The 244832-nt window shown below is 41.6% G+C and overlaps 14 protein-coding genes and 1 non-coding gene across 35 annotated transcripts; 8 read left to right on the forward strand and 7 right to left on the reverse strand.

The window, feature by feature from the left end:
* Positions 1–2303: 2303 nt before the first annotated feature.
* uggt1 (UDP-glucose glycoprotein glucosyltransferase 1) lies at positions 2304–28150 on the forward strand. Of its 2 annotated transcripts, XM_069535871.1 has the most exons (41): positions 2304–2440; positions 4055–4202; positions 4451–4530; positions 4809–4939; positions 5309–5421; positions 5525–5699; positions 6946–7042; positions 7149–7227; positions 7503–7603; positions 10528–10627; positions 10731–10791; positions 12682–12773; positions 13617–13767; positions 14145–14264; positions 14511–14596; positions 14999–15134; positions 15261–15392; positions 16079–16243; positions 17269–17389; positions 17993–18091; positions 18292–18315; positions 18846–18940; positions 19279–19485; positions 19598–19729; positions 19844–19974; positions 20067–20162; positions 20421–20523; positions 20639–20718; positions 21050–21239; positions 21748–21906; positions 22153–22238; positions 22393–22477; positions 23629–23717; positions 23861–23965; positions 24106–24190; positions 24593–24775; positions 25300–25460; positions 25638–25752; positions 26203–26319; positions 26845–26989; positions 27105–28150. In XM_069535871.1, the coding sequence occupies exons 1-41, from the start codon at positions 2410–2412 to the stop codon at positions 27122–27124; spliced, it is 4626 nt and encodes a 1541-aa protein (XP_069391972.1). In that variant the 5' UTR covers positions 2304–2409; the 3' UTR covers positions 27125–28150. The 2 variants fall into 2 exon arrangements, with proteins under 2 accessions (XP_069391972.1, XP_069391973.1); XM_069535872.1 differs by lacking the exon at positions 18292–18315.
* A 416-nt stretch (positions 28151–28566) lies between these two features.
* LOC109636354 (transcription factor Sp3-like) lies at positions 28567–35874 on the reverse strand. 2 transcript variants are annotated; one of them, XR_011244752.1, is made up of 10 exons: positions 35297–35845; positions 34532–34762; positions 33857–34444; positions 32881–33090; positions 32566–32770; positions 32270–32459; positions 31530–31726; positions 30412–30684; positions 30189–30242; positions 28567–30060 (listed from the first exon to the last, which is right to left on the reverse strand). XR_011244752.1 is itself a non-coding variant. In XM_069535873.1 (9 exons), exons 1-8 carry the CDS (start codon positions 35363–35365, stop codon positions 30431–30433), a joined length of 1944 nt encoding a protein of 647 aa, XP_069391974.1. In that variant the 5' UTR covers positions 35366–35874; the 3' UTR covers positions 28567–30242; positions 30412–30430. The 2 variants fall into 2 exon arrangements, 1 of the variants encoding a protein (XP_069391974.1); XM_069535873.1 differs by having other exon boundaries at positions 28567–30242; positions 35297–35874.
* Positions 35875–38145: 2271 nt separating this feature from the next.
* LOC109636429 (obg-like ATPase 1) lies at positions 38146–43551 on the reverse strand. Its single transcript, XM_069535874.1, has 11 exons — positions 43410–43551; positions 43020–43117; positions 42785–42928; positions 42108–42235; positions 41711–41886; positions 41518–41598; positions 41070–41167; positions 40807–40950; positions 40006–40102; positions 39586–39708; positions 38146–39477 (listed from the first exon to the last, which is right to left on the reverse strand). The coding sequence occupies exons 2-11, from the start codon at positions 43115–43117 to the stop codon at positions 39376–39378; spliced, it is 1191 nt and encodes a 396-aa protein (XP_069391975.1). The 5' UTR covers positions 43410–43551; the 3' UTR covers positions 38146–39375.
* A 1478-nt stretch (positions 43552–45029) lies between these two features.
* LOC109636427 (transformer-2 protein homolog alpha-like) lies at positions 45030–49512 on the reverse strand. Of its 4 annotated transcripts, none has more exons than XM_069535875.1 (9): positions 49320–49506; positions 48338–48614; positions 47843–47976; positions 47585–47744; positions 46991–47179; positions 46763–46878; positions 46478–46645; positions 46259–46329; positions 45030–46065 (listed from the first exon to the last, which is right to left on the reverse strand). In XM_069535875.1, exons 4-9 carry the CDS (start codon positions 47615–47617, stop codon positions 46055–46057), a joined length of 588 nt encoding a protein of 195 aa, XP_069391976.1. In that variant the 5' UTR covers positions 47618–47744; positions 47843–47976; positions 48338–48614; positions 49320–49506; the 3' UTR covers positions 45030–46054. The 4 variants fall into 4 exon arrangements, with proteins under 4 accessions (XP_069391976.1, XP_019953686.1, XP_019953685.1 ...); XM_020098127.2 differs by having other exon boundaries at positions 47593–47744; positions 49320–49495; XM_020098126.2 differs by lacking the exon at positions 48338–48614 and having other exon boundaries at positions 49320–49512.
* Positions 49513–49793: 281 nt separating this feature from the next.
* Positions 49794–56643, reverse strand: senp2 (SUMO specific peptidase 2). Its single transcript, XM_020097833.2, has 17 exons — positions 56186–56643; positions 55194–55255; positions 54991–55103; positions 54637–54703; positions 54427–54508; positions 54086–54260; positions 53250–53356; positions 53053–53138; positions 52734–52782; positions 52587–52659; positions 52335–52487; positions 52117–52248; positions 51504–51728; positions 51224–51303; positions 51036–51120; positions 50856–50951; positions 49794–50766 (listed from the first exon to the last, which is right to left on the reverse strand). The coding sequence occupies exons 1-17, from the start codon at positions 56362–56364 to the stop codon at positions 50704–50706; spliced, it is 1827 nt and encodes a 608-aa protein (XP_019953392.2). The 5' UTR covers positions 56365–56643; the 3' UTR covers positions 49794–50703.
* A 542-nt stretch (positions 56644–57185) lies between these two features.
* pcnt (pericentrin) lies at positions 57186–89352 on the reverse strand. Of its 9 annotated transcripts, none has more exons than XM_069535865.1 (60): positions 89153–89338; positions 88041–88070; positions 85681–85857; positions 85194–85337; positions 84194–84343; positions 83154–84088; positions 82709–83053; positions 82110–82470; positions 81591–81992; positions 81285–81503; positions 80848–80943; positions 80577–80720; positions 80149–80383; positions 79851–79930; positions 79431–79728; positions 79090–79190; positions 78773–78884; positions 78403–78529; positions 78157–78276; positions 77986–78061; positions 77605–77685; positions 77364–77475; positions 77238–77278; positions 76942–77153; positions 76294–76747; positions 75724–75921; positions 75516–75587; positions 74931–75035; positions 74481–74633; positions 73639–73785; positions 72080–72240; positions 71743–71915; positions 71376–71557; positions 71123–71285; positions 70651–70893; positions 69935–70167; positions 69616–69723; positions 68890–68910; positions 68294–68530; positions 68026–68199; positions 67666–67818; positions 67103–67282; positions 66011–67006; positions 64830–65000; positions 64526–64715; positions 64038–64372; positions 63826–63928; positions 63151–63323; positions 62797–63063; positions 62476–62618; positions 62140–62269; positions 61201–61992; positions 60868–61077; positions 60529–60747; positions 59879–60105; positions 59700–59779; positions 59494–59614; positions 59275–59402; positions 58782–58931; positions 57554–57672 (listed from the first exon to the last, which is right to left on the reverse strand). In XM_069535865.1, the coding sequence occupies exons 1-60, from the start codon at positions 89198–89200 to the stop codon at positions 57641–57643; spliced, it is 12270 nt and encodes a 4089-aa protein (XP_069391966.1). In that variant the 5' UTR covers positions 89201–89338; the 3' UTR covers positions 57554–57640. The 9 variants fall into 9 exon arrangements, with proteins under 9 accessions (XP_069391970.1, XP_069391969.1, XP_069391971.1 ...); XM_069535863.1 differs by having other exon boundaries at positions 59691–59779; XM_069535864.1 differs by having other exon boundaries at positions 67097–67282.
* Positions 89353–90161: 809 nt separating this feature from the next.
* c12h21orf58 (chromosome 12 C21orf58 homolog) lies at positions 90162–92655 on the forward strand. Its single transcript, XM_020097887.2, has 9 exons — positions 90162–90348; positions 90455–90511; positions 90614–90671; positions 91001–91074; positions 91240–91443; positions 91595–91709; positions 91799–91935; positions 92076–92235; positions 92516–92655. The coding sequence occupies exons 1-9, from the start codon at positions 90334–90336 to the stop codon at positions 92548–92550; spliced, it is 855 nt and encodes a 284-aa protein (XP_019953446.2). The 5' UTR covers positions 90162–90333; the 3' UTR covers positions 92551–92655.
* A 199-nt stretch (positions 92656–92854) lies between these two features.
* On the reverse strand, positions 92855–92927 carry trnak-uuu (transfer RNA lysine (anticodon UUU)). The gene has a single exon. It is a non-coding gene; the product is annotated as a tRNA-Lys (tRNA).
* Positions 92928–93336: 409 nt separating this feature from the next.
* On the reverse strand, positions 93337–102713 carry atg9a (ATG9 autophagy related 9 homolog A (S. cerevisiae)). Of its 4 annotated transcripts, none has more exons than XM_020098243.2 (20): positions 102559–102713; positions 102248–102303; positions 100863–101014; positions 100724–100767; positions 100555–100619; positions 100258–100407; positions 99740–99881; positions 99475–99615; positions 99229–99349; positions 98918–99093; positions 98705–98827; positions 98355–98542; positions 97496–97649; positions 96920–97099; positions 96552–96764; positions 95950–96185; positions 95685–95802; positions 95316–95586; positions 94713–94843; positions 93337–94565 (listed from the first exon to the last, which is right to left on the reverse strand). In XM_020098243.2, exons 3-20 carry the CDS (start codon positions 100963–100965, stop codon positions 94518–94520), a joined length of 2604 nt encoding a protein of 867 aa, XP_019953802.1. In that variant the 5' UTR covers positions 100966–101014; positions 102248–102303; positions 102559–102713; the 3' UTR covers positions 93337–94517. The 4 variants fall into 4 exon arrangements, with proteins under 4 accessions (XP_019953802.1, XP_069391980.1, XP_019953801.1 ...); XM_069535879.1 differs by having other exon boundaries at positions 93337–94615; XM_020098242.2 differs by having other exon boundaries at positions 94713–94858.
* Positions 102714–109675: 6962 nt separating this feature from the next.
* On the forward strand, positions 109676–208340 carry myo10l1 (myosin X, like 1). 4 transcript variants are annotated; one of them, XM_020097886.2, is made up of 43 exons: positions 109676–110375; positions 122692–122790; positions 131290–131448; positions 191351–191538; positions 192041–192175; positions 192771–192895; positions 193053–193066; positions 193206–193290; positions 193534–193640; positions 193797–193926; positions 194019–194137; positions 194237–194383; positions 194476–194576; positions 194771–194837; positions 195123–195215; positions 195343–195411; positions 195504–195586; positions 195844–195946; positions 196042–196122; positions 196213–196337; positions 196462–196579; positions 196665–196771; positions 196859–197144; positions 197264–198178; positions 198329–198452; positions 198557–198695; positions 199351–199455; positions 199542–199637; positions 199748–199841; positions 199967–200022; positions 200425–200567; positions 200801–200995; positions 201240–201397; positions 201480–201600; positions 202021–202169; positions 202525–202673; positions 202770–202977; positions 203090–203226; positions 203439–203562; positions 204005–204358; positions 204453–204629; positions 204730–204921; positions 205270–208340. In XM_020097886.2, exons 1-43 carry the CDS (start codon positions 110355–110357, stop codon positions 205372–205374), a joined length of 6303 nt encoding a protein of 2100 aa, XP_019953445.2. In that variant the 5' UTR covers positions 109676–110354; the 3' UTR covers positions 205375–208340. The 4 variants fall into 4 exon arrangements, with proteins under 4 accessions (XP_019953445.2, XP_069391977.1, XP_069391979.1 ...); XM_069535876.1 differs by having other exon boundaries at positions 109677–110375; positions 198557–198698; XM_069535878.1 differs by having other exon boundaries at positions 109680–110375; positions 197264–198130.
* A 498-nt stretch (positions 208341–208838) lies between these two features.
* pttg1ipa (PTTG1 interacting protein a) lies at positions 208839–213487 on the forward strand. The gene is made up of 7 exons (XM_020097963.2): positions 208839–209131; positions 209870–209922; positions 210179–210287; positions 210585–210687; positions 211083–211148; positions 212190–212236; positions 212756–213487. Exons 1-7 carry the CDS (start codon positions 209050–209052, stop codon positions 212791–212793), a joined length of 498 nt encoding a protein of 165 aa, XP_019953522.2. The 5' UTR covers positions 208839–209049; the 3' UTR covers positions 212794–213487.
* Positions 213488–214344: 857 nt separating this feature from the next.
* Positions 214345–218529, forward strand: sumo3a (small ubiquitin like modifier 3a). Its single transcript, XM_020098110.2, has 4 exons — positions 214345–214503; positions 215392–215520; positions 215670–215741; positions 215889–218529. Exons 1-4 carry the CDS (start codon positions 214483–214485, stop codon positions 215949–215951), a joined length of 285 nt encoding a protein of 94 aa, XP_019953669.1. The 5' UTR covers positions 214345–214482; the 3' UTR covers positions 215952–218529.
* A 1601-nt stretch (positions 218530–220130) lies between these two features.
* On the forward strand, positions 220131–227713 carry LOC109636445 (thrombospondin-type laminin G domain and EAR repeats a). The gene is made up of 13 exons (XM_020098166.2): positions 220131–220497; positions 221726–221949; positions 222407–222765; positions 223191–223281; positions 223404–223560; positions 223642–223773; positions 223862–223932; positions 224303–224464; positions 224561–224756; positions 224870–225102; positions 225980–226158; positions 226409–226510; positions 226787–227713. Exons 1-13 carry the CDS (start codon positions 220413–220415, stop codon positions 226938–226940), a joined length of 2145 nt encoding a protein of 714 aa, XP_019953725.1. The 5' UTR covers positions 220131–220412; the 3' UTR covers positions 226941–227713.
* Positions 227029–240844, forward strand: usp40 (ubiquitin specific peptidase 40). Of its 2 annotated transcripts, none has more exons than XM_020098164.2 (31): positions 227029–229151; positions 229255–229322; positions 229540–229653; positions 230420–230584; positions 230770–230916; positions 231118–231261; positions 231621–231749; positions 231923–232039; positions 232161–232268; positions 232389–232589; positions 232968–233106; positions 233303–233384; positions 233510–233681; positions 233782–233866; positions 234305–234375; positions 234461–234858; positions 234933–235089; positions 235170–235230; positions 235939–235992; positions 236205–236293; positions 236462–236548; positions 236653–236689; positions 236783–236847; positions 237096–237170; positions 237267–237452; positions 237681–237799; positions 237903–237968; positions 238106–238316; positions 238519–238614; positions 238710–238804; positions 239035–240844. In XM_020098164.2, the coding sequence occupies exons 1-31, from the start codon at positions 228965–228967 to the stop codon at positions 239141–239143; spliced, it is 3834 nt and encodes a 1277-aa protein (XP_019953723.2). In that variant the 5' UTR covers positions 227029–228964; the 3' UTR covers positions 239144–240844. The 2 variants fall into 2 exon arrangements, with proteins under 2 accessions (XP_019953723.2, XP_019953724.2); XM_020098165.2 differs by having other exon boundaries at positions 227031–229151; positions 232971–233106.
* A 1081-nt stretch (positions 240845–241925) lies between these two features.
* fabp7a (fatty acid binding protein 7, brain, a) lies at positions 241926–243463 on the forward strand. Its single transcript, XM_020097965.2, has 4 exons — positions 241926–242083; positions 242612–242784; positions 242867–242968; positions 243211–243463. The coding sequence occupies exons 1-4, from the start codon at positions 242011–242013 to the stop codon at positions 243259–243261; spliced, it is 399 nt and encodes a 132-aa protein (XP_019953524.1). The 5' UTR covers positions 241926–242010; the 3' UTR covers positions 243262–243463.
* Positions 243464–244832: the final 1369 nt, after the last annotated feature.

Consider the following 244832-nt stretch of genomic DNA (forward strand, 5'->3'; position numbering starts at 1 on the left):
GGTAAGGATGTTTTGGCATTTCCTTGTAGGGATGAAACAGATTTTTGTGTGACATTGTGTGTGTGTGTGTGTGTGTGTGTGTGTATACGTCTACATGAGCGGGGTGTTCACACGTGCACATCAAAGTGAAGGTCAAATCCAACAGGATAATTAATGTCGCTGCTTTTTATACAATGTTAAATCAAATCCTGGAACTGCTCCCTCTAGGAGGATCAGCTGTCCAATTTAATTTAGACCACAGAGCGAGTAAATGAAAACGCAAGACCCATGTCTCCACACCCTGGGACAGTGACTCCGTACCTTTTCATTTTCTTTTTGTCAAGAACACACAACAGGTAGACAGGGATCCGGGCACATTTTAACAACCTTCCCCAATGGGAGCTTCACTTCAATGGATAGGGAATATCACACAAACTCAAGGTAAAGATTTAGAAACCGGACCCCGGAGTGTCAGGTGACTGATAAAAATGAGACGGATATCAGTTCCTCCACTTTTTCATTAAAACATAACAAATACTGTTAACCAAAAGGATTTATTTCCCTCGGCTATCACGCAGAGCAAACAGCAAACCTCATTTCCATGAGCTGCTTTTCAAATCAATCCGTACAGTTTTCTCACATCCAGCCCCAAATATCACCTTCACTTATTTATGGACTGACTAACTAGTACATGCACAGGCATAAACATATTCTTCCTTTTAAATAGAACATCCCTCCTTTAGTGTCTTCATACAATTATTATTATAGGAGTCAAATGTAGTTTTTTTATTTCATTGATTTTTGCATTATGATTAAATATAAACCATTTAACAATAAATGCACCAAATAAAAGTACACGATCCAAACATACACCCACCTACTTACATAAATACACAAACAGGTGCAAACATATAAATGTCTCCACATCACACACTTGGACTGTAAATTAAGATGGAGGATGTGTCTCCATTTCCTCCCACAATCCAGAAATGAAGCCAAAATATTCAGGATATCCATTTTGCACATTTGGAGCCAGGGTATGTGCAGAAATGTTTGGGGGACAGACGTGCTCGACCAATCGAGTCAGACTCAGCTGATTCAAACTTTTTAATATTGCATCAAATAACTAATAATTAAAACCAATCCAACACTTTAACAAACGTTAGTGTGATGAGAATTACCTAAAATATATGACGTGTACTTTGACTTTATTGTGCCCCATGTCCCATCTGCTAACATGGAGGAGGCCGGGTCCATGATCAATACTGTAGCCAGCCACCAGGTGGCGATCAAGACACTTTGGTTTCACTTTGGGGAGCTGTTATGTCATCCATCTTCAGGTAAAGTCTATGAACACACACATTCTAAATGCACATAGCTGCATACAGAAATTTAAATCGAACAAACACACTTTGCATTTTCTTGCTTTCACTGTCCTGCTTTATACACATTAATTAAATAACAAGTCTCCAGTGGCGCCGTCACGACTTTATATAATGTGATATGATAGAACAACTAGGAGACATTTTCTTTTTCACAGTATGAAGCACTGCTTCATCCCACACGTTTATAAAACCGTATGCAGACCTAATTATGTGACAATGTGTCTTCTCCATAAAGGTGACTTTCACAGTAATTTAGCACTGCACACACGTTGTCTATACGAATAAATATACATTTTACTGGCACAAAATCACTGAAACAGAAAAGTGGAAATTATGTGTAGGTTGGTTTTTTTTCATTTTACTGATACAGATAAATGCTGTTAAACAATTATTTTATTTTATTGAATGGAGATGTGTCTGTACTTTTATGGGCAGTAACAACCCAATAATTTATTTAAATGTAAGTATTATGAGGTATTACATGGACAACCTGTTTCTTGGTATTTCCAAACATCTATTTTCATATATCTTAGCTGTGATATCATAGTTTTATGATTTGGATTTGAATTGATTAGAGCTACAGCAGTTCTTTAGTATATACACTTTTTGTGGCTAAATCGTGTTGTTTTAAGAACAGCAGGCAAAATATTGAATGAGGTCTCTTTACCTTTCTTTAACTGCTCTGTGCCAGTTTGAGCATTATTATCTGCAAATAAATAATTGAATAGAAAAGATACATTTAATTGTGTTTTTCATTTCCATTCCATTTTAAGCTTTTAATTTAATTCGGACAGGTGATTAAAAAAAAAATTGACAAAAATAATTAAACACGGGTTAGCCTGTAAAACTAATTGCTTGAATCCTCTCAACTTCGTCCAGTTTGAGTTTTTAATTATTTCTCCCTCTGATGTTTTCTTTGTGTTCAGCTCACGTTTCGTTGTTTGTGTTGTTTTTGACGCTCGGAGAGTTTCAGTCATTTCAAACAGGCGACATCTGCGGTCACCTCAGACGGCGGCTGACAGGACCCACCCACTCTCAGCGGAACATGGATGCAGGAAGCAGCGGAGCCGGCGTCGGTGAGAATAAATCATTCATTTCTGTCATGGCGAAGCTTTAACTGACCACGTGTAACATCTGCTTCTGTGGCCTGAGTGGAGACTCGTCCTGAGCAGGCGGGGGTTCACCAGGAGCGAGTCAAATCAGGCGGTTTCCTGCTCGTGAAAGGGGAGTTAGCTTGCTAAATTAGCCTAGCGCGCTTTTAAAACCAGCGTCAATTTTGAATACATGACAGCTTCGAGTTGACAAAGTGCCTTGCAGCTGTGTGTGTGTGTGTGTGTGTGTGTGTGTGTGTGTGTGTGTGTGTGTGTGTGTGTGTGTGTGTTAATATTACAGATGTTATACACATGTTCAGACTGATATAACACCACCGTGATGTGCAGTTAGCTTTAGCTTCTTGCTGTCAGAGCTGTGTCAGTGTCCGGATGTTCAGACTGAGGAGACACGCTGAAGTTTCCCATTGGTCAGAGAGCATCCAGCTGTTTGTTTACACATGTGTGAAGCCTAGTGTGATAAAACAATGAGTGTGCTGAGGTGTCGTTATAAAACTCAGTTCACCTTCATCACTCAGAGTCTATGTGTCTTATATCAAATATATCTTTACCCAGATGTATGATTATTTATTCGGGGATATTAGATGTGGAGTGACCCTGCAAGTTTTCATCAATGATATTTGTGCAGTTTGTATGTACTAACTCTGGTGCTGTTTAACTGCTTAATGTAGACAGATGATGATGATAATAACTGTATTTGTATAGCACTTACTTAAACAAAATTACAAAGTGTTTAGATGATCCTGTTATTTTCATAGGTTGTTTCCTACAATCATTTTTTAAGATATAACATTTAAACACTACTCATCGTGTCCTTGTACATTCAACTTGCTCCACCACCACCTTCGTCTTATTTGTAGAAAATAAGATATTCCCTCATATTGGTTTGATAAGTTTTGTACTAAACATTGGCAATTTATTTTACAGGCCCCATACGCAAAACTGAATATATGTAGTGTAAAACTTTATTATCACAAAAACTTTCTTGGAGAGCACCATGTAATTTGGTACTAACTGCAGGGGGGAAATAAGATGGTGACAGGTTAATACATTAGGTCTGCGGATTATACCAAAATTATAAAAAGTAATGTCTACAGGGAAATACTCACTTCAACATAAGGCACCATTCAAAAGTTGTAGGCTTTTCAGCAGGGGCTGAACAAATCAATATATAGAATGCAGCTTAAAAAAATAGTATTTTACTCATCTGGAAGTGTAAAAACAAAAATTCATCAAGTGTCGGTCATTGTTGATATTGTGGCAGGTCACTCGTGTATGAGAAACACAAATATATAAACATACACTTTGAGACATCAAAAGGAGATTTGACACCTTGTCTCAGGCTTAATTATTGATCATACCATAATGATTTGATTCTGCTTAAAGTTGAATGGTTTATCTCTCAGTATTGAGACACAACAACTGTCACATAACTTGCTTCCCCTCAATGTTTTGAGGGAACACCTGTGTTTTACATGTCCATGTCTTACCTCAGGTGCTTTAGGTGCCATCTACAAACAGGTCTGAGCTGTTTCTTTGTGTCATTTACCTCTCCCTCCCATCTGATGTGTCCTGCTGCAGTTTTTTCAGACACAGGCCTGAGGATGTGGCTTCTGTGGTTCCTGCTGCCATCACTGCTCTCTGCAGTGTCGGGGGGTACAGACTCCAAAGCTGTCACCACCACCCTCACAACCAAATGGGCTGATACCCCTCTGCTCCTGGAGGCCAGGTACAACACTGCACCGCTCAGCAATACAACAGCAGCCACATCACATTATGCATTCCATCTGACATTAAACTTTTCTAGCAGATAATGGATCAATCAATATCCTAAGAGCTGAGATCGTCCTCTAAACTAGTTTCAAGTTTATTATTAATCCAAATGTAGCATTAAACACTACTTACAGTACATATAGAGTTTGCCGTATTTACACGCACATCTTATGGAACTGTCACCTTCATCCTCTTCTTCCTCAGCGAGTTCCTGGCAGAGGAGAGCCAGGACAAGTTCTGGGACTTTGTTGAGGCCAATGAAAACATAGAAGGAGAGCATGATGGTAAAGTAATACTTCTTCACCCTCTCTAGACCAGTTTTCACTTTTAGTGTCTGTGCTGTGAGCAGCGGAAATTGTGATATGTATGCAAACCTCTTGGCACCAAATGCAGTGTCAGTGTTTTGTCCAAACACTCGTGCAAGCAATAACATGATAGAAAAGATCTGCAAACTATATTTTTCTCCTGCTAACTTGTGTCTCTGCCAGTGTTGAAAAGTCATGAAAGTAACAGGAACTTCATGAAATAACAGCATTAACACATGTCATGTGTCTTCACACAGACACAGATCAGGCCTACTATGACCTGATCGTGAAGAAAGCCAGTGCCTTGCTTAGTTCCGTCCAGGTGAACATGCTGAAGTTTGCCCTCTCCCTGAGAGCCTACTCTGCAACAGTTCACTCCTTCCAACAGGTACAAAGACGATGACTTACGGGAGACATATTATATTCAGGCACATCATTTTAGTTTGGGTTATAACTTTTAAGTTTTTATGTTTACATGCTCTAATGTTCAGAAATTGCATCACTATTATTCCATGACAAGTGACAAAGTGTCTCAGGAGCTTCATGAGCAAAGTTTTCCGTCTGAGAAAGATGCTTCCTTTACCGCTCACTGGGCTTTTTAACTTTGCAGAACTTTTACATTCAAAAAGCTGAGAAAGGATAATATGTCTCCTTTAATTTTGTTGTTCAAGTCTATTTCATGCATGAGAAGTGGTATCATATTCCTGTAAATGTGTTTGTGTGTGTTGAACGATCCCACTGTTCTTCATTTTGTTAGATTGCGTCCAATGAGCCTCCTCCGCCTGGCTGCTCAGCTTTTTTCAGCATCCATGGAGTGAAGACGTGTGAAACTGAAAGCTTGGAACAACTTCTGAAAACTGCATCTGAGCGGTATTTAAAAACTCTTATGACGCACATCTGATGGTCATAAATCAGTTAAATAAGTATTATATATATGTTATTGTGATTTACTTTAATCTCCTCACTCTTTCAGACCAAAGCCATACCTGTTCAAGGGCGACCACAAATACCCAGGATCAAACCCAGATGGTCCTGTCGTCATCCTCTATGCTAAACTTGGAGAACCAGATTTCCAGAGGCTTCACCATTTCATATCATCCAAAGTCAGAGAGGGGCTGGTGACTTACGTGTTCCGCCATTACCTGGCTGTAGGTGAAATTTCAAAATAAGACGATCAGTTCCATACAAAACACATAGTGACACACCTTCATAAGGACAAAAGAATTTCACAAGCTGTTTAACAGCTAATTACATAATAACACCTTCAACAGTACAATTTGTCACATGTATACAATATACATTGCTATATTTTTATCTCTGTCTTCATCAATGATGTACTGAATATGAACTGTACATTGACATACAATGGCAATTTGTCGCTGTGTGTGAGGGTGTGTAAGAAGCATGCTTTCAAGAGTAAATAATAAGATTATACCAGATAGACTGAGATAACTGTTGCTCGATTAATTAATTAGTTAATTTAATTCATTCATTTCAGAAAATATTGTTTTCTTCAATCAATCAATCACAATTTATTTGGATAGTTTTCCATTTTAGGAAACATTTTATCTTTATAAGTATACGGTCCTCTGGTGAAATCCAAGTCATGTAAAATGAACAGTTGTGGCCCTCTCCCTTCACAACTGCTGTCATATCGTTGTTGCCTAGAGACACTCAACCCCTCTTTACTACAGTAGAGATACATGCTTATTCACAAAATAATTGCATAGTGATATTCGGAAGACCCAACATATGTATATACTGTATTTACCTTTGTGCGAACATGAGCTAAGATAATGATTTTAAAAATATAAAAACTCTGCAGCTTCTCCAATTTATATTTTTTCTACCCTGCAATTATTCCACATTATTCACCATCTGTCTGAGAAACGTGAAGTCCTGGACACAGGAGAGGCTGTAACATTTATCACTGTTTTTGTTCTTCTAAGCTCGAGGTCCAGTGTGTGTCTCTGTGTCTTTGGCACGTGAAAGCTTGCTCAGTCAGAACCCATATTTGTTTGTAGCTGTTTCTGTTGTAAGTGAGATACATTTTTACAGCAGAGATGTAGATAAATAGAAAGATGTAGAAATAATACAACCCACATGGGCAAACATTTTTTTTTCTGCCCTCTTAATCTTAATATGGATTATAAACATTGTTAAATTTCCCACCAGTGCAGCTGAAGAGAAATGAAGCAGACTGCTTGATCGCTGTCTAACTGACTTAACTACTGTCAGTGCCCTTTGAATACAGATACACAAGCATTTAAGCCCTCGCTGAATACATCCTCAAGTGGCGTGCCAAGGTGCAACCTAGGATACAACTCACTTATGTTCGGGACAAGGGTTACATTTTGTTCTCCTCTTTTTACAATGTTTTCCACTTGCCTCTAGAATCCCAGTGGAAAGAAAGTGTATCTGTCTGGGTACGGAGTGGAGCTGGCAATCAAAAACCAGGAGTACAAGGCAAAGGACGACACACAAGTCCAAGGTGCCCACGCATGCAAGAATACATTGCTGTTGATAGACACACAGATGATTGTGTAATCTCAGAGGAGCCCTGATGTGAATAATGAGTTAATTGATTGTGTTCGCAGGAACGGGGGTGAACGCTACAGTGATCGGTGAAAATGATCCAGTGGACGAGGTCCAGGGATTCCTATTTGGCAAACTCAAGTGAGTGTTTCTGTGTCAGGTCATGATAAAAATTCAAAGCTTGGATTCGCTCCAGGAACTGCACCATGCTCAAACTGGCCAAGATTTTCTTTTCTTCCTTTTTTTCCTCCTCAGTTTCTTCCCCCAAAGGACTGACTATAACCTTCTATCTGTGATAAACTAACCCGAAAATAAATCAATCTGTCTTTGAAGACGTCTACTCTCTCTTAATCAGCAATTTGCTACTTAGGCATTTAGCAGACACACTTTAAATCCCTCTGTCTTTTTCTCAACAGGACGCTCTACCCAGAGCTCAAAGAACAGCTGAAAGAGTTGAGGAAACATTTAGTCGAAAGCACAAATGAAATGTCACCTCTGAAAGTCTGGCAAATGCAAGGTAAATATCTGCCCAGATTTTATTCCCCTTTTTCCGCAGTCTTAAATTTTCTGTTTCCTACTTTAACATGATTGAATTTGTTTAAACTAACAAGCTACACAGGAAGTGAGTGTTGCTGCATATTTATATTACATTTTGGCAAAATACTTAATTGACTGCAGAGTAAAACAAATATTTGAAATTAGCAGAGCCAAGATCATGACAGGTTAACGAAAATAAACTGCAAAGCCCACGGATCCTGCACCAAATCTAAACACTCCCTCGACTTACTGTTAACACCTGCAGGCATTATTTCTGTCACTTGAATTCTGAGGAATCGATTTTATGATCCTGTAGATATGCCCTCAGGACTCAGGTCAGAGCACTCTGCCCATTCGTTTCATCGCTTCACCTAACAAAAGATAATTATCTTATGACATAAATCCCAGATCCTCATGCCCATCAAAGAGGAATCATTTATTTCTTGACATAAGGATTTTTCTGTCCTTGAGCAAACTAATGATAAGGAGCAAAAAATATTATCTCCTTCAGCTGCATTTCTGATTTAATTGTAGTTGTGTTCTTTCACACCTAACTTTGGTTCTGTTCAACTGAGCTCTGGTGCACTTTCCTGTTACCAGAAAACGACTTGGAAAGATTGCTCCTGGTCCATTTTCAAACAGACTAATATTTTATCATAGAACACATTGTGTTTTGAGCATTTATCTGCTGATCGTGAACAGAAAGCATTCTTACAAGCAATCTTCAGAATTACGTATATTTATTCAAGATCAAAACACATCCATTTGTTGAGCTTCTTTGCGCCCACGTTTATTTTGTTGTACATAATACCTTCTTTTATCTGTTTGTCACTATTCACTCTTTCCAGTTTCAGTCTCCAGGATTAATTCTCTTTAAAAATTCATTCTGTGCAAGAGCTAAAAGAGGAAAAAATAAACACAATGTTCAGTAAAATAGTGCTGATATTCTGCCAGTAGACACAATTAGATTTTCCCATGTGGGTTGAAGCAGCATAACGCTCCCACTTGTCACTTTGTGAAACAGCATGATTATAGCTATTGGTCTGTTTGTAAAAATCAGTGTGAGCAGGCACCAGAGCAGAAGTAAATCGAACGTAAAACAGCACGTCAGATATTTTACTGTATGTGTTTAGCTTTGAATTCTGTTTTTCTGAAACAGATTAAAACATTTTCTTGTAATTACCCCCCCACGTCACACTTGGAACACTGACAGCTTGAGCTTTTTAAATTGACGTATTCCAGTGGGAGAATCTGCCTCCCCATTGATGTTGATTTAGTTGTTTGATTAGCTTCTTTATTTTCCCTATCCATTGATGATGGAAAATAAAAGGAAACTAGAAGTGCATTCAGCGTTACACCTGCGCTGCATGCAGGCTTAAATATTCAGTGAGATCATTCCATCAGTGAAATTATTTTATGTCTAGTTCTGCAATCAATGACTGCAATCGATCAGTGTCGTCTTAACACACGAGTCATAATGTCAGAGCAGTCTCTGCTGCAACATAAAAGCGTTATTGATTAGAGTTACATCATCTGATGAATCACTGACTCATTTGTATTCACTTTTTGAAATCTGTCTGTTTTGCCTGCGTCACACTTTCCTTGAGCCACTTGATGTTATATGTGTTGGCTCTTTCACCTCTGCGATCATTTTTGATTTCCGAGTGGGGTTATCAAGGGCCCCAGACCAGAATGCCTCTGGACACAATGGGAGAGACCTACAACCTTCTAAGTTCCATCATCTGTTCTTCTCTGTACACTTCACTTAGTACTGTGGCAATAGTGGATTCAGCAGATGTCTCCAAATGAGCGGCAGCCGTCTTCCAGCTGCACTGCTCTGTCAAATCTGTTAAATCTTCCCCGTTTTTGATAAATGGTCCTGATTGTTTCAGGATGTATGGAAATCACTGTGAACAAGAGACGTGCACACACATGAGCTCACCGATCGGTCAGCTGCTCAGGCTCAGATTATATGTGTTTTTGTAAAAAACGCACACAGAGACTTATTTCTTTTCACTAGATGCGGTCAGGACGCAAGCATGAGGCGGCTTTGATTGTGTTAAATAAAGGATGTGAGGGGATGAGAGATTGGGGCTAAGACTTTCAGACTGTCATGTGGGCGTCTGTCTTTATCTTCTACCCCACTGGGGCTCATTATCTCAGTCTGTTTATAAAGACAGGGAGACCTCCAGGGGCCAATAATCACACAGGCTACAACACCATTACAAAGATGCTCTCTGCATTGAAATGATCCACACTCCTCTCGCCCCTTCCTTGCAAGGAAAAGCTCCCATACAATATCTTCTATACAATGTTATCACATATAAAGTCATATATAACATTCTAGTCTATATTCTTAATCCTGTCTTCAACGCTTCAATGCTTTAAGATAGATTTAATTAATTCTTTAGATGTGAAGACAAGCATGTTAACGTGAAATTATTTCCTAATTAATACATCAATTGGCTTAACTGATTACTTTTTTGACCCTGCTAGCAGCGCTGCTCTTGGGATGATGATGTCTGTGTGTCGGTCGATGGAGACTATCCAGCATGAAATTTCTCATCAGGTGGCTTGCCATGAAATTCTGTGCATCGAATCCTAATGACTGTGGTGATCTTTTGACCTTTTCCTGTCAAGTGCCACCAGCAGATTCACTTATGTGATTTTTCTGAAACGTCTGAACTATCAGACAAATTGCTGTCAAATCCGTGAACGTCCCCTCCAGGTGATCTACTGACTTTCTTCTCATCTGGTCAAAGTTTTAATTTGACCCAAAATTAAGTTTAGGTCTAAAACAGCTTATGCCCACATATATACGCTTTAGCTGTAATTTGTACTTTGGCACATGCTAGCACATTAACACACTTTTTTTAATCTTTGTCTCCCTCCCGTCATCAACAGATCTTAGTTTCCAGACAGCCGCTCGTATTCTTGCTGCTCCTGCTGTTGAGGCCCTCAGTGTTATGAAAGACCTCAGTCAGAACTTCCCAACCAAAGCCAGGTAAAGAAGAGGAACTCACAAAAAGTAGATACTGTCAGATGTTTTGTGTTTACACAGATTTTTATTACTCTGCAGTTTTTTAATTCAGTTTTTCCCCTCATAGGTCCATCACTAAAACAGTGGTCAACTCCGAGATCCGTAAAGAGATTGGCGAGAATCAGAAGGTACGTGTTTGTCCTTCCATTCATCGCTCACATCTTCATCCTCTGTATCCCTGCTTTCACCCTTTTGTCAAACACAAACACACTTTTCTTATTCTGCGTGATTCTGAGTAAAAAATGTACAATATCAATATATCAGTCGAAATATAAATACTTTCCAAAAGCTTTATTATGAATACCTATAAAAACAAAGAAAACACATCTATGAAACTTGGTTAAGAAAATAAACTATGATATATTTTTACGTAAAATGGAAACATGAATGCATATTTTTTCCTATCTGCAAACATGCTGTGCTAAAATGCTCATATTGGCCAATTCTTCTCGACCAACTGATAAATTGGTCGGGCTCTAATACATATTCTTATTTTCGTCTTGTTTTTGCTGAATTGTTTTTGCGGTTAATTTTTAATGGGTTTTTTTTAATGATTGCTGTTTGTTGTAACTTTTTAGAACCATTGTTTTTTTTTATTGCTGTCATGTTTTCTAATTTGAGAGTTTTTTGTGAGAATTTTCTTCTTTTATTCGATAATGATGGTAGAGAGCTGAAAATTAAGGAGAGAGAGAGAGAGAGGATTGTAGTGTGTTAATCCCATCAAATCTCCAGGACGCCATGTTATTGTCTTGTTGCTTTTGTTTTGTTCACAAAAAATGAAATATTGAGCTTGAGTGCAAATGTTGGAGATCTTTTCCAAAAACTGAGTGTTTTTATGTTTATTTAAATATTCGTGTTGTTCCTTTTATCCCAGCTGCTTGGCTTCTTCATCCGCTCTCATTCTGCTCTCTTTTCCCTCTGCAGCGTGCCAATGTTCTTTCCTTCCTGCTGTGTTGTTGAGTTGTCAGGGATAATTTAGGTTTAGCTGTTTACCTATCTGATCCAATAAGGTAGAAAAATAAAGAAAAACAGATAGCATTATTGCATACAGCCACAACCACATTCCCTCGGCCCCTCATCGTTCGTCTTCGGGGAAATATCTCAAAATGAGAACTGCCCTTCCTGTTTTTGTTTTTCTCCTCTCACCTTTTTATTACGTGATAAATCGTAAACAACGTCGGATTTGAAAAGCATTTAGTTTCTGACAATGTGTTTGGGTTTGCCCTGCTAATGGAATAGGTAATCACCCCTTTTTCTTCACAAATGTTTTTTCACTCCCTCCCTCTCTCTCCTGCCTCCCCTCTTTCTCCTCAAGCTGTGCTCACATTATCTTGGTGTGCAGACAGGAGTTTGGGTGGGTGGTGGGGGTGAGCAGCAAACGTCCTAATTACTGAATCGGTGATTCATTCAGCAGGCGCACTGAGTCCTGCAGCGAGGAAGGATTATTGATTGAAGTAGTTTGGACACATGCACTTGCACGCAGACATTTCCCTCTGTTTCCCACACACACACACAAACACACACTCACATCCTCACGCTGTTTAAGTGGGATGAACAATATTTGTGTTAATCATGTCTTGTTGTAATTGCAGCGTCTGGAGTATGATTAATCTGATGTCTTTGTCTTTCTGTAATGAGATTTGACTGCGCCAGAACGACTTTCAGCTTTTCTTTTGCCTCTGCCGACACACAAACACACGCATCCTCTCACAGCCGTGAACACAAACACACACACACGTTCACACACGCTTTCTCTAATAATTAGATGTGTTTAGTGTGCGGTTTGATTGCTCTAAACAGACTTGCTTTAGACAGAGCTGTCAGTGCTTGTCTGGAGATGTCGACTTAACTCAACACAGCTTTTTACTGAATATTGCCTCAAGTTTTACAACGTAATTGACGACACAATGGTCAGTTTTGACGTGAAGTGCCACACATTGTGACAGTTTTCTCAGTTAAATGGAGAGTTGTAGGGTTTGATGTAAACGGGATATTCAGTCATGTTGATGTCTCCAAAGTTTTTCAAAGGGACTCTGGGCCTGCAGCCTGGGGATTCAGCTCTGTTCATCAATGGGCTGCACATCGATCTGGACACACAAGACATCTTCAGGTACACACACATACACAATAAACTGTATTATTAGTCAGTCACTGAGCTGTGGAAAATCTTGTTTGTTCTATTTTCACCACTGATAAACATTTGTGTCACTCTTATCTTTTGCAAACATTTGTATTCAGTCTACAGCTGCAATGATTAGATAAAAAATCCATTTGCAACTCTATCAATAAACAATTAAATGCTCAAGTCAGTTTTCAAGCTAAAATATCAAATAATTGATTGTCCAATGAATTTACAGGATAATATATTCAACTGAATATCTTTGAGGTTTTTTTTTAGTGTTGGTAAGACAAAATGAGACCTTGGGTTCGAGTGTGATCAATGTTTTTCTTTTATAGACAATACAACTGAATAATCTGCAGATAAATCTGTAATTAAAATCATCCATAGTTGCAATAAATAAATTCTCTGTTGCTCAAATATTTTACTGAAATTGACATTAGTAAATAAATTGTAGCATCAAACACATAACAATGTTGAATGCAATCAGAAGGTTTTAAATGAAGCACGTAAATTTTAGATATTTTACTGAAAATTGATTGATCAATATTTAAATAAGTTGCTGATTAATTTGACATTATATTTTACATTGTTAATAGTTTGAGCTCTAAAATAATTTAATTATGAGAACTATTTAAAATCTCTTTTGAAACCAGATTTGTATGTATTTCAATTTACATCAGATCCTAAATAATTTTTTATGAAAAATGTAAATCATGACTATAGATCAGTTGCACATAATCTGCTTTTAACAGTCATGTTGGCAGTTTCATGCTCTTATTCACACCGAGTGTCGACGATCAAACACTGACTCACCTCTGCTCTCACCTGCAGTGTGTTTGAGATGCTGCGCAGTGAAGCGAGGGTGATGGAGGGTCTGCGCTCTCTGCACATCGAGACGCCCTACATCCACGACATACTGAAGCTCAACGTTCAGCCGGCCGACTCTGACTATGCCGTCGACATCCGTAACCCGGCCATCAGTGTAAGAAATCAAGTGTTCAGCCATTAAAACTTCCCCTGACAGATGATCATCCCATCATCCTTCTGAAAAAAAACCTTTAAAATGTCTTTTTTTTCTGACCTTTAGTTATTTTGATTTATAAATGAGTCAATCAACAAATAAATAGAGAATTAACTATTTCGTTTTTTGGACAAACTGTTTTTTCTAGATGTGAACTTGAGGCCATGAAACTTGGGAAGTAAAATATGAATTGATTATGTAAGGAAAAATTGAAGAATGATAAACAGACAGTGAAGTTTTTTGTTCACTCAGCTGCTGCCATAGATTCCAGCCCACTGCTGTCAAAAATATTTTCTTGTTGTCACTGATCTGCTCAATTCCCTCTTGTCTCCTTTTAGTGGATTAACAACCTGGAGACCGACCACAGGTACAGCTCGTGGCCCTACAACGTTCAGGAGCTGCTCAGACCAACCTTTCCGGGAGTCATCAGACAGATCCGCAAGAACTTTCACAATCTGGTACGTCCACGCCTGATTAATCAGCCCTTTGTGAATTAAAACAGGTGTAAATCTTTGAGAGTTATACCAGTGTGTGTGTGTGTGTGTGTGTGTGTGTGTGTGTGTGTGTGTGTGTGTGTGTGTGTGTGTGTGTGTGTGTGTGTGTGTGTGTGTGTGTGTGTGTGTGTGTGTGTGTGTGTGTGTGTGTGTGTGTGTGTGTGTGTGTGTGTGTGTGTGTGTGTGTGTGTGTGTGTGTGTGTTTTGTAGGTGATTATTCTGGACCCGACCCAGGAGAATGCTGCTGAGCTGATGAGTGTTGCAGAGATGTTTTATGCGAACAACATACCACTTAGGTTAGTGCATCGTCACGGAAGTGAACTTATTAAAACACATTCTTTATGCTTGGATTTTATGTTGTATGTTTTTTCTGGTGAACATTTCAATAAAACTGCAATATAATGTTTTTTTATCGCACCAAAGCTCCTACAAAAACATAAAAATATAAAAAGATCTGATATGAGCTGCAGCAACACTCTGCTGGAGCTAACGTGTAGTTAAAAGTTGAGATCCATTAAAATTTCGGAGTTTTGTCAGGCAGGTTCAGAGACCTTTGATACTTCTCTGCATGAGGCATCTCTGGGTGGTCCGGTTGTTTGAATACTGATGCATCAGACGTCTCACACTCTGCATTTAAGCTGCTCAATACATTTGAGAGTTTGTTTTTGAAGCTTATATGCTCTCTGCTTGTGTTGTAGGATCGGATTGGTGTTTGTGGTGTCAGATGAAGAAGATATAGACGGGATGCAGGATGCGGGTGTGGCGCTGGTGCGTGCGTACAACTACATCAGCGATGAAGTGGACAGTCAGAGCGCTTTCGAAGCTGTCATTTCGGTGAGTCGATCTTTATTAACCATCCTTGATTAGAGCATTACAAGAATTTGATTGTTGTCCTTTATTGTCCTCTTTTAACAAATAAATTATACCCTCCTCTTGTCTTTCTACTCATTTTCCTTTCAGATGTTTAACCACGTGCCCATTGGTGGACAGCTGAGTGTCGGGGACGTGGTGAAGGTGCTGGAGAAGCGGTTCCCTTACGTGGAGGTCAGCAGCGTCCTGGGAGCCGACTCCAGCTACGACAGCAACAGGAAGGTGAGTCTGGTTTAATGTAGCGTCACTTTGCAGGATGCTACAATCATCTTGTGGGCATCATCAGTCAAAGCTGACCTTGGTATGTTTTTTATTAGTAAAGGTAACAGGCGATTAAGAAAGGGGAATAAATGTATTTTCTGAAATGGATCTTGTTTTAAATGAAAGTCATGAATAATGAAATTAAAATGGAGACAGACATTAAATTATATGCAATAGCAAACAAGTAAGTTTAAGATTTAAAAGTGTTTTTAAACAGTGTTGGACACTGTTATGTTTTCTACTTATTTATAGTTATTAAAGTCAATGGTGAAACTTCAAAGTAGCAAGCCTCAATTATTGTCCTTTTATAATTGTCTTTGGCATTTTTTTTTTACTCTGTTAATATCCACGTCGGTCAAGCTCAATTGGTTTCATTGCAAAATGCAGCTTCTTTTATTTTATAATGATCCTATGAAATGTAATGTAAGCAGAACCATTTCAAATCAGTTCTCAATGGAGAGCAGGCTTATTGTGTTCATTCTTTTTTTTGTTTGAACTCTGGTAGATGCATTTTTAGCACCTGGCACTCAAACGTCAAACTTCATTAGTTTGGATTAGCTTTTCCACGTCCTCAGCTGTATTTCTGAGATGGTAAAAGACTCCTAATCTCAAATCAAACCCGTACCTCTGATTGTCTCCTCTATCAGGATGGCCGGGCGTACTACCAGCAGACGGGAGTGGGCCCGCTGCCTGTGGTCATGTACAACGGTGTACCCTACCAGCGTGAACAGCTGGACCCCGACGAACTGGAGACAGTCACCATGCAAAAGATCCTGGAGACAACCTCGTTCTACCAGAGAGCCGTCTACTTGGTCAGTCAGCACTCACACACACACACACACACACACTTGGATATACAGTCACCGTGAGACATTCAGATTTTATTATCAGCTTAATAAAAAAAGATAGTCATTAAAGATGTTTTTATTTGATGGTCGTTTTTTTAATTTCTCTTCCAAGCAAAATCAATTTTTATTGCACACGAGTCAAAATCAAAAAGAAACTAATTGCATAAATGCCTCTGCAGGCTTGTGTTTGATGAGAGTTTGATTCACTTTGCATAAATGCTGTAATACAGTGAGATCTTTCTGGATATTCCAGATGTGCTCATATGAACATACAGTCTATGAAAAACTGTTTTTATCAAATAATTGAAGATCTTTTCCAACAAAGTTATAAAATATAGAGCAGGTCAAACATTCACCAATGGTTTACTTGTTACTGCAGACATGATAATACCAGTCAGGGTTTTTATTTGAGTCGTTTTTTTAATTAGCTTGCTCAATTACAAAGTCTTATTTAAATAAAACAAAAAAGAATTTAAAGAAAACGAGCAGAAGAGCTGTTGGAAAGAAATTGTGCATTTTTTGTGAGTGCACTGTCAAGGATTGTTGTGATGAAATGGATTGTCTTTCAGGCAGGTTCTTTGTGAGCGGCTCCATCTGTCATCCTCTCCTGTTTTTATGTTGTTCCAGCTCTCAAATGAGCCAACTCTTTGAATTGGTTCTTTCAAAGGTGTTCTAAGACATTTAGGCACCGCGGACAGTGTTTTAATTTGGTTTAATACCAGTGTTAGTGCTGAACACAGTGCTAGTCATCACTCTTGTTTTCTACCTTTTAATGTTCAATCCAAACTTGTTGGCGGAAAACTTTTCCGTCGATACGCGAGCATCAGTAACCGCAGTGGAAAAGCTATTAAATCTTGAAAGGGATTTCTTATCTGTGACTGTGGGGATGAAAAGGCCGGCGAACAACGACCCCCTGCAGTAACAGGGGGACAATGTCTACTGTAAATTTGTCTTTTAACCTCATGAGTCTGTGTTTGTCTGGATCGCAGGGTGAACTGGCCACAGATCATGACGTCGTGGACTTCATCATGAACCAGGCCAACGTTGTCCCCCGCATCAACCCCAGAGTGCTGTCCACCAGCAGGACACACTTGGACCTTTCTGATACCAGTAAGTCCACAGTAGGGATGTAAAGGAAAAAGAAAACTTTTATCGGAAACTAGAAAGGCATCTGTTGAGCACACACCTCCGCCAAGGGCCAACAGTTACCTTATGAAACCACATTTAAATCTGCTAGATCCAGATTTTTGTACTTGGATCTGCACCAAATTGCACACACTCGCCCGGCTCTGCTCCAAATTTTAATGGGTTCCTTCTTGGCTGGTATCCCATCCTTCCCCTAAGTTTCATGGAAATCTGTTCAGTCCTGTTTGTGTAATCCTGCTGATAATCAAACAAACGGATGGGGGCGAAGGCATAACATGATTTTTACCAAATGCTCCAACAAGTTTTGGACAATCTCATGTGTGTGAAAAAGTCCACAGAGGTTTTTTAAGGCTTTTGTAATTACCAAAGTTTTTAGATAATGAATTCTTTACTTTCATCTGAGTCTTTTTCCACTGTGTGTAGGCGCTGCCAGTGTGTACACACATGAATATGTATATTTTTGTGTCATATATAGATAGAAGCTTTGTGCTACACACTGAACATTCAGGTTTACTGTACATCTCTGCAGTTTATATCATTCACATTTGCTAAATCTCCTTTTTGCAGATAACTTCTTCGTAGATGATTACGCCCGTTTCTCAACTCTGGACGTTAAACAGAAGAGCACCGCTGTGGCAAACAGCCTGAATTACATGACTAAGAAAGGTACAAGTGTGCAGACAGAGTCTTATCTTGTGTGATAACTTGTCCCATAAAAAACAAACGCTGAATGGAAGGGAATGTTTGTGGAGTTTTCTAGTGAAGATAATTTTGTTGTGTTTGAGCCATAACTCTCCTCATGTGTTCTCCTCTGTCCTCTCCTTTCCTCTTCTTATTCATGTGTTTTAAAAATGTCCCTGCATCAGGGATGACCTCCACCAACAGGCATGGTAATCACCCTTTTCCTCTGTGTTATTTCCTCTCCTCCTCACTTGCTCTTTTTTTCTTTTTTCTGTGAAAAACATTGCTGGCAGTGCTTTAGATGTGTCTGTGAATCCACCATCGCTCCATCTGTGTTGTATTTCTCAGAGGACATAAATGACTAATTCACGCATGCAGTGATTGTATATTAAGGTCTGAAGTATAACTACTAAAAAAACTGCTTAGTGGGTTCTAACACTGTTTCTTCCATCTTTCCGAAGGAGAGCATGACTGTTCATTAGTCGTCACATCTCGTAGCTGCATGAAGAACGAAATGCTAAAAGTGTGATTGGATGTTTGAACATTTTTAAATGTTATTTAAGAGAAGCAAGACTTTTAGTAGAAGATTACATCTACTTTTTTCATATGATTTTGTTTCTGATTTACCAAGCTTAACATTTATCTTAAGACGATGTGGCTCATCTCCGTTTCCCTCGCACAGCATCTCCTCAGTAACTTCTCCTGACGACCACCTCTCTTCCTCTTCTTTGGTTTTCAGATGATGGCTACATCCGTCCTGTGACCTTCTGGGTAGTCGGAGACTTTGACAAACCCTCCGGACGACAGCTCCTTTACGATGCCATCAGACACATGGTACAAAAAAAACCGACCATCTCTTTTGACTTTTGACATTGATCCCCGAAATAATTTATTCACAGAAAACTTTGTTTAATACAATATTTGATTATTTGATCACTTACTTAGAGATAGATGACGCACCATAAATATAAGTATATGAATATTTCTTCATCATCAGCCTCCCCCTCTCTAAAACTGAATGATACAAGTTATCATGACCATATAACATCTAAAACTAAAAAGATAATATGATTAAAGCTTCAACAAGTTCAGTAATTTTTACTTTTGTCCCTTATGAATTATATTATATGATATTATCTGTCGTTTTTACCTTCTTATCTGCTGCGTAACAGAAAACCAGCAACAACGTCCGACTGGGGATGATCAACAACCCATCAGTCGCTCTGTCATCCGAGACGAGCCACGTGGCCCGAGCGATCTGGGCAGCCATGCAAACACAGTCTGCCAACAACGCCAAGAACTTCATCACCAAGATGGCCAAAGAAGAGACTGCCACAGCCCTGCAGAGGGGCGTCGACATTGGAGAATTCGCTGTCGGGGTGAGAGGAGATTTACTGCATCGTGATTCAAAATGTTTCCTTCTGTTATTTTTAAGCCCTGTGACCCTTTCCATTTTATCAACTCCCTACAAGTTAACTGTTTTTCTGTCAGGGTATGGATGTGTCGTTGTTCAAGGATGCATATGACAGTCCCAAATTTGACTTCCTGCTGTCCCACGCTGCGTACTGTCGAGATGTGCTCAAACTGAAGAAGGGACAGAGAGCAGTTATCAGCAACGGAAGAGTGAGTCTTTCTTATTTCCAGACAGAACTTTAAACCTACACTAAAACAGGAAGAAGTCATGCACAAGTATATATTCTTTTTTTATACAATAATACCTATGTTTCATATTTACAGATCATCGGTCCACTGGAGGAAGAAGAGGTGTTCAACCAGGACGACTTCCTGCTTTTGGAGAGCATCATCCTGAAGACGTCCGGAGAGCGAATCAAAAGCAAAGTCCAGCAGTTCGGAATTGAAGAGGACAGGTATTTTAATTCAGTTACACAAGTGTAAATTCTCTCAGGCTCCTTCATTATATTTTCAGATTGTGTGGAGTTAACCAAGGTTTTTTTTTCAGGGCCAGCGACCTCGTGATGAAGGTTGACGCTCTGCTCTCCTCTCAGCCCAAAGGAGAAGCCCGGGTAGAGTATGACTTTGCTGACGACCGCTACAGGTAAAGTTGTAAAACTTGCACATAATTTTACACAAGCAGGCCTCTTACATTTCATGTCTGTTTTCCTCCAGGGTAATGTCACTGTGTTTTTTATTCTTTTGAATATTTTTGAATCTTAGAGAAATATGAAATCCATTTTCACATTAAAATGTATTTGAAACACAAAATGAAGTGTTAAAGTCAATGTGTCCTCTGCAGACAGTGAGAAAAAGTTGTTTACTTGACTTTATTATTAATTTGCTGATTTTTTTTCTGCAGTGCTGTGAAGATTCGTCCTAAAGAAGGAGACGTGTACTTCGATGTTGTTGCCGTCGTGGATCCAGTAACAAGGGACGCACAAAAGCTCTCTCCTCTACTACTGGTATGATGAATGTTTCTCCTGTCTCCTCCTGATCAATCCAGCTGATTTATTTGTCCTTCCTCTGACTCATCTTTTTCTCGTCCTCTCCAACATCCTTTCCCCTCGACACCTCCAGGTTCTGAAGCAGCTGGTGAACGTCAACTTGCGGGTTTTCATGAACTGCCAATCCAAACTATCGGAAATGCCGCTGAAGAGGTGAGGACGAATTCTGCACAGACTGATTGTCATCACTCTACATCCTTGTTACACCAGGACACCCCTCCCAAAAGACCAGTGCATTGGTTTTTCAAGTCATTTAAAACATTCATAATATCATTTTTGAAATTTATTTTAAAATGGTTTATCCATATTATTTTCTTTTTTCCTGATTTATAGAAATACAAACTCAGAAGCTGCGACAGTTTAATCTATAGCACTTTTATTACTGTGGTAATAATGATAAGTCGTTATATAGTGAAGATCTGAAAAACACATAAAGACTCCTGCACTGAAACTAAAAGTACTTTCTGTTTGTGTTTTCTTCCAGTTTTTACCGTTACGTGTTGGAGCCGGACGTGACGTTTCAGAGCGACAGCAGTTTCTCTCCCGGACCCATGGCCAAGTTCCTGGACATGCCTCAGTCTCCGCTCTTCACCTTGAACCTCAACACTCCCGAGAGCTGGATGGTCGAGTCCGTGCACACGCGATACGACTTGGACAACATCTACCTGGAGGAGGTAGATGTTTTTTTATATTTCACTGGATTTATTTTTTATCTATTTGTTAAAAAGACGATGAAACTATTAAAGGAGATTTATTTTTCTTCTTCTTGACTGGAGGCTTTTTTTTCCAGCTCTCCTTTGCATTAAACAAGATTAAATTAATTTTACTTCATCATATCATTTCATCTTTTAAGGTTTGTGCAGTTCCTAGTCATTTTAATCCTGATATTAAACTCTGTATCTGTAATAATTGTAAAAACATTTTTCTTTTACTTCTGTTGTGGAGTCGTCACACTTCAGAGATTTTTTCCATTTTTATTATTTTGCTCTGAATTATGTTTGTTTTTCTTTTCCATTTTATGAAATTATAAAGCTTTGGTATCACATGCAAAGTGATAAAAGAAAACTGCACCAGCTGAAGTTTTTTTCCTCTTGTCTTGACAACTTATATCCTCAGTAACCACTGTCAATGTGTGTCTGTAAATCCTTAAGCTGCACAAAATAACCGTTACTTGTTCTACAGGTGGATAATATTGTCGGAGCAGAGTATGAGCTGGAGCATCTTCTGTTGGAAGGCCATTGTTTTGACGTCAGCTCAGGTCAGCCACCTCGTGGGCTGCAGTTCACCCTGGGAACCGCCTCTGATCCCGTCATCATGGACACAATTGTCATGGCAAACCTGGTGCGTTACAGAAAAAGTCTCATCCTCTCTTCTCGGTGTTTTTACTCGGAGCAGAACAATGTTGCCAACTCATTATTTTGTAAAGCAGTAGTGTTATTCAAATGAAGTTTATTATTATTACTAATTGTAGTTTTAATACATCTCAGTGATTTATAAGATTATAAAAGTGTGTTCTTCATTATTAGTCTGGATTTCTTTTCTTTCTTTTCTTCACAAACACTGAACATCCTGCGTTCTGCTCTGTAGGGTTACTTTCAGCTCAAGGCCAACCCCGGCGCCTGGATCCTGAAGATGAGGAAAGGACGCTCTGACGAAATCTACAAGATTTACAGGTGAGAGCTCTGAGAATTGTCTGAATTGTATCACAAGAGTCCGATTAGTTTTTAAATTCAGCTCATGCCCTCACTCTTGGATTTACACATCAGTTGTAAACCTTCTGTTGTAATGTCATTTTTTTTTCTTATCCTCTCCATCTTCGCATTGCAGCCACGATGGCACCGACTCTCCAGCAGACTCAGACGACATTATAGTCGTGCTGAACAACTTCAAGAGCAGGATCATTAAAGTCAAGGTCGGTTCACCTCTGATGAAATGACGCCTGTCTGGCACCACAGCGTGCGCAGTGACAGGAGGCCTATAGACGCCCTTCAACACATTCGGCTGATTTAATTTTTATCCCCAAATAAATAAAAAACAAATCCAGGACAGTGACGACATTTTAAGTCTCCGCAATTTCTAAGCTCATAAATTTTAATGTGTAGAAGAGATTCCAGCCTGTTGAGCCTTTTACATAACGCAGAACATATACATTAGGTGCATAAATTACATGGGCAAAATTACTCATCACGTATCACCTCTTTGCTTTTTTATTTCTGCATATTTTATGAAGTGTATTGAGGAGCAAATCTGACTCATTTGGAAATCCAGTAAACAAGGAGATATGTTATTAAAAATGAACATAATTATTCAATAAAGGAAAATAAAGCAGAAGTGTGAATATAGACGTATAGTCCCAGTTCCATGGTTTCAGCATTCGATTTTGCTATTTTTCTGTTAATATATGTTTTTATATTATTATATCCTCTGACGTTGCTGTTTAGCACTTTTGTTTTTGGCACGATCACCAAGAATTTGGCCACATTTTTAAATACAACTCAGTGAACTGTAAAATGTTGTTCTTGTAAATTAATAGTATGAATCTGTTATCAGCTCTCACAGATTCATGTGGGTGGATCTGTATAAAACCATGTAATTCACTTTCTCTCTGTGCCGTGTGATCACAGCTGAAGCTCCCACACAAAACTGACATCTTGTTAAATTCATTAATAACATCTAACAACATATTCTTTCTTTTCTAATAGTGAAACCAGTCAAACTATTTGCGAAGGCAACGATCAAACATAATAAGCTACAGTGCATCTTTAATGTTTTGTATATATGTCTATGAATGATGTTTTTATGAATTTTATTATAATTCATAAATGTTCTACTGACACAGACTTTTTTCATTTCTTCATGATATCCATTCAACATTTACACAAACATAATTTCATATGATTGGACTTTTAAATTCTCTTCATTTAAATTTATTATAAAATGAAAATTCTGAAGAACTGTGACAAAATACATCTTTAACTTATAAATGAACTGGATGACTATCTTTCCCAAATGCTTTTCTATTAGTTGTTTCACTTATCAATTTTAAATGTACTTGTCGATCAGGTCCAGAAGAAACCAGACAAGTTCAATGAGGAATTACTTAGTGACGGGACCGAGGAGAACGACACTGGCTTCTGGGAATCTCTGACCAGGTATAAATTAAATAGTTTAAAATAGTCTCTTCATTGAACACAATCAAAAAACAATAAGTCAAAGATGTCTGAAGATTTCATCTTTTATTTTGAAATGTGTTAACTGTTAAATAACCTGTTTTATGTTGTCTTTTGTCTCTCAGAGGTTTCACAGGCGGAGGAAAGATGGAGGAGGTGAAGCAGGAGAAAGACGACGTGATCAACATCTTCTCTGTGGCCTCGGGGCATCTGTACGAGAGGTTCCTCAGGTCAGTGTCCGACAAGGGGAGACGATTGTGACTTGTCACTCAGTCCTACTTCTCACATGAACAAAGACCCAGTCGACTGTGGCAGTTTTGTTTTCCCAGCTCTGATGTCATTAGTAATTTTACTCCTTTTCTCTTTTCAGGATCATGATGCTGTCAGTTCTGAAAAACACCAAAACTCCCGTCAAGTTCTGGTTCCTCAAGAACTACCTGTCCCCGACTTTCAAGGTATTTATTTGTTTCCAGGGTTGTTATTTTAAAATCGTCTGGCACCTCATCATTGATTTGATGATTTTCTGTGATGGAGGCAGCTTTCTCTCTTCAAACGCGTGTTCTGAAAATCAAGGAGAAATGTGCAGCAGCGCTGAGAATTTTTATGCTCGGCCAAAAGAAAAAATTTTCTTTTGGATAAAAAAGAAAAAAATCCTGGCGCTCTTACTTTTCAACATTGTTGTTTTTGTAATCAAGCAACCACCTAAAAATGAGACAATCTGCTTCCTGTCTACACACACGCCATGAGAATGATAATAACGTGTTTGAGCTTGATGACGTGAAAACACTGGAAGCTCGTATCAGTACATGTTTAGTAAACATACTGACAGCCGTGTTTTTATTGTGACCGTCTCGCAGGAGTTCATCCCCCACATGGCAAAGGAATATGGTTTCCAGTACGAGCTGGTGCAGTACAAGTGGCCGCGCTGGTTACACCAACAGACGGAGAAGCAGCGGATCATCTGGGGTTACAAGATCCTGTTCCTGGACGTGTTGTTTCCTCTCGCTGTCGACAAAATCCTGTTTGTGGATGCTGACCAGGCGCGTACAAACACTACTGCTGAAATATTCACATAGTTTCACATCGACAATAAGATGAAGATTCAAAGAGGAAAACATTTAGAAACTTTTCTTAATCTTTTTACATTTTATAGAAAATTCTTGAAGGAAAAATTGTGTTGATAGATTTTGTTATTTTTCATCTTTTATGTTTAAATAAATTTAGATATAAACAATCTGCAAATTGATCTACTTTTTAAATCATGAAATATTAGATAAAAAACTATTTAAATTATCTATTAATCATTTTTTGTGTCAGGTATCAACATTCCTTATCAAATATGATGAAGATTTGCTTTTTTTTCTTCATGTTCATTAAATACCTTCGACTTTTGGACTTAGCTTCAGATAAACAAATCATCTGAACACATAATCTTTGGATCTAGAAGAAAGAGATTTGTAAAAATCAGTGTTTTGTCACTTTATAGACAAACATTTGATAAGTTAACCAGTAGTAGCTCTTGTATTGATTCTCTGTGTTGTTTACACCTCATCCTCTCGTGCAGATCGTTCGTACGGACTTGAAGGATCTGCGTGACTTCGATCTGGAGGGAGCTCCGTACGGTTACACCCCGTTCTGCGAGAGCCGAAGAGAGATGGACGGCTACCGCTTCTGGAAGTCCGGCTACTGGGCGAGTCACCTCGCCGGCCGCAGATATCACATCAGGTACGCGGGAGCTCAGTCACATCTTAACACTCACGTCAGCCTCTGTGTTAACAGCACTTTAAAGTCTGTCACCCTCAGACACACACTCACACACACACACTGTGAGCATCTTTTTCAATCCATTTTTAATACTTTCATGCATCTTTAATTTGTCTCCCTGTTTTCTATCCCATGCAGCGCCCTGTACGTGGTCGACCTGAAGAAATTCAGGAAAATAGCAGCAGGAGATCGACTCAGAGGACAGTACCAGGGGCTCAGCCAAGACCCCAACAGCCTCTCCAACTTGGACCAGGTCTGTCTTCTCATCGGCTCTCTGTATTTTTTCACAGTGGGAAGTGCAGTGAGGATCTGATTCTTAAGTCTCTAAAGATGTTCTGATAAGAAATTTAAGAAATGCCTCCAATACTGTTGAAAAATCCAGGTGGGGCATCAGCGAGTACGTAGATTTATGCATACTGATACTAGACCCCTGATTGTAACACAACTGATAAAAACATAAAGGCAGCAGATTGTGACGATGCTGGGTGGGAGGTGTTAGTAAAGCAGACGCTCTTCTCGTGCTTATATACACATTGTTGTTATTGATGTCGTAGTCGTGAGTTTGACATTAATGAATCTGCAGCTTTGAGGTGACTCTGGTCCTGGTGAACGAGGCGTTTGAAAAAGTTTTATAAACTTTCTGTGTAAAACAAATATTAGTCTCATTCTCTCGCAGTGATCTGACTGTTGGTTGTTTTTTCAGGATCTGCCCAACAACATGATCCACCAGGTTCCTATCAAGTCTCTACCCCAGGAGTGGTTGTGGTGTGAGACCTGGTGTGACGACAGCACCAAGAGGAGCGCGAAGACGATAGACCTGGTAATAACAACTTGTGTGTATCGGTGTGTGTTGGTGTGTGTGTCGGTGTCAGGAAAAAACGCTCAAAAATAATAAACTCATAAGATTTGTGACAGGTGCAATGTCTCTGAACAGCCACTGGAGGGCAGCGAACGGTTGTTTTACTGTAGAATCCTGTGTTTATGATTTAAAATAATTCTACAAACAAAAGACGTTTTTATTTGAACCAAAAAGTTTTACTTTTAGGAAAAATACAGTTATATTTATTATATATTTGATTCATTATAATTAAGAGAATCACATTTAAAAGCATCAACATCACCTCTTAAGGGCTGGAATTAAATAGTTAAATAGTGGTTGATACTTAAAAGGTTCATTCGAGTTAGATATATCTGCAATGCTCTCCTAATAAGAAACCAGTTATTATCAAACTGTCCATACTGGAGTGACGTGTCTCCTAATTATGCGACATGAAGAGCTTTGGAAAGGTTTAACTCCCTGTGAACATCTCAGCTGAGTGTTTTATCCGTTCGGTCTCGGTTTCAGTGTAACAACCCCATGACCAAGGAGCCCAAGCTGCAGGCTGCGGTGAGGATCGTGGCCGAGTGGACGGATTATGACCAAGAGATTAAACGTCTGCAGACCAAAGTCCAGGAGGGAGGAACCCACAGAGCAAAGCACCAGGACACAGGTACTCAACACACACACACACACACACTCTCAGGTTTAATTAAATGAACAGTGTTTGTGTGCAAAGTGCATAAATTAAGCTCCTTTCTTTTCTTTTCCTTTGTCGTCTCGGTCAGACGGTCACACAGAGCTGTGAGGATGCAGCTGTGATGAGGCAGTGAACTGGACTCTGTTTAAAGAGTCTGTTTCATGAAGAGACGCTCCTCTCATGCCGGCCGGACTGCGGACACTGACCACAAACGGCGCACGGCGGTTAAGACAACGTTTGTTTGTTTTTTCTTTTTTATAATGTGCGAAGGGGATTTTTAGTGGTCAGGTTTCAGAGGTGTTTCTGTACGAATGTGTGCAAGTGGTGAGAATGTGAGTCGTAATTATGAATCCTTTTTTTTTCTTTACTCTGTGGCAGACGTCAGTTTGTAAGTTTGCACTGATTTGGATTGTGGGTGTGGTCGAAGCACAAGAAAGACGTGAATGCTGAATCTCACTGTGTGTGAGTTTTGAATTTTCTGCTCGTTAGAATAATCAGTTGTTGAACCGTCCTCTGGATTTGTAAACGGTACTGGTAGTTTATAATGCAGCTCATTGTGCTCTTACGAAGGTCTGGAAAGTCACACATGATTTTAGAGTTTGAGCTCAATACTCATTAATGAGATTTTTCATAAGCAACATACAAATTATTTCAAATTTCTGTGCAGTGATTTATGATGAAAAAACAATCAACGGAGCTTTAAGCACCAGAATTTGTTTGCAGGTGGATCCAGGCACCTGAAGGTTTGGGGGATATTCAGTGTCAGTCAGAAGCTTGACATCACTTTAAAGTTCTGTGAATGTAATTCCAACAATGAGCTGTAACGCTGTTGTTTTTTTTTTCCTCTTCGTTTCATTTGGCAGAAAAATTAACAACATCATCAGTGGACATGATTGAGGAGTTTCTCGTGGAATATTAATGTCTCTGTAAATCTCAGGGAAGCATGATTGGGTTCTGACCAGAAAAGGGAGCGTTTGTTATCGGCTTGAGTTTTATGCTTCAGTCAGAGAAGCTGTGACCTTTGAGTTAGGTCGAAAAAAGTTTGATTCTGTTTCTCTGTAATATTTCATCCTGTTTTGGCTGCTTGATCATTTTGTTGTGTAAAAGTCCCAAATAAAGACGTGGTCCGGTGTAGTTTGACTGTTTTCATGTATTCCCATATAGATATTAAAACAACAGAAAGTTGCTCTACAGTTTCAGAGTGGAAAAAAATAATCTTAATGAAGTTAGAAGTAAACTATCGAACCTGAACCATGTTTTTTTTTACAATTTAGTTCAACTTTGTTGTCAGCAACAGGAAAAGTTGAAATCAAGTCAGGTCCCTTTTGCCCGGGCCCCCAAATTACCTTGGGACGCCCCTGTAACAAGTCATGGTAAACTCAAATAAGTAAACGTGAGAAGATGTAAAGAGCTGAAATTCTTGGATAATTGGTTGGAACAGATAAATTATTTAAAGTATTGATGAATGGTTCACATCCTTACAAAGTGTATTTAGTCGTTGAATTAGTACCCACCTTAAAAGATCCTAAGCTCACAAAAACCTGCCAGTGTCAAGGTTTCAGACTTTTATTGTGATCCATTTGAAAAAAATGTTTTACAAAAGGTAACATTCAATTTTTACACCAATTCTTTAAAAAAATCACTTAAAATAAGGTTTTGATACATCAAATTCCTTTAACTAGGTAATGGCTTCTATAAACAATGTGAAAATAAGATAATATACATGTAAATGAATGCTACAAACAGAGGAAGGGATTACATCAAATAAAATAAAAAAAGAAAAGAAACAAACAATGGCATGATTGTTTTCCTTTTGAGTGACATCTGGTATCCAACTGGAATGTTCGATGACAATAGCGCCCCCTACAGGGCCTAATGATTTGTTGCAATCGTTTCTCAGTTTTCTTCACATGGTCACACTGGTGCATGTTCTCCTCCTGTGGCCATGTGCAGGGGGCGATGACGACGAACAAGCCCTGCAGGAACTCAGAGGTGCCCTCCCTGCATGTCACAGCCTGTGATCTCCACCGTGTGGCTTTGATTCAGACGACACCCATATTGGCAAGGAAATTTAGAAAAGAATTGACACAATGCAAATTTACAACAAAAGAATTATGCAAAAGGACAAAAATAAAAACGTGTTTAGATGTGGACGAGCACAGTGGACGTCATGCTCAGGAGGACAGGTGAGACATTCTGTTCAGACTGACCGGATGCTGGAAGAAGTTGCCCTTTTCTCAGAGCAGCTTGCATTTACACCGCCCCCCCCCTATCTCTTCGAGGTGGGAAAACAACCCCCGATCAGTAACAGTGGCACTGTCGTCCTTCTCTGTCCGACTGCTCTCTTTGAAACAGCGACACATCGGTGTTACTGTCCCTTTGGTCGTCAGTGATTGGGTGACGGCTGCTGCAAAGTTTTACGAGAAATGCCTTTTCACTGAGAGTCAGATGAGAAACAAGATAAAAACTGGTCGCCTGGCTCTGTCCCTGGGAAACAACATCCACCAACCAGCACCTCTGAATCTCACTAACTAACATATTTTATCTTTCTTTAAACTGCACAAAAACAAGGTGTGAAAACACAAATCTGCCATTTTTAAAAGAGGGTTATGAACCTGGTTATTTCTCGGCTGGGAGCAGTAACATCCTCCACTGCCTGTGAAATAATCTGGAACATAAACCTCCAGAAAACGTATTTTAGTTTAAGTTTTCCACTTTGTGTTTGGGTTAAACAACAAGATGCACCATGTTAACTAATGACTTTTAGAGGTAGATGTTGTAATGCCTGGACAGAGCCGGGGAAGCTGTTTCCAGTCAGGCTTCATATCATAACCGTATTTTCTATTAAGTCAAACATCATCTTTAAAAAAAACCAGAAGGCAGCTGTTCTCCGGCAGCAGCGAGGAAACAGTTCAGCGCCGATGTTGTGCTGCTTCAAACTGAGGAGTCGGTTTTGTCCCAGAGAGGTTCACTCCTTCGTTTTCTCTCTTCCAAAGAAACTGCTGCTCGTCTCCATTTCACAAACAGTTACATCATCTGCAAAGCTTAAAAAACACATGCACCTCCAGCATTTTATACAAGAGTATGATACAAAATAAGGCATTTCATTGTGTTAAGTATTCATGTTGTGTTTGAATGTTTTCTGCGTGTGTGTGTGTGTGTGTATGCTTACGCGTGTACATAGCAACCACATTTAAATGTTGTTTCTTGCCCGCCTATAAAAAGACTGCAAAAAACAAACATAAAGTCATGATAACTCTTACTTAAAATATATATATTTGTCATATATATTTACGTATATATTCATATGTAAAAAAAAACAAACAAAAAAAAGGGAAGAGGGGAAGAGAAGAGCCCAAGAGGTCCCTGTGACGGGCCAGTTCTCAAAAACCCACCTCACCCCGTTCAACCCCCTCATTCCATGACCTCGCCGGGCGCCACGGTGACCAGCTGCAAGGGGATCTCCTGATTGGCTATGAGGTCGTGGGCGGTGGCGGTCTGGAGGATGAGCGTGGTGCCGTCGGCTGTGATGACGGTGTCGGTGGTGGGCGGAGGCGTGGAGGACGGAACCCCGCCTTTTTTATTCTGGTGAGTCTTTATGTGCTTGGCCAGGTGGTCGCTCCGCATGAACCTCTTGGAGCACTCATTGCACACAAACTTCTTCTCCCCTGCAACATCAAGCAAACACAGACGTCAGAGAGAGAAACAAACGACTGATGAACCAGCTGGATTCATTCACTCAGTTTAACTCCAGCGTGTCGCTGCGGACACCAACATGTCGAGTCATAAACCTGCAGTTAGAGGCCAAGTATCTGTTTCAGATCATTTACAGCTTGTCCAGCAGAGGGCACTGAGGAGTTAGGGTGAGGTTTCTGTAGTGTTCTACACGATAATGTTCAGGATTCAAAAATACCACATTACATGTGATTTACTTTTTTCACAGAAATTCTAGGATAGAATTATTAAAAACCCAGAGAGATAAAAGAAAAACTGGGTTCATGAGGTCATTAACGTTTAGAAACTGAAACTAAACTACGTTTATATACAAAATGGTGATATATCAATCAGCCTTGGTGGAGGGATTCACTCCATGAGCGTCCTTCTGGTCGGAGGAAACTGTTTAACACTTTTAAGACTTTTCAATATCAGTAGATAATGATTGTGTTTCACTCTGGACAAATCTGTCCAATCATTAATTGACTTGGACACGTTGTCAATCACTTCAGCTCACTTCAGTTACAAGGTTTCAGTCCTCCAGCCTCTGGTAATCATTAGACTTTGCAGAGTATCGTTCATAATGTCTGAGCGTTCAGCTTTGGAGCAGCAACTACAGACAAATCTACATTAATAATCAAAATATTTCATCTATTGTGTTTTAGTCAAATGATTGATGTACAGGAAGCAGCGATGTTAGTTCTCAGTTTTTCAAATTTCCATACAGAAAACAACCTGAGTTGAAGAACTTGTATAATGATGCTAAATAATGACGAGACGTGTGTGAGCGTCCTCTCACCTGTGTGTGTCCTCCTGTGTCTCTGCAGCTCGTCGCTCCTGGTGAACCTCTTCCCACAGAACATCCAGTTGCAGACGAACGGTCTCTCCCCGCTGTGCCAGCGCAGGTGAGCTCGGAGATGGGACGTCTTCCCATAAACCTTCCCGCAGCCAGCGATGTGGCAGATGTGCTGCTTCTTCTTCCCCATGCCTGAACCTCTGTGACACAAAAAGAAAAATAAGGAAGGAGCCGAAATAAACACTGAGGATGATAAAAAACAGGAATGTGAAGGCTGAAGATTGTATTTAAAACAGGATAAAAAAGTAATAATCTTAAATCTCTACGCTGATAAACAACTGAGCATAAGTTTTGCTCTCTCATGCAAATAGATGTTGACTTGCACATAAATGTGAAATATTCCTGTGGTTTAACAACGTAAACGTGTTGCAACAGATTATCTCCAGGGTGATAAAGTAAATCAAGTGATCAGTCACCAATTCAATTAACATATTCTTCATATGACTGTCATCGTGATGACTAGAAGATGTTGTTTGGTTGTTCTTTGACCCTTTAACCCTCGGATGGCGTACATTTTCAAATAAACAGATAAACTTAACACCTAAAGCTGATATATCTGTGTGTGTTTTCTTTGTTTGTGTGTTTATCTGTGTGTGTTTTCTTTGTTTGTGTGTTTATCTGTGTGTGTTTTCTTTGTTTATGTGTTTATCTGTGTGTGTTTTCTTGTGTTGTATCTTTCCCACCTTCCTCCAGACTCTTTGCAGTTGGGGCAGGTGCAGGCGACTCTGCGCAGCCTCTTGCCCTCCCCGCTCTGCGCCTCCATGTCCTCGTCTCCGATCTGAACGCGCAGGTGGTTCAGGTCACTGGGGTTCAGAGTGGAGTCTCCGCTCAGCTGCCACTCCTCAGAGTCTGGCTCCTCTTTTATCTGTATACCTGAAACAGGGAAGAAAGTGTGGATGTAGGATGTCAGGAGATTTTAGATTTGCACATAAAAATGTATGATAATGTGTGTGAACGTAAACGAGCAGGCGTCACGTACCAGCTGGACTGTTTGCATCGTCTCCCTGCGTGTACTGAATTCCAGCTTGTGTTACAGAGTTGACTGTGACAGTCTGGAGGTTGGGTAGGTTCATTTGTCCGGCTTGGCCCAGAGGGAGGGTCTGAACTGGGGCTAATGTCAACTGCTGGGCCTGACCCTGGCCCTGCGGCAACTGGAGCCCCTGGAGTGACTGGACACCCTGAACCTAGAGAGACACATTTGATATATGTCAGTAAGGACACGATTCGCAGCACAAACACATTTAGTTTCTGTGGGTAACATGAAGAAACGTCCTGCACGTGTCTTTCAGCTCACCTGGAAGGTCTGCCACTGAATCTGTCCGGTAGCAGAGACCGTCTGGGCCTGGATGAGGAAGGTCCCGGGGTTGACCAGCTGCACGCTCTGCAGGGTCTGACCGGCTCCCGACAGGTCCTGACCTTGAGCCACCTGGGCTACCTGGCCATGACTGTCCGCAGACAGCTGCAGGATGGGCTGTGACATAGTGGTGGCGTTAGACGATGACACCTACAGGGTAAAGAAAACAGAACGATTTATTACACACAAAAGGTTGTGAAAACAAATCCCCGCCGTGATTCTATACAGGAGGAGCTGGTTCTACACGTCAGAACTGAATTTTCCAACAGACCCGGAATTTATTTTTGGTTGAAATTTGAAGAAACAAAACTTATGAGACAAGCTGACATCTGATCACATGTTTTTTCCAATCTGCACATAAATGCACCAACTCATTTGTAGGGAAGGAAAATGTAACTAAGTGGGTTTGTAAAAATAAATTGCAACAGACAACAAGTGTAATGATCAGAGATTAAGTTCGACGACAGTGACAACATTTTAAGAAGTGTTCTGTTGTCACCTTTAGGCTCATGACGGTAAAAACTAATTCAATCAGTGCAGTTGACTACTGCTGGATATGATTTAATATTTAGATACAACTAGTGATGATAACTGAGTTATAACAATGAAGACATAACAACAGTCACTTTGAGGAATATAGTGGTTTTAAAATAATTCCCCTTTTTCCTTTAACTACAAAATGTGCACTTCTGTAAAATAACTTTTCAAAATTAAAACATGTTCATATGAAAAACTTCAGGACGGTCCTTCAACATGTTTTAGGTTTTCTGCAGCATGTGTGAGCAACACATTGAGGACAGTACATAAACATACATGGTCCCTCAGATTGATCAGGTGATCCTCAGCTCCAGAAACCACAGCGTTAAGACATACAGGCTACATGACACATGACCTTAGTATAAATGTAATCACTCACCTGGATGTGCTGCAGGTGGTTGTGGGAGTTGAAGTTCTCCGAGGAGGAAGGGTCAGACACCCCTGCGGACACGGCGGTTGCTTGGGTCAGGACCCCGGTGCCGTCGATGGTCTCGATGAGGTGGGAGGAGCTGGAAGAGGTGGCAGTGGTGGTTGGCACGTACAGCTCATGGTTGGCGTTGCTCACCGTCACCAGCGACTGTTTGCCGCCGACGTCGTGTCCCTGACTCTCCAGCGTCTGGCTGCTCATGATCAACTGGCCCTCAGGTGTCACTGCAGTAGCGATGGGGACCGTCTGCGCCCCCGTGAGCCCTAGTGACTCCAGATCCACACTGTTTATGGGGACGAACGTGATGTTTCCAGGGAGGCCGACGGGCACCGTGCTGGTGTATGTGGCCCCTCCAGCCAGCGAGACGCCTTGGATTGACTGCACTTGACCCGCCTGAGTGAGGAGGTCTGTAGTCGACGTTGTCCCGATGCTGACCTGAGTGCCGTCTTGGAGGATCTGGATCTGACCTGTGCCATCATCCATCCCCTGTGACGAGAACCCTGCAAGGGTCCCATCTGCATTTTGGATTTGGGGGATGACCTGAGGAAGGGAGCCACAGTTTAGAACAAAACCTTCACCTGGGAGGAAAATCTGCAGCATTTCAAACATGTTTCAGCCTCTTTTTACCTGATACTGAATGCCTGACACTCCATTGGCTGCACCCTCATTCCCAGATGCTGTGACATAGATGGGCTGGTTGGGAAGACTCCCAATAGGAAGCACGTACTGCCCGTTGGACGTGACGATGCCCGAGTTTGGAATGTGAACAACTCCCTGGTCATCCTTCCCAGCTGAGACGGGAGTCAACACCTCCCATCGGTCGGAGCCCGTCAGCTGAATGGCTGACATGTCTGTCGTCTGGGAGTGAAAAAATGAAACGCTGTGGTTAACAGGGACACATCACACTGCTGATTCATCTCAGATCACTTATAGATGCAGAGGCTGTGTTGATAACATGGAGGAGATAGTGAATCAGGACGACTGAGAGGACAGAAGATACAATCAGCAGCTCATGGAGCAGATAACAGGCTCAGCAATGGTGGAGAGCAGAGTGTGGGGGATGGGTGGCTGTTACAACACAACTCAACGCTACTGTTTTGATTATGGAGGCTTCCCCCGCTGCATTAACACATCCCCGCAGCCTCCAGCCCAAGGTGCACCGGCTATCTCCCAGCGAGCCGACCCAAGTGACTGACTTCAGTGTCCTACCCACTATGGGCGGGTTCTACAGGGGTAAAGTGGGTGGCCGTTATTGAGGGGATCACAGGAAGTGTACGGCTTTCACCCCATGCCATCAAAATTGTAAAACGTGTGAACTCCATGCTCTCAAAAAAAAAACCCAACCAGCAAGCGCGGGCGAGCGAGAGAGACGCGCTAGAAAATGTCGGATACCTGTGTTTCCGCAGCGCCGCCGGGTTGCAGGAACTCGCTTTGACTGCTGTCCACGTCCGCGGACGCCATTTCTCCTTGTTTCAGATGCTGCTCGGGCGCTAGCAGGGAGCGAGGGGGAAACTCGGCGAAACTCTGTAATCTTCGACTCCTGGCTGCCGGGAAAGCCCGCAAAGCATCCCCACGCTCCGGTCCAGGGGGAGCAGACGACGAAATGCAACTTTGCGGCGGAGGCTCCGGGGAGATTCGGGCCCAGATCGACTGTTTACTTTGTCAACTCCGTGGCTAGCCTGCTAGCTGCGCGGCTAGCTAACCATATCTAGCTAGTTAGCCGCGGAGCAGGAGATAAAAAGACGCGGCTCTCGTCGCTGATTTCCGGACAAACTCACCGAGTAGTCGCGCTTTTCGACGCGCTGAACGCTTGCGTGTCGGTCATAGCGCGGGCGGAGGTAAGCGGCGGGGTAATCGGATCTACTGAACTCCGAACATGATTGTTTTATCAAAGGCGGGCTAGTGTTGATCGGTGAATTCGGGTCGATTTTTTTCTATTTTGATTGACGGTGCGGGAAACACAAAAAGGTGGGACCAACACGCTTGACCGTCCAATTTGCATCGCATTACAGGACGTCCCGCCCTTCTTCTCTGAGCCTATTGGCTGAGCGGGATGCAAGGCGACACCTCATTGGTTAGCCGGAACGTCGATCGTCATATATATATATTTTTTTTTTTTTTACAGGACGTGAGTTTCCTGTTTGTTGTCGAGAAAGAATTCAGTCGCTGGAGCCTAAACGGAGACAAACGAGACCAGAGAGAGTTTGAGTTCAAATCAGAGACTTGATCTAATCCTTCAGTGCAAAATAAAGTTATTTACAATGTCGTGATTTCTGTTTCCTCTGTGTGATGTCGAGTTTACTGTCGCAGAAACTCGTTAAAGTTCGTCAGCTGGCCTCCATTATACCACGATCAGAAACTATCTCACTTCGAAAAATTCTTCTGGTACATAATTGACAATCAGAAAAAAATATCAGTACTCTCATTATTACGTAGGCAAAACTCATATTCACAAATAAAAAATATACTAGATTTGTTGTGTTTATATTTCTTATTATACAGTAGTATGAAATACTGTCCCACTACACACTGGGAAACTTTAAATTCACCCCCATGTAAAATCTATGCACAGATTCATATTTAAAATGAAATTATACTGTTTTAAATTGACCTCCATGTAAAATCTATGCACCGATTCATATTTAAAATGAAATTATACGATTTTAAATTGCCCTCCATGTAAAATCTATGCACCGATTCATATTTAAAATCAAATTATACTGTTTTAAATTGACCTCCATGTAAAATCTATGCACCGATTCATATTTAAAATGAAAATCAGTGTCCTGAATCTCTTGTGTTGTTCTTCTGATCACTATCTTATGCGATCACTTAATTTTTTTTATTTATTTGTTTATTCGACAGGGACGATGATCATTAACGTGAACAGCAAAATGTCTGTAAATGAACCGGAGTTCACTCAACAGGCTCACTTTCCTCTGTCAGTTTTTAAAAAGGCTAAAACCTAAAATTAAAAATGACTTGTTATAGTCAACACATACATGCAATATAAATATACAGACTAATATTCAGACAGGTGCAATGTATACAAATAAGTAACAATACAACATAAGAGACAAAGTGCACACAACAGATAGTTTTGCTCAGAATAAAACACTGTAGAGTTTGAACACAGAACAGTGACGAGTCTTCATGGCGACGACAGTGTGAGACAACAAGTAGCTGAAGTCGACCCTGAGAGAGGATCTTGGGATTTATTTCTCAGGAGCCGTTTTGCTTTGCGGTTACACTATTGATTATTGATCATCCACGCAGAGGGAAACACCAAAGTTTGATTAACAAAAAAACCTGGAAGGTTTAAAAAATCCATTTTTGAAAGCCTCAGAATGGTTCAATCACTTTCTGTTTGGAGCTTAAAGGTCCAGTGTGTAAGATTTAGGTGAAAGGGAACTATTGGCAGAAATTTAATGTAGAATAATTCTCATGATGTTTTCACTAGTTTGTTTCATCTAAATTATATGAATTGTAGTTTTCTTTACCCCAGAAAAGGCCCTTGATATATAAATACTTTATATGTACATTGAGGGGGTCCTCTCTATGGAGGATTTCACACGATACCAGTTTGATTATAAATTCAACATTTAAAGACAAAAAAAATGATTTAACAGATAAATAGAATTTTCTCCCAGCTTTAACATTTAGTTGCATTTTATGAATTTTTAAAGACATCTGCTTTAAATTGTTATTCTGTAACTTAAAGCTTATTAACAAACCATTGAAAAAAAACAACCTGGAGACTAAAATTAAACGACATTAATTCAATGTATCACTTTATTTACATTTTATGAGGTTGTAATTTTTCCAGTAACGCTCTGAACGACATTACCTTATTTACATCCAGTTCCAGATGTTCCCTCCAGAGGTGCTCAACCAACCGGTGCCGGATATCATTCATCCCAGGAGCCTGAACAAGGAATTACATGACAATTCTGTTCATCTTGAGCTTGGAACATTAAAAACATACTTAACCTTAAGTGCCCGTCTGTACCATTTTATTTATCTGTAATCACTTTAAACATTTTTAAAGAAATTACACTTTGAGCTGAACACTTATGTTGTTTTGCATTATTGTTTAGTGGTCTCCGTATCTTGTTTTTACTTGTAATTGCCCTACACCAAATTGCCTTCATAATTAATGAGGTTGAATTGTATTGTATTATTTATGTTGTGTGATAAACTTCTTACACAAGTTAAGATTAGAAATACACAAAGCAATGACAGAGGTTTGTTTCCTTTTATTAACACATGCATATTGATGTGTGACATTTATTTGACCTTTGCTCCCTTTGAATTAACATCTTTCATTTCCCCCAGTGTCCCCATTTCTTCCTCAGCACAAAGAGGGCTGAGTTTCCATGTCCACAATTTGTCGGGATGTCTGGTCAGAGGATGGTAAATAAAGCGATTCACACAGTGGAGGCAGTGAGGAGAGGGAAAGCAAAATGTAGTCCAGATGATACTCCTGCAGCCGTCCAGATTCACAATGAAGCATTGTCTCGTTACGCAGGGTGGAGTTCATAATGTGAAGAGTCTGTTTTTTTTTTCTTTTCTTTTTTTTCAAGCCCAAACTTAAGTCAATAAAAGCAGCGTGAATAACAACATCCTCTGTTCAGGTGGTCTTCTAAAATGACAATAACCCTCCTGCTCAGAATACAGCAGAGCACTGTCCTGAAGGTAAACACCGGGATGGATTTCATTCTCTCCTTAAAAGTCAACACACTGACTGTCACACTTGTATAGACTAGGTCTATTTCAGGTATAAAGACTTTGTTGTTGATCGTATAAAACTATGAAAGTTCAGCTAAAGGTAAAGACATGAAGGAACTGAGAAAAGTTTACTTTCTTTTGAATGTTAAAAGTAATTACCCATTCAGAACTTGTGTTTTTGTATAAACTCAGATGAGGCACCTGCAACAGAAGCTATACAACATACAAAGTCTTTGCAGCGCTGTTTATTAACTACCCTGAAAATCTGTCAATTCATCAGCAGTCATCACAGCAGTAAGCGTCAATTGACAACTGCAAATATATGGTCTTAGTCAGGCAACATTTTCTTAAAGATAAAAAGGGAAAATAGCAAAACACAAATTAAACCTTTTAAATATCTTTAAGTTGTGTGGTTTGAATGTTCAAATTTGGGTTTACACTGCTTTCATGAATTAGAACTGAGTCTCAATTTCGAGTTCTGCTAGAGGTTCCCCATTAGACTATTTCCTTTAAAACAAAAAAGTATAATTATTTTATTTTAACATTATAAATGTTATTATAAAGAATAATCTTTAATAGATTCTGGTCAGGGAGGTTAGGTGGGTGAACATCTAACTGACCATGTGTTGATCCTCTGAATTGAAGAGAGAAGAATGAAAACCAGCTGACAGTGAAGCTCTCACAGGCCTGACAGAACCGTGCTGAACTGTATTCTGAGCTCTCCCTCTGGGGATTGTGTCGTATTATTTCTTTTTGGGGGCATTGGGTGTGTTGAATTTGAAAAAGATAATGTCCCCGTCCTCCACGATGTAGTTCCTGCCCTGTTGTCTGTATTTCCCAGCAGCCTGAAAAAAGAAGGGGAGAACATCAAATTTAAAGTGTGTTCAATTACGAGTGAATCTAACAGTGAAGCAGCGCTAGCGTGAAATTAGCATCTACATAAAAATACACACCTTGGCTGCATTTTCACTGCCCTCCTCTTTGAAGTCGATGAACTTCATCACCTCGGCCATGATGAAGCCTTTCTCAAAGTCAGTGTGGATCTTTCCTGCGGCCTGAGGAGCCTTGGAACCTTTCTGTTGAAGCAAGACAGAACCGAAAATCTCAAAAACATAACTGAAAATACATCAACACGCTCCTTCAGTATTTTATCAATCAGGCATAAGATTTACAGCATAAAGTAGGATATTATTGCAATTATTACAATGCAATATTCTGCCGAAAATGTTAAAAGCTCTCAAAAAGTCAGTCAAATTCTATAGTGACACTCAACTATGATAATGGAGCATTGTACAGTAGCCCACAAGGCCAAAATACACCGAAGAAAGAAAAAATACACAGTAAACAGAAATGTGTTGTATCTGATCACTCACCCTGACGGTCCATGCTCGCACCTCATCTGGTCCCGCTGTGAAGAAGTATTCCAGCTGTAGCGCTGCATAGCCGGTCTTTATTATTTTGGTCAGAACACTGGTATGAAATTAAAAAGAGAGGAGCCATGAAGGAACAGCTCAAGCTAAAATTAATCTTTACAATGTAGATATATGAATAAGTTATCGTTTATGTTGACAGTAACACATGAGTATTTAGTCCAGAACTACACAATGATGCATCTTTATATATTATTATTTTTTAATTATTCATTGTAAGTTGTGCCTGAACTGAAAACACACCCTGCTATGGTGCATACTATATACTGAAGTAACCATGAACACATGTAGCTGTGAGTTTCCTGCTGTGACATATAAAATGTTTATTGTAACAGAGGACGACTGCTTTATGTGTGTTTACTCAAAATAATTTACCTTTCACAAGGTGAGTAAAATCCTACTACACCGACTGTGAGGTACTTTCAGATATTCAGCTGTCGGTCAGTTTATTCAAGAGAATCTGTTGAAACTGATTAATATTATTAAACTGATTAATCAAACTGACAGTGACAGAACATTACTGAACTACAACTTTGATTATCTATTTATCAGTTGAGAAAGTTAGCAAACATTTCTCTTTACTTGTTATGATTGTAAGAGAAGATGTGTTGTACTTGTGAAAATAATTTTTCTGGTGATAACACATCACCGTAGGATCTGGAAAATTATGGGAGGTATCACATAATTTTGTGACATTCATATTCATCTGAACCTAATAAAATGGATTCTAGTTATATGCCTCACCTCTGCGTCTTCAGCTCCTCACAGTATTTTTTCTTCTCCTCCTCATCCTCAATGTCCAGCAGTTTGGATTCCAGAGCTCCACTCAGGGGAATGACCAGAGCACCAGGGTCATGAGCGTCTACCCAATCCTTGATTTTTGCCAACCTGTGAAACAAAAAATGGACAGAAGTTAAACCTCTCAATACTCAACGGCTAAATATATGGACAAATAATGTACGGGACATGTGCGCACAAAAGCTGAGAGCAAATGAAACTAAACCTACCACTTGTTCTTTTTTCTGATGTAATCCTTCTCTGAGAGATTCACCAGGTAGATCATGGGCTTCGATGTCAGAAACAGGTATTTGTTCAACACCTCAATCTGTGGAGAGACATTAAAAAAAGGGTTTAGAAACAGTTTTATATACATATATACTTTTCAGATACTTTCTCAAGAAATCCTTCTGCTAAGACAATGAGCATCCTGTCACAGGTTTGACGGATGCAGTGATAATAAATCAGAAGGAAATCCCTTTAAAACAAGCTGAACACAGTGAAAGCAACAATTACGACAATAAAGGGATAACGACTACCATAAATTTGCACATTTGTCAAAAAAGCAACAAATAACAGAAAAAATTAATAAATGAGAAATATTATTAGATGCAATAAAGCTAAAAATGTATTTAAACTGAACCATATATTGTAGAAATACTAGCACACACACTGTACCTCTTTGTCATTCCAGTCATTGTAAAACCTGACGGGTTTCTTCTCTTCCACCACCCAGTTCTTCACCTTTATCATGATGTCCTGAAGCAACAAGCAGGAGCAGCAGTTAGGTGACATTACCACACAGACAACAGATGCACAGCAACTGCTCTCCCTGACACACTTTACTTTCTCACTGACACACTTTACTTACATATTCAGGCTTTAGTTTCTTGTCGCCTCCTCTGACAGCAGTTTTCTCCAGTTTGTCGAGAATTGGATCCATCATCTCCTCATCTTTTAGTCGCAGCTCCTCGTGGATGATCTCAATGTCCCTCACTGGGTCAACGTTGCCCTCCACGTGGATAATATCCTCATCGTCAAATGCACCTTTAAAGCACAAACATTAACAGATGAAACCAGCTTGTCAAAAAAATTAACACTTGTTGAAATCTGAGGGTTAAAGATAAATTCCACTCATTAACAAAATCTGCCTTTCCATTCTGTGTGTCTTGTGCAGCCTTGACTACAACTTGCCCCCTAACACCTGTCCACTCTGCTCAGTTGCTGCCACGCAGCAGCTGCAGCCGGCAGTAGCAGTGACAACTCACGGGTCATGTGGAAGATCCCGTCACAGGCACTGATGTGGGAGAGAAAGGCATTTCCAAGTCCCTGTCCTGCGTGAGCTCCTTTCACCAGACCAGCAATGTCCACAACATTCAGGAAGGCAGGGACCTTACTACAAGCAAGCGAAAAAACAGATCGTGTCAGTGAGATGCTGTAATGTGTCCAAACACACTGTAGACGGTGAGAATCCCATGGTGGAAGGAAGATGTTGATTTTATAATAATCTAAATGTTCAGTGTGTAAGATTTAGGGGAAAGGGATCTATTGGTAGAAACTGAATATAAAATAGTCCTAGTGATGTTTTCACTCGTGTGTAATCATTTCAATTGGACCAATTGTTGTTTTCTTTACCCTAGAATGAGCCCTTTATATTTAAATACTTTATATTTACATCAGGATGCCGCCATGTTTTTTTACAGTCCTCCAAACTGGACACACTAAACACCTTTTGAGTTTTTATGACAACTGAGGGTTTCCACAGGTTCTCTTTCCTGTTTGGAATGGGAGGGTGAGGGGTGTTCATCTGCAACATGACACTTCACCACTAAATTCTACACACTGAACGTTTAAGATGCAAATGTCCATGCATGTGTGTCGTGAGTGATGTTGTGAACTCGTCAGTGCTAAAAAAAGTTGAGTGCGGTTTTGTCATGGCACACACCTGGCTGGTTTGTGGTACTGGCAGAGGAAATCGAAGCGCTCATCTGGAACAGGTACTCTGCTCTCATTTGGGTCAATCGTGCAGAATGGGAAGTTCTCTGCAGCAGCTTGGCTTTTGGTCAGCACGTTGAAAAAGGTGGATTTCCTGCAGAGGAGGAAATGAGAAGATGATCGGCTGCAGCCCAAAGTGTGTTTGGTGTCTCACCACATCTCCACTGCAGGTGTCATGAACGTACCCAACGTTGGGCAGTCCCACGATTCCAATTTTCAAAGATGTGCCGAACCGTCCGATTAATGGAGGCTGCTTCGGGGCTTCTCCCTTTTTGGGGGGCATCTGCAGGAGTTACAAGAAGTCGGTTACACCCTGACAGCCATGATGGAGTAACACCACCACGGTCCTGTTAGTTATACCAACACCAGTCTGAGCTGTTTAATGTGGCTTCACTAAAAAACGTGTCCAGTCATATGCTCATTCAAACACGGCGTGCTAACGTTAGCTAGTGGCTAACAGGATCCAGTTCGAGCTGTTAGCCAGAATATCTCAGCGAACACAGAGTCCAGTGTGGATGTAACGTGAAACACAAACAACCGGGGAGGTGTTACACTGTGAGCCCCTCGTGTGGTACCTTTCAGTCGGTCTCGAGCCTGGGGACAGCGTGTGGTTCACGGTTCGGGGCTGAGCGCACACACGGCCGCTCCACTGGAAAGACAAGCCCAGGGCAGAGCGGAAGTGTTTGGACGCGACGGCTCTCTGATTGGTCGGCGAAGGAGCACGGGTGCCACGTCACAGCTGCGTTAAAGTTTTTCATTTTACTCAGTTAGTGTTTCAGACACTTTCTGTAGTGACTGTCTGACTCCTTCAAGCTAACTAACTAACACGTTTCAACAGACATTTCAACATTATTGACCAGTTGCACTGTGAATGCATTATCTGTATTTAAATGATTGCTGTGATTTTGATTTGAATCCCCGAGTGTTAGTATGAGATGATCAGAGTAAAGTAAAAACAGTGTTTGACCTCACAGCGTCAGAAAAGAGCAAGAATACATAGCTGAAGACAAGATGTGTGTCAGTTTAAAAAATCTACACTTATTTTATGTACAACTGGAATCACATAGTTAAAGATGATATCTAATGAACACTGTATAAACAATGTGAATATAGGCTGCAGATAGATTTTATATTTTGAACTGCAAAACTCTCATCCTGAGTGTTCTGAATATGCACCATAATAGTAAAAATAAATATACATTAAAGTTCTTCTTCTTCGTCGTTGTTGTTGTAATAAACACACTCCAAGCACTCACTCAATTTCATATGCATTTTTAAAAATCACAGAATAAATAAGAGAGTTCCGAATGCAAAGTGCAGAGTGTCAGGTGACTTTTAAAATAAATATCTAATGAATAACATTAGTGTATTTTGATAAATGTGCGTGTTGATAATCTATACAAGAGCCTCTGTGTCACTTCACGTGCATGAAAACGACAGAAGATCAACTTCCACTGCAGGAACATGATAGTTTCTGTCAATTGCGCATGCGCCCGCAGAGGACGTAGGTCCGCCATCTTGTCTGCAGCCTGGTGTCCTCTGCGGGGTGTAGCCATTTCAAGTCGATTCAATTCAGATCAGTTTTGTTGATGCAGATATTAAACTTTATTATCTCAGCGGAGGTAACACAGTGACGTGTAAACCTAAATGTCAGACTGGTGTCATAATGAAAATCAACACGTGACATTCATGTAATTATCTTGTTAATAAGGGATGAACATACATACTCCTGCAAAGGAATCATGTATGGACCAATTACAAGTTAAGAATAACACAATTTAATAAAAAACATTTCTCAACTGATCTGCAAAGAGTGGCTGAAAGGTCCTGAAATCAACACTTTAAGTCCATGGAATAATAAGTCAAAGAGAATTCTTTACTGAGGGACTGCCCTAAGAGTTACTCATATATGTGAACAGTGGAATCTCTAAAGCTGAAATGGTTTAATTAGATGAATATATGTGGATTATGGGCTGCTGGTCAAAATTAACATTTGCAATTTCTCAGGTTGAGCCTTTAAGAGATGATAAAGAATGATAGCAACATCTTTATGGACGAAACAGTCTAGAATGTATTGAACAAATGAGTTTATGGATATTATCAGTAGCATTTGCTTGTTACTATACATTTGGATCCATCCATGTTCTTCTTTCACCAATTCTAGCCACAGTTCTCAGTATGAATACAATTCAGTCTTTCTTGGCACAATATAAGTTTAATTGTTACCAAAACAGCTTTCACTCATAGTGCTGCTGGAAGTTAAGATGTCCCAGGAAACATACACACAGCATCACAGATACAGTACAAAGCAGCTAACAGAATATAATCCAACCATTATGACATTCATATTCTTTTCCCAAGATATTTCAAAATGAAGTGATGTTGAATACGAGAATTCAAACCAGTAATTTTTATTTGTCAAGGGGAAAAAACTTCAAATGTTTGATAGGACTTCATGTTACATCACTGGAAGCGTTCTTGCTTCTAAATCCACTGGGCAAAGCGGACATTACATGTTACTACAATTAATAAACAGAGCAACTGAGTTTGTTTTGCTTATTTACAACCCTCCCCAAAAGTAATTCCCATTATAAAGAGAGAAAATGAGTGTTTAAAACACATCACTGATCAAACTACTTCAGAAATCAGCTACATACAAACAGCAGAAAGAGAACATGTGGTTTAACTTACACCGAAAATTCTTCTAATGTAAGAAAGTAAGTCTGTCGAGCTAATCAATCATAAACAAGCCAAAACTTTGCTTGTTTAAAAGTATTTTAAGCAGATCTGGAGAATTGCAATTTTCACCCGTTCAATTTTAAAACACTTTTTTCATCATTTCTTCCAAACTAGTATAATTACATTCATATGTTTCTATATATTTTCTATCTTCCTGACACTAAATTATCGCATGTTACTTGTCACTTATAACTTGCTGATGTATTTTGATTCTTGCTGCTGTAACACTGTAAATTTCCCCATTGTGGGACTAATAAAGGACTTCTTATTAATCTTAAACAATTGTGTTGATTTTGATTAAATCATCACCAACGCTGTGGTTCTCTGACAGACTGCATTTCAGGACTATTCTATTTCACTTTTAATACAAAAGCAAATCGAGCATTCCAATATCATGAATAATCTGGTAGATAAACAACAACAAAAAAACGTACAAAGAAACAAGCAATAACATTGAACCTGTCGACTCCTCTCGTGCAGCTCAGTAGTGACCTGTAAAGAAAATGACAAAAAGGATATGAACATATTTAATAATTGTTAGTTCTTGTGGATCTAATAAATTACAAACTGTTCCAAAGACAGCTAATGTGTGAAAATTTAATGGCTGAATTTTTATATGAATTTTCAATAAATCAATATATTCTAATCACTGCGGTTGAATGATAGAAAGATGGTTTAAACTCACGAGGTGAGTAGGACCGGGACCGGGATCGAGAGCGGTAGCCCCTGCTGTAGTAAGGAGATGGAGATCTGCGTCTGGAGAGAGAAAAAGAAAAATACATCACTTCACCCGAGGTCTTGAATTGGATACATGTTTACGATCACTGAATGAATCAATTAGTTTGAACCAGGAAATTCTGAAAGCTGAATCATCAATGGCTCAAACAGGCCACAAAGAACCAACCTGTATGATCTGTACTCTCTGTCCTCATAACGATCATAGTCCCGGTCGTATCCTCTATCATAGCCTCTGTCGTAGCCCCTGTCATAGTCCCTTGAGACGCGCCGTGACGAACCACCACTACTGCTGCTTCCGCTGCCGCTGCCACTGCCTCCGCCTCCACCACCACCACTAAAAGATACACAGAATTAAGTTAAGCCTGGAAGACACCACAAACAGAACAAAAACAAAACAAAATATCTTGACTCTAAAAATATATGAAGGCGATGATGGTGGAGAAACACTTACTATGTGGGACGCCCCATGTAGATTCCAGGGGTGGGGGTGTGGGCTCGTTTAGTAATGGAGAAATCCACTCGGATCCTGCGTCCATCGAGCTCCATTCCATTAGCACGCTCCTTCGCCTGAAACAAACAGAAATAGACTTTTGAAATAAAACGTACTTGCTGTGAAATGGGAAGTAAATACTCAACACAATAAATAAATAAATATGTTTCCTCGTCTCGTTCTCCATACCTCATTAGAGTCTTCTCGATTTTCAAAGTAGACAAAGGCAAAGCCTCGCGAACGACGCGACTGTTGGTCGTACACAATGTTGACGTCACTCAAGGGGCCATATTTAGAGAAAACATCCCTCAGATCTCTCTCAGTGGTGTAGAGGCTCAGTCCAAACACACCCAGACAGCTGTTGGGATCAGGGTTGGCCTATGAGAGAAAAGAGATGTGAAGAGAGTGAAAACACTGTAATGTAAAAAGCTGTTCATGAATACATATGCATTGTATATGATATGCAGTTGATGCATGTGGATAAGCTGGGAAATTCACAGAGCAGGGTAAAATAGCTAGTGCTATATTAAAGGTGATAGCTGAGAACATTTTCTGGATTTTCCGGGATTTTGGTTTAGAATTAAACGGTTTGCAAGTTCAATGTTTCAGCTCTGGATGTCAAATTCATAAAGACTGTCACTGTGCACAACAAAAGTGGTTTCACTCATGATCTTCCCATATTAAGACACTGGACACCGGTTTAACTCAGTTCAACTGCTGTGAAGGTTATCCGATCACAAATGTCAAATTCACAAACAAAGTATATTTAAAGCCTCTACAGACCCTGTTACCAATGTGTCTGCGTCGGTTTGACATGGGGGATCGGCTATGGCTCCTCCGGTGACGATACTCCCCGCTACGAGATCTGCTCCTGGAGCCGCGTCTACGAGAGCGGGAACGAGAGCGGGAGTAGTGCCTGCGTGAGCTCCGGTGGGACCGGGACCTGGGGATATGACAGAAATGTGACTCTTCCAAAACAGACATACACAACTGTTAGTGTTTAAGAATCCACACATCACAACCAACTGAAGCCAGTCGTACCTAGATTTGGATCTAGATCGCGAACGAGACCTGGACCTGGAATGGCGGGAGCCATCTTTGGAGCGTGCTGGCGAGTGGCTGGTTGACTTGGCAGAGCCCCGAGGGGATGCACTCCTCGAGCCGGGCCGAGAGTCCTAGACACACCAGACACCGAGGTCAGGAACACTCTGACGCCAAGCGCTTGTCAAAAAACAGGAATTAGGGGACAGAAGGTGGTGGCGCTCGCCCTCCACGTGACTCTTTCAGAAGGAGTTCACCATATATTTGATGTTTAACAGGTTTTACACAAAATAATTAGATATTTGATAACATAAAGTCGTACATTGTAACAAATTTTATAATTTAGCTTGAAATTGTAATAGAACAAAAAATAAGCCTAAAATACATGTAAGGATGGACCAGTGATGTTTCTGATAAAGAGAGGAAATAAATTGTGCATGCTTTAGAGAAAGAAACAGGATGAAATAGAGCAAATTGTTAGGAAATTACTCATACCCTGGTAAACTTCTGATCTTAACTTCATTACTTCTGTAACTTCATTACTTCAACAACAACCCTTCATTTCTTCTTTCTTCTCTTTGACATTATGACTTCTTTTTTCCTCCTCTTCCCCCATTTATCATCTGCCATTACAACACTAGTAGTGGGGACAGATCTTGATCGCTTCTTTTCAGCATCCAACACATTAGCATGCATCAACACCATCAGCGTCAAACAAAACAACTTCGCATCTGAAATCGTCTTCCGCCTTTTTCTTTCTTCCAACCTCAACCTTAACAAAGAACAAACAAGGGTGGTAAGGCATGATGTTGGTTTCTGTTGAAAACCAGAAAGGTACAAAGAAAACAATTGCAAAAGAACATAGATCAGGTGAATACATGTCAGTATGTTAGCTTGACAAAGTCTCAAGAGCTGCAACAAAATACATATTTTATCCATTTATTAGTTTGAGTATCTTCTTGCTTCGTCTCAATTATTTGCTTCATTTTCCCAAAAGTAAATGTTTTATTAACAAACGCAACTTTAGCTTTTTGGGCTAAAAAAAAATGTTGGGAATCAACATTTCCAAGTTTGCTGATCGATTAAATCAAAATACTGCACGCGATGTAACCAATGATGGAGAAGAATCAATAGTTGTGTTTAACAACCATTCACCAACACTATGGATATCTGTCAGTAATAACAAACACTGGTGGTGGGTTAGCTACACCTGCAGCTGTGCTCTGTTGGTCCTTATGCTTTAGCTTAGCAAACGTTACGACACATTCACGCTGCGTTTATTACAGTACAGTATCTCTATAAGTAGTGGCTGCTGGCACGTGACGCTAAAGTCAATCTCACACAGGTAACATTTAAACTTTAGGTCTGAGGCCCGTTTTTAAAATGTGTTTCCACCATCGGCCCTGCAGGCATGGCTAAGCTAGCTCTGAAAACATCAGCTAGCTAAACGTCATATTTTTAAAGGGGATTTTCTCACCTGCTCCCTGAACTCTTTCTCGTTGTCACTCATTTTCTAACGTTGTTTGACAAAAGATGCGTAAAATCTAAGTGGTGAAGTAGCTTTAACGACAGATTTCACGTGACAGTGACGAATTTAACGCGACGCAGACGAAGCTGATCGGAGGCGGCTGAAGGAATGTTCGAGTCAACAGCGGGAGGTTTCCTGTTCCGGTTGGATTTTCAAAATAATAAAAAAGTATACAAACCCTTTCATTTGCGCAAAGCAGAAAATTAAAGGGAAAATAAATGTTTGACCACTGATGCAATCGATTTCTTCAGTGAATAGATATTATTATCTACTACTGGGGCTGTAACAAACTATCAACACTTACCTTACAATACCTTTGTTCACATTACATTTTAAAATGAAGACAATTATGACAATTTATCCTAATAGAGATTCAAACATCCAGCTCCACGTGAACCCTCCAGTAAAAATATCAAACTCCAATTTAAAAAAAATACTTTATTACAGGAGGAAAGAAAAATCACATTTTCATAGCATGACCTCAAACATGCATGTGTGTACAGTAGTTTGTTAAGCAGAATGCTATAATGAAACTCAATGTAATAGCCTTAAGTAGCCTCTTGCATTATGATCATAAAGGGTTCACAGACCTAATGGCGCCTTATGTTAAATATGGGCAACCCACTATTAATGCTCATTCATGGAGGAAAAACAAACTATACACACACACTCCAAAAACACTTTCTCATTCAGTCATCATAAATAATAGCAAAATATATATATTACAAGCATTCAACCATGCATTTGTCTCAAAAGGAGGTATCATCTTTATGTCAGAGATTTAATTCCACATCCTAGCATATTTATTTGCCAACCACCGTGTTGATCACAACTGGAAGAGAACAGCCAAATTACATTGACAAATCAACGACTACAATTGAAATAATGAATTTTGAGTCCAGCTCCTCAGATGTGACTTGGAATTATGTGTGACTCAGTAATTTACAAAAAACTAAATAAGAGCATGCTCCATGAGCTCAGTGTCAGAGGGCTGAAGGCACTTCAGGCAGTACTTCAAATCAGTAAATCTAACAATCCAAAGTCAATAAAAAAAAGCTGTTCAGTCAGTAGTGCCAAAACATTTCTAACAACCTAATACTGTCTCCAATTACAACTCAGAGATTACAAAACATTGATATGTCCCCCATAGAAGACGGGACATGACCGACTCTTAAGACTAGTGTTTCATTTGTACAGACCAGAACAGCCCAACGGGGTTTGATTTCTGTCCACTTTTTTGGCCCATTTTTTTCTTCGACAATCACCATTATGTGATTAAAGTTAGAGTCTCTGTTGTTCTGGGGTTTAATGGACAGGAGATTGCTGTGATACTTTATAGCAGCTTCTGATTGAGGATTTCCCAAATCATTAACTTCCTGAACAGCGGCATGTGGCACTGTAGAAAAAGAAGCAGAGGACACTTTCAGTTTTAAAGGAATAGATTTATAGAAAAACAATGATATTAGATGAATGGACAGTATTTACCTGTTTGAAGGTGAGAGGCCTCCCTTTTGCAATATAGTCAGCATATTTACAGGCAAAAACACCACAGTCACTGCCATTTTTCTGCTGAGGAATCTCCTACAGGAAACCACAACATAAACATTAATCTCACATTGATAGACATATTGTTTGAGTCACGTCATTCATCCCAGTGTAACTTACCGTGGCCCTCAAGCTTCCAATAGTCCATTTGGCACTGTCGAGCTCCCTGCCCTTCTTTGCTTTATGCTCCTCTTTAAGATAGAGTCTGGAAAATGAGCACAATGACAGCGCCAATTATTTAATAACATAGAAAAAATACATTTGAATTAAACAGATAACTGAATTTTAAAAGAAAAATGAGGACTCACAGTAATTGACTGCAGATGTCATCATGTCTCTGGCCCATTGAGTCATATGACTTCACTGTCTTTGAATTAAAATCAATGACCTGGAATGAGGAGAAAGTTGAAATATGTTTAACACCATTGTCCAATTCTTGGAGTTTTTTTTTTTTTTTTTTAGAAAACATTGATTGACAATTGAACAACTGATTAAAGGCAGATATGTGTGTCACGAATCAACAACTTCAGTGAGGAATAAGAAATGAATAAATAATACATCTACAGTCAGCTAGTCGTTCTGACTCACAGCCATCGCCCAGTGGACACCCAGATGCAGAGGGACCAGGATGAGGTCGTAGAGGAAGAGGTCAACAGCCTTGGTCCAGCGCTTTACAGCAGCATGTCCTCCAACCTGCCCACCTCCTCCACCCCGCAGTTTAGGGAAGAAGAAGGTGCTAAACGAGTAGACTCTTAATCCTGCTGCTTTGATAGAACATCGCTCCATGACCAGGGACAGGTAGAAGTTCATCACCTTGGCCGAGGAAACAGAAGAAGCAAAATATAATACAGCAGACATTGGTCACATAACTGACTGAGTTGGTGGTGGATCTTTAATTTGATACAATTTGCAAAACAATAGAAAGATCTATTGATGTAAAATGTATATATACATAGTAACATATTCAGTATATTGTCGGCATAGAAAAGAATGCTCACTCTGTACTGTCTGTCAAACATAGACACAACACACGAGAAACATCCAGAGTAAGAACAGTAATTTTTTAATGACTGATTTGAATATTTTACTGGAAGATTAAAAACCTAACCCACTGGAAAGTGTCAACATTTGTAACAGAGGGAGAGGCTCTGAAAGAAATCTCCAAATTGAAGCCCCACTTTCCCAAACCTGTCTTACATACCTCATCATTTAGCCAACTGCCTTCCTGTAGCGTGGCCAGGTCTCTCTGTGTGATGCGAAGTTTAAAAGCCGCACTAAGAACGAGGTTGGGATCGCTCTGAGCCAACGCACCACTCACCTCCACAGCCATGTCCTACACAAAAACAAGAAATGCAGTGAAATAAACTGTACGGATTAAGGGTGAGAATAAATCCAAGTATCTGAAACATTTAATCGTACCTTTGTCAGCTTAGGTATGTCTTCATCACTGTGCCTTGCGTGTGCTGTGTAAGCTGTGTGTGTGTCAGGCAGACTGACAGCAGGAGTCTCTCTGTCCACTAGACTGAGGCGAGTGGCTACTTCAGTAGAGAGGTCCAACTCTGCTGCCTGTTTCTGCCAATACACAGTCAGACATAACAAGTTACGTTTAGGTTTCCATTATAACTTCATGAGGGCTGTGACATGTTGGATGAGAGCAAGACAAATGGCTACCTTTGTATTCCTCGCAGGCTCTGTGTTCTCAAAGCTGCCACTAAAAGACTTGCTGAAAGTCAAACCGCCCCACCTTGAGATGATACAGACAGAGGTTAGAGAAATAGAATTCATCAACACACAGTTATGAAGAAATACTACACCAACCTGTCCTTAGTTGCAGATGCATTTCTCCATGTAAACACGCTTGGGGCAGCTGTACAACAGACACAGATGTCAGTTCAACAACACTGAAACATTTTCACTGATGACAACAAATGGTTTCTGTGTGATGTGTAAAGGTTCTGTATATTAAGAAGTTGTGTGACAGTCAAATAAATATATTTAGATTTTCGGCCAAAACAAGGAATTTGAAGACAACATCTTGGGACTTTGGACTAAATCGTTTCACTTAAAACATCCCAAAGCAAATACTTTTACAGAGGGGTGAATTTTGGGGTGAATAATGTCTATAGACGTATCTTACCTGCGTATCCCGTTCTCCTGATGGGCACTGACTCAAATGTTTTCCCTGAAGCAGCAGGTTTATGATCACTCTGTGACAGTGACTCACTAGGAGATAAAGGAGAAAAGGATCCCAGAGGATGACTTAGTTCATGTCCAACAGTTAAATGTTGAGTGGATCTTGGTGGAATATCCAAAAATCTCAATTTGAATACTCACTCCTGTGGTTTTGTTTGGTTGAAAGGCAGTGGTTGACTTTTGCTGTATTTTTCTGTCACCATCTCCAGCAAGCGTCTATAGTGCTCCTTATTATTCTGCTTTATGGCCTGGAGGCAAAACACAAACACATAACTAACACAGAAAAATGGTACAGAGTCGTAAAGCATGACTTTTGAGCTGATTCTCTTGGTAGAGAAAAAACTGCACCCTGGATGCTGAGGAGCAGGGACTATTTTATTTAATTACACAGCAATTATGCACGTTGAAGCCAGTAAACTATACTCCAGAGAACAGACGCCTGAGCCAAGATACAGGATTTGTGCTTAGTAAGGTAACTTGCTAACGATGGTTCATTTCCTACAGTGAAAATAGGCACATTAACATTTGCTGAACACCTAATCTTTTTCAGAGCACGTCAGGTTTGAGATAACTGATAAACACATAGGAAAGAATCCCCTACTGACCAATGAAGTTACTTTTAAGTGACATCCCCATTCATATTTTTTTCACTTGAAAGTCTGTTTGACATTGCAAAGGTTGCAGCTGAATGAATTAAGCTAAAACTCCATAGACACAATGGCAAAACATTAATTTAATGAAATATACAAATGTAATTATAAGCAGACCTACGTGTGACCAAGTGAAAGGGCATTTTAAGCCTATTAATTTACACATTCACACACACCTTCCTTCCGCTTTTGGCAGCAACTGTTGCTTTGAGCCTGGATTATGTGTTTAGCTTATTTGTATTTGTGTAACATTATACAAAAAAATAACATCACGCCTGTATTTCTTGTACATCATCAATGATTAATACAAACAATTCAATATTTCACCTCTTCCACAGTAAGACTGGGCTTGTAGCAGCGGTTGTGACCAAAGCCGTTACAGGTTGGGTCAGAGTTAGCAGTTCCCACCCTCAGAGTCGACCTCGACGGCAGCAGCTGAAGGGAGCCTCTCCTCTCTCTTTCCTTCCCTCGGTCAGGGAGGCCTGCAGAGACTGTCATCCCACTGGATTCAAAAAAGTTTAACACATAAGCAAGGGAGCATCTTCAAAAGGTGACACTGGAGAATCATTAACGATAATGCAGCTCTACAAGTATGATCAGTAGAGAATTAATTAAAAGTTGTTGGGGCAGCCACTAATGAAGACAATATCAAATACTGGACATCTTACCTGTATTTCCTCATTAGAGGAGGTGAGGAGCTCTGAAAAGCATTCTTGCCTCCCCTGTCATTCACTCCACCAACTGGTTTATCTGTGGAATAAGACAAAATCAAGAAAATGGTCGCGTGGTTTATGAATGAAATACATAAGAAGAGTATGGATGAGACAAATAATATACAAAAATAGTATTTTCCTTCAGGAGTAGCTGCTTCAACTTACCCATTCTCCACTCAGTAGTGTTCAGCCATGAAGTGTGGAGCTCATCTATCCCCATCAACGTGACAGGCTGTATTCACAGAGATACAACAACATAAAACGATGGAGAAAATAAACATAACAATCGAGCATCACACAACAGTCACACAACTTCCTGATCTTTTAACAACTCTGTGTATGGCTGAATGTGTCTCAAGTAAGGACTCAAATGTCTATTTGAATGGGTGGCTCTCTTAGGTCTGTGTAAACAATATTCAGAGAAGTGTTCTGAACTATGTAGAGTTGTGGAGTTAGACCATATGCGTTTTTCAGTATTTTTTGGTCAGGTTAGAAAATATGGATCTGTGGGACACAAACCTGTGTGTCTTCATAATGTGTGGTTTTCTCACGCCTGGTCGTCAGAGGTTTCCGCACCCTGAGCAAACCTGCTACCCCAGCCACAGTCTTCTTCACAAAGCTGATGACTACATCTGAAACACAGAATACCACAAGTGAACAAGTTTATTCATCTGTTCATACGTTTGGATTAAATATTGAGGTGTTCTTTGTTGTAAACAAACCTCGTCTGCGTCTTTTAACCTCTACAGGGTCACTCTGGCAAACACTGCCTGCAACATCAACACTGTAACAGAAAAACACAAGATTAGACATCAGTGATTCAAACAACATATCAATATTATCGATGATGAGTTCCGCCTGAGCTTGTTTCTCATGACCATGTTGCCAGTACACCAGTTACACCCAGCTAGACCTATGGTGGTATATCATCCTACCATTGCAATAAATACTTCTGAACTTCATACTTACACTGCTCTGCATTGTCAAGAGAAGTATTGTTATTAACTCAACCACATTTATTTAACAGGTAGAGACACTGCTTTTCAAGATTTAACCGAGAACATATGATCTCTCCCCAACACATGATGCCTCATTACAGATTGATAAAACTAGATTAGAATATTAAACTCCTGTTTACTTGTGAATAATAAATCCACACGTTACTACATTAGCATTAACAATGGTTCGATACTACAAAGTAAAAGAGGGAAGGGCAAACAAAAACTTTAACCTTTGCTTATTTAATATGAATGTTACTGCTGCTACTTTAATCAAAGTGTAACTATAAATGTGTTTAAACAACATATTAACGGCCCTAATTTAAATAGAGATATGCGTTAATATGGACAAGTTTAGCTCAGGAGAGTTTAGCAGTTAACGTGAACCTGTGTACAGGAAGGGGAAGTTGTGTTATGCTAGCAGTTTGCTAACAACACAACAACTTAGTAACAACAGCAGGCGATATTCAGGATATTAAAAACACAACGTTACAGTTTAATGTCGCGGATGATTCGCCCTGTTGGTTTGTCAGTCACTTCGTTAATCAATCTATCACTCTCGGTCGGCCCACGGTGAGAACTTCAGGTGGCTAACGTCCAACATCAGTTTATATACGTTTGATAGATTAGCATCCAAACCAGGTGAGTTTAAACACGTGGAGTTGAATCGTTAATACAAAGAGGGACATGGATAAAGCTTTTCTCCAAACACCGACCTCTGGTAGTTCCGTTTAGCCGCTCTGCCGTGACTCTGCTGCCGCTGTGCTCCGTCTTTAACGGCAGGTCGCGTGGATGTCCCCCCACTAACGTTCCCTCTGCCGGGCCACTCGGTGGGGTTTTGCCCCGTAGCGGGCTCAAACAGCGACGAGATGCCGTCAACTATCCATCCATACATCCCAGACAAATACGAGAAGAGTGTACCGAGGTCTTCTGCGCGGTCCAGGACTGTTTCACCGCAGAGAGGACGTCTGACTGACGATGTGCGACACAGACCGCTCCGCCGTTATCTTAGCTTAGCGTTAGCATCGCCGTGTTGACGCGCGGCGGCTGTGCGTCACTGACTGTTTCACGCGGTGCGAAAGTTCTGCGTGTCGACGGACTACCGCGCGGGCGGAGTCGCAACGTAACAGCTGGATAGACACGCAAGCGGTGCGCGCGGGTCCTCGAAACCAACGAACCCCTTATCGAGGAAGTTAAAGCGCGTCAGAGGCAGATCAGAATGTGATTGGCTGACGCTGAGCTGCTCAGTTCATCGGTGTTGCGTAATAATGTTCAACAACACGAAGAAATAATGAACTGATTCAAATACTTCACTAATAATGTTCAACAACACGAGGAAATAATGAACTGATTCAAATACTTCACTAATAATGTTCAGTTACATGAAGAAATAATGAACTGATTCAAACACTTCACTAATAATGTTCAACAACATGGCCTGAGGAAATAATGAATAATTTCAATACAAAATAAATACAAAATTCAACTTGAACACAACAAAAATCTATGAAATGTAAAAATTAGTAAGAAATGTCATATTTTTTTAATTATTTAAATTGGAAGATTGGAGAACCAATAGAAACTGGAGTCAAGTTCCCATTAAGGCAAAATCAGGCTTGGCAAGTAAAGCTGATTGTGAGTTGAAGAAGAGCATCAAACACAAAGCACCTCATTAAAACAGACGATTCTTTGTTGAAAAACACTCAGTCCGTTTGGTTTGTTGTCACACATTTAAATTATTTATTAACTTTATGGTAGAAACATAGATGATACAAAAACTCAGATGCAATAATACAACCTCTAGCTGTGTTGATCATGGGTTTCCAGTGTAAAACCAGTGCACATTTGGACACATGAACATCAGGCTTATGTACATAGTAACAACATGGTATAAAACATTAGTAGAAAAATAACAAATGGCAATATTCAAAATAAAAACATTTGTTCTCGCAACATCTAAACAGTGACCTTCAAAATATTAAGGTACAGAGAATACAAAGGTTACATTAGAAAATTTAAAAAATAATTTATGTACGTATAAAATTCACGCCATCAGAAAGAAATCCCCTCGCATCGGATATTCCTTTCTTTATGTTTCTACATAGGTGTAAGGCATGGAAAGATTTGGAAGGATGTGCAGACAGGAGACATTCATATGTTCAGTGGACGGATTACTTTTGGTCGGACTGGAGAACAGACGAGCCTATGAGAACACAGAGACAAAAAAAACCAGAATATCAGGAAATGCAACAAACAAACTTTACATCAAGATTTAACTTGCATTAAAACAACACTCATGAATCTTGACTAAAGTCAGCTGTTGTCTGTAACTTTATAAAAAAATCCAATGTCCTCTTTCTTTTCATATAAAGAAAGCATAAAATAAATAATAAATGAAGGAAATAGAACAGAATTATTGTACAAGCCAACATCAGTTATGTAATCAAAGAAGAAAAAAAAACAAACATTAGAAAACAGCTTGGGTGGAAAATAGAATAAAAGACCTAAATTGGGGCAGCTTATCTGTCACCACTACATATGCTGCTCCTTAAAAAACCCAAATACAGAAAATATTGCAAAGGCAGGTTAACAGAACATCTTCATGTGAAAATATTCAATTATGTAAAACCACACATGAGCAAATGCAGCTGCAATGAACCCTTGAATCATGGCTAAATTGGACACTTTCAAATAAAAAAAAGAAGAGGGTAAATTAAGTGCACTATACATTATAATAAATAGGATGATTTTGGACACAGTGGAGTTTTGTGTTTGGTGAGTGATCAACAATCAGAGCTTTCTATCAGAACATGATTAATGAGCACAACAGCAAATTTTTTAATAGAAGAAACCACAAAATGACCATCATGCTTTGTTTGATGATTTGTTTCAGGATCAAATTTGTGAAAACGCATGAATACAACAGTTTGACAGCTGACTTAGATCTCAGTTGTCAGAGAGAACCAAACCAACAGGATGTCAGCTAGAAATGATTTGATGTCAAGCAAAGTTTAAATCTCTGAAAGTTGATGTTTGTATAATTCTGTCATGTACTGAAATACAACACATTCAAATGCTTTAGAATATACTCAGTGATATTATATAATTGTAATCAGCAGAAATGATCCCAAATGTGAATTAACAATAGCATGACACACTGGTATGAATTATATGAGAGCCCAAAACCTGCAGGACAGACCGGAGAGTTGTCACCTCTAATATGTGGTGCACTCAGTGACTGCTGACCCATTTGGGAGGAGCATTGTGCTGCTTTATTGTTTGGTGGAGTGAGCATGTTACACTCACACTCACCTGGACCATACAGGTAAAGTGGCGACAGGCAGCTCAGGTACAGCCACGTCCTGTTCTCCTGCAGCCAGCGCTGCCGATAACCAATCATATCAGGGGAACAGGCTGACCGTATCCTCCTTTCCTCTTTAGGGAGTCTATGAGTCTTGCTTACTGGGTTGGGAGACGATAGAGCACAGAGGTATTGTGGGATTCGATAACACCGTCCCAGAAAGCGTTAGGGTGCCCATCACAACATTATTATGTTTTGTCTCGTACTAAACTCATCGTGGGAGAAAAAAGTGACCAAAGAAAGACGCATGCATCTGAAAGCAATAAGTACACCCTGTGTCTTGTGTACAATTTATTTTAATTTTGTGCCCAGAACCTAAGAAGCTTGATAATGTGGGATAAAGGAGGATACTGTGAAATCTCTAGGGTACCACTACCAGTGATTTTTCAATCTTGGCCCATTCAAGTTGCCTGTTTCACCCAACTTGTAGGTAATGCATCTCACCTTGCCTGGCTCCCACCAAACGTTGCTGCACTTTCTCTAGATGGTGGATATATTCTGTCAGGGATCCTTCTGGATCCTGAGACGCTCCCCCTGAATGCCCAGAGGGAAGGGTGGTGCTGGAGTATGACCTAAACAAAGACGAAAACAATTACTTTTAACTGACTGACACAACTGTTAGGTCTCGGATTAAAAGACTCTTTGATAAAGTGTGGGCCAAACCTGTTGTGCAACCTGAAGGGTGATTTGCTGGGTGGGACGAGAGCCGACACCGTGTCTCTATTCGGGGACGAGTCGTAATTTGATCTGGACTGTTGCTGCCTTAAAACTTCAGCTTTAGGCCCTGTAGTAGACGGTAAGATTTAAAATGCACCCACTCACACAAACACAGGATGAATATAATGTTAAACTAGGTTTACCGAGCTGACCTGGAGCATGACCATTGACAGTCCCAGATATAGATAATCTTCTGATTGCTTTCTGCCATTTCCTGGTCAGGAACCTCATTCTGAAACAAAGAGTGAGGAGTTTGAGTTATCCACAATCAAGGCCGAGGTAACTTAAACTACTTTTAAATGCTGGTATATATAAAACCCTCATGCTCTACCTTGAGATCGCAATGACAGCTCGTACAGCAGCTCTAAATCTCCTGAGGGGCCGGTGCAGGGAAGAGAGTGGTGGCGAGGGCCACGCCCCCATACGAGCAATGACACACAGTGTGACCTGCTCACAGTCCTGGAAACCTCCCAACAGCAACAGCAGGTAACGCTTCTGATACACCAGAGCTTTCCTGAAGCTCTCAGCACGCAGGTAACGCTCATACAAACGCTGCACCTGCAAACCAGTAAACAGAAGATACGTCAGTGTCTTTACACATGGTCAGTTCTAACAAGGGGATTCTTAAATGTCATTTGGCTGGTGCAATTGACATTCATGGATTAATGAACGGAGAAAATTAATTGTTTGAGAAACAAAAGTATAACCTTTTAAGGATGCCTTATATTTTCGGTGCATCTGTGTAAATAAATATAAAGTAATGTATCTAAATCTAATTTCATCATACGATATAAAAGATCAGATTTCACATGAATGCTCTCTTGATACCTTTCAAATATTAATGTCATATTTTAAAATAAAATATCTAAAAACTGAATACAGATACAACAAAACACTTTTCAGGATCACAGCAAATCTATTTGATGTACACCAAAATTCTGCAGTAACAAATGTGTGCATGTGCATCCATTTCCAACTCACCTTGCTGTTGTTGATCACATCATTGATGGGTCTGTTTTCAGTTTCTGCCGTGACCTTGGCAAGCTGGTTCTCAGAGTGGCGCAGCTGTCGCTCCAGGAAGGTGAGTCTGTGTTTGTGAGTGGCTCTCTCCTGACTCAATGATGTCATACGCTCCGTCAGCTCCGAGTTCTCACTCAACAACTTCTCCAGCAGAGTGGACGATGGTGACGTGGATGAAATCTACAGTGAGAGAAGTACATCTATTTTGGCAACATTTAACAATGAATACAATGTTTGTGTTGTTACTACCACCATCAATAATAACAGTGCTGTATGTGATAATTATAACCACTTGTGTACCTGCTGGTTTTGTTGTGAGCTTCCTGCCTGAGCGCCGTCAGTTTGGAGCTGCTGCTGCTGTGTGGATGCAGGCTTGTGTTGTTGCCCTGTGGTCCGTCCAGACATCCTCTGAGCAGCCATCTCTCTCTCCTCTCGTTCCAGCTCTGCTAGAGTCTGCTGCAGCTCCTGCATTCGCTGCTGATCCTGCTGCCGCAACAACTCCAACTCACACTAAAGTGAGAAATGTACATCAGGTGCATTTTTTAGTCTCCAAAATGATCCTGAATGTGAGCACTGTATTTGTGAAGGAAGTGAGCACATTAGAGAAAAGTAAGAACTTTGTCAATAACTTACCAGTTTGTTAGTGGTCCTCTCCTGACGTCTCTCTTTCTCCATCTGATCTTGCCGCCCCTTCCTCCTTTCTCTCTCCCACAGCTCCTCCCTCTCCCTCTCTTTGTCCTTCATCAGTCGGAGTCTCTCCTTCAGCTCTGCGAGTTCCACCCCAAGGCACCTGGACCGCTCTCGCTCCACCTCCAAAGCACGGCTGGCTTCCTGTTTCTGCTCCTTCAAGGTCTCCATCGCCACACGCTGTCGAGTGGTGGCCTCCTGTTCTTTCTGCAGCTCCTCCCTCCTTGTTCTGTCCTCCTCTTCACATTTCCTTCTGCTCTGCAGTAACTCGGTCCTCAGTTTGGCCATCACGGCTGCCAGCTCCTCTCCCTGCATTCGCTCCTGCTCTAGCTGGCTGCGCATGTCAGAGATAAACTTCCTGTCTCTGGCTGAGTCGGCCTCATGTCTGCGGCTAAGCTCATCCAGCTGCCTGGAGCATCGGTCTCTCTCTTCGTCCAGCTTCCTGTGAGCAGCTGCAAGTTTAGAGTGAATCTCACCTGAGCGAAATTCTGCTTCGGTCAAGAGACGCTGGATACGAGTCTTTTCTTTCAGGATGAGATCGTGTTGCTGGGCAGAATGCTGACGTTCATCTTCTAGCTCCTTCTGGGTGTCGTCTACCCGTTTCTCCAGCAGCTCACTGCGCGACTGTTCAATCTGTAGCTCACGTCTGAGGTTGCTGCATGCCACCCTCTCCTGCTCTACATGACCCTTCAGAGCCATGACCTCTGACCTCTGTTGATCAGAGGATACTTGCATAGCCTGGAGAGAGAAGAGGTGTATCAGTTTAAAAGTGAGAGCTGAAGCACACTTTGGATTCTTAACACTGTTTGATCTTTGACTGATTTTTCTGTGTTTAAGCTAATGAAGTGTATACACTATACACAGTATACACTGTCCTCATCTTACCTCTCTCCTTTCTCCCGCCTCTCTGTCTTTATGGAGACTCAGAGCTCTCTCCTGCTCCAGTTGTTGTTGAAGCTCCTGGAATCTGGTTTGCTCTTCCTTCAAAGCCACTTCAGCTTCTTCTACAGCGAGCCTAAAACAAATAGCATTACTTTAAATCCACATTTATAAGGTTATATATATAGAATTATTCCAAATACAGCAAAACACCAGCTTTAAAATTCCCCTTTGATTAATTGACTGCAAAACCTTTAAATGACGACAAGAAATTTGACAATGGTGAATTGACCCATGTCTGATGTACATATATAATTGAGATGTGCTCGTGTCCTGTTGTACCTGAGCGATTGTATTTTTTTATTTTGCTCTCGCTGTGTGTCATGAGCACATTTCAGTTGTTTCTGATTCTCCTCCAGCTCTGCTTTCAGTTGGGATTCAAACTGTCCATCTCTCTGCCAGTCATATTCACCCCTGTTGTCAGTCTGAGGGACAAAGACAGAAGATCAGCACAGATATTCAACTGAAATTATTGGATGAGAAATCTAGTACATAACATATACAAAGTGAAAGAAGAGAAAGTTATCCAAACAAAGACTGGAAAACACCCCAACCGCACTGTAGAGGATTGTAAAGTCTTAATTCAAAACTAAGGAGACTCACTTGTGTGTGTCTCTGTGCCATTCGACAGAGCAGCTCTCGGAGAGCGATCACAGTCTCCTGCAGCGCCCTCTTCTCCTGCTGCCAGCTCATGGGAGGGTTCGAGGATGATTTGTCCATTAAGGTGGCGCTATCTTCACCATGATACTCCGTCTGACTCGATGAGAAAGCTTTTACGTCTGAGGTATGAGGCTGGATGGAGGAGGTGGCACGCCGCTGTGACAAGGTGAGAATTCTGCAGCTTTCTTGATAAACCTTTTTCAACAGATTCTGCAGAACGATCGGGAAAGAAACTTAGTAACATTGAGGCTATGGAAGTAATAAATAGATTTACTGACAAGTGTATATGAGGCCCACCTGGAGCTCAGGAGATAATAGGTCATCGCTGTAGCTCATGCTACCTGCAGCACTGTCTGTGTTAGCTGTCGGGTTCATTCCTCGACAGCGGAGATACTCAACAAACTGAGCATCCAGTCTTTCAGTCTGTTCAAGCTCGACTCTCAGCCTTGCACCCAACTCTGAACTCACGTCTGAATCACAAGAGAACAGAAGAGTTAAGTAGATCAGTCTGGTGATGGTCTAAATTTATTACTGTCAATAAACTGCGCCTACTCAGTTTGTCTGTGTGAGCAACCGACAGCTTGTTGAGCTTCTGACCCTCACATTAATAGCTTGTCCGAAAGCTATTAAAAAACGCATGAGTCAGTCCCACCACTGCATTGACTGACATACTTACTAGTGAGTAAATCCCACACACACACACACAGTCAATCTATTAGCACACTAAATCTGCAGTTGAAAATAGTCCCAGCAAAATACACTATTTACTCAGTAACGTCTGCTAAAAATGTTCTTTAAAATCTATACTACACAGATCATACGGCCAAACAGACACATATAAAAGTGGTGTCTGGGGTTGCTTTATTTTCTTGGAGACATTTCATATCTCATCTTAAGCAGTCGGGCTGCCTTGACCTATCACCTGTACATAAGAACCATATGACCAACAGTCATACAGGTGCAAATACTCACTGCTTCCATATCCATCACTGGCCCACTCTGGTGCTGATAGGGAGGAGGCAGAGCCAAGTGGAGACGGAGGGGCTGTCAGATCAAGTCCTTCCAAGTCACGCAGCTAAGAAGAAATTTACAAATATTTATCTACATTTAAACCCAAGTTCAATCCAGGAGCTTCTTAAAGAATGACAATAAAATAGCCTGTGTAAAAATGTCAGATGACATACTCTGTCATTATCTAGAGAGTCAACCATGGAGAAGTTGTCTGAGACGAAGGCTGAGCCTGGGGAGCGGGTACTCCGCGTGGAAGGATCTGGAGTGATGGTCCGGGAGTGGGGGGGCTCCATCACAACCCTGGGAGAGGTTTTGTGTTGGGGCAGATCCAGGCCCGTGCTGTTCAGTACGCTGAGCTCAGACAGACGAGAGCCCAGGACAGAGGCATGGAAACGCTGCGGGATTATGTCCTCGGAGCATTCGAGTCTCCTCAACAGCTCCGGGGAGCTCAGAGAGGCTTCGTCACGAGAGACACTCACAATGTCCTCAAAGGGTCTCTGAGAAATATCTGATGAATCAAGAAATAAAAAAAGTCATTGTGAGAACATATTTTTGTTTCAGTTCAATTGTCAGTTTGTGTTGAGAGATTATCATTGTTTGTGACAATTGTTATATAATAGTAGTGTAAAACTAATTTATAGTATGTTTAAAGAAGTTCTACCTTTCTGTTGGTATCCTTGTTGATGATGAAGTGTGTCCTGCTGTTGACAGTGCTGTTGGAGTTGCTGTAGTTCTCTCTGCTGATAGGCCAGTTCCTCTTCCTGCACAGCCAGGTCCTCTTGCAAACGTCTGAGCTCTGCCTTCAGCCGCTGGTTTTCAGTCTCCAGGTCGACAAGGGCACAGTCTTTGGTCTAAAATACAGGATCCAACATTTATAAAACTCAGGACTAAAAGACTAACTTGTAGAATTAAATAAAATTAAATCTATAGTTGAAATTTTTGTGTGCTCAGTTAAATATTCCCACCTGTCCTTCCTCGTGTAGTTTCTCAGCTCTCGCTGCACTGGTGCTCAGACCCTGTATCACTGTGGTCAGCTCCGTCCTCAGAGCCTGATGCTCGGCCCTGAGTCTGATGAGCTCCTCCTCCTTCTGTCTTAAAGCAGTGTCTGCTTTAGCCAAAGTCACTTCAGCATTTGTCTGATTAAAAGAGAAATATCCGTATGAGTATTGAGTGTGACTTTCCTGTACAGGCATGTGCATTCATGCCCTACATTGTTTTCCAGAGCTCTACATGAGCAGTAGATGAATGGAATTCAGTACTTTGCGAAGTAACAACATTTAATTTAGCAACACTTGTCGGACACATTTGCAACTAAAGCTATTCTAGTATGCTGGGACCATTTGCCAAAAGCAGCTGTGCACCAGTACAATCAAAGTTTGACAGAATGCAAAGACAAGCAGCAGCAGAACTAACGTATTTCAGCCTTCTTTTAAAGACCACAACTTGTCCTTACCACATCCTGCAGAGTAGATCGCAGCGGAATAGAAAACAAATCCACCAGCTTTAAAAACAAGAGCTAACAAAGATTTTTCTCCCCCTTCCTCATTTTCATGTCACTTCCTCCGTGCAAGACTCTGCCGTCTCTTTGCTGTAACACGTCATTACGCTCCTAACTATAACCAGATGTGGTCTTGCCTGCAGTTGCTAGCAAAAAAAAAGACAAATTCCCTTTCTGGACCTGGGGCCCGTTGAAGCTGGTTTACAGTTATTTGGGTGGCTTTGCATAAAACCCCCACCTCTTAAAACCTAAATTCTATCAAGCTACTGTATACTTATAGATACAGTCCCCTTAATTTGCCAATTTTTTGGGAAAATCGGAAATCAGTGAAAATGTCGAAAAATCATTCTCACAATGTTAAAGAACACGACTTAAAGATTTTGTATCTGCCCCTTGATCCCGATCCGCAACAAACCACATCCCTCCACCAAGTTTTCTGGTAATCCATCCAGTATTTAAACCAATGAACCAACACACAGTCAGGGATGAAAATCTAAAACCAGAAACTAAGGTCTGCTGTGAACTATGTACACAAAACAAAGATGTAAAAAAACAGAAAGATTGGCAGCTAAATTAAAACTTAGATTCAATAATATTTTAATGTCATTAACCATGAATAAAATAATTATCTACAACAGTGACACTCACCAGCACCTCCTTTTGAGCCTCTTCTTGATTGGTTTCCTTCTCATTGAGTTTAACAGTCAGGTCCTGGATCAGGCTTCTCATTGAAGTCACTTCCTGCCTCAGCCTTTCAATTTCCACCTGAAGTTGCTTCTCCTTCCTCCTGAGTGCTTCACTTTCAGCAGAAAGCTCTTCCTTCACAGTCTCAAGCGTTTTAATCTTTGCCCTTTCAACAGCAACCAGTTTCTCCATATCTACCACCTCGGCTCTCATCTCCTGAATTTGTCTCTCAAGTGTAAGGCTGGTTTCTCTGAGAACCTCCATTTCTAGTTTCATCTCCTGCTCTTTTGTTTTTAAAGTTTCAATCTCTCTCATCTGCTCTTGTTCTGCCTCTTGAAGATTGGTAACCAGGGTGTTAAGATGGGCTTTCTCCCCATGCAGGGATTCCCTCTCCTCCTCAGATGATTTCCTCTTCTCCCTATCCACCTCTGCCTGGGCTTTCACCTTCTCCAGCTCAGCTTCCTTGAGGGTGAGGAGACCTTGGAGCTCATCTGCCTTTTCTTTCTCAGCATTCAACCTCCTTCCCAGTTCCTGCCCGTGTCCTCTGTACTCTTCCTCCTGGGTGAGCAGTAATCTCTCCAGTCCCTCTCTCTCCGCAACCGCTGTCTCCAGCTGACTCTGAGTGGCCTTGAGACGAGAGCGAAGGGAACGAGAGGCGGCGGAGTGAGTCAGACTGAGCTCTTGCTTCAGGCTATTTGGCTTTCCCCTCCTCTCCTGTTCCTGGATGGTGTAGTGTTGAGGTTCTGGGCTGGGAGCGGGTGAGGGATTGATGCTGTCACCATCCTGAGAGTCGCTAACTTCATGCACGTTGGGGCCCAGTGTGGCAAGTTCTGCCTGCAGCGTGCTGATGACCTCATGAAGGCGCTCCTCTTCTTCCTCTTTGTCCTGACGCACTCTCATGACTTCAGACTGAAGATGTTCCACCTGTGAGCGCAGATCATCAAGTTCAACCTCCAAATCCTGTCAGGAAGATTAGAAACGGACAATTCCATTTTACATCACCACCTCATCGACTCTCACACTGTCTGTATGTATTCTGTATGTTCTTACCCTGACCGTGTTGTCTCTGGTGTTCTCCAGCTCCTGTTCTAGTCTTTGGATCTCATTGTTGAGGTGATCAATCTCCTGGTTTTTCTCCTGCAGTAGAGCTGAGGGGAGGGTCTCTTCAAATACTTCCTGCACCTCACTTTGCTCTTCCTTCTCCTCCTCAAGTATTTTGAGAGTAGACACAGTCTCCTGCAAACAGATTTGTAGATGCAAATTCCATTCATAATCTTTCTGTAAAGTTACAGAAAGCAACCAATACAAGTTAATGCCTTGGTAGCTGCTGATGTTACTTGGTCCCCTCCTCTTCCAGATTATCATCTTCTAAGCCAGGAGGCAAATGTCAGGAGAAATCATCATCTTCAGAAAACAGTACTTATATCATAAGTATTAGATTTTCATCAAGAGTACACATTTCAAATACACAGTATTAGAATTTTGGACAGTGGAATAGTTTGTTGGCTGTGTGTCTAGATACAAATCAAAGCATCTGAGAGGGAGAGATGAAAACCACAAATAAATAAGGATTTGGTTTTAAAAAAGTTTTACGATAAAAACAACAAAAAAGTTCTTACCTTCAGTGCAGCAATCTGCTCTTGGAGCTCATTTACACGAGCTGCATTCTGATTGGCCAGTGACTCCAGCTGAAGTGTGAGGTGTTTTAGTTCAACTTCTTTGATGCTCAAGTCTCTTTGCACATTCTCCAGTTGGCCAAGCAGAACCTCAACCTGAAATGCACATTATTTATTTACATTTTTTTGTTTATACAAGGTTCTAGCATTCAGAAACATCTAGTCCTAGTGGTGGCTTCAAAAGACAGATCTGGCTAGCTTTACCCATTTGTACCAGCAGGTGGCACTGCTGCCAAATGTGCAAATTAAAATGCCCAAAAATGTCTGCCTCTTTCCACCAGCTTTTCATTAGCTCCTAGATACCTCTTGCTCTTTGGACTGTAGGCTCTGCTGAGTAGTGTCCAGGGCATCCCTAAGCTCCTGGGTCGGATCACGTGTGTTGTCATGGTAACAGTGTCTCGTCTCATCCAGTTTGGACTGCAGGGCGGAGATCTGAAGCCTGTTGGACAGCTGCTGCTGCTCCAGTGCTTGCTTATCCTGGCAGGAGGAGGAGATGAGGGAATCCTTGAGAAAAAAGTGAAGGTGCACACTTATGACCCTATCTAAACTGAAAGTGTTCATCTGCTCTTACTTGTGTGAGCTCCTGTTCTCTCAACTTTGCTTTGTGAAGCTCTTGTTCAAGTTGACCAATAGATCGGTTACTCTCAGCAGTGTTGAGCAGCGCATGCTCTAGTTCTCTGATTCGCCCGGCAAGCTTTTCTATCTCCTCATTGCGTTCAGCAAGGTCACGCTGGGCCTGCTGATTGGCTGTGAACAAGGAAGCGTGGTCGTCCATCTTGTCTTTGATGATAGCTTGCAGACTTTCCACCTGCAAAGACATACCAGGGACAAAGCTTTGAACAACTTTCCAAAAAAAAATATTATGGAAATTATGATTCGTAGCTGGAAAGAAAAGCCATGCCGTATCTGCAGCCACTGGTACCAAACACTGAATGAAGCCGCTTCAGAGAACAGTGACATGGAGGTGAAGGACAAATGAAGTGCGAACCATGCAAATGAATGTTAGCAAACAGAAAATTAACTGGGAATGAAATGACAGATGAAATTTTGGCAAACACACAAAGCACTAAAATTACTCTATGGATGATTGCGTTAAAATTATAATGCACACCATGCACGGGAGTCAGAGGAGCTTAGAGAAGTAGACTACAGTTTCAATTTTCGTACCTGCAGAGCCAAGTCCTCAAACTACAGCGATCAGTTCAGCACAGGAATAAACACATGGTAAAAGTCAGGCTCATTAACAAACAAACAACACATTCATCAGGTCAACCTCTGTGAGTAGAACTATTAGTTCTTCAGTTAGCGAATATATCAATCTGCAAAACATGAGCAAACTCATCACATCAACCATGTATAAAACAAAAATCAGACACTGAAACTTAGTATCATTCAATATCCAAAAAGTCTATACATCTGGTTAAACATGTTAGTATGCTGCTTTATGATATGTATATAAACACCATGTCAAGGTGACCCTCCGTACACTCTGTGCATTACATCATTAAGTGGTCTTTATGCAAACCTTATTGGAGAGGGTCAAAACATCCCACAGATGTCTGCCATCTGCCTGAAAGGATAAACTGCTCGATTCAGGCAACCACTATTTAAATCCAGTAGTCTGTCAGCAACAGCTGCAAACTGCACAGCAGCCAAGATGAAGAGAAAACCAAAGCAGCATAGTCTGATTTAAAGAGTGGGATGAATCCATAGTTCATTCTGATCTGATAAAAATACAAGCTTTGTGCAGAGAATAATACTTATCAGAGTTAGCACATCAAGTGAGGAGGTCACAAAATGGTGCTTTGGGATAAAATTGAAATTTGGTTGGTAGTCCGAAAAAGTTCACTCTCATGCTGTAAGTACACTTCGGATCAAGATAATGGGCCTCACCCTGTGTCCTTTGTTATCCACACTGGCTGTTTGTCTGAGTTCGGTCTCCAGCCTTCGGATCTCCTGTTGGAACTCGTCTCTTTCATGTTCACGCTCCACCGCTTGCTCCTGTATTTATAGGAATTAATTATATGTTAGACTGTGTCCACTGCATTAAGCAATTACAGGAGGACCAATCTCTGGCACTCTGAAATAACACTAAAGTGAAAGTGAAATTAGTTTACAGGCTTTATACAATGGCAAAAATGAAAGGGGAAGCTGAAAAAGCAGATTAATTACGTTTTAGCATCACGTTATATCAATATGTAAAAATATTCACCTCTATAAACTGGCGGTCGTGTTTCAGTTGTTTCTCCAGTGCTTGGACACGCTGGTTAAGGTCTTCCGTGTGGGTCTTGTTATGCAGCTCTGTCTCCAGGCCCTTGGTTTCCTGGTCTTCCAAATCCCTCTCCAGGGCCCTGAGGCGTTGAGACAGAGATCTGTGGTCCCGCTCCGCCTGCCGCTGCAGGTCCAGCCTATCCTGGGTCAAACGCTCCGTCTCTGCTAGCAGAGCTTCAAAAATGAGAGAGGAAGGTGAGGTTGACTGTTGCAGTGTAAATAAAGAATTTTGAAAAGCAGGCAAGACAGTTAAATCATGAAGCTGTTAAACATACAGTGCCTTTCCTCCAGAAAAGTCACTGAATGCATTCTCAACAGATCTGATGTCAATCGTTGTTATATAGGTAAAACAACAACGAATAACACAGCATGCAGAGTCTTCGCTACAACATACTGGCTATGGTAGAGTTACAAACAGCAACCTCACACATCACTGCAAATATACTGCAAATTCACCCCCCACCCCCAACACACACATACTCCACTCTGACCCACAAACCTGCGTCAGGATCTAAATTCAGCCCATGGCCTACAGAGAGAAGATGCATCCGAGCATAGACATTACATAAGTGTATGGTCAAGCTTGCTACAAAGGTCGTGTGACACAATATGAAGACAAACTTAGGATTTCTTTATTTCACTTCTTCTACCACTCACCTTTCTCTCGATCCCCCAGACCGGCAGAGAGATGCTCCTTCTGGCGGAGGAGAATCGTGTGCTCCTCACTGAGCTCCTGGTGCTTCAGTCTGAGGCTTTCCAGCTCCCCAGTGACGCTCCCCATCTGGTGCAGCTTCAACTTAAGATCCTCCAGCTCCTCTACTAGTCTCTCCTCTTGTGCCTCCCTCTGCTGGAGGCACTCCTCTAGGACCACTTTCTCAGCCATGTAGCCCTCTAGGAGCCCTTGACACATGATGCAAACAGAATGAGGTCAGAAAAAGACATACTATGCTTAAGCCTCTTGTGCTTGGCATCATAAACAGATGGATTATGCTTAAACTTTGGTTCAAGTGATGAAAATGGAGTATGAGCAGGAGAGAACAGCGTATTAAAGATCAGTGGATTAACGACTGTAACTTGGCAGCAGAACATGAGTCAAGTGAAGTAAAGCGAATGAGGTCGCAGTGCTCACCCTCAGCCTTGTGGAGCTCCAGCTGGAGTTGACTCTTGAGCCTTGCTTCCTGATCTAGCTGCTCCAATAAGAGCTTGTGCTGCTTAAAGAGCTGGGCGGAGTCTTCTCTGCCCTGAGAGAACTTCTCTTCCAGAGAAAGGTGGACATCATGAGTCTGCTCCAGCTGGAAAAATTTGAGAAACCCACAATTATTAGACAGACACCATTTCTTGTGCATGGTTGAGTGAGATCAGTGGGTCTATGAATCCTTTACCTGTGTGTTGGCCTGGTTGAGCAGTTCCAGTAGCGTGCCTACTGTGTGTCGTAGTCTGCCGCAGGCATTCAGAGCTGCTTCTTCTCCGCCAGGACTGATCTGAGCATCTGAAACGAGCAAGCTCTCACAGAATAGCTGGGTCAGCTCCACATCCTCTGCTGACAACTCTGAAACTGTAATGCCTACAGAAAAAAGGGAAAATGTCAAATGTAATTGCTGAATTTACATAAATATTGACCCCATGGTCCTTGAGGAAATGACTTCATTCATATCTGTACCTCTAACAAAAACCCATGAACCAGCCTGAGCCAAAAATAATGATGGTTATGCCGTATATAACTTCAGAATGAGTTAGAAGCCAACTTACCCGACTCGTCTGCATCTTTGATCCCTGCTGAGCTCTTCTGATGAGAAGCCTGCTGAGATGTGCTGGTTCTGGCACTGATCTTTTGGCCAATCAATTCCTCTGTTGCAACGATGCTGCGAACAATCTCAATCAGCACCATCCCTAGCTTTTCATTGGCCTTGTGCAGATTATATCTGGGAGAACAAAAGTAATGTCAGACCAACACATATACCAAACCATGTGATACTGACAACCAGTATCAATTAGAAGCATATTTCAAAGTATAAACACAATCTAACTACCGCTGGTATACACAGGAAACAATTAGGGCACAACATACACAAAGGACATTATTTACCTTTCCTCTTTGGCAGTGTGCAAGTCATCAGTGAGCATCTTGAGGAGGTTGCCTCCCTCCTGACTTTCTCTGTCCCTTCGCTGGAGGAGAGTGTCCAGTGTCTCCATCTCCGCACGCTTCCCTTCTAACTCTCCCTGCAGACAGCCAACCTCTGCCCGCAGCTGAAACAATGGACACAGAGAACTTGCTAAAATTACCATCACTAACCCACCGACTAAACCCACTGCCACTGTGTAATGATATGTTTTGAAACATACTCATCTGTACAACTAAACAAGCGGACCAAAACTAGACATGACAACCGGTTCAAACTCAAATTACATCCGCCAGAGTCTTACTAACAATACAGGTAACAAATGCACATGGTTGACAACATCCCCACGGATCCAAGAACATGACAAAAGCATCAGGAATGTTCTGCATACATAAGAATAACCACTGGGGATCAAAACCAGATGTCAATAGTCTGAGACATCGACTCTATCCAGATATCAAATATCAACCAAAATACACTCAATCTACTAAAAGGAAAAAATAAAAAAATTTAAAACCAGCTTAACTCATTCAAACACATACTGACTATAACCATCAGGCTTCCTTGGCAGATACTTAAACCTCGGAAGTGAGAAAAGCCAGCGTCCAAAAGTACGGCTTTACTTGAGAGTTTTCTTTCATCTGTGCTAATTTTTCTTACCTTTCCATCCTCGTGCTGTCTATTGTCTCCCTCTCCTTTCACCATTTCTTCCCTCTCTTTTTCCCCCATTTCCCTCCCGTCAAATGTCTCCTGCAGCCACCTGCCTCTAAACACAATGCTGTCGCCCTGACAACAGCACCCGCCCAGACTCTCTTAAGCCTCTCCTTGCTAACCTCATGGGCTCTCTCTGTGTGTGTGTGTGTGTGTGTGTGTGTGTGTGTGTGTGTGTGTGTGTGTGTGTGTGTGTGTGTGTGTGTGTGTGTGTGTTAATATCTCACTATATAAAGCCAAGCCAGGCAGGTGCCATGGTAACAAATATAAACATACATTAGTCAAAAAGTTTTTTTTTTTTTTAATGAACACAGACTTTAGAAAGTAGATCAATACCTTAGTAGTAACCAAGTGGATCAGAGTTAAAAGGTTTCAGTATGCTCCAAATCTCCACGACAACTAAACTACAACACATTTATGGAAATAAGCTCCAACACCAAGACATCAAGGCTTTGCCCCATAGATGGACAGACATTATTCAGTCATCTGAATTCTGTAGTACACTGCTCAACTAGGTCTGCAACAAATGTCTACAGCTGCCAAACTTCATCATCATCATTATTGTTCCGGTCCATTCTTAATTCCCAAATCTTCTAATTTCAGCCATAATCTCTCTTTCATCTCATTAAGGTTGAATATCCAGAATAAAAAAACATATCTTCTTAGACCTGTACAGTCTTGCCCCTAGCGAGGAAAGTGAAGCTTCATTACATCTTTAATGTCTGTTTTATATTCTCTTTTCCATTAACAACATAATTAATAGGAAAGCCCTGGAAAAAGAAAAAAAAAAAATTAATTTTAATATATGCACTACCTGGGCCACCACAGCATCAAGCTGCTGCAGCTGGGAGGTGAGTTGGCTCATTTTGCCCGTGTAGCTCTGCTCCTTCTTCTCTTGTTCAGATGTGAAGCTCCGCCTCAGTTGCTGAAGCTCCCCCTCCTTCTGCTCCTCAAACTCCGTCTTCAAAGAAAGCAACAATGTGGGTTCATGAATTAAAATTATATCTTAAAAACCTGCAGAACAATGTCGGCATAAAAGATCCCTGGCCATGTCTCCCTGGCTTATAGCTGACTACTGGGCTTCACGTTTCAGATGGTCAAACGCTAAATGTCTGAAAATGAAAAAAAAAAAAAGTACCTTCACCCTTAAAACCTTCAACATCAGAGGATAAAAAGCTTAGATCCATCCCATTTAGCCACTGTTCAGATGGCAGCAACACAAACACACGCAAGAGCCGGCAACACATAGATTCAGAGAACAGGGAGACAGACGGACTAGAACACTTCTACATGCAGTATATGATGGTGGGATTATGTGGAAACTGGGTTTGAATAAAGCTCCAGTGGGACAGAGTCCAAGAGAAAGTACTATCCTTTGGAGGGAACTGGTGCAGCTGGAGCTTAGAGGGGGCTACACACACACACGCGCTCACACACGCAACAGCTTTCCATAATCCAGAGCTATTACATAATGGCGTTTCAAACAAACACTTAATAGTCAAGTAAATACACAACTTAAAATAAATAGCACTTTGAAACATAATTCTGATATTTTCCACATGAGGCGATTGTACACTGTGTAAAAGGTGCATCAAGAGATGTTATTTAAAACTATCCACACTCGTTTCTCTCAAGTATCTATATATTATTTCTTACCTTCAGTTGATTAATCCTGTCCTGCAGCCTCTCTTCTGATTGGACTTTGAGGAGCTCCACCTCTTCTATGAAGTGCTGACGTTGCCTTGACGACTCCTCTTCAAGCTCCCGCCGACATGCCTCCAATTCTCGGGCAGAGATACCCCTCAACTCCTGCAGCAGGACACACGCGTTTTAATACTATAATATTCAGGCATTCAAAGTGCTTCTAAATAAGAAAAGTCCATGGCGTATTTGTGCGGTGCCACAAATACGCCATTATAAAGGACGAACAGTGACTCTGTGTAATCCTGACTCTAATGGGCTGTAAGAGCAACAGAAGCATGAGACAACAACTCTAGTGACAACCATTAAAAACAACTCGCTAGGCAGAGCTTGAGATGTTCACTCATCTGTAAAAGACAGATTCAAACACACAGGCAATGCGATGCTCTATCATGCATTACACACCTGTAGCTGGAGTTGATGCTGTTTGATGAGCTGCTCTTTCTCAGCACTGTAGGTGTGTGAAAGCTCCTCGAGTGAAGAATTGTGATGTTGCTCAAGCTCCAAAACCTGAGAGAACAGATGAGACCTTTAAGACAAATCTCGTGCTGTAAATTAAAAATAAAATAAATTGGGGGAAGCAGGACTAAAAATTCAATATAGTCTTGAGAATGTTTTTGTACATCACCAAAATACTTGAATGTAATTTCATTATCTACCGTAAATATGGCTTTGTAACGCAGCTAAAAGCATTCAGTTACTTTGAGTAGCATTTGAGTACATATAATTTTTAAATGTCCTGCAAGAGCTTTATTTGCATCAGCAGAGTCCGCCACCATTATAACAATATATGTGCCTCCAAAATAAACCAGTTGCTCTTATAATCCTGTATTTTCAGTTTATATTTGGATGTAAATTTAAAACTATCATGTTGTTCAAATATAAATTCAGATCCTATTCTGTATATTACCAGTTGCAACCAGTGTCCAAGAGCAGACACTTCACATTCAGTCTTTTTAAGATACGACAGAGGGGTTTTAGGGTTAGTACCTGCATCTTCAGGGTCTCCAGAGCTTTGCAGTGTTCATTATCTGAGGCCTCTTTTTGAGCAGCCAGCTCAGCCTGCAAGAGCAAATCATGAAAAATATAATTTAGGTTAAATTCAGCAGTAGAAGCAATAAATTATATGTATTTTGTAATCTGATTAACTGTGTATCAGATGTTAGCCAGATGCACACCACTCATTTCCGCTTCTCACCTTGTGAACTTGGCTGAGCTCCGCTGCCATGGCACTAAACTTTTCCATGTGCATCTGAGCCAGTTCTTTCCTCAGTTCCTCCTTGACGGACAGTTGTTCTGCAGCGTGGCACTCAATTATCTGCAGACATTCTGACTTCTGGTGATTCAGATCTTGACGGTGCACCTCTTTGAGCTGTCCCATTTCATCACGCAGTGTCTGAGATCAAAGAAACAGAAGCCTTGTAAGTACTTTGACTTCAAAAGGAGAATCCCTAAACAAAGAGGGTTTCTAGGTTTCACCAAGTTAAATTTAAGATTGTTAGGTGCTTGCTAAAGTCAACACTTGCCCATCATGAGCTCCCTAACTTTCGTAATTAGCAGTGTTGCGTTGTTTACTACAGGTCTGATTGTGCTGAGCCTCATACAGCTCAAACCACTGTTATGACAATCCCACTTTTAATTTAATCAGGAAACCTAATTAAGTGCTTTTAATTAAATTTAAAAGAACTGCAGATTTGCTGATTAAGGTATTGTCCTGATAGAGTATGACAGTTACATTATGTTTTACTTTCTATGAGTGCCTCCTTACTTGCACTTCCTTCAGGTACGTGGCCTCCAAAGTGTCCATATTACCCAGCATCCTCTTTTCCAATACATCCCTCTCCTCTTGGTGTTTGCGAGTTAGCTCAGTTTCTAAAGCCTCCAGCTGATCCTGACTGGTCTCTTGCAAAATGGCCTCCAGATTTTTAAAGTCTGCCGTTCGTTTGGAATTGAGGGCCGCTTCCAAGGCAACAATCTCTGCATTGTGTTTGGATTCGAGATCAGTGGCTTTGGCTACAAGCTGATCTCTGTGACTGGCACTGAGTGAATCTAGCTGTGCTTTGTGTTTGGCATCGAGTGTGTCCATCTCTTGCGAGTGTTTGCTCAGTAGAGCTGCTCTCTCATGTTCCAGCTCAGTTTGAAGTTTGTTCTTTAGCTCTGACACAGAGTTTTCATATGTCTGGACCAAATGCTGCTCCAGCACAGTTTTTTCCTCGTGGAACCTGAACCCAACAGAGAAAAACAGCAGGATATTACAAACAAAGGATTTCTAAGGGTCTCTAAAATAAAACTGGTGTTTGTGATGTGATCTAAGAAAAAATATGCTGTCAGTCTCCAGTGACTTATGGTCCACCATTGCATTCAGTTTTCAGAGCACCAGTGCAGTAGCTGCAGTTTTGGCTCAGACGGATCTCACCTCTCTTGAGCCTGACGTAGCTGCTCTTCACTCTGCTCCTGGAGGAGAGCAGTGAGCTCCTCGATTTCTGTTGTCATGCGTTTTTGTGCCTTCTGTATTTCTGCATCATGTTGTTTACTCAAGGAAACCAGTCTGTCCTCCAGGGTATGGATCATGGTCATCCTTGTCTGCAGCTCCTCAGTGTGAGACCACAGTCTCAGTTCAATCTCCGCCTAATTAAAATCCACACTGCATTATACAATCAATAAACTCAGGATTCAATTTGTTGTATAAATTATCATATTTTCTTTTCTCACCTCAACCTGCAGACCAGCCTCCAAACGGACTCTGGTAAGCTCTACGACAGAGGACAGACATTAGCATCATCTAACAACAAAACATTATTAATTTTAATTTCATAACAGTGTCTGTGAGTGAGGTACCTCGTAAGTGATTCTCAGAAAGTTTGGCTTTGAGTTGCTCCATCTCTAAAGCGTGACGAGTCTTCATCTCTTGCAGCTCATCATAGTAATGGTCTGTGAGGTCTGAGCGTACCTAACACACAAGTAAGTAAATGAGAGAGTAAGGGGAAAGTGTTTCAGGAACCTACGGCCCATCAGCTTGTTATATAGTTTTCGTGGAAACAGAGACATTAAAGATTGAAGGATTGTGTTTGTGTCTCACCTGCTGCACCTGTTCCTCAAAGGAAAGAGTCAAGGAGGATCTAAGATTGTCAAGCTCCATTGAGTGTTTCTCCTCCAATTCCTGGATGAGACATAGTGTAATATATACATAATTAAATAATAATAATTGAAATACAGTGTAATGAAAACCATAAATGTAATGCTGCTTAAATGTGTGGAAAACCTCCCTCCACAAATTGAAACATGAGCTTGTTAAAAGCTCAACATTTCTAAACAGTAACTTTGTATTTTAGCTAACATTGAAAGTATTGCAAGCTACTGATTATGCTAATGTAACATTGCAAATTTCCTCACTGTGGGACTAATAAAGTAAAAACTGTTCTACCCCAAACATTATATAACAAAATGTTCACATCTTTACCTTATGTTTCTCAAGCTTGAGGCTGGTATCAGAAAGAACAACCTTTGCCTCCTCTGCTTCATCATGAGAAATGGAACTGATTTAAGAAAAAAATGCACAGATGTTACTGACAAAACTCAATGTAAGATTTCATTACATGTTTCTAGTCTTGTTAAAAACCGACTGAAATACCTGTCATTAGCGGTTTTATGCAAAGACTCTTCCAAAGCAGATTCTACCAGTCGTAGCTGGAGAAGAGCTATTTCCTCTCTGTAGCTCTCTTCAGTCGCTTGCAACCTCTGCTCGAAGTACCTACAGCAGAGCGAGGGTAAATCATGTGTCATTTGATTGGATCAATAAAAGGAATAACAGGAAAATTGACTGGTAACTTTTGTACACTGTAGCAATTAAACAACATCAGTGTGCACGCTGACATACCTCCTTAGGCTTTCCAGCTCAGCCTCATTCTGCTCTTTGATTCCTTGTTTTTGTTCCTTAAACTCCATCTTTAGGCGTTCAATGTCATCAACACGAGATGAGCGAGCGAGAAGCTGCTCCTTTAGTTCTGTGAGACGATAGAATAGACAAAGACAGAAGAAAAGAACAATAAAGGGTCAAAAACAATGCAACTAATGTCTCAGAGTTAAGTTATTCAAGTTTCCTTTTCTTCCATGCATCACATCACAGACATTGTTAAAGTAAAATGTTTTTGATACCTTACTTGGGATGTTTTTAATATCTTAACTTTAACAACTAGGTGAAAATAAAGCCTTTTGAAGCAGATGTCAGGCCAGGTCATCAATATTACCTCCCAACTCTTGGCGACTCGCCCTCATGCTGTCCAGCTGAGTCCACAGCTGAGCTACTTCCTCATCTGAGTTCTTTTTCAGCAATGTCTTCTCGTCCTGAAGGAGCAATACCTGTTTGACAGAAAGGAAACAAAACAAACTAACAAAAAACTTACTGTTTTGATTTAGATTTGAAGATATGTTGTTTTTTTATTGTTTTGTAGCTTAGTTATCAATGAATGAATGAAATGTCTGTAAAATAAAATAAAGATTGTTGAATGAATACAAGAAATGATTGGCAACTAGACGACATGTTCTTATGTTCCAGTGAACTCACCTCTTTAAAAAGTTGCTGTTCCCTCTCCTCCAGGTATAGAACTTGCTGCGCTTTCTCCTGCAGAACTGCCTTTTGACTAGAGACCAATTCCTCCAGGGAACCTGTTCACAATACATTAGAGCAGCATTGACAGTTTGAATTATCACAAAAAATACATAGCATGTAAAACATAAAGAGCAAATGTTTTAATCTAAATAATAACATGACTTGCAATTTTGAGGACAAAAATGAGGTATTCTCATAAATAATTCCCTCCCCCTCGGTCAGTCAGTATAATTACCCATGCTGATGTGTACTCTGATGTAGAATATACAAATTTAAACAAAACAATTAGAACTCACTTGCAGCAGCGTCTCTGTCAGCCCAAGCTTGTTTCAGCTCCTTCTCTAGTTTTTGATTCTCCTCCTTACTGGATATCTGGAGTTCCTCCAGCCTGGCCTGTGACTCCTTTAGCTCTGACTGGGTCTGCGACAGAGCTGCCTGGGCTTCAGATAGAGATTTGTTGATCTGAGTAAGGGAGGCCTGGGTGCTGGCAAGCTCTGTCTGTGTGGCAGTGAGGCTGTTCTCGGTCTCTGACAGAGATGTCAGGAGGTTTGAGCGGGCGCTCTGAGCCTCTATCTCCAATTGTAACCTTAGAGCCTACAAAAGCAAAGGAGAAGCAAAAACAGAACAATGGTTGTCATCATATTAGACAATTTTTTTTTTTTTTAAATTACAACATTACAGAGATAAAATACAACACAAATGTTTTGGTGTCTGACCTGTATTTCTTTAGCCTGCTTTTCTTTCATTGAGCCTCTCTCCTGAGCAACATGAGTCTCCCACTGCTGCTTTAATTCATCTGAACACACAAAAAATAAAAAAACACAAAAAATAAGTTCACCTTCATCAAAGAATTTTGAGCTTTCATCTGTCAATGTGATTTTCTTTATGCAGAATAAGCTTCTAAAGAATGAGCCTGATTCACCCAAATCCATAATGGTACACATGTTGAGTGCACTCGCAGGCAAACATGAAAAGGAACAGACTGAACTGAAAAACACTCTCATCTGGACTAACCCATGTCTCGTTGGTGCAGCTCCCGCAGTCTGTCCAGCTGCTCCTGGTAGTTCTGTTTGAGCTGGTCCAGTTCTACTTGATGCTGGGCCTGCATGGATGCAGTCTCTTGAGCAAATGTCTCCTTCAGGGAGGGCTGGACTTTGGTGACAGCAGACTCCTGAAGGTGCTCCAGCTGGGACATGTGGACATTGGTCAGGCTCAGACGCAAGGCTTCAAGCTCAATGGTCTTTTGGGCCTAAAGAAAAAGAAAGCACGTTTTTTGTTAGATTAGAAAATACCAGTACACATGATAGCTAAGAGATCACAGACTACAAAATGGTTACACAAGGGAGAAAAAGAGACAGATGTTATTATGTGTTATTAAACTGCAAGCTGTGGCTTAAGATGTTCCACAGTGCTGGTGTGTGTGAAGTATATACACAGTGTACCTGTGCCTGCTGCAGTTCAGCCTGGTGGGCAGCCTCTAAGCTCTCCCTCAGTTCCAGCGACAGCTCTGTCTTCAGTTGACTAAGCTCCTCGCTGTGTTTGACAGTCAGCTCTAACACCACCCTCTCATGGTCACGTTCAGTCACCTGCAGGGAAGACAGAACAGGAGGCATGAGAAGTTGAAAAATAGATAAAATGGCTCAAGCAAAAATAATACTGCTGACAAAGCATTCAGTCTCTTTAAAGACACTAAAACTCTTTCGTCTCTGATACCTGTTTGATTAAGCTGATCTGTCTCTTTTGTTCTTCCTCCATACTGGCCTGCTGCTTCAGCAGCTCCTTCTCCAGGTGAGTGCTCAACTCAGTAATCTAGGCAGATAAACAAAGGAAATCAGAGATTAAAATGCTGCTTGATCACCCATTTTGATTATAATTATTAAAAAATGCTAAAAAAAAATAATTCAACTGAATGTGGATCTGTTTTAGTTAGTGTAATAGTATAGAAAATAGTGAAAAAGAAAATGAATGCATTAAAAACTGATTACTTTGTTCCTCCTAAAGATTTCATCACATTTAGTAGCTAGTTTAAGCATCACATAAACACATCCTAGGAGATTTTAATAATTACAGATATTAAGATTATTTTTTGGGAAATGAGCACCATCATAAATCTATGAAATGATGCCCTGTATGTGGTTTGTATATCTCACCTCTTGTTGATGTTTCTCCATCAAGTCTTTTTTCTCCTGTTGGTGAGACGTCTTGAGCTTCTCTCTGACCTCCTCCACAACCAGGACCTGCTTCTCCAGGAAAGCCTTGACCTCCTCATCCCTCTGCCATCTCTGCTCCTCCATGAGATGTTGCACATCAAGAAGCTCTTTCTTCTTCTCCTGTCTCTCTTCCTCCCATTTTTCCTTCTCTTCAGCCAACTGTTAAATATTTGTACACCATGTTAATCTTTGGGACAGTAGTATTTCAAACTAACTCAAATAAATCATGCTCACATCCTGTCTTACCTCCACATCCTTGGATTTTAGTAGGATCTCAAACTGTTCAAGTTCCTCCTCTAAGACTTGCTCCATTTTTTTAATCTGCTCGTCCATCTCTTCTTCTTTTCTCTTGTGCTCATCCCTCTCCAGCACTGCCTGGGCCTGGGCCTCCTCTAGGTTGGCCAGGTTTTGTCTTAGACAGAGGATCTGGGATTCCAGTTCATTCTTCTCTTTCTCAGCCCTGTCCAGATTGATGTGGCTCTTGTCTAGCTCGTTCTGCAGTCTCTCCACCTCTGCTGCGGCATCCAGAAGCTGTGCATGTGTTGTTTCAAGCTCTTTAAATGTTCCATCTGAGGTCCCTTGACTTAAGGCAGCGTTTAGCTTTGTTTTTGTCTCTTCTAGCTCTGATATGAGATGGTCACAATGTGCCTAGAGAAAGAAAGACATAGACATTCCTCTAGCTTTTCAAAAGAAAAATACACAGAGACTCACATGTTTATATTCTTACTGAGCTGTTAACAGAACCCACTTATTGTACTGGATTACCTGTAGTGTTTGCAACTGGTTGTCATCGCTGAGCTCTGCACTCTGCTTTATCTCCTGCAGAGAGGATACGAGCAGCTCTGGCTGTTTTTGATGAGACGGGAATCCAGCCTCCTTTTCAAGCTCCCCCACCAGTTTATCTTCTTCCTTTAATGGAACAATATCAGGGGCGAGTAGCAGAGTTTCAGAAGCTTCCTTTCCCAGAAACATTGCTGCTTTCTCTTTTTCTCCTTCTTCCATTAAGGCACCAAGTTTGTTCTTCAGGTCTTGTTCGTTCATCTCCTCCTCAACGTGTCTCCTCTTCTCCTTTTCCTCTTCAAGTTCCCAGAGAGCCTGTCTGAGCTCCTCTGTTACTTGAGCCCACCTGAATAGACAACAGTTTTAAAATGTTACGCTAATTCAAATCATAGAGTATCTATGAGTAACCATCACACACAAGCTCACTTTGTGTGAAATATATTGAGTTTTAATACAAATTTATATAAATTAAACCTTTTTTAACTTATCTTGTTATATGTCTTTTACAATGTTATTTTTCTTTTCTACAGATTTTATCTGAAGCTTATCTTTTGCACTTTGCCTTACTCCTGTTGATTTCTTACCTACTCCTGGCCTCCTCCAGCTCTTCAGCACTATTGACAACCTCCTCCCTCAACACATTCAAGTCCCTGTCTTTGAGAGCCAGCTCCTCACGGAGCTCGCCACACTGTTGATTCAGCAGCTCTTTTTCCAGGTCCGTCTCCTCAAACTGCTCCTCGGACAGTTTACTCCTGACCAGATCTCCACATGTGGAGTTGTGAAGCCACTGAGACAGACTTGGAGGATTTGAACTGTCAGTCCCGGGGTCATGGCACTGTGGGATAGAGAGGCTGTTGTTTTCATCGAGGAGACGGTTTGAAATTGAAAGCAGGGGCTCTTCACCCAAGACTTCACTGTTGAGCTCAAAACTATAAAGAGAGGAAAAGAGATACATTATGGATATGAGGCATGCAGCATGGAAATAGACCAACACTCATAGAGATTAACTGCAATAGGAAGTCCTCTCACCTGTGGTCTGCAGAGACGTCCAGCTGACTGCAGTGTTCAAAGCTTTCATTGACCAATGAGGACTGAGAGTGTGCGAGAGGAACCGAAAAAAAGTATCTCTCCATCATAACGTCCCCATGTATTGATACATTCATGCTGTCTTCATTGGGTCCACTTTCCAGATTGTCCATATCTGCACTAATACTTTCATCACAACTAAAACCAGCTTTTGCTTGGTTCTGTCGATTTTTAGAAGCTTTAAGTCCCATGACCTCTTCTTCTCTGAACTTCAGTTCTTTCTCCCTCTCCTCCAGCAGCTGCCTGACTCTCTCCACCTCCTCCCTATGTTCCTCTTTGAGCATCTGCATCTCCTCTTCTTGTCTTTGTCTTTCCTCCTCGAGGCTCTGGAGACGAAGGGCAGAGGTGGCCACCTTTTCACTTAATTTCCTCTCTGCATCTTCTTCCTCCTGAAGTCTTTTCCTCAGCTCCAGAACTTCTCTGTTCAGTTTCTCCTTCTCCTCTTTGCATTGCTGCATCTCAAGGCACTGGGACTGGACTTGGCTCAGTTGGTTCTGGAGGTCTTGCAGCTGTGCATCCTTTTCTTTTCTCTCCTCTTCCCTTCCGTTCTTCTCTCTCTCCAGTAAAGAAAGCACATGCTGGTGTTTCTCCAGCTCCTCAGAGAGTTCAGCACATATGTGTCGACTCTTTTCTCGTTCTTCTTCCAGCTCAGCCCTCAGTTTGTGCACAACAATGTCCATGTCGGGGTCACTGTCACTGTTGAAGCCTTCGACACTTGATTGAGAGGCAGGTCCTTCACTTCCTGATCCCTCTGTTGGTGCTTCCTTATGATTGATGTCTGCGTCTCGGGAGCTGTGGCCACTTTGAAGCTGTTGTCGATGAGTGTTGAGGACTTCAGAATCTGACTGGCTTTTGATTCGCAGAAACTCTGCACTGGTCTGCATGAAAGACAATTCAGATAATATTGTTTTGGTGACTTCCACATGAAAAGTGCATTGATAAGGCTGATATCCTTCACAGTTTAAGCTTTGAGTGACTCTAACCTGTTGGAGCTGCCTCTGTAGAGCCTGAATCTGTCCAGCAAGTGACTGTGCCTCCAGCTGCACCTGGTCTCTGCTGGCCAGTGCCTCCTGTAGGTTGGAGCTTAGCTTGGCAATTATCTCATTACGCTTCTCCACAGCCTCTTGTAATTGCTGCAAGTATAAATCAATTTCATAATCACAGAAATACACACAGTCATACATGGACATCTTTCCTCAGGCAAAGGGTAGTACAATTTGAGAGCATGGAATGTATTTCTCAATTAAAGCAGCCCTAAGATGAAAGTAATAACAAATAAACTAAAGCTAATTCTTTTTGAACCATCTAATTGAGCATTGACAACCTTAACATGAAAACAGAAGTATAATAAAGAGACTATGCACATAACAATAATCTACTACTTTTGTAATATGAAAAACAATGTGGGATCCTGTCAAGATAATTTAAAGTAATTTTACAACAGCTTCATGACCTGAGGAAAACCTTTTTTACCACAATTCTCTACATAGACTTTCATATTATAGATGTACTAAGCTGCATTTTCAAATCAGTGCAGCCAAGCAGAAGTGGAGACAGTTACATTTGCCATTGGGTTGGTGATGACACAGACACAGAAATTCACAAGCCCTATAAAACCCACTCGCAGCAACACCATACAAAGACTTCCATCGTCTCAGTGTTTAAACAAAGTACATGTATAAAGACAAATCAATCCGTCTGCTAAATACATGGCAACATGGTATGTAAACAGGAACACTGATTTATAAGATCACTTAGGGCTCTGTTTATCATGTGAATTTGGAGCCTAGGATTTCAGTGCCAAGTATGAATCTAAGATCAAACCCATCTTTACCTTTCCTGGTACTTTTTAGCCTTTAAAAGTAAAATACTTCCAATCAAAGAGAATAATACCACTATATTATATTGTAATCCAAACATTATATATCCTTAAAGTGCAGTAATTCAATATGCTATTTAAATGTTTAATTATTGACATTATACCTTAAGCTGTTCTTTGCCAGTAAGTGCAAGTAGCTCCTCATGTCCAAGCTCTTCCACAGGGGACAGGCTTTGCTTCAGGGTGGGGGGCTCATCCATCTGTCTTTGTTTCTGCTGAACCACAGATTTCTGTGATTTGTGAGGTTCCTGAAGGATAAGATAGTTTTAGAATTGAGCATGGTTTACTTCCTATTTTGCAACATGCCACAAATATGTACGTAGTTCTATTGTGGGTGAAGTTTTTCTTTAAAAACGCAGTACATAGTGCCACAGTTAATCTTGGCCAGGTTGCTATGACAACACACCCTACAGGCAACAAGATGGTTAGTGACCCATTTTTCTAATGTATGTTTACAGAGCAGGGGGCACGGACCACTTGTTAAAGCATACAGTGAGCAAACAAAATCAGACAAATTGTGGAGGTCGGTTCGTGTGAACCGTGAATAAAACTGAGTGAATTCATGCTGTTCAGCAGTTGTGTGTGATGTACCTCATGGTTGGTCTTTCTGTTCAACTCTGTGTCAGTGGCTGATGGAGGTACTGGTTCTACGTGACGGTCTTGCGTTGAGCCGTCATTCGTCGGGACAGTCGAGCCCTTCCTCTTCTGCGTCTTTTTCGCCGTCCCCGCACTGTCGCTTTTCGCCCGCTTCTGTCTGAAGCTAGCAAGCTGCGCAGGAAGGACAACGATAGGTAGATGGACACGTAGGTTAGGACAACTGAGCACCACCACACGATCAGCATGGTGAAGCTCAGGGGTCAAAGGTGAGAGACAGCTAGAGTCCAGAATAATGTCCTCATTTGAAAAAAGTAATCAAATCATCATTGTGAGATCATTAAGCAAGATTGTTGATAGTTCCCACTGCAGAAAAGAATAATGATCAAAAGCCCTTATTTTGATGAGTCAGGATAGAGCAAAAAAGGACAGTACCCAATGAAGCAAGAAGAAATCCCACAGTCACACCCAAAATAGACAGAATCATAACCTTGCAAGTTTAGAACGAGGTGACGGTGCTAAATATTCTCAAATCTCCAGATAGCAATTAAAAGCCCATGAGAAATGCAGTGACACACATTGGACGACCTCTCTGCAGATGAGAAAAGGAGCAATGTATAGAATATTAATAAAAAATAAATAAAAAGTAAACATCCATTTCCTTCACTTGGGATTTTTCAGTTTGTAGAAATGTCAAAATCAGACTCATAGACTGAAGCTTTTTGAAACAACAAAAAGTCTGCTCTGAATAACCAAGGACAAAAACATTAAGACTCTAAGCCTGAGAAGTTCATCAACATTAAAAAAACATCATCCACAATCCAGCCAGGATATTTAGTTTGAATTCCAGAGTGACCGATTTGGTACAAATCCACCTCAGTCCGTCGCTCTCTCTCTCTGAGCCTCCATCTCTTCTTTAAGCAGCTTAAATCAGATTACAGCATCCACATTGTGACAGACACCATCATGAAGTCCTCCATCAATGACTGACAAATCAATCAGTGACTCCCTGTCCTGCTGGCGTTCAGACGTGTCATTTCTTCCTCATCAGGTCAGCTGCTTTACTGTCCAGTTGTAGATCTTCCAGTTTGAATGCCCCAAAGCTCATTTGACCCAACCCCTCACCCTAAAACTCACTGCCACACCAACGAACAGAGCAGAGGGATCCACAAACTCTGGATAGGGGATGGCATGTGTCTAGACTGAGGAAGGAGGGTGGAGACTGGGAGATGTACTCACATGGAGAGGAGGAGACAGAGCTCAGTGTGAGGAGAGCAGCATCAGAGTGTGCATGCTCAATTCAATATGAGATTACATGTCCTTGGGAGAACTACTTGTTGCTTTGTGCAATGAGTCACATACATGTGCATGGCAACATATTGTGTGTATGCATGTGCACCAATGTTTATACTACATGTCACATGCCCGATCATAATCCAGATTGAAGGTTTGCTTTAGGGCAATACAATGCATCCACCAACCACCATCTTCTTTGTTTGACTTCTGAAACCAGTTTAATCATTCCCTCAGCTCCACAATTCAATCTCTTCCCACCTCACATCATTTATCTGCTTTCTTTCCCCTTATTAGTTAAAACCCCACCCTTTGTGTCCTTTCATCACCAGATTCACCGCCTCCGCCTGCCACAACACTCATCACATCTTTGAAAGATACATCAGCCAGATGAGCTGTGTTTAGCTCAAGGCCACTCTTGCACTATTGAGAGTCAGACTAACTAGCTGGCTGGAGCTTACTGTGGCCAAATCACATGTTACTGGACTGAATACTAACATTGTGTTCAACAATGTCAGCAGCAAGACACATCACAAGATGATTCTGTGGATTTTATGTTTACAATTGTGCTTTTACTCATGTAAGTTTCATATATATGTTCCATGATTTCAATGTGGCAGAGAAATCACAGCCTTTTGATGCACTGAATACAGTAGAAGCAACGGACAGCAAGGCATCACCATAGCAACACCATTCATGCAGCTTCAAGTGCAATATCCAACCTAACCAAATCTCATGGGCTCACTGCACCACCTGATGGCCTGCAACCAGCATCACAGCATATGCAAGGCGAGCCGCTATATTAGACATTCAAATATAAAAAGGCACTGCAGACTTCCTTTCAAGTTTACAACCTTGAAAAATCTGCATTGTGAATCATTCTTTAAAGAGCAAAAGGCCTAAGTCTCAAAAATTGACAACAATTACATCATAGTGACGGAAAGCAGAAGAAAGCCCTGATTGCCCACTTGAGAGAAACAAAACGGGTGGTGTCATTAATAAATAGTCCACAAACCAACGATCCCAGACAGAGTCAAATGCCAATGACCAGTTAACATACTTACCGTCTGGTTTCGTGGCATGTTGGATGATTTCTGTCATATGGAACACCAGGGTTTTAGATGAATTGTTTTTTTCATAGCATTCAGCATTGTTATTCATCAGTCTTATATTTTCAATGTGCTCCACCATGACATAGAAATGACCTACATCATCTTCAAATGCAGTTGAGTTAGATCACAACTGACCTAGATTTAAACCTAGCCTATAGACAAAGTGGTGTGATTGTTCATATAAGTTCATTCTTGATTATTGGCCCATTAATAATATGGTCTCACATTGAACTATGGGAGCACCACAGGAAAACCCCTCAGACTAAATGTTTAATGGCAGCTCCTTTTGACTAGGCACATTATATTCCTATAACATGGATGTATACGTTGGAGAAGTTTCTACAAAAAGATTGAATATTGTGGTGTACAATATATATTCTTGAAATGCAGCATTAGACAGTTAGTCCAATCATAGTGCCAAAATAACAAAACAAAATACATAGCCTCAGTTTTATATTATGGCCTTAGCTTTGAATTGGACTTTTTTTTAAGGTAAGCTCCTTTAACCTTGCTTTTATATTTATTTAACTATTACACTGCTGAACAGACCGATTTCAACAACTTTCATTTTACTGTTGACCCTGTGTTAACTGCACATGACAAATACAACTTGAAACTAAAACATAGGTTGTACTTGCAATGTGCCTTGATACAGAGTTATGTTCAAATATCATTTTTTAAGATTTCACAGTTTAGAAATAAAATCCTTGGTGTCTAAACGTGTAGATACTTCCCCCTGTTGGACTTCAGGTGTATCCAGATTGATTACTTCATCTAATTATCCGGTCATTTTACTACGTGAGTGTTATTGTTATCGTTAGCAATGTGCAGCCTCAGCTAATGTTAAAGACGCGGGCATGTGCGCGGTAAATGAAGTAACTTATGAATGCCTGCAATTCAAAGAGTGACTGGACTCTGAGCAACGACAAGCAAAACACACGTACACACAGTTTGGAGGTGGTGTAGCAGCAGCTAGGAGAGTTAGCGGGGGATAAATGCAAAGCTGTGACAAAAGAGTTAGCTAACTGCTAGCATAAAGTGAGCGTTCAATCTCAGTGACAAACCTTAGCTCTCCCCGCTTCTAGCTTCCTCCGCCGTTCGTCTTCATCCATCTCTCGGTTCAAACACAACCATTAAACGTCCAGGACAGACGCACTAATTGAACTGAAGCTCAACTTCTAACACAAGTTCGCTAAAACAAAATCTTGGAGCTTCCTCGGACAAAACTGTCAACAGATAATATTAAATATGGCCGCCCAGACGTATAACTCCGCCCTTATCGAGTTTGCTTGAATAAACGGGCCAATCAAATCGCTGCCGTCAAGGTCGTCAGCCAATGGCGTTGGGGTTGGTTAAACATATACGTGCAGCACTAATGACCCGCCTCATATGTTATACGTCACTCAAAATCAGACTCTAACTGACCAATGAAATGGCCGTGTCGTGTGAGCAAGGTTGGAGTTCCTGCTTTTGTAGCCAATCAGGGCAGATCAACATAAAACACACCTCCGTTCACTTTGAACTGGAACGTGCAGACCTTCGCATAAGGAATAGTTTCTATGGAAACGGAACAACCCACAATACTTTACTTATCAATTGACTTTACACAAAGTACAGTGACCAGAAAAGTGACACCTTCACTTTTGCATATTTTTCACAGTTCTAATATATGAATACTATGCAATCCCACATTGGCTCCATCATATTTGTTGCAAGGATAGTTCTTTATGCCACTGGCTTTATATTAGTGGCCGAGGACATGCTGATGAATAAGAATCTGAACATCTGAAGTGCCTTAAACCCTATTTACACTTTACTATAACCAATGACAATGAAGTATTTCGTCCAAAACTGTGTCAAAAGATTCACGCTGCAGTTATTCAAACCACAACGATTGCAATCATTTGTGTTATTCGTAGGTTACCTTTATTTATCTGTATTTTTCTTACTGACATTAGCACAGCATAAGCCCAAGTCAGGAATCGTTTTGTTTCTAGTGTTGACCTAATTTCTTTAGGTACTAAGGAACAGCCTATAGGTTGCCATTCATCAATTTATCTATCTATTTATTTAGCTGATTTGTCAATAATATTTATTGTCGGAAGATTCACACTCTTCCCTCTCTCTCACATAGAGACGAGCAGGTATGCAAGTCATGGTCAAGTGCCAGTTGTAAACAAGTGTGTCTCATGGCAACCTCACTCACTCAAACACACAGGCCAACACAAAGTTTGTGTGACTCCAAATGTCAAGATTTCAGGTAAAGTAAGCATTTACCTGGATGTCTAGTGTTGTAGCGATTATTGTCAATCCAGTACTACAGCACAAGTTATAATAACAGTTTCTTCCTTTGTGACATTTTGTAGGATGGCAGCTCCACAGTTGACCAGATGACAAGACTCAAACTCAGACTACTGGAGAAGGTAGGTGAGAGGATAGCCTGGAATTTACAGGAGGCTATTTTGAGATTATATTGAGATTTATAATCAACAACTTCAAGAAACCTTCTTTACTTATATTCCTAGAGACTGGAAAACGAAAAGAACAATATGGATGACAGAGCAGAGTCTGCACAGTCTGCAAGTAAGATGACAAAGAATTATTTGTGATGAAGAAAGTTGCTCATCATCTTCACTAGCATGAACAGAAACACTTACATAAAAGAAGAATTCAATTTATGTTAAATAAGTATTGTACAAAGAAAACATAAAATAATCTTACTGTAAAAGTTAATCTGATAGTAAACTGATGTGATGTTGAAGAAGTCTTGGGAACTGAAGAAAAGAAAGTAAGTAAGTAAGTGAGCAAGTAAAGGATTTTAAGAAGACACTGCAAAGATAGACGTGGTCGACATGGGTGATGATAAAATATTGCAAGGTTTAGTTTGTGAGAACATGATTTTGTCTGCACAGGGAGTTATGATGGGCATCTGGATGCATTGCACGGTGCAATGAGGCGAAAGCAGGACCTACTGCAAAGACTGAGGGTCAGAACAAATGCTTTTATTTTTGTGTTCCAAGATTATACTTTATACTTTATTTACACATTGCTTCCATTTAAAGACTACAGAAATAATGTAGAGCAAAAGCAGGAAGTTCCCAAGAACTAATAGTGTTTACTGTTTCACTTGTAACTGTGTCAATTCCTGTAGGAGCAGCATATGTTAGGAGATCTTCATAGACCTCACACCTGGGCAGGGTCCAGAAGACAGTACCAGTCTCATTTCGTCACTGTCCCACCGCCACCACCACCACTCCCATCCATTGTACCCACCCACATCCACCACCCAGCCCCAGCTTTTCCCTTCCTGCCACCTCCACCACCTTTTGCTCCTCCGCGCATCATTCAACAGACTGTGAGGCACTCAGCATTAATCTCAGAGACAACCCAGACCTGTTGGCTTTGTTATTGTTTCAACTTGCAATCAGGCCAGGAATAGTTTTAGAATAGTGCAAATTAAATATGCAAAATTAACCATGTCCTCCTCTTTTTCTTTTTCTCTTCAGCTCCCCCAGCAGCCTGCCACCATCATTCAACAGCTGCCCCAACAGCAGCCTCTGATTGCTCAGATTCCTCCACCTCAGTCGTTTCCTGCTCCACGTTCAGGCAGCATCAAAGAGGGTATACATGAGCAGATAGAGATAAAGCTTGTTTAAGTCTCCCTGTATATTTTATATACAGAACATGTGTTTGTGTATGTTGCATGATAGACATGGTGGAATTGATGTTGATGCAAAATGCCCAGATGCACCAGATTATAATGCACAACATGATGCTGAAAGCCATGCCTCCCACGGCCCTGTCGCCAACCAGGGGACCCGATATCTGTGCCACCCATGTTGGACAGGTAAACACAAACACATCACACATTTTTCAGACATTTTCCTGGGGGCTGGCAAGAAACGTTCCATTCCGCAGCTTTAGATTCAAAGCACAACATTTCCACTTGTAACAAAACTGTCATCTGAAAATCCTATTTTTGTGCAGCCAGATGTCAGGACAAGAGGAGGTGCTGTCCATCATCATCATCACTATGGTCCTAACCCTGCAGCAACACAGCTGCCTCCTATCAGTTACCCTCCATGGTTATCATCAGGCATCCCAGCAGGACACGCAGGGGGTCACCTACACTCCCACCACTCAATGCGTAAGATTCCTTAACTGCACACAGACAAATATTTTAAAAGGTAACATCACATTGCTCTGATCCATGCTTCTCTCCACTGGCTGAATTGTTGTGTGCCTGCATGCAGTCTTAGATCCTCAGGTTGAAAACTAAAGGTGACTGTGCCATCAGGGACCCTTGGCATTTGAGCCTACCTGAGGAGATGAGGCTTGCAGAGTCTAAACTGAAAAAGCATATATTTATTTTTATTAATATAATTATTATTTTTCACTAAGACACACATTTGTCTGTTTCTTTACAGGACCCAGGTTTCTCTCTGAGAATCCCTGGTTTTAAGTTGAAAGGACGAGAATCCCTGGATGCAGAGCAGTGGTCAAACATTATGAAAATAAAACTTGCTGGACTGAACACATTGGGCATTATGCACCAGTGGAGTTACTTCCACTTGTTATTGTGGACATGAATTATGTATGAATGGCAGACAAATAAATCCAGATAATAAACAGGGACACTACTGCTCATCAAACTTTTTCTTCTCGTTTTGCTCGTTGTTAACTCCCGTGTAAAACTCTTCTGTTTGTTTTTCTCTTTCGGTTAAAAAAGGGTTAATAAAGATTGAAGGTTCAGAGAAAAAGACGTTCGCCCGAACAGGGACTTGAACCCTGGACCCTCAGATTAAAAGTCTGATGCTCTACCGACTGAGCTATCCGGGCTCTGAAAACATGGGCGGTATATCATGGTATTTATAGGTAGGGAGAAAATGCTAGCCAGATAGCTGTTACCTTCTTGTGCATGTATACTAAGCGAAGTTAAAAACTAGCCGGTTAGCAACTAGTCCGTTAACTGTTAGCGACTAACTTCGCTTAGCGCACGGGTACTAAAGAGTTAACGGGCTAGTTGCTAACCGCTAATGTGTTAGCCTTCAGTCCTTGCTGGTGTCGCCGTTCAGACTTCTCGCGACAGTAAAATTTACTTTAGCATTAACATAGACTGTATATAAAGGGAGTGTTAACCAGCAAGTCAATGACTGTCATCATAAAACCTCCCTCAACACCTCGATCGTTACTTAGGTTGCAGCTGTACGAAATGGTATTTTACAGGATCTACAAAACAAAACAAAACGACAGTGATCACTTTTTTAATCTAAATGTACAGCATTGAACCACAACATAACGTCAATCATCATGACACTTCCCTTTTCATAGATAAAATAGTTTAAAAAATATATGAAACAAACAATCCACATTGAGTGAGACCCTCAGTATTAACAAATGATTAAAGTGCATACTTCTTTTAAAGAACTGCGGCTTAATGTCGGGCACAGACGACAGTCATGCTGTGAGTGATCAGGGTGATGTATGTACAACTCTGGATTATTGTCATGCACTTGTGCTCGGGGGCTTCTTGTATGACAACAAATCAGTATTCCATGCTTTACACAGCCTCGCTTGCCCACACGTAGAAAAATAGAACGAATAAACAATAAAACATTGGTGAAATCCAATGAAAATGTGCTCGCATACAGCATCTCTGGTGAGACATAACAAAATTGTGTTAATTTGATGAATTCAGTATTCTGTATAGTTGCTGTGACTTTACCTGATAACATTTATTTACAGTGCAATACGTGCACAATACCAGGCTTCTTTGTACAATCTATCAAACTGGGCCAAACGTCAGGAAAATTTCATAACATTTTCAAAAGGTCAGCTGAACTTTGTAAAGCAATGACTGCAGAATAGAATTAAAAATAGACAGAGATGCAAGCTGCACAGGTTTCTGCTGTTGATACCAGAGCAGATATACACAATGAAAGTCTGTGTGTTACCAACATCTTTTTGAACACATTCTGGTTAAATGCTGTTATTATCAGACACAATAGATCGAAACGTTACTTCTCATGACATCTGATTTGTAAAAGAAAACAATTTGGATTACTGTGATCACCTTGTGGTCAAACTGTTTCTCAGGAGTGTTCAGAATTATTATTAGATCGCAGCAACGCAAACACTTTCATTATGTGAGACATTATAAAAACTGTAGAGTTATGTAACGTTATCAATGGTAATTCTAAATAACTTGATCCTGTAGGTCCTCTTCTGACACACAGATCCATAGATTTACCCTGTCTAGGCATACAGGAAGTCATAAAGTACATCATGGATGTCACAAGCTCATTGTGTCTTTTAATGGCTGACGGCATGAGACTCTAAACTTGTTCAGATGGTTTCACTACTGGAGTATTTTCAGGAATCATGGCACATCTTTCACATTTCCATCTTCATCTGTGTCCAATCAGATGGTCAATCCTGGGGTGAGGTACGATCGAGGATGACGATGTGATCAGTAACCTATGGGGGGCGGGGAAATGGTTTGTATTCACATGGCTTAGTTATGTAATCTAAAGTGAGACAGAAAACAAAAATATTAGTTTACTTGCAATTTTCTAAGGCAAATCAACAACACCATCCCAACCAATCACACACAAATAGTGTCACCTTTTGTATGTGAGGAGGCATCTCATCCTCGGAGCTCTCCTCCGGCACTGGCCCGTGTTGTCGTGGTGCTGCCTGACCGTCCTCTGCCCACCCTCCCATGGGGACACGGGCTGATCTCACTACCTTCCCCCCTGCACCAAAAGAGTCTGGAGAACAGAAAGCGTGGTTTTTCAGCAACAATGATCTGTACAGCACCAGCACTGTAGTGATTTGCAAATAATCAATTAGCCCACTTAGTTCTTATATCAAGCACATGTGGATTAACTGAGGAAGATGCTCACTTTTACTCCAGGGCTGAGAAAGTTTTGCGCATCACACTACATTTTCTTGTAAGACAGCATTTCTTCTCCTAAATTGATCCTACATCTCTTTTATCTATTGTTTTCTTTCGTAAAAATAATAGTGCTTGACGAAGTGCAAGGCCTTTGTGACAGTATCAAGAGTTAATGTGATCTATGATGTAATGTTAATGTACTTTTAGAAAGAGAAAAGAGATAGGTAACATTATATTAGATAACATGTTAAAATAACAGTAGGAAAAACTCTGAAGGGACATTTGATAACTGTTCAACTGGAGAGACGACCACAAACATTAATAGATACCTGAAGTTGTTCCGCCATATCTCCGATGGCTGCTTCCCTGTGACGATGCCGCCTCCCGGCCCATGGAGGTACTGCTGCTGGCTGAAGCTGAAGTGGGAATGGCACTGGGACTGGGAACTGTGGTGGGGTAAGTATGCGAGCGGGGTAAATTTCTAGAGTGAGGGGGGGGGTGGCTCCTCACTTCATCTGGGATGCTGTCGCTGCTTTCATCGCTCTCCTGCCTGTGCCACGTGTGACGAGACACCTCGCCTCTGGACTGCTGTTTGTGAAGCTACAAGGACAAAACACAAAGATACCGTTGTAATGCATGGGACCCAGGATGGAGAGGTTCTCTAAGAACATCTCTTGTGTGTGCACATATGTACTTACCTCATGCATGTAAAGTGCATGGATGCTCATCTCAGTGGAGGCATACTCTGATAGGATCAAACTGGTGAGTTGACCCTCCCATGCACTGCTGCCCGAGCTCACAGTTCTGGCATCAGTCCTACAAGAGGAGAGAGAACAAATGTGGAGAAAATTATGATATAAAGAGGAAGAACTGGGGATAAGAAAAAAACTGGATAAAGGAAGACAGCAGCTCAATGAATATAATGTGTTGAGTTGAGGCATATTTTCAGTGGTAGTTTCTTACCCCGAGCCTGCCATTGCCTTGCTCATGGCTGACGTGTGGCAGCCTGAAGTTTGGTGAGTGGCACTCAAACTGCCTCTGAGATGCAGACTGCTGCTGATTGGTGAAAGAGAGCGCAAGGCAGATGCTCCGTCGCTTACACCAGCTGCTGCGTGATTGGCCAAATAGCTATCCCTGCCAAAATGGACAGAGCCCAGGGTGGAGGGACCTGCCAAGAGGTTTGCAACGAGGCTCCTTGGCTATGAGAGAGAGAGAGAGAGAGTGAGATAGCAAGAAGTTGAGACAGAGATGCACTTCTTCCTGAAATGTAAACCATTCAATGAAGTAGGATTGTTTACTTCAAGCAATTCTGTTTTTTAATTTTAAGTTTTAAGTTAAATGACATCAATATTTAAGATAACAATTTTGTGTACTTGTGTATTCCAATGCTTTGGCAACATTATTTTACTGTTAAAGACTTCATGCCAATAAAGCACATTTAACTTGAGAGATGCAGAGAGAAGGGGGAGAGAACGGAGTGAATCTAATTTTACCTCTGAAGATGTCAGGAAATTTAACCTCAGATCCTTGTGATACTGAGCATGTTAGTTAGTCTGTCTCCGTACCTCAGACTCTGACATTGAGAGTGGATGAGTGTCTGTAGGAACCCCGGTGGCCTCTCTGTGAACTCTTTCTTTCAACTGGCTGATGAAGTGTGTCGTTTCTTGAGGAGGCTGCCACTGAGGGTTGGTAATGGCAAAGTGCATCAGAGATAACTCTGTTTTTCCATCCTCCGCCTGTTGGTAAATAGACGCCTCTGTCTTCCCTGCTGACATCCACTACAGAGGGAGTAAAGTTTTAAGACATACTTATGATTTTACTTTTTAATTAATTAATGTAATGCATGCTACACAGGTTATACCCAAGTACATCCAAACTGTCAAAAATTGTGTCAACATGAGTGTATGACTGCATATGATGTGTGGTCCCTCACCGCAGGGTGTCCATGCTGCCTGATGTCCATCTGGGCAAAGGAGCAGGTGTCTCCCACCCCGACCACCTCCACCGTAAAGTTCCTGAAAAAATCAATGATCTCCAGAGACTTTCTCCTCAAACAGAAGATCAGGATGATGGGAGTCACCACTGGACTGAGCAACTCCTCTAGAATAAAGACCTGGACGCAAACAAATGGACAACATGCATGGAACAGTCAGGTACTAGGATTGAGCAAAGTAACTAGAACATTTGATTATAACAAAAGAAAATTATATATTAATTTTGACTGAGATGTTGAAGAACTATTGTGATTTAAAGATTTGAGGTTTTAAGGTGCCATCATGAAAATTTGGAATTGAAGGGTAAATCCAATCCATTAATTTCATAACCAACAGCACTAGTCTGTTTTTTAATGGTCTGGTTTATGACAATGTGAAAGTAAAGTTTGCTATTAGAAAATTAATGTGTGTACTCAACAAAATGTTCTCAAGATATTTGCATTGAAAGTTAATTAAAATTCTATATACTCTATTCTGAGTCTTGGTATCTTTCCCAGTTCAGTATTTGTACTCACTGCTTTGTACTGGAAGAGCTGGGAGAACTGGTCACGGGTTTCATATCTATGTGCGTTGCCCTGCCAGTGGTCGGGCATGTAGTGGATATGAGCCAAAATAACCCGCAGCAGCTGCTCAGGACAAAACACCATGTGCTGATCAGGAATAAATGACCTGAAGAAAGGGAGATGGTGGAGAATTAAAACTTTTATCTTGCACTGTAAGTTGAAGTATATTTGATAATAGCTGTCTTTCACTGCCATCAGAAAACACTTTGTACGAGACAAGTAAACAGATTCCTTGGTTGAAACTCAAAAATCAAAGCAAAAGACTTTCTACTTTTAAAATGTATTAGATGAATATAGGTGGAGAATTAAAATATATAAACCATATATGTCAGAGTCTAAGAAATTCTGTGAGTCTTGAATGGTTTTAAGTAAGAAACAGAACTACACCATCTGTTAGTAGAGCTCCCTCACTGCCCCGATATTTAAGAATTTAAATTCAGAGCTAACACGTATTAAGTAGTCAGAAGCTACTTAAGAGAGGAAACCCTCTTATTCCCATTTTCAGTAAACTGCCCAAGAGCATTAAAGAGATTAGAAATCTGGGTAGCTTTCAAAGGGCAATAAAGGAATGACTAAGGGATAACATATGCAAATGTTCTAGTTGGAGATTTGTCCTTTATCCATGTTGTATGTATATGTATCTAATGTTTGCTACTAACTAATCAAGTTTCAGTTGTGTATAAAGTTGTGCTGATTCGCTGATGTAGGCTGGCCTACTATAATTTTTTCTCCCTCATTTCCGTAAATCAACTGTGTGCATTTAAATAGATGACACGAGCAGACAGATTAATAGGATAACACTAATCCTGACCTGCAGACTGTGATACACACTCCCAGCAGAGTGATTGACGACAGAACATGTTCAACTGCGAGAACGTCCTCGTCATAGATGGTCAGGGCGATGAGAACCGCCAGCAGAGACCCAGCGAAGAACGCTATATTTTTGGCAACCACCGTCAGCAGTGGTGAAAGGAAACAGTTCATGTACTTGGATGCAGCCTGGTTGGAATAAGGAAGAGGAAGAGGAAAAGGAGGAAACAAAAATAATAGTAAACACTATGAGCATGGATGAGAAGCACCAGTATGTCATGTGATTTTCTGCACTTCCATAAACAAAGGCATTCTCTGCATTTATCAAAAAAAAAGAGCCAGTCCACCAACCTTGTAACCTTTGCTGAGGCGCGACATGAGCTCGTGGTCCAGCTCATTGAAGTGACGCAGGTAACAGCGACCGTAGAGAGACCAGCATCTCGCTCCCAGAGAACCAGGCTCTCGCTTGATCACCTAAAAAGAGGGACACAACAAATTCTTGTCTCTGGCATTGTATAAAAAATTGCGGTCTTTAGATTAAGGATCTTCATCTGGAGCCTTTACCTCAGTGTAACTAAAGAAGGCGTAGAGAATCTGCCACACCAGAATGACCGGACACAGCAGCAGATTGGCAATGCCAATCCATAGGATGCGAGACGCGAGCCTGTCAGCCAGCTCCAGCCTGTTGCCTCCTCTCTTATATTCTGGTTTTAGGCTCCACTCATTCTCAAACAGAGAGCCTGCAGAGAAACAAATAAGGGATACATATTTGAAGGCATGCATGTAAAATATACGCATAATTTCAGATGAAGAAAACAACGTAGAAAGTAGATCCATATCGTACAAATATAATGAATCAAAGTGAACATACACACCTGGCCCCCAGAAGAAGATAAGCTCAAAATTGTACTTGAGCCCCCGAGTGTGGAAAACACTGTCCCCAAGTACAGGGAGTCGAAAACGAACAGGAAGGAGTGACTTATTAACCATGGCGACCTGGAGAAGAGCAGGAGGACAGCTTTGGTTTGAGGTCACAATGTTTTCTTATAAATACAGACAGCTGTGTAAGAGATGAATCGTTTTGAACAGTGTCATTAAGATTTCATCACAAACAAACACACCATGTAGTTTTTAAAGCGGAGGATGCGGTGGTAGATGTCCAGCTCTGTAAGTTCCTTTTTGTGGATGCAGATCTGGTGTTCTTTCTGGATCTCCACGATCCTGGCCTGTACCTCCTGCCATGTCGCATAAGGAAGCTCTGACTGAGAAGAAAAGGCTCAGTGAAGGCTACGTGCTACAAAATATTATCATATGAGACTAATAAATCTTACTAGATACATATAATTTCCACAGAACAAATCACATGTCATTATTTGTCCCAGTCACCATGGTCATCTTGAGGGCATTGATGTAGAAGGATCGGATCTCCCAGTAACAGCAGACATTGTAGATGAATTTGACGAGCCGGTGGAGCCAGAACACCCCAGAGATTATCAGCACAAAGATCACAAACACATTGTCTTGGATACTAGAGGAGAAAATGTTTTTTTATCAATAAATGTAAACGTACAGAACATATTCAGCTGTTGACCTGGGTAAACAACTTAACTGCTAACACATCTTAACTTTCTCAGTGACGGTAGTAGTCAAAACTGATATATTAGCTATTAGCAAATGTCACATTTAAGAAGTGCGTGGACTTTAAAAAGCTGTCGATGGTAAGGTTGCATTCTTCTTATTCTCATATTTTTAATTACACGCATCATTGCACTTTAGTGTATACAATTTGCTCTTCATCCAGTTTCTTGTTTCCTCAAAACAAGCTGAATTAACTAAACAATCTTCAGTCCTATTCTCACCCACACTACACTTGAATGTGAATGTGTGTAAATGTAAATACTCACCGAGCACTGCAGACGTTTACTGGAAGGAAGGCATCTGGCAAGGTGACTTTAGACGAATCCGTGTGATTTACGAACTTGTTGGCAAAGAGGATGTCATAATCTACACAGTTAGCTAGAAATACGGTGAAGCCGACCACAAACAGCAATTGACTGCAAGGAAAAAGAAAGTAGAAGGAGGGAGAGAGGGAGGACAGGAAGAAATAGGAAACATGAAAACATGGATACAAGGCAAATTACAATCCATAGATGTAATTTACGAGTCTGAAAAACAAAATTAAAAGAAGACAGGATACGTACACTAGCTCAAAAATCTCTCCCAGCAGCATACAGGTGAATCCATTCTTCTGATGCAGGTTATAGACGTACAGAATGTTAAGGACCACAGTGGTAGTTCACAGAGCCAAATTCACGAAAGAACAATTCACAGAACAAAAGGAATACATTCCATAATAATGTTCAAGGATATTCTCTGAAAAAACAGGTCCAGATTTTCTATGTGGTGCCACTGGGCTGCAAAAGAAGAGAAGAATGTGATTCTCTATGTTAAAAGTTCATTATGAATTTGCATTCTGCGTGTGAGAGTGTGTGTGTGTGTGTTGTCATACATTTGCCTCCTTCAGGCACATGCATCAGCAGGTTCTCCTCTCCAGGGGGAGAGTCGCTGTAGGAAGCCTCCAGCCGCTGGTACTCTGTGTCAAAGTGCGCCATAGTGACAGCAGCTTCAGTCTCACCAAGTAACCAAACCCACTGCTACAGCCTGGACAACAGAGAAAAGCAGGGGAAGATGAGAGCAAGGCAAGAGTGTTCCAGATATGAAGACACACTCAAGAAAAATAGGAAGTGATATATATAAAGAAATTGAGAGCACTTTACACAGCACAAAGTTAACAGAACAGTTAATCATCTGTTTATCGTCACACTTAAACATGCTACACACTGCTCACACTCTTTTATTTAATATTAATTTCTCAAGGAAATAATAGGAAAATTATATTTTGTCTGATCCTTCTGAGAACAGATCAGAGGTCATGACCAGCGACAGTGCAATAAACCTATCCCTGGATTCTTGCTTACTAAGGTTCAAAAGTAGACCTGGTTAAAGTGCATTTTCCTGATTCAATATTGAAGCTGCTCATGCTGCACAGGCTTCACAGAGGTAGTTTTAAGTATGCATGTGTCTATAAAAATATGTCCAAAGTGCATGTTCAACTTCTTTAACAATGACGGACTACACATGGGCAAAGTGAGCACATGCCTAGGACCCTGGAGCCAATGGGAGCCCCCTCACCTTACTGTTATAGCATTTACATTGCTTTAAGACTGTGTGTGAGTCGCTTTCGGTTGAGTTATGTTTTCACTCCTGTCTGTCTGTTTGTTAACAGTGGGTCTGTGGAAAGTCTATGTGCAGGCTCTGTGTTCATAATGTGTAAATATGATTTAAAATAAGCACTGTGTGCCTTCTGACTGCATACTATGTCATACTTTGTACTATGTTTTGAGTACTTATTATGATGCGCACTGACACGTTCTGTCTTTGCGTACTTTTATGTTCTGTCCACTTATATGTTTACACCGGGGATCAGAGACGAACAGCATTTCAGTCCCGTCTGTGTCCTGTACATATGGCAGAACTGACAATAAAGTTGACTTTCGTTTAACACCTGCATCTGCTCTTGTCAGTCAAAAGGAAACTAAGTAATGAGCTAAAACGAAATCCATAGGTACATGCTATTGAACACAACTCAAAAGTACGAGTAATGGCTCCGTGGCAGCAATGAAGTACAAAGAAAAACTGTCAAGAAGGCTCCATGATATCTGAACGTGTAAGTGTAAACACAGTGTAATGTTGTGTAAGAGGGGGAGGGGGGGTCCTGTGGCATGAAAACATCACACTGCAGCTCCAGATGAGGTTCAGCTGATGTTAAACACATGTTCGCCTCTCAAAGGACACATATGAGATAGCTATGGTCAGCTGAAGACGTATTCTCACCTCCATTGCAGAACAGCTCGTCCCGCCCAGCTCCTGTGTTTACTCAACATCCCCAGCTGTAAAGAAGGAGGAAGAGACGGACATGTCTTTTAAAGCGAACGCAGCCTGAGTCGTATTTGTCCTGGGACAAATGGCTGATGACAGGAAACAACAACAAGCGGGTTCAGGTGTTGTTGTTGTTGTGGAGCTCTGACAGCAGAGGCCCGACTCCCTCACACGAGATAAAACCATGTCTCCTCCCCAAACCACCACCACCTCCTCCTCCACCTCCACCACCGCCTCGCGTGGAGCCCTCTCCCCGTGTGTCTCACCTCCTCCCCGGCTGTGTCACAGTCAGACCTCCAGGTGCGATGGTTCCTCTTCTGGTGTCCGTGTTGTTAAAAACAGTATCCGGTTGTTTCTCGGTTTCATTTTCCACACGACAGAGAGGCGTCTGCCGCGGCTGAGTGTCAGCGCTGCCGGCCAATCAGAGGAGGGAGTTCTCCAACTGCGAGCTCAGCAGCCAATCGTGTTCGGGGGGGGGGGGCGGGCTCTAAGGTTGTCAATAACACGCTCTGTAACGATCCTCCATGATGGCTCCTCACCACTGACCCTGGTAAACTGGTCTTCACCTCCATCGTCTGGTGGTTTTTAGTAGCACTATTATTACTATGATGATTATTATTGTAATATTTGTTGTTGAGTACAATATTATGTTTAATATTCCTCAATAGAGTAGAGGTAGTAGTAATGATAACAAAGGTAGATTATATAAGATTCTTCTTCTTTTTGCTCCAATTCATTCAAGATTTGAGATCTTGTGTTTGCATTTAAATTGTTTTCTTTAGTCTTCAGATGGATAAAAGAAACTTATATGTAACAATAATTGTAATACAACTATACGAACACATTAATGATGTGTAAATTACTCCTAAAGTATAACACTCACGTCAGACTCTTTATACAGTATATTTGGAGTGTTCTTTATGCACATAAGATTGTATGAATTGCATTTTGATGAGCATTCAGTTGTTGACTCCAGAGTATAAACATGATGCTCTGCAAAGCCAAACTCACCTTCTGTCACTCTCTGCTGTGATGAATATTCATTTATGATTGTTGAGCCTCTGGAGTGACAGCTGGGCTTTTGTTCACTGTGTCAATGGAGTAGTTACACAGTTTAACACTGATCCCTGTGTGTGGGCTATATGTGTGTTAACCTGTGTGTGTGTGACTTAATGATGATGATTTCATTAACCAGTCTCTCCAGCGAGAAGCAAATTATTGGGATTTAATTCTTGCTTTTCACCCCAAGACATGGTTATAGACAAACACAACAGTAACACAAACACGCAGACACACTCCCGTATGTACAAACACTGCCATTACTGTTTATCATCTGACACTTCTATAGGTTCTTCATTCATGTATGACATTTAAACCTCCCTCTTACACATATGCAATAAAGAACTCATTAAGTAACCATGCATGTCTGTCATGACAGCGTGTGTACTTGTTTGTGTGTGCTGTTGATTTAAAAAGGGTAGGGGTGTCTTGAGTCAGGGGGGAGTCCGTGTAATCCAGTTATTATAGTGATCTGTATAATTTAATCTGTTCTGATTAGGATTAGGCTTCATTCAACTTAATCCAGGAGAAAGAGTCTGCCACAACCGAGATGTTGAAACAACACACTGTATGATTCAAAGCTGCTGACTGTAAGTCAGAGTCTTTCTCCACCTCTTCACTAAATTGATGGATCATGTTTGAACTGATTAAATTCTAATATGCACAGGAAAGGGACTAATAAGTAACACAACATTTAAAAAACAAATGTAAAAAGCGTAAAATGCAGATGTTGCAGATGATTTAAAGTAATTCACAGTTTTTTGTCCTGAAATATGTTTTACCTTTGCTGATCCCATTGGATGTAATACAAGCAAAAAGCGTCTTAAACTGATTATCTAAGCATTTACATAGAGAGTAAGTACTTAACGAACATGTAGCATTGACATAAAATGTTAAATAAAATAGTTTTTTTCACTTTCTTTTCACTTCTAAAATGTTTATTGATTTACTTTATGTTGCATTTATTTATGATTCAGTGAACACATTTATTAAATGCATATCTCAGCTTGTTAATTACTTGTGGTATCGTATGATTCTGGCCAACGTGTGCATGTGTGTGTGTATGTCTCTAAGCATGTGTGCTCTGCTGCAGGCTATAGCCGGCTGATTAAATTACCCCACTGTCTGTCGGGAATTAGGGGGTTGCATTGACAGCTAATTTGTTCCAAAGACATGCTGTCATGCTGCCATGCAGCCCATGGGTGGTGCATGGGGTTAGCAGGGTGGGGAAGTGGGGCGTGTCAGGTGGGGGTGCTCTGGGTGGGGGTAGGGAAAAGGGAAACAGGATGAAGTCATATCTCTCTAGAGCAACTTAATTAGATCAAATCCTTTCCCGTGCATGCACCCATGTAAACCCTAAACAGCGGGGATGCAATCCACACACACACACACACACACACACAGTTAAAAAACATCAAACAAACTACATCATTATTTCTGGAAACATTGTTACCATACAGTAGAGTATAGTACTGTTACTATAGTACTGACTTACATCAAAAATCCAAAAACAAATTTACAAGCAATAAAACGCAGGTGAAGAGGGGAGGAGAGGGGGTCAAACATTCATTCATAAATTGCTGACATGGCACATTTGGCCTAATGGTTTTTTTAAAAGTATATATATACTCTGTGGTCTGCTGATAGTAATTACAGCCTGAACACGTACAGTGCATTCCTTCCATTTAAAAAGAGGCCTGGTCAGTAAATTATTTCCGAGATGACCTTCTTCCGTCTTTCTTTGTTCTCCTAAATATGATTTCATTTTGAATCCCAAAACTATCTATGTTGCATGAGTCATACAGATCAGATGACATCATGCATGCCACTCTCTGAAAGAGTGTGTTGGCTGTGCACAAGATATGAATCCATGAATCACTGTGTTGCTCAGCTTCATGGTCCTTTGGGAGTGAATTCTGACACCAGTCAACATGGGTTGTATTCCATATGCACCACCTCTTCTTTCTATATATTTACATGCACCCCATAACCCCTTACCTTCTTTGTAACATTTGTACAACAAATATTTATTTATATATGATATTATTAACTTTTCTGCAGTTCAAAATGTGTTTTTGCAGTCTTTGTCTCACTCTCTTTGTCCTTCCTCTGTCCACACTTAAATCTGTTGCTCTTCTTGTTAAAATGCATTAATATTATGCAGCTTCAACATCCAGACATGCAAACGCCCTTCAGACCCGCTCACCAGACAGAGAGGTTATTGGTCAATATCAGCAAAGTGGTTAACAATCAATACAGATAAAAAGATGGTGGCGTGTGAAGAAACATAGAGACCAGCTGGAGTAACAGGAGTGGACAAAGTAATTGAAACACCCAATATTAGTTGTAGCAGGTTACTTTAAAGGAATAGTTTGATATTTTGGGAAATGAGGGTTGATACCACTCTACAGTAAATACGAAGCTACAGAGGCCAGTAGATCTTTGCTCAAATCAGAAGGAGTCAGCAAGATAAAAAAACAGGGAGGCAGATTTTGTTAGCTTTGGACAGAGCTAACCTGTTTTCAGTATTTAAGCTAAGGTATGCTGGCTGTAGTTTCACATTCACCTCACAGATGCAAGTGCAGATCCTCTCATCAACCAGTGGCAAAGAAAGTGATTTATCATATTGCTTTTTCTCTGGAAAAATCTACGTACCTAGGAATTTAGCATGTCCCAAAGATTTTCATTCAGTCTAAGTGAAATCCTGGACAGGAGTGTTTGTCCACAGACGTTTAATATGACACGTAATTCAAAATGCATCAAATTAAAGACACTGAGTAACCTCATCAGCTCAGTATTGGATTTTCTCAAGTGTTTCTCTGTGTGAGTGCGTCATTGTAAGTCGCATGAATCATAATTTAGACAAATGAAAAAGAGCTTTTAATAAAGCCTCTGCAGTTATTGTTATAACTTCTACTCCTTGTCATCTGAAAAGAGTGACTGTGTTGATTCATCGCAGAATACACGCATGGCAAATAAATCTAATATAAAAACGATGAAAGACAATTATGTGATTTGTCTTTTAAACATGTAACAAGAAGCTTTATTTTAAAGAATTCTGCTTTACAACATTATAACATTTATAGTTTATAGATTTCACGCTAAAATTGGAGCAAATAGGTCTAAACAATGCATCTTTGTTTCTCTGTGACCGTTTAGAATAAAAAGGCGCGCTTGTTCAGAACCAAATTTGACCCTCAGGCCTTGTTTTGGATTGTCCCATTTTACCAGATAACCAGCACAAAGGAAGGTTGATGATCAATGAGGGCATTTCACACAGCGCCTCTCTGCGCCTCTTTGATTCAGCGTGTCCTCTCAGACGGCCGTAAACAGATGTGTCTGCGGTGAGACACTCAGGTCACAGGAGAGGAGCAACCGAAAGAGAAAGAGGGATAATAAATGAAGAGAGATTTATGGATGCTGCGGTCATAAAACTGATTGGCTGTGACACTGTGAGTGATGCCTATTAGCACATGCAACATATGACATGTGCACGCATACACACACACACACACACACACACACACACACCAATTTGGATGAAATGATATGCTTGTGATTAACTGCATGTTAGACTTGTTAGTCAGCGTGCTCCAACACTAACACGAAGACTCAGCATCATGGATGGGTGAGCTCGGGTCTGAGCTCTTCAGTAATCTGTCTGCATTTCCATGCACAGAACCAGAGGACCCATTGATGACCTGTCCACAGCACACACTCCTCTCTGATTTACACACACACACACACACACACACACACACACACACACACACACACACACACACACACACACACACACACACACACACACACACACACACACACACACACACACACACACACAGTGTATGCAGAGTAACAGAAATAGGAGAGGGAGACATGAAGGAGAAACACTGTGATCAGATGAGTAAGCAGAGTTCTGCTCCTGACCTGCAGGGGACAACATCCATCCCTCTCTTCACTGCTGAGGGTCACTCAGTCCTGGTGTTACCATGGTAATGACAATTTAATAGCCCAGACTTTTAATGTCTGTGTATTTCAATGTGTGTGTTTCTTTCCCTGAATCTGTGTGTTCCTGTACATATGTGCATGTTAGATGAGATGCCCTTTGGGTCGATGGCTTTTAGCCATGTAATTACGAATAGCAGCCCCAACCCCCCCTACCCATCCTCACCCCTGCACTCTCGGGACATTTCTGTGCAAATCTGTGGCTGTTGCATTTGGTCTATTGACTTCCATGCAGACCCAGATCAAAAATTATGTTCAGGCCGTTTGTTTTCTGCACCCTGGAGTCCTGGTCAGGAGGGGTTTAGAGCAGACAGTATAAGCTGCTACAGGATGTTTATATTTTGAAAACTCAATAAAGCATTTTTTTTGTGTTAGTGTACCTTAGTGTACCTGGGCTTTATTATAGGGATGTTTACTCTAAAATAAATTATTATAGAAAACAGTGAAAATGATTGTCATGTGGACAAGGGGGCATCTTCAAAACCCGTGTTTTGTCAAACCAACAGCCTACAACCCAAATACAGGCTTGGTCGTAAAAAAAACTTATTTACAGATTAAAGTACTTAAATAATGTAATTCTGTAATAATATCATATTTTTTCTTTACTTCGCCAGTGTGCACCCTGCCGCTCCAGCCCCCAGGCGTCACAGAAAAATAGAAACAAAAAAATCATCGATATGATAATGATGATCCTTATATTGACTTCATGTTATCATATAATAGTAAAAAGTTGCCACATGATCATATGAAATGGATCCAGAGGTGGGATTGGATATAAGGTAACTGAACAAAGGCCTATCTATCAGGTCTATTATTCTTGTGGCTACTTCCACTGCTACACAGACAATCTCTCCTTCAGTTTACAGTGAACATGAGTGTGTGCTGTCCGGCTGAAGTCTCGGGTTCATCACACAAGTTCTCTCTTCCCTTAGGGCCGATTCATATTAAAGATTGCAAAGATCAGGTCTCATTTCCTGACTGTCTGTGTATGCGCATGTGTGTGTGTGTCCGTCACCCCTGCAGACACACATGTTCAACAAAAAGTGGGGCCCCTGTTGTTGGGTCTAGCCTTTGGACTGTCTCCCTGATTGAGATGGAGGGCACCGCTAAATAATACGTCCACGCATGCATCCAGGAGGCCCCCCTCTATACCTCCAGGGCTCCAGAGGGAGCAGCCTGAGCTTCACAATACTTTACCCTAGAGAGGCCTCAGCCTGCTGGGCTGCTGATAGCTGCACCTGGCCCCTGCTGCCTGGTCTTCAGAAGAGGAAAATAGAACCTCACACGGTCCACATCACATAAACCAGCTGTCTATATATCGTATTCATACAAGCTGGTGTCACATGGGACACTGTGTTATCCTTTATGATTTGGGGGTGTTTTTACCCCCCGTTGTTCTGCTCTGGTCCCGTGTATATGTGAGTGTGTGTTGTGAGATATCATTTTTCACCCCACAGAGGCTCTGACTAACCCTGTAACCAAGCCTCCTCCTCCAAATGCAATGAGGGGGAGGCTTTTTAGGAAAGATCATACAGAAATATTAACCCCCCCCTCGCTCTCTCTCTTTGTGGTCTGGCTTTGGAGAAGCATGAGAGTGAATGGTGCTGACAGCTCTTGCCTCATGGCTAATTTAGACATCCTGTCAATGAGTGCTGGGGGATTTCTTCCTCAATGTTGTTATGTATTCATATCAACTCAAATCAGTTTATCAAAATTTCATCTTTCAACAATAATCTCTACACATCCCAAGTAGGTATAGGAAAATAAAAGCAGTAGCACTTTTTAAACTTGTAGCTTTATCATGGGTTAATGAATCGGTCACTGCTTCAGATCACTTTTAAGCAAAGAATGAGAAAAACCTCATTAGTAAAGTCAAGCCATTAATAGTCATGAATAAAGTTAAAACCATCTGTTCTGCAGTTTAGCACCAAATGTTGAGCTTTTTATTTGGATCTACATCAAACTCCAAACAAGTATAGATATCAATCCCTTAAATAGGTACATGTCTTGAAAAGCAGTGAAAATGTCAAAAAGGGTTAGAAATAAAACACAAATAAACCCCCCCACACACCAACCTATCAATCAACCAACCTACCAATCAACCAACCTACCAATCAACCAACCAACCCACACACACCAACGTATCCTCACTAAAAGCAGCTGTTTTTCCTGAAATTGTCAAGCGGAGCACATTATTTCCTAGTGTATAAATCCTCACTTCACCTTCTTTTGGACAGAAAACACAGTTGTATAAAAGCTCATGCTGGAGTTGCTGCCTGGATCATTTCAGGATCAACACCTGTAATTGGGCCAAGTGGGACGGATGCTCTTCCAACTCTTCAGTTTCCCCCCCAAAAACATACCAGGCTACCTGATCCCACTTGTGACTGGAGATAAAAATAAAAATCCAGATGTGCACATCAGCCTCAGCCTGTAGAGAAGCTTCAGAATGCACCACCTTGTGTGTGTGTATGCATGAGCTGGATGTGTGAGTGCTTGAAGGAGGCTGTGTCTGCACCGCCCCGTTGGTGCGTGAGGTGTAGAGCGTCGAGCTCACTCTGCCCCCGGACTGGTCCTATCTCTCAACCCCACGCACCATACTCACATCCCCACACACACACATGCACACACACTTGATCACTGAAAGGAGGCAGACCTGGGCCGCTTCAATTAGACACTCCTGCAGCGGCTCCCTGGCGTGGACGTTTTTTAATATTTCATCACAGCCTCCTTGGATTCTCCGCATGTGGCGTCTCCTTTGCGCATAGAGCCAACGCTGCTAAAGAGTGTGAGCATACTGAGCATTTACCCGGAGATGAAGATAAACGCCCGGTGAATGGGAAACACCAACACGGAGGAGGCAGCGCTACCTTCCCCCCATATCGACAGGCACGCTCGCCCTCTCCGTCGGCGAGATTTGAACACACGAAACCGGAGCCGGTGTCTGCGCTCTGCGGGGCCGGGCGCGCGACGTCTGGGAGGAGTGTAGGGAAGGATGGACGCGTTTTTCACGGAGGTAAGCTTCGGCGGAATATGTGTCACTGGTATTGAGCTAAACATGAATGACAGATTAAGCGTTTTATGCAACCGTTGGATTTGCACCCATGCACGGCCTGTGTAAACTGCTGTGCTCTTTTTTTCTGATCCCCATCGGGTTCGGTTGGGGCAGGTGTTGCTTTGCTTCTTTCGACTGGAACCATTAGCGGAGTGTCCCCCCCTCTGCAAAAAAAAAAAAATAGGCCTGTATCAACCACATATTGATTATGGTTATTTTATTATCACTGCAGAGCGCAGGGGGCCTGTGTTTCCAGCTCGCTTGGTGAATGAATTCACAGCAGAGCCGCAGATAAATTGGCCAAACGAGAGCTGACACGGGCTTTTGCATCCATAAGGCTTGCACTCGGATTAAAGCCAATCTGTCAACCGACGGTATATAAGACCGTGTTGGCCTCCAGCAGCAACACCATGCTGCACAGGAGGGAAGGCACCCTGTCAGTGCTCTCCAGTGTGCTGTGGTTGGGGATGGAGCCGGCGTCCATAGGGTGGGTATGGGCCGGTGCGCGTCTGCGGGAATTGAGGAGGGGATGGTGGGGGAGGAAGAGGAAGAGGAGGAGGAGGGGGAGAGTGGCTACCTGGAAAGTGGAAGAAGGAGGAAGAGAAGGAGGAGGAGGAGGAGGGGGAAGAAGGATATTTTTGCCTGTGTGGATGAATTAGTTGAGACAGGAGGGGTTTAAAATTGGTGGCATAATTTAATATTAGGTAAATCAGCAATTCAACCCTCCTGTTCATTCTCCCAGTGCCTGCTGGGAAAACCTCCATCATCATGGGATTTATTTGACAAACCTTCCTCACTGTTGTTAAACCAAGAACCAAAAGCCAGGTTTTCTCCCCCTTCCCAAATTTGCACTGTGATCTTCACACCACTCCCCAGCACGTGCACACACACATTCAAACAATCTAGTGAAACAACTTGTCCTGCCCCCCCCCCCCCCCCCAACACTATTTTGATGTCAAAATCTGTCCTCTCCAAGCTACTTATCCCCCCCCTCTTAAGTTAATCTGATATGGGTTTAAATGCCTCTCACATTGGCAGCGATGTCATGCCATTTATTGATGTGTTTGTGTGAGTGGTTGTGGGGGAATGTGTGAAGGCCACGGTGAGCACCGGTGTCAATGCAAGGCCTTTTCTGTTGCAGCAACATATTTACAATAAGACGAGTAAATGACGACACAGCATAACTCTGACAACTGTTACTGTCACACAGCAACAGCAAAATGCTACAACCGTCTCTGCTGCTCCATTTCCCATAAGTCTGTGTGCAATAAATTGATCCCACCATTGATTCTCAGACCACCACATAACCAACCCTGCAGCCCTGCACAGCACCGACTCTGAAAGCCAAAGCGAGACTTGAAAGTGGAGTGACTTATTGAGCCATGCATGTTCAGGCTCACAGCTCTGATACCCAGAATTATGACTTCATGCAGTGGACCACTGAGTAACCAATCCTCTCGGGAGGTGTCTGTCCAACATCCACTTAGTTTCATTCCTCCGCTGTCCCGATCACTCCACACCTCAGTCTTATATCCCGGCAGCATTCCTCCATTTGTCGCTCTATCCATCCTCTAAACCAGAAAGAGTGAACAGCTGACCGCTCTCTCTGTCTCTGTCTCAACCCAGGCAGAAAACATGATCGTCGGTCGGCCAGCCAGCCAAGCATGAAATGTCAGGTGGCTTTAGACGACTGTATAATCCCCTCATTTTGGAAATGGTTGGTCAGTAGTAGAATATGCTTGTCTGTTGTGACATGAAGTGCTCTAAATAAAAACAAAACCCAATCCTCTCAACAAAGGGAAAACCAGAGGGACATGAAACATCAAATCAGAATGTTTGAATTTAATTTTGGGATGAATTCTATGTTGTTGTGTCATATTTTTTTTTTACTTTTTTCAAACCTCAAACCTTGTAAAGAAGTTATCCAAAAGTATAATGCAGCACTAAGTTTTGGGAATCAAATATTAACCAGCATATGGCACCTACACCTTTAATGGTCCATATCAGTTATTCTCAAGTATTCAGAATTTATGACTCACACTTGATGGAGAGAGACATGTGAAACTAATTAAGAATCAAAATAATAAAACATTATAAATAGTTTGTTTGCTGAAGACTGTTTTAATTGAATCCACATTTTAGTTTAACTTGTGATGCAATTGACCCTCAGTCTGTCTGATATTCTTAAATTTTTCTGGTCAAAATCTCACCTCTATGTTTTTAACACTGTTAGCTGTAGTTACATTTAGGCAAGGTAAGGTAGTTTAATTTATAAAGAGCCTTTCATACACAAAGGTAGATTCAAGGTCCAGGGGAATTTAGGGAATTACCCAAACACAGCACTTTCAAATATAATTAACGTATAAACAGAGCAGACAACAGACAGTAAAACAGGGGAGGAGTCCTACACCTGACACAGACAATAGATGCTTTAACATCTACTACGACAAATGTGAAAACTCCGCCTGCTGATGTGGGTTGTGAGATTGGAACCACAACAGCTACTGACATAGACCATGATTGATTTTTCCTCGTAGAATAAAATGGAAATGTTCCACATAAATACACAGTAATTTTATAATAACAATGCAGAGATTTATTACTATATCGTCTTCCTTTTGTTTTATTACTTATGCCATATTGAGGATCTCTTTGAAATGTAGTTTACTATAAGGGAAGTTGCATGAATACTGGAAACTACACTAGTTGACTTTCTAGTTCAGATTACAGCAGAGTAGTGTGATGTCTGTGCCATTTACCAAGAAGCTGCATCAAGATACACTCTGTGTGTGTGTGTGTGTGTGTGTGTGTGTGTGTGTGTGTGTGTGTGTGTGTGTGTGTGTGTGTGTGTGTGTGTGTGTGTGTGTGTGTGATGGGGTGGTAGATGACATTCGGTCTCACTGTTGACATTTTGTGTTTTATGTCGGTGATAAGTTTGGACATGATTACAGATGCACAGCCACCATGAACTGATAACCAGGTGACGGACAGGTGTGAACGCAGAGAGAGCAGTGTTGGCGAAGCCGTGACACATAATCTCAAAGCTCCTGTCATTGTTGCTTTATCATATCTGTCTTTTTATAGCCCGTACTTTCTGTCCTGTCTTTGCCCTCTCCTCTCTTTCTCCTTCTCTCCTCTCTGGCAGGCTGTAAATTATTATTTACAACTCTGCAATTTGTTGAGTGCCCACTACACACCATGTTCAGAATGGTTATAAAGCAGTGGAAGAAGTGTTCTCACTCTGAAGTTGCTCTTTTCAGGCATTGAACTTGATTCGTGTTTAAAAATGAATCATCTGGATGCATTCTGTATGGCTGCTTGCATATGGGCTGTGAAACATTCATGCAAACACAGCAATATCAAAGCTGCTGCAATGGTGATTTTTTTGCATCTTAAATTCGGTCATTTCTTTGGCACATTGCATGTTGACTTATAAAGCTATAGGGGTAAAAATAGCAGAGCCGTGTCCATAGATTGTCGTCCAAATTATGCAGGGTTTTGTGTGAAGCACAAACTGCGGGAAGGAGGGAAGGTAGCAGTCAGTGGAGATGTGTGACCTATATTCAGCAGCTTCCAACACATTTGTTCTGCTCAGGAGCTGCATCAGTTTTGCTTCTCTCTCTCTTTTCCCTTCCCTCTGATGCTCTTTCTCTCTCTCTCCCTGCGGCCACTCTTCTCTGAGCTTCTCCATCCCGCTCACTCAACCACTTTCTCTTCTCCTCCTGGCATTTTTCCAGTGCTGTCTTTCCACTCCTTCACATTTCCACTCCTTCTCCTCCTGTCTCACTCTCCTGGCTGTTCTGTGAGAGTAAAGCTCAAAGTTGAATGAAACAACAGCTCGAGGAATCATGCGTCTCTTAAAGGGCTATAATGGAGCTGGGAATTATGAACAAAAATTTATATCTTGATTAATTCTCATTAATATTTTTGATAACAATGACTAAAACAATGAGCACTCATCTTTTTAACATTTCATGGTATTTGATGTTTTGTATTATACACGCACAATTTGTATTTCCTTAGTTAAAGTGTGATCATTTTGAATTTCTGGACTGTTAAATATTTAGTTTACACACATAAAATACACAACAGCAGAAACTGTAATGAAACAATGGACTGTTATATAGTTTTTAGTTGTAATTTTGTGTCAGTCGAATTGTTTCAGCTATTAGTTATTAGCGCTGTCAGATAATTACATGGGATTCAGGTCATTTATGTAAGACATTCACACTGTCGGAAACTGGCAACACAATCTGGTTTTCATCCAGTTTTTTAAGCTACTTCTAAAACACACGCTTTCTCCCACCTATGGTCAAAAATTTATATAAATGTAAAATTAAACATCACAAATCACACCCAAGTCATGAAATAAAGGCAAAATACATGCAAGTGTGTAAAACAAAGAATTACATACATACATTAAAATACATGACAGCATATCCCACAATCCTCTGCACCTGAACACCATCTCCCGGCATCCACCAATGCTGGGAGCAGAGAGGCTGTTTCCATGGCACCCTGTTTCCATACTGTTGCCGGGGAGTCTTGTTGCCAGGGTGTCAGGGGGTGGGGGTGTGTGACTGTAGTTAAATCCAAGATGAGAGAGAATGTGATAATTAGCAGACTGCTCAAAACTGGCCACTAAAAGAGGATTTGCACTGTATCACACACACACACACACACACACACACACACACACACACACACACACACACACACACACACACACACACACACACACACACACACACACACGTGCACAGAAAATAACATTAACAGCTGCTTCAATCTGCCTCTCTTATCCCTGCTTGTAATTTATTTCTGATCTGGTTTACTTTGGATAAATCATTCATGTGTTTGTTTTGGAATCCAGGACAGGTTAAAAGGTTATCCTGCTGAAGCTTCACATATTCCAGAGCAACAGTACCGCAGCCAAACAGGACACGCTACACACACAAGTGCACCTTCTGTACCAGCTTCGACCTGATGGCTTCTCTATGTGTGTGTGTGGGGGGGTTTGTGCTACATTAGTCAAATATTCTCATAAAGAATAAAGAGGCCATTTTGTTGCGTTGGAAAGGCTTTGAAAAGGAGACATTTTAAAATAAAGACATTTATAATTCTGCTTTTATAATATTGCTTGTATAAAGCCAGGAAGAGGCTGCAACTTATGGTTGTTTTCATGTTGATTTACTATAGATTGATTGTTTTCTTATTTCATCAGTAAAATAAATAATAGTTTCAATTTCCAGAATCCAAAGTTTCTTAATATGTCTTATTTTGTCTGACCAGTAGTTAAAAACCAAAGTGTATTCATCTTACTATCATGTATGACAGAGTAAAAGCATAAAACCTTCACTTTTGAGAGAGTGGAACCTGAAAATATTATTATTTTTTACTTGTAAATCTACAAAAGCAAAAATAATAGTGAGTCAACTTATGAAAGTGACACCCACCCCCATACTTCCACACGCACACACGCAGGTCCGCTCACATAAACACATGTTGTTGCTCTACTTCCAGTATCCGTAATCTTCTGAAAGCTTTTAATATTCCATTAAAAGTGATTGTATTATCACCTTTAATGGAACGGGACTGACAGTTTAGGTGGCTAACACAGACAGGGCTGCACTCCAGGATCTAGATCATAGAGCTGAATCACAGTAATACTAAGATATCTGTCTCATGTGCTGTGCAATAACAGGACAGCCAGTGTTGTCATTCATGCCAAAAGGACAAAAACAACACTCTGCAGTACATGGTGTAGGAGTCCTCCTCCTAGTAGGATATATCTGGAAAGGACTGTTTCATATGAGAAGTTGCTCGGGTGGAAATAGATAAAGGTGGGAAGAAAAGTGGAAAATTAAATATGCTGCTCTTACCTATGAAAACGATATAACTGTCACTGTCCACATACTTCCATGCATCCTTTATGTTGGCATGGTTGTTAGAATTACATCCCGTAGAGGACAGCGCAGAGTCGAGAGTTTCTGACAACAAACATGACGACAGCGGAGGAGGTTGTGCTGTTTGTTCCTGTGACTGGGTGAAGTAACATCATATATATACGCCTGTAGTTTCTTACAAACTCTTTAAGTCCCTCCTCTCAAAAAGTTCTGCCATTGTTGGAATTTCTTCCTCATGTCCTGATCGTCTAGTATGAACCCTCAGATTTCTGGCGGCACTGCTCCGTTCTGCCTGTTTTGTCTTCATCCGAAAGCTTTCAAACATGGACAAAATGAACACAGATTATGGACAGAAGTCTCCGTCCACTTCCATATACGTGTTTAACGTTGAGCATAAAAGAGCCTTAACACTGTTCACATGAAAGATGGAGAGGTGCTTTTAAGTTGATGTTTTAGGTTCTTTATTTGACAAGAAAACTTGAGCAGTTCAACTAGTTTGGGATTGCCTCACACCAGCTGCCATGACAGTCAACAGGATGACCAGGAACAAAGGACCACACCCATCTTCACTCAAGAGCTCAACTACACACATGTAAAGTTTCGTGACTATATCTCACATGATCGCTCATCCCTCACTGAGGATTGACAAGAACAATGTTGGCCCTCTTCCTCTCACTTGATTAACTTATATAAGCACCTACAACCCACATGCACCCTCCTGTCAGACATCCATTAAAGGGTGAGCAGTGGCTGGATTAGATGTTCTAACATCCACAACATGTCAGGTGTCCAAAAGTGCCAGATCTGGACATGGATGATCATGTTGAGTTAACTTAATTGTGAATCTTGGCTGTGTATCAGATGTGGCTCTGACGTTGTGGTTCAAGTAAATGTTATTAATGTTCTAGACAAACACACACACATTCAAAGTCGTCTCTGAATGCACCCTTGACCTTTGGTCTCATGAGACCCATCTATGTCCTCCCACATCCATGCTGGTCATTATTTATCTTCCAGTAGCTTGTGACCAGTCAGCTGTTTGTTTCATCATTTATTTATCTGTGTCCTTCTGTGTCTTCCTCAACCTTCTGTACTTTAAACTGTTGGTATCCTTTCTGCCTTTCATATATTTCCTACGATCGTCTCTTAAAACTGAGAAGACAGGTGTGACAAGGTGTATTGATCTTCAGTTGTGAGTCTTTTGTATCTGCAGTCTGAGGTGCATAGTGTGTGTGTGCGCCTGCAGACACTGAGTGTATGTTTGTGACGAGGATTCACCAGTGGTAGTTTGGGCATGAGTGTCTCTCAGAGGTGGGGGTCCCTCATCAGAGACGGTCTCCAGGGCGATGCCTCAGTCAAATGGCACGGCCGTCCATGTGATCACCCAAACATAAACAAGGCCTTTATCAGACACACACACACACAATTGTCTCATAATGAAGGACAAACATCTCTCTGTTTCTAAATGTTATATTATCCATAAATAATAAGCCTTTATTAACTTCAAATGAACATTTGACTGAGTTATTCCAGGTATATGCAGGTATTGTTATCTTGCACAGTCTGACAGTCAAATCATCAGATCATCAAACAATTTGGATTTTTCTATTACACAACTGCAAAACAGATACTGTTCATAAAAAGTCCCTGTCCCTTCAAGGAATTTCTAAAGACAGATACAGATTTCGGAGCTAAAGAGACACTGCTTTCAAAGTCTATGTTGTCATAAAATCAAACAAACATGAAGCTAACAACTACATAAACAGCTGGGTGTGAATTTGGTTGCTTCTTGCAGATTTCACAAACTATATTACATCTTTTTAGCAGGGAAGTTAATTTAACAAATATCAAAAGAACTGCATTAATTCACACAAGTATCCAAATGATGTGTAAATGCAATTTCCTGTTTTCAATAACCTGGATGAAGCCATAGGCTGGTTTTGAGAAACATTGATTTGATACCTGGAGTACTGGAGTAGAAAAGCAGGATACTGAGGCATGAACACTGTGTCCAGGTTTCTGAACAGCTATTTAAAAAAGCTCTGTAGTTTGTATTTAGTCAGATTCTGATCTTGACTTCCCTCATATTTCTCCTGAACCTGATAAATCGGATGTTTCTCAAACAGCTGCCAGGTCTGTCCATTATGAATAAGTGGTGCATTCATCCAGTCAGTCGGAGGAAAGACAAATGTCTGAGAGAAGATTAAGCTATAAATCGTTCAATGTACTTTAAAGATCACTTAGATTAGACTCCTCACAATTGCACAACTGGCACAGAACAGAACTGACTCTTAACCTTCTCAAAGAAATTCAGCTGAGAGCTGTTCTTGACCTGGATGTTTGGTTCCTGTTGGTGAGAGAGAGCCGGGTGTGAGATGTGAGGTCAGAGGTCGTGTTTGAGGGTAAAGCGACAATTGAGGAGAGTTGTGGTTTAATGGAGCTTGACAAAATGATGATAGACGGAGCTGGAGGCCCGGGAGGGTTGAATTTCACAGAGCAGGGAAAGAGTGAGAGGTGTAAGCTGTTTTTAGATACACACTGAAGTCGACGTTTTCCTGAAATTTATACAGGGGCCTGTATATAAGAACACAAATGTCCAAATCACTTGCTCCATTCGATGTTTTTGAACTTTTCCACCTATTCCTCCTAAAATGCCAAAATATCAGATGTGATGGATGCAAAACTGAAAAAATAAGACATAAAGTAAACAAAAACAATATCTCAGGATGAAAAAGAGGTGCCATCTGTGTGAAGGGTTAACCACGGAAAACGTCCCGACCCAATTTGCCAAACATTTCCCAGAGTTCATGTCTGAAAACAGCTTTGCACATCTAACGCTTTACAGAGACAGACCTGGAGTTTGTTATCATGCACGACCATTGCTGCCTGTCTGGGCCCTGTAATGGAAGAGGGGGAGGGGAAAAGCGAGGACTCCAAGAGGAGGGAATGGACAAGGGTGTTGGTGGGTGTAGGTTGTAATGATGGCAGGTCGTTTATAACCTTCTGTCTCCGTTTCACTGCGCTTGCCCCATAGATTGCACACGGCTCGGACATCGATCCAGGGACTAGAGACCCATTTACTTAAATGAGAGACAGATAACAGAAAGCAATTATATTCTTCCTTGTGGAGAACGAGGCAGAGACTTCACAGAGAAAGAAGAGTTTAGGTATGTAAAGTGTTATTTATGCCACATGTGCCGGCGCTTAAGGAGCAGTATTAGAGGCCCAAAGTGGGGTCAGAGGTCGTTTTATCAGTTAAAACAGGATGTAGTGAAGAGCTGCTGAACTGTGAGCACGGAGCCTCACGGCCTGAGGGAGGTCATCAGGTCAAGTCAGAGCATCATCGCCATTGTAACGGCTCCCTGTGCTGGAATGTGACGGCCCGAGAGAGAGAGAGAGAGAGAGAGAGAGAGAGAGAGAGAGAGAGAGCTATATATAGAGAGTTGCTGAGGAGAGAACAAGAAAGAGAGAGAGCAGAGGAGGCTCTTGAATTTTTCATTCGACCAAGTGATTCTCGATGTACGAGGCTCGTTCATGCAAAGTGAATTAGCATTTAATTTAACATGCAGTGAATTCATAGAGTCTATGAGTGAATTATGGAGCTCGGACAGACTCAGAAAAACATTTATGTCGTCAGCGTAACAGTTTCATTTGAAGCATCATAACTCAAAACCATCAGACTAACAATGTGCACTAATGTGTTGACACTTATGTTTGCAGTTTATATTATTTATCTATTTTTTTCCTTTTTTTGTTTTTGAATGCTCCGACTGTTGATTTGTTGACTAGTAATTTCAGCTCGCACTCTGCCTGTGTGTACTGCAAGAATGCAGGCAACTTTTCTGATTATCTCAATGAGAAATATTCTGTTTTAACATGTTTCTCAAGCTTTATAATCCTGTAATTTCCAAATTCATGTATTTTGAAACATAAGCACAATATAAAATAAGGTTCCCATTGTAAGTTAGTTTGACCCAGAATGGGAAATTTGGTTTCACAACACTCCCCGTTCATCTTCAAAAAGTAGATTCCATGAAACAAATAACACAGCAACACAACAATATAAATGCTTAACAGTGCCTTTATGCTTATGCCACAATGGCAAAGTGTCAGTGGAGGGGCTGACGGACGTCCAGTGTTATTGAGGCTGCAAAGTTGCAATGATGACTAGAGTTTATCTTTAGAAAACAGCAGCAGCTTTAAAGCATCCAGACGTTCTCTCCCCCCAAACCTCACCTTTGGCGCCTTAACCGTAAAGTAGGGTAAAGTCCATGTACAGCGTGGTGTACTGTGAGTGTGAGTGTGAATAATTCTCTGCCTGGTTAACTCTGTATCCTGGGGCACAACTCTGGTTTTCTATTATCATCAGTGTGAGCGTATGGGTGTGTATTTGTGAGTGTATCTGAGTGTTTGTGTGTGTTTGTGCACAAAAAGGCAAAAAGATGCAAAAAAAGAGAGAGAAGAATAAAAATACCAAAATTACAGTTGTCAGGCAATGCTCGGGGGTGTGGGACCATCTGTTGCTACAACAATTCATTTCCGTCCGTCCCCTGCTGCTCAGTTCATTCAGATGCTCACATCTGGTGCCTCTTCAGGACTCGAGCCTCTTCTTCGTCTTCACATTTAAGAAGACATATCTTTGTCCTAGTATTGAGGCTGCGATCATATTCTAGATTGTTTAATCAATAGAACGTTCAATGACTGTTAAGTGTCAGAAAATGGTAAAAAATGCCCATCACACAAACACGTCTTGTTTTGTCTGAATATTTCTACAAAACAGCAAAATATTTTGTTTACAATGACACCGAGAAAAGTGACAAATCCTCACAATTTAGAAGCTGAAACCTTTGAATGTGATATTTTAATTAAAAAATAAATAACTATAACTATTAATCAGTTATGTTAAACTGTATTCAATAGTGCACAATTTATTTTTTGTTAAATGACCCAAAAAATGAATTCTTAATAAAAAATTTCCAGATTATAAAAGCTACAATTCAATTAAAATGTGTATTATTAAGGAATGCGCCCTAATCCTAACCCTATGTATGTATGTATATTATTATGGGGGGGTTGTTACTCAGGATGTAGAGCGAGCTGTCCACTAAATAGAGGGTCAGTGGTTCGATCCCAGTCTTGTGCATGTCCTTGGGCAAGATACAGAATCCCAGTTTGCCCCCAACGACATGTGTGAGTGATGAATGATGGAGAAAGTGCTCCACATAGATGTACTGTATGAATGTATGTGAATGGGTGAATGACAAATTGTTGTGAAGTGCTTTAAGTGGCGATCAAGACGAGAGAGGGGCCATACAAATGAAACATTGAGCATTATGGTTGTTGTTGACATCTGAGCTTGTGCTTTGGTAAATTCACAAATGATCCAGTGTCTGCTCCGTACAGTATTCAGTAGATCTGGGACGGTCTCTCATTCTTCCTCTGCTCTCGTTTCCTCCTCTCTTCTCTCCACTGTTACGCTGTGCCCCTTTTTAGGGGTTGGAGGTCAGAGGTCAGGGTCTGCGTGAAAGAGGGTTTTGTGTGTGTGAAAAGGTCCAGGAAGGGCACACTTCCTCTGACTCTCAAACAGCCCCCCCCCCACTCCCCAAAAACATGTCTTCACCTCTTCACCTTAGAATTTAATGATTTACATTATGGTGACTGGGTTTTCGTCTCCATAGGGAAGACAAGTCCCTGTTCAACATGTTTAGGTCCCCACAACACAAGTAATACACTCACTCACACACACACACACACACACACACACACACACACACACACACACACACACACACACACACATTTCGAGCAGTGTTGCTTCACATTGATAGAAAATCCAGATGTTAGTCTTTGACTCCCATTAAACACATCTGTCTGTGCAGCCATGCACACTCATCATACAGAAACACACTGGAGGAACTGTACAGTACTTGATTCTGTTACAGTAAGAGGTCTAACTGCCTGTCAGTTACTGTCACTATTGAGACAAAGTAGAATCAGTGCAATAAAGTGATTCAATAAACCACTGCAGCTGCAGCTCCAAATCATATTTTACTATTGATTGATCTGCTAATTCATTTATCATTTAATTTTAAGAGATGATTCAGCTTCAAGATGATTGGCTATAAAATGTCAGATAACACTGACAAATATGTGTGAATATTTCCCACAGTCTAAGCAGATCTATTATACAAGCTTGTTTTTATTTCATGATGCAGTCCAACATCCAAAGAAGTTCAGTTTAGTTTATCATATATGATCCTTTTTAAATCCTGATGTCTGGGTTTGTGATTTTAATGTAACTAAATATATCCCTTTATTTGTACACATGTCACAACTTAACTTTAATCTTTGTATGTTTCTGTATGTCACAGGGAGCCCGTGTTTGGGTTCGGGAGAAGGAGCAGCTCGTTCCGGCCTCTGTAAACTCCTGTGGAGATGGAACCCTTGTGGTCACAACTGACTATGGCGAGGTAAGAGATGTGAACACTCACACTGCTGGTGTATGTCTTTCAGATCGGGCTTGAATGTAGCACTAAGGCCAAGTGATCATACTGACAACTGGCTAGATTGTGTTAAGGAAAGGATGCTTGTAAATGGACCCTGATAATGAATTTATTATAATACAGCACGTCTTCTTGTAAATATGGAAATATTTTCTTATTTTGTTACAGGTGAGTACTTGCCCCAATGCTATTGTTTGCTTTGAGATGAACGGGCAACCCTGGTTTATTTGCAAAGTAGTTTTTAAAAAAGTTTTAGTTGCATTTTATAACTTTATCACAGAGTCGACAGTAGGAATTAGGGAAAGGGAGAGATGGAACATGTTATTTTTGATCAGCATCTTAAACCTCAAGACTATCAACTTGTTTTAACTCAAAACTGAATATAAATTGTCGAAGTAAACTTTGAAAGCCAAACTTACTTATGCAACATGACTGTTAACTTAAAAAACTTCGTAAATGGATCAGAAAAATGCAATTGAAAACACATTTCATTAGTTTAAACTGAGCAGGAGAAGTAAACAGTGTCAGCTGAGCTAAAGCTGCAGTCGTTGCTTGGAATGGTTCACCTGCTGTGTGTTCACGTAAAGGTCAGAGAGAAGAGGCAGCGCTGCAGGTTCTCATTCACCATGTGTGGATCGATAGAAACTCATGATGCTCCACTTTCCTGTCCATACCTCCTACCTCCTCCTCGTCGTCCTCCTCCTTCTCATTCATATGCAAAATTCATCTCTGACACACATTCAGCCTCCAGAGGAGAGCCTGGAGAGATATGGAGCAATATGAACATGCTTGTTCCGGGATTGTCAGATGTCAGTGTCGCCATGCAGCTGCCCTGTAACAGCACATGCAACCCCCCCCCCACCAAAATAATGGAATTGAATGTATAAATCTCATTATGGGTATGTGCGCACGTGCATGTGCTCATCTAATCTGTATCAGAGCAGCGACATGCACACATTGCTCTTTGGATTAAATTTTTTTTTTGGATTGCTGATGTTTTTGACACACACACACACACACACACACACACACACACACACACACACACGCTCCAGTTGGCAGCATTTAGATGGAGCTAATAATAGACTTGGCTCTTCAGCCTGAATTCAAGAGTCTCAATACTCCATTTATTCCCCTAAAGAACATCCACATCCATCCTCACAGTTGTACAATGAAGCCGTGTTTCCTTTTGAAACATGCAAAGACCAGACGCTGCTGCTCTAAAAGCATCGTCTTATTATGTAGCTGTAGCTCGGAGTTCCTGTTCAGGGACATGGCAGGGGACAGACAGGCTTTTGGCTATGGGAGTTCTCTCCACTCTGGATTATGAATGTCTGTAACCTCCCCAGCCCCCATCCGGCTCTCCCTGCCTCCCTCTGCCCTCCCTCTCTCCTAACCGGTGGTGTTTAAATGTTTGCTCTGCAGGAGCTGGTGAATATTTGATAAGGAATCAGCAGGGTGTGTGGGGGGGGGGTCTGACCCATGCATGAGGACCCCCATCGCTCCCTGTGGCTCTGCCCTGTGACCCCCCACCCCCTGATCCTGGTCAGACTTCAGTGACCACAGACACTCGGTGAATCCCAGAAGCATTTTTGAGTAAAAACGATAAAAAATGACTCACATGTTGATGCCAAAGACAAAGTAGACACATTTAAAAAATTTAAATGTTTGCTTGTTTTATAATCCCCTCACTCTTTTCTTCCTCATATTCTCTTCCCTGCTCTTCAGTCATTCTTTAATCTACAGACTCTGACCCACTTCACCAAATCACAGATTCTGCGTTACCAATGCTGTGGCTGCAAAACTATCATGTTAAATCAGCACAGCTCACTGCTGAGGGTAGATACTTCGCAACCCAATCATTCATCCTCGATTTTACACTGCTTTCCCACAATTGAGCTGCCGTATAACAATATTTGAATACTGAATATTGACAGTACAGAACGATTCATTCATGAAAAGTATAGTAGACAGTGCAGGGATGATGGTGTGTGTTTCATTGTCACTTTTCTATTCTCTCATGTGAGTAAGTTTTGACTTCATGCTGGCTGAACTTTTCATGGAGGGACTTTACAATTAGCCGTGTCCCAGTTCAGGGGCTGCATCCTTCGGAGGACTTGATGTATGAAGGCATGGCTTTAGTAGACAGAGTCACTGGCACGCAATGAATCCTGGGACAGGTTGGCCAGAGAAGGATCCACCCACTGGATCCTTCTTTCTCAGTAATGGCAGGATGCATTTGTCAGCTGCAATTAAAAGGAGCCTTCGAAAGGAGTCAGCCTAGTTGTGCAGCTGTGTAGCTATTTGTCCTTCGAAGGATGCAGCCCCCGAATTGGGGCACAGTTCAGTTAATGTAGTTACTAATTATGAAAAGTCTACAATCTAATGAAAACTACCAGCACCAGGTCCTTGCTGTTGAAGGCTGGAAGTTAAATTGCCTGATGAATCAAGAGCTAAACCAATCTCCTTGGATTGGTCAAATCCCAGATCATGCACAAATATCTCATCAATGATCAGAGGTTTTCCCTTTAAAGTCTCTATAGCGTACTGTGTAGAAAATACGATTAGATTAGAATCAGATTAGATGAAATTTGAATTAACCTGTGGTGAATCTGGGTCAGCAAAGAACTGGTTCTAGATATAGAAAGAACACAAAGATTTGACTGAAGATAATACAGCGAATGAGCATGAATGCTTAATAAATAATAGAGTGGAAACATTTTCTAAATTCACTGGAAGCAGTTGGCCAATCAAAACAGAGTATGCTAGCTGGCCAATCAGAGCAGACTGGGCTTGACGAGCCTGAATTTTAGGATTAATATGTCTCTGTCAAAAAGATTATCTCATTGAAGTGTCCCGTGTTTTCATTTGTAACTGCAGGAATGTGACTCATATCACTGTGTAGCTGAAATTTAATTAATTATTTATTTAATTGAGCCATGAGACATGATTTTTGTTAAATGATTTAGTTTCTGCCTGAGAATATCGCCTTTTTCCAGAATTTCAAATTTGGTGATTTCCTGTTTTGACTTCTCATATTTAATAGTTAATTCAATTTTTTTTAAATACTGAACAAAAGATTCAACTTGGAATATATTTACATTTCACAATGTATGAAAAGTTATATTTAAAATCTCATATTTATAATCAGGGATGTTCAGACACTTCAGAGATCTTCCTTGTCTAGTTGCCATGGATACAGTCACAGCATCAGACCCCCTTCATATGCTGTGGTTTTATCCTGATGTCTTAATGTATACCTGCATTGGACATGTACATCCCCATGGGACATTACATGGGAACAATGTGTAGACCAAGAGAGAACTCCACTCTTACACAGTGTATGCACACACACACACACACACACACGCACAAACTTGGACGTACACACTCTGAGGTGACGTTTGTGATGAGTTATGTACAATGTGTATTATGTGACCTGGATTTCAGTAGCTAGCGTGAAAGCTGCAGTGAGGGCTCACGCGAGCACAGAACATGCTGCGGGGATGCCTCTGCTCCTTCTGAGCACACAACATAACTGCGTTCTCGGACACACACTCACACACACACAGACAGACACACATACACGAGAAAAAGTGACACACACTATGTTGAATGCATCTAATGAAAAGCGCAGAAATTACTTGTTTTGTCTAATCTGGCTCAGAAACAAGCTTATGCTGCTGTGTGATCTCCTGACCCACATTCCCCCTTCACAGTTTTAGATTTCTAACCCTCAGAGGACCTCATAGTTACTCATCTCGTTTAGCATCATATAATGAGATTAACTCAACTCTGTCAAACTGGCCCACAAAACCACAGACACACGAACACACACCAACTGTAACTACGGTCACACACACTGTCTCCTGCTCTCTGTCCGTCTCTCACCTTCAGGGAACAAGGCTGTGATCCCTCTTGGATGAGTGTGGTTTGCAGAATCCCACAGGGTGATGGCTTATGAAATGTGTTATTCCCTCCAGTGCTGTGAGGCAGAGGACGTATAAACACAGTTAAATCTTGTTGTTAACCTCTTTTTCTCAAACCAACTCTGTGGGAAAAGAAACAGCAGAGAACAGTTTCTATATATTGAAAACTACGATATTGGTGTTTTTTACGCTATGGCATTATAATAATGAACATTCATTACCCTAAGTACAGCCTCTCATTTGCGTTTAATGGCAGTAAAAAAGGTCTCCGCACTAGACGCATTGTTCAAAAGGATTTTACTCACTCTTAATTAATCATGGGTGTGTTTTAGTGCCCTCTCCAATTCCCTTTAAAAGCCTGATGCACTTGCGCCTTGGCGGAAATGGATCTGAACAGACAATGTGTGTGTAGCAAGCAGCGTAGGAGGGTTTCTACCCACCTTATGTGGGGTCATATTGGTATCTTGATAATACACCCTATCCTATCCAAGGTCAGTGAGGAGAGCTGCAGGTGTGTAAAGTGCCGTGTGATACTGTATTCAGCGCTAGCGAATATAGGCCTGCAGAATATATAGGTCACTGTGCCCACAGCTCTCTGTCTTCATCTCTCTCGCCTGCTCTCCTCTCTCTGCAGCTAATCTGTGAAGTCAGATGAAGAGGCTTTAGAGGGAGACCATTGCATCCGCTGTGTGTGTGTGTGTGTCTGTGTTGAAATGAACAAAGCAGGTTAAGAATGGTGTAATTGTGCTGCATGGTGGAGATGATGAAACAGGAGAAGAAGTGTAGTGTGTGTCTGAGCGAGTGATTGATGTCAACAAATCCCATTTAAAGACCAAATCGTACAAATGTTGCAATAGATCGTATTCAATAGACAACAATAGTCATGGTGGATGCTCAGTGAGATGTGGGGACACCAGTTCACAGGGTCAAATGCTGAGGATGTCGTGTTTGTTTTGGTGCGACCTCGTTACTGTGGCTCCCCCCCGGATCGCTACTGGGCAGACTCCAAGCGCGCATGATGGCATCATTTGTATCTGGGACTTTAGCTTCATTTCTGGATAGTGGGAGGAAGTGGGGGGCGTGTGGTGCAAATCTTTACGTTTAAAACAAATGAAAATTTATTTGTGAGCCACTTTTAAATATTGATGTAATCTCCCACACTTCATCTCCTGAAGTGAGACGCTTTTATGTCGACATTATCTCATCCTGTCTCTCTCTCTCTTTGTCAGTGTATGTCAGTCTCTCTCACCCTCTCTCTCTCTCTGTTCTCTCTCTATCGCTTCTCTCTCCAATTATGAATTATTGAAAATGAAGAAACCCATTTCAAACGCAGTCAAACTTATTGTGAGTGCATCTGCTTCACATACAGTACATTATGCTCACGTGTGTGTGTTGCACTTGTGTGTGTTAATGTGCACTAAGGAGCCGCAGACAAAATGTGTGTTAAAACTCACCAGAATGATCAGGAAGGATTTTTTTCTTTCACTCCAGCTCCATTTTATTTCAGTCACTGACTTACTTTCTTTCGTCTGTGTATCTTCTCCTCCGAATTATTCGTTGATGGGTTTTCCTGAATGTTTATTCTCTGAACGTCTATGCTGTAGCTGCTGTTTAAAGTCTTTGTATTTGAAAGAAGCTTTGGCATTGGAGGCTATTTTAAAACCCAGAGAGTAGCCCACCAACTTGTTTGTTTTAATGTTACAGTGAAAGTCTTTCTGTCCCAGTTATTTCTTAGGTCCTGGTTAAGATAATGGGTAAAATGTGAATTGTTGTTAGGTTAAGGTTAGGATTAGGCATGAATGTGTTAGGGAAAGGTTTCGGTTGTGTGTATGTGTGTGTTTGAAGCCTTATTTTCTGGTGCACAATAATTTACTCTGGATTGTAAAAGGATGCTTGACTTTCAGATTGAAATTGTTCAGTAAACCTTCAATTACAGGTCAGGATCTTAGATTGAGGCATTTCCACATTAAGTGAATCTGTATGAGTGAGCACACTGTCAATCCATGCATGTTAGATAGTCAGATCAGGAAAAACATGAATAAACCAGGCTGAGGGGATACATCAGAAATATAATATGGAGGTTACGGGAGCCAGCTATAAAGCGGAGGAAGTGGAGGAAGCGGAAAAAGAGGAAAAAAAGAGGAAGAAAGAATATCATGGGAGGATGAAATGTGGGAAAATACAGTGCGGGGAAGGAAGAATAGAGGAGAGTAAATTAATGAAGAGTGGGATGGAAGGGATCGAGAGAACAGAGAGAGAAGAGAAGCAAATGACAGAGAGGGGGAAGGGACGAAGACAAGTGACGGGAGAGAAGAGAGAGAGAAGTGATGTTTGAGACATGAAGACAAGCAGAATTAAAAAAGAAATATTAAGACAAAGACTGAGAGGGATTTGAAGGACAGAGTTAGTAGAAGGGATAGAGGGAGAGAATCTGATGGACTTTGATATCATTTGAGAGGCTCTCCATCATCTTTCTCCCTCACAAATGCAGGAATTCACTGAGTCAATATGGAAGCAGCTGTACAAGCCATGACTAACAAGCATGTTAATGCATCACATCCCTCAGACAAGAGTGTCTCCCATGCAGCAAGTACCATACACACATGAAAACACACACAGGTGCATGTGAAAGTCACGAGCGAACACGACTCTGCAGCAGAGATTAAGAAGCAAGAAAGAAGAATAAACTAAACCTGTGTTAACTGTTTTTTGGGAACAAGGGACGATAGGAAACAGACCTTAAATCAAAGGAGAGGAGAGGATATAGAAAAACATGTTGGTGAAATGACAGTTGAGGATGCAGTGACAACATTTACAAAGAAATGAGATTGTTAAATACCAGTTAAATGGTTCTTAGTAATGATTATTTATATTATTGAAAGTTTAAAAATGAAAAAGCTATTTTACCGTTTGTTTCTCCTTCCTGGAAATAAGTCTCTCATCAATTTAAAATTTCTAATTGCAAAGACTAATGATTAAAAAGAGACAGTCCCTGAAATTTGGTCTCATTTATCAAATTTATATAAAATTTTCACAGTTTTTGCTTTTCATTTTTTCATTTGTTTTTATTTGTATGTATTTATTCCTGCTTTGTCCACATTTGTTCTGCTACATGTTTTGTACATATGGCAAAAGTAAAAACTGGAGATGTAAACACCAAGACACATTAATTCCTGGGTCTGTCCCTTTGTCCACATCTGTGCCAAAATGTAATGGTTTCTATTTTGGCCCATCCCATATCTTTCCACCAGGTTTCGTGGAAATCTGATGTAATCCTGCTGCAAACAAACGTAAATACAGTATATTGGTGTACATAGCACACATGTTTCCATGTGGACTCAACAAACAAACAAAATGTACAAACAGTTGGTGCTGATGGAAATGATACAATACCTCTGTATGTTGTTTTGCTCTGAGAGCTTTGACTGCAGCTCTGAGCAGTGGAGGACATTGTTACTGGAGTGAAATAGATTTATTTAAAAATGTCTACAGCGTGGCACTGTGCTGCTCTCAACAGACTTCCAACACATCTGCCACACACACACACACACACACACACACACACACACACACACACACACAGTAAAAGATCAGTGTGGCAGTAGACCACGCCACGGGGTTCCCATCACGACAGCCAGAGACAAACCAGTCCAACCATTGCGTGTTCGTGCCTTTTCAAGTCTGAGGATCAATCACCTAACAGCTCTCACCTGTGCTGACTGATCCTCTGTGGTGCAGGTGAAGGTGCTCTCTCCGCCCCTTCACCTCCACAATCAGTACTGTAAAGGACGTGTTTCTTTTAGATTTCACTGGAAATTACCTTGATGCTGAAATACAATCACTGTTATGTCCAGTACTGTTTTTTTCTGTGTGTGTGTGTGTGTGTGAGTGTGTGTGTGCATGTGGGCTATATACATGAAAGAAAGATGGGGATTGTCGTGAGCTGCTTTCACCTGTCGGGTGATGCCACATCAGATCTTTTACACTCTCTCTACTTCTCTCCTTCTGTCCTCACTTTCTCCTCCTCCTTCTTTTTCTTCTTCTTCTTCATCTTTTGTTCCTCACACAGTCAGGTTCTCCACCCGCCTTGTCCCAGACGACTCTCACGTTGCCATGGTGACAGATGACATAGATGAAACGGGGGAGCCCTGCGTTCTCATCATGTGGATTTTCGTCCTGTTGCAACGTGCTGTCGTCCGTCTTTACTCTGATCTCTAGATATTACCTTTATCATTCAGTAGGCAGCATCACAAGCTTTACAGCTGTATATCAAGGATTTGTTTTCAACTCAGAATGAAAAGGTTTGAAAAACACCTTTCCCTTTTTTCTTTTTGTCCTCTAGGAAAACCATCATAAGAAACAAACAAGTAATAATAAAAAACTTAATTAACAGTTTCCACCATTGTCTGATCCAAAATATAAATTTTTTATAAATATAAATCAACTAAAGCTGTATACAATATAACCCTGTAATATGATATTTACATGTATGTGAAGTGTTGATAAGTGACAGTATGTTTGCCTTGGTGTGTCCCAGGTGTTGTACCTGCAGCAGGCCGAGGTCACCAGGGAGCGGGTGTACGCTATGCACCAGTCCAGCATCGAAGGGGTGGAGGACATGTCAGCGCTGGCCGAGCTCCACGAGGCCGCCATCATGCACAACCTGTACCAGCGCTACCAGAAGGATAACATCTATGTAAGTGAATTGAATACCAAGACATGTGGTGTATGAGTGTGTTGTTACAGCACCACTCCCCTTTAGCAGAATTACCAATGGCAATTAGACCTTAACCAGAATTACCAATGGCAATTAGACCTTAACCAGAATTACCAGCACCAGGACTTTTGACCTTTCAACTCTAATCACTTCATCCTCAACTTTTGTACCAAATTTGAAGAAATTGCCACCAGGTGTTCTAGAGATGTTGTGTTCACAAGAATGGGTTGAATGGATAAACATGAATGGAAATAATGCCACTGGCCACCCGGACCATAGCCAGGGTTTAGAAATTAGTGAGACCCGGAATTTTTTCTTTCAATGGAGCATATACTTAGGGTTGTGATTAGGGTTAGGGTTAGGGTTGCTATTAGGGTTAGGGTTAGGGATGAATACCCATTGGAGCTCAAGATATTCTTCAATAACTTTTTTTCTGTAGGTCATAGAGACTTGGAAGTTGGTTCCATCTCCACTAATGTGGCTATGCCCGATCCATTGGGACCATCCCCGAGCTTCTACGACCTTCGGAAATGGTGAAACCACCAAATCTATAAAAAAAAGTACAAGATATTTTTGAATAACTTTTCTTCTGAAAGTCCTAGAGACTTGTGCATTTCATGATAAATTAAAGGGTGGCCTGCCACACAACCACACTGAATTTCAGCACGTTTCGAGCAAGCAGCGCTGAGTTATTCCAATTAATCCCTAATATGGGTTAGGGTTGCAATTAGGGTTAGGGTTAGGGTTGCAATTAGGGTTAGGGTTAGGGTTGTGATTAGGGTTAGGGTTAGGGTTGCTATTAGGGTTAGGGTTAGGGATGAATACCCATTGGAGCTCAAGATATTCTTCAATAACTTTTTTTCTGTAGGTCATAGAGACTTGGAAGTTGGTTCCATCTCCACTAATGTGGCTATGCCCGATCCATTGGTACCACCCCCGAGCTTCTACGACCTTTGGAAGGGGTAGGGTTAGGGTTGTGATTAGTGTTTGATTTTTTGGTTGTGATTAGGGTTAGGGTTAGGGATGAAAACCTATAGGAGTTCAAGATATTGTTCAATAACTTTTTTTCTGAAGGTCATAGAGACTTGGAAGTTGGTTCCATCTCCACTAATGTGGCTCTGCCCGATCCATTGGGACCATCCCCGAGCTTCTACGACTTTCGGAAATGGTGAAACCACCAAATCTATAAAAAAAAGTACAAGATATTTTTGAATAACTTTTCTTCTGAAAGTCCTAGAGACTTGTGCATTTCATGATTAATAAAGGGTAGCCTGCCACACAACCACACCGAATTTCAGCACGTTTCGAGCAAGCAGCGCGGAGTTATTCCAATTAATCCCTAATATGGGTTAGGGTTGCAATTAGGGTTAGGGTTAGGGTTGCAATTAGGGTTAGGGTTAGGGTTGTAATTAGGGTTAGGGTTAGGGTTGCAATTAGGGTTAGGGTTAGGGTTGTGATTAGGGTTAGGGTTAGGGTTGCTATTAGGGTTAGGGTTAGGGATGAATACCCATTGGAGCTCAAGATATTCTTCAATAACTTTTTTTCTGTAGGTCATAGAGACTTGGAAGTTGGTTCCATCTCCACTAATGTGGCTATGCCCGATCCATTGGTACCACCCCCGAGCTTCTACGACCTTTGGAAGGGGTAGGGTTAGGGTTGTGTTTAGTGTTTGATTTTTTGGTTGTGATTAGGGTTAGGGTTAGGGATGAAAACCCATAGGAGTTCAAGATATTGTTCAATAACTTTTTTTCTGAAGGTCATAGAGACTTGGAAGTTGGTTCCATCTCCACTAATGTGGCTCTGCCCGATCCATTGGGACCATCCCCGAGCTTCTACGACCTTCGAAAAGGGTCAAACCACCAAATCTTGAATCAAAAGTACGAGATATTTTGCAATAACTTTTCTTCTGAAAGTCATAGAGACTTGGGCATTTCATGATTAATAAAGGGTAGCCTGCTATGCACCCATCCCAAATTTCAGCACGTTTCGAGCAAGCAGCGCAGAGTTATTCACCCTAAGGTGATATGGGTTAGGGCTGAAATTAGGGTTAGGGTTAGGGTTGTGATTAGGGTTAGGGTTAGGGTTGCTATTAGGGTTAGGGTTAGGGATGAATACCCATTGGAGCTCAAGATATTCTTCAATAACTTTTTTTCTGTAGGTCATAGAGACTTGGAAGTTGGTTCCATCTCCACTAATGTGGCTATGCCCGATCCATTGGTACCACCCCCGAGCTTCTACGACCTTTGGAAGGGGTAGGGTTAGGGTTGTGATTAGTGTTTGATTTTTTGGTTGTGATTAGGGTTAGGGTTAGGGATGAAAACCTATAGGAGTTCAAGATATTGTTCAATAACTTTTTTTCTGAAGGTCATAGAGACTTGGAAGTTGGTTCCATCTCCACTAATGTGGCTCTGCCCGATCCATTGGGACCATCCCCGAGCTTCTACGACCTTCGAAAAGGGTCAAACCACCAAATCTTGAATCAAAAGTACGAGATATTTTGCAATAACTTTTCTTCTGAAAGTCATAGAGACTTGGGCATTTCATGATTAATAAAGGGTAGCCTGCTATGCACCCATCCCAAATTTCAGCACGTTTCGAGCAAGCAGCGCAGAGTTATTCACCCTAAGGTGATATGGGTTAGGGCTGAAATTAGGGTTAGGGTTAGGGTTAGGGTTGTGATTAGGGTTAGGGTTAGGGTTGCTATTAGGGTTAGGGTTAGGGATGAATACCCATTGGAGCTCAAGATATTCTTCAATAACTTTTTTTCTGTAGGTCATAGAGACTTGGAAGTTGGTTCCATCTCCACTAATGTGGCTATGCCCGATCCATTGGTACCACCCCCGAGCTTCTACGACCTTTGGAAGGGGTAGGGTTAGGGTTGTGATTAGTGTTTGATTTTTTGGTTGTGATTAGGGTTAGGGTTAGGGATGAAAACCTATAGGAGTTCAAGATATTGTTCAATAACTTTTTTTCTGAAGGTCATAGAGACTTGGAAGTTGGTTCCATCTCCACTAATGTGGCTCTGCCTGATCCATTGGGACCATCCCCGAGCTTCTACGACCTTCGGAAATGGTGAAACCACCAAATCTATAAAAAAAAGTACAAGATATTTTTGAATAACTTTTCTTCTGAAAGTCCTGGAGACTTGTGCATTTCATGATTAATAAAGGGTAGCCTGCCACACAACCACACCGAATTTCAGCACGTTTCGAGCAAGCAGCGCGGAGTTATTCCAATTAATCCCTAATATGGGTTAGGGTTGCAATTAGGGTTAGGGTTAGGGTTGCAATTAGGGTTAGGGTTAGGGTTGCAATTAGGGTTAGGGTTAGGGTTGTGATTAGGGTTAGGGTTAGGGTTGCTATTAGGGTTAGGGTTAGGGATGAATACCCATTGGAGCTCAAGATATTCTTCAATAACTTTTTTTCTGTAGGTCATAGAGACTTGGAAGTTGGTTCCATCTCCACTAATGTGGCTATGCCCGATCCATTGGTACCACCCCCGAGCTTCTACGACCTTTGGAAGGGGTAGGGTTAGGGTTGTGATTAGTGTTTGATTTTTTGGTTGTGATTAGGGTTAGGGTTAGGGATGAAAACCTATAGGAGTTCAAGATATTGTTCAATAACTTTTTTTCTGAAGGTCATAGAGACTTGGAAGTTGGTTCCATCTCCACTAATGTGGCTCTGCCCGATCCATTGGGACCATCCCCGAGCTTCTTTCTACGACCTTCGGAAATGGTGAAACCACCAAATCTATAAAAAAAAGTACAAGATATTTTTGAATAACTTTTCTTCTGAAAGTCCTAGAGACTTGTGCATTTCATGATTAATAAAGGGTGGCCTGCCACACAACCACACCGAATTTCAGCACGTTTCGAGCAAGCAGCGCGGAGTTATTCCAATTAATCCCTAATATGGGTTAGGGTTGCAATTAGGGTTAGGGTTAGGGTTGCAATTAGGGTTAGGGTTAGGGTTGTGATTAGGGTTAGGGTTAGGGTTGCTATTAGGGTTAGGGTTAGGGATGAATACCCATTGGAGCTCAAGATATTCTTCAATAACTTTTTTTCTGTAGGTCATAGAGACTTGGAAGTTGGTTCCATCTCCACTAATGTGGCTATGCCCGATCCATTGGTACCACCCCCGAGCTTCTACGACCTTTGGAAGGGGTAGGGTTAGGGTTGTGATTAGTGTTAGATTTTTTGGTTGTGATTAGGGTTAGGGTTAGGGATGAAAACCCATAGGAGTTCAAGATATTGTTCAATAACTTTTTTTCTGAAGGTCATAGAGACTTGGAAGTTGGTTCCATCTCCACTAATGTGGCTCTGCCCGATCCATTGGGACCATCCCCGAGCTTCTACGACCTTCGAAAAGGGTCAAACCACCAAATCTTGAATCAAAAGTACGAGATATTTTGCAATAACTTTTCTTCTGAAAGTCATAGAGACTTGGGCATTTCATGATTAATAAAGGGTAGCCTGCTATGCACCCATCCCAAATTTCAGCACGTTTCGAGCAAGCAGCGCAGAGTTATTCACCCTAAGGTGATATGGGTTAGGGCTGAAATTAGGGTTAGGGTTAGGGTTGTGATTAGGGTTAGGGTTAGGGTTGCTATTAGGGTTAGGGTTAGGGATGAATACCCATTGGAGCTCAAGATATTCTTCAATAACTTTTTTTCTGTAGGTCATAGAGACTTGGAAGTTGGTTCCATCTCCACTAATGTGGCTATGCCCGATCCATTGGTACCACCCCCGAGCTTCTACGACCTTTGGAAGGGGTAGGGTTAGGGTTGTGATTAGTGTTTGATTTTTTGGTTGTGATTAGGGTTAGGGTTAGGGATGAAAACCTATAGGAGTTCAAGATATTGTTCAATAACTTTTTTTCTGAAGGTCATAGAGACTTGGAAGTTGGTTCCATCTCCACTAATGTGGCTCTGCCCGATCCATTGGGACCATCCCCGAGCTTCTACGACCTTCGAAAAGGGTCAAACCACCAAATCTTGAATCAAAAGTACGAGATATTTTGCAATAACTTTTCTTCTGAAAGTCATAGAGACTTGGGCATTTCATGATTAATAAAGGGTAGCCTGCTATGCACCCATCCCAAATTTCAGCACGTTTCGAGCAAGCAGCGCAGAGTTATTCACCCTAAGGTGATATGGGTTAGGGCTGAAATTAGGGTTAGGGTTAGGGTTAGGGTTGTGATTAGGGTTAGGGTTAGGGTTGCTATTAGGGTTAGGGTTAGGGATGAATACCCATTGGAGCTCAAGATATTCTTCAATAACTTTTTTTCTGTAGGTCATAGAGACTTGGAAGTTGGTTCCATCTCCACTAATGTGGCTATGCCCGATCCATTGGTACCACCCCCGAGCTTCTACGACCTTTGGAAGGGGTAGGGTTAGGGTTGTGATTAGTGTTTGATTTTTTGGTTGTGATTAGGGTTAGGGTTAGGGATGAAAACCTATAGGAGTTCAAGATATTGTTCAATAACTTTTTTTCTGAAGGTCATAGAGACTTGGAAGTTGGTTCCATCTCCACTAATGTGGCTCTGCCTGATCCATTGGGACCATCCCCGAGCTTCTACGACCTTCGGAAATGGTGAAACCACCAAATCTATAAAAAAAAGTACAAGATATTTTTGAATAACTTTTCTTCTGAAAGTCCTGGAGACTTGTGCATTTCATGATTAATAAAGGGTAGCCTGCCACACAACCACACCGAATTTCAGCACGTTTCGAGCAAGCAGCGCGGAGTTATTCCAATTAATCCCTAATATGGGTTAGGGTTGCAATTAGGGTTAGGGTTAGGGTTGCAATTAGGGTTAGGGTTAGGGTTGCAATTAGGGTTAGGGTTAGGGTTGTGATTAGGGTTAGGGTTAGGGTTGCTATTAGGGTTAGGGTTAGGGATGAATACCCATTGGAGCTCAAGATATTCTTCAATAACTTTTTTTCTGTAGGTCATAGAGACTTGGAAGTTGGTTCCATCTCCACTAATGTGGCTATGCCCGATCCATTGGTACCACCCCCGAGCTTCTACGACCTTTGGAAGGGGTAGGGTTAGGGTTGTGATTAGTGTTTGATTTTTTGGTTGTGATTAGGGTTAGGGTTAGGGATGAAAACCTATAGGAGTTCAAGATATTGTTCAATAACTTTTTTTCTGAAGGTCATAGAGACTTGGAAGTTGGTTCCATCTCCACTAATGTGGCTCTGCCCGATCCATTGGGACCATCCCCGAGCTTCTTTCTACGACCTTCGGAAATGGTGAAACCACCAAATCTATAAAAAAAAGTACAAGATATTTTTGAATAACTTTTCTTCTGAAAGTCCTAGAGACTTGTGCATTTCATGATTAATAAAGGGTGGCCTGCCACACAACCACACCGAATTTCAGCACGTTTCGAGCAAGCAGCGCGGAGTTATTCCAATTAATCCCTAATATGGGTTAGGGTTGCAATTAGGGTTAGGGTTAGGGTTGCAATTAGGGTTAGGGTTAGGGTTGTGATTAGGGTTAGGGTTAGGGTTGCTATTAGGGTTAGGGTTAGGGATGAATACCCATTGGAGCTCAAGATATTCTTCAATAACTTTTTTTCTGTAGGTCATAGAGACTTGGAAGTTGGTTCCATCTCCACTAATGTGGCTATGCCCGATCCATTGGTACCACCCCCGAGCTTCTACGACCTTTGGAAGGGGTAGGGTTAGGGTTGTGATTAGTGTTAGATTTTTTGGTTGTGATTAGGGTTAGGGTTAGGGATGAAAACCCATAGGAGTTCAAGATATTGTTCAATAACTTTTTTTCTGAAGGTCATAGAGACTTGGAAGTTGGTTCCATCTCCACTAATGTGGCTCTGCCCGATCCATTGGGACCATCCCCGAGCTTCTACGACCTTCGAAAAGGGTCAAACCACCAAATCTTGAATCAAAAGTACGAGATATTTTGCAATAACTTTTCTTCTGAAAGTCATAGAGACTTGGGCATTTCATGATTAATAAAGGGTAGCCTGCTATGCACCCATCCCAAATTTCAGCACGTTTCGAGCAAGCAGCGCAGAGTTATTCACCCTAAGGTGATATGGGTTAGGGCTGAAATTAGGGTTAGGGTTAGGGTTGTGATTAGGGTTAGGGTTAGGGTTGCTATTAGGGTTAGGGTTAGGGATGAATACCCATTGGAGCTCAAGATATTCTTCAATAACTTTTTTTCTGTAGGTCATAGAGACTTGGAAGTTGGTTCCATCTCCTCTAATGTGACTATGCCCGATCCATTGGTACCACCCCCGAGCTTCTACCACCTTTGGAAGGGGTAGGGTTAGGGTTGTGATTAGTGTTTGATTTTTTGGTTGTGATTAGGGTTAGGGTTAGGGATGAAAACCTATAGGAGTTCAAGATATTGTTCAATAACTTTTTTTCTGAAGGTCATAGAGACTTGGAAGTTGGTTCCATCTCCACTAATGTGGCTCTGCCCGATCCATTGGGACCATCCCCGGGCTTCTACGACCTTCGGAAATGGTGAAACCACCAAATCTATAAAAAAAAGTACAAGATATTTTTGAATAACTTTTCTTCTGAAAGTCCTAGAGACTTGTGCATTTCATGATTAATAAAGGGTGGCCTGCCACACAACCACACCGAATTTCAGCACGTTTCGAGCAAGCAGCGCGGAGTTATTCCAATTAATCCCTAATATGGGTTAGGGTTGCAATTAGGGTTAGGGTTAGGGTTGCAATTAGGGTTGTGATTAGGGTTAGGGTTAGGGTTGCAATTAGGGTTAGGGTTAGGGTTGTGATTAGGGTTAGGGTTAGGGTTGCTATTAGGGTTAGGGTTAGGGATGAATACCCATTGGAGCTCAAGATATTCTTCAATAACTTTTTTTCTGTAGGTCATAGAGACTTGGAAGTTGGTTCCATCTCCACTAATGTGGCTATGCCCGATCCATTGGTACCACCCCCGAGCTTCTACGACCTTTGGAAGGGGTAGGGTTAGGGTTGTGATTAGTGTTTGATTTTTTGGTTGTGATTAGGGTTAGGGTTAGGGATGAAAACCTATAGGAGTTCAAGATATTGTTCAATAACTTTTTTTCTGAAGGTCATAGAGACTTGGAAGTTGGTTCCATCTCAACTAATGTGGCTCTGCCCGATCCATTGGGACCATCCCCGAGCTTCTACGACCTTCGGAAATGGTGAAATCACCAAATCTATAAAAAAAAGTACAAGATATTTTTGAATAACTTTTCTTCTGAAAGTCCTAGAGACTTGTGCATTTCATGATTAATAAAGGGTGGCCTGCCACACAACCACACCGAATTTCAGCACGTTTCGAGCAAGCAGCGCGGAGTTATTCCAATTAATCCCTAATATGGGTTAGGGTTGCAATTAGGGTTAGGGTTAGGGTTGCAATTAGGGTTAGGGTTAGGGTTGTGATTAGGGTTAGGGTTAGGGTTGCTATTAGGGTTAGGGTTAGGGATGAATACCCATTGGAGCTCAAGATATTCCTCAATAACTTTTTTTCTGTAGGTCATAGAGACTTGGAAGTTGGTTCCATCTCCACTAATGTGGCTATGCCCGATCCATTGGTACCACCCCCGAGCTTCTACGACCTTTGGAAGGGGTAGGGTGAGGGTTGTGATTAGTGTTTGATTTTTTGGTTGTGATTAGGGTTAGGGTTAGGGATGAAAACCTATAGGAGTTCAAGATATTGTTCAATAACTTTTTTTCTGAAGGTCATAGAGACTTGGAAGTTGGTTCCATCTCCACTAATATGGCTCTGCCCGATCCATTGGGACCATCCCCGAGCTTCTACGACCTTCGGAAATGGTGAAACCACCAAATCTATAAAAAAAAGTACAAGATATTTTTGAATAACTTTTCTTCTGAAAGTCCTAGAGACTTGTGCATTTCATGATTAATAAAGGGTGGCCTGCCACACAACCACTTCGAATTTCAGCACGTTTCGAGCAAGCAGCGCGGAGTTATTCCAATTAATCCCTAATATGGGTTAGGGTTGCAATTAGGGTTAGGGTTAGGGTTGCAATTAGGGTTAGGGTTAGGGTTGTGATTAGGGTTAGGGTTAGGGTTGCTATTAGGGTTAGGGTTAGGGATGAATACCCATTGGAGCTCAAGATATTCTTCAATAACTTTTTTTCTGTAGGTCATAGAGACTTGGAAGTTGGTTCCATCTCCACTAATGTGGCTATGCCCGATCCATTGGTACCACCCCCGAGCTTCTACGACCTTTGGAAGGGGTAGGGTTAGGGTTGTGATTAGTGTTTGATTTTTTGGTTGTGATTAGGGTTAGGGTTAGGGATGAAAACCTATAGGAGTTCAAGATATTGTTCAATAACTTTTTTTCTGAAGGTCATAGAGACTTGGAAGTTGGTTCCATCTCCACTAATGTGGCTCTGCCCGATACATTGGGACCATCCCCGAGCTTCTACGACCTTCGGAAATGGTGAAACCACCAAATCTATAAAAAAAAGTACAAGATATTTTTGAATAACTTTTCTTCTGAAAGTCCTAGAGACTTGTGCATTTCATGATTAATAAAGGGTGGCCTGCCACACAACCACACCGAATTTCAGCACGTTTCGAGCAAGCAGCGCGGAGTTATTCCAATTAATCCCTAATATGGGTTAGGGTTGCAATTAGGGTTAGGGTTAGGGTTGCAATTAGGGTTGTGATTAGGGTTAGGGTTAGGGTTGCAATTAGGGTTAGGGTTAGGGTTGTGATTAGGGTTAGGGTTAGGGTTGCTATTAGGGTTAGGGTTAGGGATGAATACCCATTGGAGCTCAAGATATTCTTCAATAACTTTTTTTCTGTAGGTCATAGAGACTTGGAAGTTGGTTCCATCTCCACTAATGTGGCTCTGCCCGATCCATTGGGACCATCCCCGGGCTTCTACGACCTTCGGAAATGGTGAAACCACCAAATCTATAAAAAAAAGTACAAGATATTTTTGAATAACTTTTCTTCTGAAAGTCCTAGAGACTTGTGCATTTCATGATTAATAAAGGGTGGCCTGCCACACAACCACACCGAATTTCAGCACGTTTCGAGCAAGCAGCGCGGAGTTATTCCAATTAATCCCTAATATGGGTTAGGGTTGCAATTAGGGTTAGGGTTAGGGTTGCAATTAGGGTTGTGATTAGGGTTAGGGTTAGGGTTGCAATTAGGGTTAGGGTTAGGGTTGTGATTAGGGTTAGGGTTAGGGTTGCTATTAGGGTTAGGGTTAGGGATGAATACCCATTGGAGCTCAAGATATTCTTCAATAACTTTTTTTCTGTAGGTCATAGAGACTTGGAAGTTGGTTCCATCTCCACTAATGTGGCTATGCCCGATCCATTGGTACCACCCCCGAGCTTCTACGACCTTTGGAAGGGGTAGGGTTAGGGTTGTGATTAGTGTTTGATTTTTTGGTTATGATTAGGGTTAGGGTTAGGGATGAAAACCTATAGGAGTTCAAGATATTGTTCAATAACTTTTTTTCTGAAGGTCATAGAGACTTGGAAGTTGGTTCCATCTCCACTAATGTGGCTCTGCCCGATCCATTGGGACCATCCCCGAGCTTCTACGACCTTCGGAAATGGTGAAATCACCAAATCTATAAAAAAAAGTACAAGATATTTTTGAATAACTTTTCTTCTGAAAGTCCTAGAGACTTGTGCATTTCATGATTAATAAAGGGTGGCCTGCCACACAACCACACCGAATTTCAGCACGTTTCGAGCAAGCAGCGCGGAGTTATTCCAATTAATCCCTAATATGGGTTAGGGTTGCAATTAGGGTTAGGGTTAGGGTTGCAATTAGGGTTAGGGTTAGGGTTGCAATTAGGGTTAGGGTTAGGGTTGCAATTAGGGTTAGGGTTAGGGTTGTGATTAGGGTTAGGGTTAGGGTTGCTATTAGGGTTAGGGTTAGGGATGAATACCCATTGGAGCTCAAGATATTCCTCAATAACTTTTTTTCTGTAGGTCATAGAGACTTGGAAGTTGGTTCCATCTCCACTAATGTGGCTATGCCCGATCCATTGGTACCACCCCCGAGCTTCTACGACCTTTGGAAGGGGTAGGGTGAGGGTTGTGATTAGTGTTTGATTTTTTGGTTGTGATTAGGGTTAGGGTTAGGGATGAAAACCTATAGGAGTTCAAGATATTGTTCAATAACTTTTTTTCTGAAGGTCATAGAGACTTGGAAGTTGGTTCCATCTCCACTAATATGGCTCTGCCCGATACATTGGGACCATCCCCGAGCTTCTACGACCTTCGGAAATGGTGAAACCACCAAATCTATAAAAAAAAGTACAAGATATTTTTGAATAACTTTTCTTCTGAAAGTCCTAGAGACTTGTGCATTTCATGATTAATAAAGGGTGGCCTGCCACACAACCACTTCGAATTTCAGCACGTTTCGAGCAAGCAGCGCGGAGTTATTCCAATTAATCCCTAATATGGGTTAGGGTTGCAATTAGGGTTAGGGTTAGGGTTGTGATTAGGGTTAGGGTTAGGGTTGCTATTAGGGTTAGGGTTAGGGATGAATACCCATTGGAGCTCAAGATATTCTTCAATAACTTTTTTTCTGTAGGTCATAGAGACTTGGAAGTTGGTTCCATCTCCACTAATGTGGCTATGCCCGATCCATTGGTACCACCCCCGAGCTTCTACGACCTTTGGAAGGGGTAGGGTTAGGGTTGTGATTAGTGTTTGATTTTTTGGTTGTGATTAGGGTTAGGGTTAGGGATGAAAACCTATAGGAGTTCAAGATATTGTTCAATAACTTTTTTTCTGAAGGTCATAGAGACTTGGAAGTTGGTTCCATCTCCACTAATGTGGCTCTGCCCGATACATTGGGACCATCCCCGAGCTTCTACGACCTTCGGAAATGGTGAAACCACCAAATCTATAAAAAAAAGTACAAGATATTTTTGAATAACTTTTCTTCTGAAAGTCCTAGAGACTTGTGCATTTCATGATTAATAAAGGGTGGCCTGCCACACAACCACACCGAATTTCAGCACGTTTCGAGCAAGCAGCGCGGAGTTATTCCAATTAATCCCTAATATGGGTTAGGGTTGCAATTAGGGTTAGGGTTAGGGTTGCAATTAGGGTTAGGGTTAGGGTTGTGATTAGGGTTAGGGTTAGGGTTGCTATTAGGGTTAGGGTTAGGGATGAATACCCATTGGAGCTCAAGATATTCTTCAATAACTTTTTTTCTGTAGGTCATAGAGACTTGGAAGTTGGTTCCATCTCCACTAATGTGGCTATGCCCGATCCATTGGTACCACCCCCGAGCTTCTACGACCTTTGGAAGGGGTAGGGTTAGGGTTGTGATTAGTGTTTGATTTTTTGGTTGTGATTAGGGTTAGGGTTAGGGATGAAAACCTATAGGAGTTCAAGATATTGTTCAATAACTTTTTTTCTGAAGGTCATAGAGACTTGGAAGTTGGTTCCATCTCCACTAATGTGGCTCTGCCCGATACATTGGGACCATCCCCGAGCTTCTACGACCTTCGGAAATGGTGAAACCACCAAATCTATAAAAAAAAGTACAAGATATTTTTGAATAACTTTTCTTCTGAAAGTCCTAGAGACTTGTGCATTTTATGATTAATAAAGGGTGGCCTGCCACACAACCACACCGAATTTCAGCACGTTTCGAGCAAGCAGCGCGGAGTTATTCCAATTAATCCCTAATATGGGTTAGGGTTGCAATTAGGGTTAGGGTTAGGGTTGCAATTAGGGTTAGGGTTAGGGTTGTGATTAGGGTTAGGGTTAGGGTTGCTATTAGGGTTAGGGTTAGGGATGAATACCCATTGAAGCTCAAGATATTCTTCAATAACTTTTTTTCTGTAGGTCATAGAGACTTGGAAGTTGGTTCCATCTCCACTAATGTGGCTATGCCCGATCCATTGGTACCACCCCCGAGCTTCTACGACCTTTGGAAGGGGTAGGGTTAGGGTTGTGATTAGTGTTTGATTTTTTGGTTGTGATTAGGGTTAGGGTTAGGGATGAAAACCTATAGGAGTTCAAGATATTGTTCAATAACTTTTTTTCTGAAGGTCATAGAGACTTGGAAGTTGGTTCCATCTCCACTAATGTGGCTCTGCCCGATCCATTGGGACCATCCCCGAGCTTCTATGACCTTCGGAAATGGTGAAACCACCAAATCTATAAAAAAAAGTACAAGATATTTTTGAATAACTTTTCTTCTGAAAGTCCTAGAGACTTGTGCATTTCATGATTAATAAAGGGTGGCCTGCCACACAACCACACCGAATTTCAGCACGTTTCGAGCAAGCAGCGCGGAGTTATTCCAATTAATCCCTAATATGGGTTAGGGTTGCAATTAGGGTTAGGGTTAGGGTTGCAATTAGGGTTAGGGTTAGGGTTGTGATTAGGGTTAGGGTTGCTATTAGGGTTAGGGTTAGGGATGAATACCCATTGGAGCTCAAGATATTCTTCAATAACTTTTTTTCTGTAGGTCATAGAGACTTGGAAGTTGGTTCCATCTCCACTAATGTGGCTATGCCCGATCCATTGGTACCACCCCCGAGCTTCTACGACCTTTGGAAGGGGTAGGGTTAGGGTTGTGATTAGTGTTTGATTTTTTGGTTGTGATTAGGGTTAGGGTTAGGGATGAAAACCTATAGGAGTTCAAGATATTGTTCAATAACTTTTTTTCTGAAGGTCATAGAGACTTGGAAGTTGGTTCCATCTCCACTAATGTGGCTCTGCCCGATACATTGGGACCATCCCCGAGCTTCTACGACCTTCGGAAATGGTGAAACCACCAAATCTATAAAAAAAAGTACAAGATATTTTTGAATAACTTTTCTTCTGAAAGTCCTAGAGACTTGTGCATTTTATGATTAATAAAGGGTGGCCTGCCACACAACCACACCGAATTTCAGCACGTTTCGAGCAAGCAGCGCGGAGTTATTCCAATTAATCCCTAATATGGGTTAGGGTTGCAATTAGGGTTAGGGTTAGGGTTGCAATTAGGGTTAGGGTTAGGGTTGTGATTAGGGTTAGGGTTAGGGTTGCTATTAGGGTTAGGGTTAGGGATGAATACCCATTGAAGCTCAAGATATTCTTCAATAACTTTTTTTCTGTAGGTCATAGAGACTTGGAAGTTGGTTCCATCTCCACTAATGTGGCTATGCCCGATCCATTGGTACCACCCCCGAGCTTCTACGACCTTTGGAAGGGGTAGGGTTAGGGTTGTGATTAGTGTTTGATTTTTTGGTTGTGATTAGGGTTAGGGTTAGGGATGAAAACCTATAGGAGTTCAAGATATTGTTCAATAACTTTTTTTCTGAAGGTCATAGAGACTTGGAAGTTGGTTCCATCTCCACTAATGTGGCTCTGCCCGATCCATTGGGACCATCCCCGAGCTTCTATGACCTTCGGAAATGGTGAAACCACCAAATCTATAAAAAAAAGTACAAGATATTTTTGAATAACTTTTCTTCTGAAAGTCCTAGAGACTTGTGCATTTCATGATTAATAAAGGGTGGCCTGCCACACAACCACACCGAATTTCAGCACGTTTCGAGCAAGCAGCGCGGAGTTATTCCAATTAATCCCTAATATGGGTTAGGGTTGCAATTAGGGTTAGGGTTAGGGTTGCAATTAGGGTTGTGATTAGGGTTAGGGTTAGGGTTGCAATTAGGGTTAGGGTTAGGGTTGTGATTAGGGTTAGGGTTAGGGTTGCTATTAGGGTTAGGGTTAGGGATGAATACCCATTGGAGCTCAAGATATTCTTCAATAACTTTTTTTCTGTAGGTCATAGAGACTTGGAAGTTGGTTCCATCTCCACTAATGTGGCTATGCCCGATCCATTGGTACCACCCCCGAGCTTCTACGACCTTTGGAAGGGGTAGGGTTAGGGTTGTGATTAGTGTTTGATTTTTTGGTTGTGATTAGGGTTAGGGTTAGGGATGAAAACCTATAGGAGTTCAAGATATTGTTCAATAACTTTTTTTCTGAAGGTCATAGAGACTTGGAAGTTGGTTCCATCTCAACTAATGTGGCTCTGCCCGATCCATTGGGACCATCCCCGAGCTTCTACGACCTTCGGAAATGGTGAAATCACCAAATCTATAAAAAAAAGTACAAGATATTTTTGAATAACTTTTCTTCTGAAAGTCCTAGAGACTTGTGCATTTCATGATTAATAAAGGGTGGCCTGCCACACAACCACACCGAATTTCAGCACGTTTCGAGCAAGCAGCGCGGAGTTATTCCAATTAATCCCTAATATGGGTTAGGGTTGCAATTAGGGTTAGGGTTAGGGTTGCAATTAGGGTTAGGGTTAGGGTTGTGATTAGGGTTAGGGTTAGGGTTGCTATTAGGGTTAGGGTTAGGGATGAATACCCATTGGAGCTCAAGATATTCCTCAATAACTTTTTTTCTGTAGGTCATAGAGACTTGGAAGTTGGTTCCATCTCCACTAATGTGGCTATGCCCGATCCATTGGTACCACCCCCGAGCTTCTACGACCTTTGGAAGGGGTAGGGTGAGGGTTGTGATTAGTGTTTGATTTTTTGGTTGTGATTAGGGTTAGGGTTAGGGATGAAAACCTATAGGAGTTCAAGATATTGTTCAATAACTTTTTTTCTGAAGGTCATAGAGACTTGGAAGTTGGTTCCATCTCCACTAATATGGCTCTGCCCGATCCATTGGGACCATCCCCGAGCTTCTACGACCTTCGGAAATGGTGAAACCACCAAATCTATAAAAAAAAGTACAAGATATTTTTGAATAACTTTTCTTCTGAAAGTCCTAGAGACTTGTGCATTTCATGATTAATAAAGGGTGGCCTGCCACACAACCACTTCGAATTTCAGCACGTTTCGAGCAAGCAGCGCGGAGTTATTCCAATTAATCCCTAATATGGGTTAGGGTTGCAATTAGGGTTAGGGTTAGGGTTGCAATTAGGGTTAGGGTTAGGGTTGTGATTAGGGTTAGGGTTAGGGTTGCTATTAGGGTTAGGGTTAGGGATGAATACCCATTGGAGCTCAAGATATTCTTCAATAACTTTTTTTCTGTAGGTCATAGAGACTTGGAAGTTGGTTCCATCTCCACTAATGTGGCTATGCCCGATCCATTGGTACCACCCCCGAGCTTCTACGACCTTTGGAAGGGGTAGGGTTAGGGTTGTGATTAGTGTTTGATTTTTTGGTTGTGATTAGGGTTAGGGTTAGGGATGAAAACCTATAGGAGTTCAAGATATTGTTCAATAACTTTTTTTCTGAAGGTCATAGAGACTTGGAAGTTGGTTCCATCTCCACTAATGTGGCTCTGCCCGATACATTGGGACCATCCCCGAGCTTCTACGACCTTCGGAAATGGTGAAACCACCAAATCTATAAAAAAAAGTACAAGATATTTTTGAATAACTTTTCTTCTGAAAGTCCTAGAGACTTGTGCATTTCATGATTAATAAAGGGTGGCCTGCCACACAACCACACCGAATTTCAGCACGTTTCGAGCAAGCAGCGCGGAGTTATTCCAATTAATCCCTAATATGGGTTAGGGTTGCAATTAGGGTTAGGGTTAGGGTTGCAATTAGGGTTAGGGTTAGGGTTGTGATTAGGGTTAGGGTTAGGGTTGCTATTAGGGTTAGGGTTAGGGATGAATACCCATTGGAGCTCAAGATATTCTTCAATAACTTTTTTTCTGTAGGTCATAGAGACTTGGAAGTTGGTTCCATCTCCACTAATGTGGCTATGCCCGATCCATTGGTACCACCCCCGAGCTTCTACGACCTTTGGAAGGGGTAGGGTTAGGGTTGTGATTAGTGTTTGATTTTTTGGTTGTGATTAGGGTTAGGGTTAGGGATGAAAACCTATAGGAGTTCAAGATATTGTTCAATAACTTTTTTTCTGAAGGTCATAGAGACTTGGAAGTTGGTTCCATCTCCACTAATGTGGCTCTGCCCGATCCATTGGGACCATCCCCGAGCTTCTTTCTACGACCTTCGGAAATGGTGAAACCACCAAATCTATAAAAAAAAGTACAAGATATTTTTGAATAACTTTTATTCTGAAAGTCCTAGAGACTTGTGCATTTCATGATTAATAAAGGGTGGCCTGCCACACAACCACACCGAATTTCAGCACGTTTCGAGCAAGCAGCGCGGAGTTATTCCAATTAATCCCTAATATGGGTTAGGGTTGCAATTAGGGTTAGGGTTAGGGTTGCAATTAGGGTTAGGGTTAGGGTTGTGATTAGGGTTAGGGTTGCTATTAGGGTTAGGGTTAGGGATGAATACCCATTGGAGCTCAAGATATTCTTCAATAACTTTTTTTCTGTAGGTCATAGAGACTTGGAAGTTGGTTCCATCTCCACTAATGTGGCTATGCCCGATCCATTGGTACCACCCCCGAGCTTCTACGACCTTTGGAAGGGGTAGGGTTAGGGTTGTGATTAGTGTTAGATTTTTTGGTTGTGATTAGGGTTAGGGTTAGGGATGAAAACCCATAGGAGTTCAAGATATTGTTCAATAACTTTTTTTCTGAAGGTCATAGAGACTTGGAAGTTGGTTCCATCTCCACTAATGTGGCTCTGCCCGATCCATTGGGACCATCCCTGAGCTTCTACGACCTTCGAAAAGGGTCAAACCACCAAATCTTGAATCAAAAGTACGAGATATTTTGCAATAACTTTTCTTCTGAAAGTCATAGAGACTTGGGCATTTCATGATTAATAAAGGGTAGCCTGCTATGCACCCATCCCAAATTTCAGCACGTTTCGAGCAAGCAGCGCAGAGTTATTCACCCTAAGGTGATATGGGTTAGGGCTGAAATTAGGGTTAGGGTTAGGGTTGTGATTAGGGTTAGGGTTAGGGTTGCTATTAGGGTTAGGGTTAGGGATGAATACCCATTGGAGCTCAAGATATTCTTCAATAACTTTTTTTCTGTAGGTCATAGAGACTTGGAAGTTGGTTCCATCTCCACTAATGTGGCTATGCCCGATCCATTGGTACCACCCCCGAGCTTCTACGACCTTTGGAAGGGGTAGGGTTAGGGTTGTGATTAGTGTTTGATTTTTTGGTTGTGATTAGGGTTAGGGTTAGGGATGAAAACCTATAGGAGTTCAAGATATTGTTCAATAACTTTTTTTCTGAAGGTCATAGAGACTTGGAAGTTGGTTCCATCTCAACTAATGTGGCTCTGCCCGATCCATTGGGACCATCCCCGAGCTTCTACGACCTTCGGAAATGGTGAAATCACCAAATCTATAAAAAAAAGTACAAGATATTTTTGAATAACTTTTCTTCTGAAAGTCCTAGAGACTTGTGCATTTCATGATTAATAAAGGGTGGCCTGCCACACAACCACACCGAATTTCAGCACGTTTCGAGCAAGCAGCGCGGAGTTATTCCAATTAATCCCTAATATGGGTTAGGGTTGCAATTAGGGTTAGGGTTAGGGTTGCAATTAGGGTTAGGGTTAGGGTTGTGATTAGGGTTAGGGTTAGGGTTGCTATTAGGGTTAGGGTTAGGGATGAATACCCATTGGAGCTCAAGATATTCTTCAATAACTTTTTTTCTGTAGGTCATAGAGACTTGGAAGTTGGTTCCATCTCCACTAATGTGGCTATGCCCGATCCATTGGTACCACCCCCGAGCTTCTACGACCTTTGGAAGGGGTAGGGTTAGGGTTGTGATTAGTGTTTGATTTTTTGGTTGTGATTAGGGTTAGGGTTAGGGATGAAAACCTATAGGAGTTCAAGATATTGTTCAATAACTTTTTTTCTGAAGGTCATAGAGACTTGGAAGTTGGTTCCATCTCAACTAATGTGGCTCTGCCCGATCCATTGGGACCATCCCCGAGCTTCTACGACCTTCGGAAATGGTGAAATCACCAAATCTATAAAAAAAAGTACAAGATATTTTTGAATAACTTTTCTTCTGAAAGTCCTAGAGACTTGTGCATTTCATGATTAATAAAGGGTGGCCTGCCACACAACCACACCGAATTTCAGCACGTTTCGAGCAAGCAGCGCGGAGTTATTCCAATTAATCCCTAATATGGGTTAGGGTTGCAATTAGGGTTAGGGTTAGGGTTGCAATTAGGGTTAGGGTTAGGGTTGTGATTAGGGTTAGGGTTAGGGTTGCTATTAGGGTTAGGGTTAGGGATGAATACCCATTGGAGCTCAAGATATTCCTCAATAACTTTTTTTCTGTAGGTCATAGAGACTTGGAAGTTGGTTCCATCTCCACTAATGTGGCTATGCCCGATCCATTGGTACCACCCCCGAGCTTCTACGACCTTTGGAAGGGGTAGGGTGAGGGTTGTGATTAGTGTTTGATTTTTTGGTTGTGATTAGGGTTAGGGTTAGGGATGAAAACCTATAGGAGTTCAAGATATTGTTCAATAACTTTTTTTCTGAAGGTCATAGAGACTTGGAAGTTGGTTCCATCTCCACTAATATGGCTCTGCCCGATCCATTGGGACCATCCCCGAGCTTCTACGACCTTCGGAAATGGTGAAACCACCAAATCTATAAAAAAAAGTACAAGATATTTTTGAATAACTTTTCTTCTGAAAGTCCTAGAGACTTGTGCATTTCATGATTAATAAAGGGTGGCCTGCCACACAACCACTTCGAATTTCAGCACGTTTCGAGCAAGCAGCGCGGAGTTATTCCAATTAATCCCTAATATGGGTTAGGGTTGCAATTAGGGTTAGGGTTAGGGTTGCAATTAGGGTTAGGGTTAGGGTTGTGATTAGGGTTAGGGTTAGGGTTGCTATTAGGGTTAGGGTTAGGGATGAATACCCATTGGAGCTCAAGATATTCTTCAATAACTTTTTTTCTGTAGGTCATAGAGACTTGGAAGTTGGTTCCATCTCCACTAATGTGGCTATGCCCGATCCATTGGTACCACCCCCGAGCTTCTACGACCTTTGGAAGGGGTAGGGTTAGGGTTGTGATTAGTGTTTGATTTTTTGGTTGTGATTAGGGTTAGGGTTAGGGATGAAAACCTATAGGAGTTCAAGATATTGTTCAATAACTTTTTTTCTGAAGGTCATAGAGACTTGGAAGTTGGTTCCATCTCCACTAATGTGGCTCTGCCCGATACATTGGGACCATCCCCGAGCTTCTACGACCTTCGGAAATGGTGAAACCACCAAATCTATAAAAAAAAGTACAAGATATTTTTGAATAACTTTTCTTCTGAAAGTCCTAGAGACTTGTGCATTTCATGATTAATAAAGGGTGGCCTGCCACACAACCACACCGAATTTCAGCACGTTTCGAGCAAGCAGCGCGGAGTTATTCCAATTAATCCCTAATATGGGTTAGGGTTGCAATTAGGGTTAGGGTTAGGGTTGCAATTAGGGTTAGGGTTAGGGTTGTGATTAGGGTTAGGGTTAGGGTTGCTATTAGGGTTAGGGTTAGGGATGAATACCCATTGGAGCTCAAGATATTCTTCAATAACTTTTTTTCTGTAGGTCATAGAGACTTGGAAGTTGGTTCCATCTCCACTAATGTGGCTATGCCCGATCCATTGGTACCACCCCCGAGCTTCTACGACCTTTGGAAGGGGTAGGGTTAGGGTTGTGATTAGTGTTTGATTTTTTGGTTGTGATTAGGGTTAGGGTTAGGGATGAAAACCTATAGGAGTTCAAGATATTGTTCAATAACTTTTTTTCTGAAGGTCATAGAGACTTGGAAGTTGGTTCCATCTCCACTAATGTGGCTCTGCCCGATCCATTGGGACCATCCCCGAGCTTCTATGACCTTCGGAAATGGTGAAACCACCAAATCTATAAAAAAAAGTACAAGATATTTTTGAATAACTTTTCTTCTGAAAGTCCTAGAGACTTGTGCATTTCATGATTAATAAAGGGTGGCCTGCCACACAACCACACCGAATTTCAGCACGTTTCGAGCAAGCAGCGCGGAGTTATTCCAATTAATCCCTAATATGGGTTAGGGTTGCAATTAGGGTTAGGGTTAGGGTTGCAATTAGGGTTGTGATTAGGGTTAGGGTTAGGGTTGCAATTAGGGTTAGGGTTAGGGTTGTGATTAGGGTTAGGGTTAGGGTTGCTATTAGGGTTAGGGTTAGGGATGAATACCCATTGGAGCTCAAGATATTCTTCAATAACTTTTTTTCTGTAGGTCATAGAGACTTGGAAGTTGGTTCCATCTCCACTAATGTGGCTCTGCCCGATCCATTGGGACCATCCCCGGGCTTCTACGACCTTCGGAAATGGTGAAACCACCAAATCTATAAAAAAAAGTACAAGATATTTTTGAATAACTTTTCTTCTGAAAGTCCTAGAGACTTGTGCATTTCATGATTAATAAAGGGTGGCCTGCCACACAACCACACCGAATTTCACCACGTTTCGAGCAAGCAGCGCGGAGTTATTCCAATTAATCCCTAATATGGGTTAGGGTTGCAATTAGGGTTAGGGTTAGGGTTGCAATTAGGGTTGTGATTAGGGTTAGGGTTAGGGTTGCAATTAGGGTTAGGGTTAGGGTTGTGATTAGGGTTAGGGTTAGGGTTGCTATTAGGGTTAGGGTTAGGGATGAATACCCATTGGAGCTCAAGATATTCTTCAATAACTTTTTTTCTGTAGGTCATAGAGACTTGGAAGTTGGTTCCATCTCCACTAATGTGGCTATGCCCGATCCATTGGTACCACCCCCGAGCTTCTACGACCTTTGGAAGGGGTAGGGTTAGGGTTGTGATTAGTGTTTGATTTTTTGGTTGTGATTAGGGTTAGGGTTAGGGATGAAAACCTATAGGAGTTCAAGATATTGTTCAATAACTTTTTTTCTGAAGGTCATAGAGACTTGGAAGTTGGTTCCATCTCCACTAATGTGGCTCTGCCCGATCCATTGGGACCATCCCCGAGCTTCTACGACCTTCGGAAATGGTGAAATCACCAAATCTATAAAAAAAAGTACAAGATATTTTTGAATAACTTTTCTTCTGAAAGTCCTAGAGACTTGTGCATTTCATGATTAATAAAGGGTGGCCTGCCACACAACCACACCGAATTTCAGCACGTTTCGAGCAAGCAGCGCGGAGTTATTCCAATTAATCCCTAATATGGGTTAGGGTTGCAATTAGGGTTAGGGTTAGGGTTGCAATTAGGGTTAGGGTTAGGGTTGTGATTAGGGTTAGGGTTAGGGTTGCTATTAGGGTTAGGGTTAGGGATGAATACCCATTGGAGCTCAAGATATTCCTCAATAACTTTTTTTCTGTAGGTCATAGAGACTTGGAAGTTGGTTCCATCTCCACTAATGTGGCTATGCCCGATCCATTGGTACCACCCCCGAGCTTCTACGACCTTTGGAAGGGGTAGGGTGAGGGTTGTGATTAGTGTTTGATTTTTTGGTTGTGATTAGGGTTAGGGTTAGGGATGAAAACCTATAGGAGTTCAAGATATTGTTCAATAACTTTTTTTCTGAAGGTCATAGAGACTTGGAAGTTGGTTCCATCTCCACTAATATGGCTCTGCCCGATCCATTGGGACCATCCCCGAGCTTCTACGACCTTCGGAAATGGTGAAACCACCAAATCTATAAAAAAAAGTACAAGATATTTTTGAATAACTTTTCTTCTGAAAGTCCTAGAGACTTGTGCATTTCATGATTAATAAAGGGTGGCCTGCCACACAACCACTTCGAATTTCAGCACGTTTCGAGCAAGCAGCGCGGAGTTATTCCAATTAATCCCTAATATGGGTTAGGGTTGCAATTAGGGTTAGGGTTAGGGTTGTGATTAGGGTTAGGGTTAGGGTTGCTATTAGGGTTAGGGTTAGGGATGAATACCCATTGGAGCTCAAGATATTCTTCAATAACTTTTTTTCTGTAGGTCATAGAGACTTGGAAGTTGGTTCCATCTCCACTAATGTGGCTATGCCCGATCCATTGGTACCACCCCCGAGCTTCTACGACCTTTGGAAGGGGTAGGGTTAGGGTTGTGATTAGTGTTTGATTTTTTGGTTGTGATTAGGGTTAGGGTTAGGGATGAAAACCTATAGGAGTTCAAGATATTGTTCAATAACTTTTTTTCTGAAGGTCATAGAGACTTGGAAGTTGGTTCCATCTCCACTAATGTGGCTCTGCCCGATACATTGGGACCATCCCCGAGCTTCTACGACCTTCGGAAATGGTGAAACCACCAAATCTATAAAAAAAAGTACAAGATATTTTTGAATAACTTTTCTTCTGAAAGTCCTAGAGACTTGTGCATTTTATGATTAATAAAGGGTGGCCTGCCACACAACCACACCGAATTTCAGCACGTTTCGAGCAAGCAGCGCGGAGTTATTCCAATTAATCCCTAATATGGGTTAGGGTTGCAATTAGGGTTAGGGTTAGGGTTGCAATTAGGGTTAGGGTTAGGGTTGTGATTAGGGTTAGGGTTAGGGTTGCTATTAGGGTTAGGGTTAGGGATAAATACCCATTGAAGCTCAAGATATTCTTCAATAACTTTTTTTCTGTAGGTCATAGAGACTTGGAAGTTGGTTCCATCTCCACTAATGTGGCTATGCCCGATCCATTGGTACCACCCCCGAGCTTCTACGACCTTTGGAAGGGGTAGGGTTAGGGTTGTGATTAGTGTTTGATTTTTTGGTTGTGATTAGGGTTAGGGTTAGGGATGAAAACCTATAGGAGTTCAAGATATTGTTCAATAACTTTTTTTCTGAAGGTCATAGAGACTTGGAAGTTGGTTCCATCTCCACTAATGTGGCTCTGCCCGATCCATTGGGACCATCCCCGAGCTTCTATGACCTTCGGAAATGGTGAAACCACCAAATCTATAAAAAAAAGTACAAGATATTTTTGAATAACTTTTCTTCTGAAAGTCCTAGAGACTTGTGCATTTCATGATTAATAAAGGGTGGCCTGCCACACAACCACACCGAATTTCAGCACGTTTCGAGCAAGCAGCGCGGAGTTATTCCAATTAATCCCTAATATGGGTTAGGGTTGCAATTAGGGTTAGGGTTAGGGTTGCAATTAGGGTTAGGGTTAGGGTTGTGATTAGGGTTAGGGTTGCTATTAGGGTTAGGGTTAGGGATGAATACCCATTGGAGCTCAAGATATTCTTCAATAACTTTTTTTCTGTAGGTCATAGAGACTTGGAAGTTGGTTCCATCTCCACTAATGTGGCTATGCCCGATCCATTGGTACCACCCCCGAGCTTCTACGACCTTTGGAAGGGGTAGGGTTAGGGTTGTGATTAGTGTTTGATTTTTTGGTTGTGATTAGGGTTAGGGTTAGGGATGAAAACCTATAGGAGTTCAAGATATTGTTCAATAACTTTTTTTCTGAAGGTCATAGAGACTTGGAAGTTGGTTCCATCTCCACTAATGTGGCTCTGCCCGATACATTGGGACCATCCCCGAGCTTCTACGACCTTCGGAAATGGTGAAACCACCAAATCTATAAAAAAAAGTACAAGATATTTTTGAATAACTTTTCTTCTGAAAGTCCTAGAGACTTGTGCATTTTATGATTAATAAAGGGTGGCCTGCCACACAACCACACCGAATTTCAGCACGTTTCGAGCAAGCAGCGCGGAGTTATTCCAATTAATCCCTAATATGGGTTAGGGTTGCAATTAGGGTTAGGGTTAGGGTTGCAATTAGGGTTAGGGTTAGGGTTGTGATTAGGGTTAGGGTTAGGGTTGCTATTAGGGTTAGGGTTAGGGATGAATACCCATTGAAGCTCAAGATATTCTTCAATAACTTTTTTTCTGTAGGTCATAGAGACTTGGAAGTTGGTTCCATCTCCACTAATGTGGCTATGCCCGATCCATTGGTACCACCCCCGAGCTTCTACGACCTTTGGAAGGGGTAGGGTTAGGGTTGTGATTAGTGTTTGATTTTTTGGTTGTGATTAGGGTTAGGGTTAGGGATGAAAACCTATAGGAGTTCAAGATATTGTTCAATAACTTTTTTTCTGAAGGTCATAGAGACTTGGAAGTTGGTTCCATCTCCACTAATGTGGCTCTGCCCGATCCATTGGGACCATCCCCGAGCTTCTATGACCTTCGGAAATGGTGAAACCACCAAATCTATAAAAAAAAGTACAAGATATTTTTGAATAACTTTTCTTCTGAAAGTCCTAGAGACTTGTGCATTTCATGATTAATAAAGGGTGGCCTGCCACACAACCACACCGAATTTCAGCACGTTTCGAGCAAGCAGCGCGGAGTTATTCCAATTAATCCCTAATATGGGTTAGGGTTGCAATTAGGGTTAGGGTTAGGGTTGCAATTAGGGTTAGGGTTAGGGTTGTGATTAGGGTTAGGGTTAGGGTTGCTATTAGGGTTAGGGTTAGGGATGAATACCCATTGGAGCTCAAGATATTATTCAATAACTTTTTTTCTGTAGGTCATAGAGACTTGGAAGTTGGTTCCATCTCCACTAATGTGGCTATGCCCGATCCATTGGTACCACCCCCGAGCTTCTACGACCTTTGGAAGGGGTAGGGTTAGGGTTGTGATTAGTGTTTGATTTTTTGGTTGTGATTAGGGTTAGGGTTAGGGATGAAAACCTATAGGAGTTCAAGATATTGTTCAATAACTTTTTTTCTGAAGGTCATAGAGACTTGGAAGTTGGTTCCATCTCCACTAATGTGGCTCTGCCCGATCCATTGGGACCATCCCCGAGCTTCTACGACCTTCGGAAATGGTGAAACCACCAAATCTATAAAAAAAAGTACAAGATATTTTTGAATAACTTTTCTTCTGAAAGTCCTAGAGACTTGTGCATTTCATGATTAATAAAGGGTGGCCTGCCACACAACCACACCGAATTTCAGCACGTTTCGAGCAAGCAGCGCGGAGTTATTCCAATTAATCCCTAATATGGGTTAGGGTTGCAATTAGGGTTAGGGTTAGGGTTGCAATTAGGGTTAGGGTTAGGGTTGTGATTAGGGTTAGGGTTAGGGTTGCTATTAGGGTTAGGGTTAGGGATGAATACCCATTGGAGCTCAAGATATTCTTCAATAACTTTTTTTCTGTAGGTCATAGAGACTTGGAAGTTGGTTCCATCTCCACTAATGTGGCTCTGCCCGATCCATTGGGACCATCCCCGAGCTTCTACGACCTTCGGAAATGGTGAAACCACCCAATCTATAAAAAAAAGTACAAGATATTTTTGAATAACTTTTCTTCTGAAAGTCCTAGAGACTTGTGCATTTCATGATTAATAAAGGGTGGCCTGCCACACAACCACACCGAATTTCAGCACGTTTCGAGCAAGCAGCGCGGAGTTATTCCAATTAATCCCTAATATGGGTTAGGGTTGCAATTAGGGTTAGGGTTAGGGTTGCAATTAGGGTTAGGGTTAGGGTTGTGATTAGGGTTAGGGTTAGGGTTGCTATTAGGGTTAGGGTTAGGGATGAATACCCATTGGAGCTCAAGATATTATTCAATAACTTTTTTTCTGTAGGTCATAGAGACTTGGAAGTTGGTTCCATCTCCACTAATGTGGCTATGCCCGATCCATTGGTACCACCCCCGAGCTTCTACGACCTTTGGAAGGGGTAGGGTTAGGGTTGTGATTAGTGTTTGATTTTTTGGTTGTGATTAGGGTTAGGGTTAGGGATGAAAACCTATAGGAGTTCAAGATATTGTTCAATAACTTTTTTTCTGAAGGTCATAGAGACTTGGAAGTTGGTTCCATCCCCACTAATGTGGCTCTGCCCGATCCATTGGGACCATCCCCGAGCTTCTACGACCTTCGGAAATGGTGAAACCACCAAATCTATAAAAAAAAGTACAAGATATTTTTGAATAACTTTTCTTCTGAAAGTCCTAGAGACTTGTGCATTTCATGATTAATAAAGGGTGGCCTGCCACACAACCACACCGAATTTCAGCACGTTTCGAGCAAGCAGCGCGGAGTTATTCCAATTAATCCCTAATATGGGTTAGGGTTGCAATTAGGGTTAGGGTTAGGGTTGCAATTAGGGTTGTGATTAGGGTTAGGGTTAGGGTTGCTATTAGGGTTAGGGTTAGGGATGAATACCCATTGGAGCTCAAGATATTCTTCAATAACTTTTTTTCTGTAGGTCATAGAGACTTGGAAGTTGGTTCCATCTCCACTAATGTGGCTATGCCCGATCCATTGGTACCACCCCCGAGCTTCTACGACCTTTGGAAGGGGTAGGGTTAGGGTTGTGATTAGTGTTTGATTTTTTGGTTGTGATTAGGGTTAGGGTTAGGGATGAAAACCTATAGGAGTTCAAGATATTGTTCAATAACTTTTTTTCTGAAGGTCATAGAGACTTGGAAGTTGGTTCCATCCCCACTAATGTGGCTCTGCCCGATCCATTGGGACCATCCCCGAGCTTCTACGACCTTCGGAAATGGTGAAACCACCAAATCTATAAAAAAAAGTACAAGATATTTTTGAATAACTTTTCTTCTGAAAGTCCTAGAGACTTGTGCATTTCATGATTAATAAAGGGTGGCCTGCCACACAACCACACCGAATTTCAGCACGTTTCGAGCAAGCAGCGCGGAGTTATTCCAATTAATCCCTAATATGGGTTAGGGTTGCAATTAGGGTTAGGGTTAGGGTTGCAATTAGGGTTGTGATTAGGGTTAGGGTTAGGGTTGCTATTAGGGTTAGGGTTAGGGATGAATACCCATTGGAGCTCAAGATATTCTTCAATAACTTTTTTTCTGTAGGTCATAGAGACTTGGAAGTTGGTTCCATCTCCTCTAATGTGGCTATGCCCGATCCATTGGTACCACCCCCGAGCTTCTACGACCTTTGGAAGGGGTAGGGTTAGGGTTGTGATTAGTGTTTGATTTTTTGGTTGTGATTAGGGTTAGGGTTAGGGATGAAAACCTATAGGAGTTCAAGATATTGTTCAATAACTTTTTTTCTGAAGGTCATAGAGACTTGGAAGTTGGTTCCATCTCCACTAATGTGGCTCTGCCCGATACATTGGGACCATCCCCGAGCTTCTACGACCTTCGGAAATGGTGAAACCACCAAATCTATAAAAAAAAGTACAAGATATTTTTGAATAACTTTTCTTCTGAAAGTCCTAGAGACTTGTGCATTTCATGATTAATAAAGGGTGGCCTGCCACACAACCACACCGAATTTCAGCACGTTTCGAGCAAGCAGCGCGGAGTTATTCCAATTAATCCCTAATATGGGTTAGGGTTGCAATTAGGGTTAGGGTTAGGGTTGCAATTAGGGTTAGGGTTAGGGTTGTGATTAGGGTTAGGGTTAGGGTTGCTATTAGGGTTAGGGTTAGGGATGAATACCCATTGAAGCTCAAGATATTCTTCAATAACTTTTTTTCTGTAGGTCATAGAGACTTGGAAGTTGGTTCCATCTCCACTAATGTGGCTATGCCCGATCCATTGGTACCACCCCCGAGCTTCTACGACCTTTGGAAGGGGTAGGGTTAGGGTTGTGATTAGTGTTTGATTTTTTGGTTGTGATTAGGGTTAGGGTTAGGGATGAAAACCTATAGGAGTTCAAGATATTGTTCAATAACTTTTTTTCTGAAGGTCATAGAGACTTGGAAGTTGGTTCCATCTCCACTAATGTGGCTCTGCCCGATCCATTGGGACCATCCCCGAGCTTCTACGACCTTCGGAAATGGTGAAACCACCAAATCTATAAAAAAAAGTACAAGATATTTTTGAATAACTTTTCTTCTGAAAGTCCTAGAGACTTGTGCATTTCATGATTAATAAAGGGTGGCCTGCCACACAACCACATCGAATTTCAGCACGTTTCGAGCAAGCAGCGCGGAGTTATTCCAATTAATCCCTAATATGGGTTAGGGTTGCAATTAGGGTTAGGGTTAGGGTTGCAATTAGGGTTAGGGTTAGGGTTGTGATTAGGGTTAGGGTTAGGGTTGCTATTAGGGTTAGGGTTAGGGATGAATACCCATTGGAGCTCAAGATATTATTCAATAACTTTTTTTCTGTAGGTCATAGAGACTTGGAAGTTGGTTCCATCTCCACTAATGTGGCTATGCCCGATCCATTGGTACCACCCCCGAGCTTCTACGACCTTTGGAAGGGGTAGGGTTAGGGTTGTGATTAGTGTTTGATTTTTTGGTTGTGATTAGGGTTAGGGTTAGGGATGAAAACCTATAGGAGTTCAAGATATTGTTCAATAACTTTTTTTCTGAAGGTCATAGAGACTTGGAAGTTGGTTCCATCCCCACTAATGTGGCTCTGCCCGATCCATTGGGACCATCCCCGAGCTTTTACGACCTTCGGAAATGGTGAAACCACCAAATCTATAAAAAAAAGTACAAGATATTTTTGAATAACTTTTCTTCTGAAAGTCCTAGAGACTTGTGCATTTCATGATTAATAAAGGGTGGCCTGCCACACAACCACACCGAATTTCAGCAGCGCGGAGTTATTCCAATTAATCCCTAATATGGGTTAGGGTTGCAATTAGGGTTAGGGTTAGGGTTGCAATTAGGGTTGTGATTAGGGTTAGGGTTAGGGTTGCTATTAGGGTTAGGGTTAGGGATGAATACCCATTGGAGCTCAAGATATTCTTCAATAACTTTTTTTCTGTAGGTCATAGAGACTTGGAAGTTGGTTCCATCTCCTCTAATGTGGCTATGCCCGATCCATTGGTACCACCCCCGAGCTTCTACGACCTTTGGAAGGGGTAGGGTTAGGGTTGTGATTAGTGTTTGATTTTTTGGTTGTGATTAGGGTTAGGGTTAGGGATGAAAACCTATAGGAGTTCAAGATATTGTTCAATAACTTTTTTTCTGAAGGTCATAGAGACTTGGAAGTTGGTTCCATCCCCACTAATGTGGCTCTGCCCGATCCATTGGGACCATCCCCGAGCTTCTACGACCTTCGGAAATGGTGAAACCACCAAATCTATAAAAAAAAGTACAAGATATTTTTGAATAACTTTTCTTCTGAAAGTCCTAGAGACTTGTGCATTTCATGATTAATAAAGGGTGGCCTGCCACACAACCACACCGAATTTCAGCACGTTTCGAGCAAGCAGCGCGGAGTTATTCCAATTAATCCCTAATATGGGTTAGGGTTGCAATTAGGGTTAGGGTTAGGGTTGCAATTAGGGTTGTGATTAGGGTTAGGGTTAGGGTTGCAATTAGGGTTAGGGTTAGGGTTGTGATTAGGGTTAGGGTTAGGGTTGCTATTAGGGTTAGGGTTAGGGATGAATACCCATTGGAGCTCAAGATATTCTTCAATAACTTTTTTTCTGTAGGTCATAGAGACTTGGAAGTTGGTTCCATCTCCACTAATGTGGCTCTGCCCGATCCATTGGGACCATCCCCGGGCTTCTACGACCTTCGGAAATGGTGAAACCACCAAATCTATAAAAAAAAGTACAAGATATTTTTGAATAACTTTTCTTCTGAAAGTCCTAGAGACTTGTGCATTTCATGATTAATAAAGGGTGGCCTGCCACACAACCACACCGAATTTCAGCACGTTTCGAGCAAGCAGCGCGGAGTTATTCCAATTAATCCCTAATATGGGTTAGGGTTGCAATTAGGGTTAGGGTTAGGGTTGCAATTAGGGTTGTGATTAGGGTTAGGGTTAGGGTTGCAATTAGGGTTAGGGTTAGGGTTGTGATTAGGGTTAGGGTTAGGGTTGCTATTAGGGTTAGGGTTAGGGATGAATACCCATTGGAGCTCAAGATATTCTTCAATAACTTTTTTTCTGTAGGTCATAGAGACTTGGAAGTTGGTTCCATCTCCACTAATGTGGCTATGCCCGATCCATTGGTACCACCCCCGAGCTTCTACGACCTTTGGAAGGGGTAGGGTTAGGGTTGTGATTAGTGTTTGATTTTTTGGTTGTGATTAGGGTTAGGGTTAGGGATGAAAACCTATAGGAGTTCAAGATATTGTTCAATAACTTTTTTTCTGAAGGTCATAGAGACTTGGAAGTTGGTTCCATCTCCACTAATGTGGCTCTGCCCGATCCATTGGGACCATCCCCGAGCTTCTACGACCTTCGGAAATGGTGAAATCACCAAATCTATAAAAAAAAGTACAAGATATTTTTGAATAACTTTTCTTCTGAAAGTCCTAGAGACTTGTGCATTTCATGATTAATAAAGGGTGGCCTGCCACACAACCACACCGAATTTCAGCACGTTTCGAGCAAGCAGCGCGGAGTTATTCCAATTAATCCCTAATATGGGTTAGGGTTGCAATTAGGGTTAGGGTTAGGGTTGCAATTAGGGTTAGGGTTAGGGTTGTGATTAGGGTTAGGGTTAGGGTTGCTATTAGGGTTAGGGTTAGGGATGAATACCCATTGGAGCTCAAGATATTCCTCAATAACTTTTTTTCTGTAGGTCATAGAGACTTGGAAGTTGGTTCCATCTCCACTAATGTGGCTATGCCCGATCCATTGGTACCACCCCCGAGCTTCTACGACCTTTGGAAGGGGTAGGGTGAGGGTTGTGATTAGTGTTTGATTTTTTGGTTGTGATTAGGGTTAGGGTTAGGGATGAAAACCTATAGGAGTTCAAGATATTGTTCAATAACTTTTTTTCTGAAGGTCATAGAGACTTGGAAGTTGGTTCCATCTCCACTAATATGGCTCTGCCCGATCCATTGGGACCATCCCCGAGCTTCTACGACCTTCGGAAATGGTGAAACCACCAAATCTATAAAAAAAAGTACAAGATATTTTTGAATAACTTTTCTTCTGAAAGTCCTAGAGACTTGTGCATTTCATGATTAATAAAGGGTGGCCTGCCACACAACCACTTCGAATTTCAGCACGTTTCGAGCAAGCAGCGCGGAGTTATTCCAATTAATCCCTAATATGGGTTAGGGTTGCAATTAGGGTTAGGGTTAGGGTTGTGATTAGGGTTAGGGTTAGGGTTGCTATTAGGGTTAGGGTTAGGGATGAATACCCATTGGAGCTCAAGATATTCTTCAATAACTTTTTTTCTGTAGGTCATAGAGACTTGGAAGTTGGTTCCATCTCCACTAATGTGGCTATGCCCGATCCATTGGTACCACCCCCGAGCTTCTACGACCTTTGGAAGGGGTAGGGTTAGGGTTGTGATTAGTGTTTGATTTTTTGGTTGTGATTAGGGTTAGGGTTAGGGATGAAAACCTATAGGAGTTCAAGATATTGTTCAATAACTTTTTTTCTGAAGGTCATAGAGACTTGGAAGTTGGTTCCATCTCCACTAATGTGGCTCTGCCCGATACATTGGGACCATCCCCGAGCTTCTACGACCTTCGGAAATGGTGAAACCACCAAATCTATAAAAAAAAGTACAAGATATTTTTGAATAACTTTTCTTCTGAAAGTCCTAGAGACTTGTGCATTTCATGATTAATAAAGGGTGGCCTGCCACACAACCACACCGAATTTCAGCACGTTTCGAGCAAGCAGCGCGGAGTTATTCCAATTAATCCCTAATATGGGTTAGGGTTGCAATTAGGGTTAGGGTTAGGGTTGCAATTAGGGTTAGGGTTAGGGTTGTGATTAGGGTTAGGGTTAGGGTTGCTATTAGGGTTAGGGTTAGGGATGAATACCCATTGGAGCTCAAGATATTCTTCAATAACTTTTTTTCTGTAGGTCATAGAGACTTGGAAGTTGGTTCCATCTCCACTAATGTGGCTATGCCCGATCCATTGGTACCACCCCCGAGCTTCTACGACCTTTGGAAGGGGTAGGGTTAGGGTTGTGATTAGTGTTTGATTTTTTGGTTGTGATTAGGGTTAGGGTTAGGGATGAAAACCTATAGGAGTTCAAGATATTGTTCAATAACTTTTTTTCTGAAGGTCATAGAGACTTGGAAGTTGGTTCCATCTCCACTAATGTGGCTCTGCCCGATACATTGGGACCATCCCCGAGCTTCTACGACCTTCGGAAATGGTGAAACCACCAAATCTATAAAAAAAAGTACAAGATATTTTTGAATAACTTTTCTTCTGAAAGTCCTAGAGACTTGTGCATTTTATGATTAATAAAGGGTGGCCTGCCACACAACCACACCGAATTTCAGCACGTTTCGAGCAAGCAGCGCGGAGTTATTCCAATTAATCCCTAATATGGGTTAGGGTTGCAATTAGGGTTAGGGTTAGGGTTGCAATTAGGGTTAGGGTTAGGGTTGTGATTAGGGTTAGGGTTAGGGTTGCTATTAGGGTTAGGGTTAGGGATGAATACCCATTGAAGCTCAAGATATTCTTCAATAACTTTTTTTCTGTAGGTCATAGAGACTTGGAAGTTGGTTCCATCTCCACTAATGTGGCTATGCCCGATCCATTGGTACCACCCCCGAGCTTCTACGACCTTTGGAAGGGGTAGGGTTAGGGTTGTGATTAGTGTTTGATTTTTTGGTTGTGATTAGGGTTAGGGTTAGGGATGAAAACCTATAGGAGTTCAAGATATTGTTCAATAACTTTTTTTCTGAAGGTCATAGAGACTTGGAAGTTGGTTCCATCTCCACTAATGTGGCTCTGCCCGATCCATTGGGACCATCCCCGAGCTTCTATGACCTTCGGAAATGGTGAAACCACCAAATCTATAAAAAAAAGTACAAGATATTTTTGAATAACTTTTCTTCTGAAAGTCCTAGAGACTTGTGCATTTCATGATTAATAAAGGGTGGCCTGCCACACAACCACACCGAATTTCAGCACGTTTCGAGCAAGCAGCGCGGAGTTATTCCAATTAATCCCTAATATGGGTTAGGGTTGCAATTAGGGTTAGGGTTAGGGTTGCAATTAGGGTTAGGGTTAGGGTTGTGATTAGGGTTAGGGTTGCTATTAGGGTTAGGGTTAGGGATGAATACCCATTGGAGCTCAAGATATTCTTCAATAACTTTTTTTCTGTAGGTCATAGAGACTTGGAAGTTGGTTCCATCTCCACTAATGTGGCTATGCCCGATCCATTGGTACCACCCCCGAGCTTCTACGACCTTTGGAAGGGGTAGGGTTAGGGTTGTGATTAGTGTTTGATTTTTTGGTTGTGATTAGGGTTAGGGTTAGGGATGAAAACCTATAGGAGTTCAAGATATTGTTCAATAACTTTTTTTCTGAAGGTCATAGAGACTTGGAAGTTGGTTCCATCTCCACTAATGTGGCTCTGCCCGATACATTGGGACCATCCCCGAGCTTCTACGACCTTCGGAAATGGTGAAACCACCAAATCTATAAAAAAAAGTACAAGATATTTTTGAATAACTTTTCTTCTGAAAGTCCTAGAGACTTGTGCATTTTATGATTAATAAAGGGTGGCCTGCCACACAACCACACCGAATTTCAGCACGTTTCGAGCAAGCAGCGCGGAGTTATTCCAATTAATCCCTAATATGGGTTAGGGTTGCAATTAGGGTTAGGGTTAGGGTTGCAATTAGGGTTGTGATTAGGGTTAGGGTTAGGGTTGCTATTAGGGTTAGGGTTAGGGATGAATACCCATTGGAGCTCAAGATATTCTTCAATAACTTTTTTTCTGTAGGTCATAGAGACTTGGAAGTTGGTTCCATCTCCTCTAATGTGGCTATGCCCGATCCATTGGTACCACCCCCGAGCTTCTACGACCTTTGGAAGGGGTAGGGTTAGGGTTGTGATTAGTGTTTGATTTTTTGGTTGTGATTAGGGTTAGGGTTAGGGATGAAAACCTATAGGAGTTCAAGATATTGTTCAATAACTTTTTTTCTGAAGGTCATAGAGACTTGGAAGTTGGTTCCATCCCCACTAATGTGGCTCTGCCCGATCCATTGGGACCATCCCCGAGCTTCTACGACCTTCGGAAATGGTGAAACCACCAAATCTATAAAAAAAAGTACAAGATATTTTTGAATAACTTTTCTTCTGAAAGTCCTAGAGACTTGTGCATTTCATGATTAATAAAGGGTGGCCTGCCACACAACCACATCGAATTTCAGCACGTTTCGAGCAAGCAGCGCGGAGTTATTCCAATTAATCCCTAATATGGGTTAGGGTTGCAATTAGGGTTAGGGTTAGGGTTGCAATTAGGGTTAGGGTTAGGGTTGTGATTAGGGTTAGGGTTAGGGTTGCTATTAGGGTTAGGGTTAGGGATGAATACCCATTGGAGCTCAAGATATTCTTCAATAACTTTTTTTCTGTAGGTCATAGAGACTTGGAAGTTGGTTCCATCTCCACTAATGTGGCTATGCCCGATCCATTGGTACCACCCCCGAGCTTCTACGACCTTTGGAAGGGGTAGGGTTAGGGTTGTGATTAGTGTTTGATTTTTTGGTTGTGATTAGGGTTAGGGTTAGGGATGAAAACCTATAGGAGTTCAAGATATTGTTCAATAACTTTTTTTCTGAAGGTCATAGAGACTTGGAAGTTGGTTCCATCTCCACTAATGTGGCTCTGCCCGATACATTGGGACCATCCCCGAGCTTCTACGACCTTCGGAAATGGTGAAACCACCAAATCTATAAAAAAAAGTACAAGATATTTTTGAATAACTTTTCTTCTGAAAGTCCTAGAGACTTGTGCATTTTATGATTAATAAAGGGTGGCCTGCCACACAACCACACCGAATTTCAGCACGTTTCGAGCAAGCAGCGCGGAGTTATTCCAATTAATCCCTAATATGGGTTAGGGTTGCAATTAGGGTTAGGGTTAGGGTTGCAATTAGGGTTGTGATTAGGGTTAGGGTTAGGGTTGCTATTAGGGTTAGGGTTAGGGATGAATACCCATTGGAGCTCAAGATATTCTTCAATAACTTTTTTTCTGTAGGTCATAGAGACTTGGAAGTTGGTTCCATCTCCTCTAATGTGGCTATGCCCGATCCATTGGTACCACCCCCGAGCTTCTACGACCTTTGGAAGGGGTAGGGTTAGGGTTGTGATTAGTGTTTGATTTTTTGGTTGTGATTAGGGTTAGGGTTAGGGATGAAAACCTATAGGAGTTCAAGATATTGTTCAATAACTTTTTTTCTGAAGGTCATAGAGACTTGGAAGTTGGTTCCATCCCCACTAATGTGGCTCTGCCCGATCCATTGGGACCATCCCCGAGCTTCTACGACCTTCGGAAATGGTGAAACCACCAAATCTATAAAAAAAAGTACAAGATATTTTTGAATAACTTTTCTTCTGAAAGTCCTAGAGACTTGTGCATTTCATGATTAATAAAGGGTGGCCTGCCACACAACCACATCGAATTTCAGCACGTTTCGAGCAAGCAGCGCGGAGTTATTCCAATTAATCCCTAATATGGGTTAGGGTTGCAATTAGGGTTAGGGTTAGGGTTGCAATTAGGGTTAGGGTTAGGGTTGTGATTAGGGTTAGGGTTAGGGTTGCTATTAGGGTTAGGGTTAGGGATGAATACCCATTGGAGCTCAAGATATTCTTCAATAACTTTTTTTCTGTAGGTCATAGAGACTTGGAAGTTGGTTCCATCTCCACTAATGTGGCTATGCCCGATCCATTGGTACCACCCCCGAGCTTCTACGACCTTTGGAAGGGGTAGGGTTAGGGTTGTGATTAGTGTTTGATTTTTTGGTTGTGATTAGGGTTAGGGTTAGGGATGAAAACCTATAGGAGTTCAAGATATTGTTCAATAACTTTTTTTCTGAAGGTCATAGAGACTTGGAAGTTGGTTCCATCTCCACTAATGTGGCTCTGCCCGATCCATTGGGACCATCCCCGAGCTTCTACGACCTTCGGAAATGGTGAAACCACCAAATCTATAAAAAAAAGTACAAGATATTTTTGAATAACTTTTCTTCTGAAAGTCCTAGAGACTTGTGCATTTCATGATTAATAAAGGGTGGCCTGCCACACAACCACACCGAATTTCAGCACGTTTCGAGCAAGCAGCGCGGAGTTATTCCAATCAATCCCTAATATGGGTTAGGGTTGCAATTAGGGTTAGGGTTAGGGTTGCAATTAGGGTTAGGGTTAGGGTTGTGATTAGGGTTAGGGTTAGGGTTGCTATTAGGGTTAGGGTTAGGGATGAATACCCATTGGAGCTCAAGATATTCTTCAATAACTTTTTTTCTGTAGGTCATAGAGACTTGGAAGTTGGTTCCATCTCCACTAATGTGGCTATGCCCGATCCATTGGTACCACCCCCGAGCTTCTACGACCTTTGGAAGGGGTAGGGTTAGGGTTGTGATTAGTGTTTGATTTTTTGGTTGTGATTAGGGTTAGGGTTAGGGATGAAAACCTATAGGAGTTCAAGATATTGTTCAATAACTTTTTTTCTGAAGGTCATAGAGACTTGGAAGTTGGTTCCATCCCCACTAATGTGGCTCTGCCCGATCCATTGGGACCATCCCCGAGCTTTTACGACCTTCGGAAATGGTGAAACCACCAAATCTATAAAAAAAAGTACAAGATATTTTTGAATAACTTTTCTTCTGAAAGTCCTAGAGACTTGTGCATTTCATGATTAATAAAGGGTGGCCTGCCACACAACCACACCGAATTTCAGCACGTTTCGAGCAAGCAGCGCGGAGTTATTCCAATTAATCCCTAATATGGGTTAGGGTTGCAATTAGGGTTAGGGTTAGGGTTGCAATTAGGGTTGTGATTAGGGTTAGGGTTAGGGTTGCTATTAGGGTTAGGGTTAGGGATGAATACCCATTGGAGCTCAAGATATTCTTCAATAACTTTTTTTCTGTAGGTCATAGAGACTTGGAAGTTGGTTCCATCTCCTCTAATGTGGCTATGCCCGATCCATTGGTACCACCCCCGAGCTTCTACGACCTTTGGAAGGGGTAGGGTTAGGGTTGTGATTAGTGTTTGATTTTTTGGTTGTGATTAGGGTTAGGGTTAGGGATGAAAACCTATAGGAGTTCAAGATATTGTTCAATAACTTTTTTTCTGAAGGTCATAGAGACTTGGAAGTTGGTTCCATCCCCACTAATGTGGCTCTGCCCGATCCATTGGGACCATCCCCGAGCTTCTACGACCTTCGGAAATGGTGAAACCACCAAATCTATAAAAAAAAGTACAAGATATTTTTGAATAACTTTTCTTCTGAAAGTCCTAGAGACTTGTGCATTTCATGATTAATAAAGGGTGGCCTGCCACACAACCACATCGAATTTCAGCACGTTTCGAGCAAGCAGCGCGGAGTTATTCCAATTAATCCCTAATATGGGTTAGGGTTGCAATTAGGGTTAGGGTTAGGGTTGCAATTAGGGTTAGGGTTAGGGTTGTGATTAGGGTTAGGGTTAGGGTTGCTATTAGGGTTAGGGTTAGGGATGAATACCCATTGGAGCTCAAGATATTCTTCAATAACTTTTTTTCTGTAGGTCATAGAGACTTGGAAGTTGGTTCCATCTCCACTAATGTGGCTATGCCCGATCCATTGGTACCACCCCCGAGCTTCTACGACCTTTGGAAGGGGTAGGGTTAGGGTTGTGATTAGTGTTTGATTTTTTGGTTGTGATTAGGGTTAGGGTTAGGGATGAAAACCTATAGGAGTTCAAGATATTGTTCAATAACTTTTTTTCTGAAGGTCATAGAGACTTGGAAGTTGGTTCCATCTCCACTAATGTGGCTCTGCCCAATCCATTGGGACCACCCCCGAGCTTCTACGACCTTTGGAAGGGGTAGGGTTAGGGTTGTGATTAGTGTTTGATTTTTTGGTTGTGATTAGGGTTAGGGTTAGGGATGAAAACCTATAGGAGTTCAAGATATTGTTCAATAACTTTTTTTCTGAAGGTCATAGAGACTTGGAAGTTGGTTCCATCTCCACTAATGTGGCTCTGCCCGATCCATTGGGACCATCCCCGAGCTTCTACGACCTTCGGAAATGGTGAAACCACCAAATCTATAAAAAAAAGTACAAGATATTTTTGAATAACTTTTCTTCTGAAAGTCCTAGAGACTTGTGCATTTCATGATTAATAAAGGGTGGCCTGCCACACAACCACACCGAATTTCAGCACGTTTCGAGCAAGCAGCGCGGAGTTATTCCAATTAATCCCTAATATGGGTTAGGGTTGCAATTAGGGTTAGGGTTAGGGTTGCAATTAGGGTTAGGGTTAGGGTTGTGATTAGGGTTAGGGTTAGGGTTGCTATTAGGGTTAGGGTTAGGGATGAATACCCATTGAAGCTCAAGATATTCTTCAATAACTTTTTTTCTGTAGGTCATAAAGACTTGGAAGTTGGTTCCATCTCCACTAATGTGGCTATGCCCGATCCATTGGTACCACCCCCGAGCTTCTACGACCTTTGGAAGGGGTAGGGTTAGGGTTGTGATTAGTGTTTGATTTTTTGGTTGTGATTAGGGTTAGGGTTAGGGATGAAAACCTATAGGAGTTCAAGATATTGTTCAATAACTTTTTTTCTGAAGGTCATAGAGACTTGGAAGTTGGTTCCATCTCCACTAATGTGGCTCTGCCCGATCCATTGGGACCATCCCCGAGCTTCTACGACCTTCGGAAATGGTGAAACCACCAAATCTATAAAAAAAAGTACAAGATATTTTTGAATAACTTTTCTTCTGAAAGTCCTAGAGACTTGTGCATTTCATGATTAATAAAGGGTGGCCTGCCACACAACCACACCGAATTTCAGCACGTTTCGAGCAAGCAGCGCGGAGTTATTCCAATTAATCCCTAATATGGGTTAGGGTTGCAATTAGGGTTAGGGTTAGGGTTGCAATTAGGGTTAGAGTTAGGGTTGTGATTAGGGTTAGGGTTAGGGTTGCTATTAGGGTTAGGGTTAGGGATGAATACCCATTGGAGCTCAAGATATTCTTCAATAACTTTTTTTCTGTAGGTCATAGAGACTTGGAAGTTGGTTCCATCTCCACTAATGTGGCTATGCCCGATCCATTGGTACCACCCCCGAGCTTCTACGACCTTTGGAAGGGGTAGGGTTAGGGTTGTGATTAGTGTTTGATTTTTTGGTTGTGATTAGGGTTAGGGTTAGGGATGAAAACCTATAGGAGTTCAAGATATTGTTCAATAACTTTTTTTCTGAAGGTCATAGAGACTTGGAAGTTGGTTCCATCTCCACTAATGTGGCTCTGCCCGATCCATTGGGACCATCCCCGAGCTTCTACGACCTTCGGAAATGGTGAAACCACCAAATCTATAAAAAAAAGTACAAGATATTTTTGAATAACTTTTCTTCTGAAAGTCCTAGAGACTTGTGCATTTCATGATTAATAAAGGGTGGCCTGCCACACAACCACACCGAATTTCAGCACGTTTCGAGCAAGCAGCGCGGAGTTATTCCAATTAATCCCTAATATGGGTTAGGGTCGCAATTAGGGTTAGGGTTAGGGTTGCAATTAGGGTTAGGGTTAGGGTTGTGATTAGGGTTAGGGTTAGGGTTGCTATTAGGATTAGGGTTAGGGATGAATACCCATTGGAGCTCAAGATATTCTTCAATAACTTTTTTTCTGTAGGTCATAGAGACTTGGAAGTTGGTTCCATCTCCACTAATGTGGCTATGCCCGATCCATTGGTACCACCCCCGAGCTTCTACGACCTTTGGAAGGGGTAGGGTTAGGGTTGTGATTAGTGTTTGATTTTTTGGTTGTGATTAGGGTTAGGGTTAGGGATGAAAACCTATAGGAGTTCAAGATATTGTTCAATAACTTTTTTTCTGAAGGTCATAGAGACTTGGAAGTTGGTTCCATCTCCACTAATGTGGCTCTGCCCAATCCATTGGGACCACCCCCGAGCTTCTACGACCTTTGGAAGGGGTAGGGTTAGGGTTGTGATTAGTGTTTGATTTTTTGGTTGTGATTAGGGTTAGGGTTAGGGATGAAAACCTATAGGAGTTCAAGATATTGTTCAATAACTTTTTTTCTGAAGGTCATAGAGACTTGGAAGTTGGTTCCATCTCCACTAATGTGGCTCTGCCCGATCCATTGGGACCATCCCCGAGCTTCTACGACCTTCGGAAATGGTGAAACCACCAAATCTATAAAAAAAAGTACAAGATATTTTTGAATAACTTTTCTTCTGAAAGTCCTAGAGACTTGTGCATTTCATGATTAATAAAGGGTGGCCTGCCACACAACCACACCGAATTTCAGCACGTTTCGAGCAAGCAGCGCGGAGTTATTCCAATTAATCCCTAATATGGGTTAGGGTCGCAATTAGGGTTAGGGTTAGGGTTGCAATTAGGGTTAGGGTTAGGGTCGCAATTAGGGTTAGGGTTAGGGTTGTGATTAGGGTTAGGGTTAGGGTTGCTATTAGGGTTAGGGTTAGGGATGAATACCCATTGGAGCTCAAGATATTCTTCAATAACTTTTTTTCTGTAGGTCATAGAGACTTGGAAGTTGGTTCCATCTCCACTAATGTGGCTATGCCCGATCCATTGGTACCACCCCCGAGCTTCTACGACCTTTGGAAGGGGTAGGGTTAGGGTTGTGATTAGTGTTTGATTTTTTGGTTGTGATTAGGGTTAGGGTTAGGGATGAAAACCTATAGGAGTTCAAGATATTGTTCAATAACTTTTTTTCTGAAGGTCATAGAGACTTGGAAGTTGGTTCCATCTCCACTAATGTGGCTCTGCCCAATCCATTGGGACCATCCCCGAGCTTCTACGACCTTCGGAAATGGTGAAACCACCCAATCTATAAAAAAAAGTACAAGATATTTTTGAATAACTTTTCTTCTGAAAGTCCTAGAGACTTGTGCATTTCATGATTAATAAAGGGTGGCCTGCCACACAACCACACCGAATTTCAGCACGTTTCGAGCAAGCAGCGCGGAGTTATTCCAATTAATCCCTAATATGGGTTAGGGTTGCAATTAGGGTTAGGGTTAGGGTTGCAATTAGGGTTAGGGTTAGGGTTGTGATTAGGGTTAGGGTTAGGGTTGCAATTAGGGTTAGGGTTAGGGTTGCAATTAGGGTTGTGATTAGGGTTAGGGTTAGGGTTGTGATTAGGGTTAGGGTTAGGGATTAAAACCTATAGGAGTTCAACATATTGTTCAATAACTTTTTTTCTGAAGGTCATAGAGACTTGGAAGTTGGTTCCATCTCCACTAATGTGGCTCTGCCCGATCCATTGGGACCATCCCCGAGCTTCTACGACCTTCGGAAATGGTGAAACCACCAAATCTATAAAAAAAAGTACAAGATATTTTTGAATAACTTTTCTTCTGAAAGTCCTAGAGACTTGTGCATTTCATGATTAATAAAGGGTGGCCTGCCACACAACCACACCGAATTTCAGCACGTTTCGAGCAAGCAGCGCGGAGTTATTCCAATTAATCCCTAATATGGGTTAGGGTTGCAATTAGGGTTAGGGTTAGGGTTGCAATTAGGGTTAGGGTTAGGGTTGTGATTAGGGTTAGGGTTAGGGTTGCTATTAGGGTTAGGGTTAGGGTTGTGATTAGGGTTAGGGTTAGGGTTGCTATTAGGGTTAGGGTTAGGGATGAATACCCATTGGAGCTCAAGATATTCTTCAATAACTTTTTTTCTGTAGGTCATAGAGACTTGGAAGTTGGTTCCATCTCCACTAATGTGGCTATGCCCGATCCATTGGTACCACCCCCGAGCTTCTACGACCTTTGGAAGGGGTAGGGTTAGGGTTGTGATTAGTGTTTGATTTTTTGGTTGTGATTAGGGTTAGGGTTAGGGATGAAAACCTATAGGAGTTCAAGATATTGTTCAATAACTTTTTTTCTGAAGGTCATAGAGACTTGGAAGTTGGTTCCATCTCCACTAATGTGGCTCTGCCCGATCCATTGGGACCATCCCCGAGCTTCTACGACCTTTGGAAATGGTGAAACCACCCAATCTATAAAAAAAAGTACAAGATATTTTTGAATAACTTTTCTTCTGAAAGTCCTAGAGACTTGTGCATTTCATGATTAATAAAGGGTGGCCTGCCACACAACCACACCGAATTTCAGCACGTTTCGAGCAAGCAGCGCGGAGTTATTCCAATTAATCCCTAATATGGGTTAGGGTTGCAATTAGGGTTAGGGTTAGGGTTGCAATTAGGGTTAGGGTTAGGGTTGCAATTAGGGTTAGGGTTAGGGTTAGGGTTGTGATTAGGGTTAGGGTTAGGGTTGCAATTAGGGTTAGGGTTAGGGTTGCTATTAGGGTTAGCGTTAGGGATGAATACCCATTGGAGCTCAAGATATTCTTCAATAACTTTTTTTCTGTAGGTCATAGAGACTTGGAAGTTGGTTCCATCTCCACTAATGTGGCTCTGCCCGATCCATTGGGACCATCCCCGAGCTTCTACGACCTTCGGAAATGGTGGAACCACCAAATCTATAAAAAAAAGTACAAGATATTTTTGAATAACTTTTCTTCTGAAAGTCATAGAGACTTGGGCATTTCATGATTAATAAAGGATAGCCTGCTACACACCCACACCAAATTTCAGCACGTTTCGAGCAAGCAGCGCAGAGTTATTCACCCTAAGGTGATATGGGTTAGGGCTGAAATTAGGGTTAGGGTTAGGGTTGTGATTAGGGTTAGGGTTAGGGTTGCTATTAGGGTTAGGGTTAGGGATGAATACCCATTGGAGCTCAAGATATTCTTCAATAACTTTTTTTCTGTAGGTCATAGAGACTTGGAAGTTGGTTCCATCTCCACTAATGTGGCTATGCCCGATCCATTGGTACCACCCCCGAGCTTCTACGACCTTTGGAAGGGGTAGGGTTAGGGTTGTGATTAGTGTTTGATTTTTTGGTTGTGATTAGGGTGAGGGTTAGGGATGAAAACCTATAGGAGTTCAAGATATTGTTCAATAACTTTTTTTCTGAAGGTCATAGAGACTTGGAAGTTGGTTCCATCTCCACTAATGTGGCTCTGCCCAATCCATTGGGACCATCCCTGAGCTTCTACGACCTTCGAAAAGGGTCAAACCACCAAATCTTGAATCAAAAGTACGAGATATTTTGCAATAACTTTTCTTCTGAAAGTCATAGAGACTTGGGCATTTCATGATTAATAAAGGGTAGCGTGCTATGCACCCATCCCAAATTTCAGCACGTTTCGAGCAAGCAGCGCAGAGTTATTCACCCTAAGGTGATATGGGTTAGGGCTGAAATTAGGGTTAGGGTTAGGGTTGTGATTAGGGTTAGGGTTAGGGTTAGGGTTGTGATTAGGGTTAGGGTTAGGGTTAGGGTTAGGGTTAGGGATGAATACCCATTGGAGCTCAAGATATTCTTCAATAACTTTTTTTCTGTAGGTCATAGAGACTTGGAAGTTGGTTCCATCTCCACTAATGTGGCTATGCCCGATCCATTGGTACCACCCCCGAGCTTCTACGACCTTTGGAAGGGGTAGGGTTAGGGTTGTGATTAGTGTTTGATTTTTTGGTTGTGATTAGGGTTAGGGTTAGGGATGAAAACCTATAGGAGTTCAAGATATTGTTCAATAACTTTTTTTCTGAAGGTCATAGAGACTTGGAAGTTGGTTCCATCTCCACTAATGTGGCTCTGCCCGATCCATTTGGACCATCCCCGAGCTTCTACGACCTTCGGAAATGGTGGAACCACCAAATCTATAAAAAAAAGTACAAGATATTTTTGAATAACTTTTCTTCTGAAAGACCTAGAGACTTGTGCATTTCATGATTAATAAAGGGTGGCCTGCCACACAACCACACTGAATTTCAGCACGTTTCGAGCAAGCAGCGCAGAGTTATTCACCCTAAGGTGATATGGGTTAGGGTTGCAATTAGGGTTAGGGTTAGGGTTGCAATTAGGGTTAGGGTTAGGGTTGTGATTAGGGTTAGGGTTAGGGTTGCTATTAGGGTTAGGGTTAGGGATGAATACCCATTGGAGCTCAAGATATTCTTCAATATCTTTTTTTCTGTAGGTCATAGAGACTTGGAAGTTGGTTCCATCTCCACTAATGTGGCTATGCCCGATCCATTGGTACCACCCCCGAGCTTCTACGACCTTTGGAAGGGGTAGGGTTAGGGTTGTGATTAGTGTTTGATTTTTTGGTTGTGATTAGGGTTAGGGTTAGGGATGAAAACCTATAGGAGTTCAAGATATTGTTCAATAACTTTTTTTCTGAAGGTCATAGAGACTTGGAAGTTGGTTCCATCTCCACTAATGTGGCTCTGCCCGATCCATTGGGACCATCCCCGAGCTTCTACGACCTTCGGAAATGGTGGAACCACCAAATCTATAAAAAAAAGTACAAGATATTTTTGAATAACTTTTCTTCTGAAAGACCTAGAGACTTGTGCATTTCATGATTAATAAAGGGTGGCCTGCCACACAACCACACTGAATTTCAGCACGTTTCGAGCAAGCAGCGCGGAGTTATTCCAATTAATCCCTAATATGGGTTAGGGTTGCAATTAGGGTTAGGGTTAGGGTTGCATTAGGGTTAGGGTTAGGGTTGTGATTAGGGTTAGGGTTAGGGTTGCTATTAGGGTTAGGGTTAGGGATGAATACCCATTGGAGCTCAAGATATTCTTCAATAACTTTTTTTCTGTAGGTCATAGAGACTTGGAAGTTGGTTCCATCTCCACTAATGTGGCTATGCCCGATCCATTGGTACCACCCCCGAGCTTCTACGACCTTTGGAAGGGGTAGGGTTAGGGTTGTGATTAGTGTTTGATTTTTTGGTTGTGATTAGGGTTAGGGTTAGGGATGAAAACCTATAGGAGTTCAAGATATTGTTCAATAACTTTTTTTCTGAAGGTCATAGAGACTTGGAAGTTGGTTCCATCTCCACTAATGTGGCTCTGCCCGATCCATTGGGACCATCCCCGAGCTTCTACGACCTTCGGAAATGGTGGAACCACCAAATCTATAAAAAAAAGTACAAGATATTTTTGAATAACTTTTCTTCTGAAAGACCTAGAGACTTGTGCATTTCATGATTAATAAAGGGTGGCCTGCCACACAACCACACTGAATTTCAGCACGTTTCGAGCAAGCAGCGCGGAGTTATTCCAATTAATCCCTAATATGGGTTAGGGTTGCAATTAGGGTTAGGGTTAGGGTTGCAATTAGGGTTAGGGTTAGGGTTGCTATTAGGGTTAGGGTTAGGGTTGCTATTAGGGTTAGGGTTAGGGATGAATACCCATTGGAGCTCAAGATATTCTTCAATAACTTTTTTTCTGTAGGTCATAGAGACTTGGAAGTTGGTTCCATCTCCACTAATGTGGCTATGCCCGATCCATTGGTACCACCCCCGAGCTTCTACGACCTTTGGAAGGGGTAGGGTTAGGGTTGTGATTAGTGTTTGATTTTTTGGTTGTGATTAGGGTTAGGGTTAGGGATGAAAACCTATAGGAGTTCAAGATATTGTTTAATAACTTTTTTTCTGAAGGTCATAGAGACTTGGAAGTTGGTTCCATCTCCACTAATGTGGCTCTGCCCGATCCATTGGGACCATCCCCGAGCTTCTACGACCTTCGGAAATGGTGGAACCACCAAATCTATAAAAAAAAGTACAAGATATTTTTGAATAACTTTTCTTCTGAAAGACCTAGAGACTTGTGCATTTCATGATTAATAAAGGGTGGCCTGCCACACAACCACACTGAATTTCAGCACGTTTCGAGCAAGCAGCGCGGAGTTATTCCAATTAATCCCTAATATGGGTTAGGGTTGCAATTAGGGTTAGGGTTAGGGTTGCATTAGGGTTAGGGTTAGGGTTGTGATTAGGGTTAGGGTTAGGGTTGCTATTAGGGTTAGGGTTAGGGATGAATACCCATTGGAGCTCAAGATATTCTTCAATAACTTTTTTTCTGTAGGTCATAGAGACTTGGAAGTTGGTTCCATCTCCACTAATGTGGCTCTGCCCGATCCATTGGGACCATCCCCGAGCTTCTACGACCTTCGGAAATGGTGGAACCACCAAATCTATAAAAAAAAGTACAAGATATTTTGCAATAACTTTTCTTCTGAAAGACCTAGAGACTTGTGCATTTCATGATTAATAAAGGGTGGCCTGCCACACAACCACACTGAATTTCAGCACGTTTCGAGCAAGCAGCGCGGAGTTATTCCAATTAATCCCTAATATGGGTTAGGGTTGCAATTAGGGTTAGGGTTAGGGTTGCATTAGGGTTAGGGTTAGGGTTGTGATTAGGGTTAGGGTTAGGGTTGCTATTAGGGTTAGGGTTAGGGATGAATACCCATTGGAGCTCAAGATATTCTTCAATAACTTTTTTTCTGTAGGTCATAGAGACTTGGAAGTTGGTTCCATCTCCACTAATGTGGCTATGCCCGATCCATTGGTACCACCCCCGAGCTTCTACGACCTTTGGAAGGGGTAGGGTTAGGGTTGTGATTAGTGTTTGATTTTTTGGTTGTGATTAGGGTTAGGGTTAGGGATGAAAACCTATAGGAGTTCAAGATATTGTTCAATAACTTTTTTTCTGAAGGTCATAGAGACTTGGAAGTTGGTTCCATCTCCACTAATGTGGCTCTGCCCGATCCATTGGGACCATCCCCGAGCTTCTACGACCTTCGGAAATGGTGAAATCACCAAATCTATAAAAAAAAGTACAAGATATTTTTGAATAACTTTTCTTCTGAAAGTCCTAGAGACTTGTGCATTTCATGATTAATAAAGGGTGGCCTGCCACACAACCACACCGAATTTCAGCACGTTTCGAGCAAGCAGCGCGGAGTTATTCCAATTAATCCCTAATATGGGTTAGGGTTGCAATTAGGGTTAGGGTTAGGGTTGCAATTAGGGTTAGGGTTAGGGTTGTGATTAGGGTTAGGGTTAGGGTTGCTATTAGGGTTAGGGTTAGGGATGAATACCCATTGGAGCTCAAGATATTCCTCAATAACTTTTTTTCTGTAGGTCATAGAGACTTGGAAGTTGGTTCCATCTCCACTAATGTGGCTATGCCCGATCCATTGGTACCACCCCCGAGCTTCTACGACCTTTGGAAGGGGTAGGGTGAGGGTTGTGATTAGTGTTTGATTTTTTGGTTGTGATTAGGGTTAGGGTTAGGGATGAAAACCTATAGGAGTTCAAGATATTGTTCAATAACTTTTTTTCTGAAGGTCATAGAGACTTGGAAGTTGGTTCCATCTCCACTAATATGGCTCTGCCCGATCCATTGGGACCATCCCCGAGCTTCTACGACCTTCGGAAATGGTGAAACCACCAAATCTATAAAAAAAAGTACAAGATATTTTTGAATAACTTTTCTTCTGAAAGTCCTAGAGACTTGTGCATTTCATGATTAATAAAGGGTGGCCTGCCACACAACCACTTCGAATTTCAGCACGTTTCGAGCAAGCAGCGCGGAGTTATTCCAATTAATCCCTAATATGGGTTAGGGTTGCAATTAGGGTTAGGGTTAGGGTTGTGATTAGGGTTAGGGTTAGGGTTGCTATTAGGGTTAGGGTTAGGGATGAATACCCATTGGAGCTCAAGATATTCTTCAATAACTTTTTTTCTGTAGGTCATAGAGACTTGGAAGTTGGTTCCATCTCCACTAATGTGGCTATGCCCGATCCATTGGTACCACCCCCGAGCTTCTACGACCTTCGGAAATGGTGAAACCACCAAATCTATAAAAAAAAGTACAAGATATTTTTGAATAACTTTTCTTCTGAAAGACCTAGAGACTTGTGCATTTCATGATTAATAAAGGGTGGCCTGCCACACAACCACACCGAATTTCAGCACGTTTCGAGCAAGCAGCGCGGAGTTATTCCAATTAATCCCTAATATGGGTTAGGGTTGCAATTAGGGTTAGGGTTAGGGTTGCAATTAGGGTTAGGGTTAGGGTTGTGATTAGGGTTAGGGTTAGGGTTGCTATTAGGGTTAGGGTTAGGGATGAATACCCATTGGAGCTCAAGATATTCTTCAATAACTTTTTTTCTGTAGGTCATAGAGACTTGGAAGTTGGTTCCATCTCCACTAATGTGGCTATGCCCGATCCATTGGTACCACCCCCGAGCTTCTACGACCTTTGGAAGGGGTAGGGTTAGGGTTGTGATTAGTGTTTGATTTTTTGGTTGTGATTAGGGTTAGGGTTAGGGATGAAAACCTATAGGAGTTCAAGATATTGTTCAATAACTTTTTTTCTGAAGGTCATAGAGACTTGGAAGTTGGTTCCATCTCCACTAATGTGGCTCTGCCCGATCCATTTGGACCATCCCCGAGCTTCTACGACCTTCGGAAATGGTGGAACCACCAAATCTATAAAAAAAAGTACAAGATATTTTTGAATAACTTTTCTTCTGAAAGACCTAGAGACTTGTGCATTTCATGATTAATAAAGGGTGGCCTGCCACACAACCACACCGAATTTCAGCACGTTTCGAGCAAGCAGCGCAGAGTTATTCACCCTAAGGTGATATGGGTTAGGGTTGCAATTAGGGTTAGGGTTAGGGTTGCAATTAGGGCTAGGGTTAGGGTTGTGATTAGGGTTAGGGTTAGGGTTGCTATTAGGGTTAGGGTTAGGGATGAATACCCATTGGAGCTCAAGATATTCTTCAATAACTTTTTTTCTGTAGGTCATAGAGACTTGGAAGTTGGTTCCATCTCCACTAATGTGGCTATGCCCGATCCATTGGTACCACCCCCGAGCTTCTACGACCTTTGGAAGGGGTAGGGTTAGGGTTGTGATTAGTGTTTGATTTTTTGGTTGTGATTAGGGTTAGGGTTAGGGATGAAAACCTATAGGAGTTCAAGATATTGTTCAATAACTTTTTTTCTGAAGGTCATAGAGACTTGGAAGTTGGTTCCATCTCCACTAATGTGGCTCTGCCCGATCCATTGGGACCATCCCCGAGCTTCTACGACCTTCGGAAATGGTGGAACCACCAAATCTATAAAAAAAAGTACAAGATATTTTTGAATAACTTTTCTTCTGAAAGACCTAGAGACTTGTGCATTTCATGATTAATAAAGGGTGGCCTGCCACACAACCACACTGAATTTCAGCACGTTTCGAGCAAGCAGCGCGGAGTTATTCCAATTAATCCCTAATATGGGTTAGGGTTGCAATTAGGGTTAGGGTTAGGGTTGTGATTAGGGTTAGGGTTAGGGTTGCTATTAGGGTTAGGGTTAGGGATGAATACCCATTGGAGCTCAAGATATTCTTCAATAACTTTTTTTCTGTAGGTCATAGAGACTTGGAAGTTGGTTCCATATCCACTAATGTGGCTCTGCCCGATCCATTGGGACCATCCCCGAGCTTCTACGACCTTCGGAAATGGTGGAACCACCAAATCTATAAAAAAAAGTACAAGATATTTTGCAATAACTTTTCTTCTGAAAGACCTAGAGACTTGTGCATTTCATGATTAATAAAGGGTGGCCTGCCACACAACCACACCGAATTTCAGCACGTTTCGAGCAAGCAGCGCGGAGTTATTCCAATTAATCCCTAATATGGGTTAGGGTTGCAATTAGGGTTAGGGTTAGGGTTGCAATTAGGGTTAGGGTTAGGGTTGCTATTAGGGTTAGGGTTAGGGATGAATACCCATTGGAGCTCAAGATATTCTTCAATAACTTTTTTTCTGTAGGTCATAGAGACTTGGAAGTTGGTTCCATCTCCACTAATGTGGCTATGCCCGATCCATTGGTACCACCCCCGAGCTTCTACGACCTTTGGAAGGGGTAGGGTTAGGGTTGTGATTAGTGTTTGATTTTTTGGTTGTGATTAGGGTTAGGGTTAGGGATGAAAACCTATAGGAGTTCAAGATATTGTTCAATAACTTTTTTTTCTGAAGGTCATAGAGACTTGGAAGTTGGTTCCTTCTCCACTAATGTGGCTCTGCCCGATCCATTTGGACCATCCCCGAGCTTCTACGACCTTCGGAAATGGTGGAACCACCAAATCTATAAAAAAAAGTACAAGATATTTTTGAATAACTTTTCTTCTGAAAGACCTAGAGACTTGTGCATTTCATGATTAATAAAGGGTGGCCTGCCACACAACCACACTGAATTTCAGCACGTTTCGAGCAAGCAGCGCGGAGTTATTTTAATTAATCCCTAATATGGGTTAGGGTTGCAATTAGGGTTAGGGTTAGGGTTGCAATTAGGGTTAGGGTTAGGGTTGTGATTAGGGTTAGGGTTAGGGTTGCTATTAGGGTTAGGGTTAGGGATGAATACCCATTGGAGCTCAAGATATTCTTCAATAACTTTTTTTCTGTAGGTCATAGAGACTTGGAAGTTGGTTCCATCTCCACTAATGTGGCTATGCCCGATCCATTGGTACCACCCCCGAGCTTCTACGACCTTTGGAAGGGGTAGGGTTAGGGTTGTGATTAGTGTTTGATTTTTTGGTTGTGATTAGGGTTAGGGTTAGGGATGAAAACCTATAGGAGTTCAAGATATTGTTCAATAACTTTTTTTCTGAAGGTCACAGAGACTTGAAAGTTGGTTCCATCTCCACTAATGTGGCTCTGCCCGATCCATTGGGACCATCCCCGAGCTTCTACGACCTTCGGAAATGGTGGAACCACCAAATCTATAAAAAAAAGTACAAGATATTTTGCAATAACTTTTCTTCTGAAAGACCTAGAGACTTGTGCATTTCATGATTAATAAAGGGTGGCCTGCCACACAACCACACCGAATTTCAGCACGTTTCGAGCAAGCAGCGCGGAGTTATTCCAATTAATCCCTAATATGGGTTAGGGTTGCAATTAGGGTTAGGGTTAGGGTTGCAATTAGGGTTAGGGTTAGGGTTGTAATTAGGGTTAGGGTTAGGGTTGCTATTAGGGTTAGGGTTAGGGATGAATACCCATTGGAGCTCAAGATATTCTTCAATAACTTTTTTTCTGTAGGTCATAGAGACTTGGAAGTTGGTTCCATCTCCACTAATGTGGCTATGCCCGATCCATTGGGACCACCCCCGAGCTTCTACGACCTTTGGAAGGGGTAGGGTTAGGGTTGTGATTAGTGTTTGATTTTTTGGTTGTGATTAGGGTTAGGGTTAGGGATGAAAACCTATAGGAGTTCAAGATATTGTTCAATAACTTTTTTTCTGAAGGTCATAGAGACTTGGAAGTTGGTTCCATCTCCACTAATGTGGCTCTGCCCGATCCATTGGGACCATCCCCGAGCTTCTACGACCTTCGGAAATGGTGAAACCACCAAATCTATAAAAAAAAGTACAAGATATTTTTGAATAACTTTTCTTCTGAAAGTCCTAGAGACTTGTGCATTTCATGATTAATAAAGGGTGGCCTGCCACACAACCACACCGAATTTCAGCACGTTTCGAGCAAGCAGCGCGGAGTTATTCCAATTAATCCCTAATATGGGTTAGGGTTGCAATTAGGGTTAGGGTTAGGGTTGCAATTAGGGTTAGGGTTAGGGTTGTAATTAGGGTTAGGGTTAGGGTTGCTATTAGGGTTAGGGTTAGGGATGAATACCCATTGGAGCTCAAGATATTCTTCAATAACTTTTTTTCTGTAGGTCATAGAGACTTGGAAGTTGGTTCCATCTCCACTAATGTGGCTATGCCCGATCCATTGGTACCACCCCCGAGCTTCTACGACCTTTGGAAGGGGTAGGGTTAGGGTTGTGATTAGTGTTTGATTTTTTGGTTGTGATTAGGGTTAGGGTTAGGGATGAAAACCTATAGGAGTTCAAGATATTGTTCAATAACTTTTTTTCTGAAGGTCATAGAGACTTGGAAGTTGGTTCCATCTCCACTAATGTGGCTCTGCCCGATCCATTGGGACCATCCCCGAACTTCTACGACCTTCGGAAATGGTGAAACCACCAAATCTATAAAAAAAAGTACAAGATATTTTTGAATAACTTTTCTTCTGAAAGTCCTAGAGACTTGTGCATTTCATGATTAATAAAGGGTGGCCTGCCACACAACCACACCGAATTTCAGCACGTTTCGAGCAAGCAGCGCGGAGTTATTCCAATTAATCCCTAATATGGGTTAGGGTTGCAATTAGGGTTAGGGTTAGGGTTGTGATTAGGGTTAGGGTTAGGGTTGCTATTAGGGTTAGGGTTAGGGATGAATACCCATTGGAGCTCAAGATATTCTTCAATAACTTTTTTTCTGAAGGTCACAGAGACTTGAAAGTTGGTTCCATCTCCACTAATGTGGCTATGCCCGATCCATTGGGACCATCCCTGAGCTTCTACGACCTTCGAAAAGGGTCATACCACCAAATCTTGAATCAAAAGTACGAGATATTTTGCAATAACTTTTCTTCTGAAAATCATAGAGACTTGGGCATTTCATGATTAATAAAGGGTAGCCTGCTATTCACCCACACCAAATTTCAGCACGTTTCGAGCAAGTAGCGCAGAGTTATTCACCCTAAGGTGATATGGGTTAGGGCTGAAATTAGGGTTAGGGTTAGGGTTAGGGTTGTGATTAGGGTTAGGGTTAGGGTTGCTATTAGGGTTAGGGTTAGGGATGAATACCCATTGGAGCTCAAGATATTCTTCAATAACTTTTTTTCTGTAGGTCATAGAGACTTGGAAGTTGGTTCCATCTCCACTAATGTGGCTATGCCCGATCCATTGGTACCACCCCCGAGCTTCTACGACCTTTGGAAGGGGTAGGGTTAGGGTTGTGATTAGTGTTTGATTTTTTGGTTGTGATTAGGGTTAGGGTTAGGGATGAAAACCTATAGGAGTTCAAGATATTGTTCAATAACTTTTTTTCTGAAGGTCATAGAGACTTGGAAGTTGGTTCCATCTCCACTAATGTGGCTCTGCCCGATCCATTGGGACCATCCCCGAACTTCTACGACCTTCGGAAATGGTGAAACCACCAAATCTATAAAAAAAAGTACAAGATATTTTTGAATAACTTTTCTTCTGAAAGTCCTAGAGACTTGTGCATTTCATGATTAATAAAGGGTGGCCTGCCACACAACCACACCGAATTTCAGCACGTTTCGAGCAAGCAGCGCGGAGTTATTCCAATTAATCCCTAATATGGGTTAGGGTTGCAATTAGGGTTAGGGTTAGGGTTGCAATTAGGGTTAGGGTTAGGGTTGTGATTAGGGTTAGGGTTAGGGTTGCTATTAGGGTTAGGGTTAGGGATGAATACCCATTGGAGCTCAAGATATTCTTCAATAACTTTTTTTCTGTAGGTCATAGAGACTTGGAAGTTGGTTCCATCTCCACTAATGTGGCTATGCCCGATCCATTGGTACCACCCCCGAGCTTCTACGACCTTTGGAAGGGGTAGGGTTAGGGTTGTGATTAGTGTTTGATTTTTTGGTTGTGATTAGGGTTAGGGTTAGGGATGAAAACCTATAGGAGTTCAAGATATTGTTCAATAACTTTTTTTCTGAAGGTCATAGAGACTTGGAAGTTGGTTCCATCTCCACTAATGTGGCTCTGCCCGATCCATTGGGACCATCCCCGAGCTTCTACGACCTTCGGAAATGGTGAAACCACCAAATCTATAAAAAAAAGTACAAGATATTTTTGAATAACTTTTCTTCTGAAAGTCCTAGAGACTTGTGCATTTCATGATTAATAAAGGGTGGCCTGCCACACAACCACACCGAATTTCAGCACGTTTCGAGCAAGCAGCGCGGAGTTATTCCAATTAATCCCTAATATGGGTTAGGGTTGCAATTAGGGTTAGGGTTAGGGTTGCAATTAGGGTTAGGGTTAGGGTTGTGATTAGGGTTAGGGTTAGGGTTGCTATTAGGGTTAGGGTTAGGGATGAATACCCATTGGAGCTCAAGATATTCTTCAATAACTTTTTTTCTGTAGGTCATAGAGACTTGGAAGTTGGTTCCATCTCCACTAATGTGGCTATGCCCGATCCATTGGTACCACCCCCGAGCTTCTACGACCTTTGGAAGGGGTAGGGTTAGGGTTGTGATTAGTGTTTGATTTTTTGGTTGTGATTAGGGTTAGGGTTAGGGATGAAAACCTATAGGAGTTCAAGATATTGTTCAATAACTTTTTTTCTGAAGGTCATAGAGACTTGGAAGTTGGTTCCATCTCCACTAATGTGGCTCTGCCCGATCCATTGGGACCATCCCCGAGCTTCTACGACCTTCGGAAATGGTGAAACCACCAAATCTATAAAAAAAAGTACAAGATATTTTTGAATAACTTTTCTTCTGAAAGTCCTAGAGACTTGTGCATTTCATGATTAATAAAGGGTGGCCTGCCACACAACCACACCGAATTTCAGCACGTTTCGAGCAAGCAGCGCGGAGTTATTCCAATTAATCCCTAATATGGGTTAGGGTTGCAATTAGGGTTAGGGTTAGGGTTGCAATTAGGGTTAGGGTTAGGGTTGTGATTAGGGTTAGGGTTAGGGTTGCTATTAGGGTTAGGGTTAGGGATGAATACCCATTGGAGCTCAAGATATTCTTCAATAACTTTTTTTCTGTAGGTCATAGAGACTTGGAAGTTGGTTCCATCTCCACTAATGTGGCTATGCCCGATCCATTGGTACCACCCCCGAGCTTCTACGACCTTTGGAAGGGGTAGGGTTAGGGTTGTGATTAGTGTTTGATTTTTTGGTTGTGATTAGGGTTAGGGTTAGGGATGAAAACCTATAGGAGTTCAAGATATTGTTCAATAACTTTTTTTCTGAAGGTCATAGAGACTTGGAAGTTGGTTCCATCTCCACTAATGTGGCTCTGCCCGATCCATTGGGACCATCCCCGAGCTTCTACGACCTTCGGAAATGGTGAAACCACCAAATCTATAAAAAAAAGTACAAGATATTTTTGAATAACTTTTCTTCTGAAAGTCCTAGAGACTTGTGCATTTCATGATTAATAAAGGGTGGCCTGCCACACAACCACACCGAATTTCAGCACGTTTCGAGCAAGCAGCGCGGAGTTATTCCAATTAATCCCTAATATGGGTTAGGGTTGCAATTAGGGTTAGGGTTAGGGTTGCAATTAGGGTTAGGGTTAGGGTTGTGATTAGGGTTAGGGTTAGGGTTGCTATTAGGGTTAGGGTTAGGGATGAATACCCATTGGAGCTCAAGATATTCTTCAATAACTTTTTTTCTGTAGGTCATAGAGACTTGGAAGTTGGTTCCATCTCCACTAATGTGGCTATGCCCGATCCATTGGTACCACCCCCGAGCTTCTACGACCTTTGGAAGGGGTAGGGTTAGGGTTGTGATTAGTGTTTGATTTTTTGGTTGTGATTAGGGTTAGGGTTAGGGATGAAAACCTATAGGAGTTCAAGATATTGTTCAATAACTTTTTTTCTGAAGGTCATAGAGACTTGGAAGTTGGTTCCATCTCCACTAATGTGGCTCTGCCCGATCCATTGGGACCATCCCCGAGCTTCTACGACCTTCGGAAATGGTGAAACCACCAAATCTATAAAAAAAAGTACAAGATATTTTTGAATAACTTTTCTTCTGAAAGTCCTAGAGACTTGTGCATTTCATGATTAATAAAGGGTGGCCTGCCACACAACCACACCGAATTTCAGCACGTTTCGAGCAAGCAGCGCGGAGTTATTCCAATTAATCCCTAATATGGGTTAGGGTTGCAATTAGGGTTAGGGTTAGGGTTGCAATTAGGGTTAGGGTTAGGGTTAGGGTTAGGGTTGCAATTAGGGTTAGGGTTAGGGTTGCAATTAGGGTTAGGGTTAGGGTTGCAATTAGGGTTAGGGTTAGGGTTGCAATTAGGGTTAGGGTTAGGGTTGTGATTAGGGTTAGGGTTAGGGCTGCTATTAGGGTTAGGGTTAGGGATGAATACCCATTGGAGCTCAAGATATTCTTCAATAACTTTTTTTCTGTAGGTCATAGAGACTTGGAAGTTGGTTCCATCTCCACTAATGTGGCTATGCCCGATCCATTGGTACCACCCCCGAGCTTCTACGACCTTTGGAAGGGGTAGGGTTAGGGTTGTGATTAGGGTTAGGGTTAGGGTTGCTATTAGGGTTAGGGTTAGGGATGAATACCCATTGGAGCTCAAGATATTCTTCAATAACTTTTTTTCTGTAGGTCATAGAGACTTGGAAGTTGGTTCCATCTCCACTAATGTGGCTATGCCCGAACCATTGGTACCACCCCCGAGCTTCTACGACCTTCGGAAAGGGTCAAACCACCAAATCTTGAATCAAAAGTACAAAATATTTTGCAATAACTTTTCTTCTGAAAGTCATAAAGACTTGGGCATTTCCTGATCAATAAGGCGTAGCCTGCTACGCACCCACACCAAATTTCGGCACGTTTCGAGCAAGCAGCGCAGAGTTATTCACCCTAAGCTGATATGGGTTAGGGCTGAAATTAGGGTTAGGGTTAGGGTTTTGATTAGGGTTAGGGTTGTGATTAGGGTTAGGGTTAGGGTTGTGATTAGGGTTAGGGTTAGGGATGAGAAGCCATTGGAGATCAAGATATTCTTGAATAACTTTTTTTCTGAAGGTCATAGAGACTTGGAAGTTGGTTCCATCTCAACTAATGTGGGAATGCCCCATCCATTGGTACCATCCCTGAGCTTCTACGACCTTCGGAAATGGTGGAACCACCAAATCTATAAAAAAAAGTACAAGATATTTTTGAATAACTTTTCTTCTGAAAGACCTAGAGACTTGTGCATTTCATGATTAGTAAAGGGTGGCCTGCCACACAACCACACTGAATTTCAGCACGTTTCGAGCAAGCAGCGCGGAGTTATTCCAATTAATCCCTAATATGGGTTAGGGTTGCAATTAGGGTTAGGGTTAGGGTTGCAATTAGGGTTAGGGTTAGGGTTGTGATTAGGGTTGCTATTAGGGTTAGGGTTAGGGTTGTGATTAGGGTTAGGGTTGCTATTAGGGTTAGGGTTAGGGATGAATACCCATTGGAGCTCAAGATATTCTTCAATAACTTTTTTTCTGTAGGTCATAGAGACTTGGAAGTTGGTTCCATCTCCACTAATGTGGCTATGCCCGAACCATTGGTACCATCCCCGAGCTTCTACGACCTTCGGAAAGGGTCAAACCACCAAATCTTGAATCAAAAGTACAAGATATTTTGCAATAACTTTTCTTCTGAAAGTCATAAAGACTTGGGCATTACCTGATCAATAAGGCGTAGCCTGCTACGCACCAACACCAAATTTCGGCACGTTTCGAGCAAGCAGCACAGAGTTATTCACCCTAAGGTGATATGGGTTAGGGCTGAAATTAGGGTTAGGGTTAGGGTTTTGATTAGGGTTAGGGTTGTGATTAGGGTTAGGGTTAGGGTTGTGATTAGGGTTAGGGTTAGGGATGAGAAGCCATTGGAGATCAAGATATTCTTGAATAACTTTTTTTCTGAAGGTCATAGAGACTTGGAAGTTGGTTCCATCCCAACTAATGTGGGAATGCCCGATCCATTGGTACCATCCCCGAGCTTCTACGACCTTCGGAAAGAGTCAAACCACCAAATCTTGAATCAAAAGTACAAGATATTTTGGAATAACTTTTCTTCTGAGCATTCTTCGGGCATTTAATAAAGGGTAGCCTGCTATGCACCCACACCAAATTTTGGCATGTTTCGAGCAAGCTAGGGTTAACTAACTGAGTTAGTTAACTAACTAGCTCTCATAGCCTCAAGCCAGCTAAATTTGTTTGAGCCCTGGACTCTTCAAATAAGTGCTCTTAATGTTGTGTATGAAAGCTTCTTAGCAATAACTTTATCTAACTAATATCTTTCACTTAAACTTTACAGTAGGATAGCTGTCAGTGTCAAGCTGTTTCGTTTCACATCAATCAGAAGCAGAGAAGCGGTTCTGCGACTTCCTGTATCCGTGTCAAATTAAAAGTCATCGTTTCAAATTAAAAGCCCTCTAGAGTTTCATACACGGTCCAGCCATATAGGCTTTGACATCTTGTTTATCAAATACTTACCGAGGTCCCGACCTCGGTGGCCTCATAACTGGCTACGGCCATGCTGGCCACTTTCTGTCACTTGCTCTGTGGATTAGAAATAGACAATCATCACACTAATAAATTATTGGCTTCATGAGGTTATAGTTCCCTTTTAAAAACGTGAATTAATTGAAAACACACATCACACAGGAACAACACATGCATGATCCCTGTGTATTTCCAAGGGTACATATAGCATGAAGTATAAATCTGAAATATTATATAATAGATGCATTAGCTGATGTTCATAATGTCCTCAGATGACTTGAAGACAACAATCTCTGTGAAGTTTTCAATCAATATTGAGATAAAACGCTTATAAAGGCTGTAGATTGTGGATCACGGTTATGATATGTCCTCTTGGTCCTGAATCCTGAGGATTACCATGACGACAGACCAATAACAGCCTCCGTGGGTGTGACCTGATCTAGATGATGAAAAATTGTCCCTAGATGGATTTCCCATAAGCTGATCAGCTGAATTTCATCTTTCTGTGTCACAGTGTGTTCATGTGTGTATGGTGTCTCACAGTTTTATGTGTGATGCACAGTCAGGGTAATATGACACGATGGAGGGGATGCTGACCTCAACCTTTTTTTTTTCACTTTCTCATTCGAAGACAAGGTGACTGTTTCAGCACAAATAGCTGTAGGTTTTTTTTCACTCCATTGTTATTTATTTATTTACTTATCCTCCAATCCAGGTTAATATCAGCACAAGACTGCTTTTATATTTGATGTACAAGTACTGTGTGTTTTTGAGCTCTTGCATGTGAGTCTGTAACTGACAGCAAAAGAAAAAAGTACATAAACAACACAGGAACTGTAATAAAGATGGACTCCATGTCCACTTCTGCCCACTGTTCAGAAAGGAAGCAAAAATATCCCACATACGAGCGATGCCATTTCAACCAATCACGAGTCACCCCCTATTTATCATAGCATCAAAGACGACCAAAACATACTACATAAAGATTTGAACATATATTGGTGTGATGAAAAAAACAACCTTAAACCATCTGTGAGAAAAATGTATTCACCACGTTCTTGGACTTTTCAGTTTGGTCCATGACTCATCCACTAACATGGAGGAGGCATTTATGATCTATACTGCAGCCAGCCACCAGGGGGTGATCAAAATGATTTGATGTCATGTCATGTCGTCCATCTAAATATATACAGTCCATGTAACAGCATGATCCCAAGATAGAAATGACTGAACTGTGTCATATCGTGTCTGTTTTCAGACGAACATCGGCAGCATCCTGGCGGCCGTCAACCCCTACAAGCAGATTCCGGGTATGTACGACCCAGAGCGGGTGGACCTTTACTCCAAGCACCATCTAGGGGAGCTGCCACCGCACATCTTTGCTGTGGCCAACGAATGCTACCGCTGCATCTGGAAACGCCACGACAGCCAGTGCGTCCTCATCAGGTGAGTTCACAAACACACTGTAGCTCTAATTCCTGCCTCAAGGCCTCATGTCTGTCTATTACCGTTTCATCCATCTCTTTTTTGTACAGTGTGTGCTCTCAGGGGACTGCAGCCTATCCCAGCATGCACCGGACCAGAGGGTGCTTACATTATTCTTATTGCCCTACTGAGCTCGTAACCAACACACTGAATATGTTGCTCAGAAGCTAACCCCTAACCCCCCTCCTGGTCCGGTTCTCTAACTGACTCGCTCTACATGTAGGGTCAGACATGTTCTTATTCTTTCATTTACACTCAGCCTTCAACTCACTTGGTTGGACTGGGAGCTAATGAACATATCAAACCTCAACATCAATTACACAACCAGACCAGTTATGACGAGGATGTGGGAATGTCAGAGAAGGTCACAGGGCATTTAATCATTTAATTGAATTGAGTTGTGTGTGTGTGTGTGTGTGTGTGTGTGTGTGTGTGTGTGTGTGTGTGTGTGTGTGCAATCCAGTGGTGAATCGGGTGCAGGGAAGACGGAGAGCACTAAACTGTTGCTTCAGTTCCTGTCAGTGATGAGCCAGAAATCAGGAGGGACTCCTCCGTCAGAGAAAACCACACGTGTGGAGCAGGCCATCGTACAGAGCAGGTAAACATGACAAAGACACATTTTTTCTTTACACAAGTATGTGTACTATAACTTTTATTATAATCAAATCAAATCTTTAAGGACAAGTCTAAGTTGAGTCATTTTTAAACAAATATTTATACAGTAATACAATACAATATCTTCAAGTTATTGATTTAGATTTTTTTCAACAAATTCTTATCACATTTCTACCAAAGTATAAGGAGGAGACTTCATCCATCTGTTTTCTATTATTTGCAAATTGTAGTAGTTCAAGACAAAAGTATTTTGTTTTCAAGTGGGAATCAAAGCAGACTTGAGACCCCAAGTCTCAAAACTGCCCCTGAGCAAGACCACATCCTGTGAGAGTAAGCATCGTTTGCATCGGGCATTTAGTGATGTGTGTAATTGTGCTAATATGAAGCATGAAAAAGAAACAGCACGCTTCATGAGTCTTTCTAGATAAGTAAAGGTCAGTAGAAATGTTGCTTAAGGAGAAATGCAGTCGTTGAGGGAGCATCCTCTGCTGCATGTGGTTGGTGGACTATATTCTGAATGTCACACACAACAGATGACACTAACTTCAGTTTTTCCTTTTTTTTGTTTTCCCCTGCAGTCCCATCATGGAAGCGTTCGGAAACGCAAAGACCGTTTACAACAACAACTCCAGTCGCTTTGGGAAGTTCATCCAGCTTCACTTCTCTGAGTGTGGCAACATCCAGGGAGGCTGCGTCATTGACTGTATCCTCATGTCTACTCCAAATAAGATTATTTCTATCAGATGTATTTTACACATATATTCAGTTTATGCTGCATTATAAGCAGAGAGGAGACTTAAAGGATATTAAAATATAAACCTCAAGATTGATTGTTGTTTCCTTGACTCTCTACCATCCAGATTTACTGGAAAAGGTAACTCCGTCTGGGAATATGTCCAAGGCTGTGGCCTGCACATGTCATGTTTAAACTTATCACCACTGACCTGTCTGTGTTACATAGTGAATCACAATGAAATGGTAATAGAGGCTTTGCTGCATTGATTTTGCTGTAGAACCGTGTGGTACGACAGAATCCTGGAGAGAGAAACTACCACATTTTCTACGCTCTGTTGGCGGGAGCTAACAAAGAGCATAAAAGTAAGAGAAGCTTATATCAGCATATCAACAATGCTCTTTAAAAACTTAATAAGTTTCCACAGAAACACATGTGTCTCTGACATGATTTCACAAGCTTTATATGATTTACAAATCAATTTAGTAGAGATAAGAGATGCACTTGAGATAACAATCTCGGAAGTGTGTGTGTATAATTTCACTATAACTAGATATAAAATGCATCTCTCCCTCTGTCACGCTGACATTATAAATTTCCTCCGTCAGGCCTCTACTTCCTGGAAGACCCTGCGGAATCTTTCCACTACCTCAGCCAATCAGGATGTCTGAAGGACAAAAGCCTGAATGACAAAGAACTGTTTAACAGCGTCATGGTCAGTTTGTCTTCATTACCAGCTGTGTCTCCAATATTCTTCAAACCTGAAAACTTAAAAAAAGAGTTGAATTCTGCTTTCACGTTTCCAGTTAATTATGACACGTTTTTAAAGCTGGCAGTGCCTGATCTCCTCTCATGTGCTTGTCTTGTGCAGGAGGCGCTGAAGGTGTTGGAGTTCACAGAGGAGGAGATCAGAGACATGTTCAAGCTGCTGTCAGGAGTCTTACAGCTGGGAAACATCGAGTTCATGACTGCAGGAGGAGCTCAGATCACCACCAAGCAAGGTCAGTGAATGTCTTGAGTGAAATGAGTTACACAATTAAAGCTGAGATGGATAATTTACACATGTACAACACATCTTTGTCTGTGTTTCCAGTGGTCACTAATGCCAGTGAGCTGCTGGGCCTGGACGCCTTCCAGCTGTCTGAGGTCCTGACTCAGCGATCCATAATCCTCAGAGGAGAGGAAATCTGCTCCCCTCTCACTATAGAGCAGGTATATACATATACACACGTTCATTCTGCCCATATAGATGTATCACAGCCTCTTCCTGGCATCTTAACAATCCCTCGGGTTTCCCTCTCACTGCTGCAGGCTGTGGATTCCCGGGACTCTGTCGCCATGGCGCTATATTCCCAGTGTTTTTCCTGGATCATCCTCAAGATCAATCAGAAAATCAAAGGGAAAGAAAACTTCAAGTCCATCGGCATCCTCGACATCTTCGGCTTCGAGAACTTTGAGGTGGGAACTCTAAGCTTGAAATCACTCGGAGGATTCTATTTCATCTACATGGGGACATGTTGTATATAAGAAGTGTTTCCTGTACCTTCCAGGTGAATCGATTTGAGCAGTTTAACATCAACTATGCCAACGAGAAACTTCAGGAGTACTTTAACAAGCATATCTTCTCTCTGGAGCAGCTGGAGTACAACAGGTGCACTTCTACAGACATCTACAGCACATGTATTAATATTGATATTAACATTGTTAAGTGTAAAACACCATTAACAGAAAAACTCAAAGACATTATGTTTTTTAATTCGTTAAATCATTTTCTTTTTTTCAGTTAATTTAAATTTAAAGTAAACCACTTGTTAATACATGATTGTTTGGGTTTCCTCTCCACAGGGAGGGTGTTCAGTGGGACGCCATAGACTGGATGGACAACGCAGAGTGTCTCGACCTCATAGAGAAAGTAAGAAATGGCATTTACACATCTGACGACATAAACAGTGAGTTAAGCTCTTATGAGTTCTGGGCTATATTGACTGTTATATACCACATTGCCAAGAACAGTCATATTGTCTTTAACATGTGACGTTTAAACTTTACAGGCTTTTCTCATTCAGAGCTTGGCTGAAGCAGGTTAAAACTAAATCTAGCAGGATCTAATAATGTTGGACTGATGACTTATCTGAAATGGTGCTGATTTGATAAAGAGGACACAATAACATGGTGCTTTTTTCCATCTCTCTCTTAGAAACTGGGTTTGTTGGCTCTGGTGAATGAAGAGAGTCGATTCCCCAAAGGAACAGACTTCACTCTGCTGGAGAAGCTGCACAGCCGACACTCTGTAAGTTATTTACACTTTTCTTCATGCACTTCATGTGTTAGTCACACAAATGTTGAGCTGCTTTGCTGCCGTTAAACTTCACATTACATAAATATGTATGTATATGTTGACCTTTTCTTGTTTGCAGACAAACCCTTACTATGTGAAGCCCAGACTCGCTGATCATCAGTTTGGTATCAGACACTATGCGGGGGAGGTGAGTTATACAAGACTTAACCACTTCATGGAAACACATGGTAGATTTTATTGTGCATATCAGAAATATTATGATGAACCTGTTCCCGTCAGGTCTTGTATGATGCTAAAGGAATCCTGGAGAAGAACAGAGACACCTTCAGAGACGACATCTTAAACATGCTGAAGGACAGCAGGTAGGACGCTCTGACACACTGAGTGAAGAGTAAATTCAGACTTTAATAGGTCAGAGGAATACGTTCATTTTAGAAATTGGAAGGTTAAATGCTTGGAATTTAAATACATCCAAAGTTTAGCAGTTTTTGAGAAAGCCTGTTCACAGGTCAAACAAACAAACGAGAATGCCACCGATTTAGATGTTTTCATATTGTTTCCCCTAAAATATAGTATCAGCTGTAGACACGTAATCTGTTTTGTTTCTGTGGCTTCACAGACTGGACTTCATCTATGACTTGTTTGAGAAAGTTGGCAGCAGGAACAACGAGGAGAAGATGGGAACAGCCAGACGCAAACCTACAGTCAGCTCCCAGTTCAGGGTGAGTGATGAATGTAGTTAACATCCATTGAGAAGCATTTGTAAATACAATCAGGAGAAAAGCTCTAAGACATCCTCTCTTCTCCGTCTCCTCAGGACTCCCTCCATGCCCTCATGGCCACTCTGAGTGTGTCCAACCCTTTCTTCATCCGCTGCATCAAACCCAACATGCAGAAGGTCGTTCTGCTTCTGTCTCACACTCACATGAATACTCTCTCAGACCAAGATCGCATCTTAAATCTTTTTTTATTATTATTTTATACATAGAATCCAAATGTGTTCGACCCGGAGGTCGTCCTGAACCAGCTGAGGTATTCTGGGATGCTGGAGACTGTGAAGATCCGTCGTGCCGGGTTCCCCGTCCGCAGAACTTTCAAGGACTTTTTCTCTCGGTAAATATCTTAATCTGAATTTATCGTCATCTTCTTCTGTTCTTTGCGTGTCTCTCCAAGAGGAGTTGCTTTTGAGGAATTGTCTTATCTTTTTCTTCTGCTTAATCTCTCGTGTCTCATTTAGGTATAAGATCATCCTGAAAGAAAAAGTAGCAGCAGCTGGAGACGATAAAAAAAGGAGCACAGACATTCTCATTAAATATGACAAGACAAAGAAAGAGTGGCAGTTAGGCAAGACCAAGGTAATGTTTAGGAGCTTTTGGCAACAGCTGTAAAGGGGTTGTCTGTAAATTATCCTCCTAGTAACTCTTTACCTTTTCTCTACAGGTGTTTTTGAAAGAGTCTCTGGAGCAGCGTTTAGAGAAAGACAGGGATGAAGTCCGACGCCAAGCTGCTATGATAATCCGAGCTCATCTTCTCACTTTCTCTGCCAAGTAAGTCCCGTCAGATATGAAATAGAAAAACAAAGTTCTCTCTCTCTGTGACACTGTGTCCCATGTCTATGCCTGCTCTGTCCACAGGAAGCACTTCAAGCGTGTGCGTGCCGGTGTCGTCACCCTCCAGAAACACTTCAGAAAGCACATCCAGCGCAGGCGATTCGTGAAGCAGCGCAAGGCGGCTCTGGTGCTGCAGAAACACAGACGAGGTCAGGTGGCGCGCACTCGTGTTCGAAAACTCAGAGAGGAGAAGAGGAAGAGCGAGGAAGCGCTGAAGAAGAAGGACGAGGAGGAGGACAAGAAGTCAGTTGGTGAAGGGCAGCAGGAGGAAGAGAGTGAAGGAGCTGACAAGAAAGATAAATCCTCAGAGGCAAGTGCTGAATCTTCATGGTCTCAGGGATAAGGCAGCTCTCTGTGCTTCCTTTGATTTTCAGAATAAAGCAAATGTTGCTTGATTTACTCCATTTCTCCTTCTCTTCTCGTCTCCAGGAGGAGGCCCGGCAGATGGAGGAGATCCTGCAGCTGGAGCGGGAGATTGAACGCTTGCAAAAGAAGAGAGAGGATGAGGTGTCGCAGCTGTGTGAGTCCTCCAAACAGGAGCTGCAGCTGCGTCGAGACGCTGAGATCAAACGGATGAAGAAGGAGGCGTCTCGCAAGGCCACGGAGCTCATCGACCTCCTGAACTTCGGAGGCGTGGATCCTTCGCTGGTAGGAGCAGGAGCGAAGCCTGCTGCCGAGGCCAAGACTCCCAGAGGTGCAAGTGCTGCTCGAGGGGCATCCAAAGAGGAGGAGGTAGACGAGGGCTTCCACGCTGAGGAGGAGTGCATCCCTCTCCCTGACTTCCCTCCTCCTGCAGAGACAGATGCTCCTTTGGATCAGGAAATATTTGCCCAACTCCCTCCTCCACCACCTGCCTTCGCTGAGGGGACAGTTCCTCCTGCACCACCTCCTCCACCTCCCCTGCCCACAGATGAAGTTCCTGCTGCTGGAACTCCTCCCCCTCCGCCTCTCCCAGCACCTGGAGATGGCTCCGATGGTCCACCAGCTCCACCACCACCACCAGGACCCCCACCTCCCTTGGGAGAGGGGGAGGAGAAGGAGGCAGCCAAGGTGGAGCCGGAGAGGAAGGTCAGCATGGTGGAGAGCCTGGACGGCGAGGAGCCCATCTACAGCATGCCGGCCGACACAGAGTCAGATTACGATCAGGAGGAGGAGGAGGGGTCTGTCACGGCTGGAGACGACAGCTCCGTATCCGGGAGCAACAGAGGAAGTGCTGCCGTGACGGACGAGGAACACCCGAGGAAGTCGACGTGCACCAACGCCAGCATCGAGTCCTACAGAGGCAGCTCCGACTCTGTGAGGACACACACTCACACGCATCCTCACACGCGTGCACGCAGACATGTATGAGCATCTCTGCAGTGAAAATTTACTTTTTATTTTAAATTTGACTCAGTATTGTGATAAACTGAAAATGTTTTTCTTCTTCTTCTGCTTCTACTTCTTATTTGTTCTTATTCTTATTGTTATTGATGTTATTGTCTACTGTTGCAGTACGCAGACAGTGATGATGAGCATGATGGGATGATGGACACTGATGAAGAAGTGACAAACGGCAGAGTGTTGTTGCTTAATGGAAATGGTCCTCCATATTTCCACGGCTACCTCTACATGAAGGGTGAGGGCATATTACCAAATTACCAGTACTTTTTAAAAAAGTGGTGGTTTTAATTTGAAATGAAACCTCTTTTGTTTAACATAACATTTCATTTCCTGCCTCAGCTGGCCTGATGATCCCGTGGCGGAGGCGTTGGTGTGTGTTGAAGGACGAAACCTTCATGTGGTTCCGCTCCAAACAAGAGTCTCTGAAGTCCGGCTGGCTCTACAAGAAAGGAGGAGGCCTCTCCACTCTCTCACGGAGGTTGTTGTAGTTGTTACTGAGTGAAGCCTGCATGCTAACAGCATGAAACCACAACTCTGCTAGAAGTGAAGTTCAGTAGAAGCTGACGAAAAGTCTCAATTAAATCATTGTGTTGTATAATTTAATACTAAAATGTATAAACATTGTGCAACAGTTTTCACCTAAGAAAACGTATTTTCTTCGTTAATAGTGCATGCTTGTGTTCACACTGCATGAATTTAACAGTTTATCTAGTAGTTGCATGTTCGTAAAAACGTTTCAGTATTTAATACAGTGTTTGAGTCTCTAACTTGAAGCTTTAAACCCTCTGCAGTACTGGAAAACTACAGTATCCCACTCAAACTGATGTACTTTGAATCATTTGAAATACATTTAGAGCAAAGGTTGGTGATTTGTTAATGTGAGGAACACTGTTGAATGTAAAAGAAAAATGATTATTATTCAAAACGGTGAATTAAAAACTTTTCATATTGCACTAATATAGATATTCAGTAACCAGAGTAACCATCACGCTTAGATGCAGGTTAAAGGAATTCAAATAGAAACTGAGCCTAATATGTGCACATATCAATTATAATCAATTCAGATAAACCTGTGTGATGTGTAGAGTGTGGTATCTTGGCCGTTAGTTTTATTGTGTTTGTTTTTCCCTCAGAAACTGGAAGATGCGTTGGTTTGTACTGAGGGACAGTAAACTGATGTACTACGAGAACGACAGCGAGGAGAAGCTGAAGGGAACCATCGACATCCGGGCTGCAAAGTAAGATTCAGAAAAATCATTTTCACTACGTCTTTGTTTTCTGGACAACAGCTCAATTTGTATCCTGTGTGTGTGTGTGTGTGCAGGGAGATCATGGATAATCATGAAAAGGAGAACGCTCTGAACATCGTGACAGACGAGAGGACCTATCAGGTGTTTGCTGAGTCACCAGAGGATGCAAGGTGCCGTAGAGACCTGTCTCACTGTGCAGGAAACAGCAATAAAATATAACAATATATCTGAGACTTTTTTCTATAACCTGTGACACGTTTGTCTGTGTGTGTCTGTGCAGTGGCTGGTTTAATGTCCTCAGTAAGGTGCGTGTGTGCACTCCCGAGCAGCTGCTGGAGATGTCCCACGAACAGGCCAACCCAAAGAACGCTGTGGTCAGTCTCTAAACATGTGATGCCCATACACATGCATGATGTGTTTTGCATTATTCTTCACTTCTCAGTTATTCCACACTAATTTTGTAGTGTACATTTTGAATAATTTCCCTCTCCATCCTCAGGGAACTCTTGACGTGGGGCTGATTGACTCAGTTTGTGCATCAGACAACCCTGATCGGTAAGATGTCAAAGAATTATCAAACAGAAGAGAGTAACATGATTAGCATGACTTTGACCATTTTGGATCTGAATTTGATCACAGAAGATTTCAACATTCCTTAAGTCACATAATTGTTTTCTTAAAATGAAAGTGAAAAGGTTTTTCTAAATAAATCAGTTGATGTTGTGATGAGGCAAACATGGAATCTATTGAAGAAGAAGAAGAAGAAGGTTTAGTCAGAGTAGACAGTAATAGACAGACAACACAGCTTGTATTTCAAAATAAAACATTTTTAACCCTGGACTAAATGTGAATCAGTTATGATTTAAACACACTCTTACTCTTTCACTCTATCCAATTTATTTATGCCCCTCAGAAAATGTTAATTTATTCAAAGGTCTCTTCCCTCGACCTTTGCAGGCCCAACTCTTTTGTCATCATCACTGCCAATCGTGTGATCCACTGCAACAGTGACACACCAGAGGAGATGCATCACTGGATCAGTCTGCTGCAGAAACCAAAAGGAGACGCCAGGATCGACGGGCAGGAGTTCCTCGTCAGGGGTTAGAAAATATTATTTTGATTATTGTCAATTACAATGATAATTGGCAAATAAAATGGTGTCACACCAAGTTGGTTGCAAGCACGATAGTCGGTTTGACCGATTTATAAGAATTTGTTTAATCTCTACTATAGGTATCAGCTTTGGCTCCTAAAAATCCATGGGTCTGGTTGTACTTACTGCTTTCTCCTGTTGTCACTGTCTTACTCCTCCTGTGCTCTCATCATCGTTCAGGTTGGCTGCAGAAGGAGATGAAGACGAACGCTAAGAGCACCTCCCTGAAGCTGAAGAAACGCTGGTTTGTTTTGACCCACAACTCGCTGGATTACTACAAGAGCTCAGAGCGAAACTCCTCCAAGATGGGAACTCTGGTCCTTAACTCCCTCTGCTCCATCATTCAGCCGGATGAGCGAGTGCACAGGGAGACAGGTGAGGATGAAGAGAAGAGGCAGGGAATGACAGAGAGGGCAAGTTTAATCAGGGATTAGACCAAGGAGGTGAGGAGAGGCATGTGCAGTTATGTTCATGAAACATGTACCAGGTACTGGATTTAATACGACTAAATTACAGAGAAAATATCTCTGAGGTAAAAGCTGAGCCTCATCACCTTCGTGTCAACATTTAATTGGTTAATTTCTTATGTGTGGATGCTGATAGAGTTGTTTTTTTACAGGTTACTGGAACATCATAGTGTACGGGAGGAAACATTCTTACCGCCTCTACACCAAGATGCTGAATGAGGCCATGAGGTGGACGGCTGCTATACAGGGAGTCGTCGACAGTAAGACGCCCATAGAGACTCCAACACTGCAGCTCATCAGAGACATCAAGGTAAAACACAAAGCCACAGTAAGAGATCGTGTAATAGTCATCAGAAGAAAAACCTGTATTTAATGTGCTTGTGTGTCCTCAGGAGAACAGTGTGAACCCAGACATCGTGGAGCAGATGTACAGGAGAAACCCCATCCTCAGATACACCCAGCATCCTCTGCACTCCCCTCTACTGCCGCTGCCGTACGGAGAGGTCACCAGCTGTAAGGGAAACTTCCTCTTCTTATTTCACATATTTGTTGTGTCTCAATTCAAAGGCTGTACGCTCTGGAGTGGAGGGTCTAGAACGTGGTCTTTGTAGACACTGCAAAACACAGAATCTGCAGCTGAACCAAATGTGACAATCCGCTCTACTGAGGATTTCCTTTTTCATCGATGCCCAGATTGTTGCATCATTAACTATTTTTAGCTGCTACAGTTACTGAAGCCCGGCTCCGTGGTCACAAATTACAGATAAAATGACTCTTTAGTTTTTTCTGTTTGATTGATGCACAGTGAAATAGTTCACATGGCTGAATTTCAAGTTCCTGTTATCTTGTTGCTCCTCTCACGTTGGCACCATCACACCAATCTTTTGTGAATGCATATAACTTTGTTTCTTCTTCTTCTCTTTCTCTGTGCAGTGCACAGGCAGCAGGGTTACGCCAGCCTGCAGGACGAGGCGGTGCGAGTGTTCAACTCGCTACAGGAGATGGAGACTCTGGCAGACACGGTGCCCATCATCCAGGGCATCCTGCAGACCTGCCAGGACCTGCGGCCTCTCAGGGATGAGGTTGAGTGATTTAGTTTTATAAAAATATACTTTTTTAATAGTTTTACTTTTCATAGAAAAAAACTGTAAAAAAGGAGATTCCAGCAATTTTCCAACATACGTGCAAACTATGAACTGTTCTGATTTTGGTGGTCCAGGGTCAAAGGTCACTCTGTTTTTCGCCTCTTGAACAAGATATCTCAAGTTTCTGTTTGGAAACAAATGTATGCAGACAGAAGCAGCATTGGTTCGTAGAAGCATACAACTGCAACAACAACAACGGCAGTAATTCTAGTTCTGTTATGACATCATGATCATGACGATCCATGTGTCTTTGGTGATTTGACACTTGAATTTCCTTCGTATGTATTGTCAGGTCTATTGTCAGGTGATCAAGCAGACCAATCACGTGCCTCAGCCTAACAGCCCAGCCAATCGCGCACACTGGCACCTTCTCACCTGCATGAGCTGCACCTTCCTACCCAGTCGAGCCATCCTCAGATACCTCCGGTTCCACCTCAAGAGGTCAGTGTGTGTCTGACTCTGCGGTGTGTGTATTTCTTCTGTGATGTGGCGCTCATGGAGTGAAAGTGTCATAAATGTGTGTGTGGTCCGATTCAGGGTACGCGAGCGCTTTTCCGGCACAGAGATCGAGCGCTATGCCACTTTCATCGGGGAATCCTTAAAGAAGACCAAGACTCGTGAGTTTGTTCCCTCCCAGGAGGAGATCGCCGCCCTGCTGGTGAGACAGGAGATGAGCACCACGGTCTACTGCCACGGAGGAGGCTCCTGCAAGATCTCCATCAATTCACACACCACAGCTGGAGAGGTGCACAGCAACACACACATAGACTCACACAACATCTTTAATGTGTAGTGAGTAATATCCAAAATCCACCTTAATCATCAATTATACTCCTGTTCATTTGCTGCTGCTGCAGGTTGTGGAGAAGCTGATCAGAGGTTTGGCCATGGAGGAGAGCAAGAACCTGTTTTCTCTGTTTGAACACAACGCCGTCACAGACCGAGCTCTGGAGAGCAGAGTGATCGTGGCAGACGTCCTGGCAAAGTTTGAAAGGTATCTCAGTTAGTTTACATTGTGGATCAGCATATAGAGATTTAATGTTGCTCAGTAATGTCATTTAAAGTTTAATTTATAATTTAAAACACCAAGGCATTGTGGCCTATTTCCAACTTGCTTTAATCTATAGGATTTATATTGGCACTGAGTTCAGCTGTTTTGCTGTTTATGAGTATTGTGCTGGATGTTTTCTTTTTGTTGTTTCCCAGGTTGGCAGGAAGTGAAGAAGAGGAGGAGGAAGGAGAATGGAAACTCTACTTCAAACTCTACTGCTTCTTGGATGTGGAGAGCATGCCCAAAGAAGGAGTGGAGTTTGCCTTCATGTTCGAACAGGTGAGAGAAGAGTTTTTTTCTCTCTAATTAAAGACAATTGAATACGTTCTAAAATTCATACAATGATTTTTCTCAAAAGACAAATTAGAATATTATGGATCAATACAAAATTGATTATAGTTATTATTGTTTTTTATAATGATTATACTACATTTTTGACTTGTGTAGACCTTGTATCACACATCAAAATTTTGATTTGTTTATTTAAAAAATACAAATTAATCACATTTATACAAAATTAAATGACTCCTGTGCCAATTTCTTAGTTTTACAGTTTGTTTACCATCTTTTGTCTTCATGTTTTTAAATAAGGCTATTTGAGAGTTTGCACCACATAACATTATTTGTATTTATATCAAGACAGGATGTATAGAAAACATCACTTGACTAAACTACAAGTTTAGTAAGTATGTAATATGTATTACTCCACTTTCTCCGTCAGGCTCACGAGTCTCTGATAAGTGGTCACTTCCCGGCATCGGAGGAGACTTTGCAGCACCTGGCGGCTCTACGTCTCCAGTATCTCCACGTTGATGGGGCAGGTCGGGCCGGTTGGAGTCTGGGGACTGTCTATCCGATTGGACGTCTCCGCAATCGCATCCTCCACTCCACCAAGCCTGGCGTGGGGGCCGCAGGCGGAGCTGGAGCAGGCGTAGGAGGAGGAGCAGGAGACGGGAAGGGCCTGGTCGGAGGACCGGGAGTTGTCGGCCCCGGGATTGAGAAACGAAAGACCCCGAGCTTCCTGGACGGGACCCTGAGGAGGAGCTTCAAGACTGGGTCACTGAAGAAGCAGAAGGTTTTAGAACATTTGCTATAAACCCTGCATACTTTGAAGTAAAAAAAAATACTATCAATTACTAGTATAAGATGGCTGACCGGTGTGGTTTCAGGTGGAGGAGGAGCAGATGTTGGAGATGTGGGTGAAGGAGGAGACATCGGCCACACGGACCAGTGTCCTGGAGAAGTGGACCCGCCTGCAGGGAATGCCACAGCACCAGGCCATGCTGAAATACATGAGCATCATTAAGGAGTGGCCCGGATACGGATCGACTCTGTTCGACGTGGAGGTGAGCGAATAAGAAGAGAGGAGGGGCGGTGCAAGAAAATCTGACATATTGTCTTTTAAGATCTGAATCATACCTTTCCCCAACTCTCCTCCCTCTGCAGTGTAAAGAGGGCGGCTTCCCTCATGATCTGTGGTTGAGTGTGAGCGCTGACAACGTGTCTGTTTATAAACGAGGTGAACCCAAACCTCTGGAGACCTTCCAGTACGAACACATCACCTTCTTCGGAGCTTCGCAGCCCTGCACCTACAAGATCATTGTGGATGAGAGGGAGATGTTCTTTGAGACTCCACTGGTGAAAGATCATTCTTCTTATTATCAATATACATTTTTATTAATATTTGTCTTTATCCATTCAAACACTGCAATGACTCTTGTTTGTGCATCAACTCCTCCTGCATCAACCAGAGCACATTAAAAAAGACAGTAAAAGTTATTTCATCACACAGCCTCACTCTGTGGTCACATTATTCTGTTCAGCCTCAGCTCTCGGTTCCATTACCGCCACCGCGCTCTGTTACTCTCTCACCCAGTCGATCTGTCAGATAGCTAAGTTTGGCACTGCTTAAGTTTAACGTTATTTGATACTCGGGGGACTGGTATTCATGATACAAAACAGATTTATATCTTTTTTACTCTTTAGGTTGGAGAGATCACCAAGATCATGAGAGCCTACATCAACATGATGGTGAAGAAACGTTGCAGCATCATGTCGGTGACCAGCGTCGCCAGTTCCTGGGTCAGGTGATCGCCACCAACCAGCCTGAGCCCTCGATTTGTCCAGCAGCGATCAGATACCTCTTGCGTCGGTTGGTTGGTTTTGGATGGAGGTGGTCGCACCAACCAGTGCATCCTCATGGTTGAGTCAGGAGTGATGTGGATGAGTGTCAGAAGCATAACGGGGGTAGAAGTGGACACGGAGGCCAAACGCACACTCTCTCCTGGCCTGGGTTTCACTTGGGATAAGGGATTCGTTGGATAAATGAGCATGACAAAGACTTGCAAATTACATAACTCCCTCCCTCCAGTTGTAGTCCTGCATGTAGGTGTTCAAGCACACTCCAAACTTCTCTCTGCTTTTTATTTCCGGACAAACGAACCTCAGAAATTTACAAGCACAACTCAGCCGCCTCAGTCTGTCCGCCCAGTGCACTGCCAGATAGAAGAAAAGCCACACCTCCTCAGTTCAGTTTCTTTCCCAGTCCTCCTCCCACGTCCAGAGTCTCTCTCTCTTTCTCTTCACGTGTCCTCACTTCCTGTTGCATCCTTATTTGCTGTCAGTATTTCGTAACAAGGCTGAATTCTTGTTCTTGCTTGCTTTCTCTCCGTTCTCGTCTTTTTTAACCGTGACATCGTCTTGCTTCCACCACTTTGTGACTGAGAAAAAGGACTCCATGATGACGATTCTTCTTCAGGGCTTCTCGTCGGTGCCACCGTGTGGCAACAGGAGGAAAACACGGCCAAAGGATGTGGCTTTAAATATTAATGAACACTATCAAATCTATATTAGTGAGAAGAGAGAGGGCAGGTTTTGCTTTGGAGGCTCTGTGGTCAGGTGACGCAAAGAGTCTGTGCATGGTTAGAGCCTCGCGTGGCTCTATAGAGACAATATCAAGCAGAATATTATAAGACAAAACGTTTCCCTATCTATGTCTACATATAATACACACAGCATAAATCTACTGTATATTCACATACATGTAAACATGAACTGATGTATCGTTTTGTACTGTATATCACACAATATAAGAGTTTCCAGTGGCCACTGCACTGTACAGTATATAATGATGCCACACTAAATGCAATGTGACACCTCTCGTGTAAAATGAAGTGAATGATGTGACCGCTGTGTGTGCGAATCTGATGCCAATACATCATTCACTGGCTGTGCCATTAATGTGACTCACTCACGGAGATGTAGGAGTTCTCAAAACCACAGGCTATAGACATTTAACTGTGTTTTAGTGGATTTATCATCAGTGTTATCTGTGGGAGTCGCTCAAAAGCATCAAACGGACACTTTAAATATTGTAACTCTGCGTCCGCTCATTCTGTTCTCATGAGACTTAAAAACTTAAAGTGCATAAAAGCTCCAGATTGTCTCCATTTTCAACAATGTGACTTTTACTACTGGTACTACTCTTGTTACTGTACGCCCCCCCGCTATCTTAACCACCCTGAAGTGCTGTGTGTGTGTGTGTGAGAATGAGTGAGTGTATTAATGGTTTTATCCAAACAGTTGGAAAAGAAAAGGGAAATGGTATGATATGAGAAAAGAGAAATAATATTAATGAGTGTATTCCTTGGAAATAAGACGTATTTACATGACTAACCTTGGCAAAGAATGGTGTCGTGCTTGTGATTTAAGGGGAAAGCATGGGTATACAAGGGAGGGTTTAGGGTTTATTTATTTCTTATTGTACCGTGTGTATTGCAGTGGGTGTGTTTGGGAGAATAACGTGTTGACAATGTACTGGAATTATTTTTTATTTCTGTCTCAGTGGAAACAAGGGCACACATAAAGACACTGTGAGGAAACGGGTTCAGAAATGGTTTCATTGTGCACTGGGAATGCTGAGAGTCATCACTGTTCTGTGTGTATGTGTGTGCTTTTTTTCCATGATGAAAGTGAAGTCGCTGCTCCGTCAGCATCACCTGACAATGTGGCACTGCAGGTATACAGCAGCATCCCTCGTGTGGGACAATAATGTGTTTCATCAACAATCCAGGAAAGAATAAGTAACACAGAAACATAACACAATCCATTAAACTGTGAAATTAGGTTGAGGTAGAGGTTATGTTTTCAGAACTAACAAGGATATAAATCTTTCTGAAGTTGAAATTGTCTGTTGTGTATCTGCAGTGCAATCCAGGGCTTTAGAAATACTGAGGTCATGACTCTGAGAATCTCTTTTCATTTTCCACAGAAGAAATGAAATAAAGCAATTCAAAATGAGGTGGGTGGAAAGAAAGACAGAAAGAAAGACAGAAAGAAGGTAGTAAGAATGAAAGAAAGAATCCCCCAAAGTTTTAATTGTACATTTTAAACATCCTTTGAAATCTTAAACTTACCTTTTGTATTTTTAATAGAAAAAAATCCATGACCTCAGTGTTTTTAATAGTTCCCTTGGCCCTGACTACACACACACACACACACACACACAAATACACACACACGCACAACCCACTGGGAACCTGCCTATATAGAGTTAGAATAAACAGAACTGGCTCTGAGGTTCCAGTTTGAACTTTTGGTGGTTTTAGTTTCGACTAAAATCAGTGCCAAACCCTGAGAAAGTAAAAAAAACAATATATATATATATATATATATATATATATATAAGCCATACAATAACAGAGGAACCCGTAGCTGACTGTTCTTATTATTCTACACCTCTGGTTCTGTCTGTCACTGATATTACACTGAGGAGGAAGAGGTTGCCCTGCAGTGGCTGGAGTGTGATAGGTGAAACACACAGATCACAACTCTGTCTGGAAGGGCAACTTCACCACAAAGGGTCCTGTTATCAGCCGCAGGCGGCCAGAGTGGGGCCCGTTCTCATGTTATGCTATTTATCATCATTACATAGTAAAATATTGTGTTTGTTTGAAAAAAAAAAGAGAAAGAGAGAGATATGTGTGTTGTTCTTTTTTTTTATTTGTAACTGGCTTTACAAGATTATGCTTTAATAAATTATTGGAAATTGTCCTCGAGCGATTTGTTTGTGGTTTTATTTCTGACACACAGGACTAAGAAGCAGGAGGATAGTAACTTTATTTACTCAAATACTTTGAAATATTTGTACATTAACTGAGTATTTCCCTTTTAAACGTCTTCATACTTTTGCTTTAAAACATTTCTGGAGGACATACTGTACTCCGATGGAATAAACAACTCAAAGCCTTCTTTGCTTTAACATTCATCATCTCATGAGCCCTTGTGAGTTTTTAAAAAGGTCACCTGCAACTCAGTGTGGACGCACGGCAATAAAAATATTCAAAAGTATTTTGAATAGTTCAAACTATCTCCACCTTGATGAGATATGGCAAATGTAATGTTTTATATAGTGGTGATTCAGTTTTATCGACCACTCACCTAAGTGCTAAGATATAATAAAATACATTATAAGTGGAATAACAATAAGTTAAGCATCTGAACATTTCTTAAACTTCTACCAATGAGAAAACATGCTCTCTCACACACGCACACGCACACACACGCACGCTCACACCCTCCTCCCTGCGTCTCTGGTGCGTAATGAGTGTGCGTCAGGGTATTGCGCTTTGTTTGGGTGAGTTCACTTCTCAGGTTTCAGCCGGTGGAGCTGGATCACTTCCTCCTTCCCTGCGCACACGGGTTCGTCAAATATCCTCAATCGTTAAATCTGTGAAGTTACATCTGAGTTAATCTGCAAGTTTCTGGATGATGGATTTGCGGATTTCGCTGCCTGCTCTCCTGCTCGTCCTTGGTTTGGTCACTGTCTTCGCTGCGGCACCTGACTCAGGTAGGAGAGGACATCAGTGACTCTGTGCTAACTGAGGAATTAGTGACAATTATATTAAGTCGTAAACAGGAGAACACAAATCTTCACCTGACCTTTTCATCCATAATTTAAAATGACTCCCCCACCTATTTAAGACAACTTTGTTTAAGCTTGTCTTTGGCTTCAGAGTCCAGGTTGAATAATGGGGACAAAAGTTTACAAACAGCAACAAAACTTTATTCAAACTGTGTTGGATGATATAAAGTAGAACAATGTGGGAAACTTGGGTTTTGAGGTTGAGTTTCTGTGTCTGATTCATGTGTATCATTGAAACCTCTCAGCAGGAACAATCATTCTCTCTTCAGTTCACCTTCTTCCGCCCTCAGGACCTTAAAACCAGCAGAAGTAGCTCCAGACAAACTGACCACACAAGAATGAACGCTTGTTTGGTCACAAATATGTGGAGACACTGAGACAAACCCAGCTGTTGTCCTGCCTGGTCTGCTGACAATAACATGACTGGTCCGACCAGGGCCTTGTGTGTTTGCTGTGCTCCGTCTCCATGGAAAATGTCCTCAGAGGATTAGTAATAGTTACAAAAACCACAGTGGGGACAAACCAAAGCTTCAGTACTTGTTTAATCAGCTCCTGCTAATCTCTCTTTCATTTAAGTCTCTTGTACTTTTCCTCCTGAAGGAAGTAGATTGTTCAGTTCTCTTTAATGAACTTGCTGACTGTGTTTTTGTGTGTGTCCCTCAGTGTGTGAGGCGAAGAATGGAACAAGCTGTGAGGAATGTCTGAAAAATGTGTCGGTGAGTCCTTTGAGAAATCCTTTGGTTTCTGCTGGGTTGATTTCATTATGCAAGTTTGTGCATGTGATGGGAAAAGAAGTGTCTCAGGTGGAGGAAGTACAACAACAAGTGGCTCCTCCTCCTCCACCACACTTGTCAGACTGGTTTGGACGCCTGCTCGACAGCGCAAACCCACACCTGCCCTGAATACCTTCATTTGTTTGTTTGAATAATAGAGGGACCATTATGTGCTATGGTGATTTTTGTTTTGTCACAGTGCTTGTGGTGCATCAAAACCAAGTCCTGTGTCACATATCCAGTGAAGACCATCCTGCCCCCCCACGCACTCTGTCCACTGAATGAAGCTCGTTGGGGGCTCTGCTGGAGTAAGAGTGCACACACACACACACACACACACACACACACACACACACACACACACACACACACACACACATTGTTCATTTGAAGCGTTCAGATGAGACATTTCTACTTAATTTACTGTACTAGAGAAGGAAATCTGAATTCTTATCATTAGACACAGTTAAGAAACAACAAACTCTAATTGCATGTATTCAGGGATGTGATTTCAAAATAAGAGTTGAAAAAGAAGAGAGTGCTGCTTATTTTTTTTTTCTATTTTGAAGGAACCTGAGTCTATAACGTTGTGTCTCTGTCTGTAGTGAACTTCCAGACCCTGATAATCACCTTGGCAGTGTTTGGTGGGATCATCATCATCGCCTTCTTCGTCTGCTTGTTCTGCTGCTGCAAGTGTGAAAACTTCGGGTAAGTGAACAGTGGCTAAAGTTAGTCTGAACAATGATGCCGGGATGAGACACTGATGGAATAAGATGCACTTTGGGATCAATTAATAAAATAGGTTCGAGAAAAGTCCTAGTTACACAGAAAGACATTTTATGAGATTTGACTTCATGTTACTGATGGTTGTCTCTGTGTGGAGCTAAACTCAATACAAGGAGGAGAGATTATGATCAGTGGGTTTTATGTGAGGGAATGTCAGGCTAATCGTGTGTTGATAATAAAGTCAAATACTGAACATTTCTGTTGGCTTTGGAGTGGTTACCTGAAGGTGTGTGTACATACAGACACGATCAAACACACGCTGTGTATTTTCCACGACCTACAACTAACCATGACCTTGTGTTGTGTCTTTGTGTCAGATCCAATCGGTTTAATGCCAAGATGCAGCGACAAAACGATAAGACAAAAACAAAGCAGGAAGAAAGGTGAGCAGCATTGTTCTGCGTATGTGAAACTGACTGTGTAACTCAAGACTGTGTTCATGGTTTGTTCTTTTGTGCTTGTTCCTATTTCACGTACAAGTGTTTGTAGTTTAGCATTAGTTGTTCTGTGCTTAAAGCATAAAGAGGAACAACGCGTCTCCACTTCCCACCATTCAGAAATGAAACAAAAAAATTATCGATACATGCACTCGACGGACCACGAGTCAGTCTTAGCTGTCAATCGTGATGTTTGACCCCATTTTTTGTAATGTCAAATAAAAAATTGAAACCAAACATTTTGGAAAAATGAGTCAGTGTGACAGGAAACCATCTTTGAGAAAGAGATATTTCATTCAATTTAGTTTGGTCCATGTCCAATGCATTAACAAAAAAAACTCACACTTCGTTGTCCATGTAATGTGTATTTCCTGCTATTATTATGTTTCTCCTATTATTTACATTAATACTGTATTCCTGTGTACACAAGCCATTCAAACTGCATGCTGCAGCACTGTGGAGCACTGTATTTGTCATATGTCAACTTTGATGACTGGCTCATTGCAAGTTAGTTGTTTAAAAATGGCAGTGTGTTTTTTTATGTACATCAAGTTTGAGTTAGGCTTAGTTCACCCCTTGATTTAGCAGTGATTTGTATTTGTTCATCTTTGGCTTTACTGTTCAAATGCACATTTTAATACGCATTTATTAATACTTTATGTATACACACTCATACAATAGCTCCATTACAAAATCAAATACAAACTTTAATGGCTTAGGGGCATCTTAGGGTTCATCTTACCTCAGTATTTGTGTTGATGGTTTAAAATCTAGTGCGATTGATGTACCTGCAGTAGCATTGTTCATATCCATGTCAGTTTCCGTCATAGCACTGCAGAATGTACAGTTAGGGGAAAATGCACACGTCACCCTGTTATCAGACCAGACTGGTTTGTGGCCACATAACTGTTGGGAGTGTTTGAGAGTCTGAACAAAAGATATCAGCCGTCAGGCCACAGCTCATTGGAGAATGTTTTGTCTTCACAGGAGGGCAGAGATGAAAGACCGACATGAGGAAATCAGGAAGAAATATGGTGAGCCCTCACACTTCTTTTTTTTTTTTTTTTTTTTTTACACATGTGCAAACACTAACATTGCAGACACAGGATTTTCTGTTCCTTAAAACAGAAAGAGACACTTTTTACTTTTGGTGGGAGAATTGATTGGATAATGAATTCTTTTTCATCTTATATAAACATGATAGTGTTGCTTCTTTATGACTTGTAGACGTATGGTCATTTGACGAAAGATTGGAAAGATAATCCTTTATAAGTCTCTCTACAGGGAAATTCAAAGTTAAAGCAGCAAACATCATAACAAATTAATAATAAATAAGTAAATGTTGAATACTAACTTTAGGAAATATTTAGAAAAAGCAATATCAATGTAAACTGATGAATATATATATATATATATATATATATACATATACACATGTATATATGTATATATGTGAAGAGGATGCATAAGATATTGAAATGACAATAGGTATTTCACAATAAAATGTGTCTTATATGAATGTATGACTTCAATGACTGTTGGTGTCTCTGCAGGTCTAAGTGGACAAAACCCGTACTCCAGATTTGCATGAGAGCATCAGACACCACAGACCTCTGAGGTTATCATAGACAGCAGCAGACTGTCTTGTTGTTGTGAGTGGAGACGTGACCCCGAGGATGAATGAAAACTATAGTTAATTAAATGCCACAGAAGTGCCAGTTTGTATAGACCGCCATTAGTGTCGCTCAGCCAATGAACAGGAGTGTGATGTTCACTGTAATGAACCAGGAGGCTGTAAGTGACGGAGAGAATAGATGTAGCAGCAGTGTGGCTGCTGAAGCATCAGTCCACTCATATTTATTAGATCAGTTTCATTGGACAGTTTGGAGAGAATCATGTTTGGGAGCAGACACAGTTTTTGTTGCATCTGTTATGTTTCAAATGTCACATATTTGTATGTTGCTCTGAGTTAATGGAGTTTAGAAATATATTCAGAAATGATCGTTATTTTTTTACTTAGTGTATTTGTTTCTCATTTTGTTGTTTTTATTGTGTTGTTACTATAGTTCAACTCAAAACAATTTGTTATCACATGATAAGTTCCGAAGGAAAGATTCAGTAACATTGAAATTAAATCTTCAACCTAAATCGATCACTGAAATCAGACAAATTCTACCGTTAGATAAAGGACTTCATAATTAATCCTGTCAATGACACTGGACTCTGGTGGAGTTTGTGTTGCCTGGTCTGCATCATGTTACATAAAAAAACTACTTTTCCCTTTATACTTTGTGTCTTGAGTTTTTCTGTGTTTTATAAGATCAAAGATCATTGATTGTTTGTAACTATGAGCAGATTTATTCAAAATAAAAGTTTTAGAAGTTTTATGTTTGTAAAGAGGCAATAGATACGTTTTACAAAACAACTGAAATGACCATGTTCTTTGATTGAAGGAGATTGTATTACCCATTACACCAACTAGTGATGACTCTAATTTGTTGGCATTATTTTTTTACATTTATAAAAGAAAATACCTTACATGACATCAATTTCTAGCAAGTGTGGAGAAATGTCCACATAATCCAACTCAATTTCAGATGCAAAACATTACATTTGTACATTTTGGTTTTGGACGTTACACCACTGGTAGCATCGCTGCTTCAGCTAGCATCACTACTTCTGGTAGAAGGAATTCAGACTAAAAACTGTAAAAAGATGTAAATGTTTCGAGTTGAATTTGAATGTAGGGGCTTCTGAACACTTGGAGGACAACACATTGTTTTATCTTTTTTCTGTTGTTTTCATACGTCTGAAGAAAGAATCCCCAGTTACTCCAATTGGATTGGATTTGGCTGCAACGCTGTTTACCCATGAAACTCCAAAAGTGTTTTGTGCACACACACCCATCCCTTTAAACACCGGGGACATTTAGGTTGAAATAAAAAAGCTTCTCCTTGTTTCCAACTCTATATGCCCTGAGTACCTCAGTGGCAACTCTACTCAATATGCACATTCTGGTATTTCTCACTTACACAAGCACAAATACCTTCAGGTCTTCAGCTCGCGTGACCGAGTATTTTGCATCGCTGCGCGCTCCCGTGTCCGCGCTCCCGCGATTTACGAGTCACGTGGTCTGGCGAGAGCCAATTGTTTATTTGCGACAGCGGTTCCAGGCGCGCACCCGTCAGTGGCGGAGACAAGAGGACAGACGGCGGCGGAGACGCGAATAAAACACAAACCAGCGATTCCTGCGAAAAGCGGCGACAGAAAAGCAGCCGACATGTCCGAGGAGAAGCCAAAGGTGAGAGATGGAGGCCGGGGTTCGCGGGGCTGGCTCGGTGGAGCCGCCGCCAGACCTGCGCTCAGATGTGCGGGATAAAATGGCCTGGTTTGCACGTTTCTCTTGAATCGGCGCAGTGTTTGTGTCGCAAAATGAATGAGCAGCCGCACATCGACACTTAACATCCAGGCGAGCGAGCAGCCCACGGCAGGAATAGAGAAGGTTCGATCCCCGTTGAGAGGCATCTCGGAGACCCGTGTGTGCGGAAACGATCAATTACACCGTGATTGTCATTTGCGGATTTTTTTCCTTTGTCGTAACGGGACCACGCTACGTGCGCAACGCAGCAAATGCCGCAACTGCAGCAGCTCCAGATGGCGCTAACGCAGGGTGACGCACTCGTTTTGAAAAAACAAGCCCTTCTTATTTCCTCGCTGTTGTGTTTCCATAAACATGTTCGATTCCCTTCGGTCACAGAGCAGCTAAACAAAGCTGCTAGCATTGTTAGCCGCCGGCTGCTAAACTCTGCTGCGGTCCTGGAGGGCTGGCGTGCCTAACACCTAGCCTGTAGCTAATCATGCTAACGTTAGCATCCGTGACTGCTCGGCAACAAACACGTTCCAACCTGAAATCCTCACGCTGCTTTGTTTTGGTTCATCCGTCTTTAAACTAGCGTCAGCCTGGATCCTTCAGCACACGTCATTGTTGCACTTCGACCTGACCTTTATTTTGAAACGACTGTTAAACTGTGTGTGGCTCTCAGGCTCGTGGTGCCTGGTTGATTTGTCTCCTGGCAGCTCTGCCATTAACCGTATTGTGTCTCGCTGTAAACCTCTTAATGTCATGTTTGTGGTCTGTGTGTGTCTCCTTGGTTAAGCTGCTGGTTTAAACTCTCGTTAATCTTTGCAGGAGGGAGTAAAGACCGAGAACGATCACATCAACCTCAAGGTTGCAGGACAGGATGGGTCGGTGGTCCAGTTCAAAATCAAAAGACACACACCCCTCAGCAAACTAATGAAGGCGTACTGTGAACGACAGGTGAGCCAGAGGCCCGGATCATGACTGCTATTTAAAATGTCCTCCTCCACAGCAACATGTTATTATATTGGACGTGCTTTAATGAACCACTCGTTCTCTTCATCAGCTGGATCACTATTATTATTTTTATTCCCCTCTTACTCCTTCAGGGTCTCTCAATAAGGCAGATCAGGTTCAGGTTTGATGGACAGCCTATCAATGAGACGGATACACCTGCACAGGTAAGATAACATTATATTCTCTTAATCCCTCACATGCTTTGGAGAAGTCTACCCGTCTGTACAGAGCCTTGAATCATTGTCTTATATTGTGTTATGCTATGGTTTTATATCTGCTAACTTGAGCTTCTGTCCCTCTGCTCCTCTCAGCTGGAGATGGAAGATGAAGACACCATAGATGTTTTCCAGCAGCAGACAGGCGGCCACTGCTAAGCCCCCCCATGTCATTGACGGCCACCCTCAGACCACGCCCCCTCAGCCACCTTCACAGTCCCTCCCCTCCTCATCTCTCCTCTCCGCCTATTATTATTATTATATTATTCTAATTATTATTATCATTTCTTCAGTTTCAAGATGTCTGTCATGGTTTTTTGTCAGGTGTGTGTGTTTGGGGGGGCTACTCAGCTGTTTATATACTGTCTAAGCCAGGACTGAACTTTTTGTGCGTGTCAACAGTCGCTCTGCTGGCCAATCAGGACAACACTTTCCGTCTGGCGCCACAGGCTGTGATGTGACCCGCAGCGTGCCACAGCTGTGCCTGGTTTTGTCAATGCTTCTCGTTCACTCTCCAGTGAAAACGTAGTATCCAGTAGTTTGTCACAGTTTTCATCCAGCGGGGTCAAACGTGGGGCTCTGCAGGTTCTGTCTCGGGGTCACAGTCAGTGGGCATGAAAAACGTTTTTGAAGTGGAGGCACTGTCTGAACTTAATACACACCCGCCTTCCATTTCACTTCGCTCTCGTGTTTTTTGTCTGAATGGTGGTGACCCCTGTCAAAATGTATTTTAATTCTCTTCGCCTTTTAGGTGCTTTTGCTAAAGACTTCTGCAATGTTTTTCTATTTTTGATTTTTTCTTTTAAGAATTAACCAGGGGGCTTCTTGATGATCATTATTATTTTTTTTCCCTGTAAATAGGTATCAGAGCGGATGTTAGATAAATGTCGTGGGGCTTGGACCAATACTCCAAAGACTGAACTTCTGTTTCATATTTGCTGTACTTGGATCACTATAAAAGCAAACTGCAAGGTTAAGATTTTAAGGGAGTTTGTATTTCATTAATGTCATTCGCTTTTTCTTCGACTGCTAATAATTTAGAAATTTTCTTTGAGCTTATCTGTGGTACAGACTTATTATTCAGTCATGCTTTTAGAGTCAGCTGTCTCATCTCTGTATTGCCCTTGTGAATGTAGGCAGGTGGGACAACTGATTCTACATGTGCTTAGAGGATCGGCCTCCCCTTTGAGCAAAGGTATTTCAACAAAAGTCGGTATGTTATCTGTCACGCATTTCTGAAGAACCTTTTATCTGCTTTGTCAACTGTTGAGAAGATGTTTTGCTGGTGTGCACAAGACAGACGTTGCAGGGCATTTTTATAACTGCAGTTTCTGAAAGCAGTCGAGATGTCTCACGTGGTGATGAATGTCTGGTATTTTGCAGTTAGGAGAAGGATGCATGCTGTTTTTTGCATATCGGGAGGGCATGGATGTCAACCAGTGGAGTTTGGGAGATAAGTGTTCTGTACCCTTGGAGCCCAGTTCTTTGTACATGGATAACTACGTCGGTTTGATTGTTGATGGTCTGACATGAGCTTGGATTTTTCCGTTCGTATTAAAACAGTCAGTCATTCAGCTTAAAACCTGCAAAAAGTACAAGCTTCTTCAGAGGGAGTTGGATCATTTCAACCCTTTTCAGTTTATCAATTTTATTTAATTATTATGTCTTCTCAGATAAACATGCAGGCGATCAGTATTGTTCCAATTGAATGGAGTTAAATATCCAGTTTCTTGGACTGAGGTAATCTATAGGGAGGAAAGAAATGTAATATTTATAAATATTATGTTTTCAATAGTGTTAAATCAAAAGAAATTACAAATGGTTTCTTTACCTTTTAGAATAAGCCATCTATTTCTAAATCAGGAGCCAGTCTTTTTTTTTTCTTCATGGAGTCCACCATGTTCCTATGGTAGCTCAGAATGGACAAAACCAAACACTGGCTCAACCTTTCATGTTCATATGTTACTTAAAGGCCACCTTAGCTTTGCCTGCATGCTTGGAAAGGGAATGACATTCACTCGGTTTGAGTCCTACATACTAAAAACGCCAACAAAATAAAACCAGTGCGATCTAGGAATACAATCTATTGTGGTTTGGTGCAGTATGATCCAGAGCAAAGGACCATTTAAAGTTAAGTATGTTGTGAACCACTGTTGTGCAGAGATGAATTAAACCCTTATCTTGAAGCAGCAGTGTTTGAGGAGGTGGAACCGGCCCTGTGGATTCCCCTTGTGCTAAAATGTAGTTTGTTGTAGTTCAGCAACACTAGAAAGGTGCTGTAATTTTAAAAAAGTAATTAAACTGTACTCTACATGTTTTACACCTGTTTTTGAGCTGATGTATGAAAATGTGGTTAGGTTTCATGCTATTGCTTTGCTGTTCCACTGCTATCCGCTCATTTGATAACATCACGTGGTGCAGAGACTCTCAGTGGTTACTCCTGCAGACGCCCCTCTGCACGAGCCAATCACAAGTAACGATCGTGGTTTTCAGCTTCCCCCTCTCACAAAATAAGAGCACAGTTATCAAGACAAATTAATCAGCCTTCCGCTTGCATCTGAAGAACCACGTTAGCTGGACAAAAACCTGCTTTTTGAGCCGGCCAACATGAGAGCTAAACTTCAATGTACAAAGAACGGGGTCCAGGTTGTTGTCATGTTATTTGTTTCTCTACTGATTTGTACATTATTTGTGGTCTTTTACTACTGTATACAATAAATATAGTTTGGTACTCAGATTTGCCATCACAAGGGTCATTATTTAGCATGTGTGAATTCTAAAATGTAACTTTTAGCGAATATTAGGATGGCATTAGGATGTGGAGGGAGGTAGAAACTAATGAAGTTGTTAAGCTGTATAAATCTATTAATTTCTATAATGAAAGCACAATGCATCAGCCAATCACCCAAACTCCATATCTTAAGCTTGATCACAGTGTCTATTGTTCAACATGAGTTTTGTGGCTAGAGTTCATGCCTCTACACATTAAGATAAACATTCTGTCCTAAGACTTTATGAGGAGGGAGTGTGGCTCATTACGCAGCATGGGTTCATTTTCCACTGGAGCCATGATTCTAAAAGTCCATGAATGGAAGTGTATTTTGTTACTTAAACAGTAAAAAGGCAACTAGGTGGCGCCACTCAACCATGACAATATGTCTTTATTTGGTTTGACTTTATTTTGTCAATAAAAACCTACATGACACACGTACATAAATACCTGCCCCACAGAAATGTAGAACCACGCACACAAGGGTTTGTGCAGCTTTTCTTATTAGGAATTTGCATGAACTTCATTGTGGATAGCCTAACCAAAACCTTACTCATGACCAATTAATTTCTAACCCTGAACTTAACCTAACCATGATTCACATCTTACGCCTAACCTAAGAAAAACACACACACACATACACACCTATGATAAAGATAAAAAGATTACAAAACAAAGAATTACACATAAACATGAAGTGTGATGCAGGAAAAAGAAACCTGAATAAAAGATTTCAAAAAAGACAAGAAGTTATCACTAAAATGAATGAAGCAGGTTTAAATCAAAGTTGATATCAAATATATCAAAGAATGATTATTATTATCTAACAGTATTAACTTCCAGGATGTCCTGTATCACCTGAGGATGGATGAGGAACCTGAGATCTGATCTGAAGGGAACAGTTGCATTCAGATTAATGGCGGCAGATGATTCAAACCAGGAATAAGGAAAATCACGCACACGAGTGGATGATTAACTTTACTGCATTGAAACTACAACACCCACATGGGTGCCATGCCTGGAAGGAAGAGAGATTGATGGCTGGATAGAGGAAATTCAGGGCAGGGCAGTATTGGTATCTTGTGTCCTGATCTAGGTGTAGTCTATGATCTTAATGTGGCTGAGAGGAAGAGACGCTGAATGCATTTGCCTTGTAAATGAGCCGGTCGGTGGATGAGAGGATTCTGAGAGATCTGACACAAGCTTCTCACAACACAGAGCGATTATTGAAGGAGTGCCTAGTAACCATCAAAACAAGGTCGAATTGTTGTTCCTACTATTAAATTGTGTGTGACCATTGACAATTATAACTTTGTGAGTTAGAGAACTTATTTACCCCAAAAAACTACTTTTATTTAAAGTCATTTTCTCTTTCCTGTGGCTGATATGCTCCAATCTGAGCAGGTTAAAGTAATGCTACTATTTGCAAATACTTTTTGGGCTGAGGCACTGGAGGAGCTCCAACCCTCTGGCAGTTCTGTGTCATCAGAGGCGGTTGTGGGAGGATGAGTGACAGGCTGCTCAGAGATTTGCATGGCCCCGGCGTGTTTAAAAGGAGCTGCAGGTGCAGGATTCTCCACACAGATGAATGGATTCCTCTCCCAGCACAGGACCTCAGCTGCTACTATTTATGAATCTCAGGTTGCAGGCGTAGCTTTGATGAGTTCCAGGATACATTTTTCAACTGGACATTTTTCTTTGGAGAGATCTGATCAAATTCATTTGGACCAATATGAAGAAAACACAATGGTCTGACATGTTTTGTCACTTTAGATAAAGAAAAAAAACAAATATACTGAACATGGAGACAGTCGCACCAGCTGGCAACTGAACCAAACAGGTTTTTTGTGATGTCATCGCTGATATTTCTGCAGCTCCTTCTCTTGGGGTTAAGGGTCATCAACGCCACCACAGACACATGGAGACACTGTACAGGTATTATATCATTTTGTTCTGTTTTATTTTTACCTATTACCTCAGCACGTTCCCAAACATTTGATGCTCGCCTAATGATTATTCGGTGAGTAGTTCTAGGTTTAATCTGAAAATCTGGGAAACCCCTCCAGCTAAAATTCTTTCGGATAATTCCAACTGTCTGTATCTGCTTACAGTACAGTGGGAGTGTTTGTGCGTGCAGTATTGCGTGCAATATTAACTTAAATTAATATCCACAAACAAGTTCAGACACTGGATGTGGTTAGGATTCCGCAGCAATTCCATGCACATCACAATGTCGGGACGAGCACTTGGCGTGTTCATGTGACGTCTCCTCCAATGTTGGAGCTGCCCAATAAATGTCTTTCTTTTAATAGCTAAAAAGGTCCTACAGCTCCACCGCCACCCAGGGCTATTTCTCTCACGCAGCATGGAAAAAGATTCTTTACCTCTTAATACTACACTGTAAAATACTCCATAAAAAGTCCCACTTTGAAAAGGTTACTGGAGTAGAAGTATGTAAGTGTAGACAGAAAAATGCACATGTATTAAAAGTACTCACTTGCAAAAAAAGGTCACAAAACTTGATTTATGGTCTAAACCTCTTAATTACTATAATTGAATTACAATTAGAAGGTAGGGCAGTCAGTAGTCATATTTGAAAACCTGGAGCCATGGAATATTTGCAAGAAAAATCATCAAAATTGTTGCCAGTTTATGTGTGTCACTCAATCTGCTTGTATACACTGTTAGGTGGCTTACTTATACAGTATGTACATTACTATAACATCATTTATATTCACATTTTTGGTCCACAAGAATCTTAATTTGTTAAGTAGAAAGTCACTGAAGCCATTAAATAACTGCAGTGGAATAAAAACTATATAATTTCCCTCTGAAACATTATCAAGTAAAAGTTTGAAGTAGCATGAAAAGAAAATATATGCAAGGTTTTTAGAAACCTGGATGAGTCTAACTACAAAAGAAGAGCACCAGTAAGATAAGTCTGAAAAATGAACATAATTTGTTGTGGAAGATAAACCTTTTTAATTCTTCACTATCCTGTTAATCATCTCAGGATACTCACATTTATTTTGTGACCTCTTTAGGGGGTCCAAACCCCCAGGTTAGGAACCACTGATTTATAACACAGTAGTTTCTTCATGAATAGGTTGAAGCAGTAAAACATCTTTTCTTCATGAGCTCTTTATTTCCTTATTGTTTGCAGATTTGCTCCCTCTGGATCTTCTGTCTTTTGTCCTGGAGAGGGACACCTCCAGACTCATGCCCGGGGTGCACATTAAGCAGGCCGGAGGGGTGAGGGGGGTACATTTCTCCAGCCCTCATTCCTCCATGAGCTTTCCCTCCTCCCAGGTGCTGGCAAACTGTGACCTCTTCCCAAAGGACTTCTCCATTGTTGTAACTCTAAAAGTCCCACACATTGCACAAAAGGTGAGAAGTAGTACTCAGATCCTTCACAATGTTTTCTAAAGTACAGAAATAACAAAAGCACAGTAATTAAAGTGAATTTTGCAACAGAGTAGTGTTTAAGGTAGGTAAGAACACGTAGATAATCATTACAGATTTTTGAACTGATATTCTGAAAAGTAACTTTAACAATCAATAGCCGTCAAAGGTTTACTAATTAAATGTATATAAACTGCAAGTTCAGTAGTATGAGTGCGTTTATCAAATATTTTCATTATTGATTATTTCTTTTATAAGTTAATTGATTATTCATTCAGTCCATAAAGATAAAAATAAGTGTTTTGTTTTACAAAATAACCAAATACATGAATCAATTATCAAATATTTCCCAATTAACAAGGAATCTACAATATACTTTGTTACTTTTTAATTCAGAAGAATGCAATATGTTTGAATGATTTTCCGTATTTGTTTCTTATAGAGAAATGAGTACATCTTTTCCATGGTGATGCCAAAACCAGAAGAGAAAAGAGCAGTGGGGGAGAAGGAGAACATTTTGGAAAGTACTAATAAGAGGAGTATCAGGGAAGATGGAGAGAAAAAGAAGAAGAGGAAAGCTGAGAGGCAATTCCAAAGTAATGAGGAACATGGACGGATTATCTTGGGACTGAGGCTTTCAAAAAAATGCCTGCACTTCCTCTTTAAAGGTCACGGAGGGGTCATGGAGCACTGGGTGTTTCAGGGCACCAAACTGGCTGATAACCAGTGGCACACTCTGGTTTTAACTGTTTCTGGTCAACACGTGAGGCTCTCGGTGGACTGTAACTCGCCACTGGAAATGTAAGTTACGTTGATGTTTTGTTCCTCCTGAGCGATTCTGTCTGATTTCTGTCTGCCTCCCGCCATCCTCTCTCCCTGTACCATCCCAACCCCCTTGAGGGATAGTAGATCCGTCACCACAATACAATGGCACTGCTCCAAATCTGCTCACACCCCGCAGCCACATCATAGTGGCCTGACAGTGTGTGATGGATGGTTTTAAGTGGAAACTCCCTCCGGCACAGTAAAGGGAGGAATATCAGCACCCAGACTCAGTGCTCACCTGATTCACCCACAGTTCGTTCCTCATATTTTCCTGTTGACTAAAAACAGAAAAATAGAGGAGACAAATTAAATTACCCAGATTTTATGCTCATTTACAAAAGGAAAAGGAACTTACAACGTCAGGTATTTAAAAAATGATTATCTCCTTTCATGGCAAACAGCGTTCCCACCAGGCCTTTCCCCTCAGACGTCAACATTCAGGGATCCGGATTCCACATCGGCAGCCGGGGAAGATGGAAAGGCTTGTTTTCAGTAAGATTTCCATTTCCTCACATTACTAACTTTAATGGGGCGCATGAGAAATAAGCTTTAAATAATTTCAAACGACACGATTAATACATTTTCCCAATCATTTCCTTACGATCTGCTGTCAGGGTTTGTTAAGACAGCTGGTTTTGATACCAGGTTCGGACGCCACCAATCAGATATGCCCATCTTCCGACCCCCAGCTCGCAACTCTGTCAGTACCACCTCTCCTCTTAGACCTGCCCATCACGAAGAGGGAGAGAGACAGCCACCTGACTTCCTATGGTAACTTTTACAAGGCAGTTACAAGATTTATGTCCCTCCTGTTTCCGTCCTCCTCCTTAACTGTCTGCTGGTTGTGCTCAGACACGGAGGAGCGAGTGTCAGTGGGTTTGGAGCGTTCGTGCTCAGAGATGCTGCAAGGTCAGCTGTGGTTCAATCCAATCAAGAAAGGCCTGTACCTCTGCGACGGCACCACGTGGGTCACTGTGCTGGAGGGTGAGAATCACAAATCGACTGACAACAGAACTTTTCTTCTCAGTTTGTGTTGAAAACTGATGAAAGTCTCACCTCTACGTGTTCACAGATCATAAAAGGCTGGACTACGTGTTGGAACATCAAGTCCTGACCACCAGCTCAGAAACGCATGATATAGAGGTATTCATCCGCTTGTTGAAAAAGGAATATTTGTGGTGACTGCTCTGTGGCTGTGCCTGTCATCCACTAACCACAGGTTGATGGTTCAATCCCTGGCTCCTATAGTCTGAATGCCAAAGTGTCATTGGGAAAGAGATTTAACCCCCAAATCCCCTGATGGTTGAGCTAGCAGTGTATGAATGAATGTGATAGAAGAAGCTCTGTGTATAGAAGTGCTATATGAATGTGTGTTCATTCCTGAAATTGACCTAGGCAATATTATTATCCGGCAATATATTGTTGCAGTTCCACTTAAGGGTGATTTCTGTTTATAATATTGTATCGTCAGGATTTTCACCCTCCGTCTATACAATTTGGCCATCGTGTTTAGGTCTTCCGGGTACCTGGCATCGGTCTGATGGCTGCCATGGCTCAACGCTCCAAAGCTTCTGGCTCTGCTGTGTATCTGTGGACCAACTCAGGATTCAAAGTCTACCAGAATATCTCCACACATGAAGCCCTAGCCTGGAGACACTTCAACATAGGAAAAAAAGTATGCCAAAAAGGAAGTAAAAAAATATTAGAGGTCACAGTTTAGCATATTATAAGCTTTGACCTAATATTTCCTCTGTTTTATTGTTTGGTGTAGATATTTTTGGTGGTGTCTAACTCTGGCGAAAGGTTTGACAAAGAGTCTGGGACTGACTTTTCTGTGATTTACAAGTGGAGCAAGAAAAGAAAACAGTTTGTGCGGTTCCAGTCTCTGCAGACCTATTGTGCCCGAGACTGGGAGGCTTTTACCATCAAGCAACAGACCTATCTCGCTGTGGCCAATCATAGACAAGGTAAAAACCAATCAATCATATGATTGAACTCGATAAGGGTTACAGAACCCCTGCATCAAACCTGTATAAAATATTAAAATTGAAATAATTACTCTTTCTGATTTGTCTTGAAGGGAACAATAATCACACTATTGACAGTGTGATATACAAGTGGAACAGGTTAACAAAGTCTTTTGAGGTTCACCAGACGCTGGCGACCTCAGGGGCCTATGACTGGGAGTTCTTCACCGTTGGACCGTACCATTTCCTGGTGGTCGCAAATGCTTTTGATGGAGTGACCACATCTGTAGACTCTGTCATCTACGTTTGGGTCAATGGACGCTTCCAGGTGTTCCAGACTATTAAGGTATGTTGTGAACATACTGTATAAGTCAAAAAACCTTTTTAAAACTTTAATTATTCAGCTGTTGGGTACTATACCATACTACAGGGTAAACTTGGCAGGTGTTCAAGCGTCTGTGTAAATTTATGTTAGTAGCACTTTGATGCAAGATGCAGCATGGTTTCCATACAAGTCTTTGTCTGAGCAGCTGGGCTTTGACGAGATCAGTATCTTTGAGATCAGTGTGAAAACTCACCTGTACACAAAGAAGGAAGTGATTACAAACAGGGAGAGAGATAAATGGGAAAAGAGATGGGGGAGCAAGAAGTGCCAAAAATAGAGCCTGTGGTTTGCCATGATTTGCTTCAGTGATAGCAGTGCTTTGACATGTAACTGATAGAGAATCCTATATTTAAATCTAGCCACATTTGAGGTGTGGGCGTTGACACATTGATAGTCACATGAGAAGCCATAGGGAGGTGCGTGATTAAGGGAAACTCCACAGCTGCATTTGAGGGCTCCCGAGAGCACCCTGGGGCAAGTGAAAATAATCACCTGAAATTATCAAATGAGAGAGAAAACATAATAATGACACCTTTTAAACATGTTTACTGCGTGGATGAAATGGTTAATTCATTCACCACTTATGTTTGGACTGAAATATCTCAATAACTAATAAATCAATTACTATCAAATTGTATAAAGGCATGCATGGTCCCCAGAAGAGGAAGGCTACTGACTTTCCTGGTTCTTTTCACTTATCCAGTGTAATATCTTTCACAAATTTGAGCTGATCTTTTTAGTTCTCAGATGTTTCAATGACTTTGATGATCCTCAGACTCTTTTTCCACCAGAAGTTTGTGCTTTTGACAGTTTGTTTTCTTTCCTATGTTCAAACTAGACGTTCTGCGCCACAGACTGGGAAATGTTTCAGATTGGCAGCAGATTCTTCCTGGTGGTTGCCAATGGACACAGACTCCATGGTAACGAACCAAGTCAATATGCCATCAACTCCACCATCTATGAACTGGACATGAATGGACAGCTGTTTGTCCGCTTCCAGGATATTATCACCTATAGGTACATATCTGCAAGCATTTTATGTATACTATATATAAAGATGGACAACGTGTCTCCACTTCCTGACATGTACCAAAATGAAGCCAAAATTCAATGTGTATTTTTGACCTTTTAGTTCGATCCATGTCCCATCTGCTAACATGGAGGTGTATGTCCATCTTTATATACATTCTGTGAGACACACAGCTTATTACCTTTCCTGCCATATCTCCTATACTTGCAATAACCACATACCATCCTGTCTCTCCAGTGCTGTGGACTGGGAATTCTTCAGCCTCGGGGAGGAACACTTTCTGATTGTGGCTAACTCCTTTAATGGAGAATCCTACTCCCTGAACAGCGTTCTCTACAGGTAGTCAACTTGCCAACATCACTCCTCCTACTGTTAAATAGTTGACCCAAATTGATCGGCCTCTAATTTCGAGCTGAAATCATCTGGAGGACATACACTGTTGTAATGCAGATTTATTTCCTACCTGTGAACCAGACAGATGAAAGCATACCAGCACTTTTGACACGAGATGATTCTCTAGGAATGAAGAAATGGCCCACAGCTATTTTTTGAACAATTGTTGAGCAGATTCAAATACACAGTTGATTTAATTCTACTTCTCTGTTTGAATTTTAGATGGCAGGGATATGAAGGCTTTGTTCCTGTTCATTGGCTCCCAACCATCGGGTGCAGTGACTGGGAGTTTTTCAGCTCCAAGGGAGAATCATATCTGATCTACTCCAGTGCCAAAGAACCTCTTTCTAAAGTGTTCAAGCTGAAAACCTTTTAGTCTTTGTGTGTGTCTATTTGTGTGTGTGTACATACTATATCCTTTTGTGTCTGTGTTCCTGTGTGAGAAATAATTTGCATACATGGTTGCAACACCTTTGTGTCTGTCCAATACTGCTTCTGTGCACAATTTCTGGCGCAGCCTCGATTACATACTGTACAATCAGGGGCTATATAGCAATCATTAAGTCCAATTTTTTTTATGGTGGGTTTTGAAGAATGATTCTGATATTTCGTAGTATAAATGTCTTTAAATTAGATGGTTTTAGAGGAACATTACATCAAATCCACATAGGATTAAGTGTCTTTACATCCTTGTAGCGTGAAAAACTGCATTGACCATCATTTATTTATCATCATAACATTTACAGAAACCAAAAATAACAACAGAAAAACAAAAAATGAAAGGAAAAAGGATGACTATTTAGCTGAGGGTTTTTGGTAAAACAATCAACCCTGCATTCACTTACCCTGCAACAAGGCTAGGTCAACAACTAAAGTACCTCATTTTAAAACAAATATAGTGCGTGCAAGATGTCTAGGAGAACATGTATATTTGTGTGTATTTTCTGAAAGAAATACACACTGCAACTCAAGAAAACCTATAAGAATTCGTATATTTCTGTCAAAGCATTTTAAATTAAAATATATTTAAACATTTTCTTTATCAGCTGGAATGTGTTCTCTCAAAGAAAATTAGACTGACATTGTTTTTTATGTGTATTTGTGTTTAAAAGTAAATTATTGACATGACAATAAACCATTTTTATAATGGAGTTGTTTACGCATTTGTTAACCTCTTAGCTATGTTCAGTCGAAGCATGTGGGGGTGGAAATGAGAGTATCAAACACACCCTGTGGTGCACACCTTTTCATTCCAAGTTCTTTCGCGGCTAATCGGATACCTGGTGAGGTCTCTGATTGGTATGCAATCCCTCAATCATGGCCCTGGGCACATAGCTGCCAACCTCTTTAAAGTGTGGCATCTGTAAATCAAGTTTGGTGCAATGGGACTACAAATTCCATGGTCCTTGTGTAATACAAATTGAATTGTGCGAAGTGCAGTTTTTGTTGCTAAAACTAATGTTGCTGCAAAGAGTTGTAGTTAAAAATGTGATACCACAAGTATCACCAAGTTAATGTTAAAATTAAAATGGCTGCATCATAAAGACAGAAACACAGAACAACAGACATTGTTCTGATATATTTTTTAGTACTGACCAGGCAATGTTAAAAGAAAATACATTCAGTGCAAGTTCACCGAGTGTGAAACTACAAGTACCACAATGCATCAGTACAGGACGAAACATGGCTGCTGGGAAACATGGGTAAATGTAGTTTGTGCAGCCAAGTTCATGTTAAAATTAAAATGGCTGCATCGTAAAGAGAGAAACACAGAAAGAAAAATACAACAAAAAAATACAATATTTATTTTGAGGTAATGTTTAAAGATTTTAGGTTGTGTTGATTTTAAGCGAGTATGTTAACCCAGTGTGAAACTACAAGTACCATAATGCATCAGTGCGTTCTCTGGCTGGAAGAAACATGGCTGCTCACTGTCCAACGACGGTCTTGTTATTTACGTTTCGTTTCTTATCAGGAGTCAGACACACAGAGGAGAACGAGCCAGTGTCAGGGGCCATTTGGAATAAAATATAATCCAGGGTTCGGTTTAAAGTGTTTCTTTCCTCCATCAGTACGGACTCAGACCGTTAATGTTACCGACAGCGTGATTTTTTTCCGGTCCAGCTGCTCGTCAGTGTCCTGCCATTGATTTAGCTTCGGTTAGCGTGGTGAGCTAGCTACCTGCGAGGCTAACGCGCATAGCATCCAGTCACAGTCGCTATGTTCAGCCCCGTGAAGTCTTCTTGCTTCAGAGTCAGCCCGGCCACTGTCAACAGGGAGCTCGGTAAGACCAAGATGAGATAGCAAGAGGTGTCCGAGGGATAACACGCGGTTCACTGCGAGGATCCGAGTCCCCGCAGAACTATACAGTCAGATTATAAACACAGAAACCCACCCGGCATGTTCGGGAACCTGTTCGAGGAAGAGGAGGAGGGAGGCTCCTCAGGCACCCACCTTCCACCAAAGGGGGGAGACGAGCCGCCACCCGCCCGAGGAAGGAGCGACCTGTGCGGCATCAAGAACCAGGGAGGGACGTGCTACCTGAACTCTCTGCTCCAGACCCTGCTGTTCACCCCCGAGTTCAGAGGTCAGGCCGGGGGGGAGCTTCCTCTCATCCACCGTGTCCCACCGCAGCACATCACACCGTTGATTCGGTTTACTTACGCATTGTTTGGTTTCTACCTCTGCAGAGGAGCTGTTCAGTTTGGGGCCAGATGAGTTAGGATGCCTGGAGGACAAAGACAAACCAGGGGCCAAAGTAAGAACCGCAAGGTGCCTGTAGAGATGAGATGAGATAAAATAATCCTTTACTAGTCCCTCAACAGTGTTGCAGCAGCAAAGAAGTAGAAACATAGACATTGCTTAAAGTAGTAGAATGTAAACATGCAATATGAATACAGGAAAAATAGAAATACTATGTCAGCAGAACTTATACAGTGTGAGCTGACGTAATACTGATGTGTTGTTCTCCACAGGTCAGATTGATCCCACTGGAGCTGCAGAGACTGTTCGCCCGTCTGTTGTTGGTGGACCAGCAGAGCGCCTCCACCGCCGACCTCACCGACAGCTTTGGCTGGAACAGCAGCGAGGTCCGTTCCCGTTGTTTGTTTGTCTTTGGTCAGTGAGAAAGAGAGTGACTCAGGTTACGCTTCTCCTTTCGCTGACTCATTGACCTTCAGGAAGATAGAAACTCACTGGAATTCACTCATCTGAATTCCAGACTTACTCATGAGTTGTCATGCCAGCAGCCTGATAGATATTCAGTTTTTGTCTTGAGGCAGTTCAGCTGTAGTCATGCACAATAAACACATGAGGAGGGAGAAAAAGAAACAGACACAGACACAAAGTGTAACTTGAGTGTGAGAGTGATAAAAAGAAATTAAAATGTTTAAATCTGCCATGTGTCAATGATGGTTTCACAGAAAAGAGTGACATGCTGTGTCCCAGTCCCTGACTACAAGCCAGTCTTACAGAGATTTAAAAGAATATATTGTGATAAGTTGACAGAAATAAGAACACTCAATGAGGAAAGAACATGCTTTCTGAGCCCACTTTGTATTTGAGTGATCTATACATTAGTTCTGCAGCGGGTTACTGAGAAGAAATTAGGAAGCTACTTACTCCTTAAAAAACAAGCATACAGTTATTATAGAACACATAAATTTAAACATTAAATCTGCAGAGAACCATTCAACTTTTTATATGAAGTTTGATGATCTGTGGTGTCTTGTACAGTGACATGCATTGATTCCTTCTTTAATATCTACAGATACAGAAAAGGGTTATGTTATACACCGAAATGTTTTTCTCTCCTGAGTTTGATCCTTTTTTATTTCTGCTGTCGTCGTCTTTCAGGGCACAAATCAACATGATGTGCAGGAGCTGAACAGAATCCTGTTCAGTGCTTTGGAGCACTCTCTTGTGGGAACCAGTGGTAGTACATTCATTCACCGGCTCTACCACGGGACTATTGTCAACAGCATTGTCTGCAAGGAGTGTGGAAACGTCAGCCAGAGACAGGTGTGTCCACGTGTGCATGGATCATCTGTCCCTCTGCCCTGGCTCCATTTTAGATATATACTTTATTTAGATTGATGTCAAACACAACAGGAGATAATGTTGTAGAATAAATCTCACCACTAAATTCTAAGACTGATTTGTAATCAACCCAGTTGTTGTGTCATTTTCATTCGCGTCTTCTTCAGGAGGACTTTCTGGACCTGACGGTGTGTGTAAGCGGCGTGTTGAGCCTGGAGGAGGCTTTGTGGAACATGTTTGTGGAGGAGGAGTTGTTTGAGGGTAATAACCTGTACCGCTGTGCAAAGTGCGACAGGCTGGTCACAGCTGCTAAGGTCAGTTACAGCTTTCACATTGTGTTAACACAATAGCAAAGGTTATAATAAACTACAGAAAGAATAAAGTTGCTCTTTTCCCACTTTCTCCTTTTGAGCAAGTTTTATCTTAGTACTGATCAAATGAGCAAATCTCTCTTGTTAACATAAAAAATATTTCTTTCTTACCTTAATGTCTTTATCCATTTTGTTATTATTCAGTCTGCGAAGCTGCAGAAGCTTCCGCCATTCTTGACAATGTCTTTGCTGAGATTCAGCTTCGACTTTGCCAAATGTGAGAGATACAAGGAGACAGGACGCTACAGCTTCCCCTTCACCTTCAACCTGCGGCCATTTTGTGAGCAGGTACCTGAGAGTTTTTTACTCTCTAAACTCATTGGTGTTCAGATTAGGCACATTTAACTTAACCTTTTTTTCTTTAATGTTTCTAGTGATTCAAGAATTGTCTCCCTTCTGTCTGTCAATGTTCTTAACATTTCTTGGGAAATTTCTTGTTACATAAAATCTAACATATTTTTGGTGCTGATATCTACGTGTAGGGATTTTTGATATGAAGATATATTATATGATAATGGAAAAACAGATATGAATTGTTTGTCCTTGGCAGAAGTATGCACTCCACTGAGTGCCATTTTAGTTATTGTTTTGTTCAGTTTTCAGGCTTAAATTTAATTCCATCTTTGTCATGTGTTTCTCTCTAACAGACTAACGGAGACGACTCGGATTACACCTATGACCTGTTCTCTGTGATTATCCATAAGGGTGGCTGTTATGGTGGCCATTACCATGTTTATATCAGGGACATTGACCAGCTCGGGCGATGGGAGCCTCCGGTGAGATAAGCTGTGGCTATAACTTCTTATTCCCCATAAATTTACTATTAAAATCACCTATTTGCTCATAAGCATTGTGGTGGAATTTCTGTAAGAATTTTTTTTAATTATGAGGAAAAAAACGACAAGCTTTTGAATGTGTGCGTGTTAGGAAACATCTCTGTTTTTGTCAGGAGGAGGACTGCAAACCTAAAACTCAGAGGAAAGTCAAGGAGGTGGTCAAGGAAGCGTTTGAGCCCAAACTACAAGAAGACGACCCTCTGTCTGTCCTAACCTCTATAATATCCCAGGTGCTGCAACGACAACTCCCAAGACATTCTTTTGCTGAATTTCATCTAGGTTTTATTTTGTATGGAGTCAGTGATGCAGGAAACATTGATTATTTGCCGCTGTTCATTTCCTGTCTACTAGGATCCATCAAAGACTGTCCTGGTGGACCAACTGGGCCAGAAACTCATGCAAAAGATCGGTTCGTCTTGGAGTAAAAGGTTCAGAAAACACTATGGTCCCATAGGAAAGGTACATTTGTTTTTCGGTTGCTGGTGTATTTTCAGGCTTACATCAGTTTGTTTTTTCAAAATGTTCTTGTTTTTCTGTGCACAAACCCCACTTTCTTTTATGTTTCCTCCTCGGATGCAGTTCCTGCAGTCCCAGAGTGATGTGTTCATGTTGGTTTCCAACGGCACCAGAGTAGCACTTAAGACAAACCTGCCAAGCCCGGTGACTGAGCCTCAGATCCCAACAGAGCCGACCACTAACTCTGATCCTCCTACAGCTTCAGACCTGGGAGCTGCTGAACAACAGCAAGGATCGAACCAGAAGCCAGAAGCTGAACCAGAGGTATAACTGCAAATAGTTTTTTATTGTAAAGATACTATGTAGATCCTGTGAAAATATCAACATGCACACAGCCTTACAACTTAAAATGAGCCATCAGGATATTCATATATCAATTCACTTTTTCAAGTATAGAAATATTAGAGACCAGTGGATAATATATATGAATTTTTAAGCACCAGGGTATTTTAGTCTTAGACCACAAATATCTCTTCCAGTGGTTATAAAAACATCAAATACAAAACTGGAAATGTGTAAAATATGTGTAATATTCCATTAAAATGACATTTATCCAGTGTGACCGGTTTTGAAATACTTTTTCCTCGTGGACATCTTGTGATTACTTTGACGCTTGTTTCTCACGGTGTATCTTCCTGTCAGCAGGGTAGCCACTGGTTTGACCTTAACGACTCAACGGTGACCTCCATCAGGGAGTCTGACATAGAGAAGCAGTTCCAGGGCAAAGAGAGTGCGTACATGCTGTTCTACAGGAAAACACAGCTGCAGAGGCCCAGTGAAGGTAATGGACACCATGTTCTTTATTTGTAATTGAAAGATGATATCTGACCTGTTGGTTGAGGGAGTTCATGTTGAGAAATAAGGATCAATTAATGAATAGTTGTCATGAATAGATTTGGGATTTGTCGCATAAATGAAAAATGAAGTAATAAGATGTGTGAAATATGTATACTCACAATGTTGTTTTTTTTATCAAGCTCTGAACAATCCACAATATAAAGTTCCTGTCCACCTCGTCCAGATGGCTCAGGAGGAGAACATCAAACTGCGAGGAATGCGGTACAAAAACAACTACATGTTCACAATCAATTGAGGATTCATTGGTATCTTAGTCTACGAAAATGTGTATAAACATTTGCTCGTTGCAAAAAGACTGAAATGAATCAACACTGTTTCTGTCACAGCGAGAAGTTTGAAGCCACCAACAACACAGTGGAGCTTCATCTGCACCTGGCCCCCTGTTACAGACTAGATAATGGAGCCCTGCAACCAGCCGACAAAGAACACAACGGAGGCACCGACCTCAGCTTCGACCGCAGAAAGACTGTAGGAGACCTGCGATTGGCTATTTACCAGGTAACCCCCCCACCCTCAAAATTCACTGTTTGTCATGTTTTAGATCAAGAAGCGAATAGCAGAAATAAGTTGTGTCGCATGTGCGGATTTGTTTGGTCAGATGCAGGAACTCTGGGAAGGAGACATGGCTTTGACTGTGGCCAAGAGTCTTCCAGCAGGTTTACACCTCTACAATACTCTCACAGGTGAGACATTCAGAAAAATATGTTAAAGGCTCATTTCTGTTGCCTCTACATTGAAAAGAGACCATGTATCCATCACTGTTCACGTACTTTCACACATCCTGTACGTTTGAAAGGTTGTTAAGCCGTACAAAGTTGAGTTTTTGACTATAACGGCGAAGATTGAGAAGGTTTTGAAAGAGGTAAAAGCAGCCATTTTGCAAACTGCAATGATCCAAAGAACTCTTTCTACTTCCTCGTGTCCTTTTGTTGTCTCGCTTTTCGCTACACTGCCCCCCCCCAAGATTGTTTAAGACGTGCACAAATATGGACAAAATGAGAAAGGACAGAAGGCTCTGGCCATTGCTGTTGCATTGAGCATGAATGAGCCTTAAGAAGACTGTCAAACGTCACATTTTGTAAACCTCTGTGATATCATTCTGGTTGTGTTTCTCTTTTCAGATGACAACGTCTCCCTGTACAGTGCAGGCATTTACACCAACTCTGACTTGTTTGTGTGGAACGGCAGAGAGGTGAAGAAAACCGCACTTCATCACAAACCTGCTCCGAACTCAAGATCCAAACAAACTCATGATTGTACTGTTTTAATCTCTTCAGGTGTGTGGCGCCACGATCCTAACTGGAGCTGAGTGGGAGCCTGTGCTCCTGACTGTAGTCCGTCCCTTTGTGGATGAAGACGTGGAGCAGGAAGAGAGGGATGGGGAGGAATACAAGGAGAACGGAGGTGGTTTTGAAAATGGGGGACCAGGACTTAAGAGGGAGGCGAGAGGGTTTGCGGGTGGCGTGACACTCTGTGAGGTAAAGGAGGCGCTGGGGGAGCCTAAGGAGAGTGTGCTGTGCCAGGAGCATAAGGGAGGAAAGAGAGGAGAACAGGGAGGAGGGGCAAGTGGGTGGAGGGTGTTCCCACCCGACGACATGCAGCGGACGCTGAAGGAGCTGTCACTCAAAGACGGAGACGCCCTGTTGGTGCTGGAGCCACAGTCGTTTGACAGCAGGTAAAATCCTCAGCAATCTGTGTTTGTGTCTTTATACTTGTGTTTATTACAGCTGCCTTCTTATCTTTGTTTAGTGTGTTTACCCTAAATGGAGATGTTGTCACTGTGACTACACCGTCTGACTGCCGCTGGCTGCAGGTGGAGTTTCAACCTCATGGAGGAGGAGGAGGAGGAGGTGAAGGGGAGGGTGAGGAGAGGAGGAAAATTAAGGTTCCAGCTACAGGAAATATGGTGAGTCCTTTTAGTGCGTCTGTATTTTTGCTCTGTCTTGTTGCATCTTCTTAGTCTTGTTTAATGTGTCTCGCTTCCAGCTGCTGGGCGAGGTGAAACAAAGGGCCATGGAGGAGCTGCAGCTTCAGCAGAAGTCCCCAGGCAAGACGCTCAGGACGCTATTAAACATAACTACACATGACTGCAAGGGATTCCCTTACAACTCCCCCCCTCCATTATTAGTCAGGCTCTGTTTACATAACGTAGAAGCACATGAACGTACGTCAAAGAAGCTTAGATGTCGGTACATCAAAGCTTCTCGAATTAATCCAATTCATGTACATTATATAAAGCTGCTCTCAGACATACACTGAACTGTGGATAGTCTCCTGTAATTATCTGCAGGGGCTCGATGTCAGAACACAAATGTCTGAGTCGGTTGCTCTCAACATTCTGTGGAGTTTCTGTTGCCAGCCCCCAAATAAGACTCTGAATAATGTCGGAGTTAAGTGAGAATACAAGAGGAGATTATCCAGATAATTCACCACAATTGGTGATTCAAGCAGACGCTGGTTTCGATGTGCTGTTAAGAAAGACATGACATCCCCACAGCTTGTTAATGCGTCTAAATGGAGAATGTCCTGCTGCATATGTGGGAGACAAAATCTTGGCCCCATTGTCTGGAGTTCATGTCTGAAAATGGCTTAAGATGTGTTGTAAAAGTCTTTACGTTCTTATATTTTAACCAGTGAATATTATTGAGTTAATCACAAAAGCAAAACCATGATGAGATGTCCTTTTTTTTAAATTAATATTTTTATATGTTTACGTTCTTAATTCCAGTTCTGTTGTTTCTCTCTCACTGACCAGGTGCTCAGTTCTGTCTGAGACAGGTGGACTGCACAGGGAAACTCCTTCCTCCAGGTACTCTGTCATTTCTAACCTGGGGGTGCACATCAGTTACAGCTGGAAATCCCCCTCAGTTCATCAGAAATATTAAGATACACATTCCTTTACTCTGCCCCCTTGTTCATTTCATTAAGGAACCATCCCTGTGTGTAATCTTATCATCTGTGTCTGAAGTTGTAGCAAACATTTACTGAAGTGCACTTATCTAACTCTGGTTTCTCGGGCAGTGTGCGAGGAGCTGAGCGTACGTGATGCAGGCGTGCGCCTCATGACCACACTGACTCTCTGTCCGGGAAATGCCCCCAAGGCATCGCAGGTGTGTCTTTTCATTTGACATCTTCAATAAATCCCTTTGTGTTCGCAGCTGCACAAGTGAAAGTCCCGGAACATTCACCAGTACAGTGTCTTATAATGTGTTTCAAAACAAATCCTGAAGAATTATGAGATTTTAAATGCTTGATTGATCTTTCCCTCTGGGTTGCAGCTGTTTTTGCATTTCTCTGTGGGAGCAGCGCCCTCTACTGGCATGGAGATGGACATAATTGTGGAGGAAACTTACACAGTCAAAGAGGTGAGGGGAAAAAAATTGACGTATTTTCAGCAAGTTTCAAGCTGTTTACATCGCCTGTGTGTTGTTTGTGTAAATCAACTTCTATTTAATCTTGTTACTTGCAGTGTCTCAAGTCAATGCTGGACGCTGTGGGACTCGATGGTAAACCTTCACTTGCTGTAGAGGAAGATTACAATTTTTTACATCATTTTTTCATATCTGGTTGGTTGATGTCAGTCTAATGTGTGCGTGCAGGAACCTGTTGGCACTTGAGGAGGCTCGATTGGTGTGAAGAGGTTGGAGAGCCACTTATGGATGAGGTGAGTGACTGAGTGCAGATTAAACTGTAAGTGAGACCTGAATCAAACAATGTTGACAGATAAAGTTTCATTACAGCTTAATATGAACTGAAAAATCCGCTCAGAGAATCTTTCATCGTTTAACAGAAAGACACTTTGAGCACATGCCTGTACAAAGTAAATTGACCTGGAAGTATAAAGTGTTTTTGGTAAAAGTGTGATGCTGGTATAATTCTGTCCAGGCGTTAACAACAACCTTGTATTCTCAGGATGCTTCTCTGTCAGAGCTGAAGATCAGCAGCGGAGATACGTTAGTCGTCACGGAAGGACAACTTCCTCCGAAGGTTCTTAAATGGTTTTAATTTTTTTGTGGGAGATTCTTGATATGTTATAACTTTACCTTTCTCATTTAAACTTTTTGTCGTCTCTCTTTCTGTCAGGGTTTCCTAAAGTTAACCATGTGGCTGTATCCAGATCCCCAAAACACAGAGACAGATTTTAACCACACTGCAGGTGAAACACAGAGTCTCTCACTTCCTCTGTGTGGCGGCAGCACGGTGGAGCTGAGAAGTGTAGGACAGGTGGAGATATCAGACGAGGCCACGCTGGAGGATCTCAAGACTCAGGTAAAACATGGAGATTGTGTGTACAGGTGTAGTTAAGTAGTCCACTCCTTAATAACTGCTAAATTAATCACGGTTGATTAATTTATTGATTATTTTATTACTCTGATGCTGGGATGATGTTTATTTAAATGATTCTAAATGATGAGGTTTGTGATTTTGTTGTTTTTTCTCTACCAAACGTTTAAAGCTGCTTCTCTTGCTGTACTTTATTTTCTACCTCTGTTTCAGGTATTGACGCTGCCTGCTCTGCAGAACGTGTGTTTGCCCATCACAGCGTTCATGCGCGTGTGGCAGCTGGAGGGAGGGAGGCTGGCACGAATCCTCAGAGGACAACAACTAACGCTCAGGTACCACAACTTTCTAGTCCCTCTCTTTTTCTAACAGATACACATGAGATTATTTTCGTTTGGATAAATACAGAAAGTTTGAGTCTGATTTTCTTCTGATCAGGAAATTGAAGCTGAGCAGTGGAACAGACCTTTGTGTGCAGCAGCTGCTGAAAGAGGAAGATCTTGGGTAAGGTTTAAGCTGTAACCGATTTCTGATAATGTAAAACATTAATATCCATCCGTGTGAAATAGTTCCTGATCAAGCCTCTTTCACTTGCTTATGTAATCCACTTTCTTGACTTATTTCCTCCTTGTCTTCCTAAGGCCCAAGGAGGTGTTAGTAAATGTGAAGATGGGCGTACCAGGGGAGAGGAGTTACTACCCTCCAGAGGAGCTGGTGTGGGATGCTTCCCGTGATTCTTCACCTCGCTCTCTGCGCACATGTCTGGCTGCACATTACGGCCTCTCCCCTGATTCTCTGCTGCTGGCCAAACACCAGCCAGACAAGCACATCTGGGAAGAAATATCCAACTGGGTAAGATTACAAGGTTCATGACAGGGAGCCTATGTATTTATATTCATATTTGCTTTCCTGCAGTGTTAATTCTGTAAAATAAAAGCTTGCACATAAACAAACAGAAACCTAGATGTAGAAATGATCCTCGTATCTCAGTGTTGTTGTACATGTTGCTCATTGATGGTCTATTATCACTGAATAACGTGTCTGTTACTTCCAGAACCAGCAGGTTTCCAAAAAGAAAAAGAAGAAGAGAACAGAATCACTGCTGGGAGCACCGTTCCACCTCAAAGATGGCGACACAATCGGCATCAAGGTGTTTGAAAGTCAAAGTCCTGTTTGTTCGTAAAAGAGTCAGTTTTGATTTCGTGTGAGAAACAATTCAATGTATTCTTGATTTTTCTTTTTCAGAATCTTTTGATTGACAACAACAGGGACTTCGTCACACAGGAGGACGAGCAGGGCCAGCAGAGGCTCCGGGAGCAGGCAGAGCAACGCAGGAAAGGGTGGGACGCTCTTACTTTTCCAGATGCAGCAGCTGGGAAAATGTTTTGTTACACTTGATATAATATTTGGGATTCTTTGTCTTTATGGACTTTATTGCTTGAACTGTCTGTAGGGAAAAGAAAACTCCAGCTCTTCAGCAGAAGCAGTATTTTTTGGCTGAAGTGAAAACTGTCGAATAATTTGAATTATTCTTATCTCAAGTTATTTTATTCTCTTATCTTTTCTTTAGAGAAAAAGCTGCAGGATCTGATGGCACTGCACCACAGAGGAAAGCTGGACAGACCAAATCTAGGAAGCCAGAGGTGGCACTGTCAATCAATGTTGGGGAATTCAGATAGCACCCGGCTCCCGTAGGTGCATGGACAAATCAGGACTACCTATAACACTACGCTACACACACAGAGGCAGGACAATCCACTTTAAAGTCACAAAATCAAACCGTGAAATCCTATCTGCATCCCATTTGTCTTATTGATAAAAGACATAATTTTATCTTTGATTTGCTGATTTGCAATATTTCTATGCGATGTAAATCACAACTTAATATCAATAAGTTTGATTTAATTACATATTCTTTATTTCTTCTTGAGGTTAAAATCCTGCAATGAAATTCTTTTCTCAAGTTGTGGTTAAACTGCAGCATTCAGGTTAAATTAATCTGTGTGTCCACCAGCACCAGGGGCTTTTAACTTCTGTCTTTCAGTAACCAGTTGTCCAGTACAAGCCACTGCAGTAGAAAACGTTTATGACACTCAGTGCAGTGTAAACCTTTGCCAAGGGCCCAAACTCACATGTTATAAACAATTCCTGGATCTGCCCCTTTGTCCAGATCCGCGCCGAAATATATTAATGTTTTGTGGCTGAAAAAAAAGCCTATGATATCCCATTATTAAATTTAAATATAATAGATGGAAATATTTACTTAGCTCTGCCCCAAATTGCACACACTCATAGAAGTCAGGCCCTTAAATATGCCTGATTCTTTTCATCGAGATCCATGAAGTATTCGCTGGGCAATCGGTGAGAATTTCCCAAAATCCATCATCTCTTGCATCGATAATGAAAGAGGAAAACAAAATCCTGGATCCTGCTGAAAAACCAACGGACAGGGGTGAAAACAACCCCACTAAACTTCTCATGTTCTTTTACAAGTTTTAAAATCAGTGACTTTTTACAGATGGGCTAATTTTAGGTTGATAAGGGAGAGGAGAGACAGGCCTTAATGTGGAGAAGCCTCAGTGCTGCTCTGTCCTCCCTACCTCACTCTCTACCTCTCTCACTCTACCTCTGCTGCCCTCTTCTATTACATTAAACTACAGTTAAAGTATTTACACAGCAACACTTTCTGTAATGTATAATTCTGTGTATTTTACATTTCAGGTGTTCACTGACAGCAGCTGCAGGGTTGTTTACTTCTTGTCATATTCTGTAAATGGGAAAATAACTTAATTGTCCTCTGTTGGACATGATTCACCTTTGACGAAGCTGGAAATTAAAGCAGAAAAGCATCTTCAGTTTCACCTAATTGTGTCTTTTTAGACATTTTAGAAGGAAACACTGTGTGGAGCAAAACCTTTGTGTTATAAAACCAGTTATGATGCCAGGTGAGAAAAGTAAAGATCTTTGATTTACTCCACGAGTTTTCATTGAGGACAATGTAATGTTTGATTTGCATGCACTATATGTGGACTTCAGGGAAGTTACAATGATTTATTTGAGATAAGTGACAAAATAATTGTGTTATTGTATCAATTGAATTGTGACATTTTTTTTGTGAGGATTTGATTTGATTTTTTGCCTCATATATAATTTGGCGTTAATCGGTGCCAAGAATTTGCAAATTAGAAAAATCTTTTTTGTTGATTGAAGCAAATGAGTAAAATATATATAACATGCTTCGCAATAGGGAATTTTTTTGATCATGTATCATTTACTAGTGTTGTGGATCACATCTTTGGTGTTATTGCTTTGCTGAAGTATGGAAATCTGTGTCTGATCAAAGTATTTCATCAACAATAAAGGTTTATAGTTGTAACTCAGTCATTCTTACAGATTTCTATCTCTGCTTGCAGCATCACTTTATAAATATTCATGTCAGTCTAACCAGAAGAGATATGTAGACTTTTCTGGTCACCCTAAGGGAAATGTGTTGAATGGACTGGTATTAAGTTAGTTCACACATTATCGTCCACCTCGGAAAGAATTAGGTGAATTTAAAACATTAGATTATATTAAATATTCATCCTGTATATTTTAAACACAACACTGAAGTGTATGTTTGTGAAAAGCGTAAATAACATTCAGGGAGAATAAGCTACACGGTGCAGCGTTGTCCAAATTAATTCTATGATTATTACATCCAAGTTCTTAATTACAGATACAAAAGATGAAGGATTTGTTTTTAAGACTTAAAATCTGAAACAGATAAATTACCAGGTTTTCAAAACACAAAGGATTTGCTTTGGTGTTTGGTGCGGAACAAATAAGTCGAAAATTAGAGGAAGAAGAAGCAGTACCTGAAGTACAAAAACAAAGATTAAGACGGGAACCTTGGAGTACAAGTTATTTTTTCAAATAATTAAAATTATGTACAGTTTCAAAAATGTGTTTCTTTTAAAATGTGAAATCTTATGTAGATCCCATTAACTTCTGGAGCGCCACCATCAGGTCAGTATTTTGGTTTACAAACTTTGGCTCTTTCTCTATTTTATACAAACTTACTCAAAAAAAAGTCTTGTTTTATGATGAGTAGTTTTTTAAAAATCGTTCTGTTCTATTACTAATAACCAAACTAAATGACATTATACCTCTGTCTTTTATACATACAAATCCCCTGTTTTTGTGATCATCAGACTTTTCTTACTTTAACAAATCAAGTTTATTATTAAGTCAATTATTATTAAAGACAGATTTTAGATATTTTTTTGATATTACGTCTTTATAATGATTCTGATGGAATAAAAACGGGACAAACATATTTTTTCTCACCTGAATACATCAGTCTTCAGTGCCTCACAATCACAAGCTTTGTGGTATTAAACAATTAGAGCCCACGCAGCGGCCCCGTCGTCCAATCAGCTGCGAGTCCGCTGCTGACGTCAGGGCTGTGTTTGACAGTATTAATGTGGCAGCAGCAGAGAAGCAGCTTCAGCTTCAGCTTCATCTCACTGAGAGTCTGTGATCTGGATCTTTAACATCTGCAAACATGGTCGATGCTTTCTGCGCCTCGTGGAAACTGGTGGACAGCCACAACTTTGATGAATACATGAAGGCTCTGGGTGAGTCTGAGCTCATGGTGGTGTTGTTCTGCAGTGATGCTGCTGGGACAGAGGCTGCTGATTTAATATTTAAATATTTTTATTCTGATTGAAGAACATCCGGAAAATTCATATTCAAAGGGATAGTTCACCCAAAAACTGAAAATTCACTCATTATCTACTCACCACTATGCCGATGGAGGGGTGGGTGAAGTGCTTGAGTCCACAAAACACTTGTGGAGTTTCAGGGGTAAACAGCGTTGCAGCAAAAATACTATTGAAGTAACTGGTAGTCAATTCTTCAAACAGAAAAATACAGAAAAGCCTCCATGCTGCTCCTGTGGTTTCATCCAAGTGTCCGTCAGCCCCGACACTCAAATCTGACTTGAAACTGCACAATCATGTCTGTAGCCTAAATGTCCTCTGATATCCTCCTGACGTGTTTTGTGGACTCAAACACTTCACCCCTTGACATAGTGATGAGTAGATAATGAATGAATTCTCATCATCATTTGTGATGCATAGTTAAAAGTAGATTTTTTTGTTCAGGTGTTGGTTTTGCCACAAGACAAGTGGGCAATGTGACCAAACCGACTGTGGTGATCAGCCAGGATGGAGACAAAGTGGTGGTGAAGACACTGAGCACCTTCAGAAACACCGAGATCTCCTCCAAACTGGGAGAGGAGTTCGACGAGACCACGCCCGACGACCGCCACGTCAAAGTGAGTGGAGTCACCGATAAGTCTTTACCATGGTGGATAACTTCTTCTCCTGGACTTTTAAATGCATGGCTTGTGTTTGCAGTCGACCTTCACCATGGACGGAGACAAACTTGTGCAGGTGCAGAAGTGGGACGGGAAGGAGACCAAGTTTGTGAGAGAAATGAAGGATGGGAAGATGGTGATGGTGAGTGGGAATTAAAGATACAGAATGTGATTAATTGAGATTTGAGAGAAATGAAGAGAAGTCGTTCTGTCCATCCACCAGTTCATGAAGTCCTGCAGATAAAGTTTCAAACAGCTAATGTACAACTTTCTTTAAAAAAAACAATCTGATATCATAGAATTTAAATGGTTTGACAAAAAAACGTATCCATGATTTCTATACATTATTCACTTTTGTTTGCTTTTCCTCATCCCTGTTCTCAGACTTTGACCTTTGAGGGAGTCCAGGCCGTCCGCACGTATGAGAAAGCGTAAAACTCCACCCTGCAGTCGAAAGATCAACAAGGTGTTCTCCTGTTTTTTATTAAAAAGAAAAACTTTCTTATTCCGTATGCAATGATTTGCACTTCATTTGTTGTTTTACCATGTGATCAATATTTGAGGGAATCTTTTATGACGCCTTTTGTAAGAAATTCAGACTGTGAAGGGAAAAAAATAAACTTCTAGACTAAACGATCTTAAAGTCTCAGATCTTTTCTGTTCATCAGCACCACTTCATCTGAACCCTGCAGCACATAGAGCGTCTTTCTTCCTCTCAACGTCCAATGTCCTGTGTTCCCCTGCACGCTGTGGGAACAGTGCAGTCCCTGTCATGGGTGCAGTTCCAGGTGACAGCTGCAGGGTGATGGTGCAGCAGCAGCGTAACCATTGAACCCAAGGGCCTGAGTGTCCTGTAGTAACCCCCAGATGGTCAGAGGCGGCTGAGAGCTGCAGGGGGACGGAGGGAGGTGATGTCACACGCTCTCGGGATAATCCGGTTAAAGTTGTGGTGTCATTACGTCAGAGGCATCATTCGATGGTGTGGACCAACCGCGACAGACAGGGAGCGGAGAGGAGAGGAGTTTGTACCAATCCAATATTCAACAGTTACAAGTTCAAGGTATAAAAATAGAACAAAAAGTGTCCGACTGGTCTTTAGAGCTTTGATTTAAACAAGACTTCACAGAGTTTCCTCATTTATCCTCCATCTTTCCCACATTTCCTCCATCCAAATGAACACTGTCTCTACAAATGCCTTTTCTTCCCGTCTCCACACTTGGGCTGTCGGGTTGGTTGGCCTCCTCTCAATAGGCCTCTGACACAAAGAAACCCTGGTAACTGGAGTGGAACTCATACAGTCACTGCCCACTGAATAGATTTCAATCAAAATCTTGTCTTTATGCTCCAGTTAGAGTCACGCCTCTGCTCTCACATCATTTGCATTTGGAGGATTACGACAGTGAAAAGGAGTTGAGTTGATCTCACGATATTCTCAGCAGCACAGTCACAGAGAAGGGAGCTCATCAGCGTCCAGGAAACAGTCACAGGTAGTTTCACTGTTCTTCTTCTGTCCTCGCTGCTCGTCCCAGGAGACGCAGAGCAGAAGGTTTCCTCTCAGTGAGGAATCTGTGTCAGTGGTGTAAGCCGACCCGTAGTAACCCCTGTCTGGCCTCATTAGAGAAATACAGTGTGAAGGCCTGACCATGTATAGACGCTCCTCCTCCGCTCCATTGTCTCATGCATGATATTTCCCATTTACACTCGTCAGGACTGCGTCTGCCTCTGAGGACACGGAGGTCATGTCTGAGGTCAAATCTCTGCAAAGAGAGTAAACTGACACACATTGAGTTTTTAGAAAGTCTCATTTCTAATCTGTATGAAATTCATTTCTTTCTCATTCCTTGAATTGGACAGTAAATGTTCTCTTCAGCCGACGCCTCCTGAATTCCTTCAGTATCCCCTGAACCGACACATTGTTCTTCACTATCTTTGCATGACTCAGCACATCACTGCACGTTCAAGGACAGGACAAGACGAGATGAGCTGCCACCTTCAAAGCTGCTGTT

This window comes from Paralichthys olivaceus, chromosome 12 (assembly GCF_024713975.1).
Source record: "Paralichthys olivaceus isolate ysfri-2021 chromosome 12, ASM2471397v2, whole genome shotgun sequence".
In the NCBI taxonomy this organism is placed as follows: Eukaryota; Metazoa; Chordata; class Actinopteri; order Pleuronectiformes; family Paralichthyidae; genus Paralichthys; species Paralichthys olivaceus.

What these genes read in the sequence shown, in the direction of transcription:
- uggt1 (XM_069535871.1), top strand. Translation starts at nt 2,410, where the DNA reads ATGGATGCAGGAAGCAGCGGAGCCGGCGTCG. An exon ending in CTGAAAACTGCATCTGAGCG is followed by an intron (nt 5,422 to 5,524) that starts GTATTTAAAAAC and finishes TCACTCTTTCAG; the next exon opens with ACCAAAGCCATACCTGTTCA. An exon ending in AGCAAAGCACCAGGACACAG is followed by an intron (nt 26,990 to 27,104) that starts GTACTCAACACA and finishes CGTCTCGGTCAG; the next exon opens with ACGGTCACACAGAGCTGTGA.
- LOC109636354 (XM_069535873.1), bottom strand. Translation starts at nt 35,365, where the DNA reads ATGGCGTCCGCGGACGTGGACAGCAGTCAAAGCGAGTTCCTGCAACCC. An exon ending in TTCAGTGGCAGACCTTCCAG is followed by an intron (nt 32,771 to 32,880) that starts GTGAGCTGAAAG and finishes GTGTCTCTCTAG; the next exon opens with GTTCAGGGTGTCCAGTCACT. An exon ending in ACACAGGAGGACACACACAG is followed by an intron (nt 30,685 to 31,529) that starts GTGAGAGGACGC and finishes TTGATGTTGCAG; the next exon opens with GGGAGAAGAAGTTTGTGTGC.
- LOC109636429 (XM_069535874.1), bottom strand. Translation starts at nt 43,117, where the DNA reads ATGCCCCCCAAAAAGGGAGAAGCCCCGAAGCAGCCTCCATTAATCGGA. An exon ending in CGGGATCTTCCACATGACCC is followed by an intron (nt 41,887 to 42,107) that starts GTGAGTTGTCAC and finishes TGTGCTTTAAAG; the next exon opens with GTGCATTTGACGATGAGGAT. An exon ending in ATGACTGGAATGACAAAGAG is followed by an intron (nt 41,168 to 41,517) that starts GTACAGTGTGTG and finishes GTCTCTCCACAG; the next exon opens with ATTGAGGTGTTGAACAAATA.
- LOC109636427 (XM_020098126.2), bottom strand. Translation starts at nt 49,352, where the DNA reads ATGAGTGACAACGAGAAAGAGTTCAGGGAGCAG. An exon ending in GCAGACACATTGGTAACAGG is followed by an intron (nt 47,180 to 47,584) that starts GTCTGTAGAGGC and finishes TTTCTCTCATAG; the next exon opens with GCCAACCCTGATCCCAACAG. An exon ending in ATCGAGAAGACTCTAATGAG is followed by an intron (nt 46,879 to 46,990) that starts GTATGGAGAACG and finishes TGTTTGTTTCAG; the next exon opens with GCGAAGGAGCGTGCTAATGG.
- senp2 (XM_020097833.2), bottom strand. Translation starts at nt 56,364, where the DNA reads ATGTATGGATGGATAGTTGACGGCATCTCGTCGCTGTTTGAGCCCGCT. An exon ending in GGTTAAAAGACGCAGACGAG is followed by an intron (nt 55,104 to 55,193) that starts GTTTGTTTACAA and finishes TCTGTGTTTCAG; the next exon opens with ATGTAGTCATCAGCTTTGTG. An exon ending in CACTACTGAGTGGAGAATGG is followed by an intron (nt 54,509 to 54,636) that starts GTAAGTTGAAGC and finishes CTTATTCCACAG; the next exon opens with ATAAACCAGTTGGTGGAGTG.
- pcnt (XM_069535862.1), bottom strand. Translation starts at nt 89,200, where the DNA reads ATGGATGAAGACGAACGGCGGAGGAAGCTAGAAGCGGGGAGAGCTAAG. An exon ending in ACCAGTTGCAAACACTACAG is followed by an intron (nt 81,993 to 82,109) that starts GTAATCCAGTAC and finishes TTCTTTCTCTAG; the next exon opens with GCACATTGTGACCATCTCAT. An exon ending in ACGACCGCCAGTTTATAGAG is followed by an intron (nt 69,724 to 69,934) that starts GTGAATATTTTT and finishes CTATAAATACAG; the next exon opens with GAGCAAGCGGTGGAGCGTGA.
- c12h21orf58 (XM_020097887.2), top strand. An exon ending in AACTCAGACTACTGGAGAAG is followed by an intron (nt 90,512 to 90,613) that starts GTAGGTGAGAGG and finishes TTATATTCCTAG; the next exon opens with AGACTGGAAAACGAAAAGAA. An exon ending in TTCAGGCAGCATCAAAGAGG is followed by an intron (nt 91,710 to 91,798) that starts GTATACATGAGC and finishes GTTGCATGATAG; the next exon opens with ACATGGTGGAATTGATGTTG.
- atg9a (XM_020098242.2), bottom strand. Translation starts at nt 100,965, where the DNA reads ATGGCGCACTTTGACACAGAGTACCAGCGGCTGGAGGCTTCCTACAGC. An exon ending in AAGGCAATGGCAGGCTCGGG is followed by an intron (nt 95,803 to 95,949) that starts GTAAGAAACTAC and finishes CTCCTCTTGTAG; the next exon opens with GACTGATGCCAGAACTGTGA. An exon ending in ATATGGCGGAACAACTTCAG is followed by an intron (nt 94,859 to 95,315) that starts GTATCTATTAAT and finishes TCTGTTCTCCAG; the next exon opens with ACTCTTTTGGTGCAGGGGGG.
- myo10l1 (XM_069535876.1), top strand. Translation starts at nt 110,355, where the DNA reads ATGGACGCGTTTTTCACGGAG. An exon ending in CTCCGGTTCCACCTCAAGAG is followed by an intron (nt 202,674 to 202,769) that starts GTCAGTGTGTGT and finishes GGTCCGATTCAG; the next exon opens with GGTACGCGAGCGCTTTTCCG. An exon ending in GGTCACTGAAGAAGCAGAAG is followed by an intron (nt 204,359 to 204,452) that starts GTTTTAGAACAT and finishes GTGTGGTTTCAG; the next exon opens with GTGGAGGAGGAGCAGATGTT.
- pttg1ipa (XM_020097963.2), top strand. Translation starts at nt 209,050, where the DNA reads ATGATGGATTTGCGGATTTCGCTGCCTGCTCTCCTGCTCGTCCTTGGT. An exon ending in AATGTCTGAAAAATGTGTCG is followed by an intron (nt 209,923 to 210,178) that starts GTGAGTCCTTTG and finishes GTTTTGTCACAG; the next exon opens with TGCTTGTGGTGCATCAAAAC. An exon ending in AAAACAAAGCAGGAAGAAAG is followed by an intron (nt 211,149 to 212,189) that starts GTGAGCAGCATT and finishes TTGTCTTCACAG; the next exon opens with GAGGGCAGAGATGAAAGACC.
- sumo3a (XM_020098110.2), top strand. Translation starts at nt 214,483, where the DNA reads ATGTCCGAGGAGAAGCCAAAG. An exon ending in TGTCCGAGGAGAAGCCAAAG is followed by an intron (nt 214,504 to 215,391) that starts GTGAGAGATGGA and finishes TAATCTTTGCAG; the next exon opens with GAGGGAGTAAAGACCGAGAA. An exon ending in AGGCGTACTGTGAACGACAG is followed by an intron (nt 215,521 to 215,669) that starts GTGAGCCAGAGG and finishes TTACTCCTTCAG; the next exon opens with GGTCTCTCAATAAGGCAGAT.
- LOC109636445 (XM_020098166.2), top strand. Translation starts at nt 220,413, where the DNA reads ATGTCATCGCTGATATTTCTGCAGCTCCTTCTCTTGGGGTTAAGGGTC. An exon ending in TCCCACACATTGCACAAAAG is followed by an intron (nt 221,950 to 222,406) that starts GTGAGAAGTAGT and finishes TGTTTCTTATAG; the next exon opens with AGAAATGAGTACATCTTTTC. An exon ending in CAGCCACCTGACTTCCTATG is followed by an intron (nt 223,561 to 223,641) that starts GTAACTTTTACA and finishes GGTTGTGCTCAG; the next exon opens with ACACGGAGGAGCGAGTGTCA.
- usp40 (XM_020098164.2), top strand. Translation starts at nt 228,965, where the DNA reads ATGTTCGGGAACCTGTTCGAGGAAGAGGAGGAGGGAGGCTCCTCAGGC. An exon ending in GCTTCAGCAGAAGTCCCCAG is followed by an intron (nt 235,231 to 235,938) that starts GCAAGACGCTCA and finishes CTCACTGACCAG; the next exon opens with GTGCTCAGTTCTGTCTGAGA. An exon ending in AAACTTACACAGTCAAAGAG is followed by an intron (nt 236,549 to 236,652) that starts GTGAGGGGAAAA and finishes TGTTACTTGCAG; the next exon opens with TGTCTCAAGTCAATGCTGGA.
- fabp7a (XM_020097965.2), top strand. Translation starts at nt 242,011, where the DNA reads ATGGTCGATGCTTTCTGCGCCTCGTGGAAACTGGTGGACAGCCACAAC. An exon ending in TGAATACATGAAGGCTCTGG is followed by an intron (nt 242,084 to 242,611) that starts GTGAGTCTGAGC and finishes TTTTTTGTTCAG; the next exon opens with GTGTTGGTTTTGCCACAAGA. An exon ending in AGGATGGGAAGATGGTGATG is followed by an intron (nt 242,969 to 243,210) that starts GTGAGTGGGAAT and finishes CCCTGTTCTCAG; the next exon opens with ACTTTGACCTTTGAGGGAGT.